Source organism: Thamnophis elegans, chromosome 1 (assembly GCF_009769535.1).
Source record: "Thamnophis elegans isolate rThaEle1 chromosome 1, rThaEle1.pri, whole genome shotgun sequence".
Classification (NCBI taxonomy): domain Eukaryota; kingdom Metazoa; phylum Chordata; class Lepidosauria; order Squamata; family Colubridae; genus Thamnophis; species Thamnophis elegans.
The window spans coordinates 62819370-63054076 of NC_045541.1; the positions used below are offsets into that span (position 1 = coordinate 62819370).

The 234707-nt window shown below is 41.0% G+C and overlaps 9 protein-coding genes across 12 annotated transcripts; 4 read left to right on the plus strand and 5 right to left on the minus strand.

Moving 5' to 3' along the window:
• Positions 1-10311: 10311 nt before the first annotated feature.
• On the minus strand, positions 10312-11400 carry LOC116504672 (C-X-C chemokine receptor type 2-like). Its single transcript, XM_032211845.1, has one exon. The coding sequence runs from the start codon at positions 11398-11400 to the stop codon at positions 10312-10314; it is 1089 nt and encodes a 362-aa protein (XP_032067736.1).
• A 24227-nt stretch (positions 11401-35627) lies between these two features.
• ARPC2 (actin related protein 2/3 complex subunit 2) lies at positions 35628-66370 on the plus strand. Its single transcript, XM_032217208.1, is given in 11 exon segments — positions 35628-35897; positions 48104-48138; positions 48743-48855; positions 51686-51731; positions 52323-52509; positions 53687-53780; positions 55271-55400; positions 57221-57227; positions 58910-59009; positions 59716-59816; positions 65924-66370. Coding segments are annotated over 11 exon segments (912 nt in total). The 5' UTR covers positions 35628-35823; the 3' UTR covers positions 65949-66370.
• On the minus strand, positions 66228-77323 carry LOC116504680 (keratin, type I cytoskeletal 18-like). Its single transcript, XM_032211856.1, has 8 exons — positions 76958-77323; positions 72052-72134; positions 71267-71423; positions 70811-70975; positions 70589-70714; positions 69034-69254; positions 67948-67976; positions 66228-67070 (listed from the first exon to the last, which is right to left on the minus strand). The coding sequence occupies exons 1-8, from the start codon at positions 77321-77323 to the stop codon at positions 66973-66975; spliced, it is 1245 nt and encodes a 414-aa protein (XP_032067747.1). The 3' UTR covers positions 66228-66972.
• A 644-nt stretch (positions 77324-77967) lies between these two features.
• LOC116508582 (keratin, type II cytoskeletal 8-like) lies at positions 77968-91405 on the plus strand. The gene is given in 10 exon segments (XM_032217195.1): positions 77968-78106; positions 78109-78275; positions 80895-81103; positions 82082-82142; positions 83711-83806; positions 84165-84326; positions 85811-85936; positions 87962-88182; positions 89335-89384; positions 91070-91405. Coding segments are annotated over 10 exon segments (1371 nt in total). The 5' UTR covers positions 77968-77988; the 3' UTR covers positions 91231-91405.
• A 7619-nt stretch (positions 91406-99024) lies between these two features.
• On the plus strand, positions 99025-103955 carry GPBAR1 (G protein-coupled bile acid receptor 1). Its single transcript, XM_032237688.1, is given in 4 exon segments — positions 99025-99295; positions 100356-100615; positions 101727-102319; positions 102321-103955. Coding segments are annotated over 2 exon segments (954 nt in total). The 5' UTR covers positions 99025-99295; positions 100356-100615; positions 101727-101791; the 3' UTR covers positions 102747-103955.
• A 5446-nt stretch (positions 103956-109401) lies between these two features.
• Positions 109402-131012, minus strand: AAMP (angio associated migratory cell protein). Its single transcript, XM_032224067.1, has 11 exons — positions 130819-131012; positions 129190-129315; positions 127877-127996; positions 123984-124123; positions 122419-122563; positions 122119-122202; positions 121396-121511; positions 120413-120501; positions 114467-114557; positions 111995-112149; positions 109402-110168 (listed from the first exon to the last, which is right to left on the minus strand). Exons 1-11 carry the CDS (start codon positions 130946-130948, stop codon positions 110093-110095), a joined length of 1272 nt encoding a protein of 423 aa, XP_032079958.1. The 5' UTR covers positions 130949-131012; the 3' UTR covers positions 109402-110092.
• A 6580-nt stretch (positions 131013-137592) lies between these two features.
• LOC116520919 (protein lifeguard 3-like) lies at positions 137593-160942 on the minus strand. Of its 2 annotated transcripts, none has more exons than XM_032235419.1 (12): positions 160708-160942; positions 157453-157532; positions 156990-157075; positions 156315-156379; positions 155017-155070; positions 152970-153020; positions 151247-151286; positions 144335-144372; positions 140605-140692; positions 139943-140038; positions 139343-139396; positions 137593-138195 (listed from the first exon to the last, which is right to left on the minus strand). In XM_032235419.1, the coding sequence occupies exons 2-12, from the start codon at positions 157505-157507 to the stop codon at positions 138052-138054; spliced, it is 771 nt and encodes a 256-aa protein (XP_032091310.1). In that variant the 5' UTR covers positions 157508-157532; positions 160708-160942; the 3' UTR covers positions 137593-138051. The 2 variants fall into 2 exon arrangements, with proteins under 2 accessions (XP_032091310.1, XP_032091301.1); XM_032235410.1 differs by having other exon boundaries at positions 160696-160941.
• A 2554-nt stretch (positions 160943-163496) lies between these two features.
• On the minus strand, positions 163497-216483 carry LOC116510484 (protein lifeguard 3-like). 3 transcript variants are annotated; one of them, XM_032220090.1, is made up of 13 exons: positions 216229-216483; positions 210233-210402; positions 177821-178025; positions 175977-176044; positions 174963-175027; positions 173955-174008; positions 171530-171580; positions 171299-171338; positions 170571-170608; positions 168746-168833; positions 167885-167980; positions 165086-165139; positions 163497-164062 (listed from the first exon to the last, which is right to left on the minus strand). In XM_032220090.1, the coding sequence occupies exons 3-13, from the start codon at positions 178011-178013 to the stop codon at positions 163916-163918; spliced, it is 894 nt and encodes a 297-aa protein (XP_032075981.1). In that variant the 5' UTR covers positions 178014-178025; positions 210233-210402; positions 216229-216483; the 3' UTR covers positions 163497-163915. The 3 variants fall into 3 exon arrangements, with proteins under 3 accessions (XP_032075981.1, XP_032075971.1, XP_032075963.1); XM_032220080.1 differs by having other exon boundaries at positions 210202-210402; XM_032220072.1 differs by lacking the exon at positions 210233-210402 and having other exon boundaries at positions 216229-216482.
• An 8866-nt stretch (positions 216484-225349) lies between these two features.
• Positions 225350-234172, plus strand: LOC116522958 (CD59 glycoprotein-like). The gene is made up of 4 exons (XM_032238082.1): positions 225350-225454; positions 226338-226408; positions 232295-232405; positions 233851-234172. Exons 2-4 carry the CDS (start codon positions 226360-226362, stop codon positions 233970-233972), a joined length of 282 nt encoding a protein of 93 aa, XP_032093973.1. The 5' UTR covers positions 225350-225454; positions 226338-226359; the 3' UTR covers positions 233973-234172.
• The last annotated feature ends 535 nt before the right edge of the window (positions 234173-234707 follow it).

Consider the following 234707-nt stretch of genomic DNA (forward strand, 5'->3'; position numbering starts at 1 on the left):
ACAGGCATACAGGTAGGTAGTCTTCAACTTACAACCATAATTGAGCCCTAATTTTTGTTGCTAAGAAACACAGTTGTTAAGTCAGTTATACCAATTTTACAACTTTTCTTACCACAGTTGTTAAGTGAATCACCACATTTGTTAAGTTAGTAACATGATTGTTAAGTGAAACTGGCTTCCAGATTGACTTTGCTTATGAGGAGGTCACAAAAGGTGACTCTGGGACACTGCAAACCATCATATAAATATGGGTCAGCTACCAAGAGTCCAAATTTTGTTCACTTGATCATGGGGTTGTTGCAATGGTTGTGTTAAAAAAAATGCTATGTCATTTTTTTCAGTGCCTTTGTAACTTTGAATGGTCACTGAACGAATTTTTGCAAGAACTACCTTTATTTTCTGTCCTGGTCTTGTAACTGAAGCAGAACCTGCTGCTGCTTCAGTTACTCTATTGGTAAGATTGATTTTGCAAGCAAAATGCATAATCAAGTGAAGGGAATCCCAACATGAAATATTTTAATTACATATACACTGCAGCAATAGTCTCTATGTCTACTGACCATCTTTTTAACAAAATGTTTCACCTTCTACAATAGCATTTCCGAGCCTGATAACCTTCATTGAACAAATGTTTGAACAAACCTCCTGCACTGAACAAATGTTTTCCAGAATCCCATAAATATTTTAACTGCAAATGAAGAGGACTGCAGTCCAACTCACCTGGAGGGCACTAGATTGTGGAAAGATATTCTAGGTTTTCAATAATTGCATTTTGAGACATAACGGGAGTACAGATTGAGTTTTAATAGACTTACCATCCAAAACTCTGTCCACGGAATTCATTTTATTAAATAATTCCTGCTCACTCTCCATTCCACTCTTAGGGTCTCCACTTTCCTACCTATTCATTCCACATTTATGTAAAATGAGTAAGAGCATGTTCTTTACTTACCTGCCTGCTCTGGAAAGTTCTTTTACCAATACACAAATTTGAGTCTGAAGGTTCAACCTTACCAGAAACTGACCCTTGTAAAACCTTTCTCCACAGTAGCCAGAAAAGAACATCAGATCCTTCTAAGTACTTCCTCAGAGAACATGTGAATGAAGCAACAGGAAATTGCTTACACAGTTTAAGCAAGTGAGCATCTCAACTGTTCTAGTGCCTGTAGAATAACCTTTGCAAGATGGATCTATGAGATTTGCATCTCTCTCTGAATTTTCTAGGTAGCCATGCAAGTACCACGGTTAGGAAGACTGCTGCAGAGCTGGGAGAAAGGAAGGATGGATGGATGGATGGATGGAAGGAAGGAAGGAAGGAAGGAAGGAAGGAAGGAAAAGAAAGAGGAAGGAAAGAAAGGAAAGGAAAGGGAAATGGAATGGGAAGGAAAGGAAAGAAAAGGGGGGAAACTATTGGTGTGAATGAAACATCAGGTATTATGCTGCAAAATGTGATGACCCTTTTGCTCAAGGATTACTGAGTATAATAAAAAAAAGCACACCAGTGTGCCTGTCCTAATATTCTCTTCCCTGTCCTAATATTCCCTTGTATTCGTATTCATAATCATGTATACATAATCACGTTCATATTAATATCTGTTGTCTAATTCATGCTTTATAAAATAAATAAAATAAAAAATAAATAAAATAAATAAACAATATGCTTTGCAACTTTCCTATGCTATTATTCAAACTGGCATCTCTGAATCTCAATGCTTCATTGACATATCTAGGTAGGAATATGAGAAAAGGAGAGGTGCAATATAAATTTGGAACTGTGGAAGAAGATCATACAAAGAAACAGAAGGGCTTTTAGATAAGCCTCTTATTTTGCAATTTTCCTGTATTATTCGTAGAGAAATTTACAATGCAATACTGCTGTTTTCCATTTGTAACTCTCCTGTGCTCCTATCACTGTTTTTTTAAACATATGCACTTATCCTATCCTGTTAGAGATGAAAGCATAGAATTGTACATTTCTGCTTTTAGCTAATAGCATTATTAGAAATATATTTAAAAGGATTAAAGTAGAAGATCACCAGAACAGGTACTTTAGCACAATAATGAAATAAGCAGTAAGATTTAGAGGAACCGCATTAAAGGCAGCAATATAGAGATGTAAAGATAGAGATGGGGGGGGGGGGACAGATGTCCAGACAGAACTTTGCCTTTCTACAGTTACTCTGACTCATAAGTTACATGTGATCCTTTGGGGAAAGTGTGGTCACAGCACATACACAATCCTCTTGGAAATGGTTATTTACATACTGTGTATATGAGGTCTTGTGAGTGTAATCAGCCCCAAAATGGCCTTGTATGCTCCTGGAGATGTTCATTTGGGGGAAAAAACCTATGCACGATCAATCATCGAGATGAAATCTATGTTTCTGGGATGGTATACATTTGATTAATTGATACTGAGAACATGGGACAGGTCAGTGATGGGATTCAAATTTTTTTTACTACCGGGACTTCCGGATGGGCGTGGTCTGAGACGAGTTGTTTTTAACAGCTCCAGATCATTGGCTGAGTTAAGCTGTCTAAACAGTATCCATCAACTGTTTGACAGTTTGATTATCTCTTCTCAAGGCATAGGAAAGGAGGTGAGAAAGCTGTGTTTGGGTAGTGCTCCATTCAACCCCCCCCCGAACATAAATCTGGGGGTGGAAGGTGTGAGCCGCCCTGCAACCCAGTGAATTCTCCGCGTCAAGGACTTTTTCTGCCTTTTTGCAGAACGAAGGCATACGTCCACCCTCAGCTCAAGGATTGATTTATTACTGATTCCAACATGGGCAGACTAGTACTGGAGAACTTCTAATTGTACGTACCACAGACTTTAACTCCATTTTTTTTAAAAAAATCCTTCTGATAAACTACTTGCTAGAAACACAAAGAAAATGGTGCTGAACAGCTTTGTAGGCGGGGTCAGGCTCTGATGTTACAGATTTTCACGGAGCTCAGAACATTTAAAGATTATTAACTCAGTAGTGATTTATTACTAAGCTAAATAGTAATTGCTGGGCAAGCGGCTTGTTTGGATTTAGTAATTGGGTGGAGAAGATTAAATGAGAAATGGCCTCTAAGCAGCAAAAAATAAATGCCTCTAAAAGCGCTGGTAAGTCACCTGCTCTGGGAACTAAATTACAGTCACTACTCCCCCACCAACCCCCTCCTACCCCCACAGGGGAACCTTTGACTCAAGAAATTCTGCAAAAATAACTAAGTGTGACCTTAGCTGAGGCTTTAAAAAATCATGCAGCTGCGATGGAAATTAAAATACAGGAAAAGATATCTGCTGCCCATAAAGAACTGTCAGAAGAAGTTATGAATTTGGTCCAGACTCATAACCAACAAATTAGAGACCATATTTTAGAGGCTTTTAAATGCCTATCTGGCTATGTATCAGGAATCAAAGATAAATTGGAAGATCTTAATTATTCCAATATTAACCTGGTAACAAAAATGGATGTGGTCCAACAAAAGGCTGGTGATGCAGAAAATGAAATTATAATGTTGCAGTATAGACAGATGGAATTTGCCTTAAGGATAAGAGGCCTCAAAGAGAAAAACCAAGAAAATTTGAAGCAGATTTTCTCAGAAGCTTTTGATCAATTGATGGGACGGTCAGGAGGGATTTTTGATTGGCAGATTGACAAGATATATCGTGTTAATTCCTGGCTCACCAGACAAAAGCAACTCCCAAGAGACATTGTGGTGTATTTTGCTACGAGAGATATGAGGAATTCGATATTGCAAGAGTCTTACAAAACTAAGCTTCAAATTGGGGGTTAGGAGGTGACTGTTTTGAAGGAAATACCACCCAAAATGTTGAGATCGAGAAAAGACTATGCCTTCTTAGTCAATGAGCTCAGAAATCGTCAGCTACAGTTCAGATGGGAGGCCCCAGCCGGGTTAGCAGTTACTTACCAGGGGCAAAGATATCATCTTAACTCAGTATGGAAGGCTCAAGATTTTTATAATAATATACTGAAGGCTGGACATCCCCCCCCACCAGGACCTAGAGAAAGAGAACAAGAAGGACAGGATAGACAGCAAGCTACCCAAGGATCACCAAGGCTGGATCAACTTCCTCTCTCAGAACTAGAAGGAGCGAAGGAGCAAAGACAAACCCATGTGATTACTAGGCGAATGGAACAAGAGTTAAAAAAGCAACAAGCTTTGCAACAAACACACGTTACCATCGAAGAACTCACAGGTTTTAGTAACAGAAGCAGTGGGAGGAGCCAGGCCGAAAGCCAAACTACAGGATTTCCAGATGGCTTTTAAAAAGCTTCAGGGAGCTAAAGATGGCAACTAAGTTCTTAACCTGGAATGTTAACGGTTTAAACTCCCCAGAGAAAAGGAAGAAAATAAATCATTATTTGAAACAATTTAAGAATGACATAATTTGCCTGCAAGAGACTCATATTAGATCAACGGACCAGAAATATTTGATCAATACAAGACCTGGACAACACTTTGTAGCCTCCGCCCCAGAGAAGAAAAATGGTATAGTTATTTACTTAAGAAAGGACATGAAAGCTGAATTAATTGAAGCAGATTCTCAAGGAAGATATATTGCAATAGAACTGGTATTAGAAGGGAAAAAGATGAGAATATATGCTCCCAATCAACAACAAGACAAATTTTACAAAAAGCTCCATACTGTTAATACATTGGGACTATAGATCTTGCATATTATTGGGTGAGTAGAACAGTGTTTTAGATACCAAGAAAGATAAGAAGGGTCTCCTGCAAAATATCCAAACGCATGTATCAACAGGATGAGATTCAAAAGGTCTTTCGTGAACTTTTCACAGGATTGTATATGAATGACAAAATACAAGGTTCAGCTATAGATAGATACCTGGATAAAGAAAAAATACTCATAGTTAATGATGAGCAGAGGGAGAGATTGAATCAACCAATAAATTCGGGGGAAATTCTCCAGGTAATTAAACAGCTAAAAGTAGGGAAAGCACCAGGTAGAGATGGTCTGACAGCGGCTTACTACAAAAATTTACAGTTAGAAATGGTAGAACCCCTTAAGGAACTATTTAATAAGATCCAAATGGAAGGGAAGACAACTTTCATATCCCTGATACCTAAAGAAGATCAAGATCCTAGTCAACCAAAAAATTACAGACCTATATCATTACTTAACATAGATTATAAAATTTTCACTAAAATACTAGCGAATAGGTTAATGTTGGTTATTCAGCAATTGATTCATAGTGATCAAACCGGTTTTATACAAGGGAGACAAATGAGAAGTAATGTAAGACAATCAACTTAATAGATGATAGAATACTTAAAATAGAAGGGCATGATTTGGTATATAGTTGGCATGCTTACCTGCTATATGACAAAAAGGTAGATAAGAATTTTAAAAGTCATATTTTAAGGAATGCTCTACTGCGGGTCTGGAAAAAATATCAATACAAACTAAACGACAAGATACCTATGTGGGCAATTCCTAGACACGCAATAGAAAACATAAATATAGTACAAAAACAGGATGTAATCACATACAGACAGCTTCTCACTTTAGAAAGAGGTGTATTACAATTAAAACCCTTAAATGTACTAAAAGAGGAAAAAGTAATTCAAACATGGTTTCAGTATGGGCAGTTACAGGCCAGATGGAAAAAAGATTAAAAAATTGGTTTTACGCAAAATGAGGATAATTTACTAAAACAAATTAGGGTTCAATTCCAATGCATATAAAGAGATTATATAATGTATTAATAGAAATGGATTCAGAAACAGAATTAGTTAAAGACTGTATGATAAAGTGGGCACAACATTTTGAAGAACCAATAATGTTGGATACATGGGAAAAGATATGGGTAAGAAATGTAAAATTTACACAAGCCCAAAATTTGAGAGAAAACTTTTATAAGATGTTTTATAGATGGCATTTAGATCCTAAAAAACTGGCCTCTATGTATCCGAATTTACAACCTAAATGCTGGAGATGTGATTGTCTCGATGCTACATACTATCATATATGGTGGACTTGTAAAAAGGTAAAAGCATTTTGGATAAAAATATGGTGGATTATGCAAAATGTTCTTTAAAAAAGGATAAAGTTTACCCCTCAGTTATTTTTGTTAGGTATAATTACTGATTGTACAGTTACAGAGACTAACTTGATTCTGCATTTAATAACCGCAGTAAGAATGTTGGTGGCACAATACTAGAAGAAGGAAGATTTGCCTACTATTCAAGAATGGACATTAAAAGTAACAAACCTAGCAGAGATGGCTAAAATATCAGCATATCTCAAGGATCAGTCAAATGAAAGATATAAACTGGAGTGGAGAAGATGGATTGACTATATGCAAAATAAATATGGGACTAAGAAATTCCAGATAGTTTATGACTGAAGAAACAAGGAATGATATAATCTGTTTAGAGTTAGCCTAGCAAAGAGGAGTTAAAGGTCAAATGAAAGATGATACTAACTTTTTTAAAGTTTATTTTAGAATATATTTGTTAAAGATTTATACCCTGTATTTATTCTGGGAAGTCGGGGGGGGGAGGTTGGGGGGGTGGGGAGGGGAGGGGGAGGGAGGTAAACATTTGTAAAAAAAAAAATTTCAAAAATTTTCAATAAAAAAAATTACTACCAGTTCTGTGGTCGTGATTTGGTGGGCATGGCTTGGTGGGTATAGCAGGGGAAGGATACTATAAAACCCCAATTCCCTCCCAATCAGCTGGGACTCAGGAGGCAGAGAATAGATGGGGGCGGGGCCAGCCAGAGTTGGTATTTACCGGTTCTCCAAACTACTCACAATTTCCACTACCAGTCCTCTAGAACTGGCCAGAACCTGCTGAATACCACCTCTGAGACAGATAAACATTTCTTCAACCAAGGCCTGCTTATCACAAGCATTTGGGTGGCATGAATGTTGTAATAGAAGGCCACTCACCAAACGTATGTTTGAAAAGAGGTGGTATTCAGCAGGTTCTTGAATTTATTAGTAGCACATGACAATCTCTTCAGAAGTGACTTCTCATTTGTAAAACTTTTTCTCCCTGTGTTTTTTAGAGCTAGAAAATCACTTTCTGATTGGTACACAAAAATCATTTTGCTTTGTAAAACTTGGTTTCATTTAATCTGTGGTTTCAGTTTATCTCAACACCACACATCCGGAGCTTGCTAAATGCTTGACCAGCAAATAGTCAGTAATACTGTGACAACATTTTCAGCAGTGGACAACAATTCAGCACAGGCATGTAATATTTATTTGATTCAAAACTCTCTCCTTTGTCTCACTCAGAACTCTTTTGTCATTCCTATTGTTTTATTTGAATATTTATAGGGGCTTTTTAGAAAAAAAATGATTGCTCTCTTATTACCCTAGCTAGAACTTCTAGCATGCATTATATAGCCCATAACCAACATTTGACCTTCAGCTCCAGAAATTTAGAAGACGTTTAGTATCTTGTTTATTTTCAAAATTGATTCGAGATGTGGTTGTATAGTGTGGGAAAAGGAATACTGTATATTTATTGAAACAAAACCTGTATCTTGATTTCTGTGCTCTAGCCTACTGCCCAGTAGACACCAAGCAACCACCTAAATAGCAGCAGATAATTGTGTTAGGTCTAATATGTTTGGTGACAGCACTTTAGACTGTCTTAACCAAATATTTTCTTGTTATTTTAAAAAAATCTTAATTTTCAAAAATCTTATAATTAGGAAAAAACTCACGCATCATGTGCATGGTTGGAGAGGCTTTCTTTTATTTAAACTTTTTAGATAGCTTAAACTTTTCTGGAATAAACAGTGCATACTTTATGCTTCGCATAAGAGCAGTGTTCTTTAGAGTCCTTTCACTGGGGTGAATTTAAATTGTGAAACAGAAAGTTTTAGAATATTTCCCTCCCCAGACTAGCAAAGAGTTTCTCTCATTTACTCTAAAAGATCGGGAACAGGGAAGCAATTGAAGTCTGCATGGAATGGCAGACAGGAATAAGAGAGAAATGTTTGATTATGTATTGTGGAGAACATAAGACCATTTACCCAGATCATTCCAGATTCCGAAGTTATCTACATTACCTGTACCGCTATCTCCTATATTGCTATAGTGTTGGCCAGAAGGCTGGCTAGATACAAGAACCCATTGTGAAGAAGCTAATGTCCACACAAGATCAAGGAAATTCTTTTATTTCTGTTCAGAAGCAGAAGAAGACACTTCTGAGTTTCACATCCAAGGAGCATAATAAAAATCAGGTTTAGTTTTTTTTTAATACAATTTACCACTGGAAATAAAGTAAGAGAATTGCCAATTGGTTACAAAGTTACTTGATAATCACACATGTGCACAAAACAAAGTCATCCCATAATACTCTATTAATTAGTTAATCCTACTTCATTATCATAAACATTGACTACCCCTCAGTATATTTTTTTATTATGCTAATGATAGACTTTGCACTTCCAGGGATTCTTCTCTGGACACCTCTAACCATTGCTTAAGCTAAATTCCATGTCACCTTCCTTGAATCCAGTAATGGGTTTGCTTGCAAGGTGCCTTAGTTGAGTGACACATCTACAACCTGTTAGTCTATACAGTAGACATTTGTGGTCAGCCTATGGAGTGTTTTTGGTCGCCCCCTCTAGCTCTTGCTGGCAGGTGTTAAAATTGTCCCCTAGTAGGCAAAGGGCAACTAATAGTTCTGTCTAAAGTTAATTCATAGCTTACAAAAAGCTTCTAATTACTTATTAATAAGCTAATAAAAACTAGGCAAATTTCTACTGTTCATGCAGTAGGAAGCACAGGATATTTCTGTTATCTACAATGCAGGTGGAACCAATCATATCAGCTCTGCCATTCCTTTGGACTATTTCAGCAATGTGGAAAGAGGGATCTGCTGCTTGGGTAATAGTCTATCCTCCATATTAATCTACCCAGTGCTGGAGAGGACATTCCAGCTTTGACCTCTTTCCAGAGCATGATATCTTTTGAGACTGAAGGATGCCAATGCAATGCAATGCTACATCTTCTACGTCAACACCAACAGTGGTAGCCTCATTTAGCCTAATACTAGGCTGTGCCATCAACAAAACACAAGATTGTGGAAAATCAAAGAGTTATATAAGGTCACCTGTTTAAATTCCCCCATTTAAGCAATCTCACAGAATTTAAGTAATCCTTCTGGGATATTAATTATGAAAAGATGGAACTTGAGAGGACAGCATCTCTGGTTCAGATCAAAGTTCAGAAAGACTTCTCCTAGCTAAAAAAATCATACATATTAAAGAATGAAGAGCCGCCATGTAAGAGTCTATAACAGGAGAATGGAAGTCAAGTAGCCCTAAATAGTATGAAACACACTGCATCTTTTGTTGCATCTTTCTCTGAATAGTTTCTTGAGGAAAATATATTTCTGGTTCAGAGATATGCCAATTTACAGTTTAAATTATTTTGGATGTATTATAATTATTTATGGATTCTATGACAGCATTCATAAAAAATATGGGACAAAATATGAAATAAGTTGAAGGTTGAATTACTGCACTTTGTCAATGACATGTTAGGATTAAAATCATTCTTTAGAATTGATACAAATAGAGAGACTATAGAAAGATGTCCAAGGCAATTCTTTCCTATCAGAACTGCCTAAATTATTTACAAAGCACCTTCTATCAGCAGAGGGAAGTACTGGTTGATTTAACAGATGTTCCAATATTCAACCAGTTTGTGCCTGCAATTGCACTTGTGGTCAATTAAAGCTTATTTATAAATAAATTAAAAAAAACATCTCCCCCCACTTCCTCAGTATGTGGGTGAGACTGGGACCATTAAATCCAAATTTCTGTTAAAACCAAATGCATGTCATGTGATTAAAGTTAGGTCATTTGTGTAATAATTTGATATAAATGGGTCCATTTGCAATAAAACCTGTTTAACAGACAAATCCTTAATGAAGCTGAAGTCAAATCTAAATGTAATTTGATTATATGCAAAATCTATTCAGCTGCAATCCATAAGTCAAGCTTTTATATCAAAGTAGGTACAGTTCTTAATACATTGCTTAGGGAGCCAATGTCCTCAACCACCATATTAAAATAAGAAAAGTGATCAAAATTAGGGGAAGGAAGGAAATCAAAAGACCAATCACACAACTCAGAGAAATTTCTTTTCAGAGAAATAAACGGAGCTTTTAACAACAACATTAATAGCATTCCCAGAGCAAAGCAAAATGTCATCTCTACAGTTTTTGATGTATCACCACAGAAGATTCCAGGTTGTCCAGACAAAGAATGTTTTCAGTTGCCTTTTCTTCTGCCAAGCAAGTTTATTACAGGGTAGTTGAAGTGTTACCAGATGAAGATGAAAAGCCTGATCCCCTCCTATATCGAATCAGGATCTCTTTGCTGATAATACCTTGTGAGACCAAGATCTTGAGGAAGTTGTTCCGGAATTTCTGTCCTATAAAGGCATATATGATGGGGTTGATACAGCAGTGAGCAACTCCCAACATCTCGGTAGCTGACAAAGCATCATCAATTCTGTCTCGAATAGAGCAGGTCTCCTTAATGTAATGAACCCTCAACAAAGTATCAAAAAGAAGGGCGATGTTATAAGGCAGCCAAGAGATCACGAAGACCAGCACTACGGCCAAGATTACTTTCATTGCCTTCTTCTTTTGCTTATTTTTTGTCTGGTAGAGTCTGTGCACTGTTATTCCATAGCAAATAATCATGATAGTCAAGGGGAGGAGAAAACCAAACACCTGAGGTAAAATTCTCAGTACTACCCTCCATTTAGTTGTTTGATTCCCACCAATGTTCTCATAACAAACCCTGTGTGGGGGAATTGAGACTGTAAAAACGTCCCGGAAGCGGATCACAGGAAGTGAGAAGAGGAAGGCAAAGAGCCAAATGCCGATGCAGACAAATTTGACCCAGTGCCTCTTCTGAGTGGCTGCCCGAGTAGCATAAACGATTGCCAAATAACGATCAAAACTGATAAAGGCCAATAGGAGAACACCACTGTAGAAGTTGACTTCCTTCAGGACTGAGGCGATTTTGCACATGAAGGTGCCAAAGATCCACTCATGAGCTCGATACACAGCCCAGATGGGCAAGGTGACTGCAAAGAGAAGGTCGGCAATAGCCAGGTTCAGGAGATAAACATCAGTAACAGAATGATTTCCTTTGCTGTAGCTCACCACCAGAATCACCAAGGAGTTGCCCAGTAGGCTCAAAATGCAGACTAGAAAATAGATAAATGCTACAATATATTTTATTGTAACTGTTGTATGCTGTAGTTTGCAAGGTTCTGTAAGTCCATCTAGGTAATCTGGAGTATCATTCAAGGAATAACTATAGTTATCTAGAATGCCTGAAAGCACAATATCGTCCCAATTGAATATGTTGTCCCCCATCTTGGATCTTGCTGTAGATCTGGGTAGAACATGAAGCAAAGACAGGTCAATAACTTTTTTGTAGACAAAAGGCAACCTCCTAATCATAAAGTGATTCTTTAAGGCATCCAACAGAGATCAAAATTGATCAAAAGAAAGAAAAGCTAATAGACTTTGAACATGGCACTGGGCATACACAATTTCATATAGTTGTTAAAATTGCAGAATGCTCATCTCATGAATGCCACTGGCAAACCCTGCCTCTCTGTTAATGATGCTAAGCCAGTGTAGCCTCTAGGCATCCAGCATAAATATGTGCAGGATGTAGGCACATGTGTGAAGGATGACTTCTACATGACCAAGACCCAGCTGAAATCACAGATGACTGCAGAAGGCTGAGCTAATTTATAGCATCATAAATGAGGGCAGGAGAGAAACACTGCAGCTTTTCTAGATTCCTTCTATGATATCCTGTATGGTGAAAGTAAAAGATCACTCCAAAATACTAAGGTAGTTGCACTTTTGAAGGGAGGTATGGAGAGGCTGACTAAATGAGACTGAGGCAGGTTCCTTCTAATAGGAAAGCATATACAAGCTCTGCAGAAACACAAACTTGCAAATGAAAAAAAAAATTTCCCCACCACTCTCATTTTTGGATACCCTGTAGCTGTTAAAAAATCAGCTCAGTAGCTGAACAAAGAAAACAACATGGGATCCCATAGATCTGGATTGATTTTAGGTTTTTAGATTGATTTTGGTGCAAGGATGTTATCACAAAATACTTTTAACATCACGGTAAAGGTGATTAAAAGCCCCTTACCTTTAACATCAAGGTAAGGAGCTTTTAATGATGTGTTGTGAAACATTACACGATCTTCATTTCCTCAGTCTGACAGAGTTTTATTGACAGGTTTAAATTGTGAAACATGCATGATAAGAGACACTACTTAGAGAAGGACTGTCAATTTTGGCTTCATTCTGACATATAACAATTATAAATCATAGTTGGTGTGTGTTTTTTTCTTTTTTTCCAGTCTCTGATTTTACCAGACTACGACATTTATTGCTTATATAATTATTATAAGTAGATTCATAGGCAATTAATGCACAGGGGCATGCAAGAGGCATTGCATCAGTTAGGGAAGGCACTTAGGGAAGCGCAGGGGCAGCACAGAATGCATAGGTGAGAGGGTTGGGGTACATAGGTTGGAAAAGGTACCCTGAGGTTCCATCCTTCCCTTCCCTTCCCTAGACATGTAGCCTACTGGGTAGGAGAGGAAGTGAAGGATTGAGAGATTGGCTGGGAAACTGTCATGGAGTATTGAAAATCATATGACCACAATAGCAACACAGCAGTGTAGAAACATCCAATAGCACTGAAGAAGCCACAACACCCCCATTTTTCACATCCTCAAGAGTCATAGGTCCTGGATTTTGGTATATTCTATAAGTCAGCCCATCTGAGGTACCTCGGTTCAAAAATTGTTGCCCTATGATGCACTATTTTGCCTAGTTAACAGTCATGAAGTGGGAGTTTGACAATTGATAAGCCCATGGCCATTTAAGATCTTTCATAAGACACCAAAGTCCTGCAAGGAAGTCTAAACTATACGATAGCATTTCCAACAAAAGCATCCAGCCAGGTTTTTCCCATACAGTTTAAGAATGGAAAGGTCCTAACAATCCTTTATATTTTATATTTATATACTGTATGTTTTAATGTTATGTGGGTTTTTTTTTAGTTTTTGGCTAGTTTTTTGTTGTATATCACTCAAAGCCACATTGTTTGTGTTGAGCAGCACTATAGATCTGGTAAATCAATACACACTAAAACAAATGAGGGTTCAATTCCAATGCATATAAAGAAATTACTACACAAATATTCAGTGGCATTTCAGAGCATCTTCTGTACATAATTACAACTGTTGTGTATCATATGATGTGGGGGACGGGGACTGAATAGCTTTGTATAATATCTTGGTGACTTCCAGAGATATTGGATTATCCTTATAACCCAAAAGCAAAAGATGAGCCACAATCAGCTATCTTACTATGAGATCTGAAGAAACTCTACAGCTACTTTCAAACAAGGAAATTCTCTTTTAATATGGATTGAAGTGATTTTAAAAACTTTATGTCCCATAGGGATGTTCCTATTGTTTTGCAAATTTAGTGTTCAATATTTGAGCCGAGGTGGCGCAGTGGTTAAATGCAGCACTGCAGGCTACTTCAGCTGACTGCAGTTCTGCAGTTCGGCTGTTCAAATCTCACTGGCTCAGGGTTGACTCAGCCTTCCATCCTTCCGAGGTGGGTAAAATGAGGACCCGGATTGTTGTTGGGGGCAATATGCTGACTCTGTAAACCGCTTAGAGAAGGCTGAAAGCCCTATGAAGCGGTATATAAGTCTAACTGCTATTGCTATTTCTTTTCAGCATTAATGAAATAATGGAAATACTGATGAGAATATTGCTAGCTCAGGGTTGAAATGAAGGGTCCTTGGTGCTCTGTGAGGTTGATTGTTTTCTTGCAGATGTTTTATTGTGCAAGCCAGATAACATCATCCATAATGAAAAGTCTGCCATGGGAATTGAAGAATAAAGACAAATTAGAATATTATAAGATCTGGGACAAATTTGATCGATGGTTGGAACTAAAAAGGAATGACCCAAAATAAGCAATGACTAAGATTTATAGAATGGATATTAGAATTATGTATGAAACTATAACAGTGAAAATGTATAAGATAAAAACAAAGCAACATGGTTGGAAAGATGATATTTTTATATTTGTAAATACTGAATAGACCAAATGTAAATAAGCATGATGGTTATAATGTATAACTTTATATCTTGTATGTATGTATGGCAAAGACTTTGCCAGGACTGTGTCCAATGTTTTAATTTGTGTTCAATAAAAAACTTAAAAAACGCATAATGAAACATCTGCAAGAAAACAATCAAGCTCACAGAGCACCAAGGATCCTTCATAATGGAAATAATCAAGGGCTTATCCTTGGAAATCCTTATTTTTAATCTAAAGTAAAGGTTAATTCTCTATCTACCTAAGGGTGCTTGATTCCAAACACAAACACCAACAATTAAAAGACATTGTGCAGCTCTTTTTCTACTTAGACTAGGAAAAAAAAGTGGTGAGAACAAAGGTGACAAGCCATATTCACCAAAGAAGCTGGTTCTGGAACTATCCTCATCTGGAAGAATTCACTGCTGCTATTTACTGCCACATCATCATGCAAATTCTTTTCTTATTCTGTAAAGAAAGCTTATTGAGTTCTTGTTTTATTAAATTTATATTGTGATTGTTTTGACTCCCATGTCTTGCCTTGCTTGCATTAGCAGTATCATTGATGTTTTATATCTTTGGGAAGGATTGAGATAAGGATCCTAGATTTTGCCTTCATGCCAGCTTCTTAATGGGATGTGAGCTGTCAGGCAACTTGTCTTCCTCAGCATGATATCTTCTAAGGTCCAGATTATAACTACTATCTTCTGGATGTATTTGATAAATAGAGAACATAAACAATCCAGAAGATAGTACATAAGAATTGTTTAAATAGTTGGCTTTCTCCAATCAGATATTGAAACCAGACAATATGACCAGACACTGGAAATGATAGGATTTGTAGATCAAGGCTTCCAAAGGTTTTCTTCAATCTAGTGGCTCTAAAATGCTTCCAGTGGCCAACAATCTCCAGATGAGAACAATAGCTTTTCTTCTCAATGCAATGAAGAATTTAAAAAAGCTCAACAGAAAAACATGCATTCGTCATTATAAGCACAGTAGCTTTTCCCTTTCTCTTTTTCCATCAATTCTCACCCCTGCTGCTTTTTCAATTAATCTATTGGTAAGATTGACCATGCAAGCAAAATGCATAATCAAGTGAAGGGAATCCCACCTTATGAGATATTTAACACTTAATTACAGATTAATTGCAATTAATTACTATTGCAGTAGTAGTTCATTAGCCATCTTTTCATCAAAATGTTTAATCTTCATTCCCAACCTGATATCCTCCAGATGCATTGAACAAATGTCTTCCAGAATCCTGTGTGATCTAAGTATTTTGGCTGCAGATGATGAGACTTGTAATCCAGCTCACCAGAAGGGTACTAGATTGGGGAAAGGTGCTCTAGCTTTGTAATAATTGCATTTGGAGGTATAAAGAGAGAACAGCTTGAGTCTTTAATACCTTTGGCATTCAAAAGCCTGTCCACAGAATACATTTTACTGAATAATTCACACTCACACTCAATTTCAACTCTTATCTGCCCAAATTTCCTGCTTATTCTTGATTACACAGTTAAGTAAAATGATCGAGAGTGTGTTCCTTACTTACCTGCCTGTTCTGGAGAGTCCTTTTATCAGTACACAAATTTTGATTCTGAACATTCAACCTTACCAGGAGGAACTGACCCTTGCAAAACTTCCCTCCACATTACTCAGAAAAAAACATTAGACCCTTTTAAGTATTTCTTCAGAGAACTGGTGAATAAAGCAACAGGAAGCTGTTCACACTGTTTAGCAGGTGGACATCACAGCTGCTCTAGTGCTTGTAGATTAATCTTTGCAAGATGGATTCCTGAGATCTGCACCTCTCTGAATTTCTTAGCTACCAATGTAGGTACTAGGTTAGGAAGTATTTTGGCTGCAGATGATGAGACTTGTAATCCAGCTCACCAGAAGGGTACTAGATTGGGGAAAGGTGCTCTAGCTTTGTAATAATTGCATTTGGAGGTATAAAAAGAGAAGAGCTTGAGTCTTTAATACCTTTGGCATTCAAAAGCCTGTCCACAGAATACATTTTACTGAATAATTCACACTCACACTCAATTTCAACTCTTATCTGCCCAAATTTCCTGCTTATTCTTGATTGCACAGTTAAGTAAAATGATCGAGAGTGTGTTCCTTACTTACCTGCCTGTTCTGGAGAGTCCTTTTATCAGTACACAAATTTTGATTCTGAACATTCAACCTTACCAGGAGGAACTGACCCTTGCAAAATTTCCCTCCACATTACTCAGAAAAAAACATTAGACCCTTTTAAGTATTTCTTCAGAGAACTGGTGAATAAAGCAACAGGAAGTTGTTCACACTGTTTAGCAGGTGGACATCACAGCTGCTCTAGTGCTTGTAGATTAATCTTTGCAAGATGGATTCCTGAGATCTGCACCTCTCTGAATTTCTTAGCTACCAATGTAGGTACTAGGTTAGGAAGATTGCTGTAGAAGGAAAGGAAAGGAAAGGAAAGGGGAAAGGGGAAAGGGGAAAGGGGGAAATGAAATGAAATGAAAGGACAGGACAGGAAAGAACAAGAAAGGAAAGGAAAGGGAAAGCTATTGGAATAAATGAGACACCATCTATTTATGTTGCAAAAAGTGATGACTATTTTGCTCAAGGATTGCAGAGTGAAAACAATATGCTTTGTGACTTTCCTATGCTCTTATTCAAACTGGCACTCAATGCTTCATCTCTAGGTGGGAAGATGAGAAAAGGCAAACTGAAATTAGGCAACAAGCAGCAATATAAACTTGTAACTATGGAGTTGCAGTTTGCCCCCTCTAGGAGTTTGCTAAATGCTTGACTAATACTTGGTAACACTGTGCCAACTTTTTCAGCAGTGGACAACTGAATTTAACATTTATTTGATTCAAAGCTCTCTCCTTATGGAAACTTATCAAAGAGAGATCCAACCTAGAACTAAGGAGAAAATTCCTGATAGTAAGAACAATTAATCAGTGGGACAGCTTGTCTTCAGAAGTTGTGGGTTCTCCATTACTGGAGGTTTCTAATGAAGAGATTGGACAGCTATTTGTCTGGAATGGTATGGGATCAGTGATGGGATTCAAATAATTTAACAACTGGTTCTCTGCCCTAATGACTGGCTGGGTGGGCGTGGCCATTGTGGTCATGGCCAGGGGAAGTGACAGGCAGCACTCAGCCTCTTGCCCCCTGAGACCAAAATGGGCCCGCCCTAACCCTTCCCCCCATTTTGGGCCCATTAGTCCTCCCTGCATCCTCCTGGGAGCAAAAATGGGCCACGGGGGGGGGGGGGAGGCATTTAAATTATGAAACTGAAAATTTTTACAATATTTCCCTCCCCAAAGTGGCAAACAGTTTCTCTGGTTTACTCTGAAAGATCAGGAATGGAAACACAGTTGAAGTTCATAGAACAGCAGAGAGGAATAAGAGACAAATGTGTGATTAAGTACTATGGGGAACATAAGACCATTCAATCCAGATCATTCCAGTCACTTACATTAGCTGTACCATTATCTACTGTTAGGAGGCACCGGATATTTTCATTGCCTATGTCTTCTACTGGCCAACACCAGCACAGTGATCCCATTCAGCCTAATTCTAGGCCCTGCCAATAATTATAAAAACATAAGATTGTGATAAATCCAATGGTTATATAAGGTCTTCTGTCTAAATTAAGGTGAACCAGACGTCCCGATTTTGGCGGAACAGTCACGATTTATAACAATTTATCCCGTGTCCCGGGGAATTTTAAAAAGGTCCCGATTTTCTGGCTTCATGTTGAAATCCCAGTGGATTTGCTTAAGAAATCCTAACCGAGGCAAGACAAAAGACACTCTGTCTAAACCATCTCTCTGTCTCAGTACTTTCATTGAAGATAAAACGTTAAAGCAAGAAAATGGACCCCCCCCACCCCCACCCACCCATTTTACTTACTTTTATAAAAGTAAGGAAAATCCGGTCAAAGGTGTTCCTCTTTACCAATCTGAAAATCTGGTCACCTTAGTCTAAATCCCCCATCTAGGCACAGAATTTGAGTGAGAATGATATATTATTCATGAAAAGATTGAAGTTTCAGATCAAAGTTCAAAAGGAGGGATTCTCTCAGCAATAAAATCACATACATGAAAAGAATCAAAGAATGCAAAGTAAGCCTCAATAATAGGAGAATGGAAATTAAATACAGTAGTCCTAAGGAATATGAGATGCACTATCCAGCTGTATATTTTGTTGCATCTTTCTCTGAATAACTTTGTTGAAGGAAATACCTTTCTGGTTCAAAGGCATACCAATCTGAAGCTTAAATTATTTCATATGTATTATAATTATTATTGATAGATTATATTATTTATAGATTCTAGGCCAACATTCACAGAAAACGTGGGACAAATTGTGGAACAGTTGAAGTTTCCACTTTGCACTGCACTTTGTCCTGTGATGTTTTAGGATTACAATTGTTTATCAGAATTGTCCTTTCAGCACATGTGTATGAAGCAGTAACAGAGCTAGGAATAGAGAGATTATACAAAGTTGTTTAAGGCAATCATTTCCATATCAGAACTGCCTGAGTCATTTACAAAGCACCTTCTAGCCAGCAGAGGGAACTGTTGGTTAATTTAACAGATTTTCAGATAGCAAGAAATGTTGTTGTTGTTGTTGTTTATTAGTTTTGTATGCCGCCCACTCCCGAAGGAAGTCTATGGCTGATTGGAATATTGTACTAAATGACACTCACAAAACGGGGAAAAATTTTTTTTTAGAAAAATGTAACAATGGTTCCACTTTTTTCATTCCTTGCAATGTATCAAGAGTTGGCTTCTTTTGTTTCTGAGCATCTCTACATTAAAAAAGGAAACACTAAATCAAATGAACAGAAAAATAAACCAAATGGATTTATTGTTCAGTCTGTGAATACTCTGTGCATGCATTTACATATAATATAAATAGAATTGCTGCGGTATGTTTTGCATGTATGGTGCTATGACCTCTAATCCAAGGGTCCCAAACCCCCGGGCTACAGCCCAGTACTGGTCCATAGCCTATTTGCAACCGGGCCATGCGAGCAGCAGGCCAGTGCATATGCGGGCGCATCTCAACTTGTGGGAGTGGCAGGCTGGCACACATGCAAATGCACATGCAGCTCAGCTTGCACAAGTCGAGCTGTGTGCACACTGGTCCCGTTCCCCTCTGTCCCCTCCGCTGGGCCGCCAAGCAGCAAAGGTTGAGGACCGCTGCTCTAATCCATGAATTGTTATACATCTGTTAATCTTTAGAGAGTTACAAGTCTCCTCATTTCAGCTACAACAATGAAACATGTTCTTTTTAGTTTTAGTCATAATGATTTTAAAAAATCATTATGCTAATCATGCCATGTTGAAAATATGGAATAGATATAAATCCAGGTTTTGACTGAAAACACTGCATTTTATAAAGGAGAAATAATAGGCATACAGAGAAATGATTAACATACTGTGAGATACTAGAATTTCATCAAGGGGAAGACAAAATGAAATCAAGAGAACATCTGAAGGTAAAGAGAGTTAGCTGTAAATAGTTTTTTGATTTAGTTATCAAAAAGATTCAAAGTAGATAAAAGAATTTACCATAGTGTATATTTTAAGACTGCTTTTGAAACAGAAGTGAGTACAAATAATGAACACATGATTGTTAAAATGTATATACTTTTATTAAAATTCAAAAAGAACTAGTAAAATATATGATAAAGTGGGCTAATTTTTTTGTTATAGTGTACAGTAGGAACAATGGGAAACTGAAATTTACACTATGTTTCAATCATAAAGAAAAGTTTATAAAATGATGCACCATTAGTATATGACATCAAAAAATTGTCTGGAATGTATAAAGGTATTTCGGGTCAAGGTTGGAAGTCTAAAAAATAAGAAGGACCATTATATCATCCACCATGCTTGGTGGATGTGTAAAACAGCTAGAAGGTTTTGCATTCAAATGGGTACACTGGTTCAGAGGATTAAAAAAATTAATATACAACTGAAGCCATATTTTTTTCTTCAGGATTGATGGATAAAAAGTTGAAAAAAAAGTCATGGAACTTACTTTTTTTAAAATGATAATTGAAACCCAAATTATTGTACACAGAGAGGGAAATATCTGGCAACACCTACAAAAGAGGCAGGGACGTGCAGTCACTAGAAGCAAGGGAGGCGGGGCCTCACCAGTCTCCTGAGGGAAAGGAAAGAATTTTAAATAATTTTTTAAAAATAATTAAAGCCAGGGTAGTTGCTACCAGATTTCAAGTCACAGTGGCTTGGTGTCTGCTCTCAGCATTAACTAGGAGGAGGCCAGAGAACTCGGGGCCTCCTTTGCATAAGGAATTTTTCGCCTTTTAAAAATTAAGAAAGGGTTAAAAAGCAAAAACTTTCATATGCAAAGGAGGCACTGATTCTCCCGCCTCCTGATCGGGGAGCAGCGAATCATGCCTTGGTTGAGCACGCTTACGTTGGGTGGGAGGAGTCAGTTCTTTGAGCAAACTTCAGCCCGAGCGGAAGGTAAGCGGAGCGCTGGCCGGAGGGAACGGCATGCTGCCTTTTTGGCCCTCAGGGGTGTGTCAAGATAGACCTTGATGATCGAGGCTCGATCTCAACCAGGCGAATCGCGAGTGGCAGGGAGGGAGGGGGGGCTGCCTGCCTGCCTGCCTGCCTGCGTGGAGTGCAGCTGCCCTGTTTTGCAACAATTCAAAAAGCCAAAAGGGGGGAAACACGGCAGGGAAACCCGGCTCTGGCAACCTAACAGCCGGGTACTTTCAAACGCCCCAAAGCTTTCTGAAGCCCCCTCCCCTCCTCTTCCACAGCCAGCTGCTCAGGGCGAGAACTCGGCTCTTGCTCTTGCAGCCGGATGCAGTCGGTGGTGGCCTCTGCGCAAGCCGCGTGCAGGGTGGTCTGTCCACCGGGCGCCAGATCTATCTCGGCTCCGCACAGCAGCAGGTGGCACAAACAGTCTAGGTAGCCGCGGCTGGCCGTGATGTGCAGCAGCGTCATGAGCTCCTGCTCGTAGGTCAGAGACCACAGCCCTGCGGAGAGAAGGCCTGAGCCATGGGGCAGCCTCTGGGGGTGGGCGGCGTCCCAACCCCAGCTCCCTACCCCGGCAGAGGGAGAAGGGGCGGGGTGGGAGTGGGACCTCTGCGTCCACAGCTGCTGCCCTCCCTTTCTCCGTGAAGCTGGCCAGCCCCATTCCGCACCCTCTCTCCCCATGCACTCAGCTGGCGGGCACTGGAGCGATACTGCTGCCACTCGTGGGAATCGCTAGTGTCGAAGACGGAGTTGGGGCCCACGCCGCTCTCGGGGTCGCTCAGGCAGCAGGGAAGGGTGCAGGCGTCGCCCGCCAGCAGGGCCTGTCAGAAGGCCTGCGCCCCTCCCCGCGCCCTGCATGTCGAGATGGGTTCCATGGCTGCACCTCTTCCCCGGAGGGAGACGGATGATCTCCCCGGCGGCGGGGGACTTTAACCCTGGAACACCTGGCCTGGCACCTGGGGAAGGGCAATGCCTGGGCCGGCAGGAGTGGCGTTCAAGTGCACCAAGGGGAGCTGGCATGGGGGAGGCTTCCCTACCCAATCGGAGTGGCCGCCGAGCGAGCACTACCTCAGCCAAGGGACCACAGGAGCTGCCGCAGCCGCTCCCCAGGGAGGACCTGAACGCTCGCCCTCTTCTCCCTCACGGAGCGTGCGCACGCTGGCCGGCGAGATGAGCGGGCCTCCACTTCAGAGCCCCAGCGGGAGGACTTTAAAGTCCCGACCTGGTCCCGCTCTATGGCGGATGCCGCCAGGGCCCTGCCGTCACTTTAAAGCCCCGGTGGCAGGGCTTTAAAGTCCTGGTGCCCACATCTGCCATAGAGCGGGTCCTGGTTCCGCTCTATGGCAGATGCGGCACCGGGGCTTCAGCGGGGCTTTCACGCTTGCCTCACCGGCCATGAAGCTCACCACATGTCTCTGTGGTGGGCATGGCCTAGTTGGCCTCCTGCACCACGGGGGGGGGGTCTTTTTCACGCTCCCCAGACTCCGGAGGCTTTCCTCGAGCCTCTGGGAGGGTGAAAACTGCTTCCCCCAGGCTCCAGAAGCCCTCCGGAAGCCGGAAACAGGCCCGTTTCCAGACTTCCAGAACCTCAGGTAGACCCATTTCCCCCCCCTCCCTGAGCCTCCGCGCAGGCCCTGCATTTACCTGGCATGATGAACAGGCCATGTGGAGACTCCTGGGAGGGGAGGGGTGGCCATGGCCACCCAGAGGTGGCATTTGGGAGTTCACCAAACTGTGCAGAATCCTAGCTAGAGGATCACACAAACCCATGTGAACCCCCAGCATCCCATCCCTGGAATGAAGAAGATTCACTGTGTAGATTTAGAGAGAAAGATAAACTTACAGTTGTACTTACAACTGCCATAAAGAAGATTGGAAGTGACCTTTTTATATCTTTTTTCTATCTTTTCTATTTTTCTTTTTTCTCTTTTTTTAGCACTCTTTCCTTTTTCTTTCTTTTTTCCTTCTTACTTTATTTTAGATTGTATTATTTTTGTTTCTTAAACTTTCAATATAATTCATATATATATATATATATGTGTGTGTGTGTGTGTGTGTGTGTGTGTGTGTGTGTAATGTACACACACACACAGAGAGACAGACATATATGTGTGTGTGATAACGGCTGATAACGGAGGACAGCCTGTGGCTTGGTGGTTTGGTGATTAATACATCTGCCTAGTATGTAATACAGCCCAGGTTCGAATCCCAGTAAGGGTATGGCTAGCTGATGAGAGCTAAATAGCTTGAAATAGATCTATACTAGTCTCCCTTTATTTATTTATCATGTGTGTGTGTGTGTGTGTATGTGTGTGTATGTGTGTGTGTGTATGTATGTATGTATGTGTGTGTGTATATATATACATATACATATACATATACATATACATATACATATACATATACATATACATATACATATACATATACATATACATATATATATACACACACACACACACATATACATACATACACACACACACACACACACACACACACACACATGAAAGCTGTACCCGGCCACGCGTTGCTGTGGCCCAGTCTGGTTAAATGGAAAAGAGAAAGCGCAAGTTTCTAATATGTTTAATTTCACAATGCTTGTGGGTATACAATATTTTTTGTTTTTCCATTGTCTGTGCAGATATAGAGATTGTCTGGTTTGCCCACTCTAGAACACGCAACATATAATTGTCCATATGAGAAACAATACTGAGCACATTTACCAACAGCATATGAAGAAAGAAACATTCCCAGAGTGGTTCCCTCCAGACAGGGTCATGCCGTTGCCAGCAGCGGCAAGGTTCGTAAGGGTCCTGCCATCTGGCGGGCCCTGCCACTCGCTGCACTGGCCATGGCTCCCCTGGCAGAGGTGGGCCACGCATGGAAGTGAGCCACGGTGGCCCCTGCAAGAGCCCCCATGGAGGACGCTCCCACAGGCCCTGGCCTGGCGCCCTCCAAGCACACTGTGACGGGCAGCCTCCGGAACAAATGGCTGGATGGGGCTCCTCTGGACATGGGTGGGGGGAACCCAGCATGGGAAGGAGGCTGGGGGTGTGCCCTGTGGGCGTAGTGGAGCGGCGTGTGGGCGGTGCCGTTGGTCAGGCCTCAGCGCTGCTGGGCGGGCAAGGCTGGTTGGGGAAGACGGCGCCGGAGCTGTCGGCCTTAGGGAAGTTGTTGAGTATCTCCTCGGAGGAGCTGCGCTTGGGCTCCCCAAAGTCAGTGGCCCGGGAGAGCGAGATGTCCAGGATCTTGGAGGAGGAGAAGTCCTCGGTGTGCCACTCATCCAGGTCGTCATAGCTCTCTGTGTCTTTGGCGATGCTGTTGTTGGAGCTGAGGCTGGATGAGATCTGCGCCGGGGTCACGCTGGTGATCTGGAAGCCGCTCTTCTTCTTCAACTGGGCACCCACTGGACCCCAGATGCTTCCTCCTCCCTGCGAGAGCAGCACGAGGCTCTGCGGCAGAGGTGCCCTGAGAGGGCAGGAGGAGACTGAGTTGGAGGCGGCAGCGGAGGCCGGGGGAGGCGGCGTCTGCTTGGCCAGCAGGCTGGGCAGGAAGTCCTCCAAGCCAGCGCCGCTGCTGCTGCTGCTGCCAGCCCGCCAAAGCAGCATCACGGGCTGCGCTATCTTCTTCCTTTCCCACACCTCCGCCGCTGAGTCAGGCTGCTGCTGCTGCTGCTGCTGCTGCGGCTGCGGCTGCATTGGGGCTGGTGGGAGGAAGGCCCAAAGCCACCACGAATGATGATGACGCCTCCCTCAGGTGCCGGCCCGGCTGGGCTGAGGAGGAGAGGAGGAGGAGGTAGCCGGCATCTCCTGAGGAGCAGGAGGAGGAGGAGGAGGAAGGAATTGCCTTGGCGACGCGGATGCGAGGCATCCCCCGCCAGCCGCGGCCCATCCAGAGACGCTGCCGCCGCTGCAACCACCACCTCATGGGGCACCCAGTGGCCACCACAGCCCTGCTGCGCCTCAGACTGACAGCGCCGCCACCGCCCCATCGGAGCTGACTTGACGAGGCCGTAGCTGGCTCGCTGAGAGGAGAGTGGAGAGAGCACGTGGCCGGCGGGGCTGAGGAGATGCTTCGCCTCCACCTCCTCTGGAGCTCTGCTGAGCTGGGTAGGGGGAGGCTGGCTTAAGGGCAAGGGAGGCAGCCGAGGGATTGCGCAGACGCCGCCCCGCTGCAGACAGCAAAGGCCCAGCGGGAGGGGAGGGGAGAGAGGGGAGGGGGAGGCTGAAGGGCTTTGGCTCCCCTTGGCAGAAATGGCCGAAGCTGATCGGAGGAGGGGCGGAAAGGGGAAAGGGAGCGGCCACAGCCCAGCCACACATATAAAGGGACCGTCGGGACAAAGCTGGAGTGAGGCCGAACTGTTCCGAATATACTATACTCATGAAATGAACGCTATGGTAAATGAAACAGCTCAATTCCAACGCAATGTCCCACGAAATAATTAAATCGAAATCTATGAAAATGCAATATAACAATGCAATCGGAAACATTGAAATGGAAACGTGAAATATTTAGTATAGCGTGCGTTGCTTTTACGTCCAACAGATGGCGCTGGTTTTTAAAAAAGCATGTTTTTACTTGTCATAGGTGTGACATCTATATAATATAGGTGTATAAAATATAGGTGTATAAAAACATGTGCGTATTCGAATGCAACGTTGTGTCAAAATTTCAAAGCAATCGGTGAAGAACTTTCGGAGATTTAAGATTTTGAACAAACATTTACATTTTTATTTATTTTATTTATATCTTGATTTAGCCACTTTGCAGGCTTACCATGGATTGCCAGGGCTGACAGACAAACCATGTTTTCAAGATTTTCTGAAAGGCTAACAGAGATGGAGCTAATCTCCCTTCAGAAGGAAGAATGTTCCAGGGAGCAGGAGCTAGAACAGAAAAGGTATGTCTCCTGGGTGCCATTAGATGGAACTTCTTCTCAGATAGGATCTGGAGCATGCCTCTTCTGCTGCTCTGATGGGATTGGTGGGTGTAACTAGGAAGATATTCCCTCAAATAACCTGATCTCATGTGTAGGGCTTTGAAGGTCAAAACCAGCACCTTGTATATTCCAGTTCCGACCAAGCAGTTCTGAAAAAAACTTGCATCCAGAAACCATATTAAAATCAAAGTCAAAGGAATGGATTTCTAAACCAATAAAGCTACATTCTTACATTGCCAAACCTTTATACTATATGCATAACTTGGTTTTATGAGCACCACTGTTCTGAGTCACAAAACAAGGAAGTGAAGTTGTAGCCAATGAACCATGAAGAGCTTTTAAACCAGATGCCACAAGATATCAGATGGGAATGCAGCCAACCTCTTTTCCTCAAGAAAGCAAAAGCCAGGGTCAAAGTGCTAAAGTTAAGAACAAGGCAGACCAAGTGGAAAGACTTTGACAGGATCCTTTAGTTAATGTACTATATGTTATACTTTCCTGTACATATTTTTCCATTCTTCCCCCAAGAAAGTGTATTACTAGAGACTACATTAGAGTTATTGATTTCTGAATTAAAGTGCTTTCCTCTGCACAGAAATGCAACTACTAATCAGAATGGAAGTATCTAGTAACATGCCTAAGAAAGAAAGCTACAAGTCAAGAACTCCACAGTACAAATTTGTCCTCTGCCAGGGACTCTGTAATTGAGTTTCAGAAGTCACTTTTATTCAGTGACCACCTCTACGTAAGCAAGATATTTTAATGGCAAAAAAATTAAAATTACGGATCCTAGAGTGAATATGGATATCCAAAATGATGACCACTTAAGTCTCTGACAAAGTGGTTGGATATTACAGAAGCCTCAAAGAGGTTTTTCCCTCCCCAGGATAAACAGAGGAAAGGGAAGAGAGCTTGGTGTTGGCTAGTCAAACCCTGTAGTTTTCTTAATTGACTTTAATTATTGGTGGAGAGATTTTTTTTAAGTTGTGTTTTTCTATACCTATCACATGTTGATCTTTGGGGGGAGTTCTGAGTTCTCTCCTTTGCCAGTGTTGGAAGAAATGTCCTTCTGGGTTCAGTTTCAAGTGGGGAAAAAGACACTGAAAACATGGAGGCTGCTTGGAAAGATGGTTTAATGATGGACAGGATCACATGGCTTGAGCTCCTGAACAGAAAAGGGGGATCATCACTAAAGGGCCCAGATTTTAAGATGGATAAAGCGGGACACCATTGACGGGGGGGGGGGGCTCAGAGCACCTGAGCTGTAAAAAAAAAAAGAGGGCTGCAAAAGCACCATGAAGCGTTACCCCTGCTGCCACCGCCTCCTCCTCCACCATGCTTTTGAGGAGCCATGGGGCCTTTCTTTTTCCTGCTCCCGCCCCCTCCGCTGCCTTCCTACTGGCTCCTGCGGCCTCATGGCTCCTCAAAAGCACGGTGGAGGAGGAGACAGCAGCGGCAGGGGTAACGCTTCATGGTGCTTTTACAGCCTCTCTGAACAGTTTACAGGATGGAAAGGGGAGTGAGGAGAAGGAAGGAAGAAGGAAGGAAGGAAGGAAGGAAGGAAGGAAAGAAGGAAGATAAGGTAGGGAAGGAAAGAAGGAGGGAAGAAGGGAGGGAGGAGAAAGGGAGAAGAAGGAAGGAAGGAAAGAAGGAAGGATAGGGAAGGAAAGGAGGGAAGGATGAAGGAAGGGAGAAGGAAGGAAGGAAGGAAGGAAGGGAAGGTAGATAGGGAAGGAAAGAAGGAGGGAAGCAGGAAGGGAAGGAGGGAGGAAAAGGAAGGAAGGAAGGAGAAAAGGAGGGAAGGAGGAAAGGAGGGAGAAAGGAAGGAGAAGGAAGGAAGAAAGGAAGGAAAGAAGGGAGGGAAGGAAAGAGGGGAGGGAGGCGAAAGGGAGGAAGGGAAAAGGGAGGGAGGGAAGAGAAGGGAGGGAGGGAGGAAGAACCCGGGTTTCCCGAGAACGGTCTGCTCCTGGCCGGGGAGAGCGAACCAAGAAGTTTAGATGGGACTTCGCTGGCGGTTGCAAAGCAGCCTTCCCCCAATTGCCTTCCCCCAACACCCCCAACCCTTTCAAAAGCCACCCCCATCACCAGCCTCTCCCAACCGGATCACCGCCTGCCTCCCCTTGGCTCACCCAGACCAGGTTGCTGATGGCAGCTTGCACGGCGGCCACCAGGGTGGTGAGGTCCGGGATGGCCTTGCCGTCTACCTCACCCTCCTCGTGCATGATGACCAGGTGGGAGATCTGCTGGGCCACCGGCTCCAGGATGTTCTTGATGGTGCGGGTGTGGAAGACCGGCATGGCTGCAAGGAGAGCAGCGCCCAAGAGAAGCGGGCAAAAAAAAAACCTTCTGACGGCTGAGCCGCTTGGCACCGGACCGAGCACTGGAAAATCGGGACTTTTTGAACATGCCACGGGATGCAGGGCAAATTTTTAAAAAAATCGGTACTGTCCCGCCAAAAGCGGGACGTCTGGTCACCTTAATCATCACATGCTTCAAGATGTTGGGTGAAGAAGAAAAGAGGGGGGGGGGGCTTGCTGAGAGTTCCTGAGTTTTTTATACTCTCTGTTCAGCCCCACCTCTCTGTTTCCTATTCCTATGTAAGAAATGTATTATGATTGGTTGCCAGACTCCCAGGGGTGGGGTGGGGGGTCTTAGCTAACTTTGTAGGTTGTGTGTCTTTTGAATCCCAAGGTTGGTTGAGTTCCCAGATAACAAAGTTTCTGTTTGCTAGATGGCTCTGCCTAAAGTGAGTAGGTGTTTGTTATGTAGAATAGAGTGGCTCAAGACCCCTAAGGCCATTGACAAAGGTGGGGCGGCTCAGTTTCTGCCTCTCTTGAGTTTCTACTTCTCTTTTTAGGGGAAATATTCTGTCTTTTTAACATTACCTAGAATATTTCATTCTCCTGGGAGAGGGGTGGGTGCTACCTTCCTACACCAGGGGCAAATTTATGAAATGCTTCCCAGCTCTAATTATCTCCAAACTGATTGTCTTATCATTGACTTTAAAATAACCTCATCCTCTTGCATTTAAGGTGATCAACATCAATGAGCTTAAGAATCCAAACTAACTTTCAACAAGTATCTTTGTGCAGATTTGCACCCTCCCACAATAGAAGTTGTATTTTGATAGGCAGCACCAGCATTAAACCTGTGCAAAAGGTCACATTTGCAAGCTGAGGGGAGTTGCTTCCCCCTAAACCGAGAGGCAACAGATTGCTTATTTCCAATGTGCAAATTAACATATGTGCAGAGAAGGCTCTCATTTCCTTACGAGCTCTGTCTCTCCCTTGCTGTGCCATAGTCAGGCAGTTTGCACAGTTTCTTAAAATAGAAATATGTGACAAAATGCTGGTTTGATGGATGCAATAACAATCCTATAGTGTTCGTTTTCTTCAGCTTGTTGTTTTCTAAGTGCTGCTCCAAAGTTCATGTAGCCACTGGCTAAAAATGGTGGGGGGGGGGGTGGGCTCCCATCCCAAAACAATGCTTGGGAGGGGGGAAAGCCTCCTGTCTCAAAACAGCACTGAGAGGGGGGAAAGCCTCACTACTCAAAAGAAGCGCTTGGGGGGGGGGGAATTTCCAGAGATCTAGGAAGGCACGGGCTGCAGAAAGTGAGGAGAAATGTATGCGCGCATGTCTCCTGCCTGCAGGACAAACCCAAAAATCAGCTGGCTGGTGGGAGGCACGAGTGCTGGGTAACAGCCTGCAGAGAGGGCTCTGTGTGCCACCTGTGGCATGCGTGCCATAGGTTCGCCATCACGGATCTATATCATGGTTGCTATATTTCACCATTTTTTCAAATTGAGCCTGGACATTTGTGCCTCAAGTGAGAACTTTTGAGTTGACTTGTCCCATACATTACATAAACAAAGTATGTTATCTGCTTTAAGTTTATATATATTTAAGTTTCTCTATCTATCTATCTATCTATCTATCTATCTATCTATCTATCTATCTATCTATCATCATCATCATCATCATCTCTATTTCTATCTGTATCTCTATCAATATCTATCTATTTACCTGTCTGTCTGTCTGTCTGTCTATCTATCTATCATCTATCTATCATCTCTATCTTTATCAATATCTATCTATCTATCTATTTATCTATCTATCTATCTATCTATCTATCTATCTATCTATCTATCTATCATCTCTATATCTCCCTCTGTCTAAATCTCTATCAATATCTATTTATTTATCTGTCTGTTCTATCTCTATCATCTATCTATCTATCTATCTATCTATCTATCTATCTATCTATCATCTCTCTATCATCTCTCTATCTCTATCAATATCTATCTATTTATCTGTCTGTCTATCTATCATCTCTATATCTCCCTCTGTGTCAACCTCTGCTTCGCTGCTGCTTTTCAGCTGCCATTGAAACAGGGAGGGGGGGCATGGTATTTGGGAGGGGAATCATTATGTGCTGGAGGATTGTTATTAGAAGCTGTCCTGACCATCTATCTGCGCATATGGAAGAAGGGAGTTTCCTGCCAAGGCCAACTGTCCAGCATTCCAGCCTGATGATGCTTTTTGAAGACATCTCCCACCTGACGGTTGGGTGAATTATTATTGGACTATGAAATGGGGTGCCAAGGGGAGGGGATTGAATTATACATGATATCCATTGCTTTTGCGCCAATTTACTCAGACTCAGCTTTGCTTTGCTACTCATCGTTTGTAATTAGTAAAAGTACACTTAATTCTAAGAATGGAGGTGAGTGGTTTCTTTCCTGATTATTAAATGAAGGAGCACCTGACACTCTGTCTCTATCAATATCTATCTATTTATCTGTCTGTCTGTCTCTATCTATCTATCTATCTATCTATCTATCTATCTATCTATCTATCATCTCTCTATCTCTCTCTGTATATCTATCACTATCTGTCTGTGTCTGCCTGTCTGTCTGTCTGTCTGTCTGTCTGCCTATCTATCTATCATCTATCTATCTATCTATCTATCTATCTATCTATCTATCTATCATCTATCTATCATCTATCCACCTAAAGACAGTAATCATTTTCATTAATCTTTTTCAACTTAAACTTTACAATATATTAGAGAACAAACCCATTTCCACAATCATTATGCTTATAGGAATGGGAGTATTTGAATTAGTTTGATTACACTGAGGGTGCCAGGTTGAGAGCTGCAGTGGCATGGTGGTTAGAATGCAGTAATGCAGCTAATTCTACTGACTGCCGGCTGCCAGCAGTTTGGCAGTTCGAGTCTCACTGGCTAAAAGGTTGACTCAGCCTTCCGTTCTTCCAAGGTGGGTAAAATGAGGACCTAGATTGTTGGGGGCAATATATAAATTGCTTAGACAGGGCTGTAAAGCACCGTGAAGCGGTATATACCATAAGACTAAGTGCTATTGCTGTTGAGAAACACTTTTCTGCATATTTGCTACTGGGAGTAAGAGTCTCTGAACTCAATGATGCATTACTTCTGAGTAAGTTCATATTAAGTCTGAACACAGATATAGGTGCTTCTAAATTCAGAGGAATACATAAAGTTCACCCAGGACTGAGACTCCCTAAGCCTAAGGCATTACAATGTTTGATATCTTTGCTAAATTTGCTGGAACTATTGACTTAGTAGTTTAATTTTACATCAGATCTACTAATTTTATCCCACCCATCCCTCCTCAGAGTAAATGGCAGTGTTTTTTATCTGTTAAGTATCCAAATAAATATTTATTTGGTTTATTAATAATAATAAAAAGGAAAACAATCTTCCCGTGAGGCAAACCTTTTTACACACTAAGGAAATTAGTCTCCACCTGTTTTCTTACTGAAGAAAGCTGTTGGAGAAAGGAGGAGAGATCCAACTCTGTGGCAGACAGATTCTTGTTTGGCTCCGATTTCTCAAGATGTTTCCAAAGTACAGAATAATATAGCAATATTATTATTATAATTGACAAAAGCTCTTAAACACTGTAAACTACTTAGTTGGTCATTGCAGAGCTGACATAGTTATAACTGCCATCTGGCTAATGGTAAACCAATCCCAACAATCCTGACTACACAATAATACACTAAGTTAGGTGTACATAATCTTTGTCACACTGAACACCATATAGGCACTTGAATTACACACATCAGGTACTGCATTTCAAAACAGAGTAATATGCCACACTTTAAAAAAAACGAACAGTGAATGCAAATAGGGCAAAAATTGATTGCATATTTTTGTTCATTAAAGCCATGTTGGTTAACAATTTCAATGTCATTGAAAAATTAAATCTAACCCTCTAACTTTAAGATTTCAAACTGGGATTCAGTTGAAATTTATTTTGCAGCAACAGAATTATAATCTTGCAAAACAAAAATCAAGTACTGAATATTCATCATAGGGCATTAAATGAAATTTATTTTAGCATTTAGCATAAGAATCCAGATTGTTGAGGGCAATATTCTGACTCTATAAACTGCTTAGAGAGTGCTGTAAAAGCACTATGAAGCAGTATGTAAGTCTAAGTGCTATTGCGATTCACATTGGAATATGAGGCACCCAAACAATAAAAGTCATGCATATTCTCCTCTCTATATGTATGCTCATTTTGGTGGTAGGATCCTAAAATGCATTTGATGTATCATCAACTTCTCCATGAACTTGGCATCCTATCTGCTTTTCTGTAGCTTCCTATGTGAACTTGCTGTCAGAAGCCACAGCAAATAGACTTTCAACTAGAAGGAAAGAGACAGAATCTTCTCATCCTTGTCCATTGGTGTATCTGCCAATGAGGGTTTCTTTCTCTGGCTTCCTTGAAGGTGTTCTCTCAGTTCTAGAAGGAGGCAGCACGTCTTCCTATCTTAATTATGGATATCCACAAATCAGCAAATCACCATAGACCCTTAGAATATGAAGGAGTTGTTGAGCCTTCCCATTGAATGGTGACCATTTTTGTTGTTTTTGAGGGCATTGTTGCAGTCATGTTAGATAAAATCAAAGTTTAAACATGTCACTTTCTAGTTAGAGAAAACAAAAAAACTTTATAACTATACAAATAACATCTGATATTATATTGGAATAAATTTTCAGGACGTCAAATGTTTCAGTATCAGTTAATTCTATCTGCTTTGGGAGTAAATATTTTGACAGCAAATATAGCAGAAGATAAGATTGCAGTATCATTTTACAGAAATCAAAGCAAATATTTATTTGATATTTACATGGAATGTATTTAAACCAATAAAAGGAAGTTAAGGTTCCTAATAATCCAATTCAATATCATGCTATAATGTAATCTGATTTTGGCTTAACCTGTTGTATGAACCTACTTTATGACTTAATACAATGTGTGATTCAACCAACTGTAGTTTTTTCAATAACTCAAAATTTCACAGTGGAATAAAATATGTATGCATCAAATAGCATGTACATATAAAAAAGTAAATGTGTGTTTTAAAAATTTTTTTATCAAAAGCACCTTCAAATTATGGACATGTAATATTCAACACAAGTAAAATAAGCATAAAACAGGTCATAAAAATATAGCACTTGTAAAAAATATTCAAAATAAATAGGATTAAAACTATTCACCCACTATTAGGCCACACTGAGAGCATTTTCTTTTGCCAGCATGAGGTCTTCCTCAGTACATGTTGAAAGATATCGTGTGAGAAATTGTTCTTCTCCACATTCACAGAATATCTTCTATAGGGAAGTGCCGTTTTCTTACATTGTCCTTTGATCTGCCCACCTGGCTTGCAGTATATTTAGTTATTTCTATACAAGTCAATGTTGTTCTTGAGTAGGTGGCAAACAGTTGTGTGGTTGTGCCCAGATATTTAGTAGCTCCTTACTTGCCTTCCATAATTCTAGGACCATTGTTAGGAGGAGCAGAAGTTTTGAGGAAGCTATTTCTCAATCTCAGTCTCTACCTTGAAGATTGATGACTGTGTAACAGTGTGTTTCTGTAGATGTTGCTTTAACCCACTCTTTCTGCACAGCACTTTTCCCAGTGGAACTTTGGAGGGGGGATAGCAGGTAGACAATACACCTTTTGCATTGAGGTCAATTTTATACACCCCATGACCTGTCTCGTAGTGTCATTTAGGTCCCTGTCCACCTGTTTTGCATGTTTTGATCTATACCAAAGAGAGTTGGCATATTCTTCAACAGTGAATGTAGTGATTAATTACAAACCCTGTTAGTTTGGGATTGGATATCACCAATATGTAGATGATTCCTAGCTGTAATATCTTAACATTAGGCCAACCAGGTGATACTGTTAAAAATGTTGTCCAAGTCTTTGGAAGATGAACTAGTCTGTCTGGACAGAAACACTACGTTCAACTCTGACAGTGGCTACTCATATGTGGACCACCCAGATTTGGAGATTTCATCATGGGGGATCTTTTTTATATATATTTTAATTCAAAAATTAAAGTATAATCCTATTAATCCATCTCTAATTTCAAATTTCTTTTTTCCACCAGTGATTTGGTGAAATGTGGGGAAGAAATCAAATTACATATTTACTTTCTAATGTTTAAACAAGAAAGTTAATTAACTTTTATTTAACAACTTAAATATGATAGGTATCAGGTACCCTTATTACAATTCAGCTTAAGTTCGATAGAACATTTATAGTGAATCTGGATTTTACAATATATCCATAGGCTGCCAATCTCTGCCTTCCCCTGTCTCTCTGACAGATAGAAACTTTTCCTTGGGATACAAGTCTGAGCCTCCCTTGAACTCAATCTTCTACTCATACCTTCCAAACCCTCAATTCCCTTCTCCCTCTGGAATATAAACTCAAAGAAAGTGCTGTGTATTACAATGCTTTAAGAGGTACTGTGATTTACATTGTGTAAATCAACCAACTACCAGTATATTTTATTGTATTCAATAATTGTATATTAAATACACCATGGTATAACAGATAGAAGATCCAAAAGATGTATACGTTAGCAGGGGATTGAACTACTTGACCTCCAAGGTCCCTTCCAACTCTTACTATTATACATTTTTCCCAAAGATATAGAAATATGAATTAACTATGCTTTCTGTATCGACCTAGCATATGTTCCATTCTTATTCATTAAATAAATTTGTCTTTGATAAAATGATAAAGAAATCCTTTCATTATTGTAAAATTATTTTCATTTATAAATTAACAAACACCTAATGAATGGGATAGAATACCAGCCAGGTTTCACTGCTCTTGGTTTCTCACATCATCTCACATACCTTTTAATTTTTCAGTGTCTGTCAATATTTGCTGTTTGGTTCTAGAAAGTACACCCTGATTGCACAATACTATAAATAATACCCGGCCCTCTTATTTAACGTTGCAATAATTTAGTGAGAAAAACATACACTTTTATTTGTATTAATAATTCCCTCAACAGGAACTGTACAATTACGATAATACAATTATTAACTTAAGGCTCTTGCCATACAAAAGGACAAGGAAACAGAATCGGTGAAAATCCAGTATGCAGTCGCTTCAGCTGCACGATACAGAAATAATTTATTTGCAGATAGGAAATGTCTCCACTTGTCAATTCACAAAGATCACGTGTGCCCGATCGCCTGTGCGACTGCAGGCGTAGGAGTGTCAGGAAAGGCAAGCATGCGTGTTTGTGGAGAGGGTTGTGGAACGCTCAGAGTTCATAACTCAGTTTACACAGCTCAGCACCAAGGGATCTACAGTTCAACTTTATCTCTATACATTTTCGTCCCTTGAAATGTGAGGATTATCCAATCCCACGTGCGATGTCAAAGGGGACAGACGACCCAACAAGCAGGGGCGACTTCCCTTTTGCGACTCCAAGTAAACTGCGCGCGCGCAGCTCGGTAAAGAGAAGAAGCGCCCGCAGAAAAACTCCCTGCACTTCCCGAGGCGAGTCTCAGGTGGAGAAGGCGAAAGAGCGCGTGCGCACAACTCCGTGTCTCTCTCTCTCTCTCTCTCTCTCTCTCTCTCTCTCTCTCTCTCTCTCTCTCTCCTCCGTACCCGGAAGTGACGCACAGTGCCGGCTCGGAGAAGGTGGGGTAGAACCCTTAGTGGCGGAAGCGACTGGAGTCGGGCGGGTCCCCGGTGCAGCGCGCTCCTCGGCTTAGGTGGATTTTTTTCCCTTCCCCTTCCCTGTTTCCCCCCCCGCTCCTCCTCCTCCTCCCCCGCCCGGCTTCCGTACCCCCTCCTCACTATCGCCATCGCCATGATCCTGCTGGAGGTCAACAACCGCATCATTGAGGAGACGCTCGCGCTCAAGTTCGAGGGCGCGGCCGCTGGGTGAGAGAGGCTGGGAGAGTGGGAGTGGCAGCTGGTGGACGGACGGGCGGGCAAAAGGGAACGGGCGCTCGGGGCCCAGGCGCCACCACCGGCCGACTTGCCCGCTAAGGAAGACGAGGCTTGTCAGGGCTCCCGAGCGACCGGACGGGGATATGTGATCAGGCCTAGCTCCCCTCTCCCTGCCCGCTGGTGGGACTCTTGGTGGGGAGAGACCCTTTCGAGTAGGGAACGGTTGGGTGGGTGGGGGGAGGCACCGACTGTTGGCCCCGATGGAGGGGGAAGGGCGCGGAGCCAGGCCCCGGCTGCTGCTCTTCCGCTCGCCATTTCGAAGTGACTCGGTGGTTGAACCCTCAAGCCCAGCACGGAGAGAGGCGCGGTTTCTCTGGCATTTCTCCCCTCCCACTGTCAACACGTTGGTAGCTCTCCTTCCGGGCCTCGAAAGAGATTCAAGTCGGTGGAAGTTTTTTTTTTCCCCTTAGGAAGAGAAGTACCGTACTTGGTATCAGAAGCGCTTCTGAAGGGCGACTCGCACCACATTGCTGCCCGGCTTCCTGGTCGGGGGTTTTGGGGGGGGGGGGGGTTGGGGGGGGCTGCTTGTCCCAAAAGTGTTTTTGGGGAAAAATGACAGCCATGACCTGGATGGCTGAGAATCTCTACAGACTTTCAGTGTTGCTTCTTCTTATTTTCTGTTCCTCAGACAGTTCGGTCACCTTTTTTAAAAACCTGGGTGCGTTCCCACCTTTATGTGAACGGTGTATACGTTTTAGATCAGGGGTTGCCAATCTTTCAGATCACAGGGACCACTACATTCATAATTTTAAATCCCGCAGACCACCAATATGAATTTTTTAAAAAGATAAATAGTATTTAGTGCAATATTTTTTAAAAATGCAAATACTTTTTCTGCGGACCACCAAAATTTTCTCGTGGACCACTGTTTTAGATAATACCTCACTTAACCCAATAGGAAAGTTGGGTGTTTTCAGCATTTTCTCAAGAGGAGAGAGTGAAGCATCTAAGAAAATCTAGAGGAGGGAGGTCTTAATAGTCACACTTGAAAAATGCAAACAAATATTCAAATTCCCAATTTCTTGCCTACTGAATATATCTTGGGTGTGGTTTGTCTTTCTCTATTCCCTGATCTGTTATCTTCTAGTCTCTTGGCTGTTTTGTGTGTGGTATACACCAGTGGTCACCAACTGGTAGCCCGTAGACCACTGGTGGTCCATGAGAAAATTTTGGTGGTCCACATACCATCAAATGTACACAAATGTTGTGGTTTGAAAACATTTTGTGTGACATAGCTGTCAACAAGGCATATCTAGCAAGGGATTTGTTATAATGAATAGTCAAGAAACGCCTTGCAGGATAAAAATAAAATATATATTTCACTATTCATCAAAAACCACCACCCCCATTTTAATTGGTTTGCTGGAAATTAGGATGCAGTCTATTATATACCCCTCTAGTGGTACTTAAAACATGATTTTAGACAGTTTGGGTCACTTTTCTTCTAAATATTTGTGCCAGCATTATGTTATATTCCAGTGTTTAATAGAAGCATATCTTTGATGCTTAACTTTGATAAATTTAAGTTTGATAACATTAAATTTAACTTTGATAAAATTATTGCATCTACCAACTATGCATAAATATTACCTGCTTAACTAAAGCTATTAAATAAATCAATATATTCAGGAACTTAGCTTAAACGGAAAAGAGCCGTTTCTCTAATGCAGTAGATATAGCTGAATTTGCAGCACTTTTAAGTTCATTTCCCATGCAATACAACACTACAGTATATCCTATGATAATATTGTGTAGCGAAATCTAGATTTATTTTAAAAATGCTAGTGCCAACTATTTTAACATCTCTGGGCAGTTTCATCATCTTTAGTGTCATTTGTTCCATAATGTATTCTCAGCCTTAGAGAATGTAGTTATTGTAACTGTTCATGTCCAATGCATCTGTTGTGGGAATCAGAAGAGATGCCCTGTTGATTACCTGAAACTTTTACTGGGCTGCTGGGAAGTGTGCAGTCCTATATGTAATTCAACTATTTTATTAGCTGTAGCCATATCTGCTGGTTCTGAATATTCACAAGTTTGTAGCAACAGTCCCAAATAACATGAGATTCTGGAGAATCATGTCATTGGAAGTTTCATATTTGTAGGCATGCATTTTTCATATAGATGTTGCTTCAGGTAAATATGTATGCAAATTCCTCTGTTGCTTGCAGTGGATACTTCTGAAGATTGCAGAAAATTAATGAATGTCTTTGATGCACTAAACTCATTTTTGCCAGAAGTCCTATAGAGTAGGGGTGTCAAATTCGATTTCACTGAGGGCCGCATCAGGGTTGTGTTTGACTTCATGGGACCGGGGTGGGCATGGCCAGCTCGACATCACTCGTGTCGGGGGTGGCCCGAGCGCTCTGCCAGCGAAAATGGAGCTTGCAAGGGCCTCCCATGGTCCTCCTGAGCTCAGTTTTTGCTGGCAGAGGCACCGCAGGCCGGTCCTTTGCTGTTTCCAGGGCAGCCCTTTGGGCCAGATCTAAATCCAGGCCTTGAGTTTGACACCCCTGCTATAGAGCTTATGATTATCCTTCTTTATTACATGCAGTTGTGTGTGCTTATTGTCTTACACTGCCTTTGCTCTGGTTAATTCAAAGTATCATCTTTATTTTATTAATTTATATGTTTGGTGAGGTTAATTTTTATTAAGCAACTTTTAGTAGCATCCAGTTGAATAACACATCTACCTGTTAATACAAAAAGCATTCTTGAGAACAAGCATTAATACTACTAGTATATAAACGGAAAGGAAGTTATTACTTCTGCATTTTTAAGGACAGAAACCATGTCCTGACAAGCTCAGAGCCAAGACAAAGAACTGAAATGAATGCTAATCTATTTGCTTCAAGCTGAGTCATCTCTTAAAATACACCTAATGGGTGTGTACAGTGAGCTGTTTCCTATATTTATTAGAGAAAAAAATCAGCCACATTTCCCTATATTCAAGGTGCTTTTAAAAAAAAGCTACTCGTTAAATTTGAAAACTATATTGTACTGGTTTGAGTCTCCTTAAAATAAGATTATTTATAATTGCAAATATGAACTGAGTGAATCAAGTAACTGTTACAAAATAGGAGGCTATAATGCACTTGAGAAATATGAGTATAAAATTTGACTTACATTTGAGGCTGCTGGCTTCTTAGTAGGTTTTTTTAGATAAAATCCAGTAATAAGACTAATATGTAACAGTTGTGATTCAATGATTACATTTATTAAAAATTTGGAACCCCCTCATTCCCTTTGTTTGATAGAGGAGCAAGGGCATTCTTCCTTATCTCTTTTGAATCATGTGTTATAGAAGGGTTATGCTCACTGTTGGATCAAATCAACAAATTTAAACTTTAAATTTGTATAATAGAGAACAAAGGGCAAAGAAGTTCTAGGAAGTATATCTGGCTTACATTTTTTTAATATTTAGCTTTCTTTACATTTTTGCGGAACACTTGCATGACTTCTTCAGTGTCCAAGAATATTAAATAATAGGTACTTTTAAAAATTAAAGTCAGAGCATTAGAGCAGCCCAGAATGCTAATCATCCAGTGTTGGTGGATGTATTAATTTGCGAACATTATGCCCACACCTCTTATGCTGTGCTAAGTCATACCCTGCTGCTTTATTTAGCAATTTTCACTTTAATTTTAGTGTATTTATAAAGGGCACATGTTACTCTTTCCCACATTAGAATTAACATGAGAAAGTAACACTCAATGAAATATCTTGCATTTTTGTGAAGAAGTGTAGCATTTAATAGCAATAGCAATAGCAGTTAGACTTATATACCGCTTCATAGGGCTTTCAGCCCTCTCTAAGCAGTTTACAGAGTCAGCATATTGCCCCCAACAATCCGGGTCCTCATTTTACCCACCTCGGAAGGATGGAAGGCTGAGTCAACCTTGAGCCAGTGAGATTTGAACAGCCGAACTGCAGAACTGCAGTCAGCTGAAGTAGCCTGCAGTGCTGCATTTAACCACTGCGCCACCTCGGCTCTAAGATTTCATGATAATCTATCTGCAGAGCTCCTGGCATACCTTTTAAAAAAAATACTCCATATGGTTCTTTAAGCTTTATAGTATCAGATTCCATTTAGGCTTAATTATAAATAATTTACTGTAATCAATTTAGGACAAAATCTGGTTATTTAAAAATATTAACAAGTAAAAAATTGTCAAATTTGCCATGCCTATTAGGTTAGGTAGGATAGATCAGAATGGAGAAACACTATGTAGTTGGCAAGAGTTGACAGTTGCTTGATCGCTGTAATCACAAATGATTGATAGCTTTGAATATAGGCAGTTGTCATTGGTTAGTCTGCAAATTATCTTAGAAAGTCTGCTAAAAATGACCAAATGGAAATTTTTAATATTAGAACTTCTGCATAGTAGCTGGTGTCTTCATTTTCTCACAAGGAATTTTACAGTATATAAGAATGTCAATAAAGTGAATGCTTATGCTAGCATTCCAAATATGTACCGTATTTTTCAGAGTATAAGACGCACCTTTTTTCCTCAAAAAAGAGGCTGAAAATCTGGGTGCGTCTTATACACCGAATACAGCATTTTTTTGCCTCCTGAAGCCCCGCCCCTTCACCAAAATGGCTGTGCATAGCTTTATGGAGGCTTTCAGAGAGCTCCTGGGGGCTGGGGAGGGAAGAAATGAGCAAAAAAAATGAGCCGTTTCCCCCCCCCCCGCCCAGCAGCACTCTATAAGTCTCCATAAGGTTATGCATGCAATTTTTTTGACAAAAACCAGGTCATTTTTTGCTTGCCCCCGCCCCCAGCACTCTGCAAGCCCCCAAAGGCTATTCATGGCCTTTTTTTAAAAAAATGGGCCCGTTTTTGTGAAAAATGGGCCTTTTTGGGAGGTTTGCAGAGTCAAAAACTTTTTTTTTCCTTTTGGAAAGCTCTTTAACTGATTGATGAGAATTACATTGATCAAGTGCTGTTCCAGCAGAAACACCTACCTATCTACTGTATTTTTCTCTATCTCTATTTCTCTGTCTCTATCCCTCTACCTACCTACACACACACACTCCCTACCTACCTACTGCATTTCTCTATCTCTATTTCTCTGTCTCTCTATCCCTTTATCTACACACGCTCTCTCCCCCTACCTATTTACTGTATTTCTCTCTATCCACCTATCTACCTAACTACTCTCTCTCCCCCTCCCTCCCTACTGTATTTCTCTCTCTTTCTCCCCCCCCCTCTATCTACCTACTTTTTTTTAAAAAAATGCCTCTTCAAAATCTTGGTGCGTCTTATACTCCGGTGTGTCTTATATTCTGAAAAATACGGTAATTTCTTTGCTAAGACACTTCAATATCCAGTTGCAATTGCAACATTTGTATTACACAACAAGGCAAACTTAAAATCTTAAACTACTGTTTCTAAGAGAGAGAAAAATAGAAGGTCTTAAACAGAAATCAGAAGCAATTCCTAATGTTTAACAATATATTGACTGCAATTATTAGTTTGAGCACAATTAAAGGAAAAAGTGTAATTTGTAAAGCATATAAATTTTAAAAAATATTTTCCTTTGTTTGCTTGCCATTCTGCTTTTCCTTGTTTATGTGACTTCTGAATTCATTTTCTGCATAACAACTATATCAAAGAAAAATATTGAGATGAATAAAAAAGAAATGTAATGAAAAAGAACACAACATATGTTATAATCCTTGCTAGGCACTGCAGTTCAGGTGATTGATTTCTGAAATGTACTGTGAATTGAAAATGCAACTATTGGCACTTATTGCCATGTGGACGCTTTAATATAAGGCTTCAATCAATCCTTTGATTGGAGATATCAGCTTGCTGTATAATGAATATGTAAATCTACTAGAAGCACTCAACTGAAGAGATGGCAAAGTGATAGCTGAATTAGCAATATTTTTCTTTTATTAGAGGAATGCATTGACTCATCTTCCTCCTCAAAAATATAATGCTCATGTTGATTCCTTGTTTTTTTTAAAAATATGATTGATTTTGCCTTGTATCTTTATCATTTGGAACAAAAAGTTTCTTCCCCAAATAATTTTGCTTAGGATTGTAACGTAAGCTTGCCAGTACCATATATTCCAAAACCCAGTATACCCCTTCTTTTGTGGATCCTGGAATCCTCCAGAGGTGGGTTGCTACCAGTTTGCGCCTGTTCGGTAGTGGAAATTGGGACTGAGTTGCAAACCGGTAGGGATGGCAGGCTGGCCACACCCCCGAATCAGTTCTCCAGATGCCGCTATCGTTGCCGGCTTGGTTTTTAATCATTTTTTTCATGTTCTGCGCATGCACAAAACACTTTACACTCAACTGCATGCAAAGCGAACTGGCAGCAATGCCAGCAGCAACCCACCCCTGCAATCCTCCCTCTGATTTATTATTTGAACCAGACATTAATTTTGAACTCTGCAATCTCCTTAACTATGCTACATTGTTCATGCATGCCTCATATATGTATTGGACCCCACATTTTCTGATTTTTATTAATAATAGGGACATTCTGTACAATAGTCTCCTTTGCATTCTATAACTTACTTGATAGTTTGTGCTGTTCGCCTTGTATCAGTGTAGATGAAAAATATATTGTACAATGAGTATTTGATGATGGTTTAAAATATGTACTTGTTTAAAGCCATGCTAGTTGCCAGTACTTTCCATCAGTGGGTTTGGGAGTATGGGGGCAATGTAATTGAAAAAGTACAGTAATTTTGTATAAAAATAGTATGCAATTATGGTTGATTGAAGAGAGAAAGAGGACAGCAGGAAGAGAGTAGACCAGCCAGATCCTATTCTCATCCCAGCAGTAGGGTAAATGTGGATTCAAGGAATACTTTAAAAGGATACAATGTTTGTTTATGCTAATGAGAAAAATGGAGAACCACCTTTAGCCAAAATAAGTCTGCTGATCTTATCTTCTGAGTCCAGATGAGCTTGTCAAAACACATCTTTCTTGCATTTAGAGTGAGAAATAGGAAGGCAGCTGCCTGCTGAGTGGTATTTTGGGTTTATATGCCTTATTGGTTTTTCCTTCAAGCAGAGAGCTGATGGTATACGTTGGGTGTCTGCAACCTGTGGCTCTGTGCTGCATGCAGCTCTTTCACCACTCTGCTGTGGCTCCCTGTATCCCTGTTGCAACAGGGATGAAAGAGCTATTGCCCTGTCACGGCGGTGGCAATGGGTGGAGTCTTAGTGTGGGAGTGAAGCACCCCTGTACTTGCCTTTGCACAGCAACAGGATTCCACCTTGGTTGTGGAATTTGCTGTTGCCCCCAGCAAAAAGGGCTGGGAGAGAACAGCGGGGCGGATCTTGAGGGGTGTGGGCCATCGCCCAAGCCTAGCCTTCCTCCTTCATCAGTGGGGCCAAAAGAAAGAAGGGGGCCCCAGCATGCAGAATGAATGCAGTTGGGGCCAGATTTCTGGTTGTAAATCATTAGGTTGTAAGACAGGACAAGATACCCATATGATTGGTCCCAATTTTTTGACATTTTTGGGGACAATCATTTAGAGCAGGAGTTTCAAACTTGTGACAGCACATTGTCATATGACATATCACAACTTCCCCCCCCTTCGCTAAACAAGGGATGGGCATGGCCAGTGTGTGACGCATCTGGGGCGCTGGCCGTAATTTTGACACCCTAGATTTAGAGAATCAACCATTAAGTGAAGCTATGGTTATTAAGTGAATGGCAAGGTTCTAAGTGTGAACCTATTCTTCTAAAGGGGCATTCGCCAGAAGTGCTTTATAGGGCATAAAGTACTTTCTAGCCTGTCATAATTTCAAACAGAGATTAAGCAACCAGTTGTAAATTGAAGATTACCTGCATATTGTTCTAAATATGATTAAATAACTAATATTACTAAAAATATCTTTGGGCTGTACATTTTTATTCACAGGCATTCTCTTTTATGGAGGCTATACATATAAGGAACTTTTGACACTTATTACCAGCTTTTTTTTGTAATGAATCTTGGAAATGTTAAGTGTTTTCCAATTGTCCAGTATCAGCTTCAAATATCACATTTGAAGCCACATTTTATTAATTAGCATTTTCTTGCTATCCTATGGAATCCCAAAAGATATAGTGCAAATGAAAAAAAAGATCATCACAAGTTCCTTTCCAGTAGCTCCCAATTATATAAAACAACATTTTAATTGTATAATGTTTTCCTGTTGTGAAAATAAATGATCTAGGCTTTAACTAGACAGTAGCTTATTAAAATAGTTAAATATTCAAGAGTTTGATTTATAAAAGTGGTAGTATTTTATAATTTCACCTAAACAGTGTGTCTTCTATAGTTGTGCTATGCAAGAATAAGGTTGGTTTTGAGACATAAAGACTATTATTTTTGGATTTCGCTGATACACTTGCAAATATGAGATTGAAAATGAAATCCCAGATATTGCCTTCCTCTGGGGAGAAAAAATGCTATATATAACTGGTCACGATTCTAGGAAAAATGGAATTGCTAATGAAAAAGAAGCCTATACAAATTATAATTTATCTTGGTAGAGTTGTGAATGTATAATGAATATGATAGGAATATTCCAGAGAATGCAATAAATACAGGGTAGAATCTCTCTGGGTATGACCAACACATTTTCATAGTCTGGCAGAAGACCTCATCAAAGTCTAGCATAAAATGCGGAAAATATAAGAATTGTACTGAACATGTGGTATGTTGTCCAAAGAAAAATTAAGATCCCACATCTTAATTTTAATATTTTATGTACCACTTTATCTTATCCACTATAAATGGGACAAAGGCTTAGACTTCATACCTTAATTGCTGTTTTTCATAGTGGATCATTTGTAGATAAGGTGTCTGTATCTGGTGATTATTGGAACAATGTGGACTATAGATAGGTTGATATTGTTTATTCTGCCTTCTTGAATCTAGAGATCTTTATATCGGAGTGTTTATTGAAAGAGGCCATGAAGGAATAATTTTTTCATTCTTTTCCTTAGTCTTTATTATGTGTGTTAGTGCACAGTCCTCTAGCAAGGTGTTTTTGTTATTTAAGTAAATTGCTACATTAATTGTTGATAAATCAGGAATGATACAATCCTTCTCCAGATTCCAGGGAACTTTCCACATAGAATAAACAAGCAGGAAGAACAAATAATTTTTTTGTGAAATTGTAACAGGAAGTGGTTGCAAGTGATTACGTTCTGTGCATAGTATGAAAAACTAAGTAAGGAAACCATTTTCTCATCTTTTAATAGCAGAAGGCATCCAACTACTTCTACTGTTTTTTGCACAATTATGAGAACTGAAAAACTAGACGGTTATGCAGAGAGTCTTTCCTAGTCTATATCTTTCGTTCAGTATTCTCTTTGCAGAAACTGTCTGGAGAACTTATTGATATAGGCAGAAGGGGATTTCACCAAGATAATTCTTTGCCTCTTCATTTCATATAATTCTGGATTACAAGCACCGACTTTATAGACCAGTGTTGGCGAACATTTTCGGCACTGAGTGCTGAAATGGGAGCTCACGTGTACACAGGAAACCAGAAGCCCAGTGCACATGTGCACACTGGGCAGCTGCTCTTCCTGTTTCTGGCATGCGCACCACCCAGCTGGTGTTCACGCATGCATGCACGCCATAAACTGGAACACCAGATGTGTGCACCGGGAAGATGATCTTCTGGTTTCTGGTGTGCGCATGTGCACTGCCCATCTGATGTTCCAATTTCTGGCATCCATGCACACACAAAGACTAACTGACCAGTGCGCATGCACATCAGAAATTGAAAGACCAAGTGACTGGCGTGTAAACGCATGCCGGAAACCAGAAAAGCAATGGGCAATGGCTCACATGCCTGGATAGATGGCTCTGTGTGCCACCTCTGGCATGCATGCCATAGGTTCACCATCACAGATATAGATAGTATATTCTTATATGCTAAAACAAGGAAGTTTGAAATGGATCTTCTGTAATTAGTATAAAAAGAGTGTTGTTAATTTCCAGAATTCATGCCTTATTTCTATTTCTGTTATTTCTATTTTTCATTGGTTTTCTCCTTACCTCTTATTCTACAAATGCTATAAAAGTATGTATGTGTGCAAATGTGGGAGGATTGTTGAGAACTTGGTTGTGCAACAACTTAAAAAGGTCCTAAATGAAATGGTTTATCTAGCCCCCTTTTAAGTTGGGCTTCAGCCCTGGTTATGGGATTGAGACAGTATTGGTTGCGCTTTTTGATGACCTCTAGTGAGAAAAGGATGTGGATAACATATCCATCCTTGCTCTTCAGGACTTCTCAGCAGCCTTCAGTGCCATCGACCATAATATTCTTCTGGATAATAGCTGTGGGGATTGAGGGTGCACAGCACTGTAGTGAGTTGGTTCTATTCCTTTCCCAATGGCCAGTGTCACTTGATCTTAATTTGTGGCAAGATGTCCTGCTCTTGGCCTCCTAGTTTTTGAGTGCCTTGGGGTTTGGCACTATTTTCACTCCCGTTTAACATCTACATGAAGCCACTAAGTAAGATCATCCATTTAAATCTCCACACCCATGAAATAAACAGTGCTACCAACATTCTGTGTAAGTGGATGGGGCACAATAGGCATTGACTCAATCCTCTTAAGACTGAGTGGCTTTGGGTTTTGGGATCTAGGAATTGGATGAAGTTGCATTGCCCTAGACAGACCCTGCATACAATTTCGATGTCCTTCTGGAGTCATGACTATAACTTGAAGAAAAGGTGGCCATCATGTCTAGGAAGGCCTTTACATAGCTTCAGATTGTGTGCCAGTTGTGCCCATATCTGGATCGGGTGGCTCTATCATTCATTCTGTGTCCACCTCCTATATGGATTTCTGTAATGCACTCTACACATGGGCTGCCCTTGAAGAGTATTTGGAAGCTTCATTTGGTAGAAAATGTAATGGAACAAGCAGATCTAATTTGCTGGTAGCCAATGTATCCTGGTTTGTAAGTAATCAAACAATAAATTTTATCAGTCAGGAAAGCAGTACTCAAATTTGTTGATATGGTATATGAAATTCTGGTCTTCCAAGGCTGCTTTACAACTCTGTATGTTTGTTTAATCCAGGCAAAAATATATTAGAAATCTTTCTCAATAAGCTGTCCTATGCAAATATTTCTCTACTTAACAGCCACTATTGGGCCCGGAATCTTGGTCATTGAGCAAACTGACAGTTAGGCGAGAGGTCACATGGCTACTTCATTTAATGATTGCAATCCTGGTTATTCTAGTTGTTAAGTGGAGCACTGGGGAAAGGGCCAGGCCTCTCGGTGTAATGGGGTGGAAAGAGAACCTGACTTCCCCTCCCCCCAACTGGTATGCAATAATGATGGTATGTGCTAGCCTTTTTCCTTCTAGAGGGGCAAATGCTAGCATTTTCACCCGTCAGGGAAAACATGACAGAACAAGCCAATATTTATCCCCCTCTGGCAGGGGAAACACTAGCAAATGCCTGCATTCTTAAAGGCTTAGAACAGTGGCATTCACTAGTGTTTTCACAAGATTTTATTTCCATTCCTCCTACACTGAGGAGGATTTCTCCTCCCTGTATAGAGGAGGGGAAAACATTCAATGTACTGGGGGAATGGACCTCAAATACAGTGTTCCCTTTATTTGCAACCTTCCCTGCCTTCTTCCTCATTGACTTTCTGGGGAAGCCAGCAGAGAAGATTGCAAATGATGATCATATGATTCCTAGGCATTTGGCAACCAGTCATAAATGCAAACAGGTTGCCAATTACCAAAATGCAATTTTGTGATGGTGGTGGTGGTGGTGAATGGGCTACAGGTAAGCGCTTTACAATATTTTGTGGGTTGTAAAGCACCTGTGAACGTGAACTCATTAAAAAAAAATCTGCCGTAAGTCAAGGACCACCTGTATAAATGAGAGGAAAAGGGTATTTGATTTCTATTTACTTTTATAAAAATGTATTTGGCAGTATTAAGTTACAATTTTGTCATTTCACTGTAGAGGAGGCAGAGAGGATTTAATTAAAAGCTAGAACATGACAAATGCATAATAGTTATGAGCATATTTGAAAAGGTACTATAGAGGAAAGCCTAAACTTCAACCTTTCTAAAACTTGCTCACTCCTTTCAACCTTTTATAAGTAATGCACCTTTTATTTTCCTCTTCCCTTCCCCAGAAACAAACCAGAGGCAGTAGAAGTAACATTCGCAGGTACGTTCTCTACTTTTTAATTTTAAAAAACTTACTGGTGTAAAAGGAAGAGAAATGTTCTGAACAAGATTGCATAGGCGGATGCAGGCACCAATTACGTCGTTGATTACACTGTTAAATACAACTGACGGTCCTCCAGCCACAGGGATGTTGGTGAAACTATACTTTTCCCTACAAAACAACCACCAACACTCAGTGTAACCCAGTCTCACTAACTGGGTCCAATAGTCTCCAGAACCAAGCCCCTAAACAGAACAAAAGTCAGTTCACCAACCCAATACAGAGATTTCAAAACAAGGTCCATAAACCACAATCCAGAGTCTGCAAAGCTAAGTATGCAAATCCAGAAAATGGCATGTTGTATTTTTACTTACACACACATACACAAACCTTTGGGCACCAGGGACCAATGGATTTTACATATTTTTATAGGTAATGGGTACACGTAATTGTTTTTTTTTATTTCTGTTTTATAAACTCTGTATTGATAACAGATTCACAATGTAAACAGTTGTTTTGTCTTTGTTTAGATAGGTTCATCTTTCAATATATGCCTAAATTGAAAATATGCAAGCACTTCAAATTTTCAAATTTTTGTTTCTAGACTTTGATGGAGTTCTTTACCATATTTCCAATCCAAATGGTGATAAAACAAAGGTTATGGTCAGTATTTCTCTGAAATTCTACAAAGAGCTCCAGGAACATGGCGCTGATGAGGTGAGATTAGGTGTATTGCATATGTCTTATATGAAAGCTTCCCCATATTCATCAATTAGTTATTTGTAAGTTAATCATGATGTCATCAATATTGTCTCTATTTATATGCATTTTGCTATTAGTATTTAAATGCATTAACTTCATTGCTTCCTCCTCCTTAAAGTCTTTGGGGCGGGGGTGGTCATATATCAATTTTTAAGACAGTTAAATAAATAACTAAACAGATGCATCCTGTCACTGCCCTTTCATTTAATAACCAAGAAAGAAACCACTCAACTCCATATTTCAGAATTAAGTGTACTTTTACTGGCTACAAACGAAAAGAAGCAAAGCAAAGCTGAATCTGAATAAAAGGCGCGAAAGCAATAGATATCAATACAAGATTCAATCCCCTTCCCTTGGTACCCCAGTCCATAGTCCAATCATATTTCACCCAACTGTCAGGTGGGAGACATCTTCGAAAATCATCATCAGGATGGAATGCTGGACAGTTGGCCTTGGCGGGAAACTCCCTTCCTTCCACATGCGCAAAGAGATGGTGAGAATAACTCCCTAATTAAACAGTCCTCCAGTACAGAATGATTCCCTTCCCAATTACCATGTCCCCCCTCCCCGTTTCAATGGCAGCCGAAAAACAGCAGCGAAGCAGAGGCTGACACATCCAGCTAAGAAGGAGGGTTCTAAAATTTGATTTGCATAAACGGAGGATAAACTGGTGTGTACATATACAATCAGTAATATAAAATATGTAGTAGGTAGGTATAGGTAGCTACATAGGTAGATATTACAACATTTAGGATGTTAGGTCTGACTCAGTTGTTTAGGTGCAATATTTGTGAAAGCATTGCCTTAGACATTCTCCTTTTCCTGACTTGCTGAAAGTTCAGTGGTTTCATGCCCCCCCTTCTGTAGAACAAACATATTCTTAAACAAATTAAATTTTATTTCCAAGTATGAAACAATGGTAAATACACCTTCAAGACAAACAAAACTTCTTATGATTGCATCCATGCGATGTTCTTGCCTGTGTTCTATAAATGGTTTGCTCTGCCTTCTTCCTAAAGGTGCTTTTTTTCAAAAGGTAATTGGACTTTCTTGGGTTTTTTTTCCCTTTGAAAATGTTTGGCTTTTCATCAAATGAACTGGACTGACCTGAACTGAGGAAGATTCTTGGATGAGAAGCAAAATGTTTTCAAAGGAAAAAATGAAGAAAGTACAGTTGCCTTTTTTTTATATATAAAAAAAAAAAACCTTGGAACAACCATGACCTGAATGTTTGAGAATCTCCATAGACATTCTGCTACGATGTCTTTTTCAACTTCCCTGTCTAGCCTACAGCCTTGAAATTATGTCTTTCCCCGTACCCCATCTAAGCATCAGCCAGGAGAATCTTGCTTAGCATTTGAATCACAGGGGTCAGTTTGGTATTGCTATCTGCTAAGCTGAATTTCCAACATTACGTGTGTTTCGGTTCATAACTTTGGTCCTGACAGCAAAGTAAAAACTAAATGGAGAGAAGGACCTCAGTCCTTCTCCTGTTCACCGGTGCACTAGCATTAAATGGTATTCTGTATTAAACCAGGAAGCTTCTAGTGAACCATTTAGAATAGAGAGACTCATACTATGTGTCTGCTTAAATTTAGCTCTTTCTGCTCCTGAAGAATGAATTGATAAAGTTGTGTTGTATTGCAGGTTTCTTGAAGATAACCATTTATGGTAGAAAAAATACTCCTTTCTGTGTCGTGTGGTTAAATGTCTCAGCAGAAAGTGTGACTCAGTTCCTGAAATGGTTTTCAGATGTTTCATAATTGTAGCGTTCGTGCTGCAGTTGGTGTCGGTTTACATAGACACTTATAACATTGCTAGATTCGTTTTGAGGGTCACCTAAGAAGAGCCAAAAGAAAGTCCAGGAGATAAGGCCCATGTCAACCCCTGTACCTACTATGAAAACCTGGTGCCTGTTTTGTCTGAGAAAGTCAGTTTGAGATTGATTTGTTTCTGAGAAAAAAAAAATGGTTCTCTTCCACTTCAGGATATGATTGGCTTTAGTGCTTAATCCACAAACACTGGAAAAATCTCTGCCCCTCCCTTTTGTCTTTTTTTTTTTCAAATGAAAACTTTATGGTAAATAATGTACTTATGGTATACATATAAAATTCATTGTTCAAAAACTCATTGACCAGCAAATAACTTCAGGATAGCAAACATCCTGGGTGTATTTAACTAAAACACTATAGAATTCTTTGGAGGTGATTTATGGGGTGATAACCTAAAATTGCAATTCTGTTAACTTGAAAGGAAAAGCCTAATTTCATATTCTCAAGACTTGAGTATGAGAAATACTAAAATTTGAAGAATATATTAAATTCATTTCCTCCTTGGAGAAAATGAAGAAAGAGACATTATGCACTATGCAAATTGTATCACAAATAATTTATTGGTAGATTTGGTTGTATAGAGCTCACCTATTTATTTCTCACCTTCTTGGCTTCTCATTTTTTGGAAATGAAAGCAGACATGCCCCCACTAACAGCAATAAATTGTGACATTTATATGTCATATCTTGAGATCAGCAATATCGAAATGAATCTTGAGAATAGAGTAACAGTGGTGACTTAGGATGTTTTTTCCCATTGTGCCTTAGATCTATCTCCATTCTTTAATTGAATTTTAATTTGAGATGATTAGAACTAATAATTGGGGCATCCAAAAAATGATTTGTCCTAGAATTGTCTAGAAAAGATTTAGAGATTTTAAGGACAAGAAATTCTGAAGAGACCAAATAAATAGACATGTTAAGGCTCATAATAATTTTTTTTCTGTCTCCTAGTTATTAAAGAGAGTGTATGGAAACTACTTGGTAACTCCAGAGTCGGGTAAGGCTAAGCATAATTTGTGCCTTAATTCTTATTCAACCTGTTGTTAAATTGTAATTATTATCTGCATTTCAAACAGAGAAATTGTTCTCCATTTTTTCAATCCAGCTCATAGTTGGGCTCTTCTTGTTGCAGTGCTATTTTAAAAAATACCCGCCTCCCTTCAGCGTTCTTCATGGAGATCTGAGAACATCAGAGCTCTATTTCTCTGCCGCATAAGCTTCTGGATCCACCCCCAAGCAAGGCCCCGCTTATCTAGTTAGGGATTCTTTGTACTGTATAAAGAGAGTGACAGGCATTCAGAAGCTCTGGAAAACCATGGTTACCTTCAACAGTACTGCTTCCCACTCATTTGTCCCAAAATGCAGGGATAAGAATTGCTTTCTCTCACAGTTGGTGAAAGGAGGAGAAACAGTTGCCTGATTGAAGGAGAAAAGCATGTTTAATGTTGCCAATACTTTATTTGAATATCTTCCTGTTGGGGAATTGGAAGGAAAGAACCTGTGTATGACTGGCCAGTATTGCTTTCTCCAAAAAGAATTAAGATTGAAAAGGAAATCTGCAAATATTCTTATTATTTACCTGTTCTAGGTTACAATGTCTCTTTGTTGTACGATTTGGAAAACCTCCCGGCTACCAAAGACTCCATTGTCCACCAAGCAGGCATGCTGAAACGCAACTGTTTTGCTTCGGTGTTTGAGAAATATTTCAAGTTCCAAGAGGAAGGCAAAGATGGAGAGAAAAGAGCAGTCATCCACTACCGAGATGATGAGACAATGTAAGAAGTGCTGTCTTTTTCTTGCCTCGTGACTTAGTCAGTTTCCAGACCCTCAGATTTTAAGTTGTTCAAAACATTCCACCTTCATTTATCCATTATCACTTGGCATCCAAAAGCTCTTTTAGATAGGAAATGGCAAATCTTTTAATAGATAAATGTTGACAGCCGGTTAAAGCTAAAGCCTGTCTGAAACATGCAGTACAAATCAACATACACGGATTTCCTAAATACATCATCATATGTAGGGTACTATACACTAACGCCAATTGGATTAAAATCATGAAGCACTGTCCCCCGTATACTGGAGTAGAAATGGTAGCCTGTGGTCCCTGAATCCAATTTTATTCCTCTACGTCTCTTCCAACCCTGATTGCTAAAAACTGAAATTTTCTTGCTGTTGAATCAGAGAATCCCTGTAGATCTTAAAATAAGCATACAGTAGCATATTAAAAATAAATAGTCTTGCCCACTTTCTTTCCTCAGCCTTACCTCCAACTGCTATTGAGGATGCTGAGGAACTCAAGTCCAGTGAGCTCAGTTTTGAAATATTACTGGTTGCCTAGAATTTAAAAAAAAAGCCCTAACCCTGTAATTTTTGCTTTCGTATGAAGGAAAAATGTACACATGGATTGTAGCAGGTGATCTCATGCAGCTAGAGGGGGAAGTAGCATAATCAGAGTCTCAGCAGCCAACATGAAAAAGGAAGAAGTGGGAGGAAGAGCGTATTGAGGAAAACTATGGAGAACAATGAGATGCTTTAGGAGGAAAGGTGAAGAAGTGGGTGGAGGGGCAGTTCTTGAGAGGATCTTGAATGGCAAGTGTATGTATTGAGAATGAGAGAAGGAAAGAGTTGGGAGTAGGATCTTTCTCTGTTTAGCAATTAGCTTTTCACTGAAGTTGGTTTTTTATTGGCCATGTTAACAAGGACAACCATATTGTGTAAAAACTTTTGTTTTGTGGTGGTGGTCCTACCACTTTCTCAACATTCCAAAAATGCATATGCCAAACTCAAAAAGGATTAAGGACTGCAAAGAGGTACTGTACTAGTTCTCAGGCTGTTGTGTATACTCATATTGGAGTTGAGGTATGTGTTTACAAACGTTTCTGTTTGTAAACGAAGCTCTTAGTATTGAAGTAAATTTCTTAAGGTGTTGGCTTTTTTAATCCCTCCCTCTAGGTACGTGGAATCAAAGAAGGATCGTGTCACAGTGGTTTTCAGCACAGTATTTAAGGATGACGATGACGTTGTGATTGGAAAGGTGTTTATGCAGGTAGGACCATTTCTGTTTTGTAGAGATTTAGTGGATTGTGATTGACGTTCCTATTCTTAGAAGTTTGCTATTGCCCTTAAAGTGAAGTTCTTCTCCACTAAAACTAACTGCTAATACTGGTGCCTCTTGAAATTTACTTATTTTTTATACAAATAAAAGAATACTTACCATCTGTCTTGCTATCTGCATGAAGACTGAAGAAAAGAGGGAGTTTGAATAGAAGAGCAAATGCTCACTTGAGACATTATCTGTTTGCTCTGAACAGCTGGCTGGCTGGCAACATTTCCTGCAGGATGCAGAGTGGAAGATGAAAAAGAGAATTTCAATTGCTCTGTTGAGGCACAATTGTGTTTTGTACTATCCCAGTATCAGATACTGGAGACTCTTTTATTGGATTTCCTGAATTGTTTCCATTCCTGTGGTTTTGAATTACATATTTATGAAATTATTTATAACATTTATCTGATCACCTGAAACCTTTTGGATGTAAGCCTTTTATAGTACTTACGTAATAAAAGCAAAAGTCAAGATAACAAAAGCAAAAATCAGGAAAAAATTACTTAGAAGAGTAGTTAGAGAAGCTAGAATGACAGAAAAGGTGAACAGTGGGTATGATTAATATACAAAGGTTCTTCAGAAAAGCCATGTTTTTACCTTCTCAAAACCATAAAGGTTGGGGCCTCACCCACAGCTCAGCAGGTAAACTGTTCCAGGGGAGGGGGCTCTCTACTCCCATTTTACTAGAACAGCCAAATACTATTTCATCATGTTTATGTTTAGCCCTGGAACATAATCATAAAAATACAAATGCGGAATATGTTAGAATCCCTTCATAATTTGGATTAAGAAAGATGTCCAGCTTGTAATTCCAAATTAATTTGATTCTCAGCACCTGCTTATCTTTCTAGAAATTATGCGTTTACAAAAAAGTGAATTCTTCCCTTGAGCAAGGGAAGTAGGAAGCAGCATTAGTGGAAAGTGAAAGAAATACAATATAGAAAGAAGAACATTGAAGATTTTTTTCCAGTGTAAGAACTTTAATGTGAGGAATAAATTTAAATAACGAAAAGAAAAAATAGGACAAAAATATCATTTAAATCTAAATAAAATAAACATTGGGGAGAACAGTAAAATTGCTTTCTTTACATTACTGAGGAAATATAGCATAAAATAAACCCCATAATTTAGTTATCAGTAAAGTCATGGCACGGGTAGTGCGCATGATTTATGTGTCCCTCAATAAAGCTATTTGGGAAGGGTGTGAAGGAGTTCGGCTTTCTTATCAACTATACCCGAGCTTTTGAATTTAGTTACTTCCGTGTTAAGAAAGTGACCTCTTTTCTCACTTTGATTTAAACAAGCAAATGATTATGTTAACTAATAAATAACAACTAACAGTATAGTTTTTAATCTTTATTAAACTTGTATTCCATGTTTTCAGTGTGTTATTTTTCACGATCCCAACACTCTCATGCCTTTTGCTACCCTAGGAATTTAAGGAGGGGCCGTCGTGCAAGTCACACAGCCCTCAAGTGCTCTTCAGTCACAGGGAACCTCCCTTGGAACTGAAAGATACAGACGCAGCAGTTGGAGATAATATTGGATAATCACATTTGGTAAGTGAACTTGTTCCCAGCCAGGCTAGGATTGGATGGTAACTATATAAGAGCTGTTTTTCCCAAAACATTCGTTGTTTCTCAGAAATTACCAAACTATGTCCAAACAACATAGCTGTGCACGTTTCTTTTAAAGCATTGTGATACACAATTCTTAATATGCTTTGTATATAGCTGTACCTTGCAGGTCACTACTTAAGCAAATGCACTCAGAAATTGCATCTATAGACTATCACTGAGCCACTCTTCTGTTGTTGACAAGATACTTGAAGAAAAGATTATTCTTTCTTGAGAGTTATACTTGTTGCCCCTACCAGGTCAGTAAATGCCCAGGTTAGATTGGAGGCAGAAATTTCCAAAATACAGGTATGATCTTGGAGGCTGATGACTAATTATTGGTGAAAACTCGATTCTTTCCAATAGGGTTGCCACCTTTAATTTTTGCTGATTACTTCTTAAATTGGAAATTGGTTGTGGAGCCGAAAGTTGCATCACGTAGCTTTTGGAACCATTTTTAGTATTGTTCGGATACAATCAGGCTATGCAGGTTCTACTCTTAAGAGTGAATGTTATGGAGCATCAGGCTGAAATAAATAGGCTGTTCCAGAATAATAGAATTTAGATTGATACGGGTGTATGGAAACCAGCAAATTATTTATATCCTCTCATCTTTCCCAAACTAAGAAAGAGATTCTTTAAAGCCAGGACATAACATCCTGCCTTTTAGATTGCTTTAATGCTGAAACTCCACTAATTGTGTATACCTGCCTATGTGGTGTTAATGAGCTAGAAACACACAGCCATTCACTACTGCACTGTATATTTTATAGGACATCAGATTGATTTAATTTTACCCAGTTATGTAATCATGTTGGAAAATTGGTCAAATACCTTTTGAAGTTCCTTTTGAGCAGTTGAAATCTTCATTACCTGCTCAGTAGCTAGGTTTTACATTGCCACAATGGGAATAAAGCAAAAGCTGGTACAGAGGTAATTTTATTGACACCCCCCCCCCCTTCAATCCCCGGTCTCATTTTTCTGTAGTTTTACAGATTATGTTGTGAAAACACTACCTTTTTATATTTTTGGATTTTGTATGGGTTTCAGTTTTATTGTTTTTGACTCTTTAGGATTATAACTTTAATGCTAACAATGTTGTATTCCTGAGATTTACTCTATTGATGTTGTAATATACTATTATGCTACTTATTCTGCTTAAAATGTTTTTAGGTCAGGGTTGTAGCTCTGTACTTTCTATGCATTTTGTCTTTTTGTTTTCTTTGAGCTGGTCATTGATTAAATAAAGATTACTTCATTTGGCTTTGGTAAATTTATAAACTAAGATTGATCAGCCAGCACTAGGACTTAGTATTTCTCCTAAGAAGGGCTAACTGTCTTCAAGAAAGTACCTATGAAACCATCTGTAAGGAATTTGTTTGTGAACCTTGAAGATTGCCTGAGCTATCATTCGATCATAAGTATTCCATTTCTTAAGTTAAATGAATTGTTGAGCAATTCCAAGCAATGTTTTCTGATGGGGGTTTTCAGGACCAAGTTTCTGATTTCTGATTTGGTTGTAATGATCGATCTTACAGGTTAATGTTGCTCATAGAAGGATTTATGGTTCTTTGATCCTGATTTTTAGCTGATCTGAATATTTTAAAGACCAGTAACTTTGGTAGAAAGTTCATAGGTTAAAATATGCTTGCTGCACTGTGTGCATCCCATCTTATTAATTCACTCAAATTAAGAAATTTAGTATATTTTGAAATTTTAGTATATTTTGAATTTCTGCATATAAAAAGTAATATGTTGAAAGATTAGCCTTTGTGCTTGCTTCCCTAAACCATAATACAATGTTGGGTACAGCCCATCATGAATTATAGCTGGTTTGCAAAGCAGCAAAAGTCACTTGTTGGAACTTGGGAGTCATGCGGCATTTAATTCCAGTATAGGCTGAGTCGTATCTGTGACAGCCCAACTGCGGTATATCATCAGAGAATGCAGTAATAATAATGGTCAGTTATAATATGTCTCAGGCACCAGGGAATGACAGTTTCCTTCCACTGGAAAGCCTTTGATTCTTGCATAGCAATCCCTTTGTTCTTTAGCTTTTTTTTTTAATGTGTCATCACTGCACAAAATGTCCAGTTTCAAAATATTGTATAACTCAGAGATGTCATATTTGGCGTTTGTTAAAAGCATTCAGTGAATAATTGGGGAGGAATATGAAGTACATGAAAGGATGTCACACAAAAGAAAGTCAACTCTTCTGTATTGACGGACAGGCAGCAATGAATATCATGTATAGGTCAATCCCCTCCCCTTGGCACCCCAGTCCATAGTCCAATTATAATTCACCCAACTGTCAGGTGGGAGATATCTTCAAAAAACATCATCAGGGTGGAATGCTGGACAGTTAACCTTGGTGGGAAACTCCCTTCCTCCACATGCGCAATGAGATGGTCAGGACAGCTTCTAGAATATTCCTCCAGCACATAATGATTCCCGTCCCAAATACCATGCCCGTCCTCCCCGTTTCAATGGCAGCCAAAGCAGCAGCAAGGCAGAGGCTGACAGCTATGCTGAAAGCCCTTGTATAGTAAAACAAATTCTATAGTTAGGTAGGGAGCTTCCCACCATAGGATGTCTTCAGGCAGGGCCTAAATGCACAATGCTTATAGATACTTTAACTTGGATAACCGCACTAAGCAAAGAGTTGAACTTGTCCTACGTGGGCCCTTCCAACTACATGATTTGTGGGGTGGGCAGAGGGAAAATGAGAAGGCTAACTTTGCTTCTCTCTTTCCATAGCTTTCTTATCTATCTTTCCATATCTGTACTATGAAATCATTTATTATCTTTTTAAGGCTTTCTGGATGATGTTAAACCCCTGAATTTTCAGAATTGTATATTTTGAGAGGGGGCCTTCATCAACTGAAATGTATATTTCATTGAAATAGTAAAGATTCCCATACCACTGTGACAAAGAGAAAATGAAATAGTATCGAGGTATTTAGCTTGTTTTAATAAATCATGAAAGAGGACTAACTTAAAATGTTGTCATGTCTGCCAAGAATTATTTCAGTGTCTGCATACAGATAAGATGAATACTTAGCACTGTTGTCACAAATAGATTATTGTAATTTTCTCTCTCTTTCTATCAGTGCTAGCTGAATTATAACTGTACTTAATGAAAATCTGCATAAAGAAAATGTTGGGCTCAGTGTTATCTTAGTTATCTACCTGATATAACTAAGTGTTCTCTTAGTTGTGTACCTGACACAATTAGAATGATCAAAATGCAGTTGGTAATTGGTTTTCAAGAAACCAATTGGAGAAAACTTGATTATATCTGTTCTGTACAAATGCCTTTATTAATTATGGAAATGATGCAGATGATGCAGATGAATATTGAGCCAAAGAATAAGATATGTCAGTTTAGCAATTGTCTAATGTAGCTATGCAGTGATTGCTAAAGAATAAACATTTCTTGATGCCTTCTCTTTGCAGTGTTATTTCCCGCCATACCAATGCTGCCGCAAGAGATAATACCATAAATCTGATCCACACATTCCGGGACTACCTGCACTATCACATCAAATGCTCCAAGGTATAGGAATGGTATCTAGAGTCCCGGGGATGCAAATGCCTCATGTAGTTTGGGAAAAGGAAATGACTGGTTATGACAGTAACTTTAAAAAGTTACTTACATCCCACCCTTGAAATTACCACTGATGCACCATCTGTGTGGTCATGTGTTCACAGGGTATATTTACATTTACTGTATTTTCGGAGTATAAGACACACTTCCTCTCTCCCCCCCCCCCCCAAAAGGTGAAAAATTGGGTGTGTCACCGAATGTAGCCCCATCCACCCGCTGGTCTCCGCACGTCATATTTTAGGCCAGGCTGCAGGGATTGCCAAAGATCCCCCCCCCCCGCTTTCATTTTCAGCCTCTGAATACTCCATTTCAGACCTGTCAAGGCTGTGTGGATTGCTAGAGCATGCGCTCACAACCAGCGAATCTGTTGCTAAAATTCTCCTCTGGGAACAGCTGATGGGGGTATTCCGGGAGGCTGATCCAACCGCCAATCAGTTGCTCGTGCGGAATCAGGCTAATGTGCTGAAGCTGACCAGGCTGTTGGCTAAGGACGCTAGCCAGATGAATACCGATGGATGCTGGTAGGCAGAGGCAGATTTTTTTTTCTTATTTTCCTCCCAAAATGTGCATCTTATACTGCGAAAAATACAGTAGCTTGAATTTTAAGAAATATGAAGAGCCCTTACATATGTTTTTTTCTTCTTCTTTAATGCAGGCTTACATTCACACGCGCATGAGGGCAAAAACATCAGATTTTCTCAAAGTGCTGAATCGTGCCCGGCCTGATGCAGAAAAGAAAGAAATGAAAACAATCACGTGAGTTTTAAAGGGGCGGTTTCTTTCTTCTGATTATTTATGGAGTAAATTTGCATAGCTGCTCATCTGAAATATGTTAGTCTGAATGGCGTCCAAAGTGAAAAACATAAAATAGTGCACAGTAAAAAGAAATCATTCAAAACTAAAAACAATAAAAAGCAGTAAAACAATTTTAAATTATTGCAAAATCTGCAGGATAGTGCACTCAATTTTCTTAGCATTACATGATCTATTCAATAGCTGATACAATGCAGCCCTGAAGAATACAACGCATATAGTCATGTTTTAGTGTTTAAACTAGGATAATGCATGTATAAATTAGATCTGCTTAAAAACAAGACAATGTGAACAACATAGACTTAACATTTTATTATTGCTCACATTTCATCTATGTTGGTGCATGTATGTATATATCCCCCAAACAGTTGCTTTATTGTGGTTCAGCTAATGAAATAATTGATTGAACTTCCTGCTAACCTAGTGCAGTAATATATGGATAGATAATCAAAATAAAATAATTCACTCATGTCATATAGGACTGAATTGAAACTGAACAAGTTCACAAACAAGTCAGTGTTTACCAAAATAGATCACACAGTTAATTTTCCAGAAGAAGAATAAATGCTACAAATTAAATCATTATGGGTTATCTAAAATGCAATTACTTTAGCAAGCTCTTTATGAATTGTAGAACTCCACCTCCATTGCATTATCTTGCTGGGTTAGTAACTGTAGCCTTGAATCCGAAATATTTGCACGCCTACAGTGTCAATGCATAAATTTGTGTGTTTTAGCTTTTCTATTACCCCTTTGTACGATATTTTCTAGGCTTTTAAGTTCATGACACTTACTTCACATAAATCCCTAATATTGTTGCTGAGAGAGACTGAAATCTAAGTCTTATTCACTAAGTAAAATTAAGTTCGCTTATTTGGGGGAATAATGCTTTATATTCCTGAATTCCCTTCATCTTTGAATTATAAATACGAACTCTTTTTGGTAAGATCAGCCCAACTAGATATTATTTATACTGCCACTATGGTTCTTTTGCTGCTCCCTTCAGTTGGAAATTTATGCTACATTACTCTTTAACAAGCGAACCAGAGTACAAAAGAAGTGTGGGTGTTCATGAATACAGATAATTGTTCTTTCTTTGTTAAAATAAAAGCTTTAAGAACTGAGGTTACTTCAGTTGCTGTTTTTATTGAAATTATTGGTAATTTGCAATAGTGGTGATATTTGTAGCTCGGGTGTAGGATGAAGGTGAAGGTTCATTCTTCAAGCTTGTGGGTTGGTTTCTGAATGTTTGTTACCAGGCTAGGTAACATCTTCAGCGGATTTTAGGGAATGTCAATGTCAATGTTTTTCTGTTTATAAGGACTTGAGGTGTGGGGTGTGTCAAGTGAGGGTCTTGTGATGGGTCAGGTGTGAGTTGTCAGTGAGTCTTGTGATAAGGAGGTTACATCAGATCAAGGTTATTGAGGGTTGAACTGCTGGGGGGTGGGGAGTTGTATGGGGTACCAACCCCTCAGAATCCAAATCAACTGCATAGCCAACCAGAGACAGCACCAGCCCTCAACCAACCCATGCAACCCTCTCCCCCACCAGTTCACCCTTCAATGACCCTGACCTGATGTAACACACCCACACCCTTATAAACAAGAAGAACACTGACATCCCCTAAACTCCTCTGAAGATGTTACCTAGCAGACTTCCGGGGGCGGGACCTTGCTGATGGCGGCAGCTTAACGAGCTGCCCCCGGGTTCCTGGCCGCGTATCTGCCTAATACCTGGTAGATACCTCATTCTTCAGGCAAAGAAGATGAGAGAGAGATCCAGCTGGTAAGAGCTTTTCTTGAAGTTTGCAGCTTTGTTTTTTTTTTTTTGCTGCGAATGGAAGGGGGCCAACCGAAGGCTGAATCAATCTCCGTGCCAGGAATTCCTGCTGTAATCTATACGGCGCAAAGTAAGGAACCCCCACTTAGGACAATTTTTATATATTTATTGAGATTAATACAAGCAGAGTCCGTACCTGAGAACCTTATCTGCCTTTTTTTTCAAAAGAAAGAGCTTTCTTTGTGCACTTGGTTTCTAAAAAATAAGCTCCTAAAATGGCGGGTGCCACATTCCCTAACTGTCCGGCAAAGAAAAGATCAAAGGAACAGCCAGATAGCATTCTCTTACTAATTAGTTTCGTTTCTCTGAAGAGCTTACAAGACTTTTTCTTATCAACTTTTAAAAGCTTCAAAAGACTCCTTGTTAATATAGAGACATTCCAAACAGAGATGAATATGAACTGTTGAACTGTTTCGTTACAATGCTAATCTTTTGAAACCTGCTTTGTTACAATGCTCTTTTTCTGAAACCTTTTGAAAAACCTCTAAGAACAAATAAAGGGGGACCTTAATACTTTCTTCCCTCGTAAGATACACAACGGGCCAGCAGAGTTTGAATAATTGTTGAATAATGCTTGAAGAAAAGATATAATGGCATCAAAATTAAGTTCGGGGAGACCTCTTTTAGGAGTACATCTCACGCACTTGGCACCAAGTTGCAGCTTCCACCCTCTATGCCCCCTACTGGAGATTTGCTAACGAAAGAACTTTTTTTTGAGACTCTTAGAGAATTTAGAGAGCAGAATTTAGAAACTTTCAGAGAATTCAGAGAGGAGATAAAGAAATTAATGCAGACTTATATGATAAGCTTGATGCTAGGATTGCCAAAACAAAAGACGATATGGTGGGACTTGTAACTGTATTGACAGAATATGTTTCTGAAATGGAAGATAGCTAGAGGTTCTGATGAAGCCAACACTGATTTGACATCCAATTGAAGTGGTGCAACAAAAAGTGGAAAACGCTGAAAAACAAATTGTTATGATACATTACAAACAGATGGAGCTTGCATTAAGAGTCAGGGGGCTGCGTGAAAACGAACAGGAGAACTTGAAGCAGATTTTCTCAGAGGCTTTTAGCCGTCTGGTGGAAAGACCGGGGTCCAACTTTGACTGCAGATCGAAAAAATTTATCGCGCTAACTCTGGGTGGCACAAACAGAGGCAACTCCCCCAAGATGTAATTATATATTTTACTACAAGAGAGTTTAGAAACATGATACTACAAAAGTCGTATAATACCAGGCTTCAAATTGGCGACAGGACTTGATTGTCTTGAAAGACATACCACCCCAAATGCTAAGAGCCGGAGAGATTATGCTTTTCTAGTGGAAGAACTCAGAAACCGTCAGATACAGTATAGATGGGACTGTGCCATTTGGTATCATAATACATTTGATAGCAAAAAATATCGTCTCAACTCTGTATGGGAAGCCCGAGATTTTTATCACAAGACCCTGAAGGTGGGACACCCTGAATTATCTGGATCTGGAGAAAGACCACGAGAAGGACAAGATAAACAGCAAATCACACAACCTACCAGACAAAAAGCACCATTCCTCCTTCCGGAAGGGCAAGGGACCAAGGAACAAAGATCTAGCCGTATGACTACCAGACGAATGGGAAAACAAGGCATATTGCAACAACCTTAATAATCATCGGCATTGATCAAGGAGTTATGGTCTGAACTCTTTACAGAAGAGAAAGAAAATATTTCACTATCTCAAACAGTTCAAGAACGATATAATTGTCTGCAAGAAATTCATATCAATAACTGATCAAAATACTCTGTTCAACCCCGAACTTGGTCAATATTTGTGACCTCTGCTACGGAAAGAAAAATGGTATAGTTGTATACTTAAGAAAAGACATTAAGGCTGAATTAATTGAAGCAGATCCCTTTGGAAGATATATCGCATTAGACCTAATTCTAGAAGGGAAAAAGACTTGATGGACAACTTCGAATTGAGAAATGTTTGGCGAGAAAGAAACGCAGAGGCGCATGACTTACCCCCTTTTTCTGATGGACATCAATCCCTTTCAAGGATTGACTTTATACAAATCACTAATGATTTATTTTCTACGGTGAAGAAGACAAAGATTGCGGCGAGGGTCCTTTTGGATCATAACCCAGTCTGGACGGAATTGGGAAGGGTAGTGCAGGCAAGAAGGTCTTGGAGGTCGAATGAGAGTTTATTTAGATATGAAAAGTATATTAATGATTGTAAAAATTGCTATCTGAATACTTGGTTCGAATACGAATAAGGGTATTATCATGGAATTTGTAGGGGATGTAAGTAAAGCATATGAGAGGAGCTGGGATGAATATAAACAAAATGCTAGACATAAACAAGGGCAAAAACGAAAAGAATTGGAAGAGGAAATCAAAAGACTAATTTGAAATGTATCCAAATTGTGTTATAGAGGGTAAGAGAGGTACGAAGGGGACAAAATTAAGGGTTTAGATCTAGACAGATACTTAGATAAAGAGATAATACCCCTAGTTAGAGAAGAGTACAGGCAAAAGTTGAACTCCACAAATAACTTCTGGGGAAATCCTGCAGGTAATCAAACAACTAAGATTAGGAACAATGTAAATTGCTTAAAGTTTGTGTAAGGGCTAGAAGCTGAGTTCAACGCAGAGATTTTATTGACTTTTTCTTTTTTTTTCTTTTTTTAATTCCTTGGTTTCAATATACTTAGACTGTGTTTGATAAAAGCTATACTGTGTACGGGCTCTGGAAGTCGGGGGGGGGGAAGGGAGGTGGGGTCAGAGGTGGGAGGGGGAAATATAGTAGTGCTAGCTTTTTAAAGTAACATGATTGCACTTGTATACTGTTGCCTTTTTAATTCTAGTTGTAAAAATAAGAAGCTGAATATATTGAAGATAGTAGACAATACACCGAAGGGAGGAGCAGAGGGAAAGAAGAAAGAGGGGTTAGAGAGGGTGAGAGGAAGAGGATCGGAAGGAGGGTGAGGTGGAAGGGAGGGAGTGTATTGGGAGAAAGGAGTGATAGAGGGGGAGGGAAGTAGGAGAGGGGAATGTTGGAGGGGAGAAAGGAAAGTTGGAGGGGGGTGAAAGAAAGGGTGTATGGAGGGTTGAAGTGATATATTGGGTTTGTATTTTGGGGAATATTTTTGACAAGGATGGCTGTGTTTATTGCTCAATGTTATATGGCCCCGGTATGCACAGTATATATGGACTGTATGAAATGAAATGAAAATAAAACATATTTGAATAAATGAAGATGTTATCTAGCCTGGATATGAAACATTCAGAAACCAACCCACAAGCTCGGAGAATGAACCTTCACTCTCATATTTGTAATTAAGCCACATTTGTTCACCAAAGTGCATGAATTCAGGCGCAGTCTATATGTGTAAACTAGAAATATAAGAACATTTCTAGAAGTGCGGTGCACATAATTTTTGGCGATACAGGTACAACTTACGATTACTAAAATTAGGACCAGAATTTCAGTTGTAAGTCAGTGTAGTTCTAAGTGAAGTCACTGTGTGACCAAATCCAACCAGGTTTAGGACAGTCATAAATCAAATCAGATGATTGTTAAGTCAATCACATTGGTCATTAAGTGAACCCAGTTCCCCAGTAGAGATTTTGTTTTACGGAAACTGCCCAAAAAAGTGGCAAACTGATCATAAATGCGAGCCAGTTGTCACATACCCAAATCGCAATCATATGCCTGCTGGGGTGGTACAACCATCATAAATATGAGTACAGGTTGCAACTTTGAACTGTCTTTGGTCATAAGTCAGGGACGTATCTGTACCACATAAGGACATTTCATTCAAAATAGCTTAATATGTACTCATCTCTAATTTATAATGACCTATTGAACAGATGGGGTGAACAGACTGGGGTGAAATGAAAATGAAAGGGGTCAAAGTAACTACTGATTTTGAAAAGAAGGGAAAGTGAAATGTACTAGATTGCCACAATTCTTAATGACTATGAGTTACTAATGCCTTTTGAGTGTGTATTTTTGATAATCAAACCATTCCATTCCTGTCTTCATGCTCATTGAAGAAATTTTACGTTAGCAAGAAGAAGAATAGTAGGTATTTAAGTCTGAAATGTAAGATTATGATATTCTGAATGATTGTTGCTGGATAAAAGGAATGGGACTTGGGTAAATCTTAGAACCCCAAAATCATAAACCACCCTCACCCTGCATTCTCTGACTTCTTGCCAGGGGGAAGACCTTTGCGTCCCGTTAAAGCCTGAGGCAAGGTGGAATCGAACAACTGCGGTAGAAGGCTGGAGCACTTGCTACCTGATAATCGTAGCTTTTTAATATTGCACCTCTCTGGGCTCTTAAGGAAGTAATCGGGTGATGTTTTCTACACAAGTTTGGAAAGTGATCTGTGGCATCGAGCTGTGCTTGCAAGGACTTAATTAAAAAAATGAAACATCCTTTAATTCCATTTTGATCCATTTTCTTTCTTTTCTTTCCTCCTTCCCTCTCCCCTTTTTTCAAGCTGTTTTGCTTTGCAATATGTTTACCGGTTATGAGTTGCAGTATTTCTTATGGTAACAATGCAATATTAACTTGTTTTTCTTCCAAGTATTTTGAGTTCACAATTCCTGTATCTGAAGAAATATTGTTGGGTTCATTAATAAAGGAGATCTTTCTATCTTACCCAGCATGGTTAATGGGGTATTCATTGTTACTTGTTTGTGTTCAACAGAATCAGAAAAGGTTTATGGGAGAGAAATATAAAACCATGTATATAAAATTTAATGCACGCCCTCAATAGATAAAAATCTCAGGTTGCAAAGATGGAAAAATCTGGTGAGTTTGAACCAAAGACTTCATACACGTAAAGAAGTGAAATGCTATTATAGTGAATAAGATGCCTTTTATTTGTAAGTCAGGTTTATTTTGTATTTTCAGTGCAATAGAAAATTATCAGTATGTACTAACTCTGAAAAAAATTACATTGAAACACTTGGATTTCTTTGTGTCTTTGGAGGATATATATGGACTTGGGGGTTCCACTCCTTTTAAATGTATAGAATTATGCCCACATTTTCAAAAGATTATGAAGAGCAGAAGAGAAATAAACAACACAATATCAGTAGTAATAGATTATCATTTAAGTAACTTTCAATCTCTATTATAAGTTAAAAAAAAATAAAAAACTTAGCATGACTCAGTTAGCAAATATCGCAACAGGATGTTGAATTCCTTGTTATTTTAGTCAACAGAAAAAAATGTTGATGGTAAAGTATTAGGAAGTCCTATTGAGTTATTTCTTCAGATCTCTGGGTCACATCTTGCCCGTTCACAATTTTGTGTGTGAAGACCACCACCTTTTTAATTGTTTGGCTCCTGATCTCTGCAGAAAGTGGAAAAATATGAATTGATTAGAGACAGACCATGTTTGAACTAGGATTAAATTAGCTATAGTATTTTTACAAGTCAGCAGTTGTAGCAGCAGCAGCAAAGTCACCTCCCAAAGGTTTAGCAGATCTGGGAATATGCTACTAATGTTTTTTGCATGGATGCTGGAAGGACAGCATGCAGGGGAAACGAATAACAAATTCCTCTTACACTGATTGTCCTCTTTCATTTGTAATCTTAAATTTCCCTAAAACTTGTATACTGTATGTCTGTGTTCTTTCCCATTAAGTAGGATTTCTTGAGGCATATGGGGGAGGCGATTGGAAAGAAGGCCATAAGGAACAGATAAGAATTACAGACTATGAAGAACATCTGGCAAGCATAGACCCCTTATCTGAACCAGATGATGTAGATCCTTTAAAGCTAGATTTGCTAACTGAATAACCAATTGAAAATTGTGTGTGTGCTATCGGGGCTAAGACAGGTTCTAAAAGAATCAACGTTGAGTTTGAAATTCCCCTTTAAAAAATGAGCAAGAGTGCTTTGTTAATCTTTCTATATTTATATGGAGGCTGCATGCACCACTTCTCGGAAGGAAACTACTATCAAATGCATTGGCTTCATTGATTTTGTGAGCATATGGATATCAATCTTCGACTTCTTAAAAGAGTAGTGCTATTTTTCTGGCAAGAGCAAATGCTTACAGTCCCTGTGGACTTGAACTGATTCAGTCCAACAATCTTTAGCCTCTGCCTTTTTAAAATGACTGAGGAAAGCAGCACCAAAGCTCAGGAGAATGGACCATGAGAATGACAAATAGCAGATGCCAGAAGCAGATAGTTATGTGTGCTAATGTCTCCACTGCTACTTACCTGCCTTTCCTGAGCTCAACACATCCCCTCTGCAAATACAAAACATGGCAAATGTTGTGTGCTTTGTAACCAGACAATTTGCTTACTCGGAGTGCTTCCTGCTACATATTTGTTTATCCCTGTGTCACAACACCCATGAGATGAGGTTCTACAAACACCTGCTACCTTAGTGAAGACAGAATGTTTTCTAGGTGCTATTTAAGAAATTTAGAATAATTGACAAAACTGTTCACTCCTGACTTCACAAGGTAGCCACAAGTAAATCCTGCAAGAGTCTTTAAACCATCAATAGGATAAAATTCACTTGAGAACAGCTTCACTCTAAAGGTTGGAAAAGAAAGACTGTTGAGATTATTATTTTTTATCTCTGCCATTCTAAAATATATAAATCTTTCTCTGCATCTGAACATGTATTCCATTGATAAGTTGAATGGTTTTCTCCCCTTCATATCTGATCTGATTAGAGAATGGTTAAATTAGGGAGCACTTGTTCAATCATATACTTGGCTGCAACCTTAAATAGAAATGGAAAAAAATCATGGTTTGAGTCATAGAAAAATTGATTTATATCTGAATGGGGAAGCAAAGAAATTTATGTTAAGTATTTTAACGCCTTAATTTTCTACATTAAGAGCAACAAAGAGTTTGTGATGTCTCTTTTCACTTATTAGAATTTTCCGATTTTGGAAATGCCTACCCTGACATAGTTTCGGCCCTGTTGTTATCTGTAAATGGAGACGTACATATAGCCTGCATTGGGATAACCATATATTTTTTGGTTTTCCCTTTGAGTAAGCAAATGTCTTATATCACAATGCAGGGCCAAATTTATATTAAAGTTTTATTTTAAATAAACAAATGTTCCGAGGGCTCACTTTATAGCTACTGTAATTGTTGCTATGTTAGGCAGTTACTCCATTTAATGGCTAATATTAGAAAATAGTCCTGGATCAACCCTTGGCTGCAGTTTTGTGCAACTCTCTGTGGACCTAGTAGAATAACCAGGAAATATAATGCCTCCAAAATGGGTTTGGACCCAAGAAAGATGAATAGGGGAAAGAGAGACCCATCCCATCACATTATCACCTGTCTAGGACACCCTCAATCAAAACACGATAGTGTTCAATCTCATTCTCTAGCTTTGTCTTGAGGTCCAGAAGTATCTCATAGTCTCGGGACTGGGTCTCCAGATCAGCCCGGCAGGCTGCTAAGTCCTCTTGCAGTTTAGCAATAATTTGGTTCAGATTGGCCAGGCCACTGAGATAGTGATCTTCTGTGTTTTTCAGCGTGTTCTCCAGAGCATCCACCTGTATCATAGAGTACCTTATGTTAATCTAGAGTTGAAAAATGCAAGGCCTTAGAATCTTAAAAAAAATACCCACAAACCCATGTCTAAACTTGGAAGCATATATCTGGTTGTATGCAACTCATCCCCACCCCCAATTTTGCTACGAAGGGGTCTAAAGCTGCATTCCTCTTGAAAGATCAGTTAGGGCAACTGGAGCCAATGGTATGTTGAGGCATAATTTCTGGCAAATATGAAAACAAAATATCCACAGGTATTTGTTATCTGGTTTTAAAAAAATAATGCAGATTCAAATATCAATCACAGCTGGAAGGGATCTTGGGGCTCTTCTAGTCCAACCCCCTGTTCAAGCAGGAGATCCTATACCATTTCAGATAGGTGGATGTCCAGTCCTTTCTTAAAAACCTCCAGTGATGAGGCACCTTCAACTTCTGAAGTTCTCACTGGTTAATTGTCCTCACTGTTAGGAAGTTTCTCCTTAATTCCAGGTTGCTTCTCTCCTTGAGTAGTTTCCATCCATTGTTTCTTGTCTTGCCTTCTAGTGCTTTGGAAAATAAGTTGACCCACACCCTTTTTTTTCTGGCAGCCCCTTGGATACTGAAATACTGCTACCATGTGACCTCTAGTCCTTCCTTTCTCTAGATTAGCCATATCCAGTCCCTGCAACCATTCTTCATATGTTTTTGCCTCCAGACCTTTAATCATCTTAATTGCTCTTCTTTGCACTTTTTCCAAAGTCTCAACATTTATAATGTGACCAAAACTGGATGGAGTATTCCAGATGTGGTCTTACTAAGGATTTATAAAGTGGTACAGATACTTCATGTGATTTTGATTCTATGCCTCAGTTTATACAACCAAGGATTGCATTAGCTCTTTTGGCTGCTACTGCTGCCACACATTGCTGCCACACACTGCTGCCGCAGCGGAGCCAAAAATAATTTGGTACAAAACAGACGATGGTCAAAAATGACAGAGGTGTGCAATTAATTAAGAGCACAAGAAGTCAGGTTAGACTCATCCTCAGAATGATAATACTCCTGGCACGAAGTGAAAATAAGATAAATGCTGTTGATTTCTCCAGATTTATCTCAGTTATATGGGTTCACAATTGCAGCCTAATTTCATTTGTCTAAAATGGTATAGGGTTTCCTGCCTGAGCAGAGGGTTGGACTAGAACACCTCCAAGGTCTTCTCTTATTCTGTTAAACAAGACCCAACAACTTGTAGAGTGCTCTAGCACTCAAGTTATTTGTCATTCTGGAAGGAAAAACGCTTTGCCCAACAGGATCGATAACTGTTACAGAGACCGAAAGGGAAGAGAGCATTCCGTACCATTTTCTGGAGAGTCTGGCGTTCAATCTCCAGGCCTTGCAACTGCCTTCGAAGGTCTGACAACTCATTCCTGGCCTGCTCAAGGGCTTGAGTGTTCATGCTGGCTTCTTGGGACATGGTGTCAACCTGCAAGAGCCAGAGACAGCAGAAATTGGGTAGGTGGATGTTTTTTAAAAAAAATCCAGCCTTTGTTTCTTTTAGCCAGTTTCTGCCAGTCCTCACCTTGGTTCTGTACCAGTCCTGGGTATCAGCACGATTCTGCTCAGCCACTTGCTCATACTGGTTGCGTATCTCAGCAATAGTCTCACTCAGGTCATTCTTCTGTGGGTTGTCTACTTGAACTGTTACATCAGAGTTGGCCACCAGAGCAGTGAGAGCCTCCACCTCCTGCAGTGGGCAGAAGTGGAATAAGCAGCTTCCAACATCACACCCTAATTCCTATCACCTACTGGAACCAGCCTGTGTATTATGCCATAAATTTATTGAAACAAATGCAGGTTCTTTTATGTTTACAATTGCTCCCTTTCTTCTGTTCTTGATTTCTGGTTGGATAGGAAAACTATATCTGTTTAAGAGGAAAGCTATCTCTGACATTTTTAAGAGGTCATGGGCTGGATGGACACATGGACTAGAGACAGACAGCCATCTTTTGAAACGAAGTGTAAAGATGGGCCTTACTTCCTCATGGCATTTGCGCAAGTGCACTAGTTCTTCCCCGAGGGAGTCCAGGTCTCCTTCTAGCTTCAAATGTAGGAAGTTGGTGTCATCTATGATTTTGCGCAATCCTTGTGTGTCTTTCTGGACAGTGTCACATGCAGCCTGTTCTACTTCCAACCTAGAATGGGAGGTCAGAAATCCAAACGAGATACAGGACTTAGTTCATTCAGGATGAAAAGCATAGCAATGTAGATGCATGTCTTTTTTTAACATAAATTATTACTACAGATCTGAAAAAGAGGCTGTCAACAACTACTGTATATTTACAAAGTATAGAGTATCTCATTTTTTCTGCCAAGTTGTCAGCTAATATACATTTTAGCTAATGGAAATGCAACTTCTCAAGGTGCTGAATAACAAGACTAGCACCCTATAATTCAGATGTCTGAAGAACTGAATCAGCTCTTCAAAAGTCTTTATCCTGCAACCAAGTTCTTTTTAGTCAACACAGAGTTTCCTGCAAATTAAAATACAAATGATCCCCCCCCAAATTATTAAATGTAGCTCTTGGCCTCCAAGAGGTAGCCTAACCTTGATTTAAACATTAATCTAGAACTGATTTTAATTCAAAGCCAAAATACATGTTTATTCCTGAACTGCACAGATCAGAATTTTGGCATGGGAAAATCAAATATAACTAAGAGTAAGAGATTACAAAAGGAGGCCATGATGAATATATAGGCAGCCCTGTATGATACAGCACTTACTGACAGTGTAAACAAAGATACTAGAACATTATTGCTTACTTGTGCTTAAAGTCATCTGTTGCCAGCCTGGCATTATCAATTTGCAGAAGCAGCCTGACATTCTCCATATTCAGCTCTTCAACCTGTCATAGAGACAGAACTCTTAAAATATAACATCATGGCACAACCTAGGTAAAACAGGGCCACTGCATTCACTCCATTTTAGCTCCAGATAAAGAACACTCATGGCAAATTTACCGTCTTCTCATGCTTTACATCTGTCCAAATAAACAGCTGATTTATTTATTCATTTTTTTTAAATGTCCTAAGCCTGATTTTTTCATTTGTATGAATTGTGAGACTATAGAAACATTGTTTTACTTAAAATTGATGTGTAGAATTCTAATAAAATAGCCAGAATAATGGTATACATATGTCATATTTAAGGGCCGGGATTTAATCTATAAAGTATATACAGTCAAGCATTCTTCTTCCATCAGAAGATGCACAAATGTCTTTTAAGTCAGTGGTGTATTCATTAGAATACTTAAAATTCCTGAACGTAATGATTTTTGTGGGACTAGCAATGAGAAGTTTGTATATTGCTTGATTTCAGAGTCTTCGGAAGAGTTATATAGCAAACAAATCCTGTTGTATTTGGACAACAGCTGCACTGAAACTTGGCTTGCAATTCCTCAAACTTTGTTTTTCTTATTTCCGAAGGAGCGTGTAACATTCCTTCAAGTTCATTCCATGGATCCTCAGATAAGAATGGAAAAAAACCTTAGGAAATTCTTGCCAATCAAGGGTCAACAATATGGAGCTAGGTAGTCCAAGATGTAAGGTTGATTTAATTTACTATAGTGACTTTGCCTTGACGTATTATGCCATCCTCCAGGTCAATTTCGACTCCTGCTGAAACCAGTCCGATCTTGGAATCAAACACTGGGTTGCTATCCAAATTGACCAGAGTGAGGCACTTATGAAATGCCATCTGGTTGATAAGTAACCTAGCTGGTAAGACTATCAATAACTCAAGCATTCAAATTGTTCTCTCACATAAATTAACTTTATCCTACAGGCTGATAGTTATCTCAACTGGATTATGTCTCACAGCATATTAAATCAGCCCTGCTGTTCAAGGTGCCCATGCTTTAAACATCATCCTTGTTGCATAAAAAACTATCTGTATGAAAGTCTGGTTGTGAGAGAAAGGTTTTGGGTATTTATTTATATAGACATTTTCAAGAAAAAGTATAAGCAAATAGAAATAAATGACTCGCAAAAAGAATAAGTAAAATACATATTAGCACACAAGGGATCTAAAAATTTCCTAATGCAGTATATCATTAATGAATTATGAATAATTTGAAATATCACTGTAAAAGACTATGAATCATGGCTAAGCTTTGAGCTAAAAGTTAATATCAGGAGCTGTAGTTAAATTACCAAGTGAGACAGTAAATTGTAATAAATTGAATTCTCACTGAAAATTTATTCTAATTAAATATATCTCTTGAAATTAAAATATAGGAATAGATGGCAAGCAGCAGATCACTAGGCTTGCGCCTCAGTCAGGCTCCCACACAAAGGACAGGGCTTCAGTGTCTGCCAATCATCAGCCTCTATTGGCAGCTTGAATCTGTCCAATGGCTTATTACTTTATTAGATTATTTTATTCATTCAAAAAAACGGGCTAAAAAAAGCCTCAAAATGGGCCAAAATAAGGCCTGAAAAAGGCCAAAAAAAGACCCGAAAATGCGGCGTTCAGAGACCAAAAATGGCTAATGGGTGGGCGGGACTTTGGCAATATTTGGTCTATAAGATGCACAGACATTTTCACCCCCTTTTGGGAGACAAAAAGATGCTTCTTATAGTCTGAAAAATACGGTATGTCAGGGTTCCAAGCAACACCCCCAACAAAAGAAGACTCAGAGGCTTGAAGTTCCTCAAAGTTCCATTTTATTAGAGATGTCATATTGGCACATCTGGGAAAACCCAAATCTGAAAGCTTCCAGGTTTTCCCCATCCAAAAGAAAGTCTAAGCACCTACCCAGCACCCACATGCCCATCACATGGTCCAATCAAAGCACCGTCCCAACTGGAGATGCCTCCCAGTCACATCCCTCCAGGTGCAGGGCAGAATGTCCTTGACTCTCAGAGAAAGGAATGTTATTATGACTCAATATCTCTCCAGCTCTATACATGCCCCTTCCAGTTTCTCACAGGCTAAATGTGACAGGTGTGAAGATCAAGTTCCCAAGATGACTTCCAGGCATGACAAACTAATTCCAACAACATTGTCAAAATATTTACTGTAGTAAGGCTGAATTACCATTATTATTCTCATCTTTCCTATTACCTATCTCCTTTTCCTCTTATGACTATAGCTTTGTTGCTTGTATCTTTATGATTTATATTGTTTTATTTAGTTTCCCAATATGATTTATGTTGATTGCTTATTTAGTATCCTATGATTATCACTAAGTGTTTTATGATTTATGATGAATGTATTTTTATGACTATGATTATTATCACTTATAGCTTTTATGTACACTGAGTTTATGCACCAAAGACAAATTCCTTGTATGTCCAATCACACTTGGCTAATAAAGAATTCAATTCTACTACTACTCTACTCTACTACTCTACTCTACTCTACTCTACTCTACTCTACTCTACTCTCTATTGCAGTCCAGATTTGGTAAGCTTAAAGTAAACTAAAATTATTGTATTTTAAGGCAGGAAAGAAGGGTATTTTAGAGAATAGGATTGCAATCTTTTTTACACAACTATTTAACCACATAAGACTCAGCTCTTGGAAAAGCCCTTAACCCTAGAAAAGGTGGAAGGGAGAAAAGGATGACAGGCAGCAAGATGGATGGACTCCATTACAATGGTGATAGATGCATGATTGGAAGACCTGAGTTTAGGGCTGGAGCCTCATGGAGAAAATCTATCTGTGGTTACTAGGAGCTGAGAACAACTTGATGCCAAATAAGTAATTACAGGCAAGATATAATGTGCGTCTGAATCCAAGATCCTTTTTTTTGGGGGGGGGAGGGTTGGCAAACTAACTACAAGGAAGAAAAGAAAGTCATTTTTTAAAAAAAAAAACTTTGTCTTGGGCAAAAATGGAAAAATCATCCTGTACTTGGGCTGCCCTCTTATTTATTTCCCTTCTTTGTTTGAGGCTTATTCAAGTAAATATTACTATATAGCAAAATCCGGTTGAAAACAGGGTGTGGTATCTTGCATGAGTGCTTTTCTATTGACTGCAACAGGACATAGTCACAACTAAGGGCAGTTTTATATGTATACCACTCCTATTCCCCATGTTTTCCAAAGCAATCCCCTGCTAATCACAAAACAAGCAAAGAACAAATATCACCACCATTGCCCTGAGTTGCAGTAGGTCCTGAAATAATAAAACTCCCCTTAATCTACCCACTTGCCTATGACCTTCCTGTTCTATGCATTTGTTCAGGCACCTGCAAAAAGAATCATCCTGCTGTTCATATGAATGAGGATTAAAAGAAAAACAACAAGCTATTCATCCCTCCAAAAGACTTGCAGCCCAGTCTCCGGAGCTGCGGTGATAAGAGTGGTTCCTCCAAGTATAGAAACAGATCACCCAACAGTTTGTTACAGTCACCACAAATTCACCAAAAGATCCTCATTGCTACAAACAAATCATTGAGATAGGCAAATATCTATTAAAGAAGCTCAGTGCAAAGATGCATCTTTCTCATCCCACACAGTTACTGTTTGTATTTTTAAATCTTAAACCAAGTCTTCCTTAGAGATGTTCCCACTTTTTCATATTCATATTTTTTTAAAAAATGTGCATCCAATTTAAATCTTTCAATTGTAGCTCTGCAGCCTCAATATATACTGTTGCCCATCATTTATAAGATGTTGATTTCCCATGAAGTTTCCCTTTTCCCCTTCCTACATAGAATTTGGAATGTGTTTATTCTAACTTTTTCTCTACTAATTGCCCGATTAGCAGCTTCATCTAGTTCTTAGGATTGTTTTGAGGTTACAACAGTATCTAAAGGATTCTGAAGACTCTGGAACAGTTTTCTCCAATCTTTGTTCTCTAATCAGCATAGCCTGAGTGATGGGGTGGACACATCTGGAAATACCAGGTAGAACAATCTGTTCAATGGCATTTTTAAATACTATGAAATATTTGAGATTAAGAATACCCTTCCTGCAACTCCTTTATGCCCAGCTTGTTTGTCTGACTCATCTGGATTTGACAGAGGATCCTGATTCACTATTTCTTTAAAATATGATCATTTATCTGATCATTTACACACTTCTGTACTTTTAATTTTTATTATTAGGTATTGTTTTCTTGTGTTATGAGCCACCAAGAGACTATTTATGATTGCCATAGGATATAAATATGATAAAGAAGTCTTTGAAATCCAACACTGAAAGCTCCAAGAGCGTATAAGACCACGGTAGCATTTTTATTTTTTGTATTTTTTTTAACCCAAGGCAGTAGGCATAACTCATGTAACTTACCACCACCTATTTAAAAATTATTGTATGTTGATTATATAGAGATATAGATTATAAAATCACTACAGGAGTAAAACGGGATATGCTTATGCCACCTAATACTCAAATTTGCTTAAGAAGAAAAGTTAAAGTAAACTAACACAGTAAAATGAATGGTTATAAACAGTTAGCCTAATTGCCTTTCCTCTCTCTCCCACTGTGTTTGGGCCATTACTTGTGACCCAAATCCAATCATTGCCAATGATTCTGTTTTGACCACTCAGCCTCAATTTCGATCCCCATAACTTCAACCAGGTTGAAGATAATCCTTTGCTCAAACTCCGGCGCTTCCCCAAAGTTCTCGCCGCAGCCGCGTTTCTTTCTTTGCATCCTATTTTCTCCGGTTTTTAACTGGGGAGCTCTTTCAGCCCGTATTTTACTACTCTCCCCTCACCTGCTTGCGCAGCGCGGCCAAAGGCTGCTCGCAGGCTTCCCAGTCTTTACGGCCAACCGTCCCGGCTCTGCTCGACCGGGTGGCGGCGATCTCCTCCTCCAGGGCTCGGTTGGCCGCCTCCAGCCCCCGCACCCGCTGCAGATAGCCGGCCAGGCGCTCGTTCAACCCCTGCAGCGCCTCCTGCTGCCGGGCCGGGCCCAGCAAAGGAGGAGCCGCCGCTATGCTCACTCGGGCTGCCGGGAGCGCCGCGCGGAGCCGGCTTAACAGAATGTCGGAGCCGCCGGAGTTGCCACGCACGGAGGCATTAGAGGAACCGAGAAAGAGTCGCCCGGAGCCGTTCCAAGGATGGGGAAGAGAGAAAGCCATTGCGCTGCTACCTGAGCGCCTTTGGGGCCCTATTGCCTTGTTATATCTTCGGGGTTTCTAATTTGCATGCCCAGGTAGCGGTCAGCCAATGAGGAAAACGCTGCGATTTTCTTTGGTGGAACGACATCCGCAGATCCTCGCAATTTGCATGCACACAGGGAAGCTAGCCAATAAAGAGGCGTTCTATTTGCATAAGTCTTTTATTAGTGACAAGAGAAGGAAAAAAAGCATCTTTAAGTCAGCACCTTAACCGAGAGTTTTCAAGCAACTTATTGAGATCTCATAAACGATTCCTTTGGAAAACCAAGTTAGGGAGACTGTCGGGAGAAGCTCAACATTCAGATTCTATGGGGTGGGATATACGGAAAAAGACTCGTCTTGCTTTGGGATAAGTCCGGCTGCTCAGGTATCCCCCCCGTGGGCGTGACTGGTTGGGGATGCAAATGAGGTATGCAAATGAGGGAGCGGGGATACAATTATAGGCGAAAGTAAATAGGCAGGTGGGGTGAAGATTGGGTGGGCTTTCGTCTCAGCCAATAAGACGCCACGATACGCCAGGGTGGGGTGGGAGTCAAGAGCTTCTCAGGTATTTATTTCGTATGGGGCACCGAAGTTCTGTGTTTCGCTTTAGTGGCCTCTGGAGACTCACAAGCGCGCTTTGCACCATGAGCATCAATTACTATAGCCCGAGGAGTACGAGCTTTAGCAGCCGATCCCTCGGATCAGTTCCGAATCGAAGCTCTTTTTACCGAGCCAATTCGGGCAGCTTTCAGCCGGAACTCTTCGAGGATCCTTCAGCGCTTTGTCCAAGTCTCCCCTCTCTACCTCGACGCCTTTCCTCCTCTCCTCGCTGTCCGCTTTGGAGATCGATCCCAAGCTGCACCAGATTCGCACGGAAGAGAAGGAACAGATCAAGGGGCTCAACAACCAGTTCGCCTCCTTCATTGACAAGGTGCGGCTTCGCAGATGGGCTAAAGGCGAGCGTGTGTGGGGAGGGAAGAGTAACTGCATCCGTGCTTGCTTGGAGCTTTCGCGATTGGTAATAAAGAGGGTAGTGAAAGAGACACCATGTCTAAAAGTTGTAATACAGAGCTGCATGGATTCGAAGTTGTTTGTCACGTTTAGTGTTTCCATTAGCCGAGACACCGTTTTAATACGGGTAGTTTAAAGCTGTACTTCAGATTGCAAAGAAAATAAAGTCCAGGAATAAAAGGGAAGTGGTAATTCTCTTATATTTTGTAACGCAGAAAACTACTTAAATATCTCCATAAAGTCATCAAGGATTGCATTAAAGTTTAAGAACTGTGGTCTTTTTAAAGCTACTTTTATTGCAAAAGAATGGTGCTTATCCCCCCCCCCAAGAAAAATCTCTAAAGCAAAATCGAATATAATAGAAAGTGACCATAATAATGTAGGGATGCAACTATAATCAGTAGATGGAATGTTTCCCAAACCATTTCCTTTATTATCCAAAGCCACTTAGAAGAACCCTTTAAATATCCTTGTGATTGGGTAGTTTTCATTTGTTATCCCCCCCCCCCAACTCACTCTTTTACCCAATTTTGAATAATTACGCAGATTTGATAAGCACTGACATAAGGATTCCAGCAGCATGAGCAGTGAAAATATGCAAAAAGAAGAAAATGTATAATAACCTATACACAGCAGTGATACAACATGAGGGTAAATACTGCTTTTTTTTTTTTTTTTTTTTTTTTTTTTTTTTTTTTTTTTTTTTTTTTTTTTTTTTTTTTTTTTTTTTTTTTTTTCCGGAATCCTCCTTTCCATTAATAACTGAAGAGAAAAGATGCAAACCAATACCGTAAAAGTTTCCAAACTGGACATTGGTAGTGTGACCAAAGAGGTTCAGGAAACAGGGTTAATTCTCTTTTCACTACGGTTCTAGTGTCACATGATTTTCAAGGCTAGCTTGAAAAAAAAACAGGATAGATGGAACCCTCATAAGGTTCCTTTTCTGCACACAACTTTCAATTTCTTTGCAGATTCCCTGACTGCCAATAGTATGTATGTTACACAGTATAGCTGTTGTTCTAATTTTAGATGGCACATAAACACAAGTAAATATTTTTTTAAAAATAGCGAGAGAAATTTGCAGTGCCTCCAACTATAACACTTTCCTATATATCCACAGTTCTGTGCAGCAGCTTCATACTGTCCCATCGTTTTCTTTAGGTCTTTTTGGAAGACTAAGTGGGAGCAGGATCTCAAGTGGAAGGATATCCCAAAGGGCAGGGGATGGGTACTGAGAAAGTGCATGTCTAGGTTCAACTAGATTTAAGGGAAGTGACTTGGAACTTCCCACCCTATAAGACCTAGTGAAACAGGCAGATACCTTCAGGGAGAGGGGGTCCCACAAATAAACTGGCTCTGTGCTTTTAAAGGATTTAACGTGAAAACCAGCATCTTGAATTCTACTTAGTAAAATCTAGAAGCCAATGCAATTGATCACCAAACTAATGACAAAACATAGAAACATAGAATAACCAGCTTAGAACTGGCAATGAAGGGATCAAAGTGGTGGATGGTTGTCTGCCTTTTGGGATCAACCATCAACAATAAAGGAATGAGCAGCCTAGATATCTGTCACTGACTAGCACTTGGTAGATCATGAAGGTCTTGGAAAAGATATTCAAATATTTTGATGTCTTTATAGCTACAAAGATCAGAATCATACAAGCCATTGTATTCCCTGTGATTATGGAAGAAAAAGTTGGATTTTGAAGAAGTAAAAGAGAATTGATGCTTTTTAATTCCAGTGTTGGAGAAGACTCCCAAGAATATCGTAGGCAGCCAAGAAAACAAACAAATGGGTCATTGAACAAATCAACCCAGAGTTCTGGTTTGAGGCACAAATGATGGGGTCCAACTTTTCCTACTTTGGGCCCATTATGCAAAGAGTTATATTCCTGTAGAAGAATGTAATGGTGGAAAAGGTGGAAGGACAGAGAAAAGAGGGGATAACCACCAAGGTAGATACAGTTACTTAAGGGATGGATCATTGGAAGTGGTGAAGGTCAAGGTTAAGAACCTAACTTGGGAATCATGGAAAAAAAATCTAACTATGTGGTTGTTAGGAGTTGAAACAACTTGATTGTTCATAATCATAATCAAGTATAGCTCACACAGCAACAGTGTACACAGGTGAACAATGGGGTGGCCAAAAATGTTCATAGTGCCACATTCTGGGCCAGTTGGGACTTTATGTTTAGAAAAGAATTTGCTAAGGATATCTTCTGTTAAAGTTTAACTGACGTGGGAAGCAAGCAAAAGTGTAAATAACTGAAAACCAGAAAACTGATGTGGGAAGCAAGCAAAAGTGTAAATAACTGAAAACCAGAAAACTGATGTGGGAAGCAAGCAAAAGTGTAAATAACTGAAAACCAGTGGTTAAAAGTAATTCCATCTGATAGCAAATTCCACAGATTCTTATACAGTGGATGTCTGGGACTACACATAAATGGCCAAATAAACTCTTGTATCCTGATCAAAGAATTTTAAATGCCTCTCCTGATTCTCTTTCTAGTTTGTCTCTCTGTTTTCCCTCTCCAAGGTACGCAAGCTTGAGCAGCAGAATAAAGTGCTGGAGACACAGCTGAAACTTCTGAAGGGCAAAGACCAATACAAATCCAATGTGAGGCGTATTATGACAGCCCACAGCCAGCCCCTTAAGCAGCAGATAGACCTGCTCAATCAAGATAAGATGAAATTGCAAAATGAGCTGGGCCAAACACAGACATTTCTGGAGGAATTAAAAAGCCAGTGAGCAAATCATGAGGGAGAATGGGAGATTTCTAATTTAATATTCTGTTTGTATGCATGAGTACATGTGTGTGTCAGGAATTGACTTCAGAATTTTTTTCAAGGGAACAAGCTTTTTTTCCCCAATGAACTTATGAGTAGAATGTGGTAGGTGTGTCTTTAGTGTATAAAGTGCTCAGGATGGGTGAAAGTATAATGAAGGGTAGCACACCAATCCATCTGCAGCTCCTTTGGAGTGAGAACTGCTTTTGAAATGCACGTAGCCTGATAGCAGATCTGTCTGTTACTAAAATGTCCTTCCTTCCCAGAAGAGGCCAACCATTATATTATACTGATAAGAAAAAGATGCAAAAATTTGAACAATAATTTATTTATAAATAGGTCTTGTAATTGATACACAACAGATACTGGAGTTCTTTAGCCTTTCTACAGAACATTTACTTAGCAGAGGTTTTGAAACTTGAGAGCTTATCTGTTTCCAGTTCAGCATGCTGGCAGAAAACTGACATTTGGCTTCCCACATTCCATTAAATCCTAAGGGAAGACATACTCTAATGAGGGGAATCCAGCTAGAGGCATTTTCAGGAGCAGTGCAAATGTCTCCACTAGATGACGGTTGTTCCCTTGTGAAGTTATTGAGCATTTATTCTTCTGCCTGGAAAAAAAATCACCCACTCATTTCCCTGCCCGCACATTAGATGAAAAATTTGGAAAAGCAATTTATGTTCCATTTTATTTTACCTCAGCTCAGTTTTAATATGCCATATATTGAATTCCCAATTACAACTATAAATAGCTAGTTTCCTGTTTATTTATAACATTAATATAAATGGTACAAGTTGGATGCTTTGAAGACAGGTCTTGTAGAGGCCGCTAGAGAAAAGGAAGTTGGTAATTGGTACATGCCAACTCAACAATTACATTAATTTGTTCCCCACTGCACCTCACAACTATTGTCTCTTGTCCTCTAATCTATAGGTATGAAGAGGAAATAAATCACCGTAACCAACTGGAAAATGAATTTGTGGTGACGAAAAAGGTAAAAGGAGTAATGGAGCACTAAAAATTAGTGGGACCAGCCCTTCTTACCTTTGATTAATCTGGGATTATTTTTCTCTCTTCTGCAACTTCCAGCTAATACAACTTTCTTTCCTGAGGAATTCAAACTGTTTTCAGTGTCAGCTTTCCTTCTCCATATTCACCCATTCCCCTTACTTTTTCTTTTCTTTCTGAGCAATATGACAGAGGGCTGTTGGTATGACGGAAGGGGGATTGTTAAATGTTTTTGCTTCCACACTGCACACCCGTCTGTGAAATAGGAAAAGTGCACACAAGGTGGATATATGTGTTAGGATTAGAGTTAGCCTGACTCGATTTCCATTCTCATTTAACTTTAACTAGAGAGAACCAAGTGAAGTTCACTTCAACTATTCCTTCTTCCTGCACACTAGAGAAAATGCATAGATTTGCTCAAGATTCCAGAATTTTTGAAAACATTGTTTTGCTATATGCAAGATGGCTCAGGCTTCCAGCCAAGCTTGTCAAATAGAGAATCATTGCAGTTGTTAAGTTAGGAACACGGTTGTTAAGTGAATCTGGCTTCCTCATTGACTTTGCTTGTCAGAAGGTTGCAAAAGGTGATCACATGACCCCAAGTTATCAACTGCAATCAATTTAAATGTGAGTCAATTGCCAAGCATCTGAATTTGATCATGTGTCCATGGGGATACTGCAATGGTCATAAGTAGGAAAAACAGTCAAAAGTCCATTTTTTCAGTGCTCATTGTAACTTTGAATGGTCACTAAATGAACTGTTGTAACTAGTTGTATTTGTCTGTTTAAAATATTAGTATGGCTCATCTAAAAAAAACCCAACTCTAGGCAACTCGCAATCATTATAAAAAACACAAACCCAAATAAAAACTCAGTGCCTCAATCATCTCCTGGGAGGCCTCACTCCAGACATCTTATGTCTACTCCAACACCTGAGTGGTAATGGCCTTCTGAATGGTTAAAAGGTGCGGGCTTGCCAAGGTGGCGCAGTGGTTAAATGCAGCACTGCAGGCTACTGCTAGATCAGCAGGTCAGCGGTTCAAATCTCACCGGCTCAGGGTTGACTCAGCCTTCCATCCTTCCGAGGTGGGTAAAATGAGGACCCAGATTGTTGGGGGCAATATGCTGACTCTCTGTAAACCGCTTAGAGAGGCCTGAAAGGCCTATGAAGCGGTATATAAGTCTACTGCTATTGCTATTGCTATAAATTTTGCATGAACTGCTAAGGTCCACCATGAAAAAAAAATGGATAAGAGCAGGAAAAGAACTAAATTTGACTCAATGAAATATAACTGTAGTTATAATTAAATTAAATTACATACCATAATTTTGATTAATCACAGTGTGCATTTAATAATTCTCCTCTTCAATCACACATTAAATATTATGATTTGGAGGCAAGTTAAAGGCTCACCAAAAGGTTTAGGATAATACATTTGACCTTGTATTAACTCAAAAATTGGAAAACTTACCTCATACAGTACTTAGTGAAATTCAAGGCATATGATAGGTATCCAGAGACGAATCCTGCTGTGTACTTTTCTCTTCTGGCAGGACCTGGATGATATTTACTTGCAGAAAATAGATGTTGAATCCAAGCTGGAGAGCATCACAAATGAAATCAAATACCTCAAGCAGCTCTTTGAAGAGGTGAGTACCAGAGACAAAAATGAACAAATGATTGATGTATTCATTATATGTGATGAAAATTATTGGGAGCATTATTTTTCTCTCCTTTTTATTTGTTTGCTAGTAGCTCCTTGCAAGAGCCCTGAGTAAAGAACAGATATTGTAGTGGCTGGGATCAAATTTTACCTCATGATTAAGCTTCCCCTACACCATGGGTGTCAACCCATGTTGCTGTCACGTGATGTTTCATGATGGTGAGGTGGGCGTGGCCTGTGCCTGGACCATGGGCCCACCAGTTTGACACCCCTGCCCTACCCCAAAAAGGGCTACAATTGCAATATTATACACAATGTATTATGCCTTTCCTGCCCGCATCCAGGAGATCAAGGAATTGCAATCTCAGATACAAAATGCAATCACTGTGGAGATGGACAACAACCATGAACTGGAGATGAAAAACTTAATTGATGAGGTGAAAGAACAATATAAAACCATGATTGCCAAGAGCCGTGATGAGGCTCAAAAGTGGTACAAAAACAAGGTAACTGGTTCACTTATATCCCTGCATCCACATCATGAAAGTATAAACTATACACATGCAAACATTGGTAAAGGGCAATCTTATTTTGCTATCTCTTTCATATTAAACTCAGAAATCCAGCTTCCCAATACAAACTGTTACAAGATTAAAGCAAACTAGTTTCAGATTCAAATACACATAATAATCAGATTCTAGAAACAAGGAAAAAAGAATCTGGCAATGTTTTGCAACTCAGGGGAGTCTAGGAAAGTATTTCAGGATTTTCACAACCAGCAGAGGTCTATTAAGCTGTGGTGGCACAGTGGTTAGAATGCAGTACTGCAGGTTATGTCTGCTGACTGCTGATTGCCAGCAGTTTAGAAGTTCGATTCTCATCAGCTCAAGGTTGACTCAGGCTTCCATCCTTCCGAGGTGGGTAAAATGAAGACCCTGTTTATTGAGGCAATATGCTGACTCTGCAAACCACTTTGAGAAGGCTGTAAAGCACTGTGAAGCGGTATATAAGTCTAAGTGCTATTGCTATTTCAACTAAGCTACTGTAATCTTCTAGGTAAGGCCTAACATGTTCCCAATATGGGTCCCAGTCAGGCACTGAAGCCAATAAAGATCACCAGACACAAGGAATAGTATTTTCAGCTGCTTTTATTGGAGCAAAAGGACCTCAGCAGCTAAAGGAGCCAGGACCCCAAACAATACACAAACACAAATGTTATACAGTTATGATTAAAGAAGTTAACATACTGAGAATCAATCATTGATTCCTTGACACATGTTTCTTTTGATTGGTTTCTTCTACTTTATCCTCCTTCATACATTAATAAGCTTTCTTATCAAAAGAGGTATGTGATTTATTATTATAATAAGCTAGACGTTACCAAAGTTGGCACTATGTCCCTTAGTTAGCATCCTTCTGTGTCCTTCTAATTTGTAACTTTCTTGTTGCTAGGCAATAGTGTCCCACCATTCATTACTAATCTCGTTATATTCATCACAGCTGCAGCTTTCTGCCTTGGCAATTCCTTTAACAAACTTTCCTCATTCCAACCTGAGTCCTTCAACCAATGCCTGAATTTTCAGGATAGTTCTTTCATTCTAATATTGTAATATTTCGGGGGCTAATAATGCTCCATAGTCTACTGCCAGTCAATTCTCATCTAGTTGTAATAACGAAGCATATGCATATTTAAACATGGTTGTAGTATCATGACTTGGACCCAATCTTTTGCACAACCAGAAAGGACTTTGGTTGATGTCTGAAACTTCTCTGACTTCTAATGCCATCCATGCCCTAGATTTTATTCCATGCTTGTTCTAGAAGGAATCCAGTATGTGATATGATATCCCGCATATCTGGAAGATCTGAGGATGCGAAATCTGCCTATGTGTTTGCCTACCTGAGACCTGGTATTCTTGCTATGGATGCTGTGTCTTACTCCTCTGAATATACTATCATAATTCGTGTTTGTCCCTCTCTTACCTTCCAGATTGATGACATTGTAAGACAAACTCAGAAACATAATGATGAGATGAAAAGCATCAAAAGTCAAATTGCCGAATTGACTCGCTATGCTCAGCATGTCAATGGAGAAATTGAAGCCTTAAAGAATCAAGTAAGCTGCCAGTCTCTAGACAGAATCACACATCTTAACCAGAAATATTCATAACAGCAGCACACACAAGGCTGGTGGGGAAATGCCACAGAGGCTCTAGCTACAACCCATTCTGTGATCCAGCCTTGGGATCCAGCCAATGGTTCATTTTGTTCTCTTTTGTAACTATCTTCCTATCTGTCTTTAGTTTGTCCAGCTGCACATGTCCTCTCCTTTTTTTAAAAATAAAACGCAAGAGGGCACAATTTCTTAGAACGGGACAGGCTTCTCAAAAGCTCCAGCTGTAAATTTTACTCTCTTCCATTAACACTACTATAGATGAATCCAGGAGGCCAGCATTTGATTCCAAAGGTCTTCTAACCCCAAATGTTGTCTGGGCTCATACATTGTGTGAAGCTGTGATGTGGCTTGTAGTTTGGAATAGGCATAGGGATAAACAACCTCTGTGCCTCCAAAGTCTTGGATGCAGTCTATTCAGCTATGGAAACTTGCTGAGCAATTTTGGCCCAAGTCCTAGAAGGTTGTTAGGAAGTTAAAATGATGAGTGATCCTTGTGTAAATCGTGCTGAGCTCCTATGAGATATAAAACAAACAAATTGCTATTCCCCTCTAACAGTGATTACCAATAATTTGCTAATGTGACAAGGCATTAAAACAAATACAGATTGGAAGTAGTTATTGATCCTACCACTTTTTGGAAGGCAAACATGGCCATACTATTCAAAGATCAAGTACAGCCGTCAGCCGAAAAAAAAGTTGCATAGCTTTGGATACCATACTATACATACACCATACACAGGTGATGGCTAACCTTTTTGTTGTCGCATGCCAAAAGCATGTGCATGTGCATGTGCAGCCATAATGCAATGCGTGGATTGCATTATGGGTGCAAGCACCCCATTTTGAGCCTAGTAGGTCTCCCTGCAGCCTCCTGGAGCAAAAACGGGCCATGGGGAGGCCGCATCCCCTGAACTCCCCCGCCCCTGCACACCTGCACGCAACCCTCCTGCTCCCCCCCATGCATGTGCGTCTCCCGCATGAACCCCCCACGCATGTGTGGCAGAGACCCAAAAATCAGCTGGCCGGTGGGAGGCACACGGATGTGTGGTAGAGCTGAGCTGGGGCGATAGCTCGCGTGCCCACAGAGAGGGCTCATGGCCATACACCATACCATATGCCATACCATACACCAGCGATGGTGAACCTTTTTGGCTCGCGTGCCATAAGTTGGGGGAGTGCAGGGGGGGTTGTGTGGGTGTGCTGCACCCATAATGCAATGCGTGAACCCACCCCCCCAGTGCGCATGCAGCGCTACAGACATGACCAGCCATTTTTTGCATGCTTTTTTCGCCCTCCCCAGGCTCCAGAGGCTTTATAGGAGCCTGGGGAGGGTGAAAACAGCCTCCCCGCCCCCCAGAAGCCCTCCGGGGGCTTTAGGGACCTTCAGGAGGCTTCCCTGAAGCCGCCGGAGCAGTCAAAACGACCCTCTGAGCAAACTGGAAGTCCGTTCCTGAACTTCTAGTTTGCCCGTAGGGCTGTTTTTTTTGCACTCTGAAGGTTTCAGGGAAGCTCATGAAGCCTCCGGAGGGCCACCGGGAGGGCGGGGGAGGCTCTTTTCACCCTCCCCAGGCTCCTATAAAGGCTCTGGAGCCTGGGGAGGGTGAAAAATGGCTTTAAAAAAGGGTGAACTCAGCTGGCCAGCTCGCGCATGCACGCGTGCCATAGGTTCGCCATCACTGCCATACACCATACCTTCTTTTCTTGGCTGACTTTTATCTGCTTCTTCATTGGGAGGTTATTTCCCTTGAAACGTCTTCACAGTCTTCTTGGCTATTCACAATTCCTTTGCAGCATGGAAGGCAAGCAGATGCAGCTCAAAAGAAGTCAGTCCCCCCCCCCCCCCCATACTTAAAGAGAGAAGCTTTGCTTCTGAGGCTTTGCTGCCTCTTCTTAGTTGCTGAGCTCTCCATAAGTCTTTCCACCCAGACAGTGGAAATGGAAATGTTCCTCTTTCGTCCTGCCCAGCGAGCCAATTTGGAAAATGCTGTGGCTTCAGCAGAAGAACAAGGAGAACAGGCTGTGCAAAGTGCTAAAAGTACTGTCCAAGATCTGGAGGAGGCTCTGAAGCAAGCCAAACATGACATGGCCACCAAAATGAGAGAATACCAAGAACTGATGAACCTCAAGCTGGCCTTTGATATAGAAATTGCCACCTACAGAAAGCTGCTGGAAGGAGAAGAAAACCGGTAAGCAAGAGTCAGCTTGGACTTTTTTGTGGATGGATATGAATGGATCCCTCTGCACTTGATCCCCTAAGGGCAACATAGCCTAGGGCCCTCCCAAAAAGTTGGATGTCAGTTTCCAGATAGTGCTGGAGGATAACATTTTGAGGCAGGTTAAGGGACAACTTTGGTAGATGGTATGCTGCTTTGGATAGGCCCTTTGATGCTGTCATGTGCTGGCTTGCAATATATTAACATACAGATTATCCCATCCCAAATGAGGATGTAATCAGGACACAAAGGACTTGAATCCTTCAAGAACAGGTAGCAGAAATACAGCTGTGATCTAGACTGTTACTGTCATTTGGAATGGGATAACAAGAGCATTTTAGGAGAGTATAATCTGATAAAAAGGGACGCGGTGGCTCAGTGGCTAAGACACTGAGCTTGTTGATCAGAAGGTCAGCAGTTCGAATCCCTAGCACCGCATAACGGAGTGAGCTCCCGTTACTTTTCCCAGTTTCTGCCAACCTAGCAGTTCGAAACAGGTAAAAATGCAAGTAGAAAAATAGGAACCACCTTTGGTCGGAAGGTAACAGCGTTCCATGTCCCTTCGGTGTTTAGTCATAGCAGTTAGACTTATATACCGCTTCATAGGGCTTTCAGCCCTCTCTAAGCGGTTTACAGAGTCAGCATATTGCCCCCAACAACAATCCGGGTCCTCATTTTACCCACCTCGGAAGGATGGAAGGCTGAGTCAACCCTGAGCCGGTGAGATTTGAACAGCCGAACTGCAGAACTGCAGAACTGCAGTCAGCTGAAGTAGCCTGCAGTGCTGCATTTAACCACTGCGCCACCTCGGCTCATGCCAGCCACATGACCACAAAGATGTCTTCGGACAGTGCTGGCTCTTCAGCTTTGAAACGGAGAGCACCGCCCCCTAGAGTTGGGAATGACTAGCATATTGTATATGCGAGTGAAACCTTTACCATTAATCTGATAAAGTTTTCCAAGGTTTCAGACATATTTTCTAGTCCTACTTGGAGGTTCCCAAACTGGCCCTGGAAACTTTTTTACAGTCTGTACCAATAAGGTAAGGCTTTTTCTCTAAAAGAACCCATGCTGTCTTTTACATGTTTTCCAACTTCACAAACATGCTCCTTTTATTTCTCCCAGGATGGTTGCTCAGTTTCCACCACAACGGGTCAATGCCATTAACACGTTAGGTAAGCAGCCTTCCTGTTCTGATGGGTTGAGGTAAATCAAGCACCTGTCTCTTGCTGATCTTTCTCCTTCTGAGGTTGTTGATATTATGGAAGCCTTATTCTACCTCCCAATTCTCTGTGAACTTTTTGCAGTGTCCTGAGTTTCATCTGGGTATTTCATGTCCTGAAAAAAGGTGAAACAAATTGAGGGCAAAGGCTTACCTAAAATCCTCTTTTGCCACCTTTGCCATTCCATATCCCTGAATTTTAAATTATGTGTTAGATACAGGTATCACTTGTGCTGCAATGATATCTAATTTACAAATTCAAAAACTGGTGTACAGTGCAGTTTAGCACTAGTAATTGGTGATAAACAGTGGCAGTAGTTAACATTAAACTTTCACAGATCTCAACATATCTGCTTCTGCCCATGTTGGAGGATTTATCTGGAGAATATTTTGCCTACATAAACATTACCATTATCTATTGGGAAGCTGTTCTTTACTTATATATTGTAGAAAAACATCTATGTTGGATAACATGATTTTGAGAGACATTTATTAATTATTAGTTCATTGAAGAACTGCTGTTACATTTTTAGGATAGCTCTGAAGTCTCCAAAATCTTAGTTGAAAGACCATTGCTATATATTGATGGCATTTAATGAAGGACATGTAATGTTATTTAGAACCAGATAACCAATGAGAAATAGTATTTCACAGTCAATGTTTGAAACCAGTCAAAACAAACAAATACAAAGAAATGTAAAGCATATGGATTTTTAATTTTAGCAGTCTGAATTCAAATATTGAAGTTGCAGATTTCATCTAAAGACTGAATGGGACATTAGCCCTATAGACTTATACATGTTTGTTCTGCCTCTGAATCTCACTCGATGCATGTCCATGGAATTAGTGATAATAGAACTGCCAGCCACTTAGCCTTCTGTTAATAAATGAAATGGGTGAAGTCAAAGCCGGAAGTATAGTTTGTATATACAGTAGTTTGTAGTATACTTTGCTGCTGCTGCTTCATACTGCATGCAATTACCACTGAAGTGTTCTCCAAAAATTGGCAGAAATATGTAAAACCTATTCTCAAAGTTATTGCCTAAATGTTTCTCTATTGCTTAAGATGCTGCAAAAATGTATTATTATTCATGCAAAATAATGCTTTCAATCTAATTCATCTAATCTTTTTGATTGTTGAATAATGCTAACTTCTCTGCATTGCCCATTTGAGATAATGGACCAGAACTCTAGATTCTTCTGTGAGTCTTGTAGAGTGTGAAGAATCAGTGTTTGGTTAAATGTTTCTCAGTCTGAAATTATTGCCTGCATTTGACTTTCTCTGTCAAAACCACCTTTCACCAAGAAACCATTCAGCAGGTGTCTGGGAAAACAAGTTTCATCAAGGCCAGCCCAATTAGCATAGTTTAGGATAATAACAAATGAAGCCCAACACATTTGAAGAACAGCAAAATGGAGAAGGAAAATTTAAGGAAGCTGTTGCTTATTGCATGTGGTCAGTTGACATTTTGTTTTCTTTTTGTTTTGTTACATTGGCCTGCTGACTTAATTTGCATGAGTTCTCTGGCTTCCTCTTCTGCCAAATTGTTTTGGTGAGCCAATCAAAACTTCTGCATTGACACCTCCTCCTCCTCTGATTCCTCTATCAATTCTGAAATCCACCCATTGCTTCTGCAGCTGGATTCCTGACTCAAGGGATAGCTCTTCCCTCTCACATTGGGGCTGCAGGGATTTTGGTCTCCAACAGCAGCTCATTGAAAAGGCCTTTGATGATCAAGACCATTGAGACCAAGGATGGGAAAGTCATTTCAGAGGCCAGTCATTTTTCAGAGAAGTGACTGGAATAGAAGCAGCAAAAATGTATCTTAAATTCATAAAATGGATTGTTTTTATAACCTCTAATGATAACCTCCACATTTTCCACATTTTCTCCCACAGTGCTGTTTCTTTTTCAAGCTACAAGGGTTCAGTTTGACCTTGCCAATAAAACAATGCAGATAATGTTCTATTTACCAATTTACATTAAACCTGCTGAAAAATGTGTTGTTGGTCTTAGTTTCTTCTGGGTTCTGTCAGCAGCAGTGGTGGGTAGCAGGCGGTACGCCCCAGTACGGGCATATCAGAGCCTGCCCGGAGCACCAGATACCATTCCGGTACAGTGTTCCGGAGGGCCTACCCGCCCGCCCGAGCTCCTTACCTGTGCTTTAAGCCTTTGGCGCTTCCACGGATGCACATGGCGCATACAGCGGCTGCATGATGCTCCGCCGAGCAGCTGGAGCGTTGCAGGGGCCTAGGGAAACATCATAGGCAAGTGCGATGCATGCGCCCGTGTGTGTCCATTTGGGTGACGCTGGGGCCATTCCAACCATACTGGTTGGAATGGAATCCGGAACCCACCACTGGTCAGCAGCCCTATGCACACCATTGCTCAACCCCATATCTTGACTTCCTTTTGTAGTTTGTATCATATATTTATTCTCTTCTTTGTTAAGGAAGAAGTTTTGATCTTTCTAAGTGAGACATATACAAAGAAGTGTGCCAAGAACACAAATTCTCAGATTCTAAGAGGAGTGGAAATTTCAAGATAAGATCATTTCTGCCACAAAATGAAGCCTGGAGAATATACTGGGAAATAGCTGAAGGAAAAAATACATCCCTATATGAATAGCATTCCTTCTGCTGCAACCCAGACATTTGTTACTGTACTAAATTATTTCCTGTGTCTCTTTGCTATACCTAATTATAGTCTCTCCCAATCTTGACCTTGGATGTTTTTGGATCCAGATTGGTAGAAGTGACGAAATTTATGGTCCAGAAGTATTTCAGGAGCCATTTTGAGAGAGGCCTCATCGAGTGATGACTAGGAAGACAAACCCATAAATAGACTAACATGATCAGAGAAACTCAGTTCCAAAGACTCTTGTTCAGCTCTATGAGTTAAAATCAAAATAATTTTAAGTTTATATATAATATACATACATACATACATACTACTATACATATACATATACATATACATATACATATACATATACATATCAATACATATACATATACATATACATAGTATAGTAAGTTAATATATAATACAATTATAATATATAATTGTTACAATTTGGGAGGGCAGTTTTTAAGAGTTTCCTGGTATTTAAATTTAATTATAATAAGCAGCCATAAGTCTGGTCTTCCTAACAACTCTTAGTTAAACTTGTTGGAAGAAAAGTGTTTGGGATCTTCCAGCTCAAAAGCCAGGAATATAGAACTAAATCAGCCTTGGTCAAGCAGTGGCTGTGTAACCATGTAGTGTTGTATATAAAGCCAGTGATGCCAAATCTCTAGACATAAAATGAATTTATTGGGCATGGGGAAATATACCAAAATGGAAAGGTAACAAGTGAAGTTAATAATCACATAAATATACAATTACAAACAAACCAGCCCAGATAAACTAATTATTTATTGCCTCCTTGAATAAGCTTTTGGCTTTTATGACGCACTTGGTCCATCTTTGTCGAAGGCTGATCTGGATTTCCTGCTTGACGCAGCCTAGGCAAGTATTTCTTATTTCTTTTTGACAAATTATCAGTTAAATTCCTGCCATGTCTGTGTGAAAGATCAGACATTAAGGTATTTCTATGGTATACAATTCTGTTAATGTTACAATAATAGTTACTTCTAAGAACCTGGGAATTAAATTGGGTGTGTGTAGATAATCGTGTCAAAAGAAAGCAAGATAGAGAGAAATAAGGGAGGTTGCAGGAATCACACTGCACATTCCTAAATATTGTTATGGAATACTAGATCCCAGAGTTTTGTGGAGAGATGATGGTTGTTAAAATACTTATAGCCTGTCTGTGTCTATCCCTTCGATTTATAAGAGGGTTCAAAAGGCTAAGAACACAGGAGACTACCAATTTACAGTGCAATATGAAAAGGCAGGAATGTAAAAGGTAAGAGACCCTGAACCCCTCCCTATCTTTTGAAAATACAACTCCCAGAATGCCTCATGCCATCTGGCCTGCTGAGACTTGTAGTTCTGCTGGAGCTCCATAACTTTCCTCTCCCTACTTTAAGGAGTGTGGTATATAGTCAGGTAGTTAAGTCTTCCATGTCAACTCTAAGATGACAGAATAGAGCAAATAAGAGACAGGTCATGTTTGTTCTTGTGACAACAACTGTGACTGGGTACTGAAAGATGAAGGTAGTAAGGCATCATGGACAATGTGTACCACATTGCTTGTAGTGATGTAGGTAAGTTTATTTTAGACCAGGAATAGAGCTGTTCTTTTTTTGTTCAGGACAGTTGAGAAGCTAAAGCCATTATTGTCCTTAAAGGCTAATAGACCTTTGCAATGGAAGTATGGCATCAGTCAGCCCTTGAGGAGCACTAGCCACAGAATGGGAAGAAAGAACATCAGTCTTCATTTAAAATGTTTACAACATTCAAGTGGGGGATTAAATGGAAGAGAAAATAAGCCACTTTTAGAGAGCTGCCTTTTTAAAACAAACACACAACTTTGAAATGTTTCCCATCTCTTCCTCTGACATATTTTATACTGACTTTTAGAAACAGTAGCTCAAGAAGATGTTTTCTTCTCAGTTAGAGTATTAATGTATTTCACAGTGTTTTGTTACTATTCAGGAGTTTGGGTCTATGGCTGAATTTGGACTATCTGCATTCAAAGCAGATGTTTTACTGTTGAAAAATTATGTTTTACATTTCTAAATAATTTCAGTCATTTCTATAACAATAAAGTCAATATAGTCATCAAAAAATAAAATTAAAATTTATTTTTTTCAGTTTTGAGTACAAGTCCAGAAGGGGTTTTCAAACACAAACTACCGTATTTTCAGATATAAGGCGCACCAGAGTACAAGACGCACCAAGATTTTGAAGAGGCAAATTTTTTTAAAGAAAGTTTTTGCATCTGCAGACCTCCCACAAAGGCACATTTTTCGCGGGAAATGGGCCATTTTTTGTCAAAAAGCATGGCATGCATAGCCTTGAGGAGGCTTATAGAGTGCTCCTGGGGGCTGGAGGGCAAAACTCGGCCTGTTTTTCGTTCATTTTTGCCCTCCCCAGCCCCCAGGAGCACTCTGAAAGCCTCCTGAAGCTATGCATAGCCCTTTTGTGAAGGGGGCAGGATTTCAGGAAGCCAAAAATGCGGTATTCAGTGTATTAAGACGCACCCAGATTTTCAACCTCTTTTTTGAGGTTGATCTTATACTCCAAAAAAAAGGTAGAATAGAATTTTCTCTTTAATTAGAACAATCAATTTTGCCATCTCTTTCCAACTCCATGCCTCCACCATCTGTTCTTCCATTGTGGGAATTAATGAGGTCCTTCCATTTATGTGTTATATAAGTTATCACCATTGTCAACATGTATGAAACAAAGTTCCAAATTTTCTTTCAAGCTCTGTGAATTGGTTTTTTTAAAACTTTGTTGTACTCTGCCCAGAGTCACTTGTTTTGTGAGATAAGGCTTAATAATAATTGAACAATAAATAAAATGTTTACATTCTTATGAAGCTTCATCACAAACTGAAATTGCCTAAATAAATTATTATGGCAAAAAGCACTAAGAGAAGCAAGCTTACAAATTAATGTTTTCCTTTTCAGAAGTGGAGACAGATATATGTGGAAATATGTGAAAAAGTACAGTGGCGGCAAAACCACAGTTCAGTGACACGGAGGAGTAGAAAACATTTTTCAGGAAATGATGTAGCATAAATAGCATTCAGGCAGAGCTGAAGGTTCATATACTGTGGCCTCATATTTAATCATAAACTTGAATTAAGGAAATGCTTTTTTGATGTTGTCATATTGCAATATGCCCAAACAAACTGTATTGCGGTTTAATATTCATCCAACATGCTAAAGCAATGACTGAATTTCCACGGTATGATGAAACACAGAGCTCCATTTTAGTCTAGATTAGCATATATAAGACACCCCTTCCCCCAACTGTGGAATAGATGATGGAAGCAATGGAAGCAATCTTTCTTCATTTAATTTAAAATAGTACATTTGACTTTTATGGAACTCTTGCCTGTTTTGCAAATGGAAGCAAACACACTTGAGGTAGAACAAAGAATGTGTTTTCATGCTTTTCAATCAAGTGATTTGATCCTGTGAAGAGGTTTTTTGAATTTAAAAGTCTAGGCTTCTTTGGCTGACTTTCTCCCTCTGATAAAACATCGAAGCCAGATATCTTGGCCACAGGCCTTCAGGCCCTAACTCTCTGAGGACATCATTCCCTTACCAAAGCAATAATGATGCCTCAGAAGCTCTGAATTTGGTGCCTTTCATATTCATCAATTAGATCTTTCATGTTTTTTGAATGTTTTCCTCCTCAGCTAGACTGTAAAACAGACTTGGCTTCTTGAGTAAACAAAAGCTGAGTTTTTTTTCTTGAAAGTCCTCTAGAGAAAAGTGGTAAAGATCTGAAGAAGAGAGGAATCACTGAATCCTGGTCTCCATTTATACTTAACTGTAACATAAAGTCATTTTTCTTTCTTTGTCTCTATGATATTGCCATATTTCACGAGGAAGAATGCCTTCTATATCATTATCTGTACTGGTTTAGAAAAAGCATTTACCAAAACTAGTAAAACCTGTGATCTTTCATTATCCATTATCTTAGAAGCCAACTCAAATGACCAATAGTGGATGTGACCAGCAAGGGGTCAGGAGGTCAGCCTCTACCTCTGCCCATTCCCCCCCCCCCCCCAATATTAACTCTGTCCATTAGCCTTGATTTCCCAAGTTCTAGTTACATCCACCATTTCCCTAAACATGTTTTGGACACCAACTTTCTTGAAGACTTCTAGAAATGGGAAAGTGAGGGCAAAGCAGATCACCATTATATCATTTAGGAGAAGGAGAGGAGGCAGTTGACTGTCTTCTCCTTCCCTACAAGAATAGGGCATATGGTCATTCCTATAAAGACAAAATAGAAGCAAGCTCCTTTCCTTTAAAAACCAGAAATTATCAACTTTGGCTGACAAATAACAATCTGACTCTAAAGTTTTTTGAGGTTGTCTTTCAAGAGGTTTTCTGAAATTACTAAGAGATAGAAGTAAACAGAATCATTGTAGGACTAATAGGTATTTCAACCTACATAGTTTTGAGTTCATAGGAAATTAAGAACAACATTGGAAGAGATGGTTTAATTTTCAAGATGTGGATAAAACAGATATTAATATTTAGGAAGGTTTCAAAAGAATGATGTAGGTGAGAATAATGACTGACTTACCATTATGATTTTTTAAATATGTTTAATCAATTTCTTTAACAACTGAGAGTTGAGAATATAACAGGAAAATAAAGGAAGATAAAAGGCTTTTTAAAAGTATTAGGCAATCACTGGTCAGTCTCCCTGATCAACTCCCATTAAAGGCCAGGTTCCCTGGCCAGTAGCCATGCAGACTGACAGATTATGAAAATTAGAACACTGCATTATCTGTACAGTTAAATGATACTAAACTGCATTTCTATAAATGGAAGCACTGTTCCTTAAACCACTGTGGGACTCACTCGCTTTAGTCATAGCCATAACCTGTCACTTTTATATTTTTCTATTGCATTCAACCAGTGGTTAAAAAACCTTGAGTGTATCTTGGTGGATTACCAATAAAAGTTATTGCCTGCTTCACACAACTTGCAGACTAGGGTAACATACAGTTGGATAGCTTGCAGCTCGATATGTTGTAGGAAGACATCAATTTCATAGTCCTATGGAAACCATATCATCATATGGATACTGGATTCCATTTTTTCTCCTTCAGTTAAGGAAGAATGTTTATTTTATAGAAGAATGAACACACACATAGATATAAAGAAACGAAAACTCAAACATATTGCAAATACGAAGTAATTTCTCTCTGAGCCACAAACTCCCCAAAACTCTGTAAATGAGGTAAGATGTTTATATCCTAAAACCCTCATCTCTGGAATAACCACATATTTATCTAAATTGCCAAATCACCCTTATGGTGTATGTGGCATTTATGGCTTTCTAGATGTGGAGCCAGCTTGGGTAATGATTAAGGCCCTGGCTAGAAACTGGGAGATGGTGAGTTCTAGTTTCATCTTAGGCAGGTCAGTTAGGTGACCATGGGCCAGTCTCTCTCTCCCTCACTCTCCCTCTCCCTTAGGAAAGAGGGCAATAGCAAACCACTTCTAAAAAACCTTACCAAGAAACTGGGGGAGTTGTCCAGGCTATCACCAGAAATCAACACTGATTCAAAAGCAAAATGAAAAGAAACAATTGTGAAGTTTTAAATGAGCCTTATAAATTGCAGAATAGTTAAATTACACTGAATAACCAGAAATTCTCTAATCTCCCTCTGCTTTCAGCAGGAAGACAAGAGTAAAGGGTAGAAGCTGCAAAAAGAGAGAGGTAGGACTGCTTGGTTGAACCCACATCTAACATGGAGAAAAGAGTGTCATCCCTCTCTGATTATTTATTTGAGAACGAATAACAAACTATCTTGCAAACCAAACATGTTGCAAATAAAATAATTTTAAGAGGGTATCAACAAACTCAAAATCTCAATAAAGCAGAAGAGAAAGAAAGATCTGATTGGGGCTTCTCAGCTGAGTGTTAAACTCAGTTTAAGTTCTGTTTTAAGTGTTTTCCTTTATGAAAGCAAAAGCACTCTAGAGGAATTTTTTACAAAATAATATCTGTTGTGTAGTGGGCTTCAGTAGGCAAGAACAGACCAGCACAGCTACAACAGCATGTATTGACTCAAAACTGGAATTATGGAACAACTGGCAAAGTCCTGTAATTTATACTGGGGCCCACAGGGCCTTAACCAATCACAATACTTGAAAAGCAGGCCCAATATGAATGTTATAAGTTTCCCTCCAAAACAGTTTGCAGTTAACAGGGGTTATATAAAGGTTAGTTTCACTTTAGCAGGGCTTACACAAATATACATACATACATACATACATACATACATACATACATACATACATACATACATACATACATATATTCAATACATAACAATATCCATTTTAAAAATCAAATGGCATAAATGGCAGACTTTGAGTTCTTCAGAAACTTTTATCAGATTTTTTTTTAAAGGGAGGAGAAAACCCCAAAATTAGGCAGCTATTTCAAACATCTTCTGTCCAAAATGAATTTTTAACATGGAGACTGCAATACATTGGTAGTGTTGCCCTACTTATGTTACATCTACTACATATTCTGTTTATATATTAATTACTTTGCAGAACAAAGATCAATGGCTGCTTCACTCCCATCTTTCAGACTGAAACCCCAAAGGTGATATTCTTTCTTAGCTGGTCTTTTGTCAAGGGCAAAGTATCCAAAATCTCAGTGTGGCAGAGAGCACAAGTAAAGGGACATCCCAGTCTATATCTCAGCAAAGCTAGAGATTGATTTTAACTGGTTCATTAGATTAAAATGATAACTAAAGCAAATAATATATAACATCACTAGTCTGCTACTCAGCAGACAGATGTTGATGGCATCCCACGCTAAAAAGAATGTTCTCCCATCTCTTCGCTGCCAACAATGCACTTTCTACTATAACTGAGAGCCACCAGGAGGCAGCTGAGCATCTGAGGGAAGCAATGTTCAAGGCTGGGCTAGAGAGATAATAAGGGAAGTGAACGAGAAACAGACGCATTGTCCTTTGATAGCAATCTAGACTTTTCCTGTTCCTCAGAAAGGACTTTTTTTGACTGCCTGCTCTCTGGGTTGACTAAGGAGGTGGCGTCACTGTTTTAAAGCTGAAGAAAGATCATCTTTTGGCAGAGAAGAAAGTCTCCCCAGAGTGTGCTGACTCCCTTCTCCTTACATTTAGGATGCAATGAGTGATGATGTTATCCACAGGATTCCTGTTGTGCCTAGACTTGCAAAAGGTAAGTTAATTTATCATTTTCTGAATACAGTATTGGGTTTGATTGGGATTAAGCGCACACAAGCCTCCAGTAGCCCTTTTGATCATTGACAGATGACAGTTTCTGTCATGTGCGAATCATATTATCCCACTGTACTTGCTGCTTTGGGATAATATAATTCAAAAAGAGTGCTTAGGAAAACACTTCTAAAACAGAGTTACAGTAACTTTATGCTTAATACAGAGGAAGAGAGTCGAGCTGGGAATCTTCCAAAGAAGAATAATAGTGTTTATATGCAGAAAAAATATATATTTCTCAGCTAATTTCACCTGCTTCAATACTGAATTTTTCATTCAACTCTAGGCATAATCGTCAGAAGTTAAGCCCTACTGAGTACATTACAATATAGTTTACTGCAAAGTAAAAAAAATACATAATTGTATTCTACAAGTACTTTTACCACAATATATCCTAAGCTACAATTATTTGAATATTTACTGGTCAATCAGATTTACATTTGAAAAGGGAGAAATAATGAGCAATGGGAACATCCAAGTGCCATATTCCACTATTAGTTTTTAACCTGTGAGATAATACCTCTGCCTAAGAAGCAACTTTTGCCTCACACTTTAACTACCAGCAGCCTATAAAATATATATTTTAGTGATGTAAATGTGAATTGGGGTCCCCATTTCTGATCAGAAAAAAACAAAATGAAACATCTCTCATTCCTTAGAAATTTGGAAAGCAGCTTCAACAGGACAGAAGACAGTCTCACCTGAACAGCCATTTTTACCAGGCTTCTCAAAGGACAAGTGGGAATTTCCACATTTCTCTCTTTCCCGATGTTCAGAGCATTTTCCATCAAGAAAGTCCCAATTTGTTTTCTCCCTCTTGAGAAAGACTAGAAGGGATCACACTGAGGATGGTTTCTCTTGCTGGCCATTCAGTCAGTGTAATAGGTTAATTGACTCCTGTTATACCTAGCCAGATGGTAAGAGTTTCTTTCTAAGTGCCTTTTGCTGCTTCTTTATGAGCTTGTTAAAATAACATTCCTGATGTTTGTGGTTTTTCCTTGTAGAGTGACTGCAACCACAGGTGATGCCATGGAAGTCTCCTCCCCACCCCAATTTCCTGACACCTTTCTTAGCAACTGATCTATTCCTGCACTGCTAAGAAGAGTGGAGGTTTTACTACCAAAGATAGTAGGTGCACAGTATCTGCCCTCCCCACCGCCCTTGCTCGTTCTCCTACATGGCTACACTCAAGAGCATTCTCTAAGTAGATGGCTCTCGGAGAAGTCAAGCTATAGATAGAACAGCTGCTTCTGGTGATTTCCAAGTAAGTTAAAATTAAAATTTCTGGTTCCAAAAGTTAGTGGGAAGGGCTATTTATGCAAAGAACCACATGGGATGATATCGAAAATCTGAGCGAAGGAGATCTGCATACCGCTCACTAGTTTGTTTTTGCACTGGCTGCACTTTTCTTGTGGTGATGTGAAGTCACATTCCAAAGACCATGTACGGTCTTTGACCCTTAGCATGGTGCACATCTATGTCCTAATAAAAGTAATAAGTTTAAATGTTCAGCAATCTTTTCTGGAATCTGGATGTCCTCCATGGCTTTCTTAAGTACGTAGATGTGTGCCTCAAAGGAAAGCATGACTTGGCAATAGCTGGGTATGTGAAAGGGGATTTAAGAAACAGTGGAGTTCACAGGAAGAGCAAAGGGAGATATTTTTTATCTTACTTATTTCCTTAACCAGAAAAGCCTCTTGAAGACACAAGTTCTGATCTGTTCTCTGACGTGTTTAGATTTCAAGGCCAGTTCAAAAATGAAACTGGCAATTTTAAGTTAACATCATGCTTTTCTTCAGTGTTAAAAATAACAATTCCTTTAGATGTATAAAACTCGGGATTGGACAAGAGACACATTTGAAATTCCAAAAATGTCACAGTGGTTACTGTGGAGGTAATTGGAACAGATTTGTTGCAAAGTTTATGTAGTAGTATTTACTGTACATATGTGTGGTTGACAATTTATTAGTGGGATTGTTTTAAATAGGACTGCATTTAAATCTCTGAAATGTCGAGTTGCAATTATTCACTTCTCTGTTGTGGTTCATCATATCTTTAACATTTTTGCAATACTTTTTTAAAGATTTCTTTTACACGGTTTACCTAAAGTCATGGAAGTTTTGCACTAATCAATTTCATTGTATTTAAGTACAATGACAATAAAGATTATACTTATACTTAATAGTACATTATTATGCTATTCACATCGAGAGTTATTTTATTTTTATATAATGTATATCATTGTGTAATTATCATAACATGTATTACCATAGCTAAGAAATGCATCATAACTGAACTCTTTCTATAGCTACGGTCATTATCTTAAAAAGAAAGATAAATACTAAGCCATACATCTCCTGGTTTTATTTATTTAGACTATTTCCTTCAGGAAGTCCTTTCCGAAGCCCAGAAGATTGTGGATTCTTTATCAGACGCTCAGATGGGCTCCCAACTGAATGAACATCTTATATTCATATTATCTCGGCTCCTGTCAGCTTTCATCATTCTGGCCAATGTTTTCATTATATTTGGGATCCTGTTTAATCGCAAGCTCCATGGAACCATCAACTGGTTCTTCCTGAGTCTGCTCATTGCTGACCTCTTGGCTGCGGGAGCTCTTCCCCATGTCTTTCAGAAGGATCATGTGAGCTATTCGTGCTTAGCACGTTATGTTGTGCCCAATTTCCTTTTTCTCTCTTTTTTAGCCAATCTGCTGGTGATGCATTATGCTAAATATACATGCATCATCCAACCACTGCACTACCGCCAGTCCTGGGTTTATCGCTGGTCTGGTCTTTACATATGCTTAGCATGGGTGTCTCCCTTGACTTTTGCTTCCATGCCATTGGCTTGGTACCAAGGGAATTCCAGTCAGAAGTGCTCTGCTGAACAAGTCTTAACGTTGCCTTACCTCTTTGTAGAAACCTATGTGTTCATCATCCCAATCATCTTTGCAATAGCTGTAATGGGTAATCCGAATACTCTGTATAGCCAGAAAGCAGCTTAAAACATTAAAAAAACTGCTTAATTCAGTGAATCAAAGTCAGACCCCATCGGAATTGGAACAACAACTGGAACTGAGGCATGCAAAGAGTATCGCCAGTGTCTCTCTCATCTTCCTGGTCTGCTGGGTGCCATATATTGTTTGTTTGAATATCTCACTACATTTAGAAATAAAAGGTAATAGCACTCTTGCTATTGTTATCTGCATAGGAACTGCCAGTGCTGCTGTAATACCCATCATCCTCAGTCTTGGCAATCATCAATACATCGAATTTTGGAGTGACATGGCCATGAAAGCCTATAGAACCTGCTGCCAAAGACAGGGGTGCAAACAAAAACAAAATAATCAGCCCCGTGGCAATAATACAGAAATTCCTACAATTGCAGACTGATGCTTTGCAGTGGGAAGTCATCGAATCCCTCATCCAGCCATTTAGCAGCACAAATGCTTCAATCTTCTCCCTTCTGCTTGGAATGAAATGGGAATGTGTGCTTCCATTCATGGTTTCCCATAACTTAGATCAGAATTCTGCTGTTTGTTGGGGATCTAATGCCATTCAAAGGTTCAGCTAAATATAGAAAGGACATTTCTTTTTCTTTTCCTTGCTGGCAGTCCTGGGAACACAAAGAAGGTTGGAATGCCTTGAAAACACATTAACTTTGATTTGCTATCAAAAAATGGAGAAGTTGAAAAACAATGAACAGTTGGGAATAGATTCTCCTACACAGCTCTATTCCTGAATTCCCCTCCTCCTAAATCCCTAACTTCTAGACCTGCTGCTTACATTAACCCCCCTTTCTCCTGACATGGAAAAAAGTCCCTGGTTCTCCATTATAAGAATGTCAGAATAGAAGATAACATCTGAATTTCAGCAGCCTTAGCAATCCTTGTTCCTTAAATTCCTTGCAGTGCAATTGAAGGATATTGGGAAGCCATTGGGACATTTGTATATCAAGTAGGCTGGATTTACAATGAACCATAGGTTCATATGAATATGTGAAATGGGATCACAAGCAGAGTAACCAAAACCAAATACTGACCACATTCTAAAATCAAACCCTTACAATGTAAGTTAATCTCTGTTGAAAGATCAAGATTCATTCATTATGAAGGCATGCAAGTACATAAATAAATCTTCCATTTCCCATTATCTTGGCCTTGGCTGCCTCTCACAACAACCCCATGAGATAGAAAAGGCCCCAATTATTCACATGTTTACAAATAAGGAAAACTACACTGAGGCACACTCCCATTTTCCTGGTATTCTCAACATCACCAATAACAACACATGCCCCCCTCTGTAGTTGAGGTCTGTAGTTGATACCTGAGACTTTAAGGACCGAAACAGATGAGGAAGGAGCTAATGCTATTTCAGCAAATCTGAATTCTTGGATCAACCCTGAGCAGAATACTCCCAACTCAAGGCTGGGAAGAGAATGGACAAATGTTCACTGATTGAAAATACTAAGATAAAAAGCTTAAGAATTTATACCTTATAAAGCTAATACTGTATGCTAGGCTCCTTTGTTGTGTCCTGCCATAATTAACTCTTCATTGTAAATACCAGTTTTTGTTGGCAATAAAGAATTTTTAAAACTGTCTTAAGTCAATGAAGCTTCTGCTAACTACTGACCGGAGGATTAAACTTCTAAAACATTGTTATAGCTGTTCTTCATGTGAACCTTGATGATAAAGGCTGCCAAGAGAGGCAAGAAATAGTTAAGGATTGATGACTTGGTGACAAATTTAATTAAGGTGAAATTGGGCTGGGTTTTTTTTTTTTAGCCTGTGGGTTTACTTACACATCCATTTACCATAATCTTTTTCTGAGAAGAAGCAGATGCTTTGTGAGGTCAGAAGCAAACTGGTTTGCCATTTATGCTTATTAATACTTAGGACCGAGACATAATGTCCTCATTAAAGAGCTAATATAGTTCTCTTGATCTTAATTGGTCTAATTCCCTTTTTAAACAATTGAGGTTGGGAGCCATTACGACCTCTTATCTTGCAATCTTCCAGATTAGGAATTCCCACTTTCCATCTTTAGCGATAAAACATCAAACCAATTTCCTATTTCCTTCATCCTAGCATTTGGGCAGTTTGGGGTTAGCAAACTCAGGCCTGGCTGTTGGGCCTCCAATCACATCTAATAGTTTCTCATCTTTTTTTTTTTTAAACGCAGTGGTGTGTGAGGCAAAGCTTAAGCAGAGGAAGGCTTTTGTATTTTCTTCCACGTCTGTTTTTAATTATGAGCTCTGCAACTCGTTTCTTCATAAGTAAAGGTAAAGGTTCCCCTTGCACACATATGCTAGTCATTCCTGACTCTTAAGAGGTGGTGCTCATCTCCATTTCAAAGCCAAAGATCCAGCACTGTTTGAAGACGTCTCGTGGTCATGTGGCCAACATGATTAAATGCTGAAGGCACACGGAACGCTGTTACCTTCCCACCAAAGATGGTTCCTATTTTTCTCCTTGCATTTTTACATGCTTTCAAACTGCTAGGCAGAAGCTGAGACAAGTAATGGGAACTCACTGTTACACGGCACTAGGGATTCAAACTGCTGAACTGCCAACCTTTCTGATCGACAAGCTCAGCATCTTAGCCACTGAGCCACCGCATCCCATTAGGTCCTGTTATATTAATCCAACTCTGTTCATAGACTTAATTAATTTGGAAAGACTTAAAACTCTTTGGGTCCCTACTGAGACATATTCTATTTTCAAAAGGGAAAAGGGGTAATTCTAGCATCATGCTTTCAGATCATATAGTAGTTGTCAAGGTGTTATTTCCCACCAGTTAATTTAATTTGTTGGGTCCAATTTAGCAGAAGTTATTAGGGGAATTCTTTATTCACACTAATGAATTCATCAGCTATATCCGTCATAGAAATGGCAAAGAATTATAGGAGCTGCCAGTGAAAAAGTCTAAAGGGACAAAATCATCTACCCTTCCTATAGATCTGAAGGTATAAAGCATACTGTATATGGAACAATGCTATTTATAATAATTAACAATACTGAAATTCAAATAGTTTTATTGCAGTCATTAACCAGCATGGAATTAAGAATATTGAACCTATTCTTCATACTATGAACTGAATCTTATTCATGAAAAGGAAAATGATGTCAAAAGATTAGGAAATCTCATAGGACAGTCTCATTAAGGATTTTAAACTATCAGATTATGTAAACAATCGCAATTAATCTGCTGATCAGTGTTAGGGGAAACTGCATTTTGTTGATTTCACAAGAGTTTAGGTGGCCAAATTTAGAAAGGATAAGTACTTCAAAGATGAACTCTACTGAGAAATTCTGGCTAACCCAATTGTGATATTGATTGGTACATTGTCTTGGGATATACATATTCCTGTTTTTCAGTCAATGATAAAAGTTTTAGAATAGTAGGTGAAAGCTGAAAGTAGAAACCGAAAGATGTTTATGAGACCAAAAATCCTCTTAAGTACAATCTACTGGATTGCAGGGAAAGCCAGAATCAGAAATATTGGGCTCCACCTGACAAAAACAGACATCCAGGAACTACCAAGAATGCTCTCCACTTTTCAGACAGCTGCTAATTGTTAGGTAATGTGAACTCAAAACTAGGCAACTATTGTGTTTTCCTTTAGTAAAGGTAAAGGTTCCCCTCGCACATATGTGCTAGTCATTCCCAACTCTAGGGGGCCGTGCTCATCTCCATTTCAAAGCCGAAAAGCCAGCACTGTCCGAAGATGTTTCCGTGGTCATGTGGCTAGCATGACTAAATGCCTAAGTCACACAGAATGCTGTTACCTTCTCACCAAAGGTGGTCCCTATTTTTCTACTTGCATTTTTTACCTGCTTTCGAACTGCTAGGTTGGCAGAAGCTGGCACAAGTAATGGGAGCACACTCCATTACATGGCACTGGGGATTTGAACTGCCGACCTTTCTGATCGACAAGCTCAGCGTCTTAGCCACCGCGCCACTGCATCCCATCATGTTTTTCTTTATATTTATATAAATAAAACTCCCTTCTAAACCCTACCTTCCAAAAGGCTAATACTGCAAGGGCTCCCTGGTGAGACTGGAATAAAGTAATCTGAGCAATGTCCTGTACTGGACCACATCTGCAAACCCAACAGGTAGTGTATTTGGGTTGCCTAAAGTCATTTGAAAAGCAAAGACATTGAACAACAGCAATCTTTACCAGACTACCTCTAATTAATTTACATTTATTTTTTGGAAGGGTCTGTACAGGAAAGGAAAAACCCACCACCATACCATATCCCCCAAGGTGACTTTCATCATTATTCAACAGTCCAGCTGGAGTGATCTCTGCTTTTGGCAAGTCATTGTCCATTGAAGACTCCAGTATGATGGTCTTCCAGTCCGTGGTTCAGCCCAGCTTAGTTCTGCAATGGTATAAATCGTAGCACTGGAGCGAGCTGTGAACCGTCAAAAGCGAAAGGTCCATAACGTCCCTGCTGCTCAAGCCCAGTGTCCGCAGGCCTCCACTAGATGGCTCAAAACATAGTCCTCTATGTGAAATGATAACTGGCAGTTGGGTCAGTAGAACTGTAGCAGCTGTCCAGTTCAGGATATCTCTGTCCTGATCTTCCCGGCCATATTTCGCAATTTTAAGGTCCCAGGATTCTCGCAGCCTATATTCTGAGATAATGGCCACGTCCAGGACCCATAGTTCCTTTGTATGCTCCACCACCAAGTCTGGCTTAATAAAATATGGCCCAGATGGTATAATGGGCTCCACCCAACAACGATCTCCATTCCCTTGTAATAGGTACGCAAGGTGACAGAGAACTTGATTGTGATGGGCGCACCACGCATTGTGGGTGATCTCACAAACCTGTAGAATATGATTCAGAGTTTCTGGGGATCAGCAGGCACCTCAACAACTCTTGTCTACCACCTGGTGACTGGAACCACGCACACTCCTAGATTTGGTGTTGAGTATGCCGCCCCTCAATTGGATGCTCCGTATAAACAATCGGAGAACACCCGAGAGGGGTGCAACAGCCACTCGTGGCTAGCTCTATCAACATCAGTGATACATAAGTCTCTGCCATTGATGGATTGTGTGAGGATATCTTTCTACTCTAATTGGACCTCCACCTTGGTGGGAACGACGCAGAGGCCATCATGCACGGTCAATTTATCCGAGTCATCAGTGACTGGAACGCCTCCTGTTGTAAAATGGCAGTAGGCACCAGGGTAGCTCCTGATGCCACTTTCTCGAATCGTGCCTTCTGAAGGAGTAGTATCGAGGTAGAGAAGCAGGGCACTTCCAACCCCCCATTTTTAATTAGGGAGTGGAAGAATCCCAATGGAATATCACTTGGCAGACGGAGCCAGACCCGCACCGCAGATCTCATCAGTCTGTCCAGCCTCGTAAGTGTATTACGGTGTGCGTGATCAAGGACCAACTCGCGTGTGAACTTTGGCACCAAATAAGATCTCAATAGCCTAAGCCGTTGATAAGGCTTAAGCGGTGCCTGGGTCAATTCATTCAGTATGCCCTCCAAGAGATCAGTGTGCTTTGGGACAACCCGGCCTTTCCAGTTAAACTGGAGGCCCAGATACTACACTGAGTTGTCTGGCCCTAACGGGCTAATAGAAGCACCTGTGTAAGTATAGGAAGTTGGTAATAGGGCCATATACTTACGTTTCCCACTTTTGGCGATCGTAAGGTCAAAGGACAATCCAGTTGCATGGAGGGCATTTGCCACACAATCAAGTTTTTCCTGTAACTTTGCTGGTCGTTCTGCCAGGAGTACTAGGTCATCTGCATAAGCCAGAAAGTCAATCTTCTGGCCACCAAGGTTAAACCCAATTGTGGGCAGGGAAGCCGTAAGATGTCATCAATGACCAGAATAAATAAGAGGCGAAAGGGGATCTCCTTGCCATAAACCCCTCCCGCACTGAATAACTGTATCTGTGTGTTGAATGGTGGAAAACTGATAAAGGCTACCCAGATAAGAAAGCAGCGGAGGAGGAGGGTCTGCCCCAGTGGCAACCCTAAAAAGGGAATGATGTGAAACCCTATCAAATGCCTTGGCAACGTCGAGAAACAACATCGCACAAGGCACTTGATTGGTATGGACCCTCCGTAAGATGGTATGGAGAAGGGTTGTTGCCTCGAGACAGCCATCCCGCTGAAGGAAAGCATGTTGGAATGGGGAGAGCTGCAGCGTGTCACAGAGACGCTTTGCAAAGGTTTTATGCAAAGCCCACAATAGTATGGATGCTATCTCAATAGCCTAAGCCGTTGATAAGGCTTAAGCGGTGCCTGGGTCAATTCATTCAGTATGCCCTCCAAGAGATCAGTGTAGTCCCCGGAGCTGTTGGGTTCTCAGTTTTAGGAAGGAAAACCACTCGAGATGGCACAAGATGTTTAGGAGGACCCCCGGCTGCTAGCAGCAAGTTGAAATAAGCTGCTAAAGATGGCTGGTGCAATGCCAGAAGGTCCATGGCAGAAATGCAGTCCAGGCCTACTGCACTCAATGACATAGATTGCAGGGATAGATAAAGGACAGCTTGGTAGCAAACCCTGATCACCCACAGGTAAGATGTTTCACTCTTAGCTTTTGGTTTTCTAGCCAAGTAGGCTCTTAAATATCAATTATATCTTGTAGTGATTTCTTACACACCAACATCTCCCACCCAAAGCACATTGTAGAATTGCTTTTATATTCTTAGCCTTTTTACCTTCTGTTTCGGTCTGGAATTAAATTTATCTGAACACCAAGGAAAACACAGTACTTGGCTAATTTGAGTTTACATTACCTAGCAACGAGCAGCTCTCTGAGAAGTGGGGAGTATTTGTGTGACATCCCCTTCCATTGTTCAGGTATCCATTGTACCCAGCCTTCCTGAAAGATTTTCACACAAAATGAATGGCTACATGGTTCCACTCCTTACTATCATATTTCAATGCAACGCTATTATGTTTTTCCCTCTTGCCCGTTCCAGGACAATAGGCTGGTCTTTGGTTACCAAACAGACTAGATATCTAGCAATAATAGTCTAGCAAGCCACAAATTCAAACAAGCCCTCCAAATGACAGCCTTTTTTTATTTTGTCGTAACGTCTAGTGACGTAAAAACGAGCTGTCTTGTTATTGTCACTGAGAGGTCCACGCATTGAAGTCCAGGACGATGTGCTCAGTCTCCACCAGAGTTCCAAAGCCTGTGCATCATCTCAGGAACATCGTTTGATTGGCTTTGAACAAATCCACATGATTTGTTTGAAGGGGAAGCACAAGCTCAAAATGACCAAGGGAAGGATGAGCCTTACTGTCACTTCACAGGCTACGTAACAGTCCATTTGTCCCCATCTTAACGGGAGGAACATAGGTGATATCTTTGACCTCCATGAACATATCTTCAAAAATTATGTGCAAGGAGGCCTCTTTGAACCTGGGAGAAGTACGGAGGTTCTTCTGAGATACCTCACTTCAATGCCTACCGCTGCCCAGATCTTGATCCAGGCCCCACCCACTTGTGTTTTCTCATCGCTTTGTGTATGAAGCACCAGGGATGTAAATAATTGTAGAAAACTCCAGCAATCAATTGGGGATAAGGTGACAAAGCTTTCTTTTCAAAATAAGGATGATCATAAAATGCTTCGTTGCATCCCTGCAGGAAGTTATTAGGCTAACTCCATTCATCCTGCTCACAGTCCCATGGGTATATCTGCCATCAGTCCCATGGCACGCTTTCTTGCAGTGCCCAGTCACCTAAATGCTAGCGGTCAGGTTGCTGCACACAAAACACTTTGGCCTGGTGATCACCAGAAGTAGTAACCACAAGCGAAGCATCTCTGCAAAAAAAAAAAGAGAGAGAGAGAGAGAGAGAAATTATTAAAATACGTATAAGGGTAAAGGTTCCCCTCACACATATGCTCTAGTTGTTCCTGACTCTAGGGGGAAGTGTTCATCTCCATTTCAAAGCCGAAGAGCCAGCGCTGTCTGAAGAAGTCTCCCTCATCATGTGGTCAGCATGACTAAATGCTGAAGGTGCACTGAAAGCTGTTACCTTCCTACCAAAGGTGGTCCCTATTTTTCTACTTGCAGTGCTTTCAAACTGCTAGGTTGGCAGAAGCTGGGACAAGTAACAGGAGCTCACTCCGTTACGCGGTGCTAGGGATTCGAACCGCTAAACTGCTGACCTTTCTGATCAACAAGCTCAGTGTCTTAGCCACTGAGCCACTGCGTCCTATAAATACACATACACTCACATATATACTGTATGTCTTAATATGTATGTTTAAACCAAACAAAGAACAAAAGGAAAAAGAAAAAAATATGATGATACTGGAAATAAACATTAAGATATACTAAGAGGGAGGCAAGAGAAATAGGCTCCTATTATTTCTGCTGAGACTCCAGCTAGTTTAGGGAATTCCTCAATTAACAACTATCAGCAACTCTTTATCAAATTATACAAAGTATTTTCATCCCACTGGATAATGTAAACAATGCTGGTTTTTAATAATCAGCTTATTTTTCTCCACTTTCATCCAATTTCCCTTTCCTTGCACATCCTGTCTTTTTAATTGTAAATCTAAAGGCAAGCAGTATTTTAATGACAATATTTCTAAGCCAGGGGACTCTTTGGCTAAAAGATGCGGCAAAAGGCTTTGAATGAGTATGCCTTAAAAATCAATACTTAGATGCAGGAATGCAGCATCAGCCCCAGAAAAAAAACAGGAAAAAATTTTCAACTAAGATTTATCAAAACCATTAATAGAGAAAAGTCCTTTAAAATATTGACCAATAATCACAGTCATTTATGCTTATCCATCCAATGGAATTCAGCAGGACTTACTCCCAAGTAGATATGTAATTAATCTTCACAACACCAGTGTGGGTAAAAAAAAAAAAGAATCACATAGTAGAAATGACAAGCTGAAAGTCAAAAAGTCATAGAGCTCGGGAGGCCCTGTGCTAAGCCAATGATTCTGACAAATCGTCCATTTTATTTTCTTGTTCTTGCCGTTACTGAGAGGTGTTGGGCTGGCATTAGAGAGACTTGGAGTCTAGTGCATCTTCAGTCACAGATATTTATTGGGTGACTTTGGGCCCATCATTCTCTCTCAGCTGAGCATGTAATAAGGTTGTTATTGTGGCGAGAAAATGGGAGGATGGAACAATGTACTATATATACTGCCATGGCCACTTAGGAAAATATGGGATACAATTCTAACATGAAAATAAACGATGAGAGCCACCAAGGGAATTGGAAAGAAGAAAACTATTTTACTATGAAAAGTGTCACACACACACACAAACATACACGTTACCTCATTCTCATTGCATCATCTCGGTTTACAGCCTTACAGCATTAATAGCTGGTCAGCTATTAAATCGTCATTACCTTAACAAAAAGAATCACTCCAGAAACAGCATGTCTTCTTCCCATTCAATCCAATTCCTAAATATCTCAACCTGCTACACATTTCAGTCTGAGCCCATTTCCCTGCTGAAACCATAGCCTGTTGTGAGATTCCAGTGCCCATCTACTGGAGTAATATTACTTAACCTAAACCTTGAGGTAACAGCTTTCTACATCCCTTTTTCCATTTTATCCCCCATGGCACCTTCCACCAGCATCCTCCAATCTAAAAATTGCTCTTGAAGTACTTACTTGTTCAAAGCGAAGTCTAAAATTTCAGCCGAGTGGCCCCTGTATTCGCTAATGAGTTTTCCCGAGCGTGCATCCCAAAGCCTCACAGCCCCGTCCAGACTGCAAGTGTAGACCACAGGTGAACTTTCTTCCCAAAGGAGCTGCACAATACCCGACTGTAAACGGAGGTGGAAAAGGCATTAGAGGAGCATTCCCATCCTCTTGGTATGAATCCAGGAAAATTCATCATACTTTCTTTTGATTGCCCACTCCTCAAGAGGCCATCACATCAAATTTCCAGCTAGTCTCCAACCTTCCCTTTCTAGGGAAGGTGGTGGAGAGAATGGTTGGGCTTCAGCTCCAGAAGGCCCTGGAGAAAGCAGATGACTACCTTTCCTTCAACTGAGTGTCAGGACAGTATGGAGACAGCACTAGCCCTGCCTGGTGATGACCTGTAATCAGGCGTGGGCTGCTACAGGTTCGCCTGGGTTCGGGAGAGCTCCTTAGCTAACGTTATGGCTGGAAACCCAAATCCTACCTCTGGCTGGCCCCTCCCCTCCCAGGAATCTCCACGCGGCCCGTTTTGGATGCGAGGTAAGTGCAGGGCCCCTGCGGAGGCTCAGGGTGGGGGAAAAATGGACCTCATGGAAGTTCTGGAACGCCAGAAACGCCTTCGGAGCTTGGGGGGGAGTAGTGTTTGCCCTCCCAGAAGCTTGAGGAAAGCCTCCAGAGCCTGGGGAAGGTGAAATCCCCTTCCCCCCACCCCACTGTGGTGCAGGAGGCCAACTTGACCATGCCCACCCTGGCCACGCCCACCCAGCAACCAGGGAGAGAATCTGTTGCTGAAATTTTTGAAGGCCACCCCTGCCTGTAATGGAGGAGGGACAGTGGCAGTGTGTGTTCATCCTAGTACTCCTTGATCTCTCTGTGGCTTCCAGCCCACAATATCTTACAGGACTTGCTTTGGGTGGATGTGGTCATCTGACTGGAGTCAGTCTGAAGACAACTTTATACCTCATGTGTAACCAACCAGCCGATGCTATTGAAATCCTGACCCAGTACTAGAAGCCATGTGGGCCTGGATTAAGTTCAATTCTGACAGGATTGAGTGTCTTTGTTTGTCTGATCCCAGAACATTCCCGTCTCTAGTCTTTCAAAGGGTTGCAATTCCCAATGAGAAACTAGTGCACCTCAAGGAGCAGGTGACAGCTGTGCCCAAGAGGCCTTTTGCCCAGGCATATGGGATACACTAGTTGCGCCCATCCTGACCAGGAGGCCTCTCAGGCAATCAGCCTTGCTCCGGATTGGACTACTGTAATGCACACTCCTACCCAGGACTGCTCTTGAAGATCAATTTGAAGCTACAGCTGGTCCAGGAGCAGAGGTGTGGACAGTGATTGACAGGCCTTATAATGCTCATGTATCCTGCACTAGTTATAAATTGCCTTCTGGGTGAGTTCAAGTTGTTGATTATTACCTATTAAGGTCTTCATGACACAGGGCCTGACTCCTTTGGGCTAGGATGGTGGTTGATTTCTATTTATTTTCCAAATAGCTGTGTTTCTTTCCCTTGATATACATTGCTTTCTTTGAAATTTAATTGCACAATGAAATTGCACAAGCAATTATTATGGAAATAAGTAGACATGAATGAAGGAATAAATGAATGAAGTTTCTTTCCCTAGCCATGGTGAGAGTATGTGTATGCATATATGTGTATAATTGCCTAATAAGCAAAATGTCTGGCCTATAAACCCAGGGCATGCCAAAATCAAGGCTGGCATGGGAAAGCGATGCTAATTAAAAAACAACAACAGGACATGAATCAAATAGAAACAGACATATGACACTCTGACCATTAAAGTTAACAGCTTGCAAATATCTCTACTGAACTGGCTGGGAGAGGCAAACAAGAGTGAAACCCGTATCTTTTGCCTGTGTACACTATGCCTAGGATGAATGCCAACCTCTGAGTTGCTTCGGCCATTTGGTCTTCAGGTGGCCCAGAATAGAGGGATGCACCTTGCTATTCCTTCCCTGCCAGCCTGCTCCTTTGTCTTCACAGAGTTCATTCTACTCAATGGCACCAGGCAAGGGCTTAACTACAAGTCTGGCCATTCCAAAATGTTTGCCACATTTACTCTTCTGAAAGGCAAAAAGCACCAAATCATGATACAAATGGGGAAATGACAGAGGCAGAAGTAGAGGCAGACAGGCCAATCGGTAAAGCTGACATGCCTTGAACTGTAGCAACTTACACAAAGCTTTCTTCCTAAACCACAGCATTTTTTCAGACACCTATTATTTTTTCTCTCTATCAAAAAAGGAAGGAAGGCTTATCTAGTTCCTTCCTCCTGATCATGACTCTCAAATAGCACCCAGAAAATTGTGAGAAGCAGCCTCTAAATGCTAGTGTGCTTCTGTGCCAGAATGCCTCTGAGTAATATGTTCCTTTCTAGTGTGCCCCCTGGTGATCACGATATGCTCCATTACCTCATGCTGGCACTTATGTCTCAGAGTCTGCGTGGCAAGGTCATAAATAGCCAAGGTCCCATCCAAATAGCCAATTGCTGCCAGTGGCATCCTGCAACAGGAAAGCAGTAGAGAAGGATTTTTACTGGAACTTGTACAGTATTGTAGGAAAGATATAAGTAGTCCCTGACTTACGTCCGACTGCAACTGAGACCAGAATTTCCATTGCTAAGCAAGAGGATTGTTAAATGACCTTCCTTTTGCCATGATTAACTGCATGTTGGTTTGTTTGTGACAAACGTGATTGTTTTTGCCATGATTAACTGTATCATTGCAGTTGTTAAGTGAATCTCATGTTTGTTAAGTGAATTCGACTTTCCCCATTGATTTTGCTTCTCAGAAGCCAGCTGGAAAAGTTGCAAATGGTGATCACAGGTGACTGCAGGATGCTGCAACCATCGTAAATATATGCTGGTTGCCAACGGCCCAAATTTTGATTGTGTGACTGTGGGGATGCTAATGATGGTCATAATTGTGAGGACCGGTCATAGGCCACTGTTTTCAGTGCTGTTGTAACTTTGAATGGTTGTTGAACAAATGGTTGTAAGTCGAGGACTACCTATAATATACAGTAATTAAATAAATCATCAGAGCATTAGTCCCTCTTGCTTTGCTAAAGAGATAGGAATAGGAATAGGAATAGGAATAAGTTTATTTATAGGCCGCCCTTTTCCCTGAGGGGACTCAAGGCGGCTAACAACTTATAGGGAGGGGGATACAAACAGTAACATATAACATAACACATAATTAAAAAGTAAACAACATTCATTCAACATTCGGGTGGGGGCGGATCAAATCTTTACCCCCAGGCCTGGCGGGATAGCCAGTTTTTGAGGGCTGCGCGGAAGGTCTGAAGGGTGGTGAGGGTACGAATCTCCACGGGGAGATCGTTCCAGAGGGTCGGAGCTGCCACTGAAAAGGCTCTCCTCTGCGTAGTAGCCAGCCGGCACTGGCTGGCAGATGGCACTCGGAGGAGGCCTAATCTATGAGATCTAATCGGTCTCGAGGAGGTAATCGGCAGGAGGCGGTCTCCCAAGTACCCAGATCCACTACCATGAAGGGCTTTATAGGTGGTAAGAAGCACCTTGAAGCGCACACGGAGATCAACAGGTAGCCAGCGCAGCTCGCGGAGGATAGGTGTTATGTGGGTGAACCGAGGTGCACCCACAATCACTCTCGCGGCCGCATTCTGGACTAGCTGAAGTCGCCGGATGCTCTTCAAGGGCAGCCCCATGTAGAGCACGTTGCAGTATTCCAGCCTAGAGGTCACGAGGGCGCGAGTGACTGTTGTGAGTGCCTCCCGATTCAGGTAGGGCCGCAACTGGCGCACCAGGCAAACCTGGGCAAATGCCCCCCTGGTCACAGCCGACAGGTGGTGATCAAAGGTCAGCTGTGGGTCCAGGAGGACTCCCAAGTTGCGAACCCTGTCTGAGGGGTGTAAAATTTGGCCCCCCAGCCTGAGTGGTGGAACGCTAACCAAATTATTGGGAGGGAAACACAACAGCCACTCGGTCTTTTCCGGGTTGAGTACAAGCTTGTTAGCCCGCATCCAGTCTCTAACGGCCTCAAGACCCTGGTTCATCACGTCCACCGCTTCATTGAGTTGGCACGGGGCGGACAGATACAGCTGTGTATCGTCCGCATATTGATGGTATCTTATCCCGTGCCTTCGAATGATCTCGCCCAGCGGTTTCATGTAGATGTTAAATAGTACGGGGGACAGGACCGACCCCTGCGGCACCCCATATGTTAGGGGCCTCGTGGTCGATCTCTGTCCCCCGACCAACACCGACTGCGACCTGTCCGAGAGGTAGGAGGAGAACCACTGCAAAACAGTGCCTCCCACCCCCACCTCCCGCAGTCGTCGCAGAAGGATACCATGGTCGATGGTATCGAAAGCTGCCGAGAGGTCAAGAAGAACCAAGATGGAGGCGTGGCCTCCATCCCTGGCTCTCCAGAGATCATCGGTCAATGCGACCAAAGCGGTTTCTGTGCTGTAACCAGGTCTGAAGCCGGACTGGAAGGGGTCCAGGTAATCGGCTTCTTCCAAGGACCGCTGAAGCTGGTAGGCCACCACCTTCTCAACAACCTTCCCAATAAAGGGGAGGTTGGAGACTGGACGGTAGTTGTTAAGTACGGCTGGATCCAAAGATGGTTTCTTCAGGAGGGGTCTCACCACTGCTGTTTTGAGTGCGGCGGGGAAGTGCCCCTCCCGAAGCGAGGCGGTAATAACCGCTTGGATCCAGCTCCGTGTCACCTCACTGCTGTTAGCAACCAGCCAGGAGGGACACGGGTCCAGTACACAGGTGGAGGCACTCACAGCCCTCATGGCCTTGTCCACGTCCCCGGGGGTAACATCCTGAAACTCAACCCAGCGATGGTCTACCAGGTCGTCCACTCGTGCCTCGGCTGGATCTGCAAAGGTGGAGTCCAGATCCGACCGAAACCGAGCAACTTTGTCCGCCAAGAACTGGGCATAGTCTTCAGCCCTACCCTGCAAGGGGTCCCACGTATCCCTCTTATTTAAGAGGGAACGGGTTATCCTAAACAGGGCGGCTGGACGGGACTCGGCGGACGCAACCAAGGAGGCAATATAAGTTCTTTTTGTTGCCCTAAGTGCCCTGATGTATTCCTTGGTGCAGGTTGTTAAAAGTGCTCGGTTCGATTCGGATCTATCGGACCTCCACAGGTGCTCTAGGCGTCTCCTTCGGCGTTTCCTCTCCCGGAGCTCCTCGGTGAACCAAGGAGGCCTCCGGGATCCACCACCTCGGAGTGGCCGTAGTGGCGCAATCCGGTCGAGGGACTCCGATGCTGCCGAGTGCCAGGCAGCAACCAGAGTCTCTACCGGATTGTGGGCGAGAGTATCAGGAATAACCCCAAGCTCCGTCTGGAACCTCAAGGGGTCCATAAGTTGCCTGGGGCGGAACCACTTGGTCGGTTCCTCCTCCCTACAGTGGGGGTTTGGTCTCCGGAAGTCAAGCCTCAGTAGGCAGTGGTCTGACCACGACAGGGGTATGATCTCATTACCCCTCAGACCAAGATCACAAGTCCACTGCTCCGAGAGAAATACGAGGTCGAGCGTGTGACCCGCTGAGTGGGTTGGGCCCCGAATTACCTGGGTCAAGCCCATGGCTGTCATGGAAGCCATGAACTCCCGCGCCCCATCAGAGTGTTCACCGAGCATAGACAAATTGAAGTCCCCCAGGACCATAAGCCTGGGGAACTCAACTGCTAGCTCGGCTACCGACTCGAGGAGCGAGGGGAGGGCTGCTGCAACGCAGTTGGGAGGCAGGTACGTTAACAGCAGGCCCACTTGACCCTTGAGGTCCAACTTCACCAGCAGGGACTCACACCCGACAAGCTCCGGAGCAGGGATCCTACGAGGAACTAAAGACTCCCGAATAACAATAGCCACACCCCCACCCCTTCCCTGAGCTCTCGGCTGATGAAGCACCTGAAATCCTTCTGGGCACATCTCTACGAGGGGGACTCCTCCCTCCGGGCCCAGCCAGGTTTCAGTAATACACGCCAGGTCTGCCCCCTCGTCTAAAATTAAGTCCCGGACAAGGGGAGCTTTGTGGACAACAGACCTGGCGTTTAGCGACAGCAGCCGGAGACCAGGGTCCTTATTACTCGCGCCATCTGGCCTTGGAGTGGGACTCATAGGGCCGGAAGGAGGGATCTCTATTACGTAGCGATCCCTCCTTCCCCGGTAATGGCCAGCCCTAAAGTCCCCGCCATATCTGCCCCTCCCCGTTACGACCGTAATGCTCCGACCCACTCCCGTGTCCGTGGTCCCCCCAACCACACCTGTAGCTCCCGCATTCCATGCCAGGCCCTCTGAATCAGACACACTCATTCGTTCACTCAACCAATCCCCACATGATAGTTAAAACACAGAATACAGCAAAAATAGGGCAATAAAAGTGGGCGCATTCACACAATCATACGCATCTACCAGACATATCCCAAACAAAGGAGGAAGGAAGACAAGAGAAGAAAAAGAGTAGAAAAAAAATTGCGCTAAAGATTAAAATTAAAGTGCGAAGCCTGCCAAGGCTTGATAGGTCTTAATGTTCAAGATGGCTGAGGTCCAGCTATAACCCGGGCGGGGTGTTCGGGGGGGTAAGTTGGGTCCTCCTCTTAACGGCCAAAAAGGTCCAAGATAGTTGGGAGCAAACAGGTGACTTTTTCTATCAGTTGTGTTCCAGATAGAGCCCCCAAGACAATGATGGAAAATAATAATCAAAAGCAGCTGTACCAACAGGCCGAAAGGTCCAAAGTCCACAGTTAGAGGCGGCCAGATGATAGAGTGCCTCAGTAGGGGAATGCCAGGTGTCCAGCAAAAGAGCACCAGGGGAGAGTCAGATGGTAAAGATGACCGGATAAAGGGAGTAATCTCCATAGTCGTTAGGATGATATAAAGGAGGGGTAGGTACCTGGGGGGGGGGGCGTAATAGAGGCGCCAAAGCCTGCTAAACAGTCCCCTCTGTTGGTATCCAAGGCAGCTACCCTCTCTCTGACACGACAGTTCCCACTTTAACTCCCAGTTCAATTCAGACCTTAAAAGGTAAGCTTGCAGAAAGTCCAGGGGCTCCTTCAGGCTCCTCTCAGTCATGGGTAACAAAACCGAAAACTTGGAAAAGGCCAGGAAAAGGCTGAGATGTATCCAAATCGTCGCCAGCTGGTAAGGCGATGGGGGGGGGCCTTTGGGAGGAACGCCGCGGCAGCGGCGGCGGGCAGAACGAACGCAACCAGCCGCCCAGACTCCTCAGTGCCATCCGATTTCAGCCACCCCCTCTCTAGCACCACTGCCCGCCAGAAATCCAATTTCGGGGCTTCTCCCGGTTGAGAGCCCTGCAGCAAAGTCCAAAGACGCTGGGCGCGTTGGAAACCGCCAGGGAGAAGCGCCGTCAGCGTGCCGCCATTTCCTCTGTCGTTGGAGAGTCGGAGGACTACCAGGGGCGGTCGTACAGCCCGGGGGCCGTTCGGAGAGCCGCAACCCTCCGACAGCCAGTTATTCATAACCCCCGAATCCCCCTCTACCTTTCGGATTCCCTCTCGCACCTGTTCCGACTAGGCTCGGTGATGTTTCCTGTGTTTTTCCATCCACCTAGTCGGAGCAGAGACGGGCTAGCAGCCATTCGTGGTTCGCACATGCGCAGGACTCATCCACATAAGGTGGGCACTAAGAATTTATATGGCTTGCACATTTTGTGGGGAGGGAAATCATTCATGATCATCAGAAAAGCATATTATCTAGGTTGGTTCACATCATTATCAGCCTCCCCCCCCCCCCCCTTTGTGGAAGCTTAGATATGTATCATATGATGTTGGCTTTGAGGAACATCAGCAGATGTCTACCAGGGCAGAACTGGTTACAGGCCATACAGATCATTTCCCCAAGATCCTCCTTCAATTGCTGTCTGATTGATGATGGTTAGAGATGACTTGGCCAGCTAGCTTGTGGATAGCTGGTTCAAAACAACGCACTAGCCCTAAGAGCGGAAATGGTTTTAAAGCATGTAGTTATTGCCAAATGCAAGCCAATATACAACGAGGATTTCATGGCAATTGTTCCTTCCCTTCTCTGAATGTGATCAACTTGCAGGAGTTTCTAAAAGCCAAAGAGGAATTGAGTAATTTTTTTCTGGAATCAGAAAGAAATAAGATGCCAGAAAATACGTATCTCCTTCATCTTTGCGGTCCGTGTCCAGATCCGCTATCATGAAGATCTGGGAAGGAGACTTAGAACCTCAGCCAAGTCAGAGAAACAATGTGCCTTTCTGGGCCAAACTGACTATTTGTTTACTCTTACTCACTGTGTCCATCTCAAAAAAATAAATAAAAATAAAAATAAATAGCCATCTGTAACCAGACTCATATCCTTTCCCCTTGAGTACTTACACATTGCAGAAACCTAGGGATTCCACTGAGTTGGATTCTGCCTCCTCCTCAGCTGCAGGCTTGCTCTCTGCCTTGAACACAGACACCACCTGCATGAAAGAGGCAGCCAACAATAGCTTTTCTGTGCATTCATGAAGCAGAACATTATGACAGATACTTTGCCGCAAGTACAGGCTGGAGATATGCTGCATGTAATAAAATCAACAATGCTATAATCTTGGCCAAGAACGCAAAACATAAGTCTGGAAAAGTACACACCGATTGTTACTGGGCATCAACAAATTTCTGGATGGATTTTCTAGCTTACAAAATGGTCATTATAATCAGGACTCCATTCATAATCAGAGTTTATGGCAAAAAAAATAATTCATGTCTATCTACAATTCCACATCTTAAATTTGGATCTGGAGATATAGGAAATGAAAGCTAACTTCTGCTCAGACATTACTCGAAGTGACAAAATGTGGGGCAATCATGGGTGAGCCTGATTACACGGCAAACTTTTCTCCAGGTTTGAAATGGGATAATCTTCTCAGATGCCAAAGTAATTTTCCAGTAGTGAGAAAGTGTGTGCTTTCAAGTTATACTAGTTTTAGGAGTGGTTTGCCACTGGCTGAGAGAGAGAGGGCAACTGGCACAAAGGCGCCATGTTGGTTTTGTGCTAAGAGCAAGACTAGAACGCCAGGTCTCCCAGTTTCTAGCCTGGCACTACTATACCAAACTGGCCCAAGAACTGCGGAGCCCAGGTTCAAATCCCTACTCGCCAGAGAAGTTTATTGGGTAACTCTGAACCAGCTTTTTCCTTCTCTTCAAATGAGTTCATAGGGCAATTGGATAAATAACGGGGAAGAAAGTTCAAACTCTGAAGTAAACTTGGGTCAAAAATATAAATGTCAGCACTACTAAACAACCTTATCCAAATGAACCAAACAGATACTTTGCACAGCTGGACAAGTAACAGGAAGGGGGAGGGAAGCACTTACTTTTCCAGTTGCAGAATTTATCAGCTTGGCATGGCAGTCAACAGAACCTGTCAGGATTAGACTGCCATCCTTCTGGCTGGCCACACATGTTAAAGGGCCCTGGTGCCCCTCATTACCTGGAAAGACAAAAAAGACACATCCAATGAAAGACCCTGTTAAAGGTTCCTTTTCCTTTTTCATGTGCTATATTGGCTAACATCTTGATTCCCAAACTCCCGATTTCTGTGAACAGAAACACCACAATGCCATGTTAATGATGCAAAGTTACAAGAAATGCTGATTTATTTAATTAAGCCGCCCGGAGTCCTACGGGATTGGGCGGCCTATAAATTTATTAAATACAAATACAAATACAATTTTTCTACAATTAAACAACTGATCCTATCAGAGCCAGGTTTTGTTGCTCTTCTGGTACCTCCAACTTGCTGAACTATACAGAAATGGAAACCTGAGCTGGTTGCAAAATGAAATGTATGACTAGTCACCTGCCCTATCAGTATCTTTGGATCCTGTATTTCCTTGAGAACCTGTATCTTGTTTCCAAAGAGGACGTGGTGGTGTGTTTTTTTGTGTGAGGCTGACCCTACTTTGCAGGAAATCTAAAGCAACAGAAATGGGCAAAACACCCAGGTTTTTATGCAGAGGTGAGATGACCAGGATACAGGTATTATGTTCCAGTGAGCCAGAGGTTCAATAGGCTTCCTTCCACATAATATTTAGTACCTTTCAGAACATGTAGTGAGTTGCCCTGCTTCAGGTCCCAAATGCGCACTGTTCCGTCTTCATAACCGACAACGGCCCTTCTTCCTGCATGAAGCATTTTTGTGTTAGTTATTTTCTAGGGTACTCAGGCAAATTTAGTTTTAAAGAGGCCCAAGGACCTTCCCATCCCATACCAAAATTCCAAGCAACACAATGCCGTTTCTCGTTGTGAAAGGAAATAGAGGATGTGTTTGGAAGTGCCAAGCAATGGGGCAGTTCCATTCCTGAAGCAATTCTAACAGCAAAAACAATACTCCTCACCATCAGGAAGGACACGGCCACATGTAGCCGGACAATTTGGCCCTTGAAAGGTTTTGCATTCTCCACTAGGGATCTTCCACATCCAGCAGTTGCCATCAGCTGTGCCAGCCAGAAGGACAGGGGACAGGGGATGCCATTCGGTCCACTGGAAGAAGAAAGCAAGCAACAGATTGGGAAATGAAAGGATATGGCTGTTTGTACAGTCAGTCAACCCATTCTTCACTTGTTTCACTTATGATCTGATTTATTTTAACTTTGAATACTTTACACTGGCTAGAGTCAAACTTCATGCTAAACCATAAAACATTTAATGCTTGGATTCATGTGTGCTAAGTCAAAGCAACGCATATATACACTATGGCTTAATGCCAAGTGTGAACTCTTGTCAATGTGAGAAATCATCAGCTAAAACCTAAACCTATCTCTAAAAAGTTTAATATCTGGGATTCAGATAGCATCTTAAAGAGCTACAGGCTTCCTAAAGATCACCCAGGAAGATCATAATCATACAAGGTTATTCTAATGCATTTAGACTAAATAACATCCGAAAGATACAGTTTATTATGAAGAACAATTTAGTAGAAAGAGGCTTGAAATAAGTCTGGTTTCTAAGTTGTATGGAGAGCTTCACTGGATGGTGGCGGTGGTCGATGCAGGGGTAACATGCTCATCCCTCCTTCCTTGCCTCACTTGTAGTGACAATTTTGTCCTGGAATGACTAATCTCATCCAATTCTGAAAAGGCCACTTTTTACATTGCCTGAAAATCATGCAAGGAAAGTGATCTTCTTCAACAAGGAGAAAACCGCATATAACAGCAACTTCTTGAGTCCAAGAATATGATTTTGAACACATCCGTACATTATGGTCTATCAAGTTCTCCAGCATTTTCCTTGGTGCAAGGGGAGCTAATCAGGGCAGGTGGACCATCTTTCCCTTCCTACTCCATCTGGGAGCTATAGAGAGCATAGCAGAGATGATCTCATCTCACAAGTGTAAGAGGGGACAAATTCTTGGGACGTTTAATTGTTTTCAGCTTTGGAGAGGTTTTAAGAGTGGAATTGGTATTTTAAGAATTGCAGAAGCTTAGGCATCTATTCTGTCCGTTAAGTACCTCTCCATGGGGAAGGAATGCTTCAGGGATTCTAAAGGATGTTTTGGATGTCTTTAGGTGATTCACAATAGCTTTGATCCTTAAAGCCCCCATGAGTGAAAAAGAGGATAAAATATACACACTCTAGCAAATGAGGGGTCCTTGGTGCACTCTAACCTTGGTTGTTTTCTTGCAGATATTTCATGCAACATCTACAAGAAACAACCAAACTCAGAGAGCATCAAAGACCTGTCAATTCAACCTCGAGCTACAAATATTCTCCTTTATTGGTAGTATAACTCTAACAAAACTATATGGGTTACAAAAAAGGTACTAGCAGTTCCTCACGTGGCTCGCGAATTACCCACTCCTAACTATGGTAACGCCTCCATAGTTTATCAAGTTTGCTTCACATTGGGAAAGTCAGTTGTCTTTTTCAGGCAAAGCTTTTGCCATGGCACTCACAGGCTCACCTCCAGGTCACCCACTTCAAATGACCAAATCTCTTCTTTGGCATCGACTCTCCAGACTTTAATGAGTCCACCCATGTCACCCGTGGCCACGAAAGTGGAGTCATAACTAAAACCAACACAAGTGACAGAATCTTTGTGACCTAGAGATAGTGGGAAGAAAATGATCATGTGTTGGAGCAGACGGGTCTTAGAGATACCAAACGGTGGAAGACAGATTTGTACAGCAAACAGCTGCAAAAGTGAGGTGAATCAGGACTTAATTTAAGCTTTAGCATTACTATTTTTTGTGCCATAAGTCCAGAATGTCCAGCTGGTGTCTCCTTATTCCATCAATATGCCATAATTTCTATGTTGGCTACAAGTGTAAACCTATTGCAGTATCTTGGATGACTTTAAAGAGGGATTAGATAAATTCAATGTGGACAGGTCTATCACATGCCATCTAGGGGTGGGTTGCTGCCAGTTTTACTATGGTTTGCAACCCGTGTGCAACGCTGTTCAGCACGCATTTGCGCTGTTCAATGTAAATTGTTCTTCGTGCATGCGCAGAACAATTTATAGTGAACTGCGCATGCGCAGTCATTAAAAACCAAAATGGCGGCAGCCCAGTGGCAGTGAGGGAACCAGTTCAGGGGCATGGCAGGCCTGGGTCGTTGGCAGTTCTGTGACCCAGGCCTGAATTCCACTACCAGTTTGGCTGAACCGGGCACAACCCCTGATGCCATCAGTCTTTGATATTCAATACTACTACTGAATGGAAAGTAGGGGAACAATGGCTGAAATAGACGTTTCCTGCTGGTGATCATTGCAGAGACATCTGGTCGGCCACGAGAAACAAATGCTGAATGAAGATGAGCTTTATGTTCTTTCTATGTTGTCAAAAAGTGAAACCTATTTTACTGAATGGCATTTGTTCCTGTGTTAAATAGTATAAGACTGTAGCCAAAGTTGGACCAGGAAATATTTGACTGAAATTTTGTTTTACCTGTGTCAAAAATTTCTCAGGGAATTTTAGATATGTTTCTTCTCCATAGTTATCCATATGAATACTCAAACCAATTGCCTTCCTTCATCACACACACTTGGAAGATCAGGATAATGGCGTTGAAAAAAACTATTGTTCATAGTAAAATAATAAATACCACACACCAGGTTACGTCAATTAAACAATGATGTGTCTTAGAACCCTTCTCTGTAGCAGTCCCTGGAATGAGGTTCCTTCAAGATCTGGATGACCCCCCCACCAATTCTGCTGTTGTTTAAAAGAGCTGTGAAGACTCTCACTTCATCCCATCTTTGCCATCTTTTTTGTTATGCTCTATTATAATTTCTTTGATTGCTGTGATCCACTCAGCATCGTTGAGATTTAGGCAGCACACAAGTGCAGCAAACAAGTACACAATTTCACCAAGCCATGATATGATTAGTTTTGGTTTACAAGTTGTATGGAGCCATTCAAATAGTTTCATGAAATGTTTGAATCAATTTAGTAGACTTCTTAAAGCATTATATAAATATTGTTAATATGGACAGGTTACTCTTGATATCACCTTCCTTACGTTAGCCTAATAAACTATATAGTATCTGTGCATATGTGTGTGTGTACAAATGTGATAGGGCCATTGTGATAGGGCCACTATTCTATTACATAATCTATTTTTTCACAGAGTATCCACTTCAGATATACACAATCATCATATCTTGAGGTTCAGACACCTGCTTGCAGGATTTCTGAAAATTATAGAAACGGTAACCTCACACATTTGGGAATGCAAGTAGTCCTTGAGTTACAACCACAATTGAGCCCAAAATTTATGTTGCTAAGTGAAACATTTAGTTTAGTTAGTTTAGTTACGTTTAATGAAATTTGTATGCCGCCCACTCCCATTGGGACTCTGGGCAGCTCACAGGCAAGATAAAAGCATTTTTTAAAAATTTAAAATAAGAAATACAATATTAAAATTAACACAACGTCCATTCTGTCCAAGAGGGGCTGGATATTAATCAACAGCCCCAGGCCTGCCGGAACAGCCAGGTCTTGGTGGCTTTACGGAAGGCCGGGAGAGTGGTGAGGGTCCGGATCTCTACTTCGTTCCATAGGGCCGGCGCAGCTACAGAGAAGGCCCTCCCCCGATGCCCCCAGCCGGGATTGTCCGGTCGACGGTACCCGAAGGAGGCCCAACCTGTGCGATCTTATTGGTCGTTGGGAGGTAAATGGCAGGAGGCGGTCTCTCAGGTAGCCAGGTCCTAAACCACGTAGGGCTTTAAAAGTAACGACTAGCACCTTGAAGCGCGTCCGGAGACCAATGGGGAACCAGTGCAGCTCGCGGAGGATAGGTGTAACATGGGTGTATCTAGGTAGACCCAATATCGCTCGCGCGGCTGCATTCTGGACCAACTGTAGTCTTCGAACACTCTTCAGAGGCAGCCCCATGTAGAGCGCGTTACAGTAATCCAGTCTTGAGGTGATGAGGGCATGAGTGACCATTTGAAGTGCCTCCCGGTCCAGGTAGGGCTGCAACTGGTGCACCAGGCGAACCTGGGCAAAAGCCCCCCTGGTCACAGCTGACAGATGGTGTTCTAAGGTCAGCTGCGGGTCCAGGAGGACACCCAAATTGCGGGCCCTCTCTGAGGGGTGTATAATTTCACTCCCCAGGCTAAGAGGTAGAATGTCTGGACTATCCTTGGGAGGCAGCATCAATAGCCACTCGGTCTTGTCTGGATTGAGTGCAAGCTTGTTCGCTCCCATCCAGACCCTGACAGCCTCCAGGCACTGGCACATCACTTCCACTGCTTCGCTGAGTTGGCACGGGGCGGACAGATACAACTGAGTATCGTCCACATATTGATGATATTTGATCCCGTGCCGTCATATGATCTCACCCAGCGGCTTCATGTAGACATTAAATAGGAGGGGGGACAGGACCGAACCCTGCGGCACCCCATATTTGAGGGGTCTAGGGGTTGATCTCTGTCCCCCAACCAACACCGACTGCAACCTGTCCGAGAGGTAGGAGGAGAACCACTGTAAGACGGTGCCTTCCACTCCCACCCCCGTAACCGTCGCAGAAGGCTACCATGGTCGATGGTATCGAAGGCTGCTGAGAGGTCAAGAAGCACAAGGATAGAGGAATGTCCTCTATCTCTGGGCCACCAGAGATCATCGATCAGCATGACCAAAGCAGTTTCGGTGCTGTAACCAGGCCTGAAACCCGACTGAAAGGGATCCAGATAATCTGGATAATTTACAAGTGAGTTTGCCCTATTTTACATTTCCTCCCACAGTTGTTAAGTGAACAACTGCAGTTGCATTTGCTCTGTTAGTAATGTGGTGGTGAAGTGAATCTCTGTTTGTCATAAGGTCACAAAAGCTGATTACATGACCCCAGGGAACTGCAAGCATCATAAATATGAATCACTTGCTAAGCACCTGAATTTTAATCATGTGACCATGGGGATGCTGCAACGGTTGTAAGTATGAAAAACAGTTATGTTACTTTTTTCAGTGCTGTTGTAACTTTGAACGGTCATTAAATGAACTGTTGTAAGTTCAGGACTACCTGTACAAAGCTGGGAAAACAGTAACTCCACACATCTAGGGAATGCAAAACCTGGGAAAAATGTGGGAATTCACCATTTCCACATGGTCTACTGTGGTAAATGACACGAATGTGAAAAGCAAAAATGAGGGTGGGGACTAATGAATCTATCTTAGAACTATGGGAGATGGCTTCTGTTTTGATGTCTTGCCATTTACTCAATAGATCAAGAGAGGTATCAAGAAATATGTTTACTGTACCAGTCGTTTTTGCGAGTGTGATAATATGAGACCTACTGGAAGCAATGTTGCCAGTCAATACTCTGCAGATATGACTAATTTTGGCACGCCTCACCTGCACACTCAAAAAGGAGCTCGCCATCACTGACACGCCATACAAAGGCCTTGTCATCTTCACCACCTGTCACAGCAAGCGTGTTGGTTTTCGGGTCAAGACTGACACAGAAAACTGAAGCTGTGGAGAATCAACAGAACAATGGCAATAGAAGAAATCTCCTTATAAACAGATGTAGTCAATGAATTCAGAACAATCAAATCAATGAAAGCCAGAGACTGGGAAAGGACTCTTGTCCTCTCTCAGGGATTACTATCTTAAACTTATCTGTTTAAAGCTAGAACTGGATTTGTCTTTGTCACCAAATAGAAACCTAGCAAAATATTATAGAAGCCAGCTCTTCCACCCCCTTTTTTTGTTTCAAAGATCCAACAGCACTTTACGGAAAGCAACAAAGAAATCTGACATAGTTCTTCAAGTGCTAATCTTTTCTATAAGAAATTTCACATGTTTTGTTGCTAAGGAATAGCTAGTCATTTAAGACATTTATTTTCAGCTTAGAATTCAGCACAATTAATTTTACCACTGACTTCAATGGCCAAGATGGAGCTCCAGAGCAAGCTAACTAGCTAGTGGCCTGATTCACACATTAATGCAAGCCATCGGATGATTTGATTTTAGTTTAGCTCTTATGGTTTACAACCTAAAGATCCTTATTGCCAACAGTCCGGTGGAAAGCAGAGAGAAAACCACCATAGATCCCTTTTCTCAGGCATATTGCTGTTAACTGCCAACTATTATGTGACAAAAATCCTAGAAGACTGTTTTTCCTTGAGTTTTGCAAAGTATTTATTGTACTTTTATTTAAAGTGTTTATATTTCTTGTAAGCTGGTCTGAGAGGTTTCTCTTAAACTGTGGATGGAAGTAATTATAATAAATAACAATTGGTCCATTAATAGGTACTGACACAAGTCAGCGATAGACAAGTGATTCACGCCAACCAGGATAATTGTGTTGGAGACTATTGCTCAGTGACCATGATACTGCACATATACGTAACAAATATTGGTGTATATGCTGTATACACCATGATCACTAAATAAATGACTGAAGAGACAGCACAGAATGTGTCTGTGTGTATGCATTTGGCTGTCACAAATATTGCCAATGGAAAATATGTTGATATACACATTCATACAGAAGCATCCATTTTTCTGATTCATGGAGAGAGATTTTCACCCCAAACTTCTTGCTCAATTCCTGCCTTGGCAGATAATAACCAGAATCCTCCTCAGTTTCTTGATGACAAGACAATTAATTTGAAACATTTAATTTGGGAAAAAGCCTTTCCTTTATCCCTTTAATAGCTCACCTGTATGCTTAGAGAATGTGACCTCACTGTCATCATGGGCCTCCATGCCTTCTTCCACCCCCTCATCTTCCTCCCAAGCAGAGTCTTCTTCTAAATCCACATCTTCTATTTCATCAGCCAGATCATCTGCAGGGAGAGAGAAAAAGGTAATTTAAAATTACCCATCAGCCAACTCTTCTTTCTTAGAGTCATATGTGAAACAGATGTAGTAAAAAATCTCTCTGTTCTCTCACTAATCTGTTTCATCTCTCCATGAACCCTTCTAAAGAGGGAAAATAAAGCAGGCTGATTAACAGATAATAGATTAACAGTTTGAAAGGGACCTTGTAGGACATCTAGTCCAACACCAACACCACCCCAAGAAACCCTACACCATTTCTGACAGATGCTGTCCAATCTCTTCTTCAAAGTCTCAAGTGATGAAGCTCCCACAACTTCCGAAGGCAAGCTCTGTTCCATTGGCTCTTTCTTCATGGTATTGGACCTGGGTACTTGAGAGAACGCCTGCTGCCAATTACCTCCCAAAGACCCATTAGATCACACAGAGTAGGCCTCCTCCGGGTTCTGTCTACCAGCCAATGTCATCTGGCCACTACCCAGGGAAGGGCCTTCTCTGTGGCGGCTCCGGCCCCTTGGAATGAACTCCCCGCAGAGATTCAGACCCTCACCTCTCTCCAGGCCTTCCGAAAAGCCGTTAAAACCTGGCTGTGTCGGCAGGCCTGGGGTCGATGAGTTCCCTTCCCCTCTCGAATCGTGTGGCTGTTGTTTGTTTTTAAATGCCCTGTACTTTTGTAGTTTTTGTGTTTTCCCTTCCTCTCCTTGAGTTTGTGCGCCGCCCTGAGTCCGCTGGGAATAGGGCGGCATATAAATAAAATGAAACTCGAAACTCGAACTCGAAACTGCTTCACTATTTTTCATTAAAAAAGCACAAGTCAAAAAGCTGCATCACAAACAGAAAAAAAAAGCAGTTTGGAAACTGCTCTACTTCCAAAATACACTACCTCCAAGAAGATCTTGCTTGTTTCTCCATTACAAAGAATGTTAGACTGTAAGTTTCTTGAAAACTAATAGCAATAGCACTTAAGACTTATATATATACCACTTTCATTGTCCTTTACATCCCTAAGCGGTTTACGGAATCAGAATATTGCCCTCAAACAATCTGGGTCCTCATTTTACCGACCTTGGAAGGCTGAGTCAACCTATCTGGACACTTCTGAAACACTACTTGTTTTGCTGCATGCCTTGTAAAAGGAAGTATTTCTATAAGAATACAATTTAAACCAGGGGTGTCCAAACTTGGGAACTTTTAAGACTTGTGGACTTCAACTCTCAGAATTCCCCAGCCAGCCATGCTGGCTGGGGAATTCTGGGAGTTGAAGTCCACAAGTCTTAAAGTTCCCAAGTTTGGACACTCCTTAAACAGTGACAACTGTATATCATCATTATCTTTCCCTCTAAGAAAATAAAAACAAAACTTTTATCCTCTTAGTTTTCCTGACAACCGGGACAGTTTTTCTCCCTCAATCCCCAAATTTCTTACGAGGAAAGCCCATGTCCCAAGTCTCGTGCCTTGTGTCAAACCCTTGGTTCCCAGGGTCCCTCCCCAGTCGCTCTCTTTTCCCTTACTCGGTCCGGGCGGCTCGAGATCCACCACTTCCACGAGCTCCTCTGCATCCCCTTCCCCATCGCCGCCGGCTATGAGCAACAGCGCTTCGGGCGCCGGCTCTACCTCTTCCTTTTCTCCGGGATCCGCCATGCTGACTCCCGCCGTCAGAGGACACGCGTCTCCTGCTGGGGACTCTCTTCCTTGCTCCCCGCCCACTGTGGCGGGGGTGGAGCCAGAGCCCCGGGTGCCAATCTCACGAAGGAACGGAAACAAATAAAACAACCCACTAGCCAATCGGAGCGGCCAACACGCTCTCCCTCATTGGCTACTTTCACATTCTGAAAAACGAAGCTTCGGTGTATTTCTCACCTGACGTGCCTGGGAAGACCCGCCCCCCGGTCTTTCACCGGCCTTCGTTTACCAAGGAGGCGAAGGGCGTCATGGGAGTTGTAGTTTCAGGTTCCTCCTCCCCGTTAGTTTGCTACCCAGCAGGCAGTAGGGGAGAGAGGTGCCCGTCAAGATGGCATCGTTTTGCTTTCGGAAGCTCGGTAGGAAAGGCGCGACCTTTGGGCGTCCCTATAGCGGAAAGAAGGGAGGTTGGCTTGGGCGAGTTAAGGGAAAGGTTTCATTGTTTCTTGAGAGGGGAGTGTGATCTGGAACAGACTCTGCAAATTTGACCCGAACTGCATTTATTAATATATAGGCTATAGAGGAACTGATAGATTCCTGAGAAGCCTGGCTGTTATTTTTCCGTCCTTTCCTCCCTCTTTATTTCTCAGGGAGAATCAGGGCAGAATCAATCGACGGCTCTTCCTCTTAATTTTTTCTGTTTCTCAGGCTCAAAGCATCTTTTTGCACGTGTTGTAAAATCTCCCAAAAGTTTCTCCAAGGTAATCTCCGGGGGTATCTGCTGGTGAAAGAGAGACCTTTCCCCCTTGCTTGCTAATTTTTATTGCTTTTCAGGAGGACGGTCGTAGGCTTTGCTCATGTTTTCTACCCTGGAGGTAGAGTAGCTAAGAGAGAGACTTATTTGTTCAAATAAAGCGGCAGCTTTGGCTTTCTATATTTTATGTGTGTGAAGGAGAGCCAGAGGTTTGGGAAACAGGGGATTGGGAAACGGGATTATGGCTTAGACTTAGGTTGTCATGTGCATCCAGCCATTTGAGTTAATAGCAATAGCATTTATATATATGCAAGCCATGACTTAAGAGAATGGGACACCAATCTTTTGCATGGTCTGTGAAAAGGAAATGTCTTGGGCTGCATATAAAATACATAATCAAGTTGATGTAATAAATAACGAACTTTTAAAATATATTTACTACCTTGTGGGACCACATTACTAGCCATCTACATTACTAGCTATCCAGGCCACAAGTTGCACATGGCTGACTTAGAGAGTGGTATGATGGATATTCTGCAACCATTGTTTAATGCTTTGTAATGTGCCACTACAGTGTTCCAATTATGACCACATGCTATAATTACCGGTATGAAATTCTTGGTGTTCTAAGTTTGGTTTACTTATAGAAACCACATTTATACACCATTCAAAACGGCAATGAAAAGCCGAGGAAGGATAAACAGAAAGACTAGAACACATCTCATTCAGCAGCCCACATTCAGATAAGCAGCAGATAAGCAGCAGGAATCAGCACCAGACAATCAGGAAAAGGCAATACACCAATCAAGAACCCAACTAGGAGGGAAGTACATCTTATGAAAACTGGCAGGGCACCCCCCCCCCCATTTGCACTGATATTACCTAGTTGGTTTATGAAATGTCTTCCAAGCTCAACCAATCTCAGAGCATAGCAAGAACTCCAAAGTTCAACCCTGAGCTAAAAACATACGTTTCTATTAGAACATCCTATAATTGTTCCACATGTAAAAACTGAGGCTTGTTTTTCAAAATCTGGAAATAATTATGATGAGACATTTTTCTTTGTGGAGTGTCAGGCAAAATAAATAGGTGAGTAAAACAAGGCTTTTGAGCTACCAATCATTGTAAGAAAAGAATAGTGATAGTATTTAGGCTTATATACTGCCCCCATAGCACTTTGCAGCACTGCAGCACAATGTAGAAGCATTATTTGCCTATTGCCCCCAACAATCTGGGTCCTCATTTTACCAATCTTAGAAGGATGGAAGGCTGAGTCAACGTTGAGCCCAGTCAGTATTGGTTGGGGGCACAGTTTGCCCAGATTACTGCATTTTAACTACTGTGCATACCAAGTTTAATGTGGTTTTTCACATCTTGGCATTTTTATTTTTATTTTTTTATTTCCTTTACAGACTTCCTTCCTGCCACATTGAAACAGTCATCATGCATAATGGTGCCTTTTCGAATGGACAATCAATCTTTTCACAGTAGCCGAAGATGCTTGGAAGAAATGCAGAAGAAAGCACAGACTGGTGAACAAACATACAGACATGTAGAATATAATGCCCCAAGAAGGTTCAAGATCGGTCCTAACCCCGTTGCTATTGCTTGGTGAGCATTGCTTTTATCATTCTGTGATCCAAAGCAAGGTAGGCATCCCATGATTTCCCTCTGAGGTTGTGTTGGCAGAATTCAATGACAAAACGACTGATTTGTAATGGCTCACTTTTAGCATTTTTAAAAAATGGGGTAAGGAAGCAAATCCCTATAATTCTCACCCTTTAAATCTCTTGCAGTGGCCCAACTTTGATGAACTTTTGTTCATCAACATTTGGCCATTTTGACACTGAAGAAACTATAAAAAACTTGGAGAATTTTAACAGTGGAAATTTGTCCTTTGGGAGCTTCCTAGAGTAGGAATGGAAACAGCTTTCTTTTCCCATTCTACTCTAAAATCTTTTCATTTTAAAAACAAGATGATAAAATTTGATTTAATCCTAGTGCTTAGCAAAAAGAATGATCTTTGTCTTTTTTCCTTTTGGAAACCAAGGATGGTAGGTATGTTTATCTTCAGAATCAATTCTGTGAGATAGCGACTGTCCAAAAATCACCCTGTTGAAGTCCATAGTGACCTAAAACCTACATCTTCCCACTCTAAAATTGTACTTCTTATACTTCCCACAAATTCCTTAACTTATATTGAATAAATAGAAAACTAAATACAATTCCAACTTTTTTCTTAGTGCAAGGGGAGGAAATCATTGTCTCTTTTGAGCCACATGTCTTTTGCAACCTACATCCCAGGTGATTTTAGCTCATTTTCATCTCCTTAGGGTCATTGGTTTGCCCTCTGCATTTGCCCTTTTCTTCCTTGCTAAGAGACAAGTGGAAAACAAACGTGTGAAACAGATGAAAGCTCGCCGACAGATGATGGCAGCCAGTAAAGAAGATAGTTTGACACGAAGAACAGGAAAGCATTTAGACACGAAGACCAGTTGAACTGTATACTTCAATCATTAAGTTACTATCTTCAGATTCTCAAATTCTAATACTTAATTGGAGCATAGTGCTGTGCTGCAGAGCGTTTCTGATTTCTCAATCTGCATTTCTATGTATCAAAGTTAACAATAAATTATCATCAAGATTACCACAATAATCCTCAACATTAGAGGTATCTCAAGCAAGAAGCAGTGGCCTGCTTTAGATGTATTATGGTTTTCTTGCATCCAAAGCATTTTATGCTAAATCTGGATAACTGAAGATGAAATCGCAGGAGTTGTGATAATGTGGGTCATGAGAACTCAACAAAGCAGTTTGTACTTTATTTTTTCCTACTTTGTGAGCAATGTTCCCTGAATAATTGTGTGTTCTTTCAGTTATACCACTTCATATTGGGGCTAGCAAATGAAACCAGATCACACCATTCTACTTTACCAAAATGTATGTGAAACATTGAACTTATTAAAATATTTGAAAATTTTTAAAGTGCAGTTTAGTTTATTATAGATACTTGAGAAGAATCCAAGCAAATTTGTAATTTTGAATGATTGGCAAGCTAATTGATTCCATTCCAACAGTTAGGCAAGCTAAACACCCAGATTTTACCTGCAGGTTTTAGCCTAGTCTTAGGATCCTAAAAATAGTGATAAAATTATAGGGTCCTTTTTAATGTATCAAACTGAACAGTACATTGTTAGGAATAAAATTCTGTTTGCAGTAATTGCTGTTAAATTGTTACTACTGTTTTTCCATCTCATTAAACTTTCTGCTTTCTACAGAAGTTTTATGTTCATTTATTTCATGAAAATGCAACATTGGCCCAGCTTCCAATTCGTAGTATCATGGTAACACGGTCCTATGACACAAGACAAAAGGAACAGATGTCACTTTAGTCAGTTCCATAAACCATTCATTGCTTAGATACTGCACAAGAAAAAACAGTTGACTGCAAATGAGACCACTAAGGCTTTTTCAAAACTTCGAAGGATTTATTCCCCACTGATTTGTTCTTCCTGTTGCAAATTTTCTTTGCCTACTTTCTCCCAAATGGTTATAATGGGAAAGAATTTATATGACACAGACCAGTGTTCATGGGTGAATTTTAATTAGTCTGGGAACTGATGTTTGCCCTGTTTTGTCTTTACCACTGTTCCGAACATTATGGCCCAGATCTTACTTTCTCTGGACCTGCAGGAGTATAGGAAATAAATAACATAGTTTAATGCAAATATTATTCTCATTATTTGAACATGGATTTTATTCTCATTAGTAGGACATCTCTCCCCCCACCCCAAACCATCAATACTCTTAAATTTCATTTAAAATGTATTATTCTTAGTTGGATACTTGAATATAAAAGCAATCAGCACCTCCTACTTCACAACTAATATGTAACTTCTCAGACCAATACATGTTAAAAAAACAAACAACTGAATTGCACTTTCAGAAATAAATCTAAGCTGGTTTGCAACTTAATGGTTTCTTGTAAAATTAGTTGGGCAGGGGAAGGGGAAGAAAGCGCAATGATAGAAGAATACCAACCATATAGTTATTTATCCATTGTAATCCCTTCCTTACCCTGAATTACCGTAGCTAGCCTGCTTTTTTTTTACCAATAAAGGAATTGCAAATAAAAATGCCAGCATTATATATGAAAAAACATACAATTTATTTGTAACACTAATATAACAAATGTCAGCTTGCAAGCTGGAAGACTGGAGATCTCAACGCAGAACCCTCTGGATCTTCACATTGTCTGTCTTGGAGGTTACTCTTACCATCTTTTTCATTGTGGCAATCATTAATAAAGGAATTACAAATAAAAGTGCCAGCATTATATATAAAAAAACATACAATTTATTTATACTAATATAACAAATGACAGCCTACAAGCTGGAAGACGAGGTTTCAACCCAGAACCTTCTGACTCTTCAACACTGTCTCTCTCAGATGTTTCTATAGTGTACAGTACAGGGGTGGATTCTGGCTACCGCTACTGCCAGTTTGCTCAAGAACGCAACACGCATGCACGCTTGATGCATGTGCTTGTGCAATGCAACGAAAAATGCTCTGCGCATATGCAAAAGCAAAAAAACAAGATAGTGGTGCCTATAGTGCTCCCAACAGAACCAGTTCAGGGGTGTAGCAGGCCTGGGCCGCTGCCGGTTCCAGTGACACAGGCTGCCAAGTTACTACCAGTTCAGTCGAACCGGTCCAAACTGGTAGGAATCCACCCTTGGTACAGTAACTTCCGGGAAGTGCAGGGTAGAATTATGTTATTAGAGGATTCGTCCCTTCCTTATTGGGAGTCATACCACTGAAAAACAGCAGCAGCTCTGTCTCTGTGAGATTCTTACAACTTTCAACTTTAATAAGATTTGTATGCCGCCCACTCCCATTGGGACTCTGGGCGGCTCACAGCAAAAGTAAAACAGGTAACAGCATCCAAGAATCCTCTATGTAAAACAGAATCTTGGTCTAGAGCAGGGGTTTCCAAACTTGGAAACTTAAAGACTTGTGGACCTCAAGTCCCAGAATTCCATAGCCATCATGGCTGGCTGAGGAATTCTGGGAGTTGGAGTACACAAGTCATAAGAGTTACCAAGTTTGGCAGTCCCTACAGGAACCTCTGGTCTAATTTAAGAATTCTAATAAAGATAACAGCTAGACAAAGCCTCCTATGAACATAATACATGGAGATTTAGATGTACAATGTAATGTACTATGAAAGAAAAAGAAAAATGTTATGGCTATATGCTGTATGCTATATTAATGTACTACTTGTATTCTTTTATGTTAACTGAAGAATTAATTTTAATAGATAAGAGCTTTGGCATGGATGCTGATGCAGGAAAACTTATTAAATCCAAATGAATCTCATAGGACAGTGATGGCAAATCTATGGCACGCGTGCCACAGGTGGCATGCGGAGCAATTTGTCAGGGCATGCAAGGCGCTGCCCTATCAGCTGACTGCGCTGGCCAGCTGAGTTCACCCTTTTTTAAAGCCATTTTTCGCCCTCCCCAGGCTCCAGAGGTTTTATAGGAGCCTAGGGGGGGTGAAAAGAGCCTCCCCCGCCCCCCTGGAGGCCCTCTGGAGGCTTCATGAGCTTCCCTGAAGCCTCCGGAGTGCAAAAAAACGCCCCTACGGGCAAACTGGAAGTTTGAAAACGGACTTCTGGTTTGCTCGGAGGGTCATTTTGACTGCTCCAAAGGCTTCAGGGACCTTCAGGAGGCTTCCCTGAAGCTTTTGGAGTGCTCAAAACGACCCTCTGAGCAAACCGGAAGTCACTTCCGATTTGCTCAGAGGGTCGTTTTGACTGCTCCGGAGGCTTCAGGGAAGTCTCCTGAAGGTCCCCAAAGCCTCCGGAGGGCTTCTGGGGGGTGGGGGAGGCTGTTTACACCCTCCCCAGGATCCTATAAAGCCTCTGGAGCCTGGGGAGGGTGAAAAAAGCATGCAAAAGTGGGGGGGGGGTCGCACCTGTAGTGCGGGCATGCGCACTGGGGAGTCGTGCATTGCATTATGGTTATGGCAAGCTTGCACACGACCCCCCCTGCGCTTCCCCCACTTATGGCACACGAGCAAAAAAAGATTTCGCCATCCCTGTCATAGGACATACGTTCACTTTGACAGTGTACTAATTATGTCACGAGACTTAAGTTTATTGAATTTTGGGTTGAATAAACTTAATATTTAATATATTTCCATACAATATACAAAGCTTTCACACAGCATAGTAAAATAAGAGCAATATGGAAATGTATAAGTATGTGTATATGATAATATTATTCAAAAAAGATTCATATGGGGGAAGGCAAAGATACTAATATTCTGAAAACATGTCCCTTAAGTTGCCATTTTAAAAAAATCCCTAACGTCTGCTCCCAAGTCTTAAAATAGAAAGGAATATGTAGATGACATCTACGTAGATTTGAATTGCTCCATAAATGTAATCTTCAGGACTGAGGAAAAACCTCTTATTCCCCAAGAGCAACTGGGTATCATATGCAAGGAACTGTAGGAAATCAAATAGAAACAATTAGTCTCATAGTTCAAAAAAAAACCCTAACCTCTAAAGATGCAAGTGTCCAGCCAATCATTTCTTGTCATGCATCCTTCATCAGTTCCTTAATTTTCATTTTAAATGTGTAGATCAATATGTTTTTTGTAATCCTATCCACACTCTCTTTATCTGTTGAATTCCTTAGCTTCATTTCAAAATTCCAGATCATTGTTTTATTTAATGCAGTCAATTTTTAATGTACCAAAGTGGTACACTCACAGAAAACATACATACAATTTAGAAGTGTCTAACAATCCTATAATCCATGTCAAGGATGGAGATGCTTCTTAATGATCCACTTTTTAATCACTCTCCATATTTTAATTGGAAGTGCTCAAAGAAGTGATTCCATCACATCAAATAATTTACAATTTTAGCAAGTTCCCCACTTGTGTGTGTGTATGTGTGTACATACATACATACATACATATATATGTAATTTGGGGTTAATGAACAAATCTTGATATTTTGAAAGGCTAAAGTCATAAACTTCATCTGTCTTTTAGGCATTGCATATTATCATTTACGACAGGTCAATGAAAGGCTGGTTCTGATGAATCAGTGGCAGTCAGGAAATGAGCTGCTGAGTTGTTTTACTGAGAAATAGGAAGTCCTGTTGACTTACAACAGTTTGCCTAGTGATCGTTCAAAGTTACAATGGCACTGGAAAAGGTGACTTACAAAAGTTTTTCACACGTATAACTTTTGCAGTATCCCCATGATCATGCGATTTGGACGCTTGGCTAACTCATATTTGTGATGGGTTGCCATGTCCTGGGGGAGGGGGGTGTCATGTGATCACTTTTTCTTCGGACAAGCAAAATCAATGGAGAAACCAGTTTCACTTAACAACAGGGTTACTAACTTAACAACTGAACTGATTCATTTAACAATTGTGACAAGGAAGGTCCTAAAATGGGGCAAAACTCATTTAACAAATATCTCACTTAGCAATATAAATTTTGGACTCAATTGTGGTCATAAATTGAGGACTATCTATATAATCTTATTTTGCATAGCACATGAGCATACAAAGTGCTGCAAACTTATTATTTTCATAAAAAGCATCTCGGGGCATAGAAAGTAATTCTTTACTAACCAGGGTAAAGATGATGGCACAAATGGCTGAATAAAGCATATCGACCCAATAGATCTGCAGAAGATAAGTAAGATCCAGTTAATTACAGGGCTCTGCAAGAGGAAGTTTAAGCAGTCTGTGAGAATCCCCATTGAAATTATTAAGGGACAACAACTTATGAATAGAAGGGATCTGTTAAGGCCAAAGCTCAATTTCAAAATGCCTCAATCAAGGGGAAACAATTATTTAGGGAAAAAAATGGAGGCATTATCTGTCATAGCTTCCCAATTAAATAGCAGTAGCACTTAAACTTATATACCGCTTCACAGGGCTTTACAGCCCTCTCTAAGCGATTTACAGAGTTATCATATTCCCCCAACAATCTGGGTTCTCATTTTACCGACCTCAGAAGGATGGAAGGCTGAGTCAACCTTGCGCCTGGTGAGATTCAAACTGCCAGATTGCAGGCAGCTGGCAGTCAGCAGAAGTAGCCTGCAGTTCTGCACTCTAACCACCGCGCCACAGCGGCTACTAAAGCAGATATGTTCCAAATATAAACACATGTAAATATTAATTAATGCACACACTTATGAAAGCCAGTCATCCATTCCAGCCACTTACATATTTGTATGTCAGGACAATAATAGCGGTGATAGAAGTCACAAAGAGGACAATTGACAGTATACAGAAAAAACCAGTCCAGGTTGTGAGATCCACCTGTCAATGAGAATGATACATTATAGCATAAGTGACACCATTTTAATGCCTTACACACACATTGATACATGTATACATACATACAGTAGCCAATATATGCAAAATGAGTAAGAAATGAGACACAGAATTTAAAGTCATGTCATGAGAAAAGAAAAAAAAAAACAAATGTAAGTTGATCTAGCTTGTACTAACACCATGCACTATTTTTCACATTTTTCATCCTTGAAAACCATCCTTGCTTCCATCATGTTCATATGCTGCTTCACACACTTTCTTGTTCCTTAAACTTCTTGCCTCTCTTTCAGGATCTCTTCAACACCATCCAATCGCGACCTCTTTGGTTTTCCTCTTCCTCTTTCTTTCTTCATATGCTTATTTTGTAATTTGATCTTCATTAGTTCTTGTGACATAATTAAATATTCTCGAAGTACTTCTTTCATACTAGCTGCTCACTTTTGTACAGTATCCGGCAGCCAATTCATTCTTGATTACCCTTCTTGTTTTACTCATTCTTGACTATCCTATTTGCTCTTTTACACTATATTAAAATGACAAAGACAACTCACCTTTGTTTGGAAAGAGAAAGCAGTGACAGTGATTGTTATAACCGTAGTGATGATCATGGCAAGGATTACAGCTTTGGTGTCATGCATGCTGCAAAATAAGAATGTTAAAAAAATGCTTTAAGGATATTATTAATCAGATTTGACCGGAAGTTCTTCAGCTGGACAGACGAGGGAAGTGTGAGCTCTGAAGAGCCTCACATGAACTCTGTCTGACAAACCAATGCTGAGATCCTTTTGGATCAGAACCTCCCTGTGGGGGATGGGTGAAGAAGGGGCAGCGTCTCATCAGACCCAGAGGGAGTGCAACAGGTCCCTCGTAGGTTAGAGATTTGCTTTCTGAATCGGCGTCGTGGCAGGTAGCATGGCTGCACAATAAGCTGGCTTCTGGCCAAAGCAACTGAGCAGGAGCTTGCAGGAGACGGGATGAAAAGCCTGGTAAGAAGATCTAATTAACCAACAGTCAAAAATCAGAATTTGGAAAAGGCAAAGAACCTTAAGAGTATAAATAATATTGATGGACAGATCAGGATTTTGGCAGAAAGAAAGAAAAAGAAAGAAAAAGAAAGAAAGAAAGAGAGAGAGAGAGAGAGAGAGAGAGAGAGAGAAAGAAAGAAAGAAAGAAAGGAGGGGGAAATGGAGGGTTAAATCACTAGCCCAAAAAGAGACATTTGCTTTAAACAATTTGGAGAAAGGAGAAAGCAGAGAAGTGAAAACCCATTCAAACACAAACTTTGAATTTGGATTTGAAAAGATTGTGTCTTTAAAAGCGATTAGGAGGGTGAAACAGAAACAAAAAACATACCAAGGAGATTTGCTTCGTTCTAATTTCTACTAACATATCTTAAGCAACTCCAATTAATGAGAGATGGAATGTAACAAGGGGGGGGGGGAATCAAGAAAAAAACACTATTTTCTCACTTATAACATAATCTTGTCTGTGCAGCGAATGAAATATGAAACCCTGAGCAGGAGTTTTAATTAACCAATTGTCATAAATTCGAATTTGGAAAAAGCAGGAGGCAAAGAGAAACATACCAAGGAGATTTGCCATGTTTGAGTTCGTTCCGATTGATATATATTAAGTAACTCTAACCAACGAGAGGTGGAAGGTAACAAGGGGAAAATAATAATAATAAAATCAAGAACTGGGAAAATATGAAGGGTTTTTTTGCCGGAGGGAGAACAAAGGATCAAGATGGCTCCCGCCTCTCTTCCTCTTCACATTAGTTAAATTAAATTTAAGATGGACCAGAACTCTGAAATAAGAACTGCATAACTAACAGTAATATTGGAACTAGACATTACGGTAACAAGGGGGGGTGGGGGATAAAATCAAGAGCTGGTAAAATACGAAGGGCTTTTTTTTTTTGCTGGAGGGAAAACAAAGGATCAAGATGGCTCCCACCTCTCTTCCTCTTCCCATTAACTAAATTAGCTAAATTTAAGGTGGTATCAGAACTCTGAAATAAGAACTGTATAACTAACTGTAATTTTGGAACTGGACATTATGAAAAGGTGGGAATTTGAAGAACTACGTGAAATTATAAAAAATATACATAAATCATTAAAATACAGTCTAAATAGAATTTTGAAGTTAGATATTGAGGAGAAGCAGGAAGTAAAGGAAGAATAGGGGAGATAATGAAGGAGTAGAAATGGTGGAAAATAAAAAGCAGACAAAAAACTTCATTGGGTTTGACAGTGGTATAGGGAAAATTGAAAAGGGAGGATGTGTCCCAACAAAAAGAAATAAAAAAGCAGGCAAAAGATCTGAGTTTGACAGTGGCATAAGAAAAACTGAAGAGCAGGGTTATGCCCCAACAAAGGGAAATACAAAAGATTTAACTGGGTTTGACAGTGGCTTGGGGAAAATTGAAGAGGGTGGACATGTCAGAACAAAGAAAAGGGAGAAGACAGGAATAGAGAAGTGGGACAAAAGACTTACTAGGAAAAAAAATCAGACAATTAGAAATTGTTATATGGGAAATACAAAGTTGAGATATGTGGTTTACTCCTGTATATGATAATTAAACTGACTTGCTAACTGATTGAATATGATAATGGAAAGATAATTAAATAAAGGTTAAAATATCTGAAATATGGACACATAAGATGATGAACAAAGTGAGGTGTGTACCGCTTCTTATTTTACATAGTAGATTAATGGAATTGTAATGAACATTGAACAGTAAGGATTGTTATTTAAAGATAATTAAGGGTAAGATAAGATATAGAAAAATAGAGGGGGAACATGAAATATACTTATAATGGAAAATTATTGAGATTATAAAGACAGAACTACAAATTTGGGGCATGTAAGGATGCATAACTATCTAAATATGATGAGAATAGCTGGGAATCGTAACCAGATCTACATCTTGGCCAAAAATAGGCTGGTGTGTGAAAAATATAATTACTATATATGTATACCTTTTTTCTTTTAAATATGTATATTGAAATGGAATTATAAATACCATCAACATAAAATTGAGCTCTCTCAGAGGCTGAAATGCACCAAGTAAATGAAATGAAGAGTGCGAAGTAGAGGGGAGAGGTAAGGGAAGAAGAGAAGGATAGGAGAGAGGGCGGGGGGGGGGGAGAGAAGGAGAGAAAGGAGTGGAAAGGGGAGAGAGGAGAAGGAGAGAGGAAGGAGAAGTACAGAAGAAAAGGACGACAGAGGGAAGAAAGAGGGAGGGAGGAGGAGGAGAGAGGGAGAAGATACTGGTGGATAGGGTACAAATACAGTGTATGAAGAGCAGAAGAGCCAATAATTGTTTTTGGGAGTTGATGGTAAGACGAATTGATGTAAACATTTAACAATATAATATAATGTTGGTTATGTAATAGTATACATATGGTTATTTTTTATGAAAATGAAAAAATAAAAAACTTTATTTAAAAAAGATATCATTAATCAATTTTATTATTATATAAGATTTACAAAGATTATAAAAATTCTTATAAGACACATAGATAGTGATCATAATAAGGATATCCAAACTTCTACTTGCAATCTTCAATGGATATTGAGAAAGGCCTCTCTGACTGCAAAACTGGTAGATATTTCCAATCCAAGCCAGTATACTTCTTAAAAATAAAAACTACCAATTGGTATCAATTACTGGCACTACTGTAGGATAAACAGATGACCTAAATATTCTCCACATCAATCTAAGACTCTATAGTTTCTGAAGAAACGTTCAAGATATTCTTATGCACCATGTGACTCATTCGAATCTCACCTTACTAAGAAACATATTACTCAAGTTAAGGCAGAACTTTTCCAGAAATGATACTGTGCTATTTTTCAACAGTTATTTTAAAACGTTCACAACAGTCTCTTAAATAAAGCCATTCAATCATTCTTCAGAATGTTTCCAGATGCAAATTCTATAATGCTTTTAGTACAAAATCTTACACAGGAAGGAAATCTGCTTTATTTTTATATTAAAAGAGGCCTTAGCCATCCAACAGCTAATAACAAAACCATTATAAAGTATCTTAATATAATGCCCAATAACTGATGGCAATGATGTATTTATAACAAAAAATGAAAAAAGAGCTTGTTGGTACTTTTAAGGAAATAAGAGGCTTTATTTGCCAAGCCTATGACTATTATCCATTTTCTAGTAATAATTATTCAACACTGTGCCATTATCTTTTGAGAAAATCCAGCTTGCTTATCCCCATTGTACACTTATCACTCTCATTTACTGCCAATGTACAGTACCTAGCAATGGTGCCTGTCATATATCCCAAAGACAATGTCTAGGGAAAAAAGCAAAACAAAATAGAAAATTAGCAAAGTATTATGTATATAGTACAATATTGGCTATATCTATTATTCCATTGCAACTTTTTCCCTCCCCATTCAGAAGTGAACATACATAAATTAACAAGGAAGCCTAGATTTAAGCATTTGTATCATTTGAAATAAGAATAATCAGTCCTATTAAAAATGCAGTTTGTTTAATCAAATACATTCCATAGAAATTGAGCTGCCATACAGACAGTAATAATAAGAGCAAATTCCCCACATCACTTCATAATTTCAAAAATATCATTACTATATAGCTAAAGATTGAAGAACTTTCATTCAAAATATTGTGTTGGAGGAGTGAATTATACAAAATTAAACACGTCTCTTTTTGAAAAATATAAGATGAAATCACTAACCTTTGCTGAAGAAATAGTAACCAAAAAATGGAATGAATATAAAACTTATGACACCTGAATAATTAATTTAGAGATTCTTTTAATTCAGTGCAGATGAAAAATACTGCAGGAGTGGCCGCCTGTTTTACATGTGCAAATATCAATTTATTAAGAAAAATTCTTAAATCTATCCCTAGCATTATTTTTCCATCCTAACTCCAAGCAGACCTAACGCTAAACCTAACTTCAACTCTAACACTAGCCCTAGTTTCATTTGAAATGGCAATGCAGCTTTCCCAAGTATTTTATTCTGGACCACAAACAAATCTGAAAAAAAGGTTTATCTGAGCTTTCCTTAGAAAACCGCTAAGAATCTATCCCTAGCATTAGTTTTCGCCATGACTCCAAACCGACTTAATCCTAATCCTACTTTCATTTTCAATGGCAAGGGGATTTCCCCATGTATCTAATTCTGGACGACAAAAAACTTTGAAAGAAAAGCCATCACTGATACTTGCCTTAGAAAGCCATTAAAAATCTATCCCTAGCATTCATTTTCGGCTATGACTTATAGGGTTAGATCTACCTATAGGTAGGGTAGACCTAACCCTAACCATACTTTCATTTTCATTGGCAATGGGATTTTTCCATGTATTTTACTGTGGACCATAAACAATTCCAAAATGAAAGCTGTAACTGATCCTACCCTTTGAAACCCTAACTCTAAATCCTAACTGAAATCTGTTGAGAATCTTTCCCTATCATTACATTGTGGCCATGAAGCCAAAAGACTTAACCCTAACCCTACTTTCATTTTCATTAGCAATGGGATTTTCGCATGTATTTTACTTTGGATCACAAACAAGTCTGAAACTGAAGCTTTTCTTAGAAAACTGTTATTATCCCTAGCATTAGTTTTTGGCCATGATGCCAAGTAGACATAACCCTAACTCTAAACTCAATTTCATTTTCATTGGCAATGGGATTTCCCCATGTATTTTATTCTGGGCCACAAACAAGTTTGAAATGAAAGCCGCAACTGACCCTTTCCTTAGGAAACTATTAAGAATCTATCCCTAGAATTAGTTTTCGGCCATGACATCAAATAGACCTAACCCTAATCCTAATTTCATTTTCATTGGCAATGGGATTTCCACATGTATTTTATCCACGTATTTTATCCTCTCCTGGAGGGAGAGGAAGGAGGAGATGGTCGGGACTGCTGGCAGGTTTCGCATTTGGCGACCCAGGCTTCGATCTCTGCATCTAAACCTGGCCACCAAACGAAACTGCGAGCAAGGGCCTTCATTCTGCTGACTCCGGGGTGACTTTCATGGAGGCGTTGCAGAATCTGTTGTTGGAGGACCGTTGGGATGACCACACGGTCGCCCCACAGTAGGCAGCCTGAATGTATAGAAAGCTCCCACTGTCTGTTCTTGAAGTGCTTGAACTGTGGTGGTAACTCACCCGCAGGCCAGCCTCTCAGGACCCAGTTCAATAGCTGTGACAGTGTAGGGTCAGACCGAGAGTAGGCGGCCACATCGGTAGAAGTCAATGGCAATTCTAACTGAGCAATTGCCAGAACAGAACGGCAAGGAACCGCTTGATCTTCCGTGTCCGGAAGAGGGCAGCGACTAAGGGCATCTGCATGCCCTATTTGCTTGCCCGGACGGTAGCACAGGGCGTAATAATACGCCGCTAAGAACTCCGTCCAGCGGGTCATCCTTGGGGACAGGATAGGAGGGGTCGGTCTATCACCAGCCAGTAGCCCAAGGAGTGGCTTATGGTCTGTGAATAGGGTGAAGTGCCGCCCGTATAGGTAGTCGTGAAACTTTTTGATTCCTGACACTGCAGCCAGAGCCTCCTTGTCGATCTGGCTGTAGTTCCTCTCAGCCGAGGACAGTGTTCTGGAATAAACAGCTATGGGAGCTTCTGAGCCGTTGGGCAGGACGTGACTCAGAACAGCCCCCAAACCGACGGGGGAGGCATCACATGCTAGAGTCAGGGGCATCTTGTCGCTATATTGCACTAAGACTGCCTCTGACGTCAGCAGGGATTTGACAACTGCGAACGCATGCGCTTCGCGGCTGCCCCATTGCCAAGGCGCGGATCGGTCGAGCAACCGATGTAGCGGCTCGGCTAGTGATGCCTTGTGAGGGATGAAAGGCGTGTAGAAATTTAAAAGCCCCAGGAACGATTGGAGCTGCGCCTTTGAAGTAGGAGTGGGAGCGTTCCTGATAGCTGTCAATTTAGAAGGGGTAGGATGAATTCCCTGGGCATCAATTGTGAAGCCCAGGAAATCCACTTGGGGCACAGCAAAGAAACATTTGCTGCGTTTAAATTTAAGACCCGCGCCCCTGAAACGGTCGAGGACTTTCCTCAGTACTTTGATGAGGTCTGAGCGGCTGTCAGCAGCGATCAGAACATCATCAAAGTAAGGTACCACTCCAGGGAGCCCATGGAGCAGATGTTCCATGAGGCTCTGGAAAATCCCCGGGGCAACGGAAACGCCGAATTGAAGGCGGCGACAACGGAAAGCCCGCCGGTGGGTGACGATGGTTTGGGCAGCTGCCGCATCGTCATCCACAGGGAGTTGCTGGTAGGCCTGCGCCATATCCAGTTTGGCGAAAATACGGCCCTGCCCCAAGGAGTGGAGCAGGTGCTGTACAACAGGGACTGGATAGGGGTTTGCCTGAAGGCCAAGGTTGATGGTCGACTTATAGTCGGCGCAGATCCTAATGGAGCCGTCGGCCTTCACCGCAATCACAATGGGGGTCTCCCAAGGTGAGTGGTCGACGGGCTCCAGTATGCCCTGCGCCACGAGCTTATCAAGCTCCGCTTCAACCTTTGGCCTTAAGGCAAAGGGCACCCTGCGGGCCTTCAGTCTGATTGGTGCAACCTGGGGATCCAAGCTAAGGGAAATGGGGCTACCTTTGTAATGGCCTAGCTGGCCATCAAAAATGTCAGCGTAGTCTGACAAGACTGCTGCTATGTCTGGGGGCGTGTCCACAGTAGAATGAATCCCCTGAAGGGAGATACCCAAGGGAGAAAACCATTCTAACCCCAGAATTGCTGGTAAGGGCTTCTGAACAATTAAAGCAGGTAAAACAGCGCAAAACTTGCCATAAGAAACCCTCAAGGCATATGAACCAAGGATAGAGATATGGGAGCCTTGATAGTCTGTTAAAATTGCGTTAAGGGGTGACAAGTGACAACGTTTTACGTGGGGGCACAACAGAGAAAAAGTGTCCCATGAAAGAAGGGATTTTGAGGAGCCGGAGTCCACTTCCATCTGACACAGCTTCCCTTCAAACAGTATATTAATATTGACTTTGTCCGTACCCTGTGAGGATGAGTTGATGGAAGTGTCATGCAGAGACGAAGAAGCTTGATTGATATTAAAACATTCGTCTTGACGCTGAGCAGGTTTCCGCTGCTGCGAGCTCTTCGGCGGGGGTGGAGGAGGACCATATGGAGGAGGTGGCTCGATTGCTGCAGAAGGAGTAGGAAGTGAGGCTTTGCAGACATGGGCTAAATGTCCTTTCTTTCCGCAGCGGCGGCAAACCGCTGCCTTGAAGGGGCAATTAGCCCGGGCGTGCGCTCCGCCACAGCCAATGCAAGCAGAGGAGTTTGAAGGGAAACGGCTGATGGCTTGATTTTGTCGAGGCTGCTGACGGCGGGGTTGTGCCCCGAGTCTATCTACCTGAAGTTGTTGTAGATAGTCAGGCAGGGGGGCTAGCTCATCAATTAGATTTGTAATGTAAGTTGGCTGCTGGAGCGGAGGAGGCGTTGGAGCGGTTGAGGCTTGAGTGGCAGGTAACCCTCCAGCAACTGTCATCTGCGCGAGGTAGCGTTCTATTTCGCTGGACGATGAATCTGCCAACTCCGCAGCGCGAGCCTCGTCTATGGCATAGACTAATGTGACCTTAGGCTTGCCCAAAAGCCTACGCCTAAGGAAAATATCCTTCAGGCCACAGACGAATTGCTCTGCGAGGTTTGCCTCCAGATCTGGGAACTCACACTGTGCTGCAGCAACTCTCAAGGCTTGCAAAAATTGATTAACTGTCTCTGCAGGCTTTTGGACTCGCCTGCGGTAAGCGAAGCGTCTGGCTATTTGAGAGGGAGTAGGCGCGTAATATGCCTGAAGTCCGTCTGTTAGTTCTTGCCAGGTGAGGTCGTACACCGCTCTTGGGGCGGCAAAGGACCTTGCGGTGGCAAACATTTCCGGACCACAAGCTGTAAGGAAGAAACCACATTTCCTCGCTTGAGAATAACCCTGACGGTTGTTCGCGATTAAAAAGCATTCAAATCGTTCAAGAAATGCCTCCCACGTTTCACCTCCAACCCCAAAGGGGGCAAAAGTTGGCATTCTGGCCATGGCAGTTGGTTGAAGTGTAGACGATCTGACTAGAAGTGGCAGTTGATTTTTTTTTTCTTCTGGTTACAGGTATCCCACCTTCGTCGCCAGTATTATATATTCAGGAATGAAGACAGAAGCTCGTGTCCGGTAACTCTGTAACCAATTTATTATAACACAACTTGTAACATTAACAGGATACGACCAGGCAATGGTGCTGGTTGAACAATGTAACAAACAGAAGGATATTCTGTGTAGAGAGGCAGCGAAGCAGCTCCAGCTGGACCGGAGAGTTCGTCTGCTCTGGTGCTGAACAACTGACAGTTTGAAAAAGTCTGCCTTTTATAGTTCCGCCGAACTGGCTGCTGCCGAACTGTCATTCGTAACAGCGAGGACTAACTTTAACTATACAACACTTCTTCCCCCCCAGCTGTGCGCATGCGTGATGGTTGCGCACGCGTAGTCTTGTAAGTAAATAGGAGAACGGCGGACACGCCCCGAACGCCGCAATTGCATTGCAGGCGGATCATCGCAGTGATGTCCCTGTCTGAGCTCCTCCCCTCGGGGAGTGAAGCTCCAGGTGACGTCTGATGGCCGAGGAACCCTGAATGGATGATTCCCACTGAATGGTAAGCTGGGCGAAGGGGGCACGGCCGAGGATGTTGTCGGCTTGTGACTAGGCCGGTAGGCGGCCTCTGGAAGGGGAAGGCTAGGTCTATGTTGGCCTAAATGTAATGGGTTGGGGTTTTCGACTCCGGATTGAGAAGCAACGCTGGGCTGTGATACTGAGCTAGGCTGGCCTGGATTGAAGAAGGCTGGAGAGTTGTGGTTATTTAACTGCGGTTGCGGATTCAGGTCTGGCTGAGAAATGGTTAAGCCAGGACCTTGCGTGTCGGCTTGAGAATTATTTTCTGATGACCGTTGTTGTCTCAATTGATCCAGGTGTCTTCTCCAGGTTGATCCATCTGAAACTCGAATCCTGTAGGAAACGGGCCCTGTTACTTCGGTTATAACTGCAGGCACCCATCTCGTCTCTCCTCCATAGTTTCTAGCCCAAACCAGGTCCCCAGGTTTGAAAGTGCGGGAGGGGGTTGGAGGCCCCAGGTTGCCAGACTGAATTCCTGAATAGACGGGATGCAATCTATCCAGGGTGGTCCGCAGGCGCCTGCCCATCAACATCTCCGCGGGGCTTTTCTGTGTCAGGGGGCAAGGTGTGGAGTGCTGTGCCAATAAGTAAGCATCCACCCTTGCCTGCCAGTCTCCACGGTGTAGACGGCCCAAAGCCTCCTTGGCAGATCTAACCGCCCTTTCCGCTCAGCCATTGCTGGCCGGGTGGTAAGGGGCAACCAGCGCGTGGCAGACCCCTTGCTCGGCCAGGTATGTTTGGAACGTTGTGGAAGTGAATTGCGGGCCGTTGTCGGACACTACTGTGTCCGGCAACCCGTGGGTTGCGAACAATCGTCGCAAGGCTCGCACAGTACTGTCAGATGTGGTGGAGTGCATGAGCAATACTTCCACCCATCGAGAGTGCGCGTCCACAACTATAAGGAAAGTCTGACCGTGAAAGGGGCCAGCGAAATCTATATGTATTCTAGACCAGGGACCCCGAGGCATCTCCCATTCTCCCATAATGAAAGAAATGGTTATTCTTAATTAGGTCATATACCATTAATATTAATACCTTAAATTGGGCAGTTAACAACTGGCAATTAATACTGATCTTTCTGTACAGATATTAGATGATTTCTAAAACTTGTACTGGTTAACGGCCTAGGTGTTCCAGTTTAACCCAATTCCAAATTGTTAGCATTAGATTGTGCCATTTTCCCCCTCAATAACAAACTTTGTCAATGTATTTGTTTAAAAGAGAAAGACACACTGTTTAGATAGATAATTTCTCTGAATGTAAGGAAACATTCGTAGTTTGGAGGCAATGAAATCATTTTCCTGCCAAGTGTTATAATAATCTGAAATTATTTTTTACTTGAATATTTTGTAATAATGCAAATATAATAATTCACCCTTTAATTCCTATCATAGGCTCTTTTGCCAATAATTCAGATCTCCCCATGTTAGGGATATCATATCTACTAAATCTAGCCCAACCTGTAACATCAATCTACCACTTACAAAAATTGTCATAAGGATTATGTTCCATGGATATCGTCTCCTGAAAAAGACCAAAGAATGAGTCAGTGCCCATACAAATGGTCCCACTTTAAGGAAAAGTATATTTTGGTAAAATGTTTTCAAAGTTATACCAGACTTCCACATGTTCTATTCTATTCCAAGCAGTTTCCTTAGCAGGACAATTCTATTAGAAGCTTCTTCAGAGCAAAATTGGTAAGTTATTTAGCAGCAGAAAGCTCCCAAACCAAGATTTTAAAAAGCTACGTTTTGATTTCTGGCTTCATCATTCATAAGAAAAGCCACTGTAACTTTAAAATGTTAACCTGAAAAATATTCTGCATCCTGACTTTACTGGGTTATTGTTGTGGGATAATAGGATGAGGAAGGTGTGCTGGATATGTTTGCCACCTTGAGCTGTTAAAGGATACAAACAATTAAAAAAAATATTTAAAAAGCCTGCACAGAAACTGTAAAAACTAAAAGGAACAATAGGCGGAAAAAGTAATAGAATGAAAATCTTTTAAAGTCATCTAGAAAAAAAGGTTAATGGCTTCCCTACTAAAGACCAACGGTATTCGGCAGCAGCCGCAGCCCGCTGGTCCCTTGGTCAGAGCACTCAGGCTGCGCATGAAGCGTAAAGCAGGTGATCCCAATGGGCTGTGTCAGTTGCAGGCAAGTCAAGAAGTGCAAAGATCAGCCCACCGCCACTCGGCTTTCCCGCAGCCTGCGCAGCACATCTGGATGGCCTGCCTCTGCTTCTGCTTGCACATGTACTCAACTCACCTGTGCTGTGCAGGCTGCAGCTGCTACCAGACATCGCTGGTCCCTGCACGCTTGCCACCTCCTATGCTGGCCAGGCCCACCCCTTACACTTAGGGCTTATTTGGGGGGTAGGGCTTATATTAGGTGCATACAGAAAATAGGGTAGGACTTATTTTCAGGATAGGTCGTATTTTCAGAGAACACAATATTTAAAAGGATTATATAGGTGATTCCCTATGACAGAAAGTTGTTTTACACTACAGTTCCTCTGAATACGGAACTTTTTTTCCTGAAGTCTTTTGGATCGCTGGGTTTCAACAGTGCACCTTCATTGCAATACTAGTGTATAACCATCCTATAGACAAAATTTGCATTGCAAGTAGTCCTCGACTTACAACATTCAAAGTTACAACAGCACTGAAAAAAGTGACTTATGACCTTTTTTTACATTTATGACTGTTGCAGCATCCCCAGGCCCCCATGATTTACATTCAGATGCTTGACAATTGGTTTATATATTTATGGGAGTTGCAGTATCCTGGATCCATGTGATCATCTTTTGGGACCTACTGGCAAGCAAAGTCAATGGGGAAACCAGATTCACTTAACAACGGTGTTATTAATTTAACAACTGCAGCGATTGGCTTGAAAAACGTAGCAAGAAAAGTCATAAAACTTGAGCAAAACTCAAGAAATTCCTCACTTAGCAACATAAATTTTGGGCTCAATTGTGGTTGTAAGTCGAGGACTACTGTACCTTTATTTATTTTTTTACATCTCTCGTTTCTACTGCAGAGCAAAAAAAAGGAGGGGGGGAGGGGGGTAGAAATCATCTATCAAGGCTGTATTTCCACAGCCAGAATGCCATCCTTTTAAACCATTTCTCTATCTTTCATTCTAGAATTCCCAGCAGATTTAGAATGTGATAAAATCACAGATGGTACCTGTGAGGGATACTTACTGGATCTTTTGACAAAACACCAGCACCAGGTAACAAATCAAAAATACAGCACTGGGAAGATAGAAAAAGACAAATTATTGCAAATAGCAAGCTGCCCTCTTACATTTAGTAAACTTTTTTTCAATGAAAGTCCTTTACTCCATACAATTGAACATATATATTACAGTTTTATCAGAGATTTTATGAGACTATGCCAAATTAAGAAGGTAGGGCATACTATATTTTTCGGAGTATAAGACGCACCGGAGTATAAGATGCTCCATGATATTGAAGAGGTAAAATTAAAAAAAAAGTTTTTGCACTCTGCAGACCTCCCAAACCCTCTGCACTCCTCATTGTTTGTGAAAAATGGGGCAGAGAGTTTAAGAGGCCTGCAAAGTGCTCCTGGGGGCTTCGGGGGGGGGGAGCAAATATGAGTAAAAAGCAGCCTGTCTTTCATGAAAATGGGCGCATTTTTTGGCCAAAATAAGGTCATGCATAGCCTTTAGGAAGCTTGTAGAGTACTCCTGGGGGCAAAAAATGAGGAAAAAACAGTCCATTTTCCACTCATTTTTGCCCTCCCCAGCCCCCAGGAGCTCTTTGCAGGCCTCCCAAACCCTCTGCATGTCCATTTTTGTGAAGGGGGATGGGGATTTGGGAGGCCAAAAATGCTGTATTCAGTGTATAAGATGCATCCAGATTTTCACCCTCTTTTGGGTGGGGGGGAGAAAGGTATGTCTTATAGTCTGAAAAATACAGTATTTCCTCTGAAAAGTGATATCAAATGTACTTACAAGCGGTGGTGAAGGAAGTCAGAGTAGAGCAGAGAATCTTAAAGGATACAACTTGTCAAGTATTCATTATGGTACAAGAAGTTCTTGTCTTACAACTATAATAGAGCATGCCCGTTGTAGCTGTAAGTCATGGGGATCATTAAGCGAGGTACCCACATGATCGTTTAGCTCAGTGACTGGTATCCTGGCTCTCCCAGGTGCAATCATTAGGCAACTGTGTGGGTCATTAAACAGTGAGGGAAAGAGTTGCCTGCCAATAGAAGGAGGAGGGTCCCCTTTGTGCAGAGAAGGGAATTCTTGCACTGAATTGGAGCAATGAAATCTATCTGACAGGCAGCCGTCACTCTCAAAAATTATGGCTGCAAAAGTCCATGGTGAAAGTCAAGAGGGATTTTAACATGGGAGTCTTTGAAGCATGAGGTGTTTGCAGCCAGCCTCCCCACAACCACCCCAGGCTAAAATTATTCTTGGCTGTGGTGGCACAGTGGTTAGAATGCAGTACTGCAGGCTAATTCTGCCAACTGCCAGCAGTCTGATTCTGACCAGCTCAAAATTGACTCAGCCTTCCATCCTTCCAAGGTTGGTAAAATGAGGGCTCAGATTGTTAGGACCAATATGCTGACTCTGTAAACCTCTTAGAGAGGGGCTGTAAAGCAGTATGAACTGGTATGTTAGTCTAAGTGCTATTGCTATTGCTTTCACCATGAACGATTCCAATCATCTTCTTTGAGAAGGGCTGCTTTGCAGAGGCATTCCACCCCACGTGGGGTGAAATCAATCTGGCAGAAAGCCCTTCCACTCTCCAAGATGTTCCCTGAAAAAAAGATCCTGAAGGATCCTGATGGACCTTTTCCAGTCAACCCCCAGAAACCAGAAGATGTCCTGTGGCAGCAGCTTGCCATCTTCCTTGCCAGCTTCCTTGCTGCTTTCTGAAGAAGTCAACAGGGAAAATTGCAAATGGCAAGTATATGATGGAGGACTTGCCAACCCATTTTAAATGCAAATAGGTTGTCAAGAGTCCAGATCACAATCATATGACTGCAGGGCAGCTGCAATGGCTGTAAATTCATGTGGAAAGTTATACGTCCCCGTGTTCAGCACCATTATAATTTTGAACAGTTGATGAATGAACAGTCATAATTTGAGGACTACCTGTACTTTCCATTATGGCTTGGAGTTCTTTGACTGTATTATCAATATATGTAAAAGGCACTAAGTTAGGGAAGATTACAGCAAAGAAATAGATCACCAATGACATTTTGACTAATACTTACTAAGATGTATAATAGATTGGAATGTGATTGATCACATAAGTGTTCACAGGAGTCCTGTGGAGAAGAATGACATGAGATCAAGTATTACTGGACTGTCAACCACTTTTGACCTAAGTTAGCCCAAAATTCCATTAAGATTATTTTACAGTTTCATTTTCCCTTTTGTGGTCAAGAACACTAATAACTTACCCATTAACTGGACTACACCCAGAACTTGGCTTGCATCTAGCTGCTGATTAGCCTGTATTCACTATGTATTTTTCCTATGCAATTGCTGAAACATATACCTAATGCAAAGAAGAGACCTTCAAGCAAATAGATATTTCCTTACCAAGTTTACCTACATTTTTGCATGTCTATAAGCTTCTCGTATATGAATAAAAAGGAGCCAAAGGGAAGTACATTTCTTCACTGTTGCTTGAATGCACTGTATATACCAATGGCTCTCCTAGTCCATAGAGGGTTCTAGTCCTGCTTTAGGCCATCTAAGCCAGATGGGTGACCTTGGGCCAGTCAGACCAACCCACCTCACTGGGTTATTGTTATAAGGAAAATAGGAAGAAGAAGGGGCATTAGGTATGTTTGCTACCTTGAGTTATTTATAAAAACAATAAAGGTGGGATTTTAAAAAACCCAAATAAAAGTAAAGAAACAAATTCTAATCCCTATCTTTAGAACATCTCAGAAATAATAATCTTTGCAGGAATCTAAAAAAATCTATTGTCCAAAAATAGAGAGGGAAGTCTGCCACTGAAAGCATCATACAATGATGAGCTGTGGTGGCACAGTGGTTAGAGTGCAGTACTGCAGGCTACTTCTGTTGACTGCCGGCTGCCTGCAATTTGGCAGATGGAATCTCACCAGGCTCAAGGTTGACTCAGCCTTCCATCCTTCCAAAGTCGGTAAAATGAGAAGCCAGATTGTTGGGGGCAATATGCTGACTCTGTAAACCACTTAGAGAGGGCTGTAAAAGCACTGTGAGGCGGTATATAACTGCTACTGCTATCACCATTGCTTCTTTGATAACATGGCAAGCTTCAGAAGGCTTTGGAGCATCAGGAGCTAAGGTTCCCCCTGCTCCCCTGGAGTTAATATAATTTATTTTCATACAATCAGACACAGTAGTAAGATAAAGGGGAAGGGGGAAGCCAAAAATGGAGGAAAGATGCATCCCTTCTCTGTGTTTGAGCCTGACAGATACAAGTCTGGAGGAGTATCACTAGTCATTGCTCATCACACGTTCTCAGTCCCATGTCCACCCACATGGCTTTGTCTTTCTGGGACCCATGAACACTTACACAAAGGTGAAGATAGCAACTATTGCCACAGTCAGTAGTAACTGAAGGGTGATGATGCTGTAAACCTGTTTGTGAAGACAAAGGAGATGCGAATTCAAAATGCAAAACAAAGACCCAAAACAAAGTTGTGGGTGACCAGATTCAGATGCTCCCGCAGCAGTGTAGCAAGAATTGGTACAAGAATGAAAGCCTTTTGCTGAATTATATGGAATATTTTAATCTTGCCATATGTTTTCTCAAGTGAGAAATACCCGGTGCGTCAGTCAGCTGTTTAGCTATTAGCAGAGTGGCAACATCAAGGCACTGGAAGCACTTAGGTACACATCTTTGGGGCAAAATTACTGACTAAAAAAAATGCTAGCAGATCACACAAGGCTGCTTGGTGGGCCGTACGTTGTTCAGCTCTATTCTGTAGTTTGCATAAATATACGTAGAATGTAAGGAAGACTACCTGAGGGAAATAAACAGGAGCTATTGCCTAAGCAAAAGGGTTTGAAACATTTTTTAAGCCCAGAATAATGCACTAACATTTGAAAGTTCTTCAGGCAGACACCTCCTCCATTCAATGGATTATAAAAAGCAGGAAAAGCAGATTTGTAAAATTCTGTTATTTTAGCCAATCTCATAGTTGATTGCCTGCTCTGGCCTAAGTCAGAGGGCTGGTGTCAGACTTACCTTGCGAATGAACGCTTGCCTAACATTTTTTTCCTCCCAATATGCAATTCGGAGGTCCCCTTCTTCCATCTCGCAAATTCTATCACCTGTTAAGAGAGGAGGAAAAAGGGCAACATTGATGAACCCTATCTATGATAAAAAATGGCAATTGTAGTTGTGATAGGATGGTTCCATAGTAGATCTCCTAGGCATGATTGTAGCAGTGCTTTATGTATTTATCTGGATACAAATTACGACAATGGCTGATTGTCTGGGATTAGTACACTGAAACCTCAGTAACAGCCTCATCTCAATTCTAAATAAAAATATGCATTTAACACTTCCTGTCTAGTTTGGCCCTCTATTTACAGTCCTAAGTCACAGTTTTCCTACCGGCATGTTTCTCCTATCTCTTAACCCTTTAAAATATTTTCATTTAACATCCTTTTCATGTAAATTGACTGTGCTGATTGTGTTCTCCCACCTTCAGCTCCAGACCTCTTGTCATCATAGGGGGGTGGAGGATCAAGAATTTCCATGTTGTCCCTGGCTAATGTACAGTACCTGGGAAAATAAGTGAAGTTTAAGATGCTTAAAACAGATACATGCCCATACACAAAAATGTACACACACAGTATATGAAACATAGACTAAATTCATGTTCATGTTCATTCCTGTAAAATGCTATGTCCAAACAAATAATAATTATTTTTACACCTTAAAAGCAATGGTTTATGTCACGGTAATGGCTGGATTTTCACTACTACCTTTAGTCTAAGGTAACGTTGTCCAAGCCTAGAGATAATGTGTGAGGATGCAAGTATGCCCAAGGAAGCTAGCTAACTGATGTGGTTAATATTTTGAATGGCTTCTTTAAAACACATAAAATCTGAGAATAAAATTTCAATACAAAAAAAAAGACAACAATACCAAGCAGCAAAGTGAACTAAAACCTAATACTGCATTTGGCTTGTATTAGCATCCCCCAAATAGTTTGCAAGAAATAAAAAAATAACCTCCCCCAAATAGTTTGCAAGAAATAAAAATAATGACTAAGGATAAGAGATGATAAATGTGAGTTTGAACTTTGCTTGCAAAAATAAGCAGAGAAGACTGTTTGCTTAGAACAATAATGTTTGCTATCATCAATATTTTTGACAATATTTCATTTCACGCTTGTCTACAAAACTGGTATGTGACAAAATCAAATTTCTGCTTATGAGATCTAGTTTGCAATTTGTTGCTAAGTGGAAAAAACTTCCATTTATATAAATAACGTTGAACTAAACAATGAGCTGAGGCAGACAGGTAAGTGTAAGAAATATGGAACTGAGAATCTAAGAGAATATTTTGATATTGAATATTTTTGATTAGTGCAAAACCATCACAAGTCTCTTTATATAAAATTCTCCCAAGGTTGAAAGCAGGAAGTTTGGGGTTGTTCACATTACTAGATAACTCAGAAACCATTGTCAATTACTTTAAAATTGATCAACAGGTTACCAACTATTTTCTGCCTGTCCTTAAAAGGGACATATAGGCTTCTAGGTAGTATTTAAATATATGTTTTCAGAACTCACTGCTGCATAGTGCAAATGTCTGTATCTTACCAACTGGTATTATGTATTTAACATGTTTATCCCACCAATTCTCTACTGAATTCTAGGAGGTTTGCAATAAACAGCAATTTAAAACATTACTATGGAAATATGATATATAATACAGTATGAACATTTGTGAAGGTGAGAGGAAAAAATAGATACAAATGCCTCTATGGAGAGCACATTTGGAAGCTATTAACCACCTAGAAATAGGTATGTTAATGTCCAATTAGAAATGAAAAGAAAGAAAAACAGGCCAGTTAAATAAATATGAGTATCTATTCAGTACATTCACTTATTTTCAGTTATTTGTGACCTATTGTCTACTTGCCATAAAAAGATGAAATCACAGCAACTGAGGAAACCTCCCCCACCATACTTGTGGGTTAGAATGTTTCTAACTCCATTTTAAGGAAGCAAAAGTAAAAATGAAGCATACACCCAAATTTCAGATTTTTGTTCATCATGCTTCCCCTTGGGTAACAACTACTTTAGATATAAGGATTGAACCCAATAAGTTTTACCTCCTGAAATTGACCACACATAAATATCAGATCACACAAGTGAGAAAGAGAAAGTGTCATTGGAGGGATCTCTGTTGTAAAATCTGCAGCTGTGATATGATCACAAATGCAGGACTTTCCAGACTTACATTTTGAATGTTTCTTGACAATTATAAGAATGTTCAACATCCGTTTCTACTGCTCTCTTATCAATTTCCAAACCATTCATATAGCAATTATAGCACTTAGACTTATATACTGCTTCACAGTACTTTACAGCCCTCTCTAAGTGATTTACAGAGTCAGCATATTGCCCCCAACAATCTGGGCCCTCATTTTACCAACCTCAGAAGGATGGATAATTCATATACATATTCATTACTCAGTGGAAGATCTTGCCCTCCAGAAGTTGTGGGTACTCCAACACTGGAAGTATTTTAAGAAGAGATTGGACAGCCATTGGTCTGAAATGGTATAGGGCCTCCTGTTTGAGCAGAGGGTTGGATTAGAAGACCTCCAAGGTCCCTTCCAACTCTGTTATGCTCTTACACTTTCGAAAAAACTTCTAGAAAATCCCATGAACCTTCCAGAATAAAATTACTGTAATGCATGAAACAAGCGTATGTCTGTTAAAAAGAAACTTTACTGTACTGATTACATCACAGGAACCAATATTACATTTTAAACTTCAGATCTCTAATAAAAATATATAGGTGTATGCCAACAATCAGATTCAGTAAGGAAACAGGCCAATCACTTGTATAATTCATATTTATCTGGGATAAACTTCATTAAAAGAAGCTGTCAAAGTATCAGATTTAAACATCTTCTGATAAAAGATTTCAAAGTTAGGACCCAAAATCTGTTGGCACTGTATAATGTTCTATAGGGAACCATCTCTTAGCCTGTGAGTTCTACCCATCCTTGTGTTGAGAATCAACAATGTTGTGTTCCTTTATCCAAGGAGTCCCTGGGACAACCTAATGCAAGTCTAACATGACTAAGCCTGACTCCCCCTCCCCACCTTTTTTTTGCTACCACCACATCTAACTTTGCTAACCAGTGGTTATCATGCAATTGCTGTACATCATTAGTGGTATTTTACCAGAATTTCCTTCCTGTTGGTTCTCTTTCCTTTTTTCTCTCGCTCTACTTCTTCCCTCCCCTCCTTCCTTTCCCCAAGTTCAACATTTGTTACAGAGGGAAAGACAAGATGCCTTTTGAGTGAACTCCTCCATCCCTATCTAATCTTTAATTTAACGGACTGCACCGCGAGAAAAGAGCGACGGAGCCCAATACTGAATCCACCGTAGGCTCCCAATTCAAGTTGCATCAGTTACATGAGGCAACTTCTGCCACCTCTTACCCCGCTCCGCAGGATAAGTTACGTACCACCCAGTCTAAAGGGATCGCGCACGGACACCGAGTACGGTCTGTTTACTTGCGAAGCTCCAGTAACGGCAGCCTAGTTGCTACCCCCGTGGAATCGAACCTGATCGAACTCTGGGATCGTTCTCGAATCCCAGATAAGAAGTAAAGAGCCAGCTCTTCACGCCGAGGCGAAAGGCTCCCATCCTCCTCCTCCTCCTAGGCATAGTAACCTTTGTTTGGATGATTCCTTACCAGAATCCTTACCCGCGGCGCGTCCCTTCCTCCAGGCCTCCACGGAAGCTCTTTCCAAATTCTGCTGCTTTTAAATTGCGGTCGATCGTGGATTGGTGGAATTCAGACAACTGGGGAGCAAAAATATGCCTGCGTGGGGAACCCCGCTCAAGGGACTTTTCGATCAACTTCCTATTGCTTTTCTTTGGGGTGGGGGGAGAGAGAAAGCGAAACCCCGAGATGCAACTCCAGTGCCTCTAAGAGGCGAAAGTAATGGTTGCAAGCTCCTATTCAATAGGATTTCGGAACAAAGAATTGTGAGGCTGCACCCGATTCTGTGCAGTGTTGAGGCCAAGAGATATTAAGGATTCCTGAGATATTTAGCCTTAAGATTCCAAATGGCTCAAATCAAAAGATAGTGTAAGCAATGCAGAACGATTGCAACAACTGTCAGACCTGGGATGTTGGTGTTTTACTCAGTTCAGTTTTCTTCTTTCCAATCATTCATTGCCAATCTGTTTGACTTAGTATCTTAATCAGAATTGTTTTATGCCTATTACTGATTAGCCTGCCTGTATGTGTGATCTGTGGTTGTTCCTGCAAAGCACTGATATTCCCTAGTTTTGGCCGTTAAATATTGGCAAGGAAAAAAGTAAGCAAGGAACACCCAAATCTCAACATTTCAACTGTGAACTACCTACATGCGTACACTGTTTTATTATAGCCATTTGATGTCTTAAGCCTAAATGATGGAGTACCTCAATGTTATGCTCTCAACTACTTTACTTTGCAACAAATGGCAAATTTGCCTGGCCAATAACCAGCCAAGACACATTGAAGACTGTTTTGTTTATTGTGGTAAGCAGGGAGAAGCTGTCATAACTTGGTTCTCTCCAAAGTTCATCTCAAATCAACATCTTTATACATTCCCTACACTGGCTGTCCATCCCCCCCCCTTCCCCATTGGCTGAGGTACTATGAGGTTATATTCTTTTCCGACCGTCTCCTACATGTTTCCTGAGACCCTCCCTAAACCTGCTACATCACATGTGCATTATAATTATCAATTTATGCAAGGCGTGCCAATATTTTAAGGTTGTGCTTTGATTACTACTGTGACTCACTTCTTACTCCTTAGAAGAACTGCCTATTTTTTAGAATATCAGATGTTTGCCATAATTTATATGCTCTGGCAGTTATTTTGCAGCTCAAATGTTTCTATTCCTCACTCTGAAGCCCCTTCTGGTAGTTATGCTATTTGTTCTTGGGAGTTGTAGTTTCTTTCCTGTTATGCTAATTATTTACTGCTGCACTTTAGCTAGCTATTTCCTCTGGCAGCTTTGTACTTTCTGAAGACCCTTCATTCATATTCTCTATCATCATGTATCCCTCATTTCTTACTATTTATAATTTTACCACAAGTATAGATGGGGTTTCCTGTTACTCTGTCCCTAGAAACAATTATTTTGTGATAAAAGTTTGACTAAAGTCATTGCTATATCTATACTGTATACTATAGTATACAGTGTATAGGAAGGAGTTAGCTAGGCTCCAGCTTCTTTGTATTGTATTGGTAGGGTTTTCTTCAGATCTGAAGTTTTTTGGGGCAGGCAGAATGACTGGGCCCCACAGTGAGCTCATGGTTATGAAGTACCGTAGTCCAAATCTCAAATCATCCAAATTCCAGTTTAAACATCTTAAAAGCCAAGTTAGGTAGGGATGAAGTGGAAAGGATAAAAAAAGTAAATGTGTTGCTTAGCAAAATGGGTTTAATACAAATTTAACATAGCCGATGGTAAATTGTCAAGTTAAAAGAATTATATTGCATGTGCTTAAATCCTCTAATCAACCTACAAACTGAAACAATTATTAAAGACTTTGGGTTTTGTTCTCCATTGCCCTTGCTTTTTATTCCACATTTATCCCTCTATATTTTCAAAGATTTATCTAAAGTCAAAAAGTCAAAACTTGATGCAGTAATTTGCTGGTCAGAAAACCCCTTGATGTATCCAAAAAATGTAATTGCAACAACTGTCTTCTACTAATCTTAGCATTTAGTGGAAACTTGCAAGTTGTCCTATTGTTTGAGAAAATGACATACCACACATTTATGATTATGATATGCATCCCAGTGAGAATCATTTTAGATGTCTCTCTTAAAATCCAGTTACTAATGTTAGTTCCAGATTTTGGAGGAGTGTTGGAACCATCTCCTGAATAGCCCATCTCTTTGCATGATGATACTGTTTGCCCACATCCTTATTTCTTTGGGTTACAATCCACATTGCTAATCAAGGTGAGACAAGTAGACTGAGAACCCTGCCAGATGACTCTGGAAGTTGATAGCAAGCACCATATCGAACAATGAAGAAGTGAAGGAAGGAAGGAAGGAAGGAAGGAAGGAAGGAAGGAAGGAAGGAAGGAAGGAGAGAAAGATGGGGGGCGGGAGAGGAAATTTGGCCAAAATAGGTTTTTCTAGTAAAAAAAGGACCCGTAGTTTAAGAATTATGCTCAGCACTAAACAAAGCTAAAACCATAGGTAATCAGGAATATGCCTTAGCAAAAATTTAAATCTGCCTAAAAGACATTGGGCTATGTCTGCTTGTTCCAATTCCCTCAGTTTTTAATGTTGCCATATAAGCTGACAAAGGAGTGGCTATACTCATTGTGTCTTGAATGCAACTGAAACTGTGAATAAGGACTTCAATAAGCTTGGTTATTGGTTTCCAATCACACAGTAAATTCCTCCTTCAAGGCAAGGCAAATAAACCTCTCCTTCAGATAATTCAGATGATTCCTTACATAAATACACAAAAGCCTAATTCAAAAATATATATTTTTATTTGCACTTATGTAATAGAGCCTTGTAACAATAGGTTTTTTCTTTAATTAGAAGAATCGTCTGCACCTTAAAGGCTGACAAAAATACAAATAAATGGGTAAGTTGAAAGACTGCAATACATCATATCAGAGTGGTAATACATACTACATTCATTATTCCCGGGCACAAGTTAAATGTGGAAATGTGGAAATGCAGAAGCAAAACAAAAAGATTAAGATCCATATCTCACTGAATACAATATATGGTTCCTCATTATGTTTCTGGGTCCACTCTGTGAATCCTTTCTTGGCATTTATACATGGACTGCAGGCAAGCACATAACAGTACATTAGAGCCAGAAAGGTGTTACTTCCTGATCTCTGGGGAAGATTGTCAAAAGTCTTAAATAGTTTCATCCATCTAATCGCTCCTGCCCACAATCTGCAAGAGGAAGGTGAAGATATAAACAATGTCTGTGTAGATCTTGAGGGCTCCATAGACGTACTCCTCAGGGCTGATGGTATGCTTCCTGTTGCCCAAAACCAGTTGAGTGTCATAGGCAAGAAACTGTAAAAAGCCACAAGGTAACAGTTAGTTATAAGGGGCAACAAATTATTCAACAATAAAAAAACATTCTCCTTGCCAAGAGCTGCATCACGAAAGAAGGAACACCACCCACCCCCAATATCTTTAGGTCAAAAGGAGAAAGGATGCAGGATGGCAAGGGCAGATGCCTAAATCTATCCAAGAGTTTTCAAAAGTTCTTCTCTCTCTCCATATTTACTTCCATTCAATTTTAAAGAAGAGCCATTTCCCTTCTGCATCCCCATCCCATTCCTCCAAATTTCAAATGCAAGTTTTTACAAAATGCTCAAAACAAACAAACAAAATTTAATTGAAACAAAACAAGCATGAATTCCTTTAAAGACAACAGGAAAGTTACAACTGGATAAAAATATTTTCAAAAGACACTTGGGAATAGTATAATTCTGAAGCCAAAAATAGAATCATGTAAAAATAAACCCAGAATTTACTATTCCGGCACTTGGATTTAATCTACACAGCAAAGAGTAGATGCAGCAAAGAGTAATAAAAGAAAATTATTCCAGTTCTATTTGTAATCACAGCATATTGATTCATTCCATTATTCAAAATCCCTGTCTCCTTTTCTCCATTATGATTTTAATTATAATTCTAGTTTTGCACATATTTTGCTTAATTTTTATTTTGTGTGACAGAGGATGGGTAACAGTAGTGGGTTTCGGCTCCCATTGCAACTGGTACACTACAACGGGAGCCGGGCATGTACCACAGGCATGTGCGCTGCGCACGTATGCATACCCACTGCCTGCGACACTCCAGCTGCTCGGCGGAGTGTCACGCAGGCACTGTACACTGCATGTGCATGCACAAATGGCCCATTTCCTTCAAATACAGGTAAGGAACGAGGGCGGGCGGGCCCTCCAAAGCACCGTTCTGGTATGGTGGCTGCTGCTTCTGGCAGGCACTGGTATGTGCATATCGGGGGGTACCGCCTGCAACCCACCACTGATGGATAACTAAGTCAACAGAAGGCAAGTTCCTACTAACCAGGGTGAAAGCGATTGCACCAATAGATGCATAGAGCATATGGAGCCAAGGAACCTGCAAGAAGAAGAAGAAAATGAATGTGATCTACATGTATTTAGTGATTTGAATTGAATTAACTGTAACAACAGATTTTTTCCAGAGTACAGCACAAATAATACAAGAAGGAAACTATTATCAAACTCATCACTCATTTTCAGAGACAAAAGTTTAAGGCTATTAATTACTCAACAATAGATCCTGTCTCCATGTTTGTTCTTAAGAGTGCTCTCTTAAAGCAGTAGATACAAAGATTGCTGGGTTTTTGTTATAATACATTTTTATTAGTTTACTGAAGTATAAAATACAAAGAGAAATTTTAAAATGTAATAGAAAACTGAAGGGAAGAGAAAAAGAAGAAAGGAGAAAACATGGTGTAAAGAGGAAAAAGGAAAGAAAAAGACACCGACTTCCAACTCTCTTTAGCATAGTAGAAGGTAACATTACAAACTCAACTTTTTACCTTTACACAACAATATACACTAGGCATTTCTATAGCAACAGACCTATCTAAACAGCAGATACAAAATCAAAGTTTCTTTTTCCCCCCCAGTGCAAACATAAAATCCGGAAGCAATTTCCAAATAGAAACAAAATTAAATATATTCTCTTCTTTGGATAAAAAAGTCAATTTAACCATCTGTGCTTCTCTTTCAGGCCTGGATACTCCACCGAAACCGCTTTGGTCGCGCTGACTGATGATCTCTGGCAGGCCAGGGATGGAGCACACTCCTCTATCCTTGTGCTCCTTGACCTCTCAGAGGCCTTCGATACCATCAACCATGGTATCCTTCTGCGACAGCTGGAGGAGGTGGGAGTGGGAGGCACCGTCTTGCGGTGGTTCTCCTCTTACCTCTCCGACAGGTCGCAGTCGGTGTTGGTTGGGGGACAAAGGTCGGCCCCTAGGCCCCTTAAATATGGGGTGCCACAGGGCTCGATCTTGTCCCCCCTCCTATTTAACATCTACATGAAGCCACTGGGTGAGATCATTTGCCGGCACAGGATCAAATACCACCAATATGCGAACGATACCCAGTTGTATCTGTCCGCCCTGTGCCAACTCAGTGTAGTGGTGGAAGTGATGTGCCAGTGCCTGGAAGCTGTCAGGGTCTGGATGGGGGTGAACAAACTCGCACTCAATCCTGACAAGATCAAGTGGCTATGGATGTTGCCTCCCAAGGACAGTTCGATCAGTCCATCCTTATGCCTGGGGGGTGAAAACCTACTCCCCTCAGAGAGGGCCCGCAACTTGGGGGTCCTCTTGGACCCACAGCTGACATTAGAACATCACCTGTCGGCTGTGACCAGGGGGGCCTTCGCCCAGGTTCGCCTGGTGCACCAGTTGCGGCCCTATCTGGATCGGGAGGCACTTCACACGGTCACTCAAGCCCTTGTTACCTCGAGGCTTGACTACTGTAACGTGCTCTACATGGGGCTGCCCCTGAAAAGTGTTTGGAGACTACAACTAGTCCAGAATGCAGCCGCGCGAGCGATATTGGGTGTACCAAGGTACACCCACATCACACCTATCCTCCGTGAGCTGCACTGGCTTCCCATTGGTCTCCAGGTGCAATTCAAGGTGCTGGTTATCACCTTTAAAGCCCTACATGGCCTAGGACCCGGATATCTGCGAGACCATCTTCTGTCACATACTTCCCAACGACCGATAAGATCGCCCAGGGAGGGCCTTCTCTGGGTGCCGTCAGCCAGACAATGTTGTCTGGCAACTACCCGGGGGAGGGCCTTCTCTGTAGCCGCTCCGACCCTCTGGAATAAACTGCCCCCAGAGATCCGGACCTTACCCACTCTCATGGCCTTCCGTAAGGCTCTTAAGACCTGGCTATTCCGGCAGGCCCCGGGCTGTTGAACTCACGATTGAGTTCCAGCCCAGATCAGACTGGGTGTATGTTGTGGTTTTTTTAATCTATGTTTTTGTGTTTTTAACTTCTATTTTTAAATGTATTGTTGTAAGCCGCCCGGAGTCCTTCGGGATTGGGCAGCCTATACATTTATTAAACATCAACATTAAACATCTTTGCTGTGGGAAATAGTATATGCTTCTGTTTATTTATTAATCTTTATAAGCTGTCATAAGATTGTGTTGTTTTGATCTCCATACTGTGGGAGAATCATAGTGGTTAGACTGTGCTGTTGAAAATGGGATAAATGAACTTGGAAACTGTATCCCAGTTCAGAAGCGACATGTTAACCACTATATCCTTGTTTTAGGAGAGATTCCAGGAAAGGAATACCCTTCAAAATGCAATAAAATTTTTCAAGGTCTTACATCTAAAAAAGGGATGTCCAATTCAAGGCCCGCAGGCCCACCCTGGCCAAGCCCACCAGTGGTGGAATTCAAACATTTTTACTACCTGTTCTGTGGGCGTGGCTTGGTGGGCATGGTGTGGCTTGGTGGGCGTGGCAGGGGAAGGATATTGTAAAATCTCCATTCCCTCCCCACTCCAGAGGAAGGTTACTGCAAAATCCCCATTTCCTCCTGATCAGCTGGGACTCGGGAGGCAGAGAACAGATGGAGGCAGGGCCAGTCAGTGGTGGTATTTACAGGTTCTCTGAAGTACTCAAAATTTCTGCTACCCATTCTCCCGAACGGGTCAGAACCTGCTGAATACCACCTCTGACGTCCACCCAGCCTCCCCAGGTCAAACACAACCTTAATGCGGCCCTCAATGAAATTGAGTTTGACACCCCTGATCTAAAATGACCATTGACCACAAACCTATTAGATTTCTAATAATTTCTTACATATTTGAAGGACAGGACTATGGCTGTGATAATTCCAGTCACCATGACAACAATGCCCAGCACACAGAACAAACCAGAGCAGGATGTGAAATCCACCTGCCAATGAAAAAAAGACATGGTTTGGGAGAAGTTGGCAGATAGCAGGTCACCTTTTGGGCACAGAGTATTAGTGTCCCTTGTAGGAAACTCCTTAGTTTCACCACTCCATTATGTAAAAAGTGCCCATGCATATGCATAGAAACATTAACACCCTACTGAAATGGTACACAAAATGCAAAGTGTGTAGGAGGAAGTTTTTTAAGTTTTTGTTCTCATATGTATTATGCAACCAATAATTTTTAAAGAAACATTGAAACTATGTAAGAATCTTGGAAGGAATGGGAACTTTTTTTTAAAAAAAAAACCATAATACAATAAATACTTCATATACATTTTACTATGCCTGCTAAATATTATTTTAAACTGAGAAGATTATGATTGTGATGAACATTGAAAAAATATATTAGAAAGTGTTCTCATTATTTCTACATTGCTGAGACTGACCATATGCTCTTCCTAATGGCAAAGGAACTCATTATATTTAATGTATATTGGGAATTATAAGACAGTTGCCTTTTTTGCATAGTCATTCTATAGAAGTGTATGAAATCCTTGAATCTGAGCCATCTTTCATCTCCAGCAGAAAGGTTCTGACTTTGAATCAGCCAAATTTTAAGATCCAAATACAGCCCATCCAAAGCACAGATTTTCAACTTTCACTTATCAAAAAGAGACAAGAAACTTTTTGTGTCACAGTGGAGGAATCCAATCTATGTATCATCAAACCATACTGATATTGCCTCAGAGAAAGACATTTCTCACCTTTGTCTGGAAACAGAAGATGGTAACAATTATGGCCACAATCGCTGTAATGATCAGAGCAATTAGAACAGCCTTGGTAGAGTACATGCTGCAAAGAAAAAGTCAAATAGAATAATTTCATCACATGATAATTTCAGTGGTTATTTTCTTAGTTAGATATGGAGGAACTATATAGTAATAAAACGGCACTTTAGGCAAAGTTGTCTGTTCGGGTTCATACACAATTTGGGATACCTGAGATTCTTTCACTTATATCCTGATTCTGAATAAATATGCATGGTGGAATATGAAATAGGCAATTCAATTTGAGAATAGAGCTTCTTTGCTAGAATTCCTTAGTAACCTCTTGCTTGGATTACTGCAATGTACTATGTGGGGCTGCCCTTGAAGACCGCTTGAAAACTACACAAATCTAGAATGCAGCCATAGAGTAGGTTCACAAAATACCATTGCAGTTCTCTGTGAACTGCAATGATGACTTTGAGACGTTCAGTTGAAAATTAAGGTGCTGATTGTCATCTACCAGATCTCGCACAGAACCAGGATTTAAGGATCTATCGCCCATTGTCTCCACTTAACAAAATTAGATGGGATCTGCCTGCTCTAGGTCCCATTTGTTAACAAGTACCATCTGATAGGACCATGATGGTGAATCTATGGCATGTGTGCCAGAAGTGGCACGCAGAGCCCTCTCTCCAGGCAACTTCCAGGTTCCGGCATGCACATGCACGCCGGCCAGCTACTCTTCATGTGCACATGAGTTCCAGTAACTGGAAGAGCAGTTCCCCGACATGCATGTGTGTGCCGGGAAGATTAGCTTTTGGTTTCCAGTGCGTGCATGTGCGCCAGCCAGCTGATCTTTGCATACTCATGAGCACCAGAAACTTGGCTTCCCAGCACATACATGCATGTTGGGGAACTGCTCTTCCAGTTACTGGCACTCCCACGTGTGTGAGCCAGGGAGCTGCTTTTCTGGTTTCCGGCGTCACCTCCCTCCCCCAGCTCTCCCATTTGGTGCTGAAAAGGTTCACCAACACTGTGATAGGATCTACAAAGCATGCTTTCTCTGTCCTGCAGAACAGTATTCCCCCTCAGATCTAAATGGTGCAACCTTGCTGGTGAGGCCTGTCTCTTCCTCCACACATAGGCCCAGAATGTTACATAAATTGTGAAATGAATGTTGGCCTCAACACTACAGATGTACACATGTTCTTTTTCCCCATTTTCTTTTTCCTCCCTGGATTGTAATTATTTGGTTCTTTGTTGCTTTTAACCTTACTAGCCAGTTTGAGTCATCAGTGAGTGGATGGCTAATCACTTGCTTATTTCCTTTCCTCTCTAAAGAGAAGAAAGAAGCTTGCTTCAGAGCTTCAGGATTTGCAGCATCTCAGATCAGGAGGGTGATTTTTCTTCACTTTTTTAAAGATCTGAAGACACACCCAAATATTTTGGATAAAATGGAAGTGAACACAGTAGTAACAATGTGCGTATCATCTCCCTGTCAACCAAGAGATACAAATGAGGGAAGAGCTGTTATGGAAATGGAACTTCCCTATATAGCAAAAGGGGGCATCATTTTATCTACAATTCTCCCTTAGGGATCTGTTTAGTAAAGTTATTTTCTAAAAATTGAATTGCTAGGGAAGTGTTGAATACAATTATAACAAAGATGTTGGTTAAATGGGTACCCAGAACTGAGGTTTGTTTTCTTCATAGAAGTATTGGATAGCCTTTCACAAACTATATGTTAAAAATATTTAGACAGAAACCAAGATTAATTGAGCAGACAGAAGCAGAATAAACATAGACTACTGTTGTACTTTACCTAGCAATGGTTCCTGTCATGAATCCCATCGCTAGTGTCTAAGGGAGAACAAGAAAATGATGATCAGCTGGTCTCCATGCACATAGGCACCCATATACACCAATAATCTTGGCTTCTACTATCTAGTCTGTTTGATTTATAAACATCAGATTTCAAATGGCAGGCCAAATGTCTCCCTTTGTCTGTACATGCAGGAAAACTTCTCTTTATCCAAGATGATACTGGTTGTCTGTGCTGACTACTATCTTGAAGCAATTCTTGACTTGATGGCTACTATTTTTCAGTATGTATTTCATATTATGGATTTTTGTTTGGTTTTAGGGTAAATTTGTATTATCCTTGAATTTTATTACCATTAGCAACCTCTGATTTCCCCCCTCTCAAACCAATATTTCTATGACCTTTTAGTCCATAGTACTTAGTTTTACTGCTGCCCATTTCAGTGTCAAAAATGCATCACCCTAAATATCCATCTCATTCTACTTTCAGGCCATGGCTGGATCTGTGCCCTAATACTATAGTCCTTGATTTCAACTTTGAACCTCTCAATTTGGCCTTATTTGCACTTTTGAGATACATGGGAAACTGAAAAGCACAGTGCAATATTTCAAAAAGAGGGCAAAACAATGCCTTACTGTAGTAATGAAACATTTTTAAAATCCAACCATCCTACCAAAGGGAAATTTATGTAATTCCAGCCAAAATTCACAACAAAAGCATTCACTTACAAAGACAGACAGAAGGATGAGATTCCATGGAAAACGTCTCCTGCATAGAAATCAACAAAACCAGATCAGTTCAGCAATAGGGTTATTTCAAGGGGATACAAGACGTATGTTACGATTTCTGCTCTTAGATGTCCATCTATGTCAAAAAGTATTGATCAATTAACATAAATCAAGTAAAGTGAATTGATTCACACTCAAATCAAAATGCCAATATATCTAACATTAACTCACCGTGGGCCCTCACAACACACCAGCACCAGGTAAGTGACCAGGAAAACAGCACTGGGAAAGTAAAACAAGCATTATATTATTTTCGATACATCCTTGGCAAGAGCTATTGCAAAAACACAATGGCTATAATATGACAAAGCCCAGCCCATGGACAATCATTCTGCAAGTCTTCTACACCGTGGTATTATCAGGGGACTTGAGAGCACTTTGCCTCACATCTTCAACATCAAGAAGTGCTCTGTGCTTTTCTTTGCATCCTGTATGTCTCAGCAGAGTTTGGCCTCACTGCAAATATTTTTTTTTAATGTTAGCTTTTATCCCATTACTTGTGGGTGACAGGCTATAGCACAGAGTCAAGTGAACGGTTACAGGAACTGGATATGTCTAGTCCAGGGGTGTCAAACTCGTGGTGTCATGTTGTCATCACGTGACGTATTGTGACTTTTCCCCTCTTCGCTAAACTGTGGGTGGGTGTGACAAGTGTGTGATGCATCCGGCCCGTGAGTTTGACATCCCTAGTCTAGTCTGCCAAAGAGGACTAGGAGTGACATGATAAGAGTCTTCCAATATTTAGGAGGGTGTCATAAAGAAGTTGACTACCTATTTTCCAAAGCACCTGAGGGCAGGACAAAAAGTAATGGATGGAAACTTATCAAAGAAAGAGCCAACCTTGAACTGAGGAGAAATTTGACAACAAGAACTATGAGTGGAAGGGCTTGCCTCCAGAAGTTGTGGGTTGGAGGTTTTTAAGAAAAGACTGGCTAATCATTTCTCAGGGTCTCCTACATGGGCAGGGTGTTGGGACTAGAAAACTTCTTTCCAACTCTGGTATTCTCTATTCTGTAGCTTTGCCCAACCTGAGGTCATGACCAAGTCCCATATTTAGTTTCATCCAGTTTTCACCAACTCTTCGTAGATATCAAGAAGGGGTTTTAAGGGAGGGGGGAGTGCTTTTATAATTACTACGAGAAGCTCAGAAAATCTTTCAGTCACATCATCTGATAGAAGAAGCAGGATAAATTCTTCTTTGCCTCTAAGGTCAAAGCAGCAGATAGTTTTCTTGGTTAGAAGGACAGCTACTGCTAGCAGTTAACCTAAACAGACCAAGCTTCAGAAGATACTAATAGCTCTAGGACTACACAAATTTAATTTTTTATCAAAATACAGTTAAAAATTTGCAACATGGTATGCGATTATATAAGCTTCTGAAACCCTTTTTTGTGTGTGATGTCTCTGATAGAAAAAGTCTCATACATTTGTGTTGTGGCCCAGCAGGAGCTGTTGGAGCTGCAAACAGACTCAGACAGCGAGAGGCCCTATGAGTTGGCTCTGGAAGATGTGGAGGACCCTGGACACGGTTCAGACTCCAAGCAGGGACCAGAGAGGCTGGTTGGCCACCAAGAGGCACCTGAGGCATGGAGCAGTGGTGAAAGCCAAAGGGAGTTGGTCCCTGATGTCAGGCCCTGGAGCAGTGGGGAGGAGCTAAGGGAGTTGGTCCCGGACGCCAGGCAAAGGCGGGCAGATAAGCACCGACAGCAACTACGCAGATACAGAAGATAATTGGACCCAGGTAGGCTCCTCCCAAGAGAGTATATAAGGAGATACTTTGGGAGGAGGCTGTTTGCAGGATTCAACTATTATACTAAAACTGGAGAAGCTCTGGTGTGTATTTCTTATCTGTGGAAGTCTGGGTTGCTGCCAAAATCTTGTCAGTGTGTTAATTTACTGTGAATAAATTGTCTAGCAGTAATCTTGTGTCGGCGTGACTCACCGTGCCGGGTGGGGGGGTGTCAGAACACATTTGCATAAAGAATCATCTCTAACATAATGTCTTTTTCCTAGGAAAAATTCAGTGTTAACTTTATCCTTATCTCAGTGCCTGGGCGCAGTGGTTAAAGGCTAGAAGCTGGAATGCTATCAGTTCTAGTCCTGTCTTAGGAAAAAGCCAGTGTGGGGACTTTGGGCCATCACTCTCAGCTAGGGGAAGTATGCAATAGCATGCTACTTATGAAAAGGTAGTCACCAGGAGTCAAGGTTGCCTTGAAAGTATAACAAGAATATTATAGAGTGCGGCAAAGATTTCCAGCATGAAGTAACCAGCTTCCCATGAGGTGTACATGGTAGAACACATCCATTCATATCTACCAAGATATGGATGCATCACTATAGTCATGCTCTGTACAAAGGGAACTTACATAATATAACTTAAGCCAACGTTCAGGTAAATTGTATAAAGCTCTAGCCCTCTAAATGTTGCTAAACTGTAAGTTTATCATAGGTTTTTCCAGAATAGGCAATGGGCACAAATGCTGGGAGTTGAGATTGCAAAACCTTTATACAGCTGTGGGTTTCCCAATTCTGCTATAAAGATATGAAGCATAGAACAAATCATCTAAGCATATAAGATTTAAAAAATGGTACTTACTAGGATGCATAGTACACAGCAATATTACTCCTCACAAAATCTGACACAGGTTCACTGTGAAGATTGAAAAATCACATAGAAAATAAGTTACCAGTGGTTAAATTAGATATGATTTAAACAAAGAATATTTTGTTCCCCTCTCCATTCAGGTATTCTAAGAATATCTGGTTGTTTTCCAAATAGAGATTTTCCAATCTCCGTCCAAGCCTTCCGCATAGCCTTGAAGAACTGGCTCGCCCGTCAGGCCTGGGGATAAGGATAGTTACCCCTCCCGAATGATGAATGTATGTTGCCTACCATTTTATTACATGTCTTCTATCTTGATGTTTGTGTTCCCCCCTTCCCAGTTTTATGTGAGCCGCCCTGAGTCCCCTCAGGGAAAAGGGCGGCCTACAAATTCTAATAAAACTACAAACTACAACTACAATCTCTTTCTCCCAGTTTAAAACAACAACAACCCCAAACCCAAACCTACAGTAAGTTTCCCATGTATCATAAAAATTTCAGAAACAAACTGACACTAGTCAAAATTCAGCCAGAAGCCGCATTTAATCACATAATATATATTTAGTAAGTGCCGAAAGCAGACACAACCTGGCCAAGTGCACCACAAGCAGGTATGCAAGTTATGCACTGCACAAAGGTGCCATGACATGGGAGAGGTTGGTGCCACATGATGAGAATGATAGCAGAAGGAGCCCACCAAGTTACTAATCTGTGAATCTGGATGTGTCCTATAAAATAAAAAGAAGAACAAAGCACTGGGAAACCACTGCTGCCACCTAATGTGACGATGCCCTGGGGGTGAAAAACCTTTTGGACAAACATCAGAGGTGGCCCTGCAACAATCCAATTGTCTCCTCCTTGCACACAAATGCACATGTATCCAGTGTTTCTATTCTCACTAAACGTGCCTCCATTCAATCATGGTTTGTAGCAGGACGTGGAAGGATAGTTGACAGACTTTCACAGCCAGAGAAAAGCAGAACTGATCTCAGAAATACTTACACAAAGGTGAAGATTGCAATGATGCCTACTGTCACAAGCAACTGCACGGAGATAATGCTATAAACCTGAGAATCAACAGATAAAGTGCATCTGTGTAAGAATGGATTGTTTCAAATAGTCAAAAAGCCTTTCAGTTATACCACTATAATTGAAGGACCTCCTTAGAATTATGTGCAATGTTATACTAACATAGAATAGAATAGAATAGAATAGAATAGAATAGAATAGAATTCTTTACTGGTCAAATGTGATTGGACACACAAGGAATTTGTCTTTGGTGTATATGCTCTGAGTGTACATAAAAACAGCATGGAGAAAGAGAATTTGGCTTGCTGCAACCACTCCTTTTTTTATATAAACATTATTGACTACAAATTCTTTGGGCTAAAAACCATTGTTTCCTTAACCTTGTCTCTTATCCTTTTGGAATTCAGATGCTATAAGTCCTATGACAACAGCATGGGATTGTATTTGTTGTAGGCCTGAACATGGAGAATGGCAGATTGACTACCCCTGTCTAAGAGGCAGGCAAATCTATATGGCTATCATCTATCAGACAGGCAAATCTATATGGCTATCATCTATCATGTTCATTCAAACGAAAAGCTAGGGATGCAGTTTCAAATAGCCTTTTGTCTCCCAAGATATTTTAAAAGCTGCTTCTTCTTGAAATCCTGGGTTTTGGAGCAAGCACTTGGGAAAGTGGGTTATCCAAAACCAAAAGAAAAAAAAAATCCCAAATGCACACTGGTACAATAGTGTTTCTTATTAATAACCCTGTTTCACTTCCCAGTAGTTATTCCCAAACCTTCCAAGAACAAATCCCTCCTGTTGATCACCATTTTTCATCTTCCAGTGGAAGTAGAGATATCTTGGTCTTGTATTCAAAGACTATTTGAAACACTGATCTTCCCTGGACAAGTGTGTAAAATGTGAACCCAGAGTTTTTCAAAAGCAGCATTCAAAAAAGCAATTTTCAACAAGATCAGTGCACGGCAGGTACTTTTAGCTTACCTTGCGGATAAAAGTGTGCCTCACTTTCTTATCATCCCAATCGGCCGCATGGAACTCACTGTCGCCTCCTGAATCAATGACATAGAGAGACAAGATTTCATGGCCTCGCATATTAATGCCATTCTTCAAACGAAAAAGAAGAATAGGCCGGCAAGCTCTTCTCTCCTAAAGTGATAGGGTCTTTTTGAAAACTGGCATACCGTAAACACAGAGAGATAGATGCATATACAAAACTACTTCTATAAAAGGCTCGTAATAATTCAAAGGACTTTTCACTCTACCTACAGCAGCTCCTTGACATCCATGACAGATTAATTTGCCTCATGCTCCTTTCGCATGGATCACAAGATTAGGTAGCACCAAGTTATTGCTTGCAACTGCAGAATCTTCTTCCTTACAAATTCTCTTCACACAAATTTATTGTATAAAGTTCCTTTTCAAAGGCATTTCTATTTCAAGATCTTTGTTTTGTTTTGACCGTATATTCAGTGGGTCATTCCTCTGGTTCTTAGGAACGACTGCTAGGTGTTTTTACCTAAACTTTTATTTTTCTTTCTTCACAAAAGAAGATAAAATCTTTACAGGTAGTCCTCAACTTATAACCATAATGGAGCTTGCCTATGCTGGTTGTAAGCTGTAACAGTCATAAAGAGACCTGGTTTTTCAATGTTTTTTATCCAGCAAATGGAAATTATGGGGACAGATTTTGGCAAAAATGTTGTAAAATGAAGTCATGTGACCATGGCACCTACAAATGCCTGAAAACACAGGCCAGGTCATGAGCACCCAAAAGATGGTCATGTGATGGTGGGCATCTATCAGAACTTTAGACTCGTTGGTTTGGGAGGGGTCTGTTGTAACTTCATATGGTCACTAAGCAACCTGTGATAAATCAAGGACTATCTTTATACAAACTCTTTTAAATATAAACTCATATTGTATCATATTTAATTTTACATTAATCTTGGATCCTACTAATAATAAGCTGAAATTTATTACTATTACTTCATGGTTTCATGTTTAGAAAGTGCTAAGACCAGTCAGAATACATGGAATACTGTAGTAAACACTAGGTTTTAACCAGTCTGACTGAAACTGTACCTGGGTGATTAAAAGTTGATAAGAATGAACTAATCTCTGTTGTCATATTTAGAGTGATGTAAGACATTCCAATCATGCCACAATTGTGAGAGAAGCTTCCGGTTTGGGGGGGGGGAAGCACAGGAGGAGTGGGGTGGCTCCAGAATTGAACTGGGGGCTTCCAGTTAGGACTTTTGTGGCTCTTTGAGTGTTTAAGGTTGCCAACCCCTGACCTAACCAAACCCATTTCCTCAATGCTGGAGTTCAGCCTCTGCTTTGCAAGACAAGCAGAAGAATCAGTAAATTGAGATTAATTCTTTGTTTGCATAAGGCAAGTCACTGCAATTTAAGCAAGGAGAAGTGATTGGAGAGGAAACAGATACAGCCGCAGATGACATAATGTATTCTCTATAATTTGGGTTAAAATTATGAAATTAAATATTCAGACATATTATATACATATATATATATACTCCTTTATACTTCTTTACTCTCCCAAACACTCTCTTTTTAAATCTTTTTTAAAAATGCAAACTTTAGAATAGGATGCAGACAGTCTCCTGCCTTTGAATATCTTTGCTGCATGTCTAAATGGTTGGTTTTTTTAAGGATAAAACCAGAGTGTCAAATTTTAACCCTGTCTGCTCTTAAAACTTGCAATTATGGAAGCTTCCACTTCTTTCTCTTCTCTCCCTCTGCCACTGCCCCACTCATTACACCGCACATCCTATCAAGAGAGAATGAAGGAAAAAACTAAGCATTACCAAAATTCATAGGGGCTGCAGGCACAGGAGGAAATGGCTGGGGATACCCTCCTGGGTGGGAGTAGCCTCCAGGCTCAGGATACCCACCGCTATAGGGTGGTGGTTGCGGATAAGATCCAGGATATCCTCCTCCTGGTGGAGGATAGAGGGGATTTCGATCTTCATAGCTTGGAGGAGCAGAGGGGCGTGACATATTGTCTCAGCACTGAAAAACAAACAGGCATTTCTTTATCAAGCAGAACTGCCATAAATGAATACCATCCAAATCTCCCTTCCCACCCTTTGTATCCTGTTTATACATCCTGTCATTCCAAGAACATGCCACAAAATGGCCAGAAGAGGGAGCCAACAGCAAACCATCAAAGTAAGAGGTGTCTTGTAAGGTTTACGCAGTAGTTTGTCACTGTTTCCTGGTTCAGTGTGGCCAGAGATGGCAATAGAAACGTCAGAAAAGGGGCTTTTCTCTGATGCTTCCTGTGGGTCACACTTGGATTCAGGGCTGATTCATGAAATAAATGGTTGGTTCTGCACTGTCTAAATCTATTTTAAAACAGAGTGCAAAATATGAACGATGCAAATATACTTGAAGACCCCCCCCCCCCAGCTTTGGACCAGGACATACCTATCAATCTAGTTACAATCAAGTCATTGTTTGCCAAAATGAAGATGAAGTCTGTTATAGGCTTGCTTTGGTGAGAACATATGAGTATTCAGTTTCTTTCATAATATATTTTATTAACTACAATTGTGAGAGGAAGGGAAGAGGGAGGGGGAGAAAGTTTATAAAAGAAAATGTTAATATGACAAAAATTTGGGTCCACATTTTACCCACTTTGGAAGGATGGAAGTCTGAGTCAACCTTGAGCCTGGTGAGATTGGAACTGCCAAATTGCAGGCAGCCGGCAGAAGTAGTCTGCAATACTGCACTCTGCACTGCCAGTGCTCTCAATTATAGTTTAGAGCTTTTTTGAAAGAGTATTAAACCTGTATTTCTTTAAAAAAATCTGTTAATGTTATGATGACCAACACACTGTTTACCCATAAGCCAGATTAATTTTAAACACAAGTTTAGCTTCAGAAGAGCACTAAACTATGTCCAGAAATAATCCTACTGACAACTCAAGAGGTTTAGGACCTCTAACTTTAGAGTCCCTGTGGTTTGAGGAAGTATGCAAAACACCTCAAATAAATAAATAAAAACAAATGTGTGATTATAAACACCTGCCTTTTCTTGCCTGAGTTTAGATTAAAGTGCTTAGTACAGTGGTTGTTTTTCCACTGGCAGGTGATGCTTAATAAGAAGACAAATGAATTGAATTGAATTGAATTTATTATATTTCTATGCCGCCCTTTTCCCAGAAGGGACTCAGGGCGGCTCACAACCCAAGTCAGGGGGGGGGGGGATAGGGGGTACAAATAGGGGGAAAAAAGACATAGACAAACAATACCACAATTTTAAAAACAACTCAACAGACACACCATTCAAGCGGGGACAGGAACTCATCAGCCCCAGGCCTGTCGGAACAGCCAGGTTTTGAGGGCTTTGCGGAAAGCCTGGAGGGTGGTGAGGGTCTGAATCTCCACGGGGAGCTCGTTCCAGAGGGCCGGAGCAGCCACAGAGAAGGCCCTCCTCCGGGTGGTCGCCAGTCGGCATTGGCCAGTGGATGGAATTCGGAGGAGGCCTAATCTGTGGGATCTAATCGGTCTATTGGAGGTAATTGGCAGCAGGGGGTCTCTCAAGTACCCAGGTCCAATACCATGAAGGGCTTTATAAGTGATGACTAGCGCCTTGAAGCGTATCCGAAGACCAATAGGCAGCCAGTGCAGCTCGCGGAGGATAGGTGTAACGTGGGTGTACCGAGGTGCACCCACAATCGCTCGCGCGGCTGCTTTCTGCACAAGCTGAAGTCTCCGAATGCTCTTCAAGGGCTGCCCCATGTAGAGCACATTGCAGTAGTCCAGTCTTGAGGTCACAAGGGCACGAGTGACTGTTGTGAGGGCCTCCCGGTTCAGGTAGGGATGCAACTGGTGCACCAGGCAAACCTGGGCAAATGCCCCCCTGGTCACAGCCGACAAGTGGTGTTCAAAAGTCAGCTGTGGGTCCAGGAGGACACCCAAATTGTGAACCCTGTCTGAGGGGCGTACTGTTTGACCTCCCAGCCTGAGCGATGGAAAACTTGGCCAATTAGTGGGAGGTAAACACACCAGCCACTCAGTCTTATCCGGATTGAGTGCAAGCTTGTTAACCACCATCCAGACCCTAACAGCCTCGAGGCACTGACACATCACGTCAACCGCTTCACTGAGTTGGCACGGGGCACACAGATACAGCTGTGTATCATCCGCATACTGATGGTATTTTATCCCGTGCCGTCGAATGATCTCACCCAGCGGCTTCATGTAGATATTAAACAGGAGGGGGGACAGGACCAAACCCTGCGGCACCCCATAATTCAGGGGCCTAGGGGTCGATCTCTGTCCTCCGACCAACACCGACTGCGACCTGTCCAAGAGGTAGGAGGAGAACCACCGTAGAACGGTGCCTCCCACCCCCACCTCCCGCAGTTGTCGCAGAAGGATACCATGGTCGATGGTATCGAAGGCCGCTGAGAGGTCAAGGAGCACTAGGACAGAGGCATGACCCCCATCCCTGGCTCTCCAGAGATCATCAGTCAGTGCGACCAAGGCAGTTTCCGTGCTGTAGCCAGGCCTAAATCCCGACTGAAAGGGATCTAGATAATCGGTTTCCTCCAAGGACCGCGGAGCTGAGAGGCCACCACTTTCTCAACAACCTTCCCCACAAAGGGGAGGTTGGAGACTGGACGATAGTTATTTAAAACGGCTGTATCCAAAGATGGCCTCTTCAGGAGGGGTCTCACCACCACCGCCTTTAAAGCGGGGGGAAAGAACCCCTCCCGAAGGGAGGCGATAACAACAACAACAAAATGAATCAGAGGACTCCACCAATCATTTCCCGTAAATCAGGACAAATCTTTGTCCCATTTTAAATCAGCAAGGATGGCCTCAGAATGTTCCTATGGCAGAATAACGAGAGGCAATGAGAACAGCACAACATGTGCCTCCACTTGCTGGCAGTTCAAGGAAATAATAGCCCTTTAATGAGGCATTCTGTTTTGCCCAAACAGAGATCTGTTTGGAATGCAATGTCCTAGCTGGCCAGATCTAAATTCTCTGTCTTTTTCCTATTAGATTAAGGAAGGATAACCTCTGGAAACCAGGATCCATACTTAACATTTCCAAGATGGAGAAGGTCAATGTTAGGATGACATCATTTACACAAGGAGGGTTAAGTTTGGGGGTGGATTTGGAAGTTAGTTTTTCCTTTCTCTGATGATTATGATGATGATTAAAATGTGCACGTTGCTCAACTCCAACAGCTCTGGGTGGTTGCAAATAAAATTGCTGCAAAAAATGCAACAATAGACAAAATGAAGAGTAAAGGAACACAGAAACAGAAATATAGAAAACTGACAGCTGAAAAAGACCCAGTGGTCCATCAAGTCTTTAAGGTTTTTGTTTGTTCTTGTTTTCTTTTCTTTTTATTATTTTAATTATTATTATTGTATCCATTCATTTATTTATTAGGTGCAGTGGTGGGATTCAAATAATTTAACAACCGGTTCTTTGCCCTAAAGACCAGCTGGGTAGGCGTGGCTTGGTGGTCATGTGACCGTGTGGGCATGGCCAACTCAACATTACTCACATCGATGGACTTACAATGTAATAAGGGTTAACCGGAGAGACAGTTTCTGTAATCAGGGCAATAAAGATTAGGCTAGAAACAACACAAGAATGTTTCCTTCCTGCCTCCCTTACAGGATTAGCCCTGTAATGTGAGAAAAAACAAAATGAGATTTCTTCCAACAACCTGTTTTCTGAACTGCTTAGAAAGTTAACAACCAGTTCGCAAGAATAGGTGCGAACTGGCTGAATCCCACCACTGATTAGATGGCAATTTAAATGAAAGCAAGGATGACAAAAACAAAACCAGAGACAGGAACAGAAAAAATAATAATAAACCTGCAATCCAAAGAATGTTTTTATTCACCCTCATCAAAGGTTCTGTAATATTTAGTGCACTTTTTATGTTCTTCCCTTGATTCCCTTGATTCATGATCAAAGCTTTCAACTTCATTATAACATTTACACAGCTGTTAGTACTTTGTGGCCTTGATAACAGCCTACCATCAACAGTTGATGGAATATCTTATTAGGGTTTTCTAATTTTCACTTGATGGATATTTGTTAGGTGCAGGGTTGGTTTGTTTGACAGAGGATGCTGCAACATTATTGGTGTGTGTCTTGCTTGTTGTGTGCCTGGATTATTGTAATAATCTCCTACTGTCCCTTGCTCTTAGATCAGAGTAGTGGCATTTGAGCTATTCTGGATCATCTCCATTGTTTTCATGTCTCAATGCAGACAATGCAGAGTCTATTTTAAATTGCTGGTAACTATAATAAAGGGACGTGGTGGCTCAGTGACTAAGACGCTGAGCTTGTCAATCAGAAAGATTGACTAAACGCCTTTGGCGTTTAGTCATGCAGGCCACATAACCATGGAGACGTCTTCGGACAGTGCTGGCTCTTCGGCTTTGAAATGGAGATGAGCACCGCCCCCTAGAACCGAGAACAACTAGCACATACCTTTACCTTTACTATAATTCAGGCCCTCCATACAATTATTTAATTTATTCTGAGTGGAGACCTTTTTAGATATATTATTTATATTTACCCTTTATTATTTTTACAAATAACTCAAGGTGGTGAACATATCCAATATCTCTTCCTCCTCCTATTTTCCCCACAATGGCTACTTTGTGATGTAAGTTGGGCTGAGACAAAATGACTGGCCCAAGGTCACACAACTGGCTTCCATGGCTAAGGTGGAACTTGAACTCAGAGTCTTCTGCTTTCTAGAATTCTGCCTTAACCACGAGACCAAACTAGTGGAGTCCTTCTCTAGCATCAGGGTATCCAGAATCTGAGCTTTAGAGATGTGGCCACACAATTCTAGAACCAGTTCCTTTCATCCCTGGAAATGCCATTTGAGATTTTAAAGTGGTTAAACAGCTTTTTCTTCGATTAATGGGTTAGTGCAGGGTCCGGTGGTTGCCTACCCATATTTGGCTGTCAGCACCAAGTTACCACCTGTTTTAAATAATCATAGATACAGTATAAATTCATGGTACTGTTTTAAACTTACTGTTATATTGAATTGCTCATTTGATACCGGGCTAACTTTTTTTGATTGATTTGGAATTGTTTTGTTGAAGAATAATATCAGTAATAAGACCAATTTGAATGTTCCTTGGATTAATTACAAGAAGGCATTTGTCTTGCTGCTATATGATTAGATAATTAGGTGGCTTGAAATAACAGAGGTCAGTAGAAACATCAAATCTTTGTGGAAAGATTAACAATTCAACATAAATCATGGCTGTGGGTCAATGGTGATGGATCAGGAGAGGCTAATATCAAGACAGGAATCTTTCAAGGAAATTCATTCTCACCACTACTGTTTGTTATTGCATTGACTTTTCTGTCAACAATACTGAACAAGTCAGGTTATAGCTATCATACCTCAAAAACAGCCAAGCTATCACTTTGCATAGATGATATGAAGTTGTATGGAAAAACACAATCTGAAATAGAATAGTTGCTCATATTGTCCACATATATAGCCAAAATATTGCAAAGGAGTTTGGACTGGAGAAATATGTCACCCTTACCATCAAGAGGGGAAAATAGCAAACTGAAAGAATCAAGATGCCCTATGGAAATACCATCAAGAACCTGAACACAATCACCACAAATACTTCGGCATACTTCAAGCTGATGGCATCAAGCACACTGAACTTAAGAAGAAGGTTAGAAGTTCAATTGACATGTGGGGATTTCCAGACATTAGATGCAGCTGGGACAGTGAATAGGATTCAAGCAGAACTAAAAGCCCTGTATAAGGAAAGCAGAAAAATAATGACAATGACTCATGTCCTTCATCCATGCAACAATGTTGACAGACTCTACTTAGTCAGAAAAATAAGTGGAAGTGGAATATTACAAGTACATCAGACAGTTGAAGAAGAAAAAAGAGCATTGGAAGAATATCTAAAGGACATTGAAGAAGAGGCACGGAAGCTACAGTATCACAAATGCTGATTGATTACTGGAGAGACCAAACTGGCCTACAAGAAAGATCAAGTGAAGAATGCAAAAGAGACATAAAATATTACTTGGCCAGTACATTAAAAAAATATAGGCGAGAGGGCAGGGCTGACGTCGCTATGACACGACTTGCAATCTTGGAGTTCCAGGACTGCTGTCGATATCTGCTGCTGGACGGTCCTTTTGGACCTAAACCATCCCATAGAGACGGTGATAGAGAAGGGCACTTCCTGCTGATCTCAGGGACATTGCAAAGTCCATGATTGATCCAGGAGAAGCTCTTTTTTCCGGAGAAAGAGAAGCAGCTATTAAGCTGCAGAAGGTTGGGACAGCCCCTGAATGGAAGAAAAGCAGAAGAGAGAGTGTGTCGAAATGATGAGATAAATGTTACTATTAGAGAACACTCAAAAAGACAGAGTAAAATTAAAATTGAAGACAGAAGAGAGCAAGCGGTGAATTAAACCTGAATTAAACTTAGTGTGTTATCTTTTTTTAATTTTGCTTTTTTTATGAATGGAACTTTTACAAATGCCTCTTACTTTTTAAATTGAACTGGTTTCTTTTTTCCTTCTTCTATTTTTCCTCTTTTTTCATATTTATGTATTATGATTTTCTTTCTTTTCTTTTTACAACGCTCGGCTGGATTGTTTGCTTTTAAGCACCTTTTTTTTCTTAAGTCCGGAATTTAAAAAGAGGGGTAGAGGTAGAGGGAAAAGAAGCAACACTGCCATCTAGAGGCTGGAGGCATGGAAACATTGCCTTTTTTATTTCTTTGAACATTTGACTTATATCTAATACTTCAAAGCTCCTGATTTTGTTTATTGAAAAGGATAGTGGGAAGAGTACGGATTGTTTATGCAGGTGCTCTTCTGGAGTACTATCAATAGCTGGACTGGAATAAGGAGAAAACCTTGATTTGAAAGTTTATAGTGAACTTGTTTGAAACTTAACAAAAAGCTTTGGATGTTTTAGTGGCAGTGTTTATAACCTGGAAGAATGGCGCATCATGAAGAAGAAAAAGAATTAACATTGCAAATGATTATGTTTGAAGTTCAAAAAGTACAAATAAGTACAAAAAACATTGAAAAGAGGATGGAGAACATATAACAAAAAACAGAAAAAATAGAGGGAAGAGTTGAGAATATTTATAAAATGATGATGAAATTTGAGAATAGAGTTCAAAAAAATTGAAGAAAAATATGAACAAAGTGATAAGAAAATTGTTGATATTGACAGCAAATCGAGCATGGTTGGAAACGACAGGAGTGGAATGTTGAAAGGAGAGATTAACGAACTGGAACCCTATCTCAAAGTTCAAAACATGAAAGAAGAAAAGGGAGAAGATTTGGCAGAAACAATGAGTGAAATTTTGGCAGAAGCACCGGTGATAACTAAAGGCAAGCGGATGGAAGGAACAGATGGCAGATTTTGAGTTTTTACAAGATATGCAAGGAACAACAAGGTGCCAAGAGAAGTCCACATAAGACTTATCAAGAAAATAATTAGAATACAAATACCACAAATGGCAAGAGATATAGGACTGCACTACTACTGGAAGGATACAGGATGGAGAAATGAAATGTTAGAATAAAAATTAAGTTAAACTTAGTTAAATTTAGAGTATTATGTATAAAATAAAGTAATAATAGTTATAGCTAAATAAATGATTAATAATGATAATAATGCATGTATATACACTAGATTGATAGTATGACATTTTATATAAATTGTAAGTGAGGACTATGGAGAGGATGTTTCAAAGCTTTGTTATAAAAATAAATAATTCTATATAGAATAGAATATAAAGCTGTAATACTATTGGATGATTTCAGAATGCCATAATATAAATTTATCTTAAATTCAGAATACTTTAAATAAAAAGGATGTAATAATAGTTATAGGCAAATGAATGTTTAATAACCATAACAACTGTATATATATATATTAGAATGATGATATGAGTCTTTATGTAAATTGCAAGTGAAGACTATTGTGAGAAAGCATAAACGTTTTGTAACCAATCGACATATTGTAAGTAATTGGAGGATTTTTATTTTGTGTGTGTTTATGTCTGTATGTTTTATGTTTGTCTAAAAATAAAACCTTTTTTTATAATAAAAAAATATAGGCAAGCAGATAACAAGACCTAGTAATGAATAAGAGCAAGAAAATTGAATAAAGATGGCGCTGCAAAAGACCAAGTCTTAAGAACAAATTATATAAACCCAAAATTTAGAAGATAGCAACAAACAATAAGTGTTGTCTCTGCAACGAAGGTGAAAGAAGCAATGCACCAGCAGTTAGCTGCCACAAGAAGATTGCACAGACTACAAACAACAGCATGACAAAGTAGCAACATGCATTGGAACTGCCATTTGTCTGCAAGCAAGAACAAAATAGACAAAGTCATAGAAAATGAAGAAGCTCAAGTACTCTGGGATCCAAAATTCAAACCTACAGGCACCTACCACATAACACCCCAGACTTAATAATTGTTGATAAGAAAAAGTATGGATAGCGGATGTTGCAGTTGCCTAGAGACAGAAGAATAAAAGAGAAAGAACTGGGGAAAATTCACAAATTACATAGACCCACAAATAGAAATAGAACAACTGTGGGAAACTAAAGTAAAAATAGTACTAATGGTAATCAGTGCCTGGGGTGCAATTTGAAAAAACCTGGAGCACCACTTGAACACCATAAGGTAAAGGTAAAGGTTCCCCTCGCACATATGTGCTAGTTGTTCCTGATTCTATGGGGCAGTGCTCATCTCCATTTCAAAGCCAAAGAGCCTGTGCTGTCAGAAGACATCTCTGTGGTCATGTGGCTAAACGACTAAATGCAAAAGGCGCACGGAACACTGTTACCTTCCCACCAAAAGTGGTTCCTATTTTTCTACTTGCATTTTTACATGCTTTCGTACTGCTAGGTTGGCAGAAGCTGGGACAAGTAATGAGAGCTCACTCCATTACGCGGCACTAGGGATTCGAACTGCCAAATTGCTCACTCCATTACACGGTGCTAGGGATTCGAACTGCCGAATTGCCGACCTTTCTGATCGACAAGCTCAGCGTCTTTGCCAATGAGCCACCGTGTCCCTCTTGAACACCACAGGTATTGACAATTATCAGTCAATGGCAAAAGGTAGCTTTACTTGGAACAGGTTACATCTTGCAATGATACCTTAAGCACCATCAAACAACATCTGCCTATTCCAGGTCCATGAGAAGAATTCGGTTGACAAAAATGCCAAATTCATTTCACTCTAAACATTTGGCTTACTGTGCAACCAACAAAAATAAATAATATGGTAGAAAAATATAAATCCTTGGGGGAAAAGAAGGCGTAAGGTTTACAAAGAAGATACAGGATAGTTTTTTGTTTTTAAAAATGAGGAAGGTGGGTATGACTGATTTCAAGCTGCTTTTCTTCTTGCTTAGTTGAAGTGCTGATTATGCTAGATTTTTATCATTTTATTATTGTTCAGACATTATTCTGAATGCTGGGAATGAGTGGAAGTTTTTTCTTCCTTAAGTGAATGTTCTATTATGTACCAATTGATAATCCAGCATTGCCCAGGTATTTATTTATAGGGGGAAAATGTCTTGACCAAATGTAATTTCTAATGTTGGATTTTCTCCCTTACCAGAGGGAGCCCCCTTGTGGAGTACTATGAAGCTGTTACCATGGTAACTCCACTGCACTGTACAGTAGAAGCCATTTTATGGCAATACAGAAGAAGTCATTTAAGGCACAACAGGCTGTATCTTAACAGAACACACAACCCGAGGGGTGTTAGGGATGTCTTACCCCCACAGTATTTTTTTCCAGAGAGTAAGTCATCTGTGTATCAAGTTTGATCAAAATTGCTCGAGGCGTTCCAGAGTTTTGCCGGACATACACACACACAGCCACTTTTATATATATAGATTTATGCATGTGCATGCACACACGTACACACTATGTAACCTGCCAGAATATGATGCATTTTGTTTTATAGTATTATTAAATGCAGAAAACAATCAATGTTTCTTTAAAAAACAGAATGTTTTTCTGTAGTCACAGAAAAAGTTCAGGAATGTCCCTTAGATAAATGTTATTTCTTTTTCATAATTAGACCCTTTATCCTAATATCTTTGGAAGATAGAACAGCCTGTTTTCATTGTTCTTATAGAAGCGTCCTAGACCAATACAGCTTATTCAAACATTTGAAATATGGCACCTCTGGAAATAAAAAGACTTTAAGGAGTTATTTTACTGACACACTGGTTTGAGCCAACTGGCTGCCCAGTGGGCAGTCCATCTGAACAGGAACTACAGAAAAAACTCATTCCCCATTTCCATTGCAACAGACCCAATGTAGCAGTTCCTCCTTTTATTACAAACACTTGTATGATCAGCCAAAATGTTAAACAGTCCTCCTTCAACATAGGGTGCAATGCAGAAAATACTTAGTAGTCTTAGAAGATTTGCTAGGCATGTGAGATATTGTATTACTAATGTAACACAATTGTGACATTTGTAAATGGTGGCAATTAGGAATTATTACTAGGGCAGAGGGGAAGAAACAGGTCACAGTTCCTGGGTGAATTGAGAAAACAGGTAATTTCTTCTTGTTAGCATATCTCATATCTAGTCCTTTGGCAGTAGCTTATCTAAATGTATGTTTCATGTCATCCTTGTTCTTTTAAGCAAACCTATAAAATGTTCCAAAGGGGCTATTCATGCCCAGAATAGACGCACAGATGCATTTATTTACTTAACGAACTGGGACGCCATCTTCCAGGGAAAGTCCATCAGGCGCTCCTCAATTATCATGGAACATTGTGTGACCAGAGCAAAGAGAAGCCCGGTGACAAATTGTAATGGAATGTCAATGGATGACATTGGGGAAAGAGGGGAAGAGGCGCTGCCTAGGAAACAATCGGACCAGAGAGGCAGGAGCGCAGCAATCGATTAACGGTCAGAGGGAGAAACCTAGGAAGGACCCACCCTAAGGGATCAAGCCGTTCAAAGTGGAGGCAGAAAATGTGTGCCTTCAGACTTGCAAGATTTTGTTAAGTTAGCCTTGCAATAAAATATAATTCGTTCATTTTGTTGTGTTTCCTTGTCTGGTTTATTTGAAGGCTGACACACATCGTGGTCTAACTTGACTGAAATATAAACTGCTTCAGGATCTTCTCCCTAGTGGGACTGTGCTGTAATACACCGGTCCCCAACCTTTCTGGCACCAGGAACTGATTTTGTGGAAGACAATTTTCCCATGGACCCCGGGGGTGGGGGTTCACATGCAGCCTAGATCCTGAGCATGTGCAGATGAAGCTTTGCTTGCTTGCCCACTGCTTGTGCAGCCTGGTTCCTAACAGGCCATAGATAGGGTACCGGTCTATGGCCCAGGGGTTGGGAACCCCTGCTGTAATAGATATCTAGAATGCTTTCATTCCCAAATTTTGTGCAATGATTTTCCTGGAAACTGAATCACCTCAAGTGGAACATGAAAGAATTGGGAGGGTGGAGAGAGCTAGTTCTCCTCCCTCACTCTGTTGCTTCTGGGTCAGAGCATTGATAAGTTATCAGTCTCTAAACCAAGGGTTCCTAATTTTTTTAGCCAATTTTTACATTTACATGAATTTATAGCATATTTATGGGCACTCATCTAAAATGTCTGCCAAGGGAAGTTCAGTTATCTGCATACGTGCTGGTCAAGCCCATAAAGCACCTTCTCCTACTCCTACTATCTTACTTCTCGATCTCAACTGATCCTTTTATTTTTTTGTTTTTTCTGGCAGAGGGTAACTTCTTAACAGACCACTGACCTATCCTCATCCACCAATTTCTAAAGCATACCTAAGAGGCATTCTTGTAAATGAAGTTATGCTGGGTTTGGGGGCTTTGCCACATTCCGTGTCCTCCTTTTTTAATTGAAATAAATTATTAAAAAAAAATAAGTGAGAAGATACGAGAATGGCAGGTACATATTTGCGTGTAGATAACCTGTGGAACATTTCCAAACTTAAACATACACATAGAAAGCATTCACAAGCCCAGTTGATACTTTTATAAATTTCTTTTCTAAATTGGAAAAATCAACAAGCATTTTTCTTTGGAAAGGAAACTCTTACATTTATATCTTACGTTTATGTTACATTGTTAGAGAAAAACAGTTTATGAGTAAATTTACTGGAGCTACACACTTCATGAATAATTAGTTACCAGAAATTCAAGAAACAAATAATACACTACTTAAAATTCATCTATATGGATATAGCAGCTCCTGCTTCCCTTTAGGGAAAAAACAAAACTCATTTCATCACGGATTCCTTCTTCTTAAACCAAGATATCCCAAACTGGAGGCTGTAACCGCATTAGGTTCAGACAGAGTTTAGAGTAGTGTAAATATTTTTTAATGTTTTTATTAAAAATATAAATAAAGTTTCATCATATTGTTTTCACTGTTCATGTGTATGTTCATTTTGATGTCTGGAATTGAGAAGAAGTATAAACATTAAGATTATGCTAAAAGAAAGTATGATGACATAAAGTTTAAGGAACTCTGCTTTAAACAGAAGTATATCTGAAGAAAGTGGCATATGTTGAGCTCAACCAAGAGCACCTTGTAAAGGGGATGTACATTTCTTCAGAGGAAGCAACTACAGGAACGAGCCTTGATATCTTCCAAGCTACGCCATCCATTCATAGGCATCCATAGAAGGAACAAGGTGTGTGTGTGTGTGTGTGTGTGTGTGTGTGTGAAACACACAGCACGACATCCCAACATAAACTACACCCCTGATGTATTTGCATGTGAGGTTGCAACGCTAGCATGAAAGAAACATGCTTGCATTGTGATTATAAATGCATTTTGGCATCCTTGTGGTTAGGAACTAGCCATTCTTCCTCTCTTTTCTAACAGACAGGAGATCTTGAGGTCTTCTACTCCAACTACCTGCTCAAGCAGGAGACCTTGTACCATTACAGACAAATGGCAGTCCAATCTCTTTTTAAAAACCTCCAACCCACAACTTCTGGCAGCAATCTCTTCCACTGATTAATTGTTCTTACTGTCCGGAAGTTTTACACTGGATCTCTCCTTCATAAGCTTCCATCCATTGCTTCATGTCCTGCTCACAGGTGCTTTGGAGAATATGTTAACCCACTTTTTCTCTGTGATAGCCCCTCAAATATGGGATGATGGCTACTATGTCACCCCTAGTCTTCCTCTTCGTTATATATACCCAGTTCTATTTCAAGAACATGGGCTTATTGCAAAGGGGAGACAAGTGGCATATATGCAAAATATTTCACAGGTCTTTCCCCCAACAAACTAGTTAATTGTGAGTAAGAGAACAGTGGAAGGAAAGTAGGAATCTTTGGTCACATGTAGAACGAACAGTTACTTCACATGAAAATATGGATCCAGAAAAGGAAGATAATATGAAGGAGAAATTTGGCACAAGCATTTGTGTGTGCGTGTGTGCGTGTGTGTGTGTGAAAGTAAAACAGAAAGGGGGAAGGCAGGGAACAATAAAGGGAAAGTAATTGGCATCATAACAGAAAAGTTTTCAGTGAAAAGTTTATCAGAATGATTCCAAGGTGAGGCTGCATTGACGCTGCCTTCAACTTCCACCCAGAATTGGTTTATACATTATTTAATTTTCCTCATTTGTGGAAGAGACTTTGGCACCACAAAAGAGCATTATAATTATTCAGAAAGTTAAACAAAAAAGAACAAGGAAGTCAGGCCAGGAAAGGATCACTTATCTATCACAGAAAACGGAAAATGGCCTTTTTAGCATATCTTATCTATTGTGTAACTACATGGAAGTAAAGCACCCAAGAACACTGCAAGCTCATTTCTGGACTGCTTAGCATGACTAAGGGCTGACATTTAAAAAGAGGCAAAAGGTTGTTACATTCTGTGTACATATAGGTAGTCCCCACCTTATGACTGCAATTGAGCCCAACATTTATGTTATTAAGTGAGACATTAAGTGAGTTTTGCCCCATTTCACAACCTTTCTTGCCACAGTTGTTAAATGAATCCCCAACTTACCGTTGTTAAATGAATTACTGCAGTTGATAAGTTAGCACCCCAGCTGTTAAGTGAATCTGGCTTCCCCATTGATTTTGCTTGTTAAAAGGTTGCAAAAAGTGATCACATGACCTTGGGACACAGCAATGGTCATAAGTATAAACCAGTTGCTAAGCATCTGAATTTTGATCACATGATCATGGGGATACTGAAAAGGTTGCAACTGTGCAAAATGGTCATCGGTCACTTTTTTCAGTGACACTGTAACTTTGAATGGTCACTAAATGAACTGTTGTAAGTTGAGGACTACATGTACTGTGTAATCATATAAAAGTTATCTCCCCGCCAACCCGAGGCTCAGGAGCCCAACATAATGTCACTTCTATATCTATCTACTCTTGGAGCTAATGGATTTGGATTTGGATTTGATTCAATCTGTAGGCCGCCCTATTCCTTGAAGGGACTCAGGGCGGCTGAACAAAGCCAAGGGAGGGGAAATTACAAAAAGTAAGACAAAGACAATCAGACAATACAAACAGTTTAAAAGCACAACAGACACAGCAAATTCGAGTGGGGGGGGGAACTCAACCCCAGGCTTGCTGGGACAGCCAGGTCTTCACGGCCGTCCGGAAGGCCTGAAGGGTGGAGAGGGTCCAAATCTCCACGGGGAGCTCATTCCAAAGGGCCACAGAGAAGGCCCTCCTCTGAGTAGTCGCCAGCCGACATTGGCTGGCAGATGGAATACGGAGGAGGCCTAATCTGTGGGATCGAATGGCTCTGTGGGAGGTAATCGGCAGAAGGCGGTCTCTCAAGTACCCAGGTCAAATACCATGTAGGGCTTTATAAGTAATAACTAGCACCCTGAAGCGTATCCGGAGACCAATAGGTAGCCAGTGCAGCTCGCGGAGGATAGGTGTAACATGGGTGTACCGGGGTGCACCCACAATCGCTCGCGCAGCTGCATTCTGGACCAATGGAAGATAGACCACATATATCATTCAGATAGGACTACAAGGATCTCACTTCATCAAACACTTAACAGAGCTAAAGAGGGAAGAAATAAGGTATAAGCCGCAGATTTGCAAAGGTTACACAATCAAAATTTGAACAGATGCATAATGGAGTCATTTATGCAAACAACATTTGTGCAAATGTTAATATACATTGCTATTCCATGTATGGTTTGCCATTATGTTAAATTAATATGCAAAAGACCATACATTGCATACCTTTGATCCTTTAAAGATTAGAAGTATGTGTTAAATAACATGGCTGAAATGGTTAATGAAACCACTTGCATAGTAGGGTAGATCCTACTCCTGATATGAATAAGATCTAGGGGAGTGATGGCTAACTTTTTGGTACCGAGTGCCCAAACTGGAATGCATGTGTGTGTGCGTGCATGTGTGTGTGCGTGCATGCTGGAGCACCAGAAACCCGAAGACCAGCTGGTCGGCACGCACATGCCTGCTTTTGGGCTGTTTTTTGGGGAACATTTTCAGGCTGTTTTTAGCCTCCCAAAATTACCAAAAACGGCCTGAAAACCCATTTTTTGCCTTTTGGGGTGTTTTGGGGGGCATTTTCAGGTGCTCTGAAGACCAGCTGGCCAGCGCACATGTGCGCATCGGAAACCAGAAAAGCAGCTGGCGATGGCACACATGCCCACAGAGAGAGCACGCGTGCCATAAATTCACCATCACATATGCTCTGCTCAAGAGGAAACATCCTCTGTTTAAAGGGCTATCAGCTATCAGAACAAAGAATGGCAGCCTCAAAGTGGCCCATCAATAACAGGACCATTAATAATTGGATTACACACTTTCCCTGCCGTGATGATACATGCTATCTTTCTACTGAAACAATAACCATTGTGTTTACACAATGGGATTCACAGGTTTAATATAATACAAGGAGTCCTTGGTGCTCTCTGAGATTGGTTGTTTTCTTGCAGACATTTCATTACCATTATCTTATTTTTGGGAGGATGTATAAAAATGTTATCCACTCAGACTGCTAATTAGTTTAACCCCTGATATTGTAAATCTGCATTTGGGAGCCAATGCAGGATCAAGAACAGTGCCGGATGGTACTGTTCTGTCCTAGACTAAGCAAAGACTCCTGGGCCACATCAATTCTGTGGCTACAATCAAAACAGTATCTCAGTGCTAAAATATAAAAGCATTATAAATCTACAAAATTGGATGCAATATATGTTTTAGAGACTTAGTTTATTTTAGACGTTTAAGATTAAGCCAGCCCTTATTTCATGGCAGACCAATCTATGGCTCACAGGTGCAGTCATTGGAGAATTGGGGAGCCCCTCCCACAAGCAGCAACCTACTACTTCCTGCCTGCCAGGGAATCACATCCAGGGTTCTGTCGGTCAGCTTATTGGAGAATGGCAAGGAAGGCCATTCTCCATAGGAAGCAGGCCTTGGGTTAGGTCCACTAACTGTTCAAAGTTACGACTGTGCTGAATGAGGGGAATTTAACAATCAGCTCTTAAATTGCAGCTGCTGCAAGGACAGTGTAGTGTCCTGTGGTCCCATGACTGTGATTTACATATTATTAAATTGATATGCTGCCCATCCCGCTATTCAAACTGACTCTAAGAAATTTGGGCAATTGGCAATCAGCTCACAATGATGTTTGCAGCATCTCACAGTCATAAAATTGCCATTTGCAACCTTCCCTGCCGGCTTCCCATAAGCAAAGTCAATGGGGAAGCTGGCAGGAAGTCACAAGTTGCTGCTGCCATTTTTTGTTTCTCCCAAGGAGCTCCCATCAGAATGGGGATCTTGTTCTTTGTGGTGCCCAACCATGGCAGCCACCTGCACTTTGAGGCACCAACCCACCAGTAACTCTTGCCTACCAGCCTGTTTGCTTGAGATTGTTCTTTGTGGTGATCATGTGAAGTCCTTGCTTAATGATGGCAACAGGAACTGCCAGGATTGCCATTGCTAAGTAATGTGGCTACATGATATTGCACTTTATGATCACATTGTTTAACAATGGAAATTTTCAGCTTAATTGCCTTCATAACTCAAATACTATCTGTATTTATCCTTAAGTACTACTGCTTGCAGCAGGAAGCTAACAATCTGTAATAGATGAGTAGAATAAAGAGAAGTCTTGCAGGCAACCAGCTGTTGTGAGAGGGACCACTGGCTTTCCAGAGTGGCAAGGCCTCTGGGAAGAAGTATCCATAAGTGGAAAGCAAGCCTCACTTCAGCTCTCCTTTAGAAATTTTCATCAAAACCAATAGCGGGAAAGAAAGGTAAAGGAGAAATGAATGAATGGTATATGCTGGAGAGAATTCTGTGTGTATGAAAGTATGCATTGTGGATGTGTGCAAAGCAAAGTGTGTGGGCTCATACAGACGGTACAATCGCTGGGAGCATGTGCTATTTTAAGACGTCTATTTCCATCTATTCTGTAATGTCAGTGATTCATAAAGCTCGCATGTTCACTGCCTGAGAGAGTTTCACATTCTGACACACCTTACTTATCATTTATAAAAACAGTTTCATTATCAGTTCATGTAGAAACCCATGAATTAAAAACTCAAATAAATCTCCATGTTAGAGAGATTGATGGGAGATGTTTATTGTCCCAGAATCTAAAATGAAAGGAATTAAGTTTTTGAGATTTCTGGAACTTCTCCTAAAGGTCTATCTTGTTAAAGAAAACTTGGGAAACAAATTTGCTTTCTGAGAGCTGTTCAAAATGTAACACTTTCCTAAACTAACATTATAGAGAAGAAGAAAGATGTGGCCCTTTAGAGCACATGGAGTGCCTGTTAGAACTTTTGAGCATAAATCAGGCAAATTATGAAAGTCCAGCCAGGAAGAAAGAAAGAAAGAAAGAAAGGAAGAAAGAAAGAAAGAAAGAAAGATAGATAGATAGATAGATGTGTGTGTGTGTGTTTTTTTTAATTTGTGCTGATAAATAAATAAAGGGCATATATACAGGGCGGGGCATAACCTTTTCCTAGGGGGTCACAGGAAGATCGACAGCAGTTTACAACTTCCGCGACACCTCATTTTAAAGCCCATAAAAAACTGAATTGAATGAGCTATTAAATGTTAAATTTGCTTTAAGAATGGCTGGAAAATTCGATTCGGAAGAACAAAGGATCATTGACAGAATAAAATGCATTGCCTTTCGAGAGGCTCGCGATGCTGGAGCCAGATCTCAATTCGCCAGATCTCAATCCGGCAGAGAACATTGGGGCCATAATTAAGGATGAAGTGGAAGCTCTGATGATTCAGGAGCAAGGTCAAAATCGATATTCGGTTGAAACTTTGAGAATGAATTTGGAAACTGTGTTGAAAAATCTGGAAAATCGAACGGAACTGTTTGAAGATTTGTTGTGTTCTTATCCACCTCGTTTAAATGCTGTTCGAAGGGCTAATGGTGGTCATATTGACTATTAAATCGTGTCAATAAACTCAGTTTTTGATGGGCTTTCGAATGGTGTATGAATTATTTGTGTTGTTATTACAAGTGTTGCTGTGACCCCCTAGGAAAAGGTTATGCCCAATACTGCGTCTTTCAATGTTTACAGTTTTGGTCAACATAGGAAGTATTACAAAACATGAACAAAACATGAAAATAGGATGAGGAGGAAGGAATATTAGATAGGTTAGCCATCTTGATATATAACAAAATAACAAAAGTGGGGTAAAAGAAATCCCCATCCAGTGATATGAAAAAGTGGGTATTCTGAAGCACATTTATTCTCTCTCCCAAATACCAGCAGCAATATAAAGTTTGGTAGTTCTTAAATAGCAAATAATAATAATAATAATAATAATAATAATAATAATAATAAAAAAAAAAAAACTCCGCCATTGCCGGTCCCAAGCCCGGATGAGAAAGGAGGAAGGTTGGGATCAGGTTGGCATCTGGTCCCGTAAAAAAAAACCCCGCCAACCCATACAATATGGTGAAAAAAACAAATAAGAATTCCATACCGCATCGGTCGTCGCGCGGGTTAACAAGGGCCGCGGCGGATGTTGGGGTCCCTGGACATCCGTTGACAAGTGGGCTACAAGTGGACCAGCCAACAAAACGACAAAAATATAGTGCAGATGAAAACCGTGCCATAATGGCCTGTTACTACAACTCAGAGCCAGAAAAAAGAGGCTATTTAAAGCGAATGTATGAATTATGGAAACAACAATATCCAGATTCAAATGTTAGTGAACAACGACTAGCAGATCAAAGGCGATTTATTATACGGAATAAAGTGTTTAGTGAAGTTGAACATGAGGAAATTCAGGCAAATTGCAAAACCCAAAAAACAATATCACAAGCGGAAATAACTGATATTCAAGACACAACTAAAGACATTATAGTAGAACTCCCAGAAGAAGCTCTTGGGGAGGAAATAACATCACCACCACTAGAACCAGTTATCACTGAACCAACTGATGAACTAACTCAAAAACAAAAAGAATTGAAGGATAAGATCATGGTGCATTTTCTGCTTAATGAGGAAAGGCAACGTTTACCATCACTAAAAACTGTGCCGAAGAAAATTTTGGCCCCTATCATGAAAATGGTTAATGCAGTGTTTTCAACAATTGAACCAGGATCCATCTTGGAAACAAACCAGTTAATGTACAGCGCAGCTGTAATAGTCACTAATGAACTAGGCATTAAAATTAAAGTACCTAGTCATACAACAGAAAAAGCATCAAAGCCAAAGTGGAAAATCCGTTTAGAACAAAAAATCAAAAAATTAAGGGCAGATGCTAGTAACTTAAAGAACATGCATGAGCAACGGCTTAAAAACAACAAAATCATAGATCGGCTAATCAGGAGATATAGATTGGATACAAGAAACATCAATGAAGCTGTAGAGATTGTAAAACAGCAGATAACAGCAACAGCTAGAAAAATTGAAAGATATGAGGCACGAATCATCCAATATAAACAAAATCAGCAATTTCGATCAGACCAACGGCGTTTTTATCAAAGTCTTAATGTAAATGGTGACACCAAAAGTGAAAAACCAGAAAAACAGGCCACAGTTGAATTCTGGAAAGAATTGTGGGAAAATGCAAAGGACTACAACAAGGAAGCAAAGTGGATACATGACTTTGAGAAAAGCATTGGCAACAAACAAATGCAAGTATTAGAAATAACATCTGAGATGGTCAAAAATCGAGTTAAAAAGGTAAAGAATTGGACATCACCTGGAAAGGACCAATTACATGGTTTCTGGCTCAAATATCTGACCAGTTTACATGCAATATTGGCCAGGCAACTGAATGAAATTTTACAAAAGGGCCAAATTGATGAATGGTTGACAACTGGAAAAACATACTTGATTCAGAAAGATCCAACTAAAGGAACAACACCTGAAAACTATAGACCAATAACATGCTTGCCAACAACCTTCAAATTACTCACAGGCATTATTGCAGATAACATGATGGATTATTTGGAAACAAACAACATCTTGCCAGTAGAGCAAAAAGGCAACAAAAGAAGGAGCAGGGGCACAAAAGATCAGCTTCTAATTGATAAAATGATATTAGAAAATTGTAAGAACAGAAAAACGAACTTGAATATGGTCTGGATTGATTACAAAAAGGCATTTGACTCACTGCCACATAGTTGGATCATAAAATGCTTAGAAACAACTGGCATTAGCAAAAATATTACATCCTTTACTGAAAAGGCAATGAAACAATGGAGAACTGAGTTGGCAGTAGGGAATGAGAGCTACGGAATGGTTAATATCAAGCGAGGAATTTTCCAGGGTGATTCACTTTCACCTCTTCTCTTCATCATCGCAATGATCCCACTATCAGTAATCTTAAAAAAAATGAAATTAGGCTACCAAACAGCCAAAAAAGCTGAAAAAATTTCGCATTTACTATATATGGATGATTTGAAACTATGGAAAGTCAGAAATAGAAATCCAATCATTGACAAATACAGTCCGAGTATTCAGCACCGATATTTCAATGCAGTTTGGCATGGAAAAATGCGCCACTGTATCCATAAAAAGGAGCAAAATCACTGCATCTGAGGGAATTGAAATGCCCAATGGCCAACTAATTAAATGCAAAGAAAATGAAGCCTACAAATACTTAGGCATTCTGCAGTTGGATAACATCAAGCATGGAGAAGTAAAAACTATTGTCAGACGAGAGTACACCAACAGAGTTAGGAAAATTTTGAAATCTAAATTGAATGGTGGAAATACAATCAAGGCCATAAATACCTGGGCAATACCAGTTATAAGATACACAGCTGGCATAGTTAACTGGACACAAGCTGATTTGGACCTTTTGGACCGAAAAACCAGGAAACTAATGACAATGCACTACAGTTTACATCCACGTGGTGATACTGATAGACTATATCTGCCCCGAAAATCAGGTGGCAGAGGATTATTACAAGTGAAGCAAACAGTTGAAGAAGAAAAACGTGCACTGGCTGATTATTTAAAAGAAAGTCAAGAACATCTATTAATCGAAGTAAAGAACAAAAATCTACTGAAGGCCCAACAGACAAAACAAGAATACAGAAAAGATGTGATAAAATCAAGAATGGAGAGTTGGCAGAACAAAGCACTGCATGGTCAATTTCTGGAAAAAATAAAAGATAAAGTGGACAGGGAACAAACTTGGTTATGGTTAAAAACAGGTACATTAAAGAAAGAAACAGAGTCACTAATCCTGGCTGCGCAAGAACAAGCTATCCGCACAAATGCCATTAAGGCCAAAATCGAAAAATCCTCTGATGATGCCAAATGCAGACTTTGCAAAGAAGCTGACGAAACTGTTGATCACATACTCAGCTGCTGTAAAAAAATCGCGCAGACTGATTATAAATTGCGGCACAATTCAGTAGCACAAATGATCCATTGGAATTTGTGCAAAAATTATAATATTAAAACAGCAACAAACTGGTGGGAACATCAGCCTGAAAAAGTCACCGAAAATCAGATGGTCAAGATCTTGTGGGATTTCCGTATACAAACCGACAAAATACTGGCGCATAATACACCAGACATCACACTGGTTGAGAAAAATAAGGTCACAATCATAGACATCGCAATACCAGGTGATAGCAGGGTCGCCGAGAAGGAACATGAAAAAATCGCAAAATACCAGGACTTAAAAATCGAAATTCAACGACTATGGCACAAACCAGCAGTGGTAATTCCAGTGGTAATTGGCACACTGGGTGCTATTCCAAAAGCACTGGAATTACATTTAAAACAGTTAAAAATTGACAAAATCACCATCAGTCAAATGCAAAAAGCTGCACTGCTTGGATCTGCACGCATATTACGAAAATATGTTACGACGTCCTAGGCCCCTGGGTGGGGCCCGACTAGTAACCAATGCCAAATCCGGCGAAACAACTGGCCGCTGTGATACAATTGTACAATAATAATAATATTAAAACAGCAAAAAAACTGGTGGGAACATCAGCCTGAAAAAGTCACCGAGGGTCAGATGGTCAAGATCTTGTGGGATTTTCGCATACAAACAGACAAAATACTGGCGCATAATACACCAGACATCGCATTGGTTGAGAAAAATAAGGTCACAATCATAGACATCGCAATACCAGGTGATAGCAGGGTCGCTGAGAAGGAACATGAAAAAATCAGAAAATACCAGGACTTAAAAATTGAAATTCAACGACTATGGCACAAACCAGCAGTGGTAATTCCAGTGGTAATTGGCACACTAGGTGCTATTCCAAAAGCACTGGAATTACATTTAAAACAGTTAAAAATTGACAAAATCACCATCAGTCAAATGCAAAAAGCCGCACTGCTTGGATCTGCACGCATATTACGAAAATACGTTACGACGTCCTAGGCCCCTGGGTGGGGCCCGACTAGTAACCAATGCCAAATCCGGCGAAACAACTGGCCGCTGTGATACAATTGTATAATAATAATAATAAACAACTCCTGGTGTCATAAATCTAATGTACAAGCAGAGCTCAAAGTACCAGAAGGGGAAGGATGATGCCAGTTAAACAAAACTGGAAAATTCCTGCATGGAAGAAGACATGCACAAACATTTGTTAAAGGAAAGGGAAATGGCAAACTCCATTTGCATTCTAAGTAGAACTATGAACTTGTACATGGGTTTTTATTTTATGGGGGGTGGACAAGAGGAACTGATGTGATCATTATTTGTTACTATATGATACTGGCTATGTATAGTATACATGTGATTGTATGTTGTGAAAATGGAAATTAAAAAATATGTTTAAAAAAATATAATAAAAAAGAACAAAAAAAAGTAAAAAAAAGATAAAAAAAATAAAGAACTTGTACATGTCTATGGAGACTCTATGGAGATCCTCAATCATCCAGGTCATGGCTATCTGATTCAGGTACTCTGAGGGTACAGATAAACCCCTAAGTGAGTTCAACAACTCAGAGCTAACGATCTGACCTTCAGAGTTTTAATGACCAGATGACTGCAAAGAATATAAATCCTTCTATTCTCCATCATTCAGTCAGAACTGGGGAAGCTTCTTGGATGAGAAGTGAAATGTTTTCAAGGAAAAGCAACCAAGAAAAGTCCAGATGCCTTTTGGAAAAAAGGCACCTTTGAGAGACTCACTTGTACTGATAGTCCTTTACTGGTAGTTCTTGAGTTATGACCATTTCTTTAGCAACCATTCAAGGTTACAACATTGAATAAAGGGACTTATAACCAATCCTTGCAGTTATGGCTATCAGGGCATCCCTATGCTCATGGGATTGTGGCTAGCTTGTATTTACAATGGTAGCAGTGCCCCAGGGTCACCTGATCACCATTTGCAACCTTCCCAGTTGGCTTCTGACAAGCAAAGTTAATAGGGGAAGCTGGATTCGCTTAACAACTGTGGCAAAAAAGATCATAAAATTGGTCACAGTCATGTGATGTCTCAATTAACAACCACATCACTCAGAGATATATGTTCCAGTCCCAAATGTGACTGTAAATCAAGGGCTACCTATATAGCATGACCAGTTCAGTGGAGTAAAGGACTGACTGATTCAAGATTTTGTGGGCACACAGGAGACTAATGGTGATATATTGGAGATTGCAGATCTAAAACACAAGCTGCATAAAAGGAACAACCCTCAGAATTCTGAGTCTAGCCAGGCCTTATAGCAATAGCACTTTAGACTTATATAACACTTTACAGTTTACAGTGCTTTACAGCCCTCTCTAAGTGATTTACAGAGTCAACATATCTGAATCCTCATTTTACTGACCTCGGAAGGATGGAAGGCTAAGTCAACCTTGGGCTGGTGAGATTTGAACTGCCAAATTGCAGTCAGCCGGCAGTCAGCAGAAGTAGCCTGTACCACTGCACTCTAATCATTGCACCACTGCGATTTATTCCATGTATTGTGTTTGTTCTGTGAGATACTAAGAAGCAACATAAAGAGGATCAAGGCAAAATAAGTACTAAGAATATGTTAACGATGAGGCAATAACTAAACTTCAGTGAAGTGATGCCTTCACTTAAGACAGTATTTCCACTTGAACAGGTGTGGATTCAAGGATCAGAATTGAAGTTGAAATCCACAATTCTTCAAGGGCCAATGTTGGGAAACACTGACATGACCTTCTCATTGATCCAAGAATTAAATTTCAATGTTGGCTCCTAAAACCAAGAATAGAGAGGTGCAAGGATGGGTGGATGTTCTTCATCCCAAAATATTTGTACAGAAACCATACGTCTAGGTGTGTTTTCTTACACAGCAAGAACTGGATATTTCCACAATGACTCTTTTACCACCCTGACCTACCATCAAATATTTAGCACAGGTAAAAAAAAAGGCACTTGTTTATTTTTATATCCACTCCCTTGAAAACTGACCAAATAAGGTAAAACAATCATTGCCATAGATCTAAAAGTCCTTAAAAAAATCTAGAATTCTTTTGAGTTTACTTTGGATGCTGCCTTCGAGACACCTCAGGGATGGTCTATAAGGAAGAGGGAAAATGTCCACAAACAAGTTAAAGGAAAGCATTTGGTGAGTTAATGGAGAGCCTCCGTGGCGCTCTATTTAGAATGCAGTACTGCAGGTTACTTCTCCTGACTGCCAGCTGCCTGCAGTTCAGCAGTTCAAAACTCACCAGGCCCAAGGTTGACTCAGCCTTCCATCCTTCGGATTGTTAGGGGCAATAGGTTGACTCTGTAAACCGCTTAGAGAGGGCTGTAAAGCACTGTGAAGCAGTATATAAGTCTAAGTGCTATTGCTATTGTTATTCAGTTTTTCTAAAGCTTTTCCTCATTCCAAATAAAAATAATTTTGGAAAATTTGAAATATCAGATATTTCTGCTGATGTATTCCAGCCCTTTTAATTTATCATTTGTATATTCTTTGCTTAACAGAATTTGTTGATCACTGCCTTGGAAGTCCAATTTATGACAGAGGGGAGGTGGTAATTTTTAAAAACAATTTACGTGCCATCTTTCAATATAAAAGTTTCTTAAGGTAGTTTGCTATTCTAAAAACATTTATAATAAGGGCATATTTGCCCTTATTATATATTTTTGTCCCAGAATTAGATATGAGGGTTATATTTATGTCTTCACCAAACATTTTTATTCAATATATTGCAGCAGTCAGTTGTAACTTAGAAACAAAGCATTCTGGCATTTGAGTCTCTAAATGTGTACTTTGGAAAGATTAACTCTTTACCGGATACAGCCCAGTACACAATGACTTTGGGGAGGGGGGAGGTTGAGTTCCTAAAACTATTAAGCACGTTCAGTTGCTATGAACACTGCTACCAAATGCACTACTGTTGTCTCTTCCTACAGAGTTTGTTCTATTCCCGGCTTCCCTTACCCAGGGGCCCACCCCTCTGAGTCACGCTTAAAGCATTTGGCTGCTTGAGCAAAGGGAGTGGCCTCCTAGCACACAGAGCACAGGGCGGGGGGAAATGCTCAGGAGATGATAGCAGTGGTAGCAGCAACTGCAAGGCAGAACACAATGGAGAGCATGCTGCTTGGAGGCCTTGCAGTCCGTGTTTTTCTACTGCAAACAGATTCTCCTGGTCTGTCTGGTAAAAGGGTATTTATTTAATTTTATTGTTAGTTGCGAAGTCTTGTCCGACCCATCACGACCCGATGGTCAACATTCCTCCAGGCCTTCCTGTCCTCTACCATCCTCTGCAGTTCATTAAAGCTCATCCCTACTGCTTCGGTGACTCCATCCAGCCACCTCATTCACTGTCATCCCCTTCTTATTTTGCCCTCAATCGTTCCCAACATTAGGCTCTTCTCCAGTGAGTCCTTCCTTCTCATTAGGTGGCCAAAGTAAGGAGCAGTCTGGGTTGATCGGTTTAATCGCCTTGCAGTCCAAGGGACTCGCAGGAGTCTTCTCCAACACCATAGTTCAAAGGCCGCAATTCTTTGGCGCTCAGCCTTTCTTATGGTCCAACTTTCATAGACATACATTGCAACTAATTTATTTATTTAATTAGCGTATGGCAAAAGTATTAAAAAGCACATCACAATTATATCCTCAATGGGCAAACATGAAACTATTTACCATATTTGCAAATTCAAAGGTAGACTATTAGAGTCAATACAGGATGGAGTTGTATACTGAAAGTCTCCCTGGTATGCACTCAGACCACACTGTGCACAATATGTTGCATTCTTTGCTTTGGTGCACTACAACTATAATCCAAAGAAGAGAGCTTCCCCCATTTACAGAGGAGGCTTGGCTAGTAATTGGAAGGTTTGTAATTGATTACAACCCAGGCTGCCTGATTTTCTGACTAAAATTGGTGATGGGGGGAAAGTACTCAGGAAGATGATTGATTGTGTGACATTTTGCCCAGAGAAAATGTTTAATTAAGGGAAGGACTATAGATTCTGCAACTCAACTTCAGGATGCCGTACGGGACCATGGAAGATAAAACAAAACTAAGAGAATTTCAGGGCAATTCAGTATCTGGGAAACTGACTCAGCGGTTTAACAAAATTAGGCCATGGGTCGGCAACCTTAAACACTAAAAGAGCCACAAAGGTCGTAACCGGAAGTCCCCCATTCAATTCTGGGGGTCCAGTTTCCCCACCATAGAGTTCTTTTTCCTCTACCTGTCCTAACTGAAAGCCCTATCAATTGTGGAGCTGACTGGAAAACCTGCCCTTGCCATGGAGTCTCCTCCTGGCGTGCCCTGCTTCCCCCCCCAAATTGGAAGCTCCTCTCAAAATTGTGATGCCAACTGGAGACAGGGAGCTGCAGCAGAGGGATGAAAGAGCCACATGCAGCTCCAGAGCCGCATGTTGCTGATTCCTGGGTTAGGCTATATATCTATTTCCCTCCTAATTTGACACCTACCTGATGCCAAAGACTACACTTCCCACAGATTCTCAGATTTGAGCCAGTCTTGCTCAATCTGATATTATCAAAATGTGTTGAACAGCCTGAGAGTCATACAGTACTCCAACACATCTAGAAGTGCCAAGTTAGAAGACTGGCACAGATCCATGTGACAGCATGTAAACAAATATTATGTAATTAGTCCACCAAACACAAGTTGACACCAGAGTATTTGTCCAGACTTAACTTTCTTTTCCTACCACTGAATCCATGGCAAAATATATTTAATTCAAATATATATATTATCCTTTCTTTGGTTCAAGCTCTGAGAGAGGAAAAACAGTCATTTGGGGCAAGTATGCCAGGATGCTTATTTCCTACTTTTGTATTTTCCCCAGGAAGCTTCTTTTCTCCCAATGCCAGAACATGGGGAGTGGGGGGGGGGTGTTTTTTCTAACTTTTTACAGGTTAAAAAAGAAATGACACACTTTAACAAAGCAGATAATGAACAGATAGAGTGTGAAGATTCATATGGTTTTAGGAACAAGGATGTACAATTTTTTGCTTTGAGAAAACTAGGAAGGAGTTCCTGCTGAGTTGTAGTTGAGAAGAACGAAATTATTACATGTATGCTGAATAATTGCATTAATTTATTTTAATTGCACGTACAGTTAAAATCTATATATTTCAACAGGCAAATCCACAATCTAGAAGTTCAACTCAGGGATTTTGTCTCTGACATATAACAGTGGATACTGTTGTCCAAAGTCCTCAAAAGTTCCTTGCTTCTGCCTTAAAGAACATTTAAAAAGAGTGAGAATTGCTCAGGTTACCTGTAGCTATAGGAAGAAAAAAAGGCACTATTGTAGCACTAAAGAAGTGTTGTCAGCTGTAAAACCAGTAGACCCACATCAACTTGTTCATTGCAAATTATCTTGGTTTACTCAATATTTTATCTCAGAACTGCATACTCATTCTAACAGTAGCTGTGTTAATCATGTCACAACAGTTCCCCAGGCAGAGTTTTGAAAGAGGACAAAACAACTAATATCTCTCTGTGGCAGAAACCCAGAGGGGGGTGGGGAGGAAGGCCAGGGTGCAACCAAATTCCCAAAAGTGAGTGAGTACAGCAACTAAACCTGCCATTCCCATCCTCATGCCTTTCTTTGTACTGCAGCTCTCAGCAATGACCACATTAGCTGTGGCATTCGGGGCACCGAGGTCAGCACACTGTGTTGTGGCCTGCCGGCCGCTGGCCCCTCCAGCAGCCAAATCAGAGGAGGAGGAAGAGGCGGCATGGGAGTCAGAGTCAGCATCAAGGCAACCTGAGAGCTCAGAGGGGGAAGAGGGAATTAAGCTGGCAGAGAGAGAGAGAGACAGAGGCGGAGCCTGGGCTGTCCATCAGCTCTCAGATGGGAGTCAACAGCCCCCAGGTCTGGGGGTGGCTGATGAGGAAGAGTAGGAACAGCTGGGTCCAGTAACTGACGCACGGATGTATAGAAGGCAGAGGAGAGGAGAGCAATGGAAATCTGTGGGCCAATCCTTGGGAAGGAAGAGCCACCACTAGCGAAGCCCCACCCTAGCTTTGAGTATAAAAGGCAGGGAGCGGAGATAAATAGATGTGGAAGACAACTATTCATCTCCCTGCCGGATTGATTTGTTAGCCTGTGGTGAAACTTTTTGCCAGGGCTGCTGGTGCTCCTAATAAAAAAATCTTTGAGTTAATTTCAGAAGGTTTGTGGTGTTTGAGAAGCTGGGTCAGAACACACTGGTTGGAAAAGACTGCTCCATCTTACCCTGAATAAAATCCATCTGTCTAACTTGCTGCATTTCATGTTACTTCTTCATGACATTATATAGTTGAAGTCATATATAGTTGACACTATACAGTTGAAGTTTGGTGCATTTTATGTTACTACTTCATCACACTATATAGTTGAAGTCCTAAGCCAACATAGCTGAGACCCAGTTTGGCACAGCAGTGAAACCAGGGGACAGTGAGTTCTAGTCCTGCCGTAGGCATGAAAGCCAACTGGTTGACTTAGGGTCAGTCACTTTCTTTCAGGCCAACCCACCTCACAGGCTTGTTGTTCTGGGGGAAATAGGAGGAGAAAGGAGTATTGTGCATTTTTGCCATCTTGAGTTATTTATAAAAATAATAAGGGTGGGATAACAATCTCCCAAACATTAAGCTTTACCAGGGTTGAGCCTGGTGATTCTTGCTGCCTTCTTTTCCTGCATTACCATCCTTTTCAAAAGCTCTGTTGCACATTCCAGGTTAGTCTATTACAAGCTGCCTTTCTCTTCCTCTTGAGACAACCATTGTTTCCTGACACAAAGCATGGTTTCAACTCACAGTCATGCTTCTGGCAGAAGAAGATAATAGACTATTTGTTAGGGTAAAACAAAGCAAAAATACCACCTCTACATCTATGTGTAGCATCTCTCTCCTTCTGTACTCCAGGACTGTGTTCCAACCACTATAGTTTATGACGCTCCTAATCAACAATTGTTTATTTTTCATGAATTACTGAATGTCACCAGACCCTGAATTCAGGGAATGGTTCAGTTAACACTTTAGCACTAACGCTACAAACCTGAAAACCAATGTGCTTTTAGAGAAACTTCTCTGTATCTAACAATGTGACAGATCAATCTTTCCAGATCAATCAATGGTGCCATGGAATTATGGGAAATGATGACCAACCCATCATGAGAGAAGGTTGTATTGAATTGCAATGCTTATCATCTCCATAATAATCTTGTAGACTAAGTATTCTAGTCCAAAACATCTGAAGGGTGCTACTTTTTTAGGATGCCTCACCCAGAGCAACTTTAATCTGATGGGCAGTATTCACTGGCTCTTCAGCACATACTGCTAGCTACTCTGCTTGTCAGCAGCTGGACTGCTGTTCACTATCCTAATTTTGAAGCCTGCTCTATGCTGATGAAATCTTGAGATGATGCCAGTGTAATTGACACCTGCTCTTTGCCCAATATTTTTTATTCCTTTTAGCTCATGCCTCTTATAATCTTAAAATGCCTCCTGGAGTTTATAGAAGCTGTAATTTTGCAGTGTATTTAGAAGATAAAGGTTCTCTGTATCCATTGTTCTCTATTTATATGTTTTTAAGAAGAGAATTCCTCTTCACTCTCCCAAAAATTCTGCAGTGTGTAGTAACAACACCCACAAGGTATTCTTCTAAAAACTAAAGATGGCTGGGCTCCATGACATTGTTTGCCTTCTGATATTTGGTTATTTTGTGATTGGCTATATCCACAGTGGCAACTATTTTATGAGAGCACTCAAAATAACATGCTTTCAAAATTCCAAGTGTGCCCACCAGTCCAAAAATGTTGAGGACCACCGACTTTTTATTCTTAATAACCTGGTAAGTTGATTATCCCAAACAACTTACTATGTTCATGGTAAAAGTTAAATTTTGAACTCAAATCCAACACTGTATTCACTGACCAAAACAACTTGGTTTAATTACAGGCTATGAGAATATTGCATCTCAGTTCAAAACAGCAACTCAGAATGCAGGCTGATTATTGTGCTTGTTGAAGCACTCATTACAAAAGCTACTTGTAGCAACAAGAATGGCTGAGTCTGCCTTGACCCTGGGCAATCAGTTGCAACTGAAAGTCATTGGTTAACCAATAAAATAATTCATCCATACAGTACTGGGGTGCAGGGAACAGGAAACTAACAGCTACCTTAATCCTATACAAATAATTATTGCCAACAAATTCAAGTCAATTGAATTTTAATTAGGTAAAATGCATACTGTATAGTCAAACATCTGATTAAGCTATTTGTTGAATATACAGTTGTTTTAAATTATTCATCATGTGTGGCCACATTCTATCACCATAGCAGCTTCATCTGTTCCCCAGTAAGTGAAGCCATGATAGTTAAGTGTGATACATACATTTACATACTTGGGGGGATAGTGGACACACCACAGGCACAGATGAACAGAGGCTAATTCTAGAAACAAAAGCAAAGCAGGAAAAAATGTTGATAAGAAACCATTTAGAAAATATTTCTTATAAATGTCTTCTGGTTTTATATGTCAGCTGGTTTCCTTATCAAAGCTAAATCAAGAGTTGGAAATAAATTGTGTTTCAGGTTATGAACTGGACACAATAATAAAGAAGTTAACTGTTGCTAACTGTTGATGTTGATGCCTAGAAACTGAATTAGTCTCAAATAAAGTGGGGCAACATTCACTGAATTCATTGAAAGTTGTCATTCTTTCCAAGCCATGGGATTCCGTTAATACAAATACTATTCCAAACCCAAGAAGAAAAAAGAATATCGATACAACATTAGTGTCTTTTACAAAAATTTCATGTGCTCAGCATACATGCTCAAGTATTAGTCATTCTCTTATTTATACAATAAAAAATAAAATAAAACAGCAACTCCTTAGGGTAGGGATGGGCAATTAATTTTCCCAAGAAGCCAAATGAGAAACTGGGAGTATTGTGGAAGGCTGCCGACACTGCCCTGCCCCTGCCAACACAGTTCCCCCACCAATGTCCCTGCGACACCCATGCCAACATCCCACCCACCACTGTGGGCCAGAGAGAGACAGTTGAAGAGCTGGATGTGGCCCATGGGCTATAAAATGCTCAGGTCTGCCTTAGAAGAATCCCATGGACTACAGATGGATAACATTTTAGAAGAGAATTCATCCAGTTCTGGTCACTATAATTAAAAAAAATGCAGAAAGAATGCAATCTCAAACTGAGATTGACAGGATTTATAATCCATTTTATTGTGGACGTTTCAGTGGAGGAAAAGTGCCCCAAGCTAAGGTTCACCTTTATACGGCCTAAAACAGTGGCCTCCAACCTTTTGCGCACTAGGGACTGATTCCGTGGAGAAAGGTTTTCCATGGACCACAGGGAGGGGGCATGGTTTTGCAAGCTTCCTGTATTCGCAGATGGGGCTTCAGTTGTTTCTGCGGTCCAGTCGCTGGCCTGCTGCATACCGGTGCTGGTCCACAGACAGGGGGTTGAGGCCTAAAAGACAAAATATGAACTGGAATCCAAATTCTTCTTTCCCAGGCAAACCTCTGTGACTTTTTAAAGGGATGAAATTCAAGAAGGAAAACTACACAGCAAGAGAGATTTTGACCCAAGAGCTGTGGCACATGATACCAAGGTCCCTTCCAACTCTGTTATTCCATGTTCTGACCCGTAGGCAGCTACTCAGATTAAACAAATGCAGGGATTGCTGAAATGCACCTACATGTGATAGACACGTGGCATTTATTTGTCCAAAAGAAATCCATGCAAAATTGGGCCTTTTCATATGATGATTTTTTTCTCCGTCTTGTTTTTTTAAGTCTAAGTTTGTGCTTAGTGGGGGGAAAAATTGTGCATAGCTAAAAAGAATTGATGGATGGATAATCCTCTTCAGCTGTATTCTGCTGCTCTATCTGGAAGCCAACCATGCAAAATGTTTCCCCCCCCCCAAAGAATGCCAGACCTACTTATATAACTACAAGCAGTCTGCAGTTCCTTTGAGTCATACAAACAACTAAATGTTTACAGACACAGTGAATGCATCCAATTCATCTGCTTTGAAATGGCCACAAACTAGTTAGAGCTGGTAGTTATTTAACAGCTATTAAAATTCACAAGGTTGTATGTATTCCCCTTAAATGTCTTATGGTACAATCATCATATCCAATGGAAAAGAAAAGAAAAAAGAAAAAGGATTCCAAAATGCTGGCATCATTTTTTTTAATGGTTTTCTGCCCTAAGAAATGCTCTCATAAGAATTTGTCTGAAAGAAGTCTTTCTGCTTATCTCAACATGGTTTTCTGCTCTGACATAGTATCTTTCACTTCCATTAATGAATGTTATTCACTCCAACCTCCACACATGTTGCGGCTGAAACAATCAAGCATTCTTAAAAGAAAGCTTTGGAGGGGACACTGGTTGCATTTCTTCACAAGTTCCTGTTTCAAGACTGTTCCCATCTTATCCGAGAACAGCAGGAGAAGAGAGATGTCTAAAAACAAGGAATGCTTGCAAATTTGTATTGCATGTGATTGACTATAAACATAGCATGCGCTTTAAAATGTAACTCATGGAACATATGTAACAGATATCAGAAATAGTTAAAAGCTGGACTCTTATTGATTCATTCCTCTCTCACTAAACCTTGGTCCTTTGAATTTCACTCCTCATTCATTCAGCCACCTGCTTCTTATCACTTTCAAATATTGAGCACCATGTGGTATAACTATATTCTTCTAAAATAACTAATTAAAAAAACAGTGCATGAGTGAGAGGTAGGGTAGTGGGCATATCCACTGTTCTGTCTGAACAGCTTCCTCTTATATACACTCAAACCACTGGATGGAAAACCTTATTTAGATGCAGCTTATGGTCTATTATTATATACTTCTGTTCATAAGTGTATTTCCATCTACATTCATTAGATCCATGTGAATTTATAAAATGCTGATTTCCTCTCCCCTTGCTTATTGCTGCTTACATTCATGTCTGATCACCATTATGTTTAGGCATAAAATATTTTTAAAATTCTGACTGAACACGTTGCGTGAACCTGGCAGTTCTACTTTAATAAACCAGTTTAGCAGACTAGGACTTTAGATGACATATGAAATCGACTAAACACTCATGTACCACAGAGAAAGAGACAGAAAGGGCAATTCCTCTGCCCTTAAAAATGTTAATTTAAAAAAAAAGGGTGCCAAGCAGGGTCAAGATTCTTATTAAAGGGGCCAGAATTTTATTTTTCCTCGCCTTTTTTTTAATGGAGATTTTTAAATATCAAAAGCAAGTCAATATTTGAATTCGTGAAGGAAAACTTCAGCATAAGGTGTGGTTCCACATTGACTCTTTCAGGAGAAAGAAACAATAGCACACCTCCTGCTTTTAAGTGCGGTATGGATGTGTCATTCTTCCAGAAACCGGAAGAGTTGTTTTCTATGCTCGCTTCTGAAGATCTTAGAAACTGGAAAGTGTTCAGTCCTTCAACCCTGCTCCCTAGTTGAGTTTAATTACAAAGCCCACAGAGGGAAACAAGTATTCTGATTAATAGGCAAGGTGGAGTAAACCAGAATGAAAAATCTGGACGTATTTCCGCCTTTCTTATTTTGCCTCCTTTTCTTCTTATTCAGGAGGTAGGAAGAGAGAAGAGAACACATATAAGGAAGAACTATTTCCATGAAGGAATTCTGGTTAATAGAAATTTATCATCTTGAAAAAGTCTGGTCCAATCTGACCCAGGCTTCAAACTGAGAAGGTGGCCAGCAGGGCTTTGCATTAAAATCATATCATATATTATTCATGTTTTGCACTATATTTTGACTTCTTCCAATGATGTTGTCATAATGCATTCTAAAGGGACAAAGGAAGCTAATTGTCTGGAAACCCCAGTCTGGTTTCAAGTCACTATTGTAGCTCACTTCCTAAATTTACTACAAGTTGTACGTAACATACAATTACACCTGCCAATGTCTAGAGGTCAAACTGGTATGAACAAGCCAAATGCTTTATGTAGGAGAGCTGACCAGAGCATCCATGTTCTCAGCATTGCCAGCACCCACCCACTGTACTAGTTTCTTAAAATCCACAATGAAGCAGCTTCAGTCTCAAAACATTACAGGTAGTCCTCGATTTACAACCCACAAATGGGTCTGGAATGTTTATCGCTAAGCAATGCAGTCCTTGCATTGCACTTAATTTTTATGACTTTTTTTGCCCTGGTCTTTAAGTTCATGGTTAATAAACAAATAGAAATACTTCCCCCATTGACTTTGCTTGTCTGAAGTCCCCTGTTTTTATTTATTTAGCACATGTTAACAATTGTTAAAAAGCACATCACAGTGACACTCCCAATGAGCAAATATGAAACGATTTACTTTATTTACAAATCCAAAGGTAGACTATTTATATAGTTAATACAAGATGGAGTTGCAAACAGAAATTCTCAGGGTTCCCCCCCAATCCCCGATATGTGCTCATATGGGGACAGGGAAGAAGCCTCCCCAAATGTATAGGAATCGTACACTTGGGTGTCCCCTGAGTAATGACACAGTCAGCCAATACTTCCACAATGGCAGCCGGACAATCCTTGTGATGACTTAAAGCACATCACTGTGTGAATTCCCCCGAGAAAATTGCAAATGATGAATCACGTGACCCTGGGATGCTGCAACTGGCATAAATACATGCCAGTTGCCAAGTGCTCAAATTCTGATCATGTGATTGCAGGCACACAGCAACAGTTTTAAGTGGACCCATCGCAAGTCATTTATTTCACTGCCATCATAACTTAGATGTCATTAAACAAATTGTCTTTAAGTTGAGAACTAGTTGTAGTTCCATATTTCCCTAGACACTTTTCGCTGGTTTCATAACTCCAGGTACGCTGTTGTGTAACAGACTGAAAAAGAAACCTAAAGTTACCAAGTTTAGGATCAGGTTGGATAAGTCAGAAACTTCACTGCTCTTGCTAGTATGTGGCAAAATTAAGGATTAGGCAATGCTGGCCAATGAAATTCAGAGAAGGTCCTGTTCCACCCATTACATCATTCTTAATGGTCACCAAGTTTGGGGTGGCGTCTTCTATCCCTAATTATTAGTTTCTGAGATACTCTGCATTAGCTCAGTCTAGCTTGGAAGCCTCCAAGTGCCATGGTGGTGCAGTGGTTAGAATGTAATACTGCAGGCTACTTCTGCTGACTGCTAGCTGCCAGCAGTTCAACAGTTCGATTCTTACCAGCTCAAGGTTGAATCAGCCTTCCATCCTTCCGAGGTGGGTAAAATAAGGACCCAGCTTGTTGGGGTCAATAGGCTGACTCTGTAAACCGCTTAGAGAGGACTATAGAGCACTGTGAAGTGGTATATAAGTCCAAGTGCTATTGCTGCTATTGCTCCTGGGACTTTCCATAGAGGAAATGCAGATTCCTTCTCCTTCCGTTTTCCAATCAACACTTCTTGCTGCATAAAGGAGCCTTGCCCCAACGGGAAAACCCAAGGATGTTATTATAAACTATTAAGCCTTCCTTCATGCCTACCAGCCACCACTGACTCAGGATGGAAGTTCCAGGCTGGAGAACACAGGTGTGAAAGGGGCCCATGGCCCTGACTTGAAGAACTGATACTCACCCTTCAATGAATTATTTGGGCAGCTATCAACATTAGAACCGCCACATATAAATAATATGCTCACAAAACTACTGTAAAACATGTAAGTTAAATGTGGTCAAATAGGTATACGCATGTCGTCCAACTCTGTTAGTTGTCTTTGGAATTTATACCACATTTACAAAGCCAGGATTAAAATCAGGCAATTAGATAATCGAGCCCTAAGTATAAATGTTCCCTGGGCCCAAGCCATATCACAATAGGAAGCATGTGAATTTCCCTAGGGACAGCATTGCAGTTAGAATTGATGCCTCTCCCTTCCAGCCATACCCTGGATGGAGCCTGGTGATAAATGCCTACTAAAGGCGATAGGGAGCACACGGAGGCTGGCCTTGATAGAGCTACCACACCCATCATAAAGAAAGCCAGAGAGCAAATCAAAATAAAGCCACTGTCCAATATCTCAAACAAACCATGAAACATTTCCATAGCAGCAAGCAAAATGGAGAACCTCCCATTCCTATTAACAACTACAGCTTCTTATACAGGAGACCCCTGAGGAAATCACCTAGGCCAGTGGTTCTCAAACTGTGGTCTACGGACCCCGGGGGGGGGGCAATGTCGTCACAGGGGGTCCAGGAAAGATTAAATAAATGTTATGATTTTAATCTTAAACCTTGGTGGTGCACAAAATGTATTTAGAGGGGGTCTGTGGTGAAGAAAAGGTTGACAAAATGACAACCGCTGAGCTAGGCTTATTCTGGACAAAGTCTGTGTCACAAGTCACATAATTACGTCAGCTAAACAGAAACACCAGAGAGCCTCTGAGCATGTGCAGAAAGCTTGCCAGCAGAAGTAATCGCTCACACACTGCTTCCTCGTATGGACCTGGGGCAACAGAACTACAGGTAGTCCTTGACTTACAACCACTCATTTAGGGACTATTCAAAATTACAAGGCCCCCGGGGAAAAAAGTGACTGGTGACCATTTTTTAAACTTACAAACTTTGTAGCATCCCCATGATCATCTGATCGATATTTGGATACTTAGCAACGGACTAAAATTTATGATGGTCACAGTATACCTCTGTGTGTGTGTGTGTGTGTGTGTGTGTGAGTGAGTGACATGTGATTCCTTTCTGCGACCTCTTGACAACCAAAATCAATGGGGAAGCCAGGTTCACTTAACTGGATTCCTAACTCATCAACTACAGTGATTCACTGAACGACTGTGGCAAGAAAGATCGTAAAATGGGGCAAAACTCCTTTAACACATGTCTCCCTTAACAACAGAAATTTTGGGCTCAATGACGGTCATAAACTTCCTAATACTACGTTTTACAAGAGCAAGACGCTCCTACACCCCATCTGTTGAAACAGTCTAGATTCCCATCAGCCACGTCAAAGCTCCAGGCTTTCTGGCACCCGCTGAACGCCCGTTCTGCTTTTGCCCGTCGCCGCGGTGGATTTCCGAACGAAAGCAAACACCAACGGGCACAAAAACCCCTTCCAAAGGGAACGGCGCCCCTTTAGGTTTGTTATCCAGATTAAAGCGAAACGCCCTGAGAAGTTTCTGCGGGGCTCGGCTGAAGCCAGGGCGAAAGAAAAATAAATTAAATAAATGCGAAGCCCTTAAGACTCAGTCCCAGCGGACCAAACGACTCCGAGAAAAGCCCACCGGCGACCCCAAAGCCTTTAAACCACTTTTTCCAGACTTACCTCCGCAACCGGCTCGCGGTTTCGCCCCACCAAAGAACTTTCGCCCCCCTTGCTCGCGTCGAAGTTCGCGACAGTCCTCGGAGAAGGAGGCAGGGCGGGGCGGGCAAAGGAAAAAGCAGAGGCGGGCTCCGGACCACGCCCTCGCTTGCCTAAAGTAACCCTCGACGGACCAGGCGCACACAGGAGGCGCCCCCAAGAGGCGTGGTCAGGAAAGTGCAGGCGGAAAGTTTGTTACGGAATGGAGACGCTGGGCAAGAAACCGGAAGGTCCTTTGTAAACGGAAGTGTCCGCCCCGACGACCTGAGAATGGGCAGCGTTTCTTATTATATAACAGATATATATATATATATATATATATATATATATATATATATATATATATATATATATATATATATATATATATATATATATATATATATATATATATATATATATATATATATATATATATATATATATAACTGTTATGACTGTTATGGCTCAGACACTGTAACTGGTGCTCTCGGAGATGGTGGGCTACATGCCTATATCCCTGGGTATACTGGCTGGGGGTGATGTTGAGTTGTAACCCACCCAGAGAGCATCAGGAAAAGGAGGAGTGTTTTGGTGGTCAGAAATGGTATAGGATCCCCTGCTTGAGCAGGGGGTTGGACTAGATGGCCTACAGCAGTGGTTCTCAACCTTCCTAATGCCGCTCCCCCTTAATACAGTTCATGTTGTGGTGACCCCCAACCATAAAATTATTTTCGTTGCTACTATGTAACACGGGGAGCCATAAAACCTGGGTGGGTGTGGCCAACTCAAGATCACTCCCACCCAGTCACATGACATCCCCCCCCCCTCCAGAAATGCCTACCAAGGTTTCATGGCTCAATGTTTTCTGTGAGAATGGGGTCTCTCTCCTCTTCCCCTCTCATTTCTGTTTTTCTCTATTTTTCCTCTCCCTTTCTCTTCTTCCTTTCTTTCCTTCCCTTTCCCTCTTTCTTTTTCTTTCTTTCTCATTGGATACAATAGCAAATCCAAAATAAAGTTATTAATTGCTGGATATTGCTTCTCTGTAATCTTTTCATAGTGAACTCTTAAGTTGATAGTCATGTTGGCTCAGGAACTCTGGCATTGAAGCACGCAAGTCTTAAAGCTGTCAAGTTACAAGATCCTTGCACCCCTAACCCTTTAGAAAAAAGCCCCCAGGGGTGTTCAAACTTGACAGCTTTAAGACTTGTGGACTTCAACTCCCAGAATTCCTCCTCTCGCTTCATCTTGATGATGTGTAGACGGGCGGGGGAGGGAGCTGGAACCGGTTCTAAACGGCACTGTAGATTTGTGGAACCTCTTCTATAGAAGAGGTTAGAACTGGCAGGAACCCACCCCTGATGCATTGACTACCTAAGGTGGGTGCAGACACATTCTCTCTGGTTCCTATGGATGTTCAAGGCCCCTTTGCATTTTGGCAGGAGAAGAAACTATACTCTCCCACAATGCCAGAAAGCCATCTCTCCTACTTCTCTTCCCAACTCATGAGTGGCAGGCAAAGAAAGAAGATCAGGATGAGAAGTGAATCTTTTGGTACCAGTATTTTCCAGCACCAAAATATCCTGATTTCTTACTATAGAAAACAAAAGAAAGTAGGTGTCCTACGTTGGTTTTTGATGCTATCTGATGCTATTTTGATGCTGGTAGTGAAAGAACTGCTCTGCTTCATTTCTCTCCTTCCATGAAAAACAGTAAGGTGGGAGGGAGAGTAGCTCCTCTGATGTCTGTCCTTTCTTCCAGTCTCAGAGAAATAACTTTTGTGGGAGTATAGAAAAAAATGGATATACAGATGGGTAAGTGAGCTCCAGACCCTCTTTCTCATTGTTGATCAATCATTTTTAATCAGCTGACATAATGAAAGTTTTGTACTTCTTGAACAGAGAATTGGATGAATGGTATTGGAATGAAATGCACTTGAGAGTTATTCTCTCTCAACCCTAGGAAGGAAACAGTGATGAACCACTTTGGAAAATGCTACCAAGCAAACTCCAGAGACTAGTCCATGTAGTTGCCAAGAGTCAATGCTAACTCAAAGCATTAAAAAAGTTATGTAAATAAATACAGTGTTAAAGTCTGATGTTTTAATTTGAAGAAAGCTATCTTCCTATTTCAATTTCATTCTTTTAAGGGAAAAATAGTCTTTAAAAAGTCAAATAGGGCAGGAAATCTGTAATCATAGAATAGAATAGATAGACTAGAATAGTATTCTTTATTGGCCAAGTGTGATTGAATACACAAGGAATTTGTCTTTGGTGCATATGCTCTCAGTGTACATAAAAAAAGATACATTCGTCAAGAATCATAAGGTACAACACTTAATGATAGTCATAGGGTACAAATAAGCAATCAGGAAACAATCAATATCAATATAAATTGTAAGGATACAAGCAACAAAGATACAGTCCTGCAGTCATAAGTGGAAGGAGATGGATGATAGGAATGATGAGAAAATTAATAGTAATAGTAATGTAGTCTTGGTGAATAGTTTGACATTGTTGAGGGAATTATTTGTTTAGCAGAGTGATGGTGTTCAGAGAAAAACTGTTCTTGTGTCTAGTTGTCTTGGTGTGCAGTGCTCCATAGCATCGTTTTGAAGGCAGGAGTTGAAACAATTTATGTCCAGGATGTGAGGGGTCAATAACTATTTTCATGGCCCTCTTTTGCCTCTTGCAGTGTACAGGTTCTCAATGGAAGGCAGGTTGGTAGTAATTGTTTTTTCTGCAGTTCTGATTATTCTCTGAAATCTGTGTCTGTCTTCTTGGGTTGCAGAACCAAACCACACAGTTCTAGAAGTGCAGATGACAGACTCAATAATTCCTCTGTAGAACTGTATCAGCAGCTCCTTGGGCAGTTTGAGCTTTCTGAGTTGGCGCAGAAAGAACATTCTTTGTTGTGCTTTTTTGATTACGTTTTTGATGTTAGGTGTCCATTTTAGGTCTTGAGCTATGATAGATCCTAGAAATTTGAAGGTCTCTATTGTAGTAGGTCTAGTATTGTAAGATGTAGTATGGGAGGGTTCCTCCTAAAGTCTACTACCATTTCTATGGTGTTGAGTGTGTTCAGTTCCAGATTGTTCTGGTCGCACCACGAGGCTAGTTGTTCAACCTCCCGTCTGTATGTGGTTTCATCGTTGTCTTGAATGAGATCAATCACTGTTGTATCATCTGCAAACTTCAGTAATTTAACAGATGGGTCGTCTGAGATGCAGTCATTGGTATACAGAGAGAAGAGAAGTGGCAAGAGCACACAGCCCTGGAGGGCTTCTGTGCTAATTGTACAGGTATCTGATGTGATTTTGCCTAGCTTCACCTGCTGCTTCCTGTCTGTTAGGAAGCTTGTGATCTACTTACAAGTGTGTTCAGGTACTGCTAGCTGATCATGTTGCCTAATTCCTATTCTACCCAACTAGGTGCTGGATGCTGCCAGCCTCTATCATATTTTAACATACCAATTAATGTAGTTCCCAAGAACTTCTTTTTATTTTGCCTTATATTGTAGAAAAAGTTGAACTAATAGTTTTCTTATGATTGCAACTGGAAAAAGGCATTGCCAGAGGGAGCTATTGAGCTAATTTAGAATACTTTCAAAACTCCTCTTTGCCTCTCTTCTTCCAAAAATTCTTTTTGATTACAGATCCCCCACATCTCATACAGTTTGACTTGGCATAAATGACATGTGAGCTTTTCCATTTTTATGAGAGGTAGAAAATTCCAGAACAGGTTTCGGCAGAGTGATTCTTTTTAGATATTGCCAGAACCTTACTGTGTTTCTATAAAAAAATTTAAAATAAGAAAGCCTAGATTTATGTTAAAATCAGTATAGAAACCTTACTTATGTGACTGCCTTTTCCTGATTGTTTCTACCTGACCCATCCAATCTGGCAGTTACCATCAGCCAAGGAGTGTCAAAGAAGGGCCTTTTCTGCTGTGGCACCCATCCTCTGGAAGATATTCCTTCTGTCCAAGGGTGGGTTCCTACTGGCGTTGGTACCAATTCGTTTTGCGAGCCTCCAGAGGCTGGGGGAAGCAGTTTTTGCCCTTCCAGAGCAGGGGTGAGTTCCAGCAGGCACTACTGCCAGTTCGCTCGTGTGCGCGGTGTGCGTGCGTGCACACTTTGCGCACTTGATGTCCTCATGCATGCATATGTGCAATACAATTAAAATTGTTCTGCACAGAAGCAAAAAACAGGATGGTGTCACCGATGGCGCCGCCTGGAAAACTGGTTCAGGGGTGTGGCAGGTCTAGGTCACTGCTGGTTCCAGTGACCCAGGCCACCAAACTACTTCCAGTTCGGCCGAACCAGTCCAAACCGGTAGGAACCCACCACTGTCCCAGAGGCTCAAGGAAAGCCTCCAGAGCCTGGGGAAGACAAAAATGCTGCCCCCCCCCCCCTCGGTGGTGCAGGAGGCGGACTAGGCCACGCCCACCATGAAAGAAAGAAAGAGAGAGGGGGGGGGAGGGAGGGAGAGAGAGAGAGAGGGAGATTTCCAAATCCTTCCCCCTTCTTCTGTCAGACCAAGATAAATGTTTACACAGAGGATGTGCTTTCAGGAGCTGTTGATATTCTGTGAAACCACTTACGGTAACACTGAAGGTTTCCCTGGGCCAGCATATCTGTTGATTTTTGATAGCTTTGATGATTTTGTAGAATTTGAAACACTTGCTCTTTTATGATTTTTTTCCCATTCCTTCATTCTTCTTTCTTTTCTTGAGAGGTTTGAGTTACTTTCCAAAATATTGTGGGTCTAATTATCTTTAGAAAGCATAAAGCATAAGAGTACACAAAATTGAGTACATTATAAAAAGTATTTTACATTATATTTAGTTAAAATAGAGTCATATAAATAAAACAAGATGCCAAATGTCTTTTTTATTACAAAAGATTAGAAACTCACATATAGAAATTTGGAGACTGCTTTAGGATCAGTCATAATATAATTCCTGTTATCAAAGAAGAAGTAATATTAGAGGGAAATGGAGGAGAACTCTAGAAAAGACTGGTTAAAACCGACCACATAACATTTCCCCAAACGTTTGCAATTGGTGATACTAAAGCCACAGCACAGACTTGAAAATCCTGAACAGTGGTGGGATTTAGCCAGTTCGCAGCTATTTGGGACAGCCAGTTATTAACTTTCTAAGTAATTTGGAGACCCGTTTGTTGGAAGAAATCTTATTTTGTTTTGAACCCCTTTTGTGACATTCTGACAAGCAAAGTCAATGGACAGCCAGATTTCACTTAACTACTATGCAATTAACAATTGCAGTGATTCACTTAACAACTATGGCACGAAAGGTCGTAAAATAGGGCAAAACTGACATTTAATAAATGACTCACTTAGCAGCAGAAGTTTTGTGATCAATTGTGGTCGTAGGTTAAGGACTATCTGCAGTGATGTGCGGTGAAGTTTATGGCTGGTGAGGCAAAAAGAAAGAAAGCTGCTTTTGCCCGCCCCGCAGCTATGTCCGAAATAGAGGCGTCTCACACCCCACAGCTATGTCCGACCCAGCTGCGGGGCACGGACGCCTCTATGTCAGACAGAAGTGGCGGGGCGCTTTCTTTCGGCTTTTGCCCGCCCCACAGGGCAAACACTTCCACCTTGCAGGTGACGGAGCTGCAGGCCACCAGGAGTACATCCTCCCGCAGCAGAAGAGCGCTGGTTCCTACTTCAGAAGGATGACTTGCTGCGACCCGAAGGGGTGCAAGTTGTAGACCTGCACCATGGCTCCAGCTCTCCCAGGCTCCGCACCCAAAATCAACTGTCTCCTGTGTGATCCTTGCCTCGTAGCCGCTGCAAAGGCTACCGCTCCCACAAAGGGCCCCGCCTCAGGCCGGTCAGCTGGAAGGAACACCCCCAATCCAGCCACCGCTTCCCGTGAAGGCAGCCTCTCTATCAGAGGCTGCTTGAAGCCATTTATACCAGGTGACAGGGCTTAAGGCTGCAGCCTGCAATCGTTTACCTTCTCCCCGAAGGTGATCTAGTTCTAAGCGTGGCTTTAAAGTCCTGGCACTGCGCCCACCATAGAGCGCTCTATGGCGGGCGCAGCGGCATGGCTTTAAAGTCCCGGCGCCGCACTGGCCATAGAGCGGGATGCATCCCACTCTATGGCGGGCGTGTCGGCAGGGCTTTGAAATCCTGGCACCGCGCCGGCCATAGAGCAGGACACATCCCGCTCTATGGCAGACGCGGTGGCAGGGCTTTAAAGTCCCAGCGCTGCACCGGCCATAGAGCAGAACGTGTCCTGCTCTATGGTGGGCGCGGCAGCAGGGCTTTAAAAAATTAAAAATAAAGTGCCAGCCCATGCACCAGTAGAGGTGGGTAAAACACACACACACACACACACACATTACTTATAATAATACAAATTACAATTATTTACAAATTACAATAATTTTGAATTCCTCCCCCCTCCCTCCAACGCACATACCTTTTCCAGCTGTTTCACAGAGGATTTCAACTCTTCTCTTATCTGCCATGATGAAAATGTAAAAAATGTAAAAAGAAAAAAGCAAGAGCTGCTGAAGTAAGGCTGGGTTAGCTGCTGCCAGAGTCTCTAATGGATGACTCTGCTTAACTGTTTAAAAAAAGCCTCTAAAAAAGGTGCCCTCTACAGGAGGAGACGAGAGAACCATGTGCCTCATCTACATAAGGAATTTTTCGCCTTTTAACCCTTGCTTAACTCTGCTCAAGTGATCATAAAGATAGACTAAATGAGGCACATGGTTCTCTCGCCTCCTCTTGCAGAGGGCACTTTTTTTAGAGGCTTTTTAAAACAATTAAGCACTAAGCAGAGTCATCCACTGTGACTCTGGCAGCAACTACCTCAGCCTTTTACATTTTTTTTTCTTTTCATGATGACAGTGGTGAGGCCCTGCCTCCCCTGCCTCCCCTGAGTGCATGCCATTGACTACCTGTATATATATATAGACTCCATAGTTCGAATGCTAGGTGATTGAGGTCTAGCTGTTATTGTTCCTTTTATCGAGAATGAGGTAATTATTTAGCTCATTTGCTCCCCAATCATTGTATTAAATATAATTAATACATTATATGCCAAACCAAATATGATCTGATTTGATTGAGTGCAGGGAACTAACATATTAGTGGAAGAACTGGCATGATTTAGACCAGGGGGATATACTATAGATTAAGTAATACTGATACGTCATGTTGTAGAAAAATTTGTGCAAGACAGAGAAAACCATTACATTTAGTTTTTGTAAGCTCTGGGGGATTGTGTACATATTTTAGATAGTGAGGGGCTTTTGTATCTCAGAAACTGGATTCAGGTGTTTTTTAAGTTATTAAAATGAAATGGCTTGGGAAAGCACAAGGAAGTGGCGGTAAAATTCTGATTGTATGTAAGAATTGTGTGACAGGAAGATTTGAAACTAAGTACAGATATAACAGATGAATATGTATGTATTAAGTGTTCCAGCTTTGAAAAATGCACAGAAAGGGACCATAACTTACTTGTATCACATCCCTATGAAAGCAGGTTCTTACTAAGATCAGGTCATTTATTCCTTTAGTTTACTATGTATATTTAGTTTAACAATAATAATCCTGGAAGAGCAATCATAATCATATCAGAAATCTTGAGAAGCAGAGTTTGTTCGTGTTGTGTCCTTCCGATGCAGCCAGCAGGCGGGGCCAGAGCTGCAGGCTCCTGATTGGCCCAGGTGCACCTGCCGGCTGGCGGGAAAATCACTGGCCACCTATTGGCCAGCCGCCTGACAGCTGTCATATATAAATAGCTGTCAGGCGGCCTGAGCACTGTCCGTGTTCTGAAGTTGTTCTTGCTGTTGCTTGTTGAATAAAGTCTTGTAGCACCTCACTGCTGGTCTTTGTTTAACCAAGATGGGGAACCATGAAACCATGACAAAATGTCTTGTACAGGCCCACCAGCTTTGGCTAATTGAGTAAGCCCCAGTTAAAACACAGATTTGTATGTTTATACCAATTCAATTCAAAGAGGAAGTGGCCCTATCCCCAATTTTCCTGAAAATAAGACCTCCCTGGATAATAAGCCCAATCGGGCTTTTGAGCACATGCGCTAAAATAAGCCCTCCCCAAAAAATAAGGCCTCCCTGAAAATATTGCAACACAGCAGCAGCCATGAGGTGACCACGCTCGCCACCTCCTACCTACACCTAAAAAATATAAGATCTTAAAAGAAAATAAGACACTGTCTTATTTTTAGGGAAACACTGTAGTATTGTCAGAAGAAGAATTTGAGGTTGCAAACTAAGCCAGAGTTGTGCAAGAATAATTAAAAAAGGAAAACCAGACAGTTGTGAGGCAAAGAGAATTATTTTATTCCCAAAAGCAAAGAGGTCTGCCTATGGGGGTAGATACCTAGAACATGGGGTAGAGAAGGATTATTTTATAGGGAAGCTTGTCCTGGGTGTGGAAGTGTGTTCGTGCTGCTTTTAGGATGACACTTGAAGGGCATGGGCTTGTGTGTATGCATTGAGGAGGTGAAGGGGTTGATTAGATCAAGTGATTTGGGTTGAGTCTGTTCATTTGAACTGTGAGCATTATAATTATGTTTACATTGTGTTAACTGAGTGTTGTGTGTTTGCTTATGTATATTTGTACTTGAAATAAGTGTTTAATTCTTATGTTTGTGTTTAAAGGCTTTCAGAGGCTCTTGATCAGTAACTCTGTGGATCCTGGATTAGTTAGCATATGATTCCCTATATATTTCTACAAATTATACAAATTTATACATTCTTCCCACAGTATATATTTACAGGAGAACAAATATTTAAGGTACTTTAGAGGGGTGGGTGGAGGAAATATTGTCATTTTATGCAGTCTGGAACAGACAAAGCATCAACAGTAATTTTGACATCATGTCAGCTTGTCATCTTATCAGCTTACTCCATAAATAAACAAAACACCTTGACTACAGCATGCTCTGTGCTTTGCAAGTCCAGAACATTGCATTATGATCCTTATAAAGTTATTTACCCATTGAGTAAGAAATGGATTTCCCTTTCTGGTAAAAACTCCTACATCACAATTGTTGCAGAATAAGGGATTTTAGAGTAAGAATTTCCCAAGAATTTCCCAAAATCAGAGAAAAAAAGGGAGGAGACGAGAAAGCACCTCACTCTATAAATACTTGCAGTTGTACCACCCAGGTAGGAAATCATAGCTCGTTTTACCTCAACTGTATCAAAGGTAAGATTCAGCTTTTCTCACACACATTTTTTATTCATTATGTGGTATTTATACAATAAATATACAAGAAAACTTTCTTATTTATATATCTTATATTCTAAATTAAAGGCTTAAGATTACTATGTCAAAGAAAACAAGGTTTTAATGATATTGCTGTGTTATAATTATAATGATTAATATTATTTTGAATTATTTCATATTCCTTAGTCAGAATATATTAGAGAAAAATACTATAGAAAGAATTAGGGAGAGCAGTTGTAGTGTTTCCAGATGATAGTGGACCACACGTTCCAGCATCTATTAACACTGGCTAGGCTAGAGGCTTACACTTTTTCTATCTTTTCTATTTAAAAATCAGAACTTTCTTATTGGGAGCATTTCCCATTATAAATATAGAGAATTCTTAAAACATAATGTCACGAAGAGTCTAAAGCAGAGTTAAGATAATGGTTTTACTAACAATAGTAATAGCAGCAGACTTATATACCGCTTCACAGTGCTTTTACAGCCCTCTCTAAACGGTTTACAGAGTCAACCTATTGCCCCCAACAATTTGGGTCCTCATTTTACCCACCTTGGAAGGATGGAAAGATGAGTCAACCTTGAGCCTGGTGAGATTTGAACTGCCAAATTGCAGGCAGCTGACAATCAGCAAAAATAGACTGCAATACTGCACCCTAACAACTGTGCCACTGAGGCTCATATTCTATACTACAATATACATTTTAATTGATCTTAATATATTGAATATCTCAGAATATTAAATAGTATTATGTACTTAGGTGGGTCTTCCAGGCTCACTGGTCACAGAATCTTGTGTGAAAATCAAAAGAAAAGATACTCTGAACAGCTAATGACCCAGATTTCCAACTCTTGATTGCAGGCAATCTGTTTCCAGAAAAACAATGAGAAAAATAATCTTGTGTGTACTTGCTGTAATGCTTTGGTCACAAGGTAAGTTATCAGTTATGATCACTCAACACTGACCATTCCTCTTTCACAGACCCAGTCCCTTCCTCTTAAAACTGAGATGTCCTAGATTGGAGGTCCTACATGCAGAAGCTAGCAGAAGCATGTTTGAGATCAGAGAGAGATTTGGTGGTACTTGGGGTACAATGGTCAACAGTGGCTAATTCTGCCCACTCCTGGGCTAGTATGCCCAATAATAAGCTAGCATACTCTCTCCTCCTTTTCCTCATTTGATTCAGTTGCTTCACTGCAGTTGTGAGAACCTATTGTTAAAGTGTTGTGTGTGTACAATGGAGCTAAGTCAAAGATCTTTTCCCTGCCCTGCCTAAAGCAATATGGACTTGACTTTTTAAATTTTCATGATCAAGGAATGCCAAAAGACTCAAAGCATATTATTTAAATATGGCAGTTTCCTCATCTCTTGCTTTTAATGTTTTTGTCTACTGCTTCTCGCTATAAATTATTCTTTAGGCTATGTATTGTCTGATCTCTATACTGAACTCTATACCCCTCAGACAGGGTTCGCAACTTGGGAGTCCTCCTGGACCCACAGCTGACCTTCGACCATCATTTGACGGCTGTGACCAGGGGGGCATTTGCCCAGGTTCGCCTGGTGCGCCAGTTGCGACCCTACCTGAACCGGGAGGCCCTCACAACAGTCACTCGGGCCCTTGTGACCTCTAGGCTGGAATACTGCAATGTGCTCTACATGGGGCTGCCCTTGAAGAGCATCCGGCGACTTCAGCTAGTCCAGAATGCGGCCGCGCGAGTGATTGTGGGCGCACCTCGGTTCGCCCACATAACACCTATCCTCCGCGAGCTGCACTGGCTACCTGTTGATCTCCGGGTGCGCTTCAAGGTGCTACTTACCACCTTTAAAGCCCTCCATGGTAGTGGATCTGGGTACTTGAGAGACCGCCTCCTGCCAATTACCTCCCTGCGACCTATCAGATCGCATAGATTAGGCCTCCTCCGAATTCCATCCGCCAGTCAGTGTCGACTGGCAACTACACGGAGGAGAGCCTTTTCAGTAGCAGCTCCGACCCTTTGGAACGATCTCCCCGTGGAGATTCGTACCCTCACCACCGTCCAGACCTTCCGCACAGCCCTTAAGACCTGGCTATCCCGTCAGGCCTGGGGATGAAGATCGTAATCTATCCCCACCCGAATGATGAATGAATGGTGTGTACTATTTTATACTCATGTAATGTTTATGTTCATCGTTTTTGTGTCCCCCCCCCCCTATACTTTGTAAGCTGCCCTGAGTCCCCTCAGGGAAAAGGGCGGCCTATAAATATTAATAAAATTCTAAATTCTAAAATCTAGTATCTGTCATGGACCATCTGTCCTCCTCCATTTCTTAAAACATGTCAGAAATAACAACAATGTAATTTTTAATCTGCTAGGCAGGAAAGTTGTAAATATAAAATTAGTTTAGTTTAGTTTAGTTTTATTAGTCTTGTCTGCCGCCCACTCCCGAAGGACTCTGGGCGGCTTACAATAACAAAGGAAGGGGGTAAATAGATAAATAGACAAACAACAATTTAAAATACACAACATTCATAGTTCCCATGGGGCTGGCTATTTCAACAGCCCCCCAGCCTGCCTGAACAGCCAGATCTTCGTGGCTTTGCGGAAGGCCGGGAGAGTAGTAAGGGTCCGGATCTCCACGGGGAGCTCGTTCCAGAGGGCTGGAGCTGCAACAGAGAAGGCTTACCCCCGGGGAGCTGCCAGCCGACATTGGCTGGCAGATGGGATCCAGAGGAGGCCTAGTCTGTGCGATCTGATCGGTCCATGGGAGGTAATTGGCAGGAGGCGGTCTCTCAGGTACCCAGGTCCGATGCCATGTAGGGCTTTATAAGTAATGACTAGCACCTTGAAGCGAGTCCGGAGACTAATGGGTAGCCAGTGCAGTTCGCGGAGGATAGGTGTAACGTGGGTGTACCTGGGTGCACCCACGATCGCTCGCACGGCTGCATTCTGGACTAGCTGAAGTCTTCGAACACTCTTCAAGGGCAGCCCCATGTAGAGCGTGTTACAGTAATCCAGTCTTGAGGTCACAAGGGCGTGAGTGACTGTCTGAAGGGCCTCCCGATCCAGGTAGGGTCGCAATTGGTGCACCAGGCGAACCTGGGCAAAGGTCCCCCTGGTCACAGCCGATAAATGGTGTTCTAAAGTCAGCTGGGGATCCAGGAGGACTCCCAAATTGCGAACCCTCTCTGAGGGGCCTATAATTTCAGCCCCCAGCCTGAGAGATGGAATACTTGGCCAATCTTTGGGAGGGAACATCAGTAGCCACTCGGTCTTGTCTGGATTGAGTGCCAACTTGTTTACTCCCATCCAGACCCTAACAGCCTCCAGGCACTGGCACATCACTTCTACTGCTTCGCTGAGTTGGCACGGGATGGACAGATACAACTGTGTATTGTCCGCGTATTGGTGGTATTTGATCCCATGCCGGCATATGATCTCACCCAGCGGCTTCATGTAGATGTTAAATAGGAGGGGGGACAGGACCTAACCCTGCGGCACCCCATAGTTGACGGGCCTTGGGGTCGACCTCTGCCCTCCGACCAACACCGACTGCAACCTGTCCGAGAGGTAGGAGGAGAACCACCGAATAACGGTGCCTCCCACTCCCACCTCTTGCAACCGCCACAGGATACCATGGTCGATGGTATCGAAGGCCACTGAGAGGTCAAGGAGCACAAGGATAGAGGGGTGACCCCTATCCCTGGCTCGCCAGAGATCATCGATCAGCGCGACCAAAGCAGTTTCCGTGCTGTAACCAGGCCTGAAACCTGACTGAAAGGGATCCAGATAGTCGGTTTCATCCAAGGACCATCGGAGTTGAGAGGCCACCACTTTCTCAACAACCTTCCCAACAAAGGGCAGGTTGGAGACTTGACGATAGTTGCTCAAAATGGCTGGGTCCAGAGATGGTTTCTTCAGGAGGGGTCTCACCACCGCATCCTTTAGGAGAAGTGGGAAAATTCCCTCCTGGAGAGAGGTGTTAACTATCGTCCGGATCCAGCCGTGTGTCATCTCCCTGCTGGTCGAGACCAGCCAGGAGGGGCACGGGTCCAGTATACAAGTGGAGGTACTCACCGCTCCCATGGCCTTGTCCACTTCCTCAGGAGAGACAAGTTGAAACTCAATCCATAAAGTATGCTCAAGACCTTCCCCCGGTACCTCGGCTGGTACCGTGCAATTGGAGTCCAGCTCTCTCCGAATCCGAGCGACTTTATCCGTTAAATACTGAACAAATTCCTCAGCTCTACCTTGTAAAGGGTCATCCGCATCCCTCCCTTTCAAGAGGGAGTGGGTTATTCTAAACAAGGTGGCTGGGCACGATTCAGCAGATGCAATAAGGGCGGCAAAATGCAAACATTTCGCCGCCCGTATTGCCACGAGATAGGCTCTGATAAAGGCTCTCATCAGTGCTCGGTCTGACTCAGATTTACTGGCCCTCCAGCGGTGCTCTAGGCGTCTCTTTTGGCACTTCATCTCCCAGAGTTCCTCGGTGAACCAAGGGGGCCTCCTGGATCCGCTGCCTCGGAGAAGTCACAAAGGCGCAATCCGGTTTAGAGCCCGCGCCGCCGCTGTATTCCAGGCAGCGACTAAGGACTCCACCGGATTGTGGACAAGAGTGTCAGGTATCTCTCCAAGCGCCGTCTGAAATCCCAAAGGATCCATCAGGCACCTGGGGTGGAACCACCTAATCGACTCCACCTCCCTACAGTGGGGGATTGGTTTCCGAAAGTCAAGCCTCAGTAGGAAGTGATCAGACCATGACAAGGGCAAGGTCTTAATGCCCTTCAACTCTAGATCACGTCTCCACTGCTCCGAGAGGAATACGAGGTCAAGCATGTGACCCCCTGAATGAGTCGAACCCCGAATTACTTGGGTCAAGTCCATGGCTGTCATGGAAGCCATGAACTCCTGTGCCCCATCAGAGCGTTCACCAAGTGTAGGCAGGTTGAAATCCCCCAGAACCATAAGCCTGGGGAACTCTACCGCCAACTCGGCTTCTGATTCGAGGAGCGAGGGGAGGGCTGTTGCAACGCTGTTGGGAGGTAGGTACGTTAGCAACAAACCCACTTGACCACCAAGGTCCAACTTCATCAACAGGGACTCACACCCGACAAGCTCCGGAGCAGGGATCCTACAAGTAACTAAAGACCTTCGGACGATGACCGCCACTCCCCCACCCCTTTCCTGGGGTCGCGGCTGATGAAGCACCTGAAATCCTTCTGGGCACATTTCAGTGAGGAGGACTCCTCCCTCCGGGCCCAGCCAGGTTTCAGTAATACATGCCAGGTCTGCCCCCTCGTCTAAAATTAGGGGAGCTTTGTGAACCACAGACCTGGCATTTAGCAACAACAGCCTGAGACCAGGGCCCTGACAGTTCTCGCCATCTGGCCCTGGAGTGGAACTAGCAGGGCTGGAAGGAGGGATCTCTGTGATGTAGCGAACCCTCCTTCCCCGGTAATGGCTAGCCCTGAAGTTCCCGTCGTACCTGCCTCTCCCCATAGTGACCGTAATGCTCTGGGCCACCCCCGCGCCCGTAGACCCCATATCCCTCCCCCCACAGCCTCTGCTCCTTCCGGCAGGCGATTTTTGTCACTCATTCTGGGACGGGAGGTAGGCCTGGCCCCCCCTACCACTTCTGCAATAGCACTCAGTGGAGGAGGCACCAGGCTGTACTCTCAATCCTCTCATACATACACAGGCACTCATCCATGCATTCCCCACGTATGTTAATTAAACACAAAAAATACAACAATATGAGGTTAAAAAGGTGGGTACAAACATCAGCCAGGCACACTATTCACACTACATTCCTAAAATGTGCGGAGCACTGCGCAAGTACGGTTAAGATAGTCAATGGTGCGGAAGGAGGAGGGAGAGCTGCTCCGCACAATACTGAAAGTGCAGGAAAAAAGAAAATAGAAAAAAATAAGAATATAGTATTTTTAGTACTATTTTTATTACTATTTTTATAGTACTTTATTTCTGGGTCTGTTGTTCCAAAATATCCTTCAACATGTTCTATGTTAAAATATTTTACTCCATTCTGAAATAGGAAATCAAACTTAAACTTTCTTCTGATTAATTGTAATCTTTACTTTGTTACCCATACTGTCCAAGTTTCAAAGTCCCATCCTAACATTGTCCCACAGGAAGAATTCTTACAATTAATTCCAAACTCATATTTGAAATCAATATGGACCTTTATTCCATTTATAAGTTTTCAAATCAAAATTCTAATCATCCTGCTTTTTATTTTTATTTTTAAAAAAAATATTGAATGTGTATTTTACAGTTTTTTCACTAGGGGTAGGAGACTCATATGTGTGTTTAGGCTTGTTGATCCCAAAGTTTCAAACAGCTGAAAAGCAGTTAATAAACAATTTTTAAATATGTTTTGAAAAGGAAATAGAACACAAAGTTTGAGCAAGATGGCTATTCTCTCTTCTCCCATAGCCATAAACATGCCAGAGGACACTGTCTTGTGGTTCTCTTAAAAGGAGCAATTGTCTGAAGCACTTATGGGTAATCTCAAGTCCTCTCCTTTTCTGGAGTGGAATTATAAAGAGCGGTCAACTGTCTGGCTTTTCATTCAATCCTGATCAGCAGTTTCATTTTTTAACAGAGCTGTCTTCAGTTTGCCATTCTCTCCCCCCACTTCCCCCAGGTCTGAATTCTCAAATCTTACTGAATTTGAAATGGAGATTTTGAAATTACCAAAATCTTTGCTGAAAATAATTTTCAGCATTTTTACTCCCAAATACCATTGGTGTAATATTAGCTAAAAGATAGCTGATGGAAATTAGAGATTGAGTTGCTGTTTTGCCTCTTCTCTTTCAGCTGTGGATGCTCTGGAATGTTATTATTGTCCCAATGGAGGAAGATGTTTTAGCACAACTACCTGCTCTAGTAATCAAGACCAATGTATGTCCATATTCTTTGCGGGAATTGGTAAGTATAAGTGTGAAAAATTAATTATATTTAGTTTTTTAATTTTGGGGGTGGGGACAGGGACTTCAATGAGCTTTGAAAAATGCTATGGTCAATCATTAGCAGAAGGAATCAGTTGGGAGAAAATTCCAACACTACAAACTGCACAAACCTTACAAAAGATGAAGCTCTATGAAGGATGCTATTTTCCACTTGAGTTGCTAAGCCTTTTTCAAAGATAACCTTATTCCATAATGGTTGGGTGGAATGTAGTCACCTTCTGGAAGGTCCCACAGATAGATGAATCAAATAAATGAGCTTCAAACATGGAACATAATGACCCTTGGTTTGAATCTGAAATGAACTCAGTATGCTAACCAATTTCCCAAATTAAAAACAAAATGTTTTTTACCCCAACAATATGATGATTGAATTTTCTTCTGGAAATGGTCACAGGGTACATTGCTTTCTGAGTCCTGATCTTTACTAGCTCTATCTGTGTAAGGGCCATAGCCTTCACCTTAAGAAGCCCAGGAGTTCTGGGGTGGGTTTTATTTCAACTTCTCTCTGAACCTAGGCAATAGGTTTTTATTATTGTTATTAAGCCAGCCATTGTCCAGGGATCATTTGGCCCAGGATGCACCTTTCAGGATCAAAAGAACCCTAGGATACCTAGCTTCCACTGCCCATCAAAATTTGCATTAGTGTCTGAGGTATCCAAACAAAGAGAACTGACTAGATTATTCTGGACCCTGGAACAAAGGCAAATGTTGCCCTAAGTATTGCTCAAGAAGAACCACAAGGGACAATTCTTTATCAACAGTTTATGCAATAGCAATAGCAATAGCAATAGCAGTAGACTTATATACCGCTTCATAGGCCTTTCAGGCCTCTCTAAGCGGTTTACAGAGAGTAAGCATATTGCCCCCAACAATCTGGGTCCTCATTTTACCCACCTCGGAAGGATGGAAGGCTGAGTCAACCCTGAGCCGGTGAGATTTGAACCGCTGACCTGCTGATCTAGCAGTAGCCTGCAGTGCTGCATTTAACCACTGCGCCACCTTGGCTCTAATGTTACTAATTTCTTCAAGTTCAGTCTCCTCTACAAGACTTTGATGATAGTGCAAGCAAAATGCTTAATAGTGGTATTGCCAATGCATTTCCAGACAGCCTGCTGATTTTTTTCAGATATTGGGGTTATTTTCAGGGGAGCAGATAGGTCCTTTTGAGATCTCACCACCTTGTCCCAGTCTCAGTCTTGCTATTCATGTGAAACATGTTTTTTTCACATGAAAGAACCAAGAATTTCAAATAATGTGGATGTACTGAATGCTTGGCCCAGCTTCCAAAATGAAGGAAGGGTAATCCATCTGGAGCTTCCATTGTTAACAAAGAACAATGTTGGTGAAGTGAAAAATTAAATTTATTTTTTTCCATAAGCAACCACAATGGCTTTTTTTCTGTAGGATTCCAGCCACCAAGGTATGCTAAGAGGTGCGGCTCTCAGTATGAGTGTCAAGTTCTGAATTCAGTGCCAAATGCAGGAGTTAGAGCCGTTTGTTGTGGCTATGACAGATGCAACCGTTAGTGTTCACTTTCAACTGGAGACCTTCTCGATGACATCATTGGCTTCAACTGATTGCATTGTTTGTGATTTGTCTGAAATTGAAGAGCGATTTGGAATGTGTTGCTCAGTAATATTCTCAATCCGTCCTATATGAATGGGAAAATAAATAAAGCATGTCATCTTTCATTGTGAACTTTGAATAAAGATTTGTTTTTATCTATCTTGTGTCTACACCAAATCATGTTTTTGGAGTTTCCTCAGGTATTGATCATGTTGCACCAAAAGCTAACACAAGTGTACATAATATGCCTGAACATCACAACACTATGCCAGTTATCAAAACTCAAGATGAAAAGGAAAAGACGAGCTTTAACATTATTTCACAACAATATGCATGCTCATATCTCCATCATTTTTCTTACTCTTTACCAACTTCAATAGCTGGTCAGCAGATTTTTTGGGGAGGCCCTGGGCTTCAGATGCTGCCTTTAAATGCCAAATTTAAAAGTATCTACAATACATTGTCTCTTATCCACTGTTTTAGTGGGGATATTATGGAACAAACCTGGCATGTAGAACCAATCTCTGGATGGGCTAAGAAAGGGATGTTGCGTAACTGAACTATAGTAAGGATGACTCCATCCATACACAACACAGAGGTGCTATCAAGGCCTACGTCATGGTGGTAAGAGTGGGCAACAGCTTTATTTGTTCTTGCTTATTTTGTCCTCAGTGTGTCACCTGGTGGCACTGTTC

Coding starts and splice junctions, on each gene's coding strand:
- LOC116504672 (XM_032211845.1), bottom strand. CDS start 11,400: ATGGGGGACAACATATTCAATTGGGACGATATTGTGCTTTCAGGCATT.
- LOC116504680 (XM_032211856.1), bottom strand. CDS start 77,323: ATGGCTTTCTCTCTTCCCCATCCTTGGAACGGCTCCGGGCGACTCTTT. Junction 71,424..72,051: donor ACAGATGACTTTAAGCACAA/GTAAGCAATAAT, acceptor CTCCCATTCTAG/GTTGGAAGTAGAACAGGCTG. Junction 67,977..69,033: donor ATTGAGGGTGTCCTAGACAG/GTGATAATGTGA, acceptor TTGTATTTGCAG/AGGGGATGTGTTGAGCTCAG.
- AAMP (XM_032224067.1), bottom strand. CDS start 130,948: ATGGCGGATCCCGGAGAAAAGGAAGAGGTAGAGCCGGCGCCCGAAGCG. Junction 122,203..122,418: donor TGGCCGTGTCCTTCCTGATG/GTGAGGAGTATT, acceptor TGCTTCATGCAG/GAAGAAGGGCCGTTGTCGGT. Junction 120,502..121,395: donor TAAATTCTGCAACTGGAAAA/GTAAGTGCTTCC, acceptor TCTTTCATGCAG/GTGGTGTCTGTGTTCAAGGC.
- LOC116520919 (XM_032235419.1), bottom strand. CDS start 157,507: ATGGAAATTCTTGATCCTCCACCCCCCTATGATGACAAGAGGTCTGGA. Junction 144,373..151,246: donor TAATCCTTATGACAATTTTT/GTAAGTGGTAGA, acceptor TTTTTTCCCTAG/ACATTGTCTTTGGGATATAT. Junction 138,196..139,342: donor GTGCCATCATCTTTACCCTG/GTTAGTAAAGAA, acceptor GATTTCCTACAG/TTCCTTGCATATGATACCCA.
- LOC116510484 (XM_032220090.1), bottom strand. CDS start 178,013: ATGTCACGCCCCTCTGCTCCTCCAAGCTATGAAGATCGAAATCCCCTC. Junction 175,028..175,976: donor GGCACACTTTTATCCGCAAG/GTAAGCTAAAAG, acceptor GTTGATTCTCAG/GTTTATAGCATTATCTCCGT. Junction 164,063..165,085: donor GTGCAATCGCTTTCACCCTG/GTTAGTAGGAAC, acceptor GGCTTTTTACAG/TTTCTTGCCTATGACACTCA.
- LOC116522958 (XM_032238082.1), top strand. CDS start 226,360: ATGAGAAAAATAATCTTGTGTGTACTTGCTGTAATGCTTTGGTCACAA. Junction 226,409..232,294: donor TGTAATGCTTTGGTCACAAG/GTAAGTTATCAG, acceptor CTTCTCTTTCAG/CTGTGGATGCTCTGGAATGT. Junction 232,406..233,850: donor CATATTCTTTGCGGGAATTG/GTAAGTATAAGT, acceptor TTTTTTCTGTAG/GATTCCAGCCACCAAGGTAT.